This window comes from Prinia subflava, chromosome Z (assembly GCF_021018805.1).
Source record: "Prinia subflava isolate CZ2003 ecotype Zambia chromosome Z, Cam_Psub_1.2, whole genome shotgun sequence".
Classification (NCBI taxonomy): domain Eukaryota; kingdom Metazoa; phylum Chordata; class Aves; order Passeriformes; family Cisticolidae; genus Prinia; species Prinia subflava.
The window spans coordinates 1,065,365-1,353,722 of record NC_086283.1 but is presented as its reverse complement, the minus strand read 5'-3'; the positions used below and the strand labels follow the sequence as shown (position 1 = coordinate 1,353,722).

Here is a 288,358-nt window from a genome sequence, read left to right as displayed (position 1 = left end):
ACAATTATTTTTGAAGCAGTAAAGTTTTCCCAAACACTTAATGTTGTGGGCTATTTTAATGGAATAGCCTGGTTTAAGGAACAGAGTGATTCTAAGTTGATTTTTTTCTCTGTGTGTTACATTTTTGCTATTGTATATCTCTAGTGCAGAGGTTTAAGAAACTACACCAACTGCTTTCCTAAATATAAATTACAGAATCTGCACATTCAGAACAGACCAAAACAAACACCTGGTTAGATTAAATAAGCTTTGGGTGGTATTTTCAACAGACTAAAGTAATTTGGTTTCAGGCTTCCAATAAATCACAGTAAGAACTGATTAAAATATATATATATATTCTGATAATTTGTGTTTAATGGCGATAATCATCCCAGCATTCTCTCCTCTCTTCATGTTTCAGTCAAGAAGGCATTCTTTTTAGAGAAGTTGCCAGGGGAACTAAGAGTTGTATAAATAGTGCAGAGAGAGCAATGTCCCTTCTATGTTTCTCTCACTCTATTCCAGATGAGAAGTACTTGACTGACCACTGCAAAGCTGACACACCTCTGGTTAATTCAAACCCTTGTGGGTCAAATATGCAGCAATCTGGTAACTCAGATCAGTCAGATAAGGAAAAAGGGTTGGGGTTGTGTGAAGAGAAAGAAGATACAAAGGCAGAAGAAAGAAGGAGGTCGGAGATAAAAATAACTACTTGTTCTCATGGGAAAAATAGAAAGGAAAAATAGAAAGGAGCCCCTCAAATGCCTTGCACTTTCAAGTTACGATCTTCAATCTCCCTCTACCATTTGGATTGGCAATTTTGTGGTATTATGACCAACTAATGTAATAGCATAGCATTTCAGAGAAAGATTTAAAAATTGCTTTTCTCCCTGCAATGATCTACCACAGAAATTGAAAGCAAAAACGAGACATTGTGTATTGATACCAAATAATGGTAGGTTTTGGAATTGGGAGACCTTTTTTCCCCAGCCTTTAAGTGTGAATCGCATCCTACAAGTAAGTATTTGTGCTTTCAAAGACCTGTTTTCAGACTTTCTAAACACACTAGCAGAGATTCTAACAAAAAGGGGCATATTGGTGTTAATATCTGATTAGGACCAGATGCTTGGGAATCAGAATGTACAGTATTTATATAGTAGTTACACTGGAAAGGCCCTCAAAAACTTGTCCTTCATCTTTTTCATGTTTATACATCAAGAAAAGCTGTAGAATCTAACCTTTAACAGGACCATCTGGATCTCCTTACTTTCCCCAAAATATTATCCTCTCTCTAAAGGTGTGTCCTCACCATGATGATTCAGTGTACAGCAATGCCTAATCTTGACAGACTTGGCAGAAGTTTGTAGAATCTGCTCTGGCTATGGTTTTGAAGTACTGTTATCATTCTCATGACTTTATCTGCACATACTCTGTGAAGCAGCAAGGTTCCTGACCAACTTAAAGCAGAGCCTGCTCTAATCCAAATCTGCAAGGATAAGTTTAGACATATATAGCACTCCAGGCTCTCATTCAAAACAGTTGGTGAGGCACAAATAGAAGTTGTACAGATCTCAGTAGAAAAGGCTGACCCAAAAATGTAACATTACTCCAAATATTTCAAATGAGCTTGAATATGAAATATAAATAAAGAGTACACTCATTCTGTCAGTTGCATATTGTATAAGATAAAATCCATGGGCTAGCAGGGCTGGCTACTCCAGTGCAAGGGTATTCCCTCAAAATTTTGAGGTTAAATTGACAAGCTAAAACATTTCCCAAAGCCATGGGAAATAAAGCCTCAGGAGCATACATGAAGCATGTGCAAGATTTAGAAATGCTTCTTAAAGGGAAATAAGGCTACAACTACATTAGTGAATATTGCTCTCAATAGTAATGACCTCAACCAAACCATAAAATTTGTGTATAAATTATTATCTGATCAGCTAGATGACCAGTTGAACTACAGAGAAAAGGACTACCATTTAAAAACCCCTTATCATTGGCAAATTAATCCAATTAATGTGATTTGTATTTCTGCATTTCTTCATTACTCTAGAACAGCTTTGACTTACAAAAATAGAAATCCATAATATGAACAATTAATCTCTAATTGTAAATCCACATTAACATGCACTAAGTAAGAACAGACACTAATTGCATTAATAATGCAATGTAGCAGTGATCATTTGATTTAGGACAAATTACTTCAAATTCAGCAAGATTGCTTTTATGACTCACTTTACCCTAGCTAAAGGAGTCTAATATGGTCAACAGAATCGTTTTCATAGCTCTTCTGTATAAAATACTGTGGCTGCACACCTTATTACCCCATCAAAGTGAAGTTGTTTCATACCAGCATTTGTTGATGACTGGTCTCAGTTGAAGATAAATGATGAATTAGTAGCCACCATTAACCATAGCCCACCAGGGTTCATGTACGCCCTCCTGTGTCACAAATAGACACCTGGGGACCCTTATTTTCCTCTTGCAAACACTCTTCTTGAATACCATCTTTTTCAAGCACTTTATGTCCCAGACTGATCCTTGAAGGCTGAGTTCTGATTTCTTACATACATACTGTGGCACCACATTAGACACAGATTCCTGTGCTCACTTCATAAACAGCCAATATAAGCAGAGATTATTTCAGTTACTCTTCAGAAAACCTTCCTGCCTTGTATTATCAATCATTCTATTAGATACTAAAAATACTTATGGAAAGAGTCTTAGCACAAGTATTTTTCAGTTTTGCACTGTTGATAGTGATAATGTGTATTTTCTAAATTTACAAATGTCTGAAGTATTTTCAGATTAGATTTATGAGCTGCCATAGCAAGACTTCGAAAAAAAAAAAAAACCTTTGAGAGGATTTAGGAATTATCATTTATTACAAAAAGAAAGAAAGAAAAAAAAAGGAAAAGTTAAATTATAAATTATGGCCATAGATTCTGATCTTATAGTGTAATAGGAAATCTGTTAATGAATTTTTATTGTTGCAGTAACTGAAAAATTATATTCCTTAGACTCATATATGCAAAGACAGTCTAATACTCCTAAAAATTAGTTCAGATATACACTTCCATACACTTCAGTGTTTTCGGAAATGGTTGTTGATACATGTTCATAAAACACTTGGTAGCTGCCAAATATTGAACAGGGGGAACAAAGCAAAAAACGTTTATAACCAAAATAACAATAATAGGAGATGACATTGAAGCAATATTTTGTGGCAAGACACCCTCACTTCAATTCAGCTGATAGGCAGTGGTTTTAGGTATTTGTTTATAGGAGGTTTTTTTTTCATATAGCCGTATTAAAAATTAAAATTGATCCATAAGTTCCAACATCCCTTTCCAGTGTACATAAAAATATATTTCTTGTTACTATGTTGAAATAAGCCAAGACTTATTAGCAGGGCCTTGCTGTTACCACTTCAAACGACCTTCCATCCTGGTTCTACACCAAGCAAGCCCTGAATTATGGAAATCATCATTACTTAGTGTTTCTCTGCAGTGGCTGCTGAAGAATAGTATACTGATGTCCACTTTATCCTCTAAAATTTTTTTGTGAACGATGACGGCCATTTTTCCAAGGGTTAGAAAGGCACTAATAAAGGCACTAGATGGCAGCAAATATCTTAAAACCGGATTCTTTCTGAAGTCTGGCCGGAATCGAACAGATGTAGGTAGCCCTCCAGCTGTGAAATGCCGTTTGGAATTTCTTCCCTGGTTCAGCTGATAAAAAAGACTGTCTCGCAAAAAGCTGGCATTTTCCTCAAGCTTCTGAAACGCAATTTGAAGTCAGTGAAGCTGCTGTTGCTTTCTGGATGAAAATCAGAGAACGCCCTTTTTCAGCATCCCACCCCTTCTCCCCTACACACACCTGTGCCTAATTTTGTATTAATTATGTAGGACTGAGTTCAGATATTCTCTTTGCAAAGTCTTAGCTGCTAACAGAGGAGGTAACTTGGGCTATATGTTGTTTTGGAGTTCAGCTGCACTGTACTCAGCTCACCCTGCTCAGTGTCATCACACTTATTTAACACCCTCTTTTGCCATCTGCAGCAGCTTTAGGCCCACTGAATAAACATATCCATTTTTCATGAGTGCCTTATCTGCCAATGCGATTTCCCTGAGCAGGATGATGTCTACTGCTTTATTAAAATACTGCTATTCAAGCTAACAAATACCTCTTAGCTGCTGTAGAGGGAGTTAACCATAGACTTCCTACACATTCTGGGAAGCCAGATGTTTCCTAAAGATTTGTTTTCCCTTTATTAGTAAAAAATGGATATAAAGGTTTTGCATGTTCCTTTGTAAAGTATTCGTTCACTGAACTGATTCATTAGGCAAACTTTTCAAGGGCTATTTTAGTATCATGCAGCTGTAAACTAAGGACATGTAAGGTATAGGACTGAGCATTTGTAGACCTTGAGATGTTTGAGAAATTTCTATTTGCTTCCTTCATGGGGATGGGTTCTATGTGGTAGCGTTACAGGCAAAGCGTTTTCAGCAGCCCTGAAAAATGATGCGAACTCCTAATTTCCACAGAAACCTTTCAAATCTATACAGATTGACTTTAGATGTAGAACACTCTGCCCCACTGCAGCACTACACTGTCCAAGGTGTACCCTGGAGAGGCCTCAGGCCAGCTTTTGACAATGATGACAGGTAAGTCTAAGGAAGTACCAGCTTTTCACAGGCTTCTGTGTCTGGCTGATTATTATTTCATCTCAGTTATTTGTTTAATGTCTTCTTCTCATGCAAAAATGGAGACCATTTAGCTGACTTACAAAGTCTGAAGATACTGCTTGCCTACACAGGGGGAAAGTGCACAGCAAGAGTAACACTTGAGGCAGGAGGTCAGGTGTGAGCCCCATGGTTTATTTTCTTGCTTCACAGGAATATCATAATCCCTGTCTCTGACAGCTGAGGTCTTGCCTTTAATTAATGGTCAGAACCCTTTCTCCTAAATTTGTTTTCCAGCTTTCCATTTTTTTTTATTAGTTTCCAGTTGGCTTCTTAGCACTGGTACCTTGGGGTAATCTCCCTCTGTATCTGTTTTTTTGACCTGCTGTTGCTCTTAAAATAAAGCATTTCCATCATTTTTCTTTCCTCTTCACTGGAATCTTATCCATCTCTAAAATCTCGCCTTTGCCAAAAAAATAGGAGTTATGAAAAGGGGGAGGCTGTTTTAAAAGAAGTCTAGCTAAGATCTTTTTTGCTCAAGTAACATTACTGAAAACCCTAACCTAAAAACAAAGTAGATGATGCTTCACGTTATGTTCTGGCTTTCTCCTAGGCTTTGGGAATAGCTCTTGCAAGAAGTATAATGTCAAGCATTTAACAAATGCTTGAACAGTTACTTTAGATCTAAATTCAGAGGCAGTATCAATCAACGTAGTATAAAATTTTTCAGCTCTTTCCTACAAGGCCATTTCTGGAATTGCTGGAAGCAATACTAGTCAGCTGCAGTGAATTTAATAAATATTTTGTCAGACCATGCAATTAAGTCTGGTGTTTATTATCCTGTAAACATTTATAGAGCAGCACCCAGCAGTAGACTGTATGCTTTCTCTTATCATTGTAGCTCTGCGTTACACTGTACTAATGCAGCTTCAGGAAGCATTTTATTAGGAGGCCTTGAAGCAATTGTTAGGTTTAAATATCTAACTATTTATATGAAATAAGAAATAACTCTTGACATGGTTTGTTTATTAACCATTAAGAATGAACTTTTTCAGATTTGTGAAGGGAAGAATCTCCTTGGTGTTCAGTATTGCCAGACACAGAAAGACTTTTACTTCTCCTTCCCTAATCCTCTGACATTAAAAAAAAAAAAGTAATTAAAAAAATTCCAAAAGACAATCTTGATTTTATCTGAAAATGCAGTGAAAGGTTAGAAACTCTTTGCCAAGTCAGAGCTTTTTCCCTTACAAGGAAATGCAGTTTTAGGAACAAATAGCATTCCAATCTTTTCCCCAGTGGGCATTATGCCATTGTACTTGCAGACATTGTGTCATGGAAATGTGCAAGAAGGCCTCAAACAGCTAAAAAATGCATTGCCTAGTTATATATTTATTTTCTATTATTTTAAAGCTACTGTCTACTTTTATTCAATAATAGAAAATTACACAAGCTGAGGACTATTGACTACAAGTTTTTCTGCTCTACAGACTTAATGAAAAGCCAAATTTTACATGAATTTGAAAGTCAATAAAATGTATTCCTTTTGAAATATTTTGATACTGGTAATAGCCTTTTTAAGCAAGCATTCCTGTAGGTGATTCCCATGCTGGCCAGAGTCAAACTTCTTAGTGTGAAAAGGAACATATTCAAAAATCAAAAAAAAACCCTTTTCCTTTTTATTTAAACAAAAATATTATTCTTTGGCAGGGATTTTAAAGAGATTTCTCATTGAGCACTCCCTGCTTTCACAACAGCTTTTAAAATATACATGATAAAATTTGTATCTGATGGTCATGTCTCTTTTCTGATTTTCAAGGTAACTGTCTTATTAGTGAGGCGTTTTTGTAATTAGAAGGGGGTTTCAGTGATTAATAGCCTTGAATGAATCTTTCTTGGGAAGTTACATTATTATCAAAAGTGTGATTTCTGCTTGGAGACCTTTTTATTCTTTGATATTATCCATTAAAAGCATGGTTTAAATCCACATGAGGATTTTAAACAATCTATTGTTTTCTTGGGCAAGACTGTAGTAACACAAGCTCCTTTGTGGCTCTCCAACTTCCATCATGTAGCATAAAACATCACTTCAGCTTCAGATGTTAAAAACTCTTTTTAGTGACCTAATTCAGATTAATTCTCAGCAATGCATTTGTGCTTTCTCCAGACCATTGTGTTTGCTTGGTGGGAACCACACACAAATCTCATCTAAGTAGGATATTCCTAACCTCAGTATCCTTCTGCTGTCTTGCTGACAACAAAATATGTTTGAGATAAGGCTGAAAGATGAGTGAAAACCTGTACCGGCTCACAGATAACTTCCATAACACTTAGTTGCTTGTGTCTTTTCAGTATTATCCCTGTTTTCCAAGACCTGAGAGCCTACATCAGAAAGAAAATACTCTTTCAAGTGCCCTGGAAATTTCAGGTTCCTTCACTGGCATCAATAGGGTACCAGTAATCCATAGCACAGTAATATTTGGAGAATAAAGAGAACAGTTTGGTGAATTGTAGGCTACAGTTTGCTCCTAGGGCTGCTGTAAGAACATATCCAGTGAAGGAACTTACGACAATATGTTTGAGAACTCTCAGGGGCTGTTTAGTTTTGCTGCCCTAAGTTGATCTGAGAAGCGCTTGTGACCATTAAATTCCTGTGGATCACATCGCATATTCCTTTAAAGCTTAACTTTCTTATCTCTGGATTCTGTACAGTGAAGAGATACTGCAATGCATGATGAGAGAAGTGTGCATATACAAATCTTTAGCAAGTGTTTAACCCTCTTGAAACAGGACATCATACTGGCTATTGGAAAAGATTAAAGCACCAGCAGGAAATCCCTGTACCTTTGCCACTCCAAAATAAGCAAAACCCAGGGTATTTTACTGATAAGATTCATTTAACTTATTTCAAATTATGCTATCAACATCACTGCACATTTTTCCTATTTACCCACACATAAATGCAGATATAAGTTAATCTTTCTTTAAAGCTTTGCCAAGAGCAGAACAAGAATAGATGAAAGCTCACAAAATCCCATGATTGTAGTTTATGTTTTCAGTGCCCTGCTTTATGTGGCATTCAGATCCTTTGTACACTCAAGGGAAAAAGTGACACTGGTGTCCACTTCCATTGTTGGTACTATTTTGGGCTTGACTTTGGTGTGAACTGCAATTACAGCAGAGCTTCCTTAGGAGGGATATGAATGATGAATATGGTTTCCTTTTCCTTAAGCTGAATATTCTCTTCAGTGTCATGGTATTTTTGTATATGTTAAGGACATGATATTTTTATTTTTAGATTTTTCCTCTCTAGCCCACACACTTAACTCCATGTGAAAAATGGCTAAGTCTCACCATAGGTGACAGGAGTAAAGTCTTTGCTTTCTTAATAATTACTATTTGTTGAATAGTGGATTTGCCCACGATTTCTGTTTTTATATGACAAGCTGATTTCTATTCCTGCTTACCACTTTGGCAAGTAAAAATTAAGATTCAATTCATGCTGCTCTAATTCCATACAACTCTTTCAAGATTAAAACCTCAGTGATAATAAATAAAGCAGTTATGACTTAGCACAAATTATCCAAGTAAAAACTACTAAAGATATCTTGAAACACACATACGAAAAAGTATTTTTCATTCTTTTCAGCAATATTCATGTCTGTCCTGAAGCCTGGCTTCTAATAGCCAAATTAATCTGATTAATATAGATAACAAAATGATCAAATATCTTAATCGCTTTTTCCAGAGGAAAAAAAAATATAATTTCCTTGTGTCAGCTTCTGTTCAGAGTAAAAAATTCTAGGTAACAGAGCTCATGGAACAATCCTATTTACTAAGATATAGGTCTCTTATTCTGGTAATTTACACTCACCAGTAACCAAAATTTTCTAGATGCAAAATTTTTATCCAAAATGGTTTGTGTTTCGTTTAACAAACAAACAAAACCAAACTCGTTGAAGTTATGTGTTAGCAAGAAAAAAATAGAAAAAGAAAATTAAACTGATTGAAAATTCCCTTGTCCTCAGATAAAATTAATGCAAATTGATGGATTGCCACCAGAAATACAAATTAAACTAATTTGGATTGAATAACAACCCTATTACAAATCCAGAACATCTCTTCAAATGGCTGATCAGTGACTATTAACATTTTCTGTACCTACTCACACACTTATGAACAGTAAAGGACAGAAGCATTTATCAAGCCACTACACCAATCAAAGAATTACCACAGTTAGTTTGTAAATTGCCTTCCATCTGTGACAGTCTGTGTCATGTAATTTTGGCCACTACTGCACACAATGAATGCTTAAATTGTCACCACCACACTAGAATGCCTTCTATAGAAGCTGATTCTGTGTTTCCACAAGTAAATATTTTATTTTCAGATTTGTCTTCCCAGTTGTTGTTCACAGTCAATGATTAAGTTTTGTGACAACAGCCAGGAATCAGCAACTAAACAGAGATGGTCTTGGGATCTTGAAAAACTAAATCTTCTCTCCCTTATGCATGGCCCAAGGGGTTACTTCAGACCACAGAGCTGAGACCACAAATCTGGGCTCTGCATTAAGGCTGTGCCACACCCTGGGAGCTGGCTGGCAGAACTGTTGGCTGCTGTATAAATTTATGTGTCTCTGGGAGGCAGGGTCATCGATTCAGCTCAACAGGGCACATAGGCTGAATTAAAAATAAAACTTTCTTGATCCATTCATTTTTAGCATTTTCATTTTTGGTATAGTTTTTCCCCTTTTTCCCAGGGCAGGATGCTATCAAAATAGGTTTTCCCTTTTTGTGAAGTCATTGCTTTTGTGAATCCCTTGGACGAGAAGGTTATCCATCAAAATGCAAACACCGCAAAATCCAGGATCCTCCAGCCTCATGATTTCCCACAGCTTCAAGAAAGCAGAGCAATCAGAAGGACAACAACAGCTAATTTCTCTGGGCAAGTGCTCAGTTTGCCCCTGCAAATACTGGGATTTATTAATTATATAATTTTTTAAATTATATTTGTAAATTAATCTGTAGCAATGATCACACAGCATAACAGTTTCCCCATTCCTCTCCTCAAGGGTGCCTTAGCAGGCTTTGAGGAGGCCTCTAAAGGCATTTGTAATATAATTAGTAAATATCAATAATATTTCACATTTACTAACAATTTGTATGCAAGTTCAACACATGTAAATGCCCACAAAATTTTCCCCATTATCGTATGTTTGTCAGGCAGTGTTCTGACATGACAAGGCCTATTATGACTAATATGAAATCTTCATAAGCACACTGATGGAACAATACACTGTTTTTAAAGGCAGGTAAGCTAAGGTAAGCTTTTAATAAAAAACTCATAAAGAGGGGTTATTTTTACTTATGAATTTTCACTACTCATATGTCAAAATTGGTTCATATTATAAATGCTCAATTCAATATCTAGTAGTTTCTGTTCTTTTGCTTTTTCTTCTCTGGTCAATACATCAGTAGTGCTTTCTATTAGACAAAAAGATAAATTACATCAAATAAGAAAAATGGTTAGCAATGCTCAGCAACTCAGACTCCCACTGAGCCTGATAATGGTAAATGGAGGAAATTTCTTGAAGTTCTTAGGTGCTAGCAGAAGGGAAAAGAAAATTTATATTATTTTAAATACTCCTGTCATGAGTGGCTATAAATAACAAAGAGACAAAAATACACCTTTTGTTTGTTTGTGTATTTTTCCTAAGCAAAACACACTGTTTTTTTAATTTTTCCTCCCAAAATGGGTAAGATCTTAAGCAGTTCTGTTGTGGGGACAGTGAATAAGTGGACAGTGAAGGGGACAGAGAAGTGAACGAAGCTAGTTCAATTTCCTATTAAATTTCTATATTGTCTTTCACAGGTGTCTATTTATATAGTCTGAACTTAGTGATTTCATAGTGTTTTCTCAGTGTCTCTTAAATGACCAGTGATCATGGAAAAGCAGTAATGAAATAGAAAATAATGTGTGTGCATGTGGGGCTCTGATTTTTTTACGGATGTTAGTACTGGACCATGCCTCCTTTTCCTCATCTTGCAGCCACACACAACTAGGAAATGCTACAGTGGTGCTCATTATTAGGGCAGTAGTTAGCAACCATAAGTGGTCCAAATGAATTTACCCACTGATTGGATAGGCCTCAAAAAAAGAAAAAAAAAATCCTAGAAAGTTGTAATTAATTATTGGTTTTGTAACATTGGCTTCCTGCTCACTCCCAAGCAGATCTACTGGTCTAGGACTGACAGAGTTCTGTTCTGCAGTAACAGCACTTTGATCAAAGTCCTGATTTAGCACAGACCTGACACCAACCACGTACCTGATTCCTGCCAGTTCCCAGACATTGCTGAGGAATCTAACCTCACCAAATTCCTATGAAGAGATATGATAAAGCTCCTTTCTTATCTATTTTGCAACACTGCAGAACATAAATGTAAGATTAATGGCTCTTTCACTCTAATAATGGAAACCATATGCCCTGTCTTTTATGAAAGTTAATAGTCATCTCTGTATGCTTATGTTCAAGATATGGAAACCCTTTTTTCTATCATTATCCAAACATTAGAAATCAATTGGGTCTTTCTAAGTACAGTTTTCAAGGAATGATTCTTGGTGTAAAAATCTGTAATGGGAAGAAGTCTACAAATACTCAGTATCTGAATTAAAATTCAATATAATCACAGTACCAGCATTCTGCATCTCTCTGAGGTGGAAAAATTTATTTCATAATCTATAATATATTATTGTTGTATTACTCAACACAGTAAAATTCAGGAAATTCAAAATGCAGCTTACTGTTAGTAGAAACAGGTAGTAATCTTAATTTTCCATTCATTTGTAAACTAATTTGTGTCCAAGAGCTCTCACTTGAAAATTCAAACAATGCGGTGTAGTTCTCTTCCTAAATTTGTCAAATGCTGCTACTGTACCTTCACTGCTGTCTTCAGAATAATAGATGTTTCCATTCTCTGTTGTGCACTCAGGAAGCTGAAAAACATTTTGATACATCTTTGATTAGAGACGCCCATGGCTACAGAACAAAACACCTTTAGCTGCCAATTTTTGTTTCTTCAGCTGAGATAAACTAGCACATTATTGGCATTACACAAATCTCAGTCTCAGACAAGATGTATCAAGTAATTTAAGGAATTTTGGGAAATAAAAACATGTACTTTAAAATTAGCTTTTAATATACCTGTAGACAATACTGGTATTCTTTGATTACTTCTTTAGAGGCCAACTTGTAATGTATTTTCACATATCTCTAAAGAGAGTGAGTCAAAAAAGTTTTATCTTGAAGCAGCTGTAAAAGATTTCCCAATGTTTACAGCTTTTGAATGGTGTTCAGTGTTGGCAGTTTACTGTCAGCAGCTATGGAATTTCCACTGCCACCAAGCTCTGAGACTTTCTTTTTACAAGTCTCTTGACAGCACAGATTGCACTAAGTGTATGTTACTTTCAGGTCTTATGGGACTGGAGTCCTGCACAGCATATCAACAGTTGAGCCTGGATAAATGCATCCAGGTAATACTTCTACACTCATGTTTCAACGTTTGAAAAGAATGTGATTGTTAGCAACTTTTGAGGCCTAATCTGCGGGCTGCATGCACAGAATTGTTATTACACAACATACCAATATCTCTTAGGCCAGTATTTGGTATAATGAAATTTTCCAAATGTTTCCCTCCTTGTCCGTTGCTTCTTTGACAGAACTACATACAAAAAAGAAAAAGATCAATTAATTTTTAGAAGCCAGTTTCCAGCAAGAAATCCTATCCAGGATTTTTATTTCAGTATTATCTTAGTAAGTCCATAATATCTCAGGAAAAACAGATTGTTACAAGGTAGAGTTATTGTTTTTGAATCCTACAGCATGTCACAATTTAACCAAAAATGTCATGGCTTTATTCTTTTGCCCAACTATGGGATAAGTGAATGAAATGCAGTTCTTTTAGAAACAGAGGGATGATTTCTCTAACACTTATTGAATGAATTAATGAAAAGGCAGGAAGACAAAATTCCCATCTTTAGATAAGCTTTTTTCCACAAAATGGACACAGGACTTGTGAAGCCCCAGTAGTGCTGTTAGCAGTCTGAATGGATTTACTGCCTGATGTCCTGCAGAAAGGCCAGACCTTTTTCACAGGCCAGGCCACGTTCTGTAGAATTACTCAAAGCAAAAGCAAGAAGAGGAAGTTTTGTGTACTCTCTGTGGCCCTCACCAGAACTTGTCAAACACCCAACTCTTTCTGTTGATGGGCTTTTTGTTGGCAATTTTTTTTCCACTAAAAATAAAATGTATAAGAAAATGACAGCCAGAAACACTCCTCGGTGTCAATTCTGTAGTGTTTTGTCTCATAATTATCCTTCCCTCTTGTTCAGATTTTTCCATCAAATTCAGACGCTAAAAGTTAAACAGATTTGAGAGACACAAACACCAGGCACCACTGAGCACTTTTGTATGTATCAACGCAGCAATAAAGACACAGAATTTTGAAAATTTACATCATTAACAGAATGCAAAGAGACTAAATGCATTTCCTGAGAGAACTGTGAATGCTGGGGGATTTTTCCCATCTTCAATGATTTATGAAACTTCTTATTCATAACAGATGTGTCCAGCCACACAGAGAAGCAGTTTGACTTGTGAAACACATTTGTACTTTGAACTTTACTTAATGCTCCATACTTTTACACACAGAATGTGACCTGTGCATGAAGAGTTGTTCATATTTTTTCTTGTAAATGCAGTTTTGACTGGAGTTGTCAACACCACAAGCCATTATACATTTTGGTAGAACATAAAACACCAAATGAATTCTTGGATTTGATGCAGACATTTGAAAGGGGAAAATGTCTATCTGGAGAGGGTACTCAGAGGTTACAAGTTACAAGTTTTACATTGTTTTCTGTTCCGCCCTGTTGGCTCTCTGCCCTGCTGATCGGGTTGCTGGCTTCACCCTTTGACATTTATCAAATGGTTGCTGAACTAGCTAAATATCTAAGAGCCTTCCAATTGGCCATCTTCAGAAGACTTCATTCATATGACTGATAGAGATACACTTGGGCAACATCACTCAAAGCTGAATTTATTCACCAACTGGAACTTAAATATGTCAGATCAGGAAACTAATAAAACTTTTCTGTGTTATGTTTGCTCTGATGAAGAGCTTTGCATTTGTGTGCTTGATTCAGACCTGAGAAAAAGAATTAAGTTTGTAACTGTAGGTTTGTACCTGAAGAAGTCTTACCAATAATCCACGACAGTGTAGAAAATAGTAAATTCTGTTAATACACACATCAGAAAAGATCAAGATGGAACCGGCCTAAGGCAGCCCTCTAGCAAGATAATTCAGCATGACTGTAATGAATTTCCAGTCCTAAAACTTTGTCTGCAATAACAGCGTCAGGGTGAGAGAAGTGCAGATATTTTATATGATATCATCTTTTCAGAATTATTCAATATACTGAATACTTACCCCAGTCTGACCCTGGCATGATTAGCAGCACACATAGCAGTTATTTTCAAATGCTGTAGATTTTCTATTTTTTCATAGATCAGCTATTTGAAGGCAGAAATACAGAGGGCAAGAAATGGATACCAGATTTTAACAAATGCTGAAAAATAACTAAAGCTCAAAGCTGAAGTCACAAAAGCCTTAATCTTGTGGTGAGGATGGCGACACACAGCAGTGACTAGAGCAGAGCACTATGGTGCATGAGATCTGAAGCCCAGGGCATTTAATACAGGAAGAAATCCTTCCAGCTCTCATAGGGTCTCTGCACTTGTACAGGGATCCAGAGACCATTAGAAAGGAGTATCCCATGCTCAGCAACTTTCCTGGATGAGAAGAACTGGAGCGCTGTGGAGCAGGGACAAGTCACTGGTGTGGAAGGTGAATACCTAAGAAATTACAGAGGCAACAAGAAGGATGGTACAAGGTACAAAAGGGATTCTACTCAAAACTTTTCATGGCTGTGACTAAATCAGACAGTTTTAATGGCAAGATGCACTGTGGACCATAATGCTACAGTTAAGGTAGTAGATAAGGGATTTCTTTTTTTTCAGCCCACAGTGAAATCATTTCATACTTCCAATAGTGAATATGAATACTGGCCACCATTTTTTATTTTACATGCCCTTATACTACTTTATACCACTTATTCTTTAGACACAGTGTACCAGATGATCAAATGGAGGGAACACAAATAAAGCAGAAACACATGTTTCCATCTCCATGTTTTCATCTTCTCCTGACAGGAGTTCTGGAGCTTTCTTGTAAGTCCAATAAAAATAGATCAGAGAATTCAGCACCTATTCAGACAAATATTAAAATAATAAAAAATCAAAACCAACGAGACATTCTGATGGGCTCATTTACAAGAAAAATGGCAATGAAATGAGAACAGGATTGACTAATAATATTTGTCTCTGATCTGTATTTTCAAGGTGAATATTTGATAGATGTTTGAAAAAAAACCATTTTAATGCAACACAGGTCTGAAAATTACATTAATATTAAATTGCACAGCTTATTTCAGGTGGGTTTTTTTCTACGTTGGAATTTTCTGTTCTATCCGTCTATGTTGGAAAAATTTTATGTGACTACCAGGGAAAAGGACCCTCTCCTTAACTTTACCCCTATCAAAGAAAGGAGTTTTAAAACTTCATGAGAAGACATATTTACTGACAAATCCAAATTATCCACTACTGCACAGTCTGAGATGTTATGAAAATGACATAACTACAACTAATTCAAAAAAGTTATTTCTAAATTATATGTCAGAGATAATCATTCAATGCCTTGAATTTTCTGGTTTTTCCTGACTCAGTCTATGTTTAATTATGGAAATTTAGGCAAAATAAAGGTAATTCTACCTTAGTATGGGTTCTGATTGTCACAGGGAAGTCTAGGTGGAAGCGATCTTCAAAATAATTATGGTAAATTAAGCAATGTAGCCCATGTAGCAAATGAAATGCACAAACAAGGGAATAAAAAGAAAAAAAAAAGTGTTTTATTTCGCCAGTTGTCTGCAGCTAGGTACTGTACTTTGCAAGATGGAGAGAAGGATGAGAATTCAGGTCTGAAATCTGGATGAGAGGTCAGTTCATTCACTTCCAGGCTCACTTGATCAGATGTAACTCTAGAACTGCCTGATTGAATGCAATATGGATTTGAGTTACTAGGCAAATTCCTACTCCTCTCTCCATCTTCATTTTCTCATAGATATAATTGATACTCTAAAGTGTGCTTTGTGCACTGTTCATTCCTTTCACATGCTGCAACCAGTGCAATGCTTATATATCCTGATAAAGGCCAATGAAAAGTGACATTCAGTTGCCCTCTGAGAGCATTAAACATTTTTATCTCCTACACTGAATTTTTTGTTATGATCAAAATATAGATGTCAAAAGATTTTTTTTCAACTTGAAATTGGTTCTCTTATGTCATTCCTCAAAAACAGCATTATTTTGCTGTTCCTCCTGCAGATTACCTGGAGGTTACATCAGGATGATAACAGAAAGTCTAAATGGCTTTTAGAAAGCAAGTAAGAAAAATAGGAAGCATACTGCAAGAGTAGATCTAGATAAGAAACCACTAATAAATGTTTATAAAGTCATTGGATCCTCACTTGACCGGCTCTAAAAATATTTATTACCATTAAATGCTATTTCCACTTTTGTTAGCTCAGGCTAACAAAAATAACTTGCTATTCATAGGAGCAGAGCAGAGGAAGTAGCTACTTTGTTCAGTTATATGAAGAACTGGATGGGGGATAACGTCATGTCATAAAAAAGGCAAGGGATACTAAATACCCTAATGTTTTGGAAAACCCTGTTAAACTGAAGAAATTGGGGGAAAGCAGAACTTCCTCCACAGGTGGTTGTAGTTTTCAAGGTTACAGGTGGTTCTTCTTGCTTTGTCCTAGGACTTTTGTGCTTGGGGCTGTTCCCATTGTACCCAGAGCTGCCTGGCAGACAGAACTGCGCCTCCAGCATCTACCATCCAGTCCCACAGCAGATCCTTCAATTTATCTCACTTGATAATTTTTCTTAATCAAATGCAAGATTTCAATACAGTTCAATGCACTTCAATTTCAAAATATTTTTTCTAGAGCATGGTAACACTTGGTTCACTTGAAAAGACAACCTTTGTTTACAGCAGTAAAATTAAAAATAATTATTTAGCAAGTGGAATTCTTTTTTGCAGTTAGCTGAGGAATTCAGCAAGTACTAGCATTTTACATGAAAGGATCTAGAATTGAAAGGGAAGCTGACATACTGACATTTCTGTGTATGCCAGAAGACTGCAGCAAGCTTTTAGTTAACAGATTTGAAAAACACTGCTAAACACAAATGCTTCTATTGTAATACTCCAGCTATTTTAATTAAAGCAACTAACAAAGGTTTCGTGTTTTCTGTGCAGCCACCCAGTTCATAGTTTGAGCAGAAGACATTTCAGTTCTGAAAAAGTTCATTGATAACATGACTTTTGAAAAAGTTCTGAAGTTATGAAGATTCCTTATGACTTCTGCACATTTGCAACATTTATTAGAAAATCCTGTGCCTTCATAGTTGTATAGGGTTAAGAGTATTCAAACACTTCCTAACACTTCCTACCAAAAAATTATAAATTCCTCTCAATAAACTTTCAAATGTTTCTCTTTAATAATTAGTATATGTTTTCTGCTGGGTGTGGATATGAAGTTGAGCCAGCTTTCCTCTTTTGTTAGTATTTAATGTCCAGTTATGACTGAACTCATAACTCTATATTTAGTATTCTAAATTAAGAAGTCATATTTTTGAAACATTGAAAGATAGAGAAAGTTTTAAATTCAAGGCAACAAATAAAAGAGGGTCGCTGGGAGCTGTAGAGTGCTTTGATAAAAGGAGACAGAAGCCATGGAGCTAGGTATCCGAAAACCATTTAGGATGCTAATTTAGGCCCCTCCATTTTTTGAAGTTTATTTTATGCTCTTCTTTTTTAAAAAACGTTTGTATCTACAACTATGAAAAAATCTCAATCATGCAAAGTATTTCCCAAATACCCAGTCTTACACCAAGAATATAATTAATTAAGTAACTTGAAGTTATCTTTTTAATCTTCATTCAATGTTGGTAAGTAATAATTATTGCTTTTTTGATCTTGTCATTGTTGCTTTAAGTGACTTTTTTATGATACATTTCCATCTGTCATTTCATTTCTAGAGAAAATGGACTAAACTACATAAAGAACCATTGCAGGAGGCTAAAAGAACCTATCTAGAAGAAAATTGAACTACACTGAGGTCCTGTGCATGTAGTAAAATAAATCTTGACCAAAAAGATTCCAGCTCTTTTTTACATGACAATTTTTCTCCAAATGATCGGGAGTTATTTTAGGTATGCGGTATTCAGAACTTAGGGGCTTATAAATCCAAGTATCTTAAAAACTGCAGTGACAGAAAAAGCACTGAGAGATCTTTTCTCTACAGAGAGTAAACAAACCCCACATTTCTAACTCTGCACCTTTCTATTATCCCAAGAAACCTTTTTGTCATTAGCACTGACATTAATTTTCCAGCAGCTGTGGAAGGACAGGTAAAATGTACATTTATCTTCAAAACCTCATTGCTGCTGTTCTCATGAAGCATTCTCTGACAGCCACTTGTTTGAACATCTAGTAAATGATTGGTCATGACAAATAGGTCTTTAATCAGAAGCAAATTATAACAGTGACAACACTTGACTCTTGCATGTCACTTCTGCTTCTTTCACCTCTTCCTGCAGCTACTAGAATTCCTGTAATTTTCTTTGGCATATGCAACAGACACTTCATTTTTTTTCTGTTCTTTAGCCCCCCGCAGACTCTGGGAAAAACTCTCGTTTGCATTGCATGGGTACAAAACACATGACGAGCAGACAGGCAGGTATCACCAGCAACCACCCATATCTACGGGTTGAAATTTATACAGCTATATGAATTATAAAATTGTCCTTACTGACAAGAAAAAGGGTTTATTCCAATTTCTCAGGGTACCTTCCAATGAATCACAAAAAAACTCTTTCATTAGATAAATGTGAGGTTGCTACAACATTACATATTGCATTTACTACAAAGTCCATTTATTCAAGACAAGGGAGATAATTCATATCAGAGAAAGTGAAAAAATATCAGCAATAAACAACACATGCAAAATGTGAAACAGATTTCTGAGCTGAGATTACATAGAAATATAGCATATGTTTGCCAAACTGAGTTCTATAATGATAATCCTTTAGAAACTTCTTTAGATGATAGTTATGTTTTTCAATAAAGCATTCTGAGAAATTAGAGGGAGTTGCTACCCTTTCAGAACTTCTTTAAAATATGTTCCCTTTAAAACTGCCTTAAAATATATCCACTTAATGCAATCCTGTAAGTTCACTCGCCTGTACTTGACACTTAGGGGAAAAGATAGAAACCAGTTGTCTCTAAAACAATCTTGTACACCCTTCTGTTTTCTAAACACCAATGATTGACCAGACTTCTCGAATCAAAGGCCACATCCACACCACAGTTTCCCAAAGAGCCCACCCTATACAAGTGCTCCAAACCCTTCAGCCACTTGTCTGGACTAGCTGGCCACAGAAAAGGAGGCAGAGGACACTGGAAGGGGAGTGCACTAAAGGACTGTTTCCCAGCAAGACACAGCTGAACCTGGCAGGAGCTGCTGGAGCACTTCACTGATGTGAGAATTGGGAGCTACACAAAGTCTCATTAGCCTTTAGTCCCTGCCAGCTTGACTTCACAGCTGGTGTGTATCTCCTGCACATGTGTGGTGTATGGCAGCCAGAGGGGAGCTATCAAAGGCTCTGAATCAAGGGTTATGCTGCTATAAACACAAAACCAGCAGGATTTAGGGCTCTCTGCTGAGCTGCATTCAGGCCAGATGGAACCATACAGGAAGAAAAATCCTACAGGAATAGGATGCGGGCGCTTGTTGATCATCCAATCCTCACATTACATTTTATCACCAGATTCTGACCCATTACTTGTCATTTCCAGGGCTGTGGCATCTTCTAAGACAGCCTCATTTTCAGCCTCATAAACCTATAAAAGTTCCAGACCTTTCCAGTGTCACCAATAAGCCCAGTCAGTGAATAATAGCACTGTTGTATCTGAGTCAACTGATCTAATTATTTCTCATGGCTTAGAAGGGATTTCAAACATTCACAGCTGCTTACACAAAGCATCACCTTTTTAGTATGAGAAAACATTGTACTAAAATTTCACATGATTATTTCAGCTCAGGCTGAAATGTTGCTGGTTTAAGGTTGGTCACATATTTGCAATTCACTTAACCCTTGTGCTCCTGTCCTCCCCATCCTCAGCACTGCTTTTACAATTTATGTTGGTGTTCTCCCCAAGGCTCAAAACACATCCAGCTCCTTGCACAGTACATCTCTCAAATGTCTCTGATTGCAACCAGCTTTTCTTTTACTACCAAACTCGAGGTAGTCCTGAAACATTAAATATTAATTAAATATTGATGTGTAAAAGGCTGAATGTTGATATTATACAATCACAGCAGTTAGAGATTAAATATATACATAGTTCATCTATCATCTCTGTAACAGATTTAGATCTGTTTTATGAAAACTTAGGGTTTACCTTTTGCTCACATGACCCACAGCTGTTGCCAGAAATGGTGTCCACAGCAGCAGGAGCATTTAAGCCCATTCTGAGTCTGTGCCTAACCATGCCATTGTGCAGGAAGGAAAATGGTGTCTATTTTCCCCTCCCCAGCTGTACAATGTAGGGTTAGGATCCAATACTGAAATTAGTAATAAACATTTACTGATTAAAGTCACAGTTCCATGTCCTTCTGTACTGTAATTCTTGCTCTGAACACAAGTTTCCTGCCCAAGGAGCCTGTGCTGGAAGAAGCAGGGGGTTGGCATTGGGATGTGTGCCACAGGGGCGCTGCCTGCCTCCACCTGGACATGCACTCATGGGACACAAAAGCCAGCTCTGATGGAGCCTGGAAATCCTGTGACTTAGCTGCCAGCCATAGCTTTGGTACTTGGAAGAGGTCAGTGCTGTGTCCTGCTGCAGCTTGGGTTAGGTGGTGGCAGAAACTGGGACCAGGGACTAGTTTCTGTCACATACCAAGTTAATGTGGCGTGCCATGACTCGAGAAGCTCTGGCTTTCAGTGTCAGGGGCTTTTTTTACTATTTGCTCCACAGCCACCATTGGCATCATTCTGTTCTTCCCAGTTACATTCTTAGGTGCATATAGGTTCACTGTCTCCAGACATCACAGGCTGACACCACTTATTTGTTCTCATTATGACTAAGGAATGCTGCTCTTGGCTTTTTTTATATATCTTTTCTTTCTCTTACTCCAGACCCTAGCCCTCCACTCAGTTTTGCTGCTTTTCTGAAGCCTTTCCAGTTTATCAGTGCCTTCCCTATAACGTAGTGTACTGAACTGTGTGATCCTTTAATTTAGGTGGAATTAAATCAACATGAGGAAACACAGGCCCCATCTCGTTTTATCACCTGGAATTCTGATATAAGCACCTCAGAAAATATTTGCAACTATATTTTGTAGCAGGCATAATGTTCTTCAAACAGTTCAATTTTGGTGTTCTCCCTCAGATTCAGGAACTTTCCTCCACTAGTCATTAACATAATTACTTTCTTCCAATTTATACAGACAAAATCCTTACAAAACTCCCTTATCCTCAAGAGATTTGATTTTAAAAATTCATAACTCTTAGAAATACATCAGCCTAATTCTTTGCCACATAATATCATTTTCTGTTGACATTTTTAGTGATTGTCTGTGAATCATCATTGCTGTTTTCATTGCTTCCAATACTCATTTACATTTAAATTAATTAGTTTTATTTTAAATCTTAATTTAGATCCCTCATTAAAAATCCATTACATTTGAGAATTAACATTAAATTAATGAAATGGAATAGAAACATCTGGGAAGAATATAAAGCACATATAAATTATCTCCTAATTTGCCTGACAGTTTTCAAAAGGGAAAAACTGATGGAGATATCCTCAGAACAAGGACTTTGAAGAACATGATTACACTTCACTCTAAATGTGTTATCTCTGGATTTGTTCTTGAGATATTTAGGATCTGTGAAAAAAAATTTCCTAACCTTTAAACAACAAACTTGCCATTCTTTTCCTATCCTCTCAGTAGCAACTGATGAGCTGTATTTTAGGACAGTAACAACACTTACTCTAAACCCATTGCAGAAAAGGGAAGTGAATGTTCCAGATGAGCAGCCAGAAGGAGAATGAGATTCAGAAAAAGAGACTTCTTTTTTTCTTGGGAGAAGCACTGCTCCAAATAACTAAGGGTAGTAGGAAATAAGGAGTTGAGTAGAATAAAAATAGTGGAGATTCATTCATGTATGTATGTATGTATATATATACATTTATATGAGATAGATCGATCGATCGATAGATAGATAGATAGATAGATAGATTCCCTGACTTAAAAGGACATTCAGGGATTGGGAACTGATTCTGGGATATCACTTGCACTAGAAAAACTAATCTCTCTTGAAGTGAGCATATTGTGAACAACTGTAGGTCACTGAAGGGATTAATAAATGCTAATACATTTATTTTATTTAGAAAACAACTAATAGGCTGTGTATTCAAGCAAGATATGTAGATGTGGAAAACTAACAATAAAAGATTTAGTCTTGACTGTGTGGGAAAGTCTTTTCAGTACATGACTTTATGTTGAAAAATTAAGGCAGGAAAACTATGTGGCTTGTGGCATTAACTGCTGTGTTTTGCTTTGGCTTACCCTATGCTGTAAAACTCCTAAGAGGAGTTTTAGCATGCACAGCTGTGCACCTTGGCTCCAGGGGTAAGTATGCTGGTATAGCTGACAAAGTCTGCCTTGCAGGCAAACCCCTGGTTTTCCAAGGTCTGATGCATGGGGAATAGCTATGGCTTCAGGAACATCCTGAAACATTCACCCCAACAGATCTTGCCTAAACAGCAGCTGAAAATATCTGCTGGGGCATATTAAACTACCATTTGAATGATGCACTGCGATCATCTCAATCAAAGCCAACTAAAGCAATTAAGTGAATGGCGTTGGTCTGACAGCCTTTCAATTTTGTATTCATACCCTTCTTACAGGCACCAAAAGGATTGTGCCTCTTGGATGAGCAGAGACAGAGAAAATGCTTCTCTCCATTTCCTCTGGCAAATAAATGCCTCTGTGCACTCTTCTTTTGCATGTGATATACACCCTTCAGCTTATGCAGGCTTTCTAATGTATCACACATATTTCACTGTAACAGCCACTGCTCTACTGCTTTTAAAATTTCAGCATAAAGAAAACATTAATCATCAGTCTTAACTTTCCTGTAATTTTTTCTTCCCTGTGAGCAAGTCATTACAGTATGTCTGATTATTAGGAACAAGGAATAAACATTTCCCCTCTGTGAAGAACAGGAAACAATGTTTGGAGAACAATCAAGTCTATTCTCCATGGAAAAAAAAAATATAGCAATAGGGTAGAGAGGCTTGACCTTTTTCCAAATTAAAAAAAAAAAAAAGAAATCCATTTTCATCTGAAGAAAAGGAAATTAAGGAAATTAGCTTACGTATTCACCCAGACTGACCTCTTTTCTAAACATGTATTTCACTTAAATACACTTAAATATGAAGTATAACTAGGAAAAGAAACCAAAACACTGGGAGTTTGGAACTATGTATTTCGGTTTCCTCTTGTGAAATTCTTGTTTATATCCGTCTGCCATTGCAAATTATGTTTTCGGCTGAACATGAAAAAAATGCACTAGATTCAAAGAGAGTCCATTCCCCTACATGAAGCACACATGAACATGCACTGCCACCTGCTCACAGCTGTGGTTTACATGGGAAAGTCAGCCTGGGAAATAACACCAACAAAAGCAAAACAACTGCTCTGACCACAGTCCAGCTGAGGTCTTGCAAACATCAACAGATCTCTGCACTTTTTCCAATATTTATTCAATATCAGGGAAAACAAAAAAACTAAAAAGACACAAATGTCTGGCAGCGCTATGTGCAGTGGTACATCCATTACTTAATCAGAACCAGTTCAAAGCCACCTCCTGTGTGTCTCCTGTCACCTGTGTCATCCCATTGCATTTGGTACTACACATTCCTGTTGTATTGCACAGTTCTTCCCTTTGCACTAATAACTAATTCTTCAGTGTGGGGCAATATGTAATTTTGTTGCCAGAGCACCTAAGGAGTCACAATATGGTTCCCAGTCTGGCCCAAAGGGAGGAAGTAACAGATGCCAATTTTTAACTGATGAACAATGCTTCCCTGTGTGTCAGCTCAGACATGTGGTTTGTGCATCTGGGAGCTAAACACGAGGTTTAAATGTTCCCACTCGCACCCCACACAGCAGAAATTCGATGGAAATTTTTCTCCTCACCGTGTAGTACAACAGCTGCACTGACTGCTGCAATATCACCACCAAAATTCCTCGGCCAGCACTCCCTCTCTGGCCCACAACAAGTGCCATGAGAACGCTGCCATCTCAGTATCCTGCATTTCAGAAGAAAAAGCAAATTTGCTAGTCATATGTAGTTGTGGTGTTGCTGAAGCTGACAGGTTTGCCCTTTTGGGTGGTATTTCCCAACTCGGAACAACAGAATCTCAGGAAAGGGAGACACCTTTCTTCCTCTTTTTAAAGTATATTTCCAGATCTTTTGGTTAGGAGGAAAGAAAAGTCTTGGGAAAAAATGAAACATACACAATTGTTGGGGCACGGAAGACAGGGGGCCACAGCAAGGAAGCTAATACTTATTTTTCATATTTTTTAATTCATTCTTTTACCTGTGAACTCATTTTTACAGACAAAATCCTGGGGTTCAGACATCTGAGTTGTGGAAACTGTAAGGGGTGCCTGCAGCCCCTCTGCATTTCCATCTCTCAGCTTCCAGCCTTCACAGCTGCTTGACAGGAACAGTGTAGCTGCACTGATCTTACCTTGACCAAAACCAAGATGACAAGAAAGGGCAGCAAGACGAACTGTTTATTCAAAAGGAGAAAAACACAGGTAGCAAAGGAAAACACAATGAGTGATGCCTGTCAGGTATAAATTTCTACTTGGAGCTCACAGGAGACATGAAACACTGCTCTTTAAAAGGCTTCACACTTAAAAATTGCCATGAACTGCAACCCTGAAACTCATTGCCATTACACTACAGAGCTTAAAAAACATCAAGAAGATTGATGCATATGGGAAAATTCAAACACTGACATGCACAAGAACATGAAGATGCTGTAGAGAATTTGAGCTAGGGAGCAGGAAATGTATGATGCAGTACCTGCAGCATGTAAAGATTACAGGGGTTTTATCCCAGAAAATAATACTCTATTGGTGCTTGCCAAAGCACTCAGCCTCCACCTGACATCAGACTGAGATCTTGTTGATTAATATGTGTAGGATAACCTTTCTGGCACATTTCTCTAAAATTACTGGTTGCACTGTAGCTGCGTTTCAGATTTTACTCCCTCTAGAATCAGACAGTCTGTTAAATGCACTCAGCAAATAATATGTTTACTGAATTTCATGTTGTATTAAAAAGCTATTATTCAAAGGAATGTTCTCAATGGTTCATTCAGTTCTGGGGAAGGCTCTGCCATATGGGCTGTTGTTGACTGAATTTGCAAATCCTCCTACACATGCAGCAAAATACCAAGGCATCACAAGAACAAGTTAACTTTATAAATCTCAGTCACCTTTTCCCTTTGCTTGAAACAATGGTGCTATTTGGCTATTTGTAAAATTCCACTTGGGATATAATAATCTTTAGTTCCAACACACCACTGCACTGCCACATATTAACTTACACTTAAGAAATTAATCTTGCAAATTCAAAACATTTTTTCTATTTGTGTAAGAAATCTCAGGAGGCTACTTTAAAAATATAAGGAGCAAATCTGCTAGCATTTGTCTCAATACTGAGTACAGAATGGCTGATAATCATATTTTAGAAATTTAGTTGAACATTTATCACAAACGGTAGGAATATTCTAGCAAATTATACTTAGCATTCATTAATCACAAAAATTGATTAATTTATATTTTGATTTTCCATGCAGGTTTTAATACATATTATGCACTGGATTCCACCTACCTTGTGCATATACTTTATTTTAACACAGTTTTTAAACCAGCTTGTTTGTTTTGACTGGCCTCTGCTTGATGCCTTATTTGTACAGTTAGAGTTAAAAAAGAAACCAAACCAGAAGTTGGCAGTTGTAAACTCCTTCATACCTTTTAATCATACTAAAGAAATTACATGTTATCCAAAAAGTTTACTTTCCATTTTTATTTTTGAACAGAACAAAATTATGGCTATCTATGGACCTGTATAAGAGGTGATCCTCTGAGAAAACAATAGCACAGTGGTAGTGACACCATTTCTACTCTGGCAATGCGCAGTCCAGAGCCTGTTGGTTTTGGTACCAATATATGTAGGATTTGCCATAGATACTGCCACAAAGTTCTTGAAAGGAAAGAAAATGTTGGCAGCTGGTGTGTTTAGGAATTGAAAGCTACCAGAAAGAGAGCTAGTTTAATTAATAAATTTTGCTAGTTTAATCAAATCATGGAATATGCTACTTTAGAAGGGATCATCGAGTCCAACTCCTGGCCCTGCACAGGTCAGCCCCAAGAATCACACTGGGCTGCGATGCCTGAAAGCATTGTCCAAGTGCTTCTTGAACTCTGTCAGGCTTGGACCTGTGACCACTTCCCTGAGGAGTTTGTTCCAGTGTTCAGCCACGCTCAGGGTGAGGAACCTGGTTGTAGCATCTAAGGTAAACCTCTCCTGACACAGCTTTATGCCATTTCCTCAGGTCTCATGGTTGGTATGACAGAGAGATCAGTGCCTGCTCATGAGGACACTGTAGGCTGCAGCTCCCCACAATCTCTTGCAGGCTGAACAGACCAAGTGACCTCAGCCACTCCTCATAAGGCTCCCCCTCTTCCCCCACGTTCACACCTCTCTTTTGGACATTCTCTAATAGCTTTGCATCTTTTTTCTATTGTGGTGCCCAGAACTGACCCCAGCACTCGAGGTGAGGCCACCCCAGTGCAGAGCAGAGTGGGACAGTCGCCTCCCTTCCCTGGCTGTGCCTGATGCCTCTCAGGACATGCTTTACCCTCCTGGCTGCAAGGCACAATGACTCACATTCAACTTGCCATCCACCAGGACTCCCAGGCCCCTTTCCTCCCATCCCATCCCCTTGCCCCCTAGTCTGTCCCTACACCCAGGGTTGCCCCTTCCCCACAGTGATAATATGAATGGCTGCCTGTATGGCAAAATTGTGATCAGCAAGCACAGCCCAGATTCAAGGCATGACTCCAGGCGTGAGATGAGATCATGTATGAAACTGTCAGCTGTGGGTGGAAGAGAGAAGGCTGTGTCCTGTAGGAACTGCACAGAACTTCAAAGCTGAATCTGACAGTGAAGTTGCAGGTCTGAGTGACAAGCTGGCTGCTGATGTTGTCCCCAGTGACAGGGGACATGTCTACAAGGATTTGAGGAAAAAGATTAATATCTTCATTAGACTTTAGCATCTGGCAAAAATCCCATAAGATGGTATCAGGCAGAGTCCAGTCAAAACAAACTGGACGTTTGATATTTCAAGCCAGTTATAAAAATACAGACAATGGGGAACTGTTTGAAACAATAGTGAACTTTCAAGTTCCTTTTATAGTTTGTCTTGAATTTTTCCCAAAAGAACACTATATCGGTGTGAAAAATGGCATGCAAGAGGGGAAAAAATTCCGCAGTTTCTACATTTTCAAGGAACAGAAAAGGGTACAGAATTAATATATACTTGGTGCAAACTCTCCTCTTCTCCTCCTAAGCAATCCTTAGCCGCTGCCCATTTCACTGTCATCTCCCAACAGAAACTTTCATATGTTCTTATTCTCCCTTCCACTGGAGAAAATCTGTCCTTGTCTGAGCTGTAGATGTTCATATGCCATATTGCATACATGTTGTGCCTGGCCTTGCACCTGCTGGTGACTACATGGACTTGCCTGGTTGTGTGACCACACTGTTGTCTTGGTTTCACTGGGTCCACTCTGTCCCTCCGGCTAAGGAGGGGTGACAGCACTTGTCCCTGCCATCCTCAGCTGCCAGTCTGCCTCCACTTCTGTAGGTTCCTGAGATAAATGCATGGGGACAAGCTCATCTTCCACTGTTTCCTCCTTGCTCTCCCCATTCCTAGAAATTAAATTCTTTTTCTGTGGCTAGTGCTGGAAACCTGCCTTTCAATGCAAGGCTTTCAGCTGAACTGTGCTGAGATATGCTTACTGTTGCTCTTGTCTTCTCCCCTTGGTTCCATGTTCAAGCTAACTACATGACAAGCAGCCCAACCTAGACAAACAATCCCATATCTCAACCTAAAGAAGTCAATTTTTTTCACAGTTCCTATGTGGCTGAAAGGTGTCAACGTCTTTGTGCATGAAGATTTGGCTCTGGCATTGTCTGTTTCACAACTGAATGCTCCCTTGCCTCACAATGTCTCCTTCATTAACAGTAAGTTGTTCAGAGGATTTACCAAGTCTTGCATTCACTTCCCAGAAGAGCAAGAGGCTCTGGAGAAAATTCCCTGATCACTGCTTCCAAAGTGAGCAAAAGTTTTCAAGGAGATGCTTTATGGTATTCGTTTTCCAGCGCTGACTTGACTTGCCATGCTCTATTAAGACAGCCTTGTGTACTAAGCATGCCTCAGAAATGGAAAATTGTGTCTTATGGTAAATTAGACACCATCCCCCCAAAAAATAAGATTAATTCTTATAGGATATGTGCTGGCACAGTTACAAGCAGCTGGGTTTGCACAAAGCAGCCTTTTTTGCTTTAATAGATTCTGGTGAAGTTTTGTCCCTGTCTGTAAAAATTGCCTGTATTATCCTGAAAATAGAAGCAATTGAGCTTTCCCTGACCTGATCTGGAGGAAACATTAAACAGTTCATTTAGTTATGAAATCTGTTTAAGTTATGGTCTCGAAGTTCATCACAAAAACTTTGTTGAAAATTATTTGGGAAAGCAAAGAGTGCCTCGAACATGCTGTTAATTAGCATCCATTTTGTAGCTGTCACCCATTCCAGTTCCTGGGGAGTGCTCTAGAAGCTTTCTGTGTGCAACTATTGCCCAGCAGTATTCAAACCAGACACAAGATTTCCTAATATATTCCAGTTTCATGCTGGAGAACTACTAAAAACATCCATTTGTATGGCTTTCTGGTATGCAAGGTCAGGATCCCAGCATCGTCATATTGCTTTTGCAAATGCTAGAACACAAGCAAAGCTGTGCCTAAACAGAGGTCCTCATCTTGCATGAAGGTTTTATTCTACAACAAGGAATATCTTTTAAACAATCACACCTTGTTGAGTAATCAAAAGACATTTAAGGATTTATTCAAATTTTAATTAGCAGCTTTCATCCTGCTTTTTGTTTTCAATCAGGTCAGCCTTAAAATGTTTACAAAGTGAGATTGGAAAGCTCATCCAGTGAGTTCTGCATGACTGAATTATACAAAAATATACAAAACTATAATTCTAGTACCATAATTATCTAGATGTCCTTTTGGATTTTTCATTTTTTATGGGGTTTTGTTGTCTGGAATTCCTTTTTCCTTTTTTAAAGTCTGTCTTCAAAGTATTGCTCTATTTTGGATCTCACCTCTTGCTTTTTAACAACTTAATTCCAAATATATCTATAAAACATATGACTTTTAAGGGTATCACTAATTTTATTCTCAAAATTAAATGTATTTCAACCCCCCCTCCAGATCTCTTTATTTGTTAAAAGTGTGATCAAGCCTGCATTAAGGAATTGAGGCTAAGGAAACATTCTACTAGAACATAGAAAGAAGTCTATGTATCCAATGTATGCCTCTCTTTATTGTACTAGACATCTTCATTTTTGAGCAGAGCAATTTAAATAAATTGGTCATTATTTGCTACACTTGAAAAAAATAGGCATATTTTCAGGTGCAGAACTCTAATCAATTGTAATTCAGTGCTATTTCTGTTTGAATTTCTAATGTAGTTACTATCACAGGTCAGTACGCCAGGCAACAGTCACCATTTTCCCAGGTGGATCAAAGTGCTATCCAAATTCTATTCAATTAGAGACTTAACTACACTTAGCTGTTTGGAGAGAGATGTGCAGGGCACCTGAAGCGCAAGACACCTGGCAATTTGTACCTGAACTGGACACACATTCCCACACAATATAATTAGATCTTTCTGCTAATGCTTTTTATATGCAATTAGTTTTTAAACTACTTGCATCTTACTTTCAGGCAGAAAGAAGATGACACAGAGCAATAATTGTGTAAAACTTGAAGCTAGATCTCAGACAAGCTCTGCTTGCAAACTGAATCTGAATTTGAATCCTTCCAAGTTAACAAGTGCTTCCAAGACTCGAATAAAAACCATCTGAATGCCTGTCATTTTTAGAGTGCCCTGCTTTTTTCAATCCATCATCTTTCCTAAGTGCTCTTTCATATGTAACTGAAATGTCTTGGATGTGTGAAAAGTTTAATGCATTTGAAGTTCTGAGCTATATCCAAGCTCCAGGAAACAGACCTATTTAACAAGAGGTAGATCTGTGGAGGTGTAGATAAACTACTTGACAGAAAAAACACCTACAGCCCTGACACTAGGCTCTAACACTGATATTGCTAACTACTGGAACACACTTTTGTCTGCTCTCAGAGCTATAAAAAAAATTATCACTGTGAGAAAGCAGCTGCCTGTAGAGATAAAGAAGAAACCCACAGAAAAGTAGGAGATGAAAAAGAAATATCTGTTAACAAGAGCCAGTGGAAGCACACAGGGCTTCATTAAAAGACTTCTGGTCTCTTGGAGACCCAACATCCCCTGACTGAGCCAACCAGCTGGCAAGTGTCACCCCTTCCAGGACTTGGCTCCAAATCAGAATGGCCTAATTAAAGATGAATGCTCTCTGACAAAAATTAGTAACTCCTTCCTATGCTTCAGAGAATTCATAAAAATATTTTCATACATTTTCAAGAAAACTAAAACTGTCTGATTGGATTGCAGCTTCAGGAACTGCAGGTATTCACCTGGACATAATCTTGTGATAGTTTCAAAGCTGATTTAAAGCTGTACTGTCATGCATTGTCAATCACTCACTTGACTGGCTTCCAACTCTGCTATCAGATTCAAAGTCAGCTTTTAAGTCACAGCATTTTAGGAAATATTTTTCAGTAGTAACATCAGATTCATGCAAAATTTTCTAATTAGAGTTTAAAAGCACCCATCACACCATCAAAGTGAGAACTGAAAGGGAAGCCAACTGTTTCAGTGCGCCATACTGTTACCAGAGTATATCTAAAACAGTAAGTAATAAATGCCCATTTAAAGAACTGTTTGATTGCATAATTTTGTAACTAATTAATTAATTTGATGTGGCATCTAAGACTACATCTTTAATGAAATAGAAATCAAACAAATTATATGAATGAGCCCAGAAAAAGGTATTATGAGCAGGCATTATCAGAATCAACACACAGTGCCATCCTTTGATAATTTTTCCTCTGTGGTGTCAGGCAGAAATGATTCCCACTTAGTGATTAAAAGAAGTTTTCATCTCAGAATTCATTGTGATGCGTGCACACTTTGTTACAGAGATTTTGTAACAAGCAGGAGGATAGTTCTTCAGATGGCTATGCTGAAAAACATCAAATGTTCAAAGTTTTCCAGCATCTGTGTATTGTAAGGAAATTCACCCACACAAAACTGAGCTTTCTCCAAGAAACTTTCCTTGGGTTTAAGCCTGTTTCATTTATTCATCTTTTCCATAATATTTAGACTGTTTGCTGCTTTATTTTACTTCTTGGGGTTTTGATTTTGATTGTCTCCTTAGAGCAAAGTGCTTGATGATCTACTTTGTGAATCATAGATCTAACACACCATGCTGGGAAGAAGAGATTAGCCTGACTCTCAACTAACTGTGTACCATTATCAGAAGCCTGAGCCAATGGTTACCATATTCCCTGGGACTGCTGCCACTAGGTCTTCAGGGAATGTTCCACCAGATTTTAAAGGAACAACCTCCAGATAAAATGGCTGCACCCAAACGGTTTAGACATCGTGTTTTAGCTGGAAATGTATGTTGATCAGAAATTAATTTAAGATTTCTTTTCTGATGTAAATATTCTGCTATACTTGATCCATACTACTTTGCAATTTGAAACTGCAACATTATGTAAAATGTAGCACACAGGTTATCTGCTTTTGAACTGATCATGAAACTTAAACAAGAACAGAGTTTTAAATGGACAAAAATTCAAGATACTAAATATTTGTATTAATTCAAAGGTGAAAGATGTTTCAGAAAGCACTAATGTCCTCCGTTGTGAACATTTGCAATTTCTAATTTGGCATATCCTTCTACATCGGAGGCTGTTAAACTGATTTACATGAAAAAACACTCTGAATTTTATTTGCAAAACGTGTAGAATAACATTTGGATTCACAGACCCATGGAATGGCTTGGGTTGGAAAGGACCTTAAAGATCATCTAGTTACAGCCCTCCTGAAATTGGCATGGACACTTTCCTCCAGACCATGTTGATCAAAGCCCAGTCCAACCTGGCCTTGAATGTTTCCACGGGGCATCCACAATTCCTCAGGACAACCTGCTCCAGTGTCTCACCACACTCACAGTGAAGAATTTCTTCCTAGTATCTAATCTAAATCAACTGTCTTTCAGTTTGAGGTCTTTTTCCACTGTTTTATTACTACATGCTTTTTGTAAGAAATCCCTCACAGGTGAGAACTTCCTGTGTAGATAAGCATATATTTATTTTTCATGTGTTCTTTTGAGATCCTTGGAGAGCATTCACAGGATATCTCCAGGATACAAGATACAAAATCTTGTATCTGGAGTTAATGGAAAGATGTGTCACACCATGCCTAATCTAGCAATTCAATGCTATCTACCGTGCTTCTGAAAAGTTGATACTTATTTTAGTAAGTACAGAATATATTCGGGGATCATTTAACATGCTGAAGCACCTTACACTACAGTTACTGTAAAGAATTCTCTATTAAATAACTGCCAGCATAAATGAGAATCAGAACCCCATTAGGAACACATAAAGAACTAATGTGAATAATTTGAAGTTTCCATTTTTGTGAAATCATGCCCAGGGGTGTATTTAATTGTTGCTAATGTTTAGGGAGGAGCTGGGTAAATTGAGAGAGAACCTAGATACAACCCATCATTACCTAATGTTCCATTAGCTATCTTCCTTCCAAATTATCTTGCTAGCCCCTTTACTGCCTGTGACTCATTAAGTGAGAGACATACCACAAAACACAGAACTCTGACTGGGCAATCTCCTAACTTAGCCAGAAGAATATGGTAAAAACTGGATGTCTACATGTAGGCTTGAGGAAATCACCTATTTGCATTGGGAATTAACAGCTGCAAATTTGGCCAAAAGGATTCTTTTCTGGAGGATTCTAGCGTTTTTTCGCCACTGAAAAATATGAAAATTGCATAATCCATTTCACTCCAGAATGCATGAAAGGATCCTGGGGACATCTGTTTGCCAATTGAGAAACAGGAAACAGTTGCAGAAGTTTCCCTAGAACCAGAGGTTCAGATTTGAGCCTTAAAGAATGTAGCCTTTGCTTTCACTAATGCAAGCGAGGACTTAATTATGGACTTGAAACATATGCATGAGAAGGAAGGAATCCAGCAAAGCAGACCATATACAGTGTTGTAACACAAGTCTATTGTGACTCCAAGAGGTTGTAAGAGTGGCCCCCAGGGAAGGGGGCTGCAGGAAAGCAGATTACAGACAGCTACGTGAGAAATTATGGCCTCCCTTTATCTAGCTCCCACAGCAAAAGTCATCCAAAGTGCAAGACTTTTCCAGGCTTTAGTCAACGTATAGTGACAAGGGAGGGTGGCAGTTTATAAAAAAAATTGGTCAAAGAAATTCTCTTAATTTCCTTAAACATTCATACAATCCTTAAAAAATAGAATAGCCATAATATTGAGCTCCACAAACCGTTTTTGCAAAACTGAATGAGTATCAAACCACATTTTCAGATCTACACTTCTGAAGTACAATTTTCTCTGATGATCTGCAGTCCCTTCTTCCAAGGCATATTTACACAGTTTTTGGCAGGACTTATCCCCAAACCAAGAGAAAAAATTACTTATTTGTGTTTGCTAATTATACCATTACCTATGCTTAAAATCAGGGAGAACAAATAGGTTGAAAATCTGACCCTAAACTATATGTGGGAGGCAGGCTGCCAAGAAGTACTGAAACACATGTAAGTTTTGTTTTCTTAGCAGAAAAGAGAGCAATTGTGAAAGCCCAGGGATATCTACACTGGGTGGTAAAGCTAACAGCAGAAAATCAAAGAAATCTTAGCACTAAGCCAACAGTGTAACAAAAAATAGGAGTCAGCTCTTCATGGCCATGCAGATTATCACTCCGATAAGACTGTGATAGAGGGTAAGAATTCTTTCCCAGTATGGTGTTGACTCTGCATAAGCTTTAATCTGTTGCTCTTTGGCTTTCGGATCTCTTGCTTCGCAACACAAACACTAACAAATTGACAAAAGCTGTGTTTGCACATTAGAGCTACTTGCAAACTAGCATTTCAAGTTCAAGTTTGGACATACAAGCACACAAAGCAAAATGAAGTGGAAAGCTGTGATTTTAATGGGGATTTAATCTCTTTTGTTCTTTGACCTTTTGCGGCTCTCAGAATACATCAACGCTTCTGTCACATGAGTTACCTTATTGGCTTAGTTCGTGCTGATACAGCCAAGCAAGCACTCAAGTGTGACTGCAGCGCAGAGTCTGATGGTGTATTGCACTCTTTCTAACAGCAAGTACAAGAGTCTTATCAGCACTACCCAATGGGGTACAAATCCTGTGAATCAGCCCAGGAGGCCCAGCTGTGATCCCAAGTGCTGTGACTCCTGCAGCTGGACAGAAAGAACCTCAGAGCTCAGTCAGAAAGTAGCTTTAGAAGGAACGGCTCATACAGATGGCAGTGCACTGAGTTTTGGGGAACTGCCAAGCCAGCTGGGTATCTGTCCTGCAGAAGGTCAGAGAAAGGCAGAACAGCACTGAACAGGACTATAACACAATTCTATCAAGTCTGATTGTTAAGAAAACAGAACACTGCATTTTAATGTATCTAATAGGGGAAGTTTATTTCCCTTTCCCTTTTAAGACACAAAGCCTTCTCATTTAAAAACCCTGTAATGGAAATCTCCCAGTCAAAAGTGCAGCAGGAACTGAATAACTACAAAAGGAATCCACAGGAGAAAAAGAACCCACAGCAGGAGAAATGAGGGCCACAATAGTGATCAGTCAAGACAGACCCAGCAACATTTTGTGCATCACCTGTGTTATAACAGGCCTAACTTTCTTTCACCGAACTATTAAAGAGGAAGAAAAAACCCAACAATTAGGCTTCTGACATTTCTCATAACAATCTGTCTCTCACCTGAGCCCTCTTTGCAAAAATTCAGCTGGGTACACTCTAATAATAATACAAAAGAAATAAATTGGGTGAATCTTTCCAAGCAGTTTTCCATCCAAGCTGCAACTGAAACTCTGGATAGTAGCAGTGACATCTGCTATAACAGGACCTTATATAAACCTAATATGGAAGAAAGAGATCTGGTAAGGGAAAAAGATGTCACATTTGTAGTTGAAATCTGAGAAATTACTGGTATCAAGGCTTAACATTGTTAGATATCACCAAGAGAAAAGCTCCTGGTTATTGATCTGCTGCAAAACAGATTTGCACTTTGTAGGGATAAAATGCAAGATAAAAACTGCAGACGTAGTATTCAGAGGTTTTCATGTAAGTGATTCAGCCCCTGAGGGAGAAAAATTTAACCCTATTACATTGAAAGAATCGGTAAAATTTAGGAGTATACTGGGTATTCAAACATATGGAGCTAAGTTCAAAAACCTTCATGTTTTTGAGTGGTGGCCAGTGAGTTGTGATGGAAGAATTGTCCATGTGATCACAAAAACAAGTAGTAGAAGGAGTGAATGGGAGTTTGGGAAGAGAGCTGCTACTGTTATTTGGGCGTGATCATAGATCAAAAGCCTCAGATATTTTCCTCACATAATGAGGGTTTTTAAAGTTAAGTCTTGTCATATATAACAGGAAGAATCCTTTCATCTTCCTTCAGGATGATGTTTTTATAAGGCAGGTCTAGCTTTTGTTTGCAGATCACCCCTTTATTGCAACTATGCAACAGCTGTATTTAGAGTATGCTTCAACCAGTTATCACTTTTGCTTTTTGACTACGTATTTCTATTTCAGAACACCTGAGGTAGGGAAAAATAGCCAGGTGACCAAAAAATCCTGTCTTAAGTACGGGATACATCCACTTACATCTGAAAATTAAGTTGTGTGACCTGCAGTTGTTTCAGAATTCCCAGAGCCTAGGAGCATGTTGGACTGCCAGCCCGTACCATCTGTCAGACATAATCCTCACATTTCGGAAGGGTGGATTTCACACAGTTAATAAATTCCATCCAAATCTCAAAGTGTTTCACACAGTCAGCTGAAGAATACCTCTGATAAGGCGTGCTTGTACAGCTTTACAGACCTCCATGGAATGCCATGCCAGCTTTTCCATTGAAGGAAATAGAGATCATGTTCCTGAACAGTGAATGCTGAAACCCAATGATTAAATAAGAAGTAAATGTACTGCAGAAAACTAAAAAGAAAATAACTACTTAAACTGAACAAATTTTTAGAGAAAGCACCTTACTTCAGTCACATAATGGTACTGGTATACCCAGAGCCAAATACAGAAAGGACAATGCATCAAAGTAAGGAAAAAAATGTTTCTGCATTTTTGTTCATTTTGTTTTTCCCAAAAGAACAAAATCCATGGAACTGCTTTTGGAAAACTATCTTTAGGCATTAGAAGGTTGCCATCTGTTTTCCTTCTCTTCTTTCATCAAAACAAAGCAGACTCACAACACCCCAAGCATCCCCATACTTGCAGATAAAGATAATTCTATATATTCCTATAAATAAGCCTGAAGAGCTTACAACATTGCATCTGGCTGAACAGCCTTCAAATACAAAAATATGTGGAATTCCTTGCTGGGTGCCACCCAGCCCAAGAGTACATCTCAGATTGTGAGCTGAGCACATGAGCTTGGGGCAGTATCTGTGGCCCCTTTGATGCCTTGGGAAGGCTGACCTGAAACAGAGACTGGACAGAGCTAGAGATTAAAGTAGATATTTATTGAAAGGCCTCCAGAATCCACCTTGGGCAGGACAGGAACCTGACCAGGGCTGCACCCAGGGTGGGCTAAGGATGGCCACAAAATGGCTGACCAGTCACAAAATCTTACATTTTTATCAATTTTGTTTCATTTGCATATTGAGGTTTAATTGTCCAATTACAGCTTCAGGTTATTTCTCAGGGTTATGATTCCCTGAGATTCTCCTTGGGGTTGTTGTTCCCCAAGGTAATAAGGGTTCCCCCAGGGTTGCTGTTCCCTGGGAGTTTCCCCTGGGTTGCTGTTCCCAGAGGTAATAAGGTTTTCAGTCTTCTCTTCGCCCTGGGTGTTTCACACCGAAGTCAGAGACGACAAGTTGAGTCCAGCAGTTCGTGTTATCAAGGCTGTTTATTCTTAATTATCTATCAGTTCTTGTCCAGCTTTGCAAGGTGTCCCCAGCAAAGCAGGATACGTGGCTGGACTGGGCGGATCAGAGAGCCCCACACCTTATGTACAGTACCCCTGACCCAACCACTGTCCGAGACGTATTTTTTATTTACAAAATTTTACCAATACCCACAACCTATGCTAACATGTCAGTTCTACTCTAAGCCAATCTCTAAAACCCAACTCAGCACAAGATGGGGGACGAGAGCAAGAACAAGGAGGACAGGGGCCACTCCCGAATTCCTCCATCTTGTCTCTTCAGCCCCATATACTAAGAATCCTAATTTCTATATTTATATTCTATAATAAACCAGCTACTACTTATTTTAAATTCTTAGGATTTGTGATTTTTCCTGCATGTAAGTGTTCACTCCCATGGACAGGAATCAGAGTCAGTGTCCTCCTGGGATCTGTGTGGGTCTAACTGACCCCCCTGTACAGATTCCAGACCCCCCTGTCCAGTCTCCAAACCCTCCTGTACAATCTCCAAACCCCCCAGGGCGGCCAGAGGGATATCCTGGACTCCAACAGTTGTTAGGTTCCATCCTTCTTGCTCCACCTTTCAGTCCATTGTTGTTTATGCTGTTGGGCTGAAAGTTGTCCTTGGTTCTCAGCAGGAAAAGGATTTGTTTTGTCTACCTACTCTGTAAAGAGAGCTTACAAACACTTAATACAAGGCTCAGAACTAACATCACTAGGCAGCACAGAATCTATGAAAGCTAAAGCTTAAGGCACCACCTTTCCCTTATATTCTCAAGCACGCAGAACTGTTGCATTAGAACGTTGGAGGATAAAAGCTTACCTAATTCTTACAAGGTCCATATATAAATTTACTGTCCTTGAATGTGTCTAATCGTCCTTGAAAGTCCTGACACACAGTAACACAGGTGGAACAGGCTGAAAGTCTTCAAAGAACGTTGGTAGATCCTTCTTGGATCCCATGGATATTGTTTAGAGAACTTACATTCTAAGTTCTATATTCATGCAATATTTCAGAGAACTCTCCTTATTAATATGTCACTCTGCTAAGGTCTCCCTTTGACCTCAGAGTTCAGTTCTCCAGCCTCAGAGAATACAGATTAACCTAACTAGATTAAATTGTTTTATCTGGAAATGGGATAGTTCAATGGAATTGAAATTAATTCACTCAAATGTATCTGAGAGAATTTAGCCTGAAGCATGCAGTAATGTGCAAAAATAAGTAATATTTTAATAAAACAAAATAAACTACTTTTTGTGGGAAAGAGAATGTTTAAAAATATTTCAGCATTTTTGTCCCTCTTGGATCATGGCAAAAATCATAAACTTCAGAGGCCAAAAGTTTTTAGACTACTTTAACTCTATATGAGTCTCTATTCCACATGGAGTCTAGTGTCTCTCTGATATTACTGTGTTTGTCCATGGCATGTTAAAAAGTTTACGAATCATTGACCAATATCTGTTCTGGCATTATAAATGGGCATGGCCTTTTCAGCTCAATGTTTGTGTAAGTAGGTATTGTCAGAATGGCTAAAGAAGGTAGTAAACATCAATGCTGGAGTAACCAGAAGATTCACAGTAACACTGAATCAGCTTAGTGAGAAAAACTAGCAAGTCTCATGAGTAAATTGCTAGCAAATATTTCTGCAGAAAGATTCATATGATCTGTTTTGGATTGTTTCTATGAAGAAGCAGTTTCAAGGCCATAGTTCTTTCTAAACAGTAACTAATGATCCACGTATTACAATAATATATATTAGGGGGTTTTTATTGCGACTTAGAGATCTGAACTGAAAATCGGATAAAGATATATCTTTATTTTGTATATTCCTACGTATTACATGACAATAGCAGCAGAGATTCAAATGAGTCATTTGAACACTGTTACTGTTACTAATTAAAGGACAAATTGACTTTTAAAATTCACAAATTCCAAAACAAAATGGAAATTTAATATCTAGTATAAAACTTTAAAAAACATCTGAGTTGATATCACTCTGGAAGTTTAGCACAGATACAAACATATTGCTGTTTTTCTCTACAATTGTCAGTAAAAAACTTTTAAGATTATATAAATATGTTAGCAAAAGAAGAGTTAATCCTTTGGGAACAAAAGTTTCATCTATTATAATGTTTTATTTAAACTTCAACTTGTGTATACCCAAAATTGGACTTAGGCTCCCAAATACAATTCTACATGTAAACAGTAAATTATATAAACAGCTCACTCTTTATTAGCCAAATTGACCATTTTTTTTAGAAACAACCCAAAGTATAAATACTTGTATTTACTATATGTAAATATACATGTATTTTCATGCCTGCATACACACACACGCATGAAAGTGTCCCCAGGTTTGCTGTGGGAACCTTGTCCCTTAATGTACCCTGAATCTGCGTTTGCAAGTTTGAAACCATGGAATTAATCTGGTTTTTATTTATTTATTTTAATATGGTGTATTATAGAATACCCACACAAGAAAAGAAGGAAACTGCTCTCACACGTGCTCCACAGATTTCATGTCCTCAGCTTCTGAAACATTTGAGACTAATAACTTGCTGGCAGGCTCCCAAGGAATTTTAAGGCATCTGTGCCTGTGCTACTTATTTTAAGCTCTGTCTTCCAGTGTTACGAAATCTCAAGCTCTTTTGAGAGCAAACTCTTTTGACTTTCTTAGTAATTCCATTTCATGTGGTTCTGGCTTTCAGGCAGATTCAAGAATGACATAATCGCCTTTTCCCACCCACAGGTTTTGCCCTGCTGCTGTTGGTTACACCCTTCCACGTAATGTGCAACACAAATCTTTGTCCGATTCCCTATGCCCAGAAATGGAAGAGAGCCCAGCAAAGAGGAGTAAAGCACAGTTTCTTGGCTTTCTGTCAATCACCATAATGTGAAAATTCCTCTCAGTTAATATTACTTTAGCTACAGTGCAGTTCCTGTCAGTCCAAAGTCATGCTACTTCGAAAGGATTTGAACCCAGTTTCCCAATAAACTTTACCCCTGTTATTGAAGCAGGTATCTGAAATACAGTAGCAGAGAATAAACAAACTTAAAGTGGTCTTTTTGTATTTTTTACTATAGCATTTATAGAAATGCACTCAAAAAATACAGACTTCTTCATTTTCATTTTAAAAAATGCTAGAACTTAGCTAGTATGCCTTCATGAGAGCTATTGCAATCACATTTTGCATTATTAACAATTTTGGATTATGTACCAAGCTCCACAGCAGTAGGATAAATATAGGGGAAAAGCACTTTCTGGAGTTTGTTATCAATATGAGAGAACTGGAAGCAATCTGTCTCACTGTCCAATCTCACAAAGAGTCTCCTGGCTTACCTGAAGACTACGAGACTGTTCGTACATGAAATATGGCATGCTAACACAGCATGGGCAGTATTTCTTTGCCCCTTGAAAGTCTCTAGAAATTTTGCTTTTTCAGTTACGCTTTTCATGCTTGGTTAGTTAAGTACTGCACAGCATTGTGGCTACTCATGTCTCTTGAATCCAGGACTACTGAGATGCATTTCATAGACAATTGCATTGCTGCTTTAAGAGCTGGCACTGAACTGCCAGGCAAATAAAAAAAAGCATGTGTCATGCTCAAGGAAAAACTAGTCCATATCCTGAAGAAACGGAGAAGAATGCATCAAGTTATCACCATAAAAAATAAATGATCCAGCCTGGAAAGATAACAGATTTCCTTGTCTTTTTTGTCAATGAGCCAATTCTGGAAAAAAATTACAACTGGGCAAAGTGAGGCAGTGACTTGGCATCAGTATGTGCAGTCCAAAGATAGAAGACAGATTTCTCATGGGACCTTGTCACAATCAGCTACATTCACAACTCTGCTGGGCCCTCTCCTAAGTTCAGTGCAGCTGAGAGTCATGCCTTTCTCTCACTCCCAGCAGTGAGGGATAATCTATGTGAACAGGTATCTAGAAGGAGGAAACCTGTGAGATAGGCTGGAAAATGAAACAAACTGATTGTGATGGCCATCATAGAGCGAAATTCACTGCAGCAGAAATTCCATGTGAAATGTATCCTGATGATTATTTCTTTCTCTAGACTGCTCACAGTGCAAGCCAAACTAGTATTTTTGTTTCTGTGATGAAAATTATCTGGCTAATAAGTTACAACAATTTTAAGAAAGGGATAAATAGAAAATCCTGTAAAATTCCATCTTGGTGTTAAAAAGTCCAACGCACTCTAAAACACATTCTCTCGGGGCAATAGTTAAGTTCTAGGAAGATTTAACAAATCGATCTGTCCTTTGCTGACAAAATAAAGTAAAAGATTATTTAGCTGGCTAAGGTCTTAAAATTTTACTAAGTCTTTTTAACTCTGCCTATAATGAGATCTACTTCTTCTAGTAATGCAATTATTGTTAATGGGTTTTCTGATACTAAGAAAGAAAACTGATTTTAGCTGCAGTGGAATTGCAGTTATTTAAAACATTAAATTGACCTATCCACATTAACAGTGACAAGAGACATTTTAGTTTGTCACTAATAACATTCCACAAGCACTTTCAGAATTCTTTCACACCCCATATATTTTTATGATACATGGAGACAAGAGTAGCTACAAAAGTATCCAACTTCTACTATTACCTCATGGCAAAAAGATGATATTTCTCTAGGAAGATGGTAAGAGTTTTTCTAAACAGACAGGTAGAACATGTATGTGATGATAGGCTGTGTCAATTGATATTTTCTTTATGGAGCATTTCAAGGTTAAAAATCTGAAGTGCTTATCCAACCTTCCCTAACAACCATACCGGTGGGAACACTTGGGACAAGTTCTCAGTTACAATCATCACCTCACAGTGGTCAATCTTAAGGGAAACCCAACCTTGAATGGATGGCTAGAGCTGAGCACACAGAATCAACCTTTCCTCTGCTGCATTTAACAACACTCTTGTTAGGAGGTCTGCTTTTTGATAATATTCTTAAAAAATACTGTCAAGAATTTTGCAAAAACAAAACATGTACTTATTTAGCAGCATATTCACACAAAGCTAAAGCTATTTTTTTAAAAATACCCAGTTAATCAACAGACAGAAAATATCAGATCATTCACCCACACATCAGAACAACTTGCATTGAAAAAAATACATTGCAATGAGTGACTCATGATGAATTGTACCCCATACTGGACAAGTAAAAACCGTATTTGTCAAAATAATTGTTATTGTCAAAGCCATGTTCTCCTCAATCTGTGTCTAAAATTCCCTCATGTCCAGTGCAAACACTCCTGCATTTAAAAGAGCTGAATTTAGTTCTCAGATTTCAAAAGATCAAAATAAAATTAAAGAAACCCTTGGAAATGTTGGCATTTCAGTCTATCTAATAAAAGAACAAATTTCTGTACTAGAAATGTTTCAACAAGTGTCATCGATGTTTCAAGTGCTTAAACATATCTTTTCCCAATTAAACTTGCACTAAATCCTCTACTGACTTCCATGAGGGAAGTAAGAGCAATCCAGCCCAATGTACTGAAAATCCTGTTGCTAAAATCCTGTTTCTGAACAGTTTGACAGAAAGAGTGTTCATGGTACCTACATATTACTGCATATTATCATTTGGTTATTTTTCATTTGACTGGTGGCATAGAAGAGACTACACTGTGTTGGGCTGCAGCTGATATTTAAATGTTGCTTTTAAACCATGTAAGATTTCTTAAACTTGGAAGTTTGGGAAAAAATAATGCTATAAATTAAATCAATTTTACCATCAGTTTCTGCCCCATAAAACATTTTTTAAAGACTTTCTTTCAGAAGGGAATAAGACTGTTTCATTCGTTCATGGGCAATACTTTGGCTCCATGTGCATTTATATAAGTAAGAAGAATTTTGGACCTCCTTTCTATTACATCAATAAGCTTTTCAATTCCTTTTCTGCCTCCTTGGCTCTCCCAGTATATTTTGTCAAGGAACAAAGACTGAAGCAACTTCTCACGTAAACGCTGGCTCCTCAAAACTGAAACAGCAGATGCAGGGAATCTGGAAAAGCACAAAGAAATTCATCAGTTTTTGCAGTTACTCTGAATTGCAGTATTTATGTTGTGGTTTAGCAATCAATTGTACAAATATAGGCTGCAACTCAGCAAAGGAAGTCCATGCATGCCTAATCTATGTACCTTTAATTGTACCCTTTACAGCTGTGGGATTACTCATACATTTTTAGATACATCCTGCCAATGTCTTGGACCAGTGATGTATATTCCAGTAGCTTAGTGTCTCATGCTTAAACTGGGAAGAAATTATCAATCCTTTTACAAAATTAATAATTTAAAACTTACTCATTGATTCCTTGTAGTATTTTGAAGTCAAGGTTGTCCTCATTTCTGTCAAAGAAACCCTTATTGTCTATAAAGGCCAAGTGCCTTTGGTCATGCCTTCTCTGAATGATGTGTGTCAGGTTAACGGCATCCTGATCACTGCATTTCAGTTTCAGTCCTTGCTGCATGCAGGAATCCTCCTTGAGAGGTTTGAATCCACAACAATTTCTGTCTAGTCGATTATAGATCTAAAACAAAGTACAGCAGAGTGCCAAATGAAAACAATACCAAAGTATTTGGGGCAGAATGTCACTGTAAGACATTGCTCTCTAACCCAGCTGACAGGAAAGCAACCTCAGGACCAGTGTAATTCAAGACAGTGAAACAGCACTGAAGACCTCATACCTCAGGTACTGCTAAAAGGAATTTCTCAGACTGTGTATTTTATTCATTTTATAGGCATAATCTGTTATGTCAGTAGAAATTCTTGGAATATAATGGAACAATACCATTGTGTAACTGGAATAACAGGATGGTGAATACTTTTTTTTGTTTGTTTGTTTGGGGGGTTTTTTTGTTTTTTTTGTTTTTTTGTTTTTTTGGTTTTTTTGTCAGAAGCTGTTTTGTTTTTTTAAATTTTCTCTGCTGGAGAACAATAGAAATAGCAATGTCTGACACACACAGAGGATCTTCATTTTGTGGAATCTATTAGGCTAACAGTATGCAAAATAACTGAAAAGACTAGTGAGAGGCACAACACTACCATCAAAAGCTATAAAAGGCAAGAACAGTATATTCATAATCACACAGCAGCCTCCCTGCAGTATATACTTTTATGACATGATGGTCTAGACTTTTTCCTATGCAAAACCTCAATCATTCATCACTCAGCACTTAGCTGGAAAGATTATATAAATCTCACCTAACTTTGCTGGTGTAAATATTAGGCATCCCTTTTGACTTGGTTGTTTCTGTTCCCTTTCATAAACAATGACAAGAACAAGACACATCCAGAGCAATGGATGCCATTTTAGGATAACCATCTAATACAGGAAGGATAAATCACTCTAAAGTGCTTCTACCCCTTGAGAGCAGATGAGAGTAAATATTCAACATTGCTACAGCTCTGAGCACACAAATAGGCCTGGACTGCCCTTAGAAGTCTCACCTAGGACTTCCACATGTCCCACCTTTGCCCCTGGGCACAGGAGCCTCCTTTAAGCTCAGGCAGCTCAGGGGTGTGTGGAGGTGTTTTGTTCTGCTTGTTCCTGGATTGTTGGTTGAGGTTCCTGCCTATCAGTCTTGGAGCTGACTTGTCTACGTCTGATGCTCACTGGGCTACAAATGGGGCCTGTGGCTTTCACCATCCTTCCTGCTGGCCTGCCTCTCCTGCTGCTGTTCTAGAGCTGCCTTTGGCTCCAGATCATCTTCCCAGAGAGCAGACCTGCTCCTGCTAACAAGTGCTTAGAGAGTGGAAGTCTGTTCTGGTGCATATAAAACTTAATGAGTAGCTCATCAAAGGTCAAAGGTTTTTTTCTGTCCTTAGTTGTTTACTGTTAACTCTTCAAACTGCTCTAAGCAGAAAGCATTACTATTCACATAAGTCTTCTAAAATTACAACTTTATTTTTGTAACATCCCGGCAAAATGAACCACTAGGATCCCACCTGATGCAGAACTTTGTTGTATGTTGAAATGAAAAGGCCACCTCTTTAATAATCAAATGAAAGTCTGAGAATTTGGGCTGTTTTGATTTTGCTTGGGTTTTTTTATACCTAGTTCTATTTCTAGTTGTATTTATGATAGTGTTTGTTTCCAAATATCAAAATCCTGAGGAAAGGAACAGACTTCTCTTCCTCCTTCTCCTTTCATGAGCAGTCATCTGAAGGCTGTAGAGCCCCTCTTGCTTCCAGTGTTCTCTCTCCTAGGATCTTTAAACAATCCATGCAAAGGTAAAAAGTAAAGCAGAGTCCTTCTAGAAAGGCTCCTTTGATGTAAAGACCCCATTCCTTTGCACTTCTTCACATGCATTAAATAGACAAAGAGATCTTGTTCTTACAGACAACATCTTCATAATATCTTGCACCATTTCAGTGCTAACACATAATGATGAAACACTATGGAACTGATGCATATAGTTCAGCAGAATTTCCTGTCATACATCTATGTACATAAGAGGTCCAAACCCCCAAAATTAAAGAATCCATTTTGCTTGAGTCCTTGCAGGATGCAAGTAAAGGTCATCTACAAGCATTTTATACCTTCCTCCTATGTTTTACAGCATTTGAAACCAGCGATTAGGAAGATCTATTAGAGGTGCTAAACCTATTTTTCTGAGGGAATTATGCTTTACAGAGAATCCTTTTCACATTATTCTTTATTTCTGAATGATTCATGAAGCACAGATTTTATTTTTTAATACAGATCCCTTTCTTGGCATTTTTTTTCTTTTCAAATTTTCATATTCTGCTGCTGATAAACCTTGAGAGCACACAGATAAAATTGTAGTCTTTAAGAACTATGACAGTCACTTTCACTTTTTGGAACGCATGTTCTTGTCTGGTAGGCAACTGGAGATATAAATCACTCTGATACCAGCTATTAATACAAGAGTAATTTGTCTCCTGTCATGCGAAGATCAATCCTGTTGTATCTTATTTTAACCAAACACTCCTTCTGAATAATAGAACAGCAGATTTATCATTCATTAGTTGCTGCTCTACTCCTTCTTTAATAAGTCACTGTCTATGGTGTTTTTTTAAAATAAGGAAAAACTATCCACTACAACTGTTACCTTGATCCAGATTGCAGCTCACCAAAACCACTTCAGTCACCTCTTGGGGCTGGGGAGGTGCAGGAAGGACCACAGAGTAAACAGAGATTTACAGTTGTGAACACAGTCAAGATCTCTGTTTGGAGAAACAAGGAGTGAAGGAGAAACAGAACACCTTCCTCAAGGTGAAATAAATCAAGGCAAAAGCCTTTGCTTCCTCTTTAAAAAGAAATGAGTCAGTTAGGTTTCCTGCCTGATTATAAGCTGCATTTTGGATATTTTAACCATAATAAATAACCAGAAATAATTTCAAACCATGCAAATACCTTTCTTTCCCATGTAAAAAAAATGAAATACACTAAAATTACTTTTTCTAAAAATCCTGTTTGCTAACATGACTTATGAGGCAAATAGTTGTGTTCAGTAAACATTTTACCTGCAACAGAAAATCGAAGAGTGCCATCTTGGACCATTCGTGATGATGAATTTCAGTACAGCCCCACTCAGCTTTGGGAACTTTACCATTCTGCCAGCATTTCTTCTTCAATAGCTGCTGATATTGTCCCCATGTTAACCTCACTGAAGAATGGGTACTACTATCTGTTGGACTCAGAGTGGAATCCCAGAGAATAACAGGACAGGCTTGACCACCTGAAAAAAAGAAAAATTATCATTATTATAGCACAATACTGTCAGTTTTATAGAATGTTCTTTAGACATTGCCTTAGTAATTATATCATTTTGCAAATCTGGCAGGAGAACCAGCCAGGGACTAATATCTTGACATTCTTTTGTTAACGTGATCTTATCCTACATCCATAACCAGCTACCACAGGCATGGAAGCATAGGCATAAATGCCTTCAATATATGGAAAACTTTCTTTGTTTGAAGCAAGAGATTAATGTACAAACCATATACTAAACCAAACTATTAAAAAGTTTCTAGGTAGGTTAAAAGCCTACAATGCCTGTGAATCAACAATGTAATTTCCCCATGATTCCCTCTGATCAGTGAACTGCTGATTTTCAAGAGATGGAAACTTATGTTAAAGGGGTTTTCTTTGCATAATAGACATAGAGACACCACAAATTCTATATTCAAAGTGGATTTGTTTTGTTATTTTTAGTATTTTTAACCTACAGTGTATTACTCCACAGCTCTGAAAGGATATATCAGGATACTAGAGACTGTGAGTTTAGCATGAATAAAAAACTCCACAGATTTGGGGGTTTTTACCTAGATATGAGATCCATTTAGTATAGCAGATATTTTAGCCAAATTCTTTAGTTCCTCTGTGTAAAGAATATTCTTCTCTTCCCTGAAACTAAGACAGAGGACTTCTCTTTGGTGAATTCTAGTGTTCAGCTTCACCATGAGAATAAACCTCATCCAAGAACTTAAAATGAGCTTTTCCAGTATAAGAACTGACAAATATATTTCACATAACATCAAGGAACAAGCATATCTATCTTATTAGGAAACTCTCCTTTATTCCTGATGCAATGCTACTGCTGCTTAAACTGCTAAGGACCCATGACTGTCTGTGGCTTGTACACATTAAAACAAAGAAATCCTTTATATTTTAGGGTGTGTAGACAGAAGATCAAAATATGTCTTAGTGCAGAGAGGAAGAACCATTTAACTGCAAAGTTTAACTGCTGTTTACTAAAAATTGTTGGAACACATATAAAGCTTTAAAAATTATTCATATTTATCTTGAAGTCCACTGAACTTAGCCTACACTATTGCACAATTTATTGCATAGTTAAGTGCAGCCTAAATTGTCTCTTTGTCTTCCATGTGCCCATGCTGACAGAGACAGATCTGCAAAAAAGCTTTTAGAAACACATGAAGGCAAGAGGTCCAGGCCACCTTCTTCAGAAGCAAACCAGACAGAAAATAGCCCATGGAAAACAGGTATCAGTGCCAACAGTGAGGTAAAAGCTGCCAATGTCAATGCTCCATTTGTAAGCAGCCAGGACTGTAAAAAACAATCTCCACACAACTGAATCAAAAAGCAACTTGTTCAAAGGATGCTGACCGTTGTAAAACAACAGGTAAGAAGTTATCTTTGCCTGTACCTGGGCACTGAAACCTGCAAAGTTCCATCTCCCATTCACCAAGCATGATAGACAGGTCCCACATGCATGCAGCCCAAGAGAAAAGCCGACTCCTTTCCAAACCAGAATTCTGATCTTCTCTCCGCCACTGCTTGCACATACAAAGTAGTCCTTCCAAAGCCAAGCCAACCCAACAACCCACCATCTCTTTAACTTCCCTCCCAGTTGCCTAGTGTTTCCTTAGAAACACAGAATGTGTCTTTCCATTAGGAACATCAATCGCTCTTTCTTTATGATCAGTATACCTTTATATCAGCACATTCCACACTCTCCTTCACTGAAAAAATTAGCTGAGTACTCCTGAAAATCAGGCTTCTCCTCTACAGAGGTGCCTAATAAGTATTTAGGTAACTTATTTGGGAAATTCTACCCATTTCTCCATCTCTCTCACTCTGGCTCTATCCCCTACGTTGTAGATGACTTTATCCAAGCTAGGTCAGCTATGGGCTAGACTCTTTTCCAACAAAGTTGGAGAAAGTCTATCTAAACATTGAAAATTCTCACACACACAAAAAAGGACAGCTTTCCTCAGGACCAAATGTGATCTATTCTTTTTATATCTCCAGTAACAACTTATGTAACTATTCATGAATTCTTTCACAAAACAAATACATCAACAGTTTCCAAGAAAACAAACATCTCCTGTCTACTCAAAAAGGACATCATAAACAATAGTAATATAAATACTTGAAAACTATGAATAATATCATGCCAGTATCCATTAAGATACAAAAACATTTTTAAAAGACTAAGGTGAAATACAGGAAATGTTTGCATTTCAAAGGAAATGGGAGCAGAAAAGATGATCCAAAAAACCCTAAATCTTTCTACTCTGTAATATAAATTGGATTACAGGAATATGAAACAGCAGCTTCAGTAAAGAACTGTGAAATTTTTGACACTTGCAAGAAAAACATGAAGATGCTGAATTAACATAGATAAGGGATCTGATTCATAGCTGCATGAATTGGCATGACTCCAATGAAATCAGTGGAGCTTTTCTGACTCAAGCCTCATGAGGACAGGGCTGAAGTTACCTGAACAGTGAAGAGACCTACAAGCACAACTGGGAAGGTTGAGTACATTTCAGAAAAAACCCAGTGTATTCTGTATGTGCTTCTTTCCTAGCTAGCTTTACATATTAAGACAGAGGGTTACTGCTTTTCTATTGCTGCAGCTGCACTGCATTGAATCTCGCCCAGAGCTGATTGGCTTAATTTTATTTTTATCTGCCATTTTAAATCTATATATCTACTTAACTTTCTAAAGGCAATCTTCAAAATTGCATAGGAAAGATTTTTCAAAACTCATGCTGAAACCATCTTCCTGTTAATTCATACGCATTTCTGAACATCAAAACATTTCTAAAAATGTCTCAGCTAAGTTGAATAAACTAGCACAGATGAAACCTCAGGCTGCTGAGATTAGACCACCTCAAGGTACTCAAACTGCTTCATGTGCTGCTGGGTGATATATCACTGCACAGATTCTTTAACACAGGCATCATCTTAGATTTCCACACCCCACATCATTTTGAAAATAAACTGCATGCTTCTGAACTTCATGTGGTTAGGAAACACATTTTGCTGTTGCAAACATTACTCTCATCTTACATACCTCATATCTCCTCTGACTTATAGTTACAGCACTTTTTCTAACTTCGTTGAAAGAAAATATTTTCAAACATGTCCAGAAGATCAACACTAAAACCAGAAAATCTTTCATGAGGTAGTTAAAACCCTTTCCCAAACTCACTATTGTTTATGGTAAGGCAGTGCATCTCATCACTGCCACATCTGCAAGAAGAGTTTAGTTGTCCATGTATTAGCAAGAAAGGATAATTTAGTGTGGAAAATTAGAGGGACCCGCATACAAAGCATCATTTGGAAAGTTTAAGTTTTTAGGGAAAATATAAGGAACAGAAGCCAAAAGCAGAGAGAAGTTAGAGCATTTATTTTTCTTTCATCCCTATGTACCTCATTGTAATGTTCTGTCCTGTGCTCATACAAATGTCAGTATTAAGGAACGCATGAAATGTGTGTTAGTCTCTCTCTGGACTATGGACTGCATTACTGCTTGTACATTAACTTCTCTACCCAATAGAATACTGGAAATATGCCTCTCGTACCCCTTTGAGAGGTACAGCACTATGTGGAAGTATTTTAAAGCATTCTGAATGCATAAAGCAGTGTTAGGTTTTTATTCTTTGTCCTGACATTGGTGATTCATACTGCATAATTTTTGATGGGATGGCAAGAGCAGGCTGATAGCACACAGAGAAAAACTAGGACACCTTTTATGATTATGCAGAGGCCAATAAAGCAAAACAAGTGCAACCAGTGGAGTCATCGTGTCATTCACCTATTTGTACTAAACCAACTGTGAAAGTGTTACTCAAAGGAAGAGTTCCTTGCATGTTTAGGGAAAAAAGGGGATTCTGGATAAATAGTGGATTGAGTACACAAGTGCTTATTATTCTCAGTTTAGTCAGACTCAGGATATAAGAAAACCAGAGGGGAAGAGAAATAGCCATCAGCACGCAGTAGTTCAGTCCCTCAGCAAGTGTGCAACAAACTGCATAGCAACAGCTATTGTATCAAAAGCTGAACAAAGAACCCAGCCTCATTAACAAAGAGCCCAGCCTCATTAACAAAGAGCCCAGCCTCATTGCTACTATCCAAGGAGCCAGAGCACTATCCTTACAGCTGTCAGCTGAGACAGAACAGCCAGCCCATGAACTCCAGCTGTAGCTCAAGCCTAACAAATACTGCCACTGTCCCACCCCACAAATGCAGTTGCTGAGCTGGAGGCCAGATGTACTCATTTAACTCAGCTCCTGTGCAAAGGTCATTAAGGTAGGGCTGTGACAAGCAAGCAAGGTCAACTATATCTCTTCTATTCCTCAGGTTAAGGTTATAAATAATGAAGTTTCTTAGTGCTGTAGTATTAATGTGACCATCCCAAAACTCAGACACATAAGGGTCAGCCTTCATTTATTCCACAATAGACACAATTTTATGACTATTTCTTGGTGTTTTACAGGCCTGTTCATTTTTATAGATGTTTGGAGACATTTTGCACATCTCATAGGCAGCGATGGAAGTAATGAATGACTGCTTGTGTATGCACAAAATCATGCTCTTCTAGACTGTTATGTCCAGCTCAAAGGGGCTTTTCCTACATACACTACTCAGGCTTTTTACATTCAGTCAATTCATTGTAAAAGTATGAAAGAAAGAGTTACCATACCTGATTTTTCCATCCATGATGGATGATGGAAAAATTAGACACGCCACAAAAAAAAATCAGTTAACACTTAAAAGGGTTCACAATTAACCAAGGAAGACGAGGGCAGCAGACAGGGAACTTGAATACAGTATTTTGCTAGACTTTAAATAAAGTCAGTGTCAGATGTGTGGGAATAAGGGAAGTAGACCTGTAAAGGGATTTACTAAGCAGTTCTTTGAAACTGCTTTTGACAAAATGAATGACAGTTTTGAAAAGCCCATTTTTTAAGATTTTAATGCTACATCAAACATGTCTTGTTGGATCACATCACAACTGAGGCAAGCTAAAGGGATATGTCGGGGAGAGAGATATGTCAGCCCAGAAATAGTGTACATTCATACACACATGCACAGTCTCTAATCCTGCATTGCTTGCTTTCCCATGTGAAATAACTGATTCACACAAGCCACTCTGTAGAAAATTTTAGAGCCCACCAGTTTAACTTAAACACATATAGGTCCTTTAAATGAGCTAATTGCTCATATTATTTTTAAGAATTATATTTTTGCTCATTTTCCTAACACAGATTTTTCACACTATGCCAGACATAAGCACGTAAAGACCTCAAGTGGCTATTAGGCATCTGAGTTCCAGCATATTTCCAGGCTAAAGAAATCATGAGACAAGGTGCAGTCACTGTTCCAAGGGCTCTGCTCAGCCTTTAGCTGGAAAAAATGAAGTGAGACCAAAATAGTGTTATTTTTCTTCTCATCACCTAGCAACACTCCTCTTGCAATAGGAACTGAGCCAGTTATGAGGAAAAGAAAATTAGAGGGCAGAATGACACGCTCTGCCCCAGACAGTCCAGAACATACTGCAAGGTGACAGACACTGAGCAACACAATGCACAATTAGCCTAATAGCAGTTTTCCGAGGTTTGCAGTCTGTCATCTCTGCAGCCACACTGTGCAGAGTTCCCCCAACTGAACTACCTTAATGCCTTATGACAGCTCTGTAGCAATAGATCTTGCTCCTAAAAATAAAATAGGCATAATGTATCTTCCATGCTCCGCAAGTATGAATAATATTCAGAAGCTTCGAAACTTGTTGTTCCTAGAGATTCATTCCCATTGTTGTACAGGCTGCCAAAGGGAAGGTTTACAAAGCAGGAAGACACTGGAGATCACGAGGTTGTCTTCCTGCTGTCAGACTTAAAAAAATCATTCTAGCATTACTTTTCTTTTTAAGAAATGCAGACTGTTATAAAAATATTCAGTATAAGCTGATTTCAAAGAAAGAAATGAACAGCAAAAACACAGCTAGATACTTCTGCAATGATTCACTAAAATGCAACATAGTCCTTTTGGATTTGTGACTGTACAAAAATAGGACTTATACTGAAGACATATTTAAGAAGGTAGCAATTTTAAAGTAGACTTCTAACTTATATTACATGTCTGAATTCTATCTTTAATTTCACTAAAGGTTAAAAATCAAATTTTTAACTGGAAACTCCATAATAATCATGTAACAGGCATATTGGGATATTTGGCTAATATATAGATGTGTGTAGTGAACTTCAGAATGTACAGCAGAATTCACTGAAATGTAGCTTATTTGGGTTTTAACTACCAGAGGAAAGGTAAGTACTTTTTAAAAAAACTTTCCGTTTCTAAGGGGATTAGTGCCATGAAACAAGATTCAAGCTTCTGTAGGCAGGTTCCCTACCTCTCTGAGCAGATTATCTGACCCCATTCCTACCCCATTCTCCACCCAAGAGATGAACTTTTGTGACAAGTTCAGACAGTGTTTTATTAAAGTTGATTCTAAAAGAGATGAATTTTATTTTAAAAAATCGGAAATATCTATTGAATCAGAGATTCTGGAATCTGTTTCTACCAGTTTCACTGCAGACAGTCTGTACAATGTCATGCAATCTACAGATAGCTCTTTCTCTTTTTTCTTGTTCCAGACTCGTGTGAGGGAACTGTTACTGCCCACAGCAACTCTATATTTGCTGCAAACTTTGGGGTATTCATCCTTTGGACAGGATAACTGTGCTGCAGAAGTTACACACAGACTAGCTTTATTTCCCTGACTAACAATGGGGTTAGTCCTCAGGCTTGCAGGAATTAAAGGGAGTGGCTGCTGCTGCCCCATGGCTAATGTGGAGCAGAAAGGAAAACTCTGCACCCCACCTTCAAGCTGAAAACCACATGAATGTGTTACCTTGGAAGAACTCTGATCTCCTGCTTACAGAAGGTAAGCTCCTGTTTAGCCCCAAGATCCTGTCCAAATGAAAGGCAAACACCTCACTCATGTCGAGAGGTCTTTTGACAATTCCGCAGCGTCCTTGGTTACAAGCAGCTCCCGCAGTGCTGGGACCTCTTGCAAATACTACCACGGCTGCTTTGTGCGAAGGTGCTTCTTGAAGGCTCTCTATGGGAGAATCTGCCAGCATGCGCATGTTTAGGATGTCATCTTTGCTCATCCATGATGGGGGGTTCTCACTGTAAATCCTGATATTGCTTTCCTCAGGCTGGAGCTGTGCCTTTACAGCTCCAGAAATCCTCCCAGGCCTCTGGAGACCTCTCTCCCTGATAGCCATTCCTTTATGCCTGTTTTCATCCAGTTTGTACTTTCTTGCCTCCAGAGCAACCGCTGCTCCCATTGTGCCTTCAGCATGTGTGGCCCTCCCTGGCTGTTGGGCAAAGGCCTCTTCCCAGCCCATAAAAGTGGCTTTTGGAAAGTGCTGCCCATAGGACAAAGGGGTTGCAGTTTTCTTCCTGCGCTTTGGCTTCACTGTGCCTCTGATGTTGGCAGGCTTGCTGCGCTTGGACCGCAGGGTGATATAAACTACATTGGGTGGCAGCAAGGTCCCACTTCTACCAAGCTGGGGTTCATGGAAATTGGGTGGTGACAGGGTGCCATCCAGTGGGATGCCCAGAAAAGGAGTTTGAGCTGCATCTTGGAGACTCCTGGAACTGATCTTTTGATGTCCTCCTCTGAGCTGAGGTAAAACATGACCCACTTGGCTGACAAGGAATCCCAAGTAGATCACACAGGCAGCGCCCACTAGCAGATTCCTCCTTGTCCTTGGGCGCCTGCAAGTCCAGAGCCTCAATACTCGTGAGGGCCACAGGCAGCAAATAAACAAGTTTTTGATTTTACTTGGCTGATCAAAAGGGGTCATTTCTCTAGTGAATCCACATGATGAAAACAGCATAAAGTCTTCTGTACATTCCAGCCAGGATGATGATGCATGATTTCCCTTCCCCAATTTCTGTTTCTCCTTTTCCAAGTAGCTTCCAGCATGGGTGATGGACAGAGGCTATTGATATGACTGGGAAAGTGGTCAGCATTAAGGATGCTGACACTCCACCTTCCCAAACTGTTAAATTCTTATCAGCCACCACAGGGGAAGTGATTGGCTTCAGGGAATGAATGGAGCCAGCTGCGTAAGCAAAGTTTACTGACTTGTACTCTAAAAGATCTATGTATCTTCTTTGTAAACTGCAAAAAGAAAATAGTAGCATTTCCTTTCATTACTCACACATAGCATCTGTAGCTCTATATTTTTCAGAGAAAAGAAATTCTAGATGAGACAGTATGCATGTAGGAATTTGTCAGGATACATCTTTTGCTTTCTCATTACAGTATAAATCAAACATCAAAACCCTTAAATCCAGGCTCAATTTTCAATCTCAGCTGGATGTATTCCAGCATTAGAAGGAATGCCTGTCAAACCCAGATCATTATCTTTTTCATATAAGAAAAAGTCTTCACTAAACCTCATGTTATGGAAATGCTGTAACTGAACCAAATATGAATCAGTGACTAGTAGTTAAATATGTACACATTTACTAATATAAAATATATTAGCAGTGCCAAATTTCCCTAGTTGACTATGAATATAGCTCCCATAATTCATAAACACACATTAAAATTGAATGATGGTTAATCCTCTTCACTCTTGTGAAGCCATAAAAAGAATCTAGCTATAGTTTTTAAAATAAAACGACAGTGGCTTATATATCTTTTCCAAGAAACAAAAAATAAGCACACATTCTATGTATTGCTATAAAAATAAAATTTCTTACCTATTCAGCTTGACACCTCCTTTGTTCTGGTAAACTCCTTAGATTAATAAAAGTAACTGAGTAAAAGCTGGCATCTAGTATATATTTCACTTTAAAGTATGGTTCACATTTAGGTATTTCATTGCAAGCTAAGAACTGTTGAGAAGCTAACTTTACTGAGAGGTGCTTGCATATGAACTGCTATAAACTTACACGAACCTCACATTATAAAAAAAACCAAACCAAACAAACCCCACACACAAAACCACAGCAACTTCTATTTTAAATTCTGTAATGAAAAGTCCTGTGAGGTATGCGCCTTTCAAAAGTGCATTCCATCTATTTCTAACTCCTGAGGGCCCTCTAGTGCACTGCATCCAAATGTACTAAAGAAATTCCCTTCCCTGCATTTATTTTTGGGGGGGTTTTTTGGAGTTTGAAATACTGCTCTCTCCGTGGATTTTAGAACTTTTGGGAATCGTATATTGTTGTGATGAGAAGTCAAAAAAAAACATAGCCACTTTTAAAATGCTATTAATCTGGAACTAAACAGCTCAGGAATGTCTCCTGTTTGCGCTTTCTGAGCAAGGCATAGCATAGTCCCTCTACAGCTGGAAAAGTTGGGGCAGACAGAAGTTAAGGGCAACCCTCTGTCATCTGACTCCTTTCCTAGTCTAAGTATAAAATAATAAAATGTGTATGTTCACTGTAATCCAAAGAACAGAGATATTTTCTTCTCCATAGCTAATACTAAAGGAGAATAGACAATTAAGAAGTTTGTTTATGTTTCATATCGATCCAATATGAATTTATAAAACTTTGTGGGTGTATTTTTTCCACAAGCCATCACTTATGCTTACTTTTTGTCTAAGTATATACTGTCAAGTTAAAATTTCAGTATCTGTGCCCATTACCAGTAAGAGTCTTCCTGTCACATGTTTTTCCCAAATCTGAGTCTTTGGAGGAATTGACTTGTAAGAAATCTCTTAACACTTCAGTTGCTCTCTCTGTCTTTTTTTCGTTCAAATTTGACTGATGGGACATATCCCAAACAAAGACAATTTATTAAAAGCTCCGGACAAGTTGCTTGAGTTGGAAATGCATCGCAATGCAACAGTTGTTTTCAAGTATCCAGCTCCTGCATGTACATAGCACCATGATAATATTATTATAATTTACAACCAAGTAGCACCAAAGCATTGTACATTCCAGTTACTAACAGCTCTCCTCTGCTACAACAATTCTCTGAAATTCTCTGTAATCTATGTAATTTTTCTGCTACTCTTCAAAGATTATCCAGAGGAAATTATAAAAGGATGTGCGTGAGTTCTTCACATCTCATTTCATTTTTAGCCTTGAAATCGTAATGTGGTGTATACACCAATGTACAGTGTTGACAGCTCGGATTTTCTGAGGCTTTCCAGATGTGATAATAGCAATGGTATTTCCTATATTTCTCATGTTCAGAAGAGAGAACTCAGGTAGTGGTATGTTCTTTGGAGTGGATGGTGGTAGAAAATCAACTAAAAAGAATAGAGTATCTTGTTAGTTTCACAGATGTTTGCCTCTAATTTTGGATTTTTAAAAGGCAAAATATGAAGTAACTTTTTTTTATTTCAGCCCTGTGGTGTACAGCTCCAGTGCCCTGAAAGATACCATAAACAACAAAGAATGAAATGACTAATGGAGTTCTCTGGGGAAAAAAAAAATTAAAAAAGGAAAAAAAAAAAAAAAGGAAAAAAAAAGTGTGCTTCATAAGAAACAAAGGAAAAGGGTTTTTGTTCAGGTGGTTACTATTCTTCTTTCAGAATCATTCTAACCCAAAGCTGCAGGAAAGCACTAAAGGGCACTACTAACCTGAAACAGTACTTTTTCTGTGGTCATAAAATATTCAAGACATACATTCAGAACAGCAGTTGTTTGACCAAATTCTGGCCAAAATTATTTCACTTTGCTACCTACAGCTAGCCTGTAATATCTGTCAGATTTTGTATCTGTTCCTTGCTCTAATCTGCTCTGTGATTTTGCCATCTGCATCCATTAAATTCAGCTTTTCATGACATTTCTTCATATACCCATATGTCATGGTCAGTGTTGTCCCTTCCTAAGGTTAGGATTACAAGAACATAAAAACTAATATAGAAAAATAGCAGTGAATGGATAAGGGGGATTAAAGAAGTATTTTCTAGTCCTTCACAGACCTAGGTATAGTATCGAAATGTGAATGAATAGCTGGATTAACTATTTGCAATTATTTCCTTTTTTTTTTTTTTTTTTTTTTTTTTTTTTTTTTTTTTTTTTTTTTTTGCTTTGCTTTGGTTTTCATTTAACTTTGAAATTCACCTTCACCTATACCTGCATTTGAAGAGATTTTCTGCTGGTTCTAGACAAGCTGCAGAATCTGAAGCAGCTGGTGGCCTGCACTGCTCCTAGCAGGAGGTCTCTGGCTAATTTGCAGAGACAGGTGGAGTGTGCAAATGCCCGCCTGTCACGAGGCCCAGCATTTTGACTTCTCTTTATCCCTGGGCACCTGAAAGGATGTAGTTACAGACTAGGATCCTGATCCTTAACGTGTGTGCTCCTGCTTTCTATGTGCAGGCACTTCAATGTAAAAGGTTAACACTTTTCCTACCACTTTTTTTCTGAATAAAATAACCCAACACATATACTTGCACTGCCTTTAGAAATTTTTTTTTTGTGGGCTACCTTTGTGATCATGATATGGAACATTATTTCTCTATGCACTATAGCCCTACTGTTTCCATAGAGATGTTCTGCTATTCATCTCTAAATGACATATGGACAGACATTTATGTTAAAATGATTGATAAATGGTGCATTCCTAGCTTTACTGAATCCATACTGACAGCTTATTTTCCAGAGAAACAACGTAAGCTCTTATTATGGATAACGTAGGTTTGATTTGCAAAATATGAAGCATTATTTTAGAAGGCTTGTGCTGTGTTTCTAAGGAGATCAATTTGGGCTGCCATCTGGAAACTGTACTTCAAGAGTACAGACAGAAATGTTTGCTTCGTGACTAAACATGCTGACTAATAGTCTGTGCTTTAACTGGTCCGAATCAAATCCTTACAGGGAAATCTGCAAAGATCACTTCTTGACACCATGTAAAAGATTTTTTTTCCTACATGATTTTGGTTGCCAAAAACACACAGGCCTCCAAACCAACAGGTGGTAATTTTTCTGCTTAAGAAAAATAAAAACCTGGATGCCCTGGGCAGGCTCGGTGGTTTCTTGCCTTGCTGTGCCCCACAGGGCCAGCAGCTGTTGCATGGCCTCGAAATGTCCCTGCTTTCCCTGAGATGCCTGCTCTCCTCTGCCGGTGCCCGCAGCGCCAGCCCTGCCTCCTGGCAGCAGCCAGGGAGACCTCAGGAGCGAGAGGAGCTGCAGGGAGGCCATGCTGTCCCCTCTGCAAGCAGCCCCACCTTGGAACCATGTCTGTGTTCCTGGGCAAGTGCTGCCAAAACTCGGGTGCCCCTTCTGGAGCACAAGTCCTGTTTAACCCGGAGGAGGCTCAGGGGAGACCTTACTGCTCCCTACAACCACCTGAACCGATGTTGTAGCCAGGTGGGGGCTGGCCTCTTCCCCCAAGCAACAGGATGAGTGCACATAGCCTCAAGCTCAGCTTGGGGAGGTTTAGGTTGACATTAAGAAGAATTTCTTCACAGAAAACATTGCAGTATACTGCCTGGGGAGGTGGTGGAGTCACCGTCCCTTCAACACCGAGGTGTTGAAGACTGGACGTGCCACGCAGCAGGTGATTAAACACTGGAATGGACGATCCAGGGAAGTGGTGGAGTCACTGCCCCTGGAGGTGCCTAGGACGGGATATGGCACTTCGTGCGCTCCATGGTTTAGGGTGGACTCGATGATCTCCAGAGGTCTTTTCCAACCTAATTGATTCTGTGATTCTTCAGTTAAGGTCACAGCACCGGCCTGTTGAACCCACAGCAGCACTTCCACCAGGGAGGGAACCGTCTCAGCCGAGCGCTTGCGGCCCGGAGGACCAAAGGTGCTTTTATCACGACATGCCTGCATTAATGTACGTTTCCTCTTAGCGATTCTTCCCCGCCAGCGGGGAAGCCGGCGCCCTGGGACACCCCCTCATCCATGGCGCCCAGACAAAAGCAATCGAAGACTGCACCCTACTCCCGGACTGGAAGACGAGGCGGGCGGGCCGAGGCGGGCGGGCGGGCCGAGGCGGGCGGGCGGGCGAGCCGAGGCGGGCGGGCGGGCCGAGGCGGGCGGGCCGAAGCGCGGGGCGGCGCAGGCGCGGGCGCGGGCGGGAGGCCGCGGTGAGCGGCGGCGGGGCGGTGCGCGGGCCCGGCGGGAGCGCGGTGGCAGTGTGCGCGGAGGGGCGCGGGCGGCGGGGCCGCGGCTGCACGGAGGGACGGGGCCGGGGATCTGTCGGGACGGGCGCATCCCGGCCGCCTTCTGCCCCGGTGCGGAGCGCCATAAAACTCGCCGTGGCGCTGAGCCGGGCGCAGTGCGCTAGGGGAAGGAAGGCGTCCGGCTGGAGCGGGGTCTCGGGTATCCCCTCGGGGCGCGGTGCGGAGCAGCCGGGCTTCCCTGCCGTGGCGGCCCGGGCCGAGGGCCGAGGCCAGGCCGTGTCCCGCCCGCAGCCCGGGCCTGCCCCGCCACAGCCCCGGCGCAGTGGCGTCAGTGAAGTCACAGCGGCCCGGGTGGAGCTCTCAGCTGAGCGTTTTCCTGGTTCCGTGATAGCACTTAGTGAAAACACTGCCCGAATAATGTCCTTTTTTAAGAGTTCACCTCAGGGCAGCCAAGATGTATTTCTAGAGCAAGGGTTTTGGTGTCACTTGGGCACGTTGATCTGATTCACCTCGGAACTCCTAGTGGCTTAAGAGTGAAATTAGTGGTAAATACATAATGGGAGAAACGTGCAAATAAACAGTCAATACGACGTGCGACATTTAAAAGTACCCACTCAATTAGCAGAGAGGTCCTTTGGAATCTTAGCAACAATTTGGTTCACTATTGAGGCGAAAGCTCTCGAAAGATAGCTCTTGATTTTGTCCCTGTCTGCAGAGATCCCAGCGATGTGTTGCTGTTGCAATAAGCATCGTGATTTGTTGTGGGTGTCATATTTCTGAGGCAAGTGTGGAAATGCAGATCGCAATGCTCCAGTGGGGTGAACCAGTGAACTTAGTAGTAAACGAGCAGTGAGTGCCAACAAAATTCCAACATCCAACAACAAAATTTTATTTTTTCTGCTGCTTGGGAATCCTGAAGTGTCCTTCAGCAAGGGCCGCTTAGTGGAAAAAAAAGCCTTCAATAACGGTATCAATTGCAGTTGCATCTGGTTGAGTTTCAGATACGACCACTATGTTCTAAGAGCATAGCAGCTTCAACAAATGTCCTGGTTTGGCATTTGTTACCTCTTAAGTCTTTGGAGGCATATACGCAAGTCCATCTGGCAATAACATAGGATTGAAGAGAGAGGCTTTTAGTGAATTCTCAGAAGCTGTCTGGTGTGGAAAGTATGTAGAAAAAGTATAGTCAACTTAATGCTGTCTGACAATTTATTACTTGCTCTTGACATTTGATCATACAATAGTAGAATTAATTAGCTTGGAAGGTGTAGAGGAATTTTTAGAAGAGCGAGGTCATGATTTATTGATGGGGGGTTTGAACAATCCCTGCTACCAGGGAACAGTATGAGAGTCTGTACTGTTCCTGTGCTGGTCTTGTAGGCCTTGAATTAGCAAGAAAGTAGCAATTGTAATAATTTAGTGTGCCTTCGCAGGGATGCTTCCTCACGGATGCTGAATATGTGTAACAACTTGTTAGGCCTTCTCATGGATGTAGAAAACAGAATGCTATTCATAAGGTAGAACAAAAGGTAAACTATATGCCAAAAAACGTGGACCAATGAACAATTACTTAATGTATATGTACTTTTAGCCAATCACCAACTGTTTAGCTGTGCTTGCTTTCCTCTCTGTAACCTGATAAATAAGAGTATACTGGAAAAAAAAGAGAGTTCAGAGATCAAACCTAATCATATTGATGTCTGTTTGATGCTCTGCTCCTTTCTCGTAACAGGAAGGGACCTCAGGAGGTCATTGGCTCAACTCCCTGCTTCAAGCAGTGCTGTCAGCAAAGTTAGAGCAGGTTGCTTCAGGCCTTGTCTGATTAAGCTTTCTCTCAAAGGATTTGAAATGGAGTATAAAGTTGGGTGTGAAATTTAGCCAAATTTGGCACAAAATGTCCCAAGTTTTAGAAACTTGGTTACAGAGTTCTAAGCAGGATGAATGAAGCATACTTTTAGTTAAGTGGAAGTTGTGTTTCCTCTCCACATTTGTGGTGGAGATGATGATTCTGGTTCTCCAGTTGTGCAAAAGTCTTCACTGTACACAATATAGACATTTTTGGAAGATATGAAATGAGCAGAAAAACATATTGCCCTGCAGCACAGTTCTTTTTGGAGATACAAAACTGAAATATTTTTTAAGTAACATTTCTCTGTGCAAAACTAAAACAACTGATAAATCACTTTAAATAAATAAGTCATTATGAAGGTAAGATATTAATAACCTTTAAAACTTGAAGGCAGAAGTGGTGATTCCTGCATTCACAGAGCTGCAGGATAATCAGCTTTATTTCTACATCCTTATCAGCATGAGGGTCTTCTGGGTAAAACCCAGCTATGTGCCTTACTTGTCCACTAGATAAGTTAAATGTATTCACTCAGTGAGTCAAGTTTGATGGAATGAAGAAAGCTGATGTCAGCCTTTATGTGTATTAATCTGTTCACAGTGTGTCACGGCATATTCAGTGAAGTCAAGTCTTTGAAGAAGTAGTAGCATTATTATCTGCACTGCTCAGTGTCTACAGTGTCCTGGGTAAGACACACTTTGTAGAAGAGTCTTAAATACAGTGAAAAGTTATTGGAGAAGCTTATCCTCTAAGTGGGAAAGAAAGATGAAGAGTGAGGGAGAAAAAGATAATATTAATGGAAGCAGCTGTGCCATTTAACGATGGGTCTTTTAAATGTCATCACTGTTTCTCTAAAATACTCAAGTTAAAAATATATTGACATCTTTCAAGGGGAAGAATTCTAGAGATTAAATTGCTATATTAGTTGTGCAATCAGACTTCTCATCTGCTAATGTAAATAATTTCAGCAATCACTGATGGCCCTGCTGAAGCTGTGGATAAAAGCATAACCTCAGCAAATACAGTTTTCAGTGTCCTGTGGAGTGTGGAGAAGGTAAGGCTAGGTAAAATAAGATGAAAGAATGTTCAGCAGCTCAGTTCTTGTGCAGAGAGTGTGGTCACACCACATTTTACAAGATTGGGCAAAATTTCCACCATCCCAGTTCAGCTTTTTTTCTCCAGGCAGTAGATAGTACACCTACAGCAGAGAAAGGCAAACTGCTCTGGGATGGGTTTTGATTCAGTGTAAATAGCATTACTTTGACCAGAGGATTTCATGTGTATTGCTATAACAGCATATTAAGTATCCTGTTGCCATTTGAAGTTAAATTTCCAAATGCTTTTCTTATATGTAATCTTTTACATGTTGTATTAAGATTATGTACACAAAGTTCACATTGTTATAGTTGTCCTCAGAGACACCTATTCTGTCAAAATTATACTCCATATCAAAAGTATATGTGTGGCACCTCTGTTGTGTAACCTCAAGACGATTTTTCCACTTTAAAAAAGTCAGAGGTATTCTGGGATTAAAATGATCTTTGCCTTTCTTATTATACATATTTGAAATGAAAAAGAAATTTTAGAGGCAGCTTCTCCGCGAGCTCCCCAGAGAAAAATGAACCTTTTTTCATATTTTGTATCAGCAAGAGCAATCCCTGTGGTTACCTTATGATTCCATTTTGATCCTACTGTGGCACCTATGGAATTTCTGCACCTGTTCCTGCCTTCTTGACAATGAGTCTGTTGTAATTGCTCCTGCCAATGAAGATTTTGTCTAATCCCATTTTTTGACACACCCCAGTGTGACCCCCTCGCCTTTGGCTGCAGTAATAAGGAATATTCTGATGGAGCATTTCACTAAAGCATCAGTGCTTCCCATAGCCCTCCCAGGTTCACATCCTCATAACCTTTGAATGCACCTCTGCATTCACTTTTTGTGTCTTTAGACAAAACATACAGTATTGGGAGTTGTTGTGCATCTGTTCTTAAGTCTCTTCATTCATGTTTTATGGCAGATTTGCATGGGGTTCTACAGTACCCCTTGTAGATCATTTCAGCTTTTAAGAGGTTGCTGCGTTGGGTCCTTTAAGTTTTAGATTTCTGAACTAGGTGGGTATTATTTAATAGTCCACGTACTTAATTGCACTCTTTGATTTCAGATTTTGTCAGGACCTGCAGCAAAACAACACAAAAAGAAGCACCTTCAGAACAAAGATGAATATCGGAAAAGCTGACAGTGCTGTTAACGTCAGCAATGGAACAGATCTAGCTATTGGCTTTACTTCTTCCACCGTAGCTGTCCTTCTGTTTGGGACAAACTTTGTGCCTGTCAAGAAATTTGATACTGGTGATGGTAAACTTAATTATTTTCTTTTCTATGGTTTGCTGTTTTTGCTAATAGGAACATTTTACCAGCAAATACTAGAGTTGCAATGCTAGTTGTAAAAAAAAAAAAAATCATCACAGCCTTAATCCAGAGACTATGTTTAATTTTGTCTGCTGTTGTTACGGTATAAAGCAATAATACTGCTTCAGGATGTGGTATATCTTTAGAAGTGCCTTTTTATAAATTGTGCACTTTGACAATGATGGTGCACATTTCATGAGAATTTCACCAAGGAAAGGGAAATGTCCTTTGTTCTACCTTTATGGGGATTCTCAGATAGATATGGTATTATTTAAAAATAAGGTAGAAGTTTTTGGACTTTGGAGCACTGCCTTTTAATTGTGGACCTAACATAAAAACAAAACAGGAAATTTTAATAGTTTTATTTGGTGACTTGGTAAGAGGAAACAGGCATTCCTATTTCCTGCTTAGAATATTATCACATTACTAAGTTTATGTTAAATATCCGTGTTGGTACAAAGCATAACCAATTACCAGATCCCTAGATGAATAAGTCTGCCATTATGTTTGTACTGATTTGAAAGCAAAACCAGTGAGACTCCAAGTCAGAAATACAATTTAATAGAGAGAGAAGAAACAAACAACAAAAAGGGTAAAAATAAAATAAGGTAGATGCAGTAGTACAAAGGACCACTGACAGAGTCAGAATGCAAACGTGACACCCTGTTGGTCAGGGTGTTGAAAGCAGCCCAAAATAAATCCTCCTGGAGTGACAGTTGTGGCTCCGTTGAAGTAGAGATGATCCTCAAGAAAGGGCCCAGTCATCCTCTGGGAATCCAGTGGAAACAGGCTCTCTTGGTGTCTGGGATTGCAGGTTTTATCCTGGTGGAAAGGCTTTGGCTCCTCACCACTGGGTGGAGCATCTCACACTGGAATGAGGTGATGTTATCAGTCATGTGAGAGGCCTTAAATGGCCCATTCACAGGGGATGTCCCTCGGAGGAGGATGGGTGGAGGAAGAAGAGATAAGAAGGCCCTGCCTTATCTGGTGTTATCAGGTGTCCCATTAACAGAGGGTGTCTGCCCTCTTTCCACCCCTAGAGTTCCAAGAGATAAAGAACAATATCTCCCAACCAGTGTCAACAGATGAAAACAGAACATACAGTTTTGGTTACGTTTTTCAACCCAAAACAATGCTGTTGCAATATAGTGGCTGCATTGCAAGCTGGATATAGCCTCTGCTCTTTGTGCCAAGTATGACCCTAACAAGACAAGCTTACGCTTTTAATGGAAAGTCTTAACACAGCTGGCATAAAGTTAACCGGTCTGCCTAAACGACCCTTCAAGAATCTACAGAGGTAGAAGAGATCTATCACTGACCATCCTCAGTGTCCAGGATTACTGAAAAAGCTCGAGCTTTGAAAAAGTTTTGTCCTGTTGCAGTCTTCTGTGTTAGCAGCTACTGGGGTGGTGGGAGAAGTTTGCAGCAACTGAATATCATCTTTGTCAGAGGTCCATCAAAATTTTCATGTGTTTAAGAATCAGGGCTTGTGTAAACTTTGGCCAGCAAAGTGTCTTTTGCAGCTCTGTAGGAAGAATGCATGATAAGGAGAAAGTTAACCAAATTATAACCCACCCTGAAAATATATCCCTTGAATAAAATGTAACAAGGTTCCCTGACATTCACAGAGGCAGTGGCCACCTTTTTGATTTTTTCTCTTCTACTGCATCACAGATAAACATATTCTGGTAAGAGATTCACACATGCAGTGTTCTACAAATTCCCTATTGTGTGCATTTGATTTTTCCACAGGCATGTTCTTCCAGTGGATTCTCTGTGCCTCCATATGGATAGTTTCTTTGGTGGTCAATTTGATCCAGAATTGCCCCCGTTTTTGGCCTCTGGCTATGGTTGGAGGTTTTGTGTGGGCTACAGGTAAGGATAAAGAGATTCCAATTCTTGAAACTTTTCCTTATATGAGATAGTAGTTATTTAGTAGTCATTCAGTTCTTTAAAGCCTCACTGTTAATGGAACTGTACCTTTATAGTAAATACTGTTTTAATATGCTTATTTTATAAGGGGCAAATTTGCACCAAAAGTAATATTTAAAACTATAGGGAGGAAAAGTCTATGTTCAGTGTATTTATTTTTTTAAAAACACTGTTTCTTACTACCTTGTAGCTTCCTAAATTTCTTTGCCTTCCAGCCAGGCACAAAACCTAAAGCAAACATGTATAACATCACATTCTGTTTTTTAACTGGTTTTGGGTTTTGTGTTTCAGGCAATGTTACAGTTGTCCCTATTGTTAAAACTATTGGCTTAGCACTTGGTCTTTTGATATGGGCTTCTTTCAATTTGCTGACTGGTTGGGCAAGTTCAAGGTAAGTGTGTTTTAAATCTTAAGTCATTAATTAATTAGTAGCATATTTAATGTTGCCAAATCTTCATTAATAAATGCAGTGAAAATTCACCTGTAGAACCACAGACTCATTCAGGTTGGAAAAGACCTTTAAGATCGTCAACTCCAGCCATTAACATAACCCAGCCATAACTCTACCACTAAAGAGGATTTATCCTATGTATTAAAACCTTTTCCTTCTCACTGGAAAGTACTCAAGTTAACTATTTTAGTTTTTTGTATTTCCTCTGTTTAAATAGAAAGAAGAATGCCCAGTGAAGTTATTGAGTCAATAAATAATGCATTTCTTAATGTGAAACTAGTACATATTCGTATTATTTTCTTCTGCAATCTGGTCTGATAAAATAATTTAACTTCAGTTTCTAAATATACTTATTAAAAAATCCACATGAAATTAAAAGTTGTTTTTGTAAAAGAGGCATAGCCTTTTGCAATCCAACTGAAGCACTGATCTAATACTGAAAATATATACTTAAGCAGAATTATTTACATGAGTCAAGACTTCAAAGGCTAGGTTATAATTTAACTATTTGTATAAAGTCAGTGCATCGAAGTGAAACTAGTTAAATATTCCAGATTTGGTTGGTTTGGAATTGACCCAGAAGAGGTATCAAGACCAATCTTAAATTATATTGGAGCTGGACTTTCACTTGTAAGGTAAAAATTGATACTTGTAATGAATTTCTGTTACGTAAAATGTATATTTACTAACCAACCACCAGGATGATTTCACAAGAGAATTAATACATTGAAGGTTTTTTGGAAAATCAATTTACTACCAAATTCATGACCTATCCATACCTAGCTGGTGAGTGTTCATGTAGATACAGACATGTTATCCAGTACAGGAGTGAAATGGTTATACACAAACATGGAATTGCATTTTTTTGCTGGTAGGCATATGCAAGGCAAAGCAGAGATGCACAGATTGCCTCCCTAGCTAGGTTATTCTGATGATCCCGTTTCCTCAAATCCTGTCAGAGGACAGACTGACTAGAAGAATCTTGTTGAGAAAACCTCAGATTTCTCATCTCACTTCACTCAGTCAGGGGTACAAATCTTAATCTCATAACAGCAGAATATGCCACAGAACCCCTTCCCTGGTACTTTGGGGTCCACGAAAGGCCAGAGGCTTTGCATCTTTTCCTGTGTAATAGCTCTCTGCCATGTAAGTCAAGGCACACTTCCAGGTAGCAGTGTTCTTGCTTTCCAACTGGGTGGCTGGGAAGACAGCCCTAAATCCTAAGGGCTTACTGTAAGCATGCTGACAGAACATGAACATAATGTCTTTCAGAAAAGGAGGGTATTAAGAACCTAGAAATAAGCCATTTGTGATTGATTGGTAGGAGAGAGCTTCTGCTTTAGATTCATGATTTTTGCTTCCACTTTTCTTCTTTTCTAAGAGTCTGCAGCTTTGTATCCGTTCCTCTTAAAAGTGGCATGTGATTTTAGGAGGTCCTGAGAAAATTGTAGCAGTACTGCTATTCCTTCCTGATGAATTCATGCACCTCACCACCTGCATCCTGTTTCTGAGATACCTTAGAGGGAGTGACCAACAGGGAGAGAGATAGTGAGCAAACATGTTTTCCTGGGAAACCGCACAAAGCCTACGTATTTTGCTCTGTGGAGCTCAGAACCAGGCTTTTCATTTTATCCTCCTGTATGGAATCTGTATGTTTCCTCTGGAGGAAACTGACATCCTTTTATGCCTATGTTTACTCCATGAGTAAGAGATGGAAATGTGCTGTTTACAGCTAGGAGAAGAAATTTCTAGATCATTAAAATGTTTCTCATAAAAGTAAAAAGTAGTAAAAAAAGTAAGAGGCAGATCCTTCCCCTTCTGATTGCATGTATTTACCTGATCTCCTGGAGGTGGGGTTAGGAGTTGTAATATTACCCTTTCTTCTCCATTTGATCCACTTAATGCACTAAGCAGCACTGAGTAATATCGCTTTTCCTTCTGCATGCTCAAAATACTCTGTAGCAGCAATATTTCATCCCTCACATATGATGCAGGACTAAAAATTAATTCTTCTGTTCCTAAAGAGACAATTCTATGCAGGTTTAAGCTGTTCCATATAGAATTTTCAAGCATGTGTTCCATTTATGTGTGGTTTGGTACAGCAGGTACTGTACTGCCACTGTTAGTTAAAGTATCTGTTGTTAATGTGATTGTAACTACACAGTGTTAAAAGAAGATGTTTCAGTCACATTTCATTAGAAGAAAGATCTATAAAACGATATAAAAACTGATTTATTTACTTACTTTCACTTGGGGTGTTAGCTAAGTTAAATTAATAACTTTTAATTATTACATTTATATCTTATATATAATCATAGTAAGTTACAACTTCAAAGCAATTGCATTTTTAAAATACACTGCAGTAACTTTGGGGTAATAATGAAAACAAAGGAATATGACTCCAAATGAAACTTTTGTCTCTGGACACTAAATGTTATGTCCTTATGAACTGACATGGTATTTATTGGTGTATTTTTCTCTTCTGAGTGCTGTCATATTTCTTTTTATAAAAACTGAAGTCCAGAGTTCTTCAGCTTCATTAGAAAGCACACCTTTACTGAGAGAAAGTGTAAGTACTCTACAGTTGTTATTTTACAGCAGTGAAAATACATATCCATTTTAAAACAAAAAATGTGGTTGTTAGTCAGGTTTTCTAGGATTTATGGTAGACTACATAAAACAACATAAATATGTACTGATTGTATCTTAATCTGTGGATCCTGGATGTCATTCTAAATTATTAGCATTAGAAGAATTAGCAGAATTAGCAACAGAAGAGGTATTCCTAAGTGTTCTTTCTTGTTTGTCAGATTTAGATGGCTTAGAAAGTCCTTCTTCATTATGATGGAGATTATATAAAAGTGTATTACTTTCTTATATGAGAAGAGGGAGCAATTTCAATGAAACATCAGCTGCAAAGTTGTGAGGTGCTTAGGTGAAAGGCCAGGTTTTTGCCACGTTGGAGAGCCAGGAGACTGTCAAGAGTTGCTGACTGTCATCATCAGCTGTGGCATAGGCTGTAGGTCAGTGAGGGGTACCAGATTGGCTCCTTAGGAAGCCCAAAGTATGCAAGAGAGCTGGAGAAGCACAGGCTCCTGCTACCAGTGTACCTTACTGTTAGAGGTTAGTGCACAGTGACTACCTGAACAGAGAGCCCTGAGAACTTTCTAGCTGTGCTCAATGCTCCCTAGAGGTTCCAGTCTACCAGACTGAATCACAGAGGATGCTTTGAGAAATTGCACATTTTAAGAAATCGAACTAAACTAAATTTACATGAAAACTCTTGCTTTGCAGTCTATTAATGTTTCTGAAGACACCACAGAAGACTCGTGGGTGAACAAACTTTCTCCGGCAAAAAGGAGACTCATGTAAGTTGCTAACAGTTATTTTGCTGGTGCATAGAAGGTAGGCATAGAAGGTAGTTAAACACAGTGTAAGAGCAGAATTTGTGTCCATAGTTTCCTAGCAGTCACACACTAATAAATAACAGGTTTTTACATACTAGTGTAGTGTGCAAATGTATATATATGAATAGTTGCACAGCTATTTAGATTATTCCATTGGCACTGTTGAGTGTGTCTAACCTTACCAATTAAGTATTAGGTACTACTGTGAAAAATACCATTTGGCAAAGTAAATAACAATATCAACTCAGTAATTACAGAGCTGGATTTTAGCACCTGGTTGATTATCACTCCAGCACAGAAGAAGCCTGTGCTAATGACATGCTTCCAGGTGGGGTTTCAAGTGAATACAGCTGGAGAAAGCACGGCAGTATGGTAAGGAGACAGTAAAAGTGCTCCCAAGTGGAAGCAAGCTAACAAGAAGGCAAAGTCGAGACTCCCAAAGAGCACAGCAATATGTGGAGAAGGGGACTGAAAAGGCAATGAACCTGGGAAGTTATAAGGACTATATAGATTGCAACAACAAAGGTGAGGACGGGAACATTTTAAATTGAATTTTTGTTTGTTGTGCCCTAGCTCTTCTTTTAAGAAATCCTAGTTAGTTTATTTCCCATGTCATTAATCTAGATTGCTGGCTTTTGCAGCACGAATTGTCTGTGCTGCTTGGCTAAAAAGTAGAGGGAAACTATGTAAACTATTTCTCTACTAGAAAATAAAAATATGCTAAAATGTATTATTTTTATAGTAATTTTTATATGATGCACGGTTTTTACCTGCAGTACTGGGCTTACATGTCTTATCTACTTCCTTAACTTATGCAGGGCTATTTTCTCCAATTTCTGTTCTTTTTAAAGAGGCTGTAGCCTGGCTGTAGTAGCGGGAATACTCTACGGTTCCAGTTTTGTACCAGTCCTTTACATCAAGGACCATGGAAGGAGAAATGAAACTGTATACACAGGAGCAAGTCAGTTTGGTAAAGGCTAATAGGTCACTTCTACTTCATTTCATCATTGTGTTCTCCTGCTTTTTGAAGGCATAAGGTGAAATTCTTGATATGCCTGAAACTATACTGTGACAATTCATCAGTTCTGCAGTACTTTACATGTTGTCATAATCATACCCTAGCACTCCCTTTTTCTCAGAGGTGAATTACACCATAGAAAACACTGAGAAACAGCCCAAAGACTACCATACATAACTCACAGGTATGTTTCTGAGGGCATTAAATACTAGCATTTTCAAAATACAGAGTTTGTATGAGTGGAGAATGAGTTAAACAAGGGCACAAGCTTGCCAATTGCCAACAGCAGTAAACGAAGAGAGGATTGATCATAACTGATGAGGAGAGCAGATATGTAACAACATAAGTAATTAAAACCATTGTTTTTTAAATTGAAACCGTTTAACATAAGCCTAATTGCCATTTTCAAACATTCCCCCAAAAACATTTTTCTTAAGATTCAGGTTATACTCTATCAGGTAATGCATGCAGCACCTTGAGAGCAAAGTACTGCTGAGAACATATAATGTTGCCATTGTCATATACAATTTCTCTTGAATACTGCAATGTATATATTCCCCAGCCAGGCAGAACAGATGTTGTCATTACCATAACTGCCTTTCCTGTTGAGAATTTACAGCTTTAAGGAGACAAGGATCATCCACAGGCTTCTGCTTTACCATATTGGAAATACTCTCTTAGCACATACCAAATCCATAAAGGATTTTTTATTGTTTGTAATTATAGTGGTCAAAAATGTGATGCATCCTTCAAGATTAAAAAAGGACAAAACTGAGTTATATTTTGCCTGCATAGTCTGTGCAGTTGTCTTGCCCTTAAATGTACAGAACAAAACAAGGTTACGGGAATACAGGAACATAATTACAACCTCTCTTGACCATCTACAATTATGTAAAATCCCCACCCCAGTTTTGTAGCCTCACTTGAGGATTTTCTCAAGGTTTTTTTAAATTAATTCAGGAATATGTAATAGAGTTTTGAAAATAACATCATAGAAATGCTTAGAAGCCTGTAATAAGTCAACACAGCATTTAGTTCATGTTTAATAGGTATCATTGATTGTATACATTCACAGTCAGACTGGCAGCTGTGTTCAGCACAATGAGATTTGAATTTGAATTCTTAGGAGGAGCACCTTCATGCATTTTTGTCTATAAGAATGTTGTCAGTGAAAATAATTTAGTTAAAATTAATAACTGATGTTTTTACTAATATTTTGTAATTTCTTTTTCAGATTTAGATTATGTTTTTGCACATTTCAGTGGAATATTTCTTACAAGTACCATCTACTTTTTGATCTACTGTGCAGTCAGGAAAAATAAACCTTACATTTATCCCCAAGCAATATTGCCAGGTATGACTGTTTTTTAAATTAGCAATTCATTTCAGCTACTTCTTAGGACCATTTTGCAGTGATTAGTTCAAGCTGTGTGTTGGAATTGTGGTTCACCTCTCAAGTATCTTCATTTGACTTCTTGTCTCTTTTGAAAGAGCACTTATGTTAATTAATTAAGGTTAGGAGACAGTGATAACTCTGGTTCTAATCTGAAACTAGAACAAGGTGACATTGCAGATTTTCAGAAACCAATTGCCAGAGTGGAGAGCACATTGCCCAGAAAATAATGAACTTTAATTAATTTGCTACTTCAGTTGCAGTAGTTGATTTTTGTCCTTTGAGCTTTGGTTTAGTTTGCCAAAGCCAGCTTGTTTAAGTAATTAACATACTAAAATACATATATACAATTGCTGTATTATGCTATAAGTATAAAGCTTCCACAAACTGCTGCCTGTACCTTGCTATGCATGTTTTTGATGGGGATTTATTTTCCTAGGGTTTGTTTCTGGTGTGCTTTGGGCAATAGCCAATTGCTGCTGGTTCCTGGCCAATCACTATCTCAGTGCTGTCGTCAGCTTTCCAATAATTACTGCAGTAAGTATATAAAAAGTTAGATCTCTAACTAGAATTAAAAGTGAGTAGGTTTTTACTCTTCTTTTTTTTGGAATTGAGTTGAAATTATGATGGGTCTAGAGCATTTTTAGTCAAAAGTATACAGTGCCTCCTCTGCTTGTCTGCGCTAGTTTTTGGATTTTTAGGAACTTGAATGACTCTGACAAGCACCATCTTGGTCAATGTCAAGTGTAAGAAAAACCAGAAGAATTGAGAATGTGAGTCTTTAGGTTATGTAAAAGCTAAAGCTTTTTAACCAGAATTATATCAATATTAACTATTTAATTGAAATTATTAAAAGAAGAATTATTTTATGCTTTCATCCCAGGAAGTACATTTTTGTCTGGATGGTTTTGAATTAGTGACTTTCATTCCCTAGTAGTCATTTTGCTTGATTAAGTCAGGCATTTTTTCTTTTTACAGTTCTTGAACAAACAGAACAGATTATGTACTACTGAAAATAATGTTCTCATGCAAATGTGTGGAAAATAGGTTGGCCTGTTCTCTGTTCATGATATACCTTTAAAGCATTAATTCCAATTACTAAGTAAAAGTAAACTTTGCATTTACTCTCTTGACAACACTGCACTAGTTGGTGACGCAAGGGTGGCAAATGAGGGTTAATAAATATTAAGACCAAAGTTTTGCTTAATAGCTGTATTTTGGAACCAAACTAATGAAGCAACTTCAATAGGGATTAAGCTTTGCCTCAAGATCCAGTAAGTCAAAATATACTCTGCAGTATGCAATGAAAAAAAAAAAACCTTGGGATCATTCTAATTAGAAACTGAAGGATTAATGGAAAGCAGCTTTAGTAATTTAGTTATCAGTATGCCTAAAGGGCAGGAATGTAAATAACTAAATGAAAAATGTAAGGACAGCACTGATGAGAAACTGCCTATCTGGACTACAGGTGCAGAATTGCTGCTTTATTTCACCTTGGAGAAAATTTTTAGAGAGGTATTCATCACATCCCTTTAACACTTTGTTCCATTTTTTAAAGTGCATTCCTCTCACAGCGCACATTATCTAGAAAGTGCAATAACCCCTCAAATAATAGTTGGCCATGTCGCTAGGAAACAGCACCCACACATATATTCAGCATGAGACACTTTGTTCTCTATATCTGTGTCCCATCAGCTACGTTGAGGATGAAGAGAGGAAGGTCACTGGCCAAACATCTGTCAAGTATTTCTCAGAACAGCTCTAATGGCAAGCATTAACAGAGCCAATTTTTGCTTCACATTCACATATTTTCTCATCAGAGATGAAAATTCAGATCATTGCTCACTCAGGGGAAAAACTTACTTTGTATTGCCAAGAGTGCCTGGAAGTTGCTATTGTGTATCACTGTTTGCTGTTAGCCAGGAAACCTCCACAACAACATCACAGAAAATCAGGAGTTTTCCCTGACCTGTCTCCCTGGCTGGATTTGTGCTTTGTCCAGATGCCAGCTATGCAGGAAATAGATCTATGTTTCAGTCTCTTGATATCATACTGAACAATAAAATCAAACTTCAGCCAATAGTTAGTCATGCTGATAAAGGAAATGTTAGGAAACCTTGTGGACTCTAATTTGGACTGAAGTGAGGCATGTTATTTGGAGTCTATTGAAAGAACATGTAACAGCTGGAGCAGACTCTGCAGTTTCATTTAGAAAGAAGTTGTGCCTATTGCAAAAAAAAAAAAAACCAAACCAGTTTCTTGACTCTTTAGCCCTTCCTGAAGATTTTATTGAATCTTACTTAGTAAATATTTCAATGATATTTATGCTTTAGTCATGAGTGCTGTATGTGCATACAAAATGGAAAGACGTAAATGTGTTATCCAGACAGAATTCAACCAACCTGAGAGCAGCAATGAGGAGTAAATTTTAATGAAATGCTGTAACATAAAAATTAATCTTATTCTTTAGGGTCCTGGCCTTGTTGCTGCAATGTGGGGAGTCCTTGTATTTAAGGAAATCAAGGTAATGTAATTAGGTCTCTTACCTAATATCTCTTGCTTGCCTCTAGCTCTAGAAACAGCATGACTTGGTGTACAGCTGTATCTCAGATTTCTCCTCCTTGCAAGTATTGCATTATGAAACTGAAAGTGATATCAGGCAATATTAAGTTTTCCAAGAAACCTGAGGAGCTGTCAACCATTTTTACAGGAATGAAGATTTTAGTACCACAGCTGTATGAGGAGCAGTGGATGTAAATGAATACTGTAGCACAGCCAGGAGGCAGGATGCCAGGCACTGCCTGAAGACAGTTTTCATTTGAGCCAGTTCTTTCAGTGGGGCAGAGGAATGAGCAATTGTCCTAATAACACATCAGCAAATAGATTAAATTTTTAGGGTCAAGATCAACAAAAGCTGTAAAAATGCAAGAGGTTAATTGACCTTTGTAATTACAGTGTAATGTAAAGATCCTAAATTAATATGGTAGTGATTGTCTACAACAAGCTAATATTCTGGATTTTAAAATATAGGGCAGAAGTTAGTTTTCTGGTGGAATTTGAAGCACTGAATGCTGGTAGTGTAATACCAGGTTCTTTTTACCAATCTATCCAAGATCCATAGGTACCTCACTTGCTGTTGGAGATGATCTTTCCCTATATTTTTGGTGGCTGTTCATTAGGCATCATTGGATCTAGAGCTAGAAGTTCTGTGTCTCCCACTGCAAATTAGTGTTGCACCACAGTAGAAGATAATAATGTTCATTATCCAAATCTTTGTAAATCTCTAAGCCTTTCATTCTTTTCATATAATCTCTGCCTAAATGAAACTTAGTACTTTGTTCTATTTTTTTTTCAAGTTGTATCAATAATTAAAAGATGATATTTTTCTTTTTCTCTTCCTTTGCCTGTACAGGGACTGAAAAACTACGTGTTACTGTCAATATCGTTTTGCATCATCTTGGCTGGATCGCTTTCCACAGCTTTTTCTAAAGTTTGAAAGGACCTTCTGGGCCAGTAGATGGTGCTAGCGTTTAGCACAACTAGACAGTGTTGGTAGCTCACAATACATAGTCAGTTTCAAAATGTATGTCCAGCATTTACCCTAACTTGCTTCAGCCAAATGGAAAATGAAAACATTTGGCACGAAAGAAAATCTGGAAATACTTGTTTCTGTTTTTCTTGGAACAGTAAGAAAATGAAAGGACTTTTTAATCAAAGCTAAATGATTTTATTGTTACTAATTATTAGTTATTTTCATTCAGGTGCTAAAATTTGTCATCATAAATTGCAGTTTACTCTTGTGATGGTGGATAGTGATTTTAATTTTAGTCTATAATACTGTATGTGTTTGCAAGCTGATTTGTTTATTAAAACATTTTCTTACTGACAAATATATGTCTTGAAATATTCCTCATGAAACCGATACACATGAAGATATCAAAACTTTTATTTAGAAGCATTATTCTTAAAAATCATTAGCTTACATAAAAATGTTACCTTCAGTCACTTCAGACTTGTGAAAGAAATAAAGTTAAAAGGGTGCTGGAAAATAAATTACTTCAGTTTCACAACAATTTCTGTAACCACCACTAAGAAGGACTGTTTATTTTCTTGCTTGTGGCAGCTAATACATACAGAGCATTTTTTCTGAATCCTCCCCCTTAGTCTTTTCTTCAGTGGATTAGACAACCCCAGCTCCTGCAGTCTTCCCTTGCTTGTAACTTGCTTGTAATTTCTCTTTGTCTTTCCTGATAACAGAATGGTTTGGCTGGAGGGGACCTTAAAGATCATCTAGATCCAACCCCTCTGCCAAGGACAGGGATGCAATTCACTAGACCAGGTTGCTGAGGGCCCCATCCAACCAGGCCTTGAATACTTGCAGAAATGAGGCAGCATCTTCTCTGGACAGCCTGTTCCAGTCTTTCACCACCATCTGAGTAAAGAAGTCCATGTTAACATCTAATCTAAACCCAACCGTTTTCAGTGTAAAACCATTGCCACTTGCCCTGTCACTGTCTGCCTGTGTAAAAAGTTTCTCTCTCTCCTTTTTATACAGCACCTTAAGCTTCTGGAAGGCTGCAGTGAGGTTTCATTGAAGCCTTCTCCATGCTGATCTCTCAGGAAGTGGCCTAGGTCTGTGTAGAACACCAAAACATGGCAGTCAGGTTACAGCCTTTCAAAGACCAAGAAGAACAGCCGTAAGATTATGGGTGTTTTTCCCCGTGCAATTTGCAAGCTCTGTTCGTAGTTACACATCACAACATTTTGCCATCATGGCTTGATATTGTTAACATGTTTAGATTGCAATCATAGTTTCTCCTTTCTCCCTTCCAACTTTCTTTGTCTGCTCTGCACCAGATTTGATGTTAGAACTGCTACTCAACCTGCTTTTTCCCATATTGTATTGTTTATTCCTACCTAGGTGTCAGAACTTGGTGTCTGGCAGGTTTTTCCCCTCCAAGACATTTCGCTAATTTTGTTCTCTATGTTAAGCTTGTTCTCCAACAAGGCAGTAGCATTTTTCAGCCAGATGTCATCTGCAAATTTAATAAATGTACCCTCTAATTGCTATAAAGAATTAATGAATATGCTGCATGATACTGGCCTTTACTTACATTTTGGTATCTAATACTTATTTTTACTTTTCAGGAACAATTGATTAACCTTTGAGTATAATTTCCCTGTGTCTTGCAGTGCTTTTGTTTAGACTGCGTTCTTGGAGCTTTTATTTACATAACATCTTATAGAACTGTTCAAGTGAAGGTACATGATGTGTTCTACCCTAATACCTGATCTTGAACTAAAAACTGGTATTTTTTTCTGTCCAGTACCCAGGTCGGGCACAATTTCTCCTTGACCGTTGCTTACCTAGCCATTGTTCTATTGACCCAGACAAAGAAAAGTAGTATATTCACTGTGTTTTTGAAATAACTTGAATTAAATGGGACATTTATTATTTTCCTCCAGGAATATAGTCCATGCCAGAAATTTGCTGATATACAAAGAACTGGCAAAATCAAAATACAATATCCTCAGGCTCCTCAGATTTACATATATGTTTTAATGTGGCAGCGAGGTACATACTCTTCACTAGTTTATGTATAGTAAATTACTGATGCCTCAGTCCTGCTCCCTAGGAGGTGCAAAGGCAGCAGCAGGACAACCTGCCTTGGGCAAGCAGGTGACAGCAGAGGGGCAGTCCCTGCCCTGCACAGCCCCTGTTGCCCCCCTACCCCTCTCCTGGCCGGGGGGAAGCCACATTCTCGGTGAGCAATGAGGTCTGCAAGAAATGTCCCTCATACTTCAGGCAGGTGCTCAGGGCCCTGTCCAGGCTGTTCCAGTGCTCCTGCATGGAGGATGGCCAGACGGTGCTGGTTTTCCAGCCACCCTTACCTGTGCCTGGTCCACCTCAGGAGCAACATGAATGCAGGCATGCTGTCAGAGCTTTGAAACTCAAGGGCTTCATGGTGTCTGAAATTATGATCACTTTACCTAAAGAAATGTCACTTTTAGAAAAAGAAAAAAAACTTGGGTGCAGTATTCCATGCTGAACTAGCATATGGGAAATGTTATAAACCTTACATTCTGTTCATCGTCTCTATAACATCCATGATTTTATAAAGGCTCAAGATATTAGATTTACTACAGGAAAAAAATCCCAACCAAACCAGTGACCAGTGGGGTTTTCTTCTTCGCAAATAGACATGGACCCAGCTGACCTATGGAGAAGGTACGTGGTCCTGTGGCTGCCATTATTTCCATGATCATGAGAGCTACAGAACTTCTACCCTTTCTGCTCTCCCTTTCCCCCATCTTCCACGCATTCTCTGGGATAGATGATCTTACAGCCTCTGCTGTCTCTCTTGAGGGATGCTTTTAACTTCTAACACAGGCACAGCATCTGTCTATTGCATATAATTACAGGAAGCAGTTAATCTTTCAGGGCAGGAGCACCTTTGCATTTCCTAGTTTTTGTACAAGATCACTGGCTTTCTGAAAGGAAGAAAAAGAAAAAAAATAACTGAGCTCTGGTCCATAGCAGTTGCCATGTAAATAAATGTTTGTAGTCTGATGCAGTTCTTCAGTCTATGCTGTAAAGCTATCAGATGTGCGGACTTAATTGCTGACTGCTAGGGTGTTAATTAAAATTCTTGCTTGTGACAGCTCAAGTATGACCTTTATTAAAATGTGATTTAGAAGGTATCCTCTTGGATTTGACTTGCTGACTGCAAGAAAAAAATCCCACCTCTTCCAGCATTTTTCTGTGAAAAATCCCAAGTGGCTTTCCAGAACAGTTTTTGTGATGTTCACTTGGAATATGTTGTATAAATATTCCACTCACTTCTGAGATTTTCTTGGTCTTGGCGTTTCCAGTTAGAAATAACACTGTTACTTCTTTCATGTGAGGATGCTGGATTAACAGCATGTTTATAAAGCTATTTGTACAAAACAGTCTGGCAGTAACTGAGTTCAGTAAGAGAAAATTCTGCAGCTAATATAAATTATAGTGGGTCTGTTTATATCAACATGTTTTTGTATAAATGGAAGAATCATATCTCTTGGAGAAAATCAAACTTTCAAATATTTGTTTATGCCTGATTAACAACTTTTAAAAATGTATTTCAGTTTGCTTAAAGAATTTTTTTCTGGTAATACTTAGAGGCAAAGTTGCCTTTAAATATAAGTAGACTGGGAGTTCCTGGAGATTTTTGTGCAGTCTTGTGAACTGGGGAACTCAGTGTCATCTGTTTTTTAGATTTCTCTTACCTGTTTCTTGCCCTGTGTTTATTATCAATGGATATTTTGAGGCTCACTGCCCTTCCAGTTTTATTCCTTCATATTCTTAGTAAAAATTACTGTACCTGGAAAAAGAATTTAAATAGAATTGTTGCTGTCTTCAGGTGTAAACAGTGAAAACTATTTTTCATTCCTATATAAATTTTATATTTTATTTATATCATAATTTTCTTTTTCAACTGATATTCAGGGTAGATTAAATACCATTTCAACTGTCTGACCTGATTGTAGAGCTTTCTTGAATCTGGCCTGAAAATAAAATGTAAATTAAGATGATGCACGCTAACAATTAGTGTCTGTTTTCTTTTGACCTTGTTTTCAAATTGAAAACTGATGTTTAATGCCCTATTCCATAATTACTGAATGACTAATGGATTCCACTTTCCTTTAGCTATATGTAATGCTGATAGTGACTGACTATGGAGCATTTTATTTTAGTTGCTGAAGTCGTGATTTTTACATTCTTCATGCTTATCATGAAACATTTTTTAAAATCTAAAATATATTTAATTTTTTATTGAATTAAACACAAACACATTTTTTATTAAATTAGACATAAACAGTTCTTGTGTCTCTTACTGCTCTGAAGGGCCTGATTGAAAGTCTAACCTGAGAGAGGAAATAAAGGAAACAGGACCTGCATTAGCACTGCTGCTGTCAGTGATTCAGGCAGTTCTTGTGCAAGTAACTTGGCATGGCCTCAGGTTTTGGTATTCATATTGGAACCAATTCACTGGTACTGATATAAACCTTACTTAGAGATATGTAAGTTATTTCCCACTTCTTAGCGTTTTGCATGCTGCAGATCTTCTCAAAACATCTGCAGAACTGGGAAACAAACCACACATCTTCCAGGGCCAAAGCAGGAAAGAGGTGGAGAGGTTTTCCGCCTCACTACTTAATAAAATGAGAGAACTGGTGGCAGCAGTTTTTCTGTGTCCCTTGGTTTGCTACAGTGAGGGAAATTGTCACAGCACTCTGAGCTAGTCTCACTGAGCCTGTAGGCAAACCTCAAAGGGCATTGTTCATTGATACCTCTTGGGGATCAGAATAAAAATGCTGCTGTTGGTGGGTAGAGGCTGGGGAGAGGAGCACTCGTTCAGGAGTTGCAGAATGATAACTGCTCCCCACCTGTATTTGTACACCTGAGCTTTGATTCCAGCCAAGGAAGAGCCCTGGGAATATGAAGGTCACAGGCTCTTTGCAGATCCATCCTAGCAGACGGGCTTATCTAAGGGCTTATCTTCTTAATTGGAAGCAGTGTTTCACATCAGGTGATGATCTGACTCTGCAGTTGATCTTGTGCAGAATTGAAAGGTTGGAACATGTGTGAAAGTATATCATGGCTTGTGTTCCTTGCAGCATACTGTGCTTGTCAAGTTCAAAAGAAATGGGCTTAGACTGTTGGCTTGTCTTACTTCCAGATGTACTTGCAGTGAGCATGCATGACCTCATCATCAGTTTCTGCTTCAGATGTTTGTGTATAGCATTTTTCGAGTGAAGTGGTTGAAATTTAGTCCATAAATCCAAAAACTAGCATTTCTATTAACTAAAGCTTTATGTGACTAAAAAATGGCCTTGTTTGGATGTTTCTAGAAGTTGGCAGCATAACCATTATGTGATGTTGGTAATGTGAACAACGAGATATTTATTACAAATAAATTAAGCACTTCCAACTTGTGTCTTGCAACATACATTGTGTTTTCTTTACTTTTAAGAGGCTAGTCACCACAAAGTTTCTGCTTGTAACTTTAACTCTCTTCTAACTTAGGAGACATTGAAGTAAAATGCTTGCCTTTTTTCTTCTTCGTTGATTACATTGATTGTAGTTTAGAGCCAGATAGATTCTTAACTTAGGCAACAGTCGATTCAATAAAGAGATAGAGAATTTAAAAAAAAAGGAGGATAAGCTGAACTATGTAGACGGATTCCTGTATGGGGTTGGTGATATCATGCCACAGTATTCTTTAGCAGATCACACCTTTTCATACTTTTATTTGGTAATTGTCACATCCCCCGCATTTCCTTTTTTTACAGGAAAGAGTGGTAAACCAGTTAAACTGATCAATTAATGAACTTCTGCTATTGAATCTGGATTTCACTCATTGATCTCATTGTGTGGGTCAAGGTGATTAAATTATGCCACTACCCAGCTGTTTGCTACTAACAGAAACCTTGTCGTGAAACCAATGGATAGGGTTGTGAGGGAGATTGTGAACTTTTAGGCAAGAAATCAGCTACATTAACTTTCTTCACTGTGAAGAGGTCACCTCAGGAAATTCTTGGGGGTGCGGAATAGCACTTTACCCTAGCACATTAAGAGCAGGTTCCTGCTACTTTTACCTGATTGTTGGGACAGAACTGCTCTTTCCTAAAAGATTTTATTTTCCTCTTTGTTTTACTTTGGTGAGAAGATTCAGCCTAATTTTTTTTTTTAACCTAAAGCTAAACACTTTGCAAAGATTTGTAAATTTACTGTGCCCTGCTAGGCTTGCAAATTTATTTGCTGCTTGTCCTATTGAGTATAATTTCCATGCCTTTACAGATAACATCTTGATTTTACTAGAAATTCAGAATCCTGGCTGCTTTAAACACAGTTTTGCATATGATTTGGTTTTTATTAGCTATGCCCTACACATTGTTTATTAAATATTGTATGCTGTTTACAGCTGGGGCTGTTTAAGGATGAGGTGTATAAAGTTTTGAAGTCCCTTTCAGTTTTAGGTCTTCATAATGTTTCATTGTGATAACTGCAACTTAAAACACAAGAAAGTATCTTGTATACTGGGCCTCCACGAAATATGCCCTGACCAGGATTTGGAGATCTCTTGCATTTCTTCCATGAGGAAGACTGAAAGGAGCATGGTTAGACTCCAGCAAATGGATTTCTGTGTGGCTGGAAGGCACAAAGAGCTGCCATGCCATGAAATTGCTTCTGAATATTTAGAAGAATAAAGCACTTCAGTACAACTGTTCCCCTCTGTCTTACTTTAGTTATGTCTGTATAGCTGTTGCTAGAAACATTAGCTTTCAGATTAATGGCAACTTGCTAGGGAAAAATTAGTCAGAATATCAAATTTTATGGCTACTGTCAAAACATTGCAAGGAATATCACAGATTCAAGTGACCAAGTTATGTGTATCTACAAATACCTGAAGGTGTAAATATCAATACATGTGTGTAGACACGTAGAGATACACTCATAAATTAAGTCCTTTTAATTCAAAAAGATCTGGGATTTTTTGCAAGTATATACCTAAAGATGTCAATTCAGTGGTTAACAGCAGTTGAAAAATGCTAGCATGTTTGAAATTATTAAACGGTAAGTGGGGAAGTATCACTGTGCTAGTGTATAGTTTGAATTGACTGATTACTGAAATATATGTTTAATGGATTTTTAAAAGTCATGCAGAAAAAATACATTCTTCCCTTTTATGGAATAATTCCTACTTTAAGTAGTGCAAGACCCAGCCTGAATTATAGAACCAAAATGGATAACAACATGTCCGTACATTAATAAGAAGAAACATGTTAATAGGGATTGATTAGTCACTCTGGGTTATGCAAGAAAATCTGAACACAATAAGGTTAATAGAAATGAGGTTTGAAAAACAAAAGAGAGTAACTTTTTCAGAAAGCATAGTCAGCATTTTGAAACTTATTATCTACTAGTACTAAGAAGACTTAGTACTTATTAGTACTATAAATGGGTTCTGAGGGAATTAGTGAAAGATGAGGCCATTTCTGACTATCAGTCCCTACTCAATCAGCTGGTCTGAATGGAACTTCTGGCTCAAGCCTTTAAGCCACCTGATTTCCTGAAAGAACTGTTTCATGAGGGAAACTTTAGTTCCAGACATAATCATTCAAAAACCAATATTTGCACACTTCAGCTATTCTACCATGTATAGAAAGCATATGATATTAATTTTGTTAAGATGCTCATACAAATTCCTTGGCCAGTTAAGCACATAAGCACCTTTTCAGTAAAATCTTTCAACCACCCTCATCTTTGGAACATTCCCAAACAGTGCAAATGTAGGTAGTACTGACATCCAGTGCTTAAACTAGAACCTAAACTTTATCATTTAAAATCTGTTTACACAAACCAAGAGCATTAAACTGAAAGTCAAAACTCTAGTAAAATATCTGAAATATTCCTTCTAACACAGAACTTTGCACAAGGCAGAGGCTGTTTCTGACAGGTGACTATCATTCAGACTGTACCGGGCCTCTGAAAGGTTACCCTGTTTGCTTTGTATCTGCTGTGCCTTCTGTCCTGCTACTCACTGCACAGCAATTTCTGTCTAGAATCATGTGATCACTTAGTACAAGTGGGGACTACTATTGATTAGGGGTGATTGTATTTTTTCTTCAACTTCTGTCCAAATTTGTCACCATGGTTTGTGTTCATTGTGATGACAAGCACAAGGAAGAGGAAATCAAAAGGCAAAACTCCAGAAGGGAGTAAAACAGAAAATGTTAGAGAGAGATGATTGAGAAAAGCAGAAGGAACCAGCTAGTAGAAATTAATGTGATGAGAAATAGAAGCAGAACATTTATGTAGGACTTCCACGAGGAGGACAATGAGCTTTTAATTAAGATGTGTCAGACAAGCAGAAATTCCACAAGTACAGATGACAGATCAAACAAAGGGGAATATTATTGTCTTTCCAGTGCAGTAATAAAATTAAGAAGCGATGAAGTTACAGTAACTGAAGTTACAGTTTCTGATTAGCCGAGTTAAGGGGACTTTGAGCAACTCCCTTTGGCATATTGAGCCAATTATGCTTCTAATTTAGGGACTGTGGCACGTTTTAGCATAACTTCGCTCTTCCCACTTTACACAGGGTAGTACCAGAGGCTGAAAAGAGCAGTCTTTGTACAATTTTACCTGAGAATGTTTTCGGTATTTCTCCCCAACCATTGCAATGTGTCAGCAGAATAACTTACTTTCCTACTTACCCAAGTAATAATTCCATTATTTCTGTGTGTTTTCTCTCAAAATAAACACAACTTGGCAAAAGTTTCCATTGTGTCTTCATTTTGAAATCTGTAGGCACTAAAGCTGGCTTATGTTTGAAACTATTAGAGAAAGGACGTAGTAGAGAAGGAAAATAATGGTTTAGTCCCCTTATGACTACTTGAATGACTATTAGAAGCACATTCATTTAGAAAAAGTTTTCTTGTATGCCACTAAAAATATGAGTCCATAGTTAGGTCATATTTCTGTCAGTTTCATAAGGGAAACAAATGCTATAGTACTTCACCAAGAAAACAGTCTTTCAGTTTAAAGTATAGTTCTTAACAAATAGTATTGAACTGAGCATCATGCTATCATTTTTTTTGATAAGGCAGTGTCCTAACATTATCATTAAAAAAAATAGCTTCAGGAAAGAAAATACTTCTGCTGGTGGTGTGATGAGAAGTTTTCTGGGTTTCATATTTTTAAATATTTAAGCCTAGGCCCCGACCCAGTACCTGGAAACAGGAAGTATGTATCTGTATACCCTATTGATGTCAGATTGAAGGGATTATCTTATTTTCCAGAATCATGTCTTCCACTTTAAAATGAGGTTTGAGAGCATGTCCTTCAGCTGGAAGAGTTTCACAAGAGGATCTGAATAAGCTGTGTAAGGAGCTCAGCAGTGGGTGGAATTGCAGCTGTCCAATGGTGTGCCCACAGAGCCTTTAATAAGGGTAGCTAAGATATGTCAGTCTTGACAGGAGAATGAGTCAGGTGAACAAAATGTGTGTGCCCAACCAAAATGTGTGTGCACAGTTCCTGCATTGTGAATTGAAGTGCAAGGGGAAGAAAAATAATTTAAGAAGGGATATTCTCTAAACCATCTTCACTGACAAGACGCAAGGGCAAGGTAATTTTAAGGAGTAACAATGTGCTTTGATCAGGAAATGATAAAAAATGTCTCTAATTAGCCAGGATGCTTTGGCCAATTCAGTAAAACGTTCCTATTTTGGCCATACTGGTGTCTGTAAACTTGGGCAGCTGCAGGGCAGAAAGGGTGAGTGATCTGTCTCTCTCTATAACCACGCCCTTATGCAGCAATGATTTGTACAGAAGAGAGGAAAGAAAATCTGAGCTACTCCTAGAATCAGTGCCTGTTTCTGAGATGAACATTAAAAAGATATTTTTTTATCATGTTGCAGCAGGTGTCAGAATAAACCAGGTTTTCCCTTTTAAACACGGATAGGAAAAATCCCACTGATTACATAACAATATCATCATCACTGCTTTTTTGTACTACCCTTTAATTCTATACTTCTACATTTTGCAAGATTAAGTAAATTTGCATATCTCCTGTAACAATTATTTTATATTTTTAGCATAAAAATTTTCCTACCCAATTGCAAACAGTGAAGATTCAGAGAAATTGTCATCCCCTGAGCTGAACAGTCAAATTGTTTAATAAGAATGATCCAAAACATCAGCATGGGATTTTCGGTTTGTTTTTTGGTTTTGGGGGTTTTTTTCAATTTTTAACATTCCCTGTTTTTATTTGTCTTCCTATGGAGTAAGAACTGAGAAAAAATATAGATGTGTATGTAGATTGAAGCATAAATATACATATATAAAGAAGATGAACTTATTTTGCTACATTAAAATTCAAAGCAGTGAAAACATGCATAGCAGCGTTACAAATTCAGGACTGTCAGTTCTCATGAGCAGAGGTTTCTAATACAATTTTCTCAAAAATAAAAGTAAAATCAAAGATATCTTATGGCAAACAACCATTGCAGATTTACATCCCGGGTTGCCTTATCACACTGAGGAAGAAAAATTATTCTGGCTATTCTACCTATGGAAGTTATGCTTGGACTATTCAGTGCTAGGAAGAGGGAAACTTTGGGCACTGTCCAAAGAAATGTATGTAGGAATGCATTTTTTAATGCTTCTGTGGAAAAGTTTTATATACTCCACCAGAAGACACATTTGATCTTTCTCCTCTTCAGCAGTGTGATCAATAAGCAAGTCAACCAAATAGAGGAATGTTGCTCCTGAATGGTTTTGCTTTTCAGTCAGATTGGATCAAGGTATCACTGCCTTGTAATTGGTTTGTGACCTCTGCAAAATATTGGGAAAGAAATAGAAACATGCTATGAAACTTCAGTTTGAACAGCATAATAAGAGTTTGAGTTGGGGTTTTTTTGCATTTGATATCACGGGGAGGTGTGTGTGTGTGTATATGAATAAAACCTCTTTTAGTCCGTAAGGAAGTCCCTGATTTAAGTTAATTATGTATCATTTTCGTATTTTATTTTTTCATACCAGAATATCTCCTTACAGCAAAGAATCAAAATAAAGGAAGAACTAGGGAGGAAACTCATGTGCTATAAACATTTGCTAAAACTCCTAAAATGCCTGAACTTCAATGCAAATATAGAGAGTTGTTTTCATTAGATGTCAAAAAAAACCCCACAAAAATCACAAAAAACACCCGTGTTTACGGAGATACAAAAATTTTTGTGCTTAACTTATTCCAGAATACTGCTGCAACTAAGTGTCATGGTGATAGGAGAAAAAATGTTGTTGTAGCAGAGAAGATTCAAATGTTATTCTTACATCAAAGCATAACAAAGGCTGTAAATGAGTGCAATATTTCTGTATTACTGTAGTTTTATAAATAATACGTATTTGTTATTTTAGTTATGTAGGAATCCAACCACTGTCTGGTAGTTCTGCTTCTTGGATGTTTTTCCTGAAGGAAAACTGGTTCACAGCAGTGCAAAAGGGTCAAGTGTCAGAACACACGGGAAGAGGTCTGACATTAGATGAGCAATACACCATGATGTACTTCAGGTAAATCTTGACAAGACTTAGTGGGGCAAAAAAAGCCTGTTGCTCTGAAGAACTGCTCATCGCCATTTGTCCTGGAGTCTAAGAGATACACAGTGTTGGCTTGGTAAGGTGTTTATCTGTACTGCCTGGACAGAACTGAGAGTGTATCTTAACATTTTGACTGATTTTCCTTCTGGGAAACACAGGGGGAAAAGAAAGAAAGGGGGGGGGGGGGGGGATGTGGAAAAACCGAAAAACCCTTCCTACTTTTTTTAGACAGAACATATTTGAAACCAACAGAAAAAAATATTGTTATTGCTGCTATTGATTAACTAAGAAACTGAAACAAATAAAAGCTGACACATGAAAGAGAACAATGTTTACACTTTTTCTTTAGAAAAGAAAGGCACCTGCAAAAGAAAAGACATTCCCAGGTAAAATATGAGCTAAAACTCAAAATGCCATCAGAAGAAGGATGTCTAACTATTAAGCTTCAACATGCCCTTTCTCACCCAAAAGCAATGTATACATTGAGTTGCTGGCTCTTAACTTCTAGGTTTTTCCAAGTCACAGATTCCCAGATGTATTCCTCTGCAGGATTTTCCAGTTCAATGTCTTTCAAATTGTTTCGTTCCATATAAAACATGAATTTTAAATATGTGTAAATTAAAAGTGCTCTTACAGTGAAAAACATTTACTTCAGCAGATTCTCATGAATGGAACATGAGCAATTATCAGAAAAACATCATTTGTGCCAAGAGTCTGCCTTAGATATCCATATTTCTGATTTTCTCCTCCATTCATCTTCACCTAAAATTCACTTATATCATGAGCTACTCTTTTTGTTTGCTTGGTTTCATTTCTAGGCATGGAGTTTGGATTAAGATCATTTAAGAAGATACAGGAGTTTAGGAGGACAAAAAATGCGCTGGAGAAGGGTTTATTTAACTTAGGTAGAAATAGGGTTTTAAAACAGTTGTTTGTTGAGCTTCTAACCAATTGTTTGATAGAAAAACATTGCAAAATCATCTGTTGAGGAAACAGCATTTTAAAGATGGAAGCTCATAGTGCAAGTCTTAACAAAGAGGAAAATATTATCCTTCTTATATGATTCAGGAGAAAGGAGATGTTTCCTGGGGAAGTTTAAAGTGTTGCAGGCTCAGAGGCCAAGGCAATTTGGGATATAATCTTTGAGAAGAGGTGACTTTCCTCTCCTCTCATAGTTTAAATCTATTAAATAAAGGGATATAAAATGAATGGGTGTAGTCTCTTTCAAAGACTTCAAATAAATCATCCTGGTTTTAGGTGACACTCCACTCAGTTTCTCCTCCACATCTGGCCCTACCTCACTTTCTCATTTATACAGTACATGAAGATCCATTTTTAGATATCGTAGAAGACATCCTTATATACACACTCAAAATTCAAAACTTTCTTTTTGCTGTATACTTTCCAGATGGTTCTTACATGAAAAGAAGTCCTTTCCTTTATTGAAAAATATACAAACACTTGTGTCTTTATGGTAGGAGAATAAAGATCTGTATCCCTAATATTATTTGCTTAGAATAATTTATCTAATGATTATTACAAAGATAAGTACATTATGTATCTCACTCACTTCTTTTTAAAGCAATGCTTGAATTTTTTGTTGTGGTATAGAATAGCTATGCTATAAGACTTGAAAAAAAGTATAGAATTGCAAATATAGATTCAAAATTCTAAATTTTTGCAAATCAGGGACAAGTCCATCTAAGAATCTTCTTATCTAATCCCTCTTTCATTTAATTAATAAAATCAAAACAGTAAATCTAAACAACTGCTTCAAAAGACAACTTTCTCTAGGTGTATAACACCTAGATCTATGTATTAGCAAATAATGGTAAAAGTGGCCACATTTCAAGTAAAAGAAAAGGGAAGACACTTTTTAAAGGACCATCTCTCTGTTGATGGCCGAGCATCATATTCTTAAACATGATAATGGGTACACTCTGAGGAATATTCAGTGATTTTTTTGTCATTGCCAACAAAAAGTAAATAAGACAGCATCTGCAATATAAAACAACAAGCAAAAAGATATATATGCTTTTTGTGCACATTTTAATCTTATTCAAGATCTAATATCATCATTTTAATTTTACCATCCACCACTCCTCTAAAGTAAACACTTAGAGATCCTGTGAGATAAATAGATTTTCCAATAGAACTCTGATATTTTATATTTATGCAAATCTACCTTATCTGTGGGCTAGAAATATAGAAGTGAAACAGAAATCCAGGTAGCCAGGTATTTTATTGCTTTTATGCAATTTCATACTTTGAAAGGGTTTATTTTGAAGGGATGAATAATTCCAAAATATTTTGTACAGGTTATATTTATTAAGGTGGGATGACAGGGGGAGCATTACTTATACACATACAAAGAAGAAATTCCTGCCACATCACATTCTTTTCTAATGTGACATTTAACAATATTTGATTGCTGTGCTTAAATGGCCAAAGTTATTTATATAGCTAGATATTATTATTATTGCCTTTGGCTTCAAATTTAAAAACTAATTCACAGACATCATTACTGCATAGTCCTTTGAATAAAGAGGTCTTCCAGCTGCAAAAGCTTCAGCATTCTACCCCAGCACCTCTCACAAGGCATCAGTCTCTGAACTGCACTTTATTTACACAATTTATTTCAGAAATTGATTTTGTCCGTGGCTGTTTGAATTCAGCTCACAAACTGGGATTCTGTTATACCTTGTGCTCTGAACAATATTTGTTTGTTAATCTACAGAGTGATTCATTACAAGCCACGAATCACAGTTGCTTCTGGCAAGTCTCCACATTGTTAAGTGTGCCTTGCAGTAAGTAAAACTGCTGAGATAATTAGAATTTGAAACTTGAAACTTTAACGTTACTTCGGAACAAACACAGGGAGCTGAGGTTTTCAGGCACTTATTTGAATCCATGAATACTTAGGAATGCTCATGTGCATATGCAATTGAAGTTATTAATAAGAAAGGGTTAATATCATCAGGAAGGTAATTGGGAAATAATTTTGTCTCCATTATGCTAGACAAGTAATGAACCAATAATCTTGTTCTCCCAGACCATTATATTTGTCCGTCTCAAAACATGTTTGCACCTGTTTTACAAATACTGTTCTGAATGTCCCTTGGATCACCAGAAAAATGAAAAAAAAAAAAAAAAGAAAGAGAGAGAGAGAGGTTTCCTAACATGGAAGATGGTATAGCTATTACTAGATAAGGCTTTTATTTCAGGAAAAAAACCAAACAAACGAACTTTTTTCTGCTTTTAATGTGTTTGCATCATTAATACATTAGAATTTTCGTACTTGGTTTTGAGAGTTTTAGAAAGCTCTCTTTCTCATTATGGGCTTTCTTAGATTTTAGTCTTCTATTGAAAGGTGTTCTGATAAAACTGTTAGATGTTAAGATGAAGTTATATTAAGAAATTCATAAGCTGCAGTTACACAAATGTCTATTGTTTTCCCCAGGTCTCTAAAATAATTTCTAATGAAAAAAATAGAGCAACTACTCCCCCATAATAAAGGAAAACAAATTATTTACAGAACTAACGTGGAAAATAAATCAAGCTTAATTGTAAATTTAAAGTCTGATTCCTATCTGTTTAAATTCTATATTGTGTCACACAAAATGATTTGCAGACAAGGTTATTTATGGTGCTGCATTAGTATGTACAAAGAACAGTGTGATGGGCTCTAAACTCTTCCATCTCTGGAGCAGGGTTTGTAAGGGGGCCCTGTGGTTCATCTGTCTGGAGCCACAATGGAGAAAACTTTCTCAGTAGGTTTTTTGACCCTTTCTGGAAAACTTGCTGTCTTCAGCATGTTACTGACTAGCTTACTCCTACTGGAAAAACCTATGCCTGTAAATGTTATTTCCCGGGTGACTATTCTAGGCAGTAAAAGTTGTTCAGTCTAAATAACTGCAAATTTTATGTGCAAGAATTGACAGTGAATCCTCTCAGAATAGTTCTTCTTTTGCCCCCTTTGATGTATCCTTCCACCAAGACTCTCATACTGAAATGTGGGGAATTGTGCCCAAATTGCCATAGTAGGCAATTCCTATATTGTTGTCTTTGGGGATCTCTTCCTCCACTACATAGCCACGTGGTGCGTTTTCAGGATGCTAAATAGATCCATCCTAACCTTTCAAGCATTAAAAAAGAGATTTTCCACTATTGTTATAAATATGCTGCTGTTAGGAGGCATGTATTATTTAGTTTCAAACGTTGCTGGTAAAATTGGCGGTTTAATAAAATGTTTGTGCAACTTACTAGACTAAAGAACACAGTATTTAATTTCACTCTGTGAGACAGAAAAATACTTTATTTAATCATTGCACCAGAAATTGCAGCCCACTGGGAAGGCAAACTTGCAAGAGATATTAAAGACTTTATAGCAGTTCTGTGAAAATATAATGCTTGAGTCTACAGATAGAAATTGTAGATTTTTCCAAGAAAACTTTATATAAATTCTGTATGTCAATTGTGAGTCTATTCTTTACTAATTTATTTCTGTGCATTAATGCACTTTGAATAAGCAGAACAGGACCAGAAGCTATGCTTCTATCTAGCAGACATGTTGGGACCATACAGAGGAGGAACGAAACTAGAAACTGAACAGAGATCTTTAATAGGGTTATAAAGTGCTAAACAAGCTGAATAAATCTAAATACAACACAGGGCTGACAAGAACATCCTAAACAAACAGGTGACTTAACTTGAATTTATGTTCCAAAGTTCTTCAAATATCAGTTTATTGATCTTGAAAACTAAGGCCTTCTCAGAGAGAAGGAGGAGTGTGACCACATATCTTTGTAACAGCAGATTATTTTATTTGTGATAATCTCTTCAGTTAAAAATGGGAATTAACAAAAATGTGTCAGAATTAAATTTAGAAAAAGCTAATAACATTAGCAGACTACTGCTGCATTTTGCCAGGTATAGGAAAATCTGCATGTTCATGGACTTTTTTCTCTTCTCAGGTTAAAATAAAATGTTTTGGCAACTTGACCAACCCTGCTTCTAGTTTCTTTCTTGTCATAAATCCTACATTCTTCTCAAACCATTCTCCTGAATATCTCATAAACTAAATTCCTTATGCAATTTTCTTATGTTACCACATCTTTTTAACTCTCTAGATCCAACCTTCATTACCCTAAATGCTCCTGAGGGAGCTTTCTGCTGCAGTCACCAGGAAACTGAGAGTATGAAGCTGTCACGAATGTAGAATAGATTTGCTCAGTTTGGTCAAAAGGCAGTAGAACAGTGCGAGTGTGTAGGAGTGTTTGACAACAAAGATAAAATGAAGTAATTGACACACTTTGCGTGTAGAGTTGATCTGCTTAAATATCTTAGAGGTTTTCAAAATGAGAGAAGTAAGTTAGAGTGCATGGGAAACCACAAGCAGAGAGTTAGAGGATGCAAGTGTTAGAAGACCCAGGTAAGCCCTGGCCAACCCTTGTTCCACCCAGTGCTACCAGATATTCCCCATCTGTGAGATCTGGGGACTCCAGAACCTTTTATGTTCACTCCCTGCAGCAATCTGTGCTAGGGAATAAAAAAAAAAAAAAAAAACAGAAAAATGCAAAAGAAACATATCAGAAGCCTGTCTTTGCAGGTCTCACATTATTTAATTAGGACAAGATTATTTCTGTGAATGGGGACAGAAAGAGAAAGTGGCATGGAATAAGCAGCTGTGAACATTTCTCAGAGAATTCCACAGAGAAAAGGTCAAGCCTCAGTGGGCCCTGTGTTTCTTGATGGTTGGTTTCAATGTTTCTCTGCGGTTACCACAGTGACATCATTGTTTTGTTGTGGCTTCGCAGGGAAAGAAGTGACTTGTTCTTGATCCCAATTACTCACATTGTATTAGTTTCTGTGTTGTCATCTCTTTCCTTTGTTTTTTTTTTTTTAATTAAATTGAAGAAATGAATATTTCATAAACATTTTAATTTAATGGTGCAAAGGAATACAGAAAGCAAGAACTAAAAAAGAAAATGTATATCAAACAAAAACTTTGGATTACTCTTCCAGAATATGAGGGAAATTCAAAACTCAGAATTATAATGGGTTCTTTGCAGGTTTTTATAATGCAAAATAGAGGAAAAAAGCAAATGTTGGCAGAGGTGCTTGTCCAAGTCTCTGCAACCTGCATTAGTTTAGTGCTTCTCCTTTACTGACAGCTAAGTTAATACAGCAGCATTAGACTACTGTGGGGTTTAAAATGTTATGGTGCTTGTTCCATTTAATCACATCAGCAGAAGTCCTTAAAATTGAGAAGCTGTACCAGCAAAACTACATTTTTCTCAATAGAGGTCACAAAACTCATTTACCAGATTGGTAGAGTGTGATCTCTTTAACACACCCTCATTTATACCAAGAGTGTTTTGTTTCTTCCGTACCTGACTATGCTGGCATGGTAAAGCACAACTGAATTGAAAACATTTAAGAATACAAATGCATACTGTTTCTCAACCTTAAAAAACCCTGTGCAGGCAGAGCAATATGTTCCATCATGAGCAATTTGTTTCCCCATATATTTTTTCTATTTCTATTTGCTATTATTTCTATTATTTCTATTTCTATTGTCCCCGGCTCAGCTTACAATTTTTTTTATTTGTGATAGTTCCCTTCCAACATTATGATCATTGGGCTTGTTGATATTTATATTTTTAAAGACAAATTTGTTTCTCTAAAGGAGATGCCTGTGAAAGATATTTTATCAATAGAAGCATAAGGACAGAAGGAATGCTTCTTTTTCTTGGTCCTTTGAAAGAAAGTTGTCTTTGAAAAGTCTTATCACTGTATTAATGTTCCATACTGTTAAATCACAATTTGATTCCTCAAAGAAAGTTAATTAATCTTCAAATGCATTTCAATCACACATCCTATGCACTTCAGCATAGCTCAAGCATGAAGTACATGAGATATTACTTTTCAAAAAAAGGTGAAATGAACAAGATTTAACATTTGAGAAGTAGAAATTTTAATCAAAACTCCATTAAAAGGATATCGTCTGAGATCCGCAATGCTGAACCTCCAGATGACTGGGTTTGTTTCAGATCAGTGTTGCTGAACATTATTATTACTTGACAGCTGCTCTGCATCACCTGTACTGAGCTACTGGTGACAGTTCACACCCAGATGACAAGGGCTGTGCAGTAATTAACCAAGTGCCACAAGTCCCCACTTTACCTGGGCATGGGGCTAGAGGCCAAAGATCAAACAAATATTAGAGGGGAAAGACACATAGGCAGGATAATATGTGCTGCCTTTCCCTAGGATTCATTTTCTCTTTCACAGCTAATAACTTGGAAGTATTTGAAAATTTGCTCAGAAACCTTTTCAGGGAACTTTGAAAACTTTCAAGTTAGATATCTCTATTCAATTCCCTTTAGCAAAGTACATTCAATTTGATGTCCTTTACAAATAGACCCATTAACTAAATTCATTTGCTCTAAACAGGGACATTTCTACTAATGCTTGGTCTTTTGTTGCTTCTTATGATCTTTCAACTATTTAAAAGAGATGCTGTCAGTATATTATTTTTAGAAGAAGCAATTTCTGAACTCTGAATTTGGTTAAGACTATGTCTCTCTTTTAAAGTCTCACTTACAAAGTACTTTCTTTCCTTTTGCCATTTTTTTTCCAGTGTAACAATTTTCTCTGACACTTTCAACTCAATAGCAGGAATTTTCCACTTTGAGGTTGGTGACCTCTTCCTTTATAAAAAGTCAGCTTTCAACTACTTTGCATTTTAGTGAAATAACCTCATAACATTTTCCATAGCAAGACGCTATGATGTAATTGCTGTTGAATTATGATCACTGCAAGATACTGTGAACAAGAAAAGCCTAACAAGCAAAGTGAAGTAATAGCTAAGCTTAATATTTTCTTTATGTAAATAGTCTACTGCAAAATTTCTCTGTGCGAGTTTTCCTTTAATAGGCATTGTACTACTAATGTACGATGTTGGTGGAAGATACGTTCATTCTGAGAAGACATGGGATTATTTAAACTGGTTAATTCTCAGCACAGCTGTTCCTTTAACATATGGAAGAAAATTTGTCTCCATTGTCAGCTGGAAAACAGTTAATTAGATTCTGATGCACATGTAGAGACAATTAGGCCAATAGCTATAAATAAGGCACCTGAGAGATACGAGGCTTCTTCTCCTCACCTGTGCCCTGCCAAGACATTTTTTGTAGACTAATGCTAATGTACTTAGGAAGGTTGTTTTCCACAATACTCCTTCAAACAAGTTATTTAATTTCCTCTCTTGGAGGTTTCACGAGCCATCTGATGATTGGTAGGTGTTATTTAGAGTATCATATTAATGATTTGGGTTATAGTGTACTGTTGCTTTTGCGTAGTTGGAAGACTGAGGGATTTCAGTTGTAACATTACGCCTAACATTCAGCTAGGAGCCCACTACATTTTGCATAAATAGTGCAAAGAGCTTGAAAGCTGTTTGATGTGCACCAACAATAAACAAAAAAAAATTACTGAGTGCCATTATTGGCTTTCTAATGTTCCTTCAAGAAAAAAATCAGATATTTCAGGGTACCGGCTGAAAATGGTTTTAGTATGAAAGCTATTTAAGTTGGGAAATGAAGTGCTATTAGACATGTACAATGTTTCCTTAGAAACAGAAACAAAACAAAAAATCCCATAAATTTTAGTAAAAGAGAATTCACCTGATAATTGTTAATTATAAAGCCACTCTAAATCTTGAATCTTATTATTCTGCTGAATTTAAATCCTGAGAAATATACAATGGAAAAAAAAACTTTTCTCAAAGAGGACTGTCTTTGAGAAGAATGTATTAAACAGAAGTTATCAAAGATGCTTTCCATTTGTGCTGCTTGCCATGCAACATCTTTTTTTGCCGATTGCTCTTTCACAGTTGTAAAGAAGTGGGAAATGCTAATCCTGTATGATTGCTAACAGGGCTGGAATCAGGCTGGTGAGTGGGCACCAGTGAGGTTCCCAGGGTCCGTGGTGGAGGGCCTTGGGGAGAAGCCGTAAGGAGTGGCTGAGGTCACTGTGTTCAGCCTGGGAAGAGGAGACTGAGGGGAGACCTTACTGCAGCCTGCAGCTTTCCCGTGAGGGGAAGAGCAGGGGCAGGCACTGACCTCTTCTCTGTGGGCACCAGTGACAGGACCCAAGGGAATGGCCTGAAGCTGTGTCAGGGGAGGTTTGAATTGGATATTAGGAAGAGGTTCCCAGGGGGTGTTTGGGCACTGGAACAGCTTCCCAGGAGAGCGGTCACAGCACCAAGCCCAACAGAGTTCCAGTTGTATTTAGACAGTGCTCTCAGCACGTGGTCTGGATTTTGGGACTGTCCTGTTCAGGACCAAGACAGTGTGGGTCTTTTGTGGGTCCTTGTGTGGGTCCCTCACAACTCAAGATGTTCTGATTCTGTGATATCTTCATTATTTGCAATAGTGCTGGACTAGTCCAGCTCACACCATAGTATGAAATCTAAAATTTGGGTTTAAACTTTGGCTCCGGTTGGGCCAGAGTTTTCTGGAATGTGGTTTCTAAGACTGCTTTAAACAACTTCTGATATGTAGCATTTAATGAAAGGAAAACACAGTGATTGTCTTAGACTGAGATACCTATGACATGTTATGCCTAAATAAGTAGAGGAGGAGAAGGTATCAAAATTACAGGAAATCCTTCTGCAAGGGTTTTTTATTGCTTTTTAATCTGAGAAATGTAAAATAAACTGTGTTAGGCTTTGATTCCCAAATTCTGTGGATATCAGCAAAAAATTATGCAGCATTATTGATTTTAAGGGCTTTGCTGCAGAGGACAAATTATTTTTTGCAAACACAACAGTAAAATGCATATCTCCTGAAGGGAGCCTTGCAGTACCTACAAAGTAGCATGATGTTTGGGGGTTTTATGGGACTATCATTTTATTTGCAAGTGATGTTTCATTTCTGGTAGATAAATAACCACTAGTCAGATTCACACAGGAGAGAAATTACAAATTTTATTTTCATTCCTTGATATGAGGGCTGGCTTAAGGCTGCTTTGATCCCATTCCAGTTATTTCATTCAATGACAAGCTTCAGAAAGGCTGTTCTAAAAGTGAGGACAGCTACAATTCAGTGATACAGTCCCATCAGAGGGTCTCCACCAGCCAAAACTGAAAGACCAAGGCATAGCACTGAGTGTGCTGATTTCCAGCTTTTTTAATAGCCTTCTAAACCATGGGAAAACTCAAACAAAAAAAAAGCAAACAGAATAAATATCTTCTGTTTTCCACCTGCCAATATATAAAGAATTAATTTTAGGAGGAATAAAAAATAGTGGTTTGTGAACTGAAATATATGAAGTGAAGAAAAGCTTTCGATCTACAGGCTTCTTCAAAGACAAATGTAAAAGGCAACTGCTTGACAGTAGGTTTAAATTTGCTGTACATTACTTAAAACTTCATTAGTTAGCATTCCACAAATCGAGAACTGTTGAAGGCTTCCACAGGAAGATTTTGTGATGCAAGGAAAGGGGCAATCTGTAGAAAATGTTTCGGTCCTCAATTAAAACAGTATTGCTTTGCAGCATGTGATTTGGGCATAGATATGTGAACAAATATGCTATTTTGAACAGCTATGGCAGAACAGTTTGAAAAGTAGTCTGAAAGTTTGACAATATTGCAAATATTCGTCTCTTGAGAAATAAGGCAAGAAAAAAAGGACTAAAGCCATGACAAATAGATGGGGGGTTTAGGTTATTTTTTATTTATCCCCTTCTTTCTAAGCAGAAGCAAACAATTTGCTCTCTGCAGCTCTGAAAGGTTAATCATTTGCAGGAAAATAAGGATGTGAAGAATATCTAAGTAATAAGAGCTAAAAATGTCAGATGCCTGGGGATAAAGCAAATATTTCTGTGTTTTTCAAATCACTGGCTATTGTGATTTTTTGAACACAAGGAAGGATATTATTTTAAATAAAACATTACCTTCTGCATAAGGGGAATTGCCAATGGATGCAAAGAAAAAAAATCAGTTTGGAAGTGGTGAAAGACTGTGACCAGTATTCACCTTTTTAGTGAATCAGTGCAGCAGGCAGGGAACTGCTCTGCTGTTGGAAAGTAGACTCCCTTCATGCCCACCAACAGGCAAGCACCAGCTGAATCCTCTTCAGAGCTGCCAAGCTGTGAGATTAGGTTCTGTAGGAAAAGACACTCAGAAAGTTCATGGTAGCGTGTATTCAAACGGTGTTATAGGGGTTACCACCCCTTTCCTGTTCGTCTTACTGAGCAAGGAAAAATAACTGGATCATTGCACATAGAAATCTGTTTTCAAAAAATATCGGTTTTATCCATAGCAAGTCTTTCTGGGTCTTTCTCAAGACATTTAAAGGAGTGGTTTTCAAAACTTGCTCAGAAATCCCTATTTCTGAGGTGAGTTTGTGTGGCAGTGTGTTAATTTAATCAGTTAGGCTTTCTATACTTTTGTACTTGTTGGGTTCCCTGTACCCCACCCCTCGATTGTTCCTTTGTTTAACTCACATGACTCCGACACCTGCCATGCGGCACACGGTTAGCTGCCTGTCATTTCTCCCGCCTTTGTAAATCCCTCCTGTTTTTCCCCTGATTAGTCCAAGCGATGTTCTATTACACCTGTATCCCCTGGCAACCTGCCCCGGTTGGCTGGCAGTGGCTGGCCACCCCCTTTGTCCCCCCTCCAAATCCTTCAGACAAAAACCCCCCGCACCCCTCTCCCCCCGAGCAGTTTCGGGCTGAGGAGGTGTTTGCAATAAACCCTCTGTTCGTCTGGAATTGTTTCCTCCTTTCTTTCCACTGCCCGTCGAATCTCCATCACTCGCATAAGCCTCTGCCAGGCAAAGAACCCACAGGGTCAGTACTGCCTGCGTTGGTCGCAGACTGACCCCCTACCACTCTGTCGCTGTGTCTGGGCCAGCGGTGACAGAGCCCGTTGGCTCTCTGTGAGCACACCGACGGAACTTTCCATCTGCACACTGCAAGTATATCAACTAGAGACATTCAAGGTGTAATATTTCACCCCTAACTTAGGGGCAAGGGGCAAATGAAGAATTTTTCAAGGTTCATAACATTCCTGATATATAGTCTCTCATTATCATTTTCAGTAAATTATTGTAGTTGCTTAAGCTTGTCCTGGTGCTGGAGTCAGAGAATTTTACACATTTTGGATTCAGGGCTCAAGAATGGAACAGTATTTAAAACCTGAATAATTATTTCAGAAAGCTGATTCTCAAGTTCCTGTAGCAAAAAAAAAAAAAATAGTGGTAGTGTCGAGCCTCCTGATTTGCAATATCTAAGTACTTTTGGTATTGAAAAGTCTGGAGATGACTGTTTTTTTTAAATCTTGCTTTTTAACTGCTTTCTTTCTGCTAACTTGTTTTGTGTTGCTCTCTGTCTTCATGACTCCCATGCCCAAAAATGCATACAAGTTTGTAGGAGCTGGTTTGCAGAAGTATAAATTTGACCTCTGCATTCTCCTGCTAACTTTTATCACTTTATAATCTGCAATTAAGTGATTGGAAGGGATTGCCTTAGTGGTAAATACAATTTCAAAGAAAGACCTTCTATTCTGTTCTGATTCTGCACTCCAATCTGTTTCGTAAGACATGTTCCTGCTACAGGTTGTAGCCTGCTTTTATTCGTTTTCTCCCTGCAGACAAGTTAATGGTGTTCCTGCAAGCCAAGGCTGTCCTGATGCAAGCAAAACCAGAATGGGGCTTTGGCTGCATGCTTTTCTTTGGTTGACAATTAAGGCGTTTAAACAAAGTTTTTTCACACAGTGCACTTTGTGATTGAAATGGATCTATTGCTTAAATGGCCCGACCTTTTTCACAGCTGGGCACAATTTGGTTAATTTTTTGAAGGATTGACTCTCCCAGGGCACCATGTTCTGCAGATACACTAAATGATCTGTCCTACATTTTAGCTGTATCAGAGCCAGAGTTAATTAAAATACATACATGCTGTGTAATGTAACAACAGCTCTGAGGCCAATCCTGGCTCCCAAGGAAATTATGTGCGCTAACCAAAAGTTATTTTCTCTCTACACTGTGTAGCTGCTTCTTTTATTAAACTTATTAAAACCATTTTAAGCTTTGAAGTTCTGCAGCTTTTTGGCTGCTGTTTTCATCAGACGTTATTCATCCTCCTAAGGCATGTGTCCTGCTTTTGGAGCAGATATGGGCGTATCTCAGTAATTTATTCCTGTTAAAAATTAAAATGCATTTGAAATGTTTCATATAGGCAGAGCTGGAGATGATAGCCTTCTTTACTTATTCACATGGCATAAACTGTAATAGTGTCAAATTTTCTTTATTACCCTAATCTAGCACCTGTGAGATGATGGTTTGTTCATTGTATTCTTAAAAAAAAATCATATATATATATGTGTCCTTCTTGTACCTTTCTTACCTAGAATATGTCTTCTCCTCTTGCCATCAGTTTTAATGATATCTTGCTTTGAATATGCTTATACCGATTCTGGCTGTGAAAGTTTATCAGACAACCTTGTTTCTATACAGATAAGAAACTAGTCATGGAGATGATTCCTGTCACTACTGGACACAAGTTAAAATGCTTGACTCCAGTCAGAAGGCAGAAGAGAATCAGAAGGCTTTACTTACAATTCTTTCAGCTCTTTTATAACATGCTGCCCTGAAAAGGCACATTATTGGTCCATAGGATGGACACCTCTCTCCATTGGTTAGATAACACCAACAACACCTGGGAGAGAGGCTGTTTTGGGAAAGGAATATTGTTTACTTAGAAATGTTATGGGAAGAATAGTTATTTATACAAAGTTGTTTGGGAAAGGAAGAACTGTTGAAAAGTTTCCCTTGGAAAAACTAGCAATTCTCAGGCTTCAGAAATATCAGGCCCACAATTCCTTTCATTCTCCTATGGGCAAGTAAAATGGATTCTAGGGAACTGACTTCAGCCAAGGTGGTCAAGAAATTTGAGGCAAGGATTCTACAATGAGGACCTTGAGATTTTTGAAACAATACAAATACAGTCTCTAGGATAGCTTCAATGAAAATTGCCTGTTTAAATCTCACTGAAATTCCTTGAATTTCAAGACCATCTTATGGAGAATATCCAAACAGCTTTCATTTTAAACCAGCAAATGATATTTCTTTCTTTGGAGATATGCATAATATTTCTAGTTTTTTCAATGAGGATAATGTTACAAATCATACAAATACCACATACACATACAAATAAATTACTCATTTCTTTAGACCAAAGGACACTATATTTTTGGTACAAGAATTCAAATGTGTTGCTGAGGTTTATGATGGATAAAATACTTTCACTCAGTTTATCAAAAATGCATAGGGTATCCACATTTTTACTTTTTGGATATTATTTGTGGGATAATCTTCACAACAACCTCCATTTCTCTTTCAAAGACTGTTAGTAATAAAGCAGCTTTGTAGGTTTTTACAGGCATTTTTCACTGCCCTCTTGTCCCATGCAATAATGTCATATTAACACATCCAGAGAAGTAACAAGTACATCTTGAATCTTGACCATAATTAGTTTTCTCATCTCTTCCATTTTTGAAAGACAGAGGGTTCCACTCCTTTTTGCCATCATGGTAGAAAATTTCTCCTTATACCTGTCCCAGTCTTGCACATGCCTGCCATATATTCATTTATTCTCAATGCAATACTGTCTTTAGCTCTTTCCCTTCATTAATGTTTAATCCAGCAGATATACCTAGAGGGATTATGTTTATTTCCCTTGGCTTTCATTTTTTCTGTGCTGAATTATACCACTTTCTTTTCTGTCCTGTTGTAAGAACAAACTGTGGATCCCTTCTGACACGTTTTGTAGCAGCCCTTCCCAGTTTGAACTGACACTGCTTTAAAAACTATTGCACAGAAAGACAGATGGAGTTTCTGGTTAATATTTTAGTTTTGTGTTCATGATGTAAATGAATTTTTGCTGGGGTGTGTGAACTGAGAAGTGGACTGCAAAGGAGGACGAATCCTAAAACCAGACTCATTACTCACAACAAGGGGTCAGACCTGAGAGAGGTTGAGGAGGGGACAGAGCAGCTCTTTAGAAGATGAGTAAGGAAAAAACAGATATTTTTTCAAGGCCCTTTGCTTTTGTAAGGCTGTAACTCAACAAGAGAAATAGAGATTTCTCCTAACCTGTGATCCTGGAAAAAAAAAGACATATCTAGAAGGATACCTGGTGGGCAAGAGAACTTAAACTGAATGTAAATAGTTATTTGGTCATCTCTTTAAAGAGGCCAAAATACATTGCAAATACTTTCCTTAAGAATAGCTGGAAAGAATGCCACATAGCATTTGTGGTAGAAGCACCTAGTTCTCTCAATTGTCAGAGCTGTTGCTTGTAAACTGAACCTTGACTGTTTCAAATGAGATCTAGAGTTCTAGCAGACACAAAATCCGGCTTTGTGTACATGTGTTTTTATTCAGGATAGCCTAATAGGGGTCAGAATTCTTGTAAGTCTTGAAATTAAAAAAAGCAGAAACTGGGTGTTCTGACCTAAATACATAATTAACAACTCTCCATTCATGGAAATTATACTGAATTTTCTTGGCCTTTTATAAGGCAACTGACATAGTTGGACCTTCATCTTAACTTAGTTCTTCTAAGTTACTCTAGGGGAGTTTTGTTATCTGGAGCTAAAAAAGAATTGTAACCTAAAAGGAATTAATGGAGGCAAATTTTTGGTCCTCACAAGAGATAATAAATGGGTAGTATTGGGTCAAGTATCAGCTTAACAGTGTCTACTTCTTTGCCTCTTTGTCTCCTACAGCCACTTCCCCCTTCCCTGACAGAAGATCCTCAGATTCAGAATTTCCTGGCACCACAATTGAAGGTGCAGCTTAAAGCTCTGCAAAGGCAGTCTAGATAATTATGGTATGAAATTTGTTAATGCAGTCTGAGAGTTTAAGAGCAAACTACAATGGTGTAAAGTCTCTGTAAGCCAGGAAAGAAACAGAATGGAAGTGTAGCTCAGGCATCGTGTTGACTGAATTCTGGCGGCTGCTGGACCAGCCCATGAGCCATGCAGGCATCTGTGGAATGCCAGCTCCCCCTCTCTGAGAGCACTGGACACAGTGTGTGCCTGACAGTCTCAGCTCCAGTTGCTTTAAAAGTAGGAAAAAAAAAAAAACAAAAAACACACCAACTAAAAATTTGCTACAGTCTGTCCGTAGGAAATGTTGTGGAGTGGGCATCAGGCATCATTTTTGGATGCTTTGGGATAATGTTGCCTGCTGATTCTTCTCCACCCACACTGCTGTTTGGGATCTCAGAACACTAAAAGCCCTAATATTTTGACCTTTTCTGCTTTTCATTTCTGAAGAGCTAACAACAAATACTTCTTCTCTCATCTAAATACTTCTTTTCCAAGAATCTGTCTTCTTTTTTCCAAAGAAAATAAGCTGTCTTCTTACATTATAAACCTCTTATCATTCTCACTCTTTCTTCTGGACTCTATTGGCCATTTCCTTTGAGAACATGTTTCAAACACACCCAGTCTTGGCCCAGTTATATCCCACCAGCTTCAAACCCCTTCTCATATGCTTATTAATATGCATCAGTGTCACATTGAGATTTGGGGGGGGTTGCAACGACCTATATGCTTTGAAGTTTTTTGCTCATTCTAACACCAGACTTTGTCCTAGATGTCAGCTCCATGTTGAACATCTTTAAAGCTACTACACAAACCTTGCCCATTTGCTCTCTATAGGTGCATTTTTAAATTATTATTTTATTATTTTAAATATTATTGATACACATGTAGACCTGTCTTGCTCCCATGGAACATCTAAGAGATGTTTGTTTGTTTGTTTTCCTTCAGGATGAGACACATAAAATGACTTTGTGCAAATCTTTCTACTTGTTTAGTTGTATGATTCTCCCTGACATTGTTATAAAGTCTCTTCACACACAGATTGTAGCTGAAATTGCACTGATTATTCTGAGTTTGAGACAGATCATTTTAAGGAAGAGGTATGAGACTTCATTAAGATATAAAAATTACAGAAATAGACATCAACTCTGATAGAGGTTAACCAGAGGCACAGTGTGAGAGTATCAATATTCAGTCAAACTTTGTCTTGGCAGTTGTTTTTTATTGTTGTGGCTTTTGGTTGGTTGGTTGTTTCTTTTAAGAGTTAGGATATGTGATGCTCTGAGTAATGAAGAAATCATGAAAGAAAGATTATTGTGGATGACTTACTCTTTTCAACTCTCTATGCAAACCTGTTAGTACTACAATATTAAATATCTTCTGTTTTTTCTTCATTTGCCAGTAAAGTCTGTGAATAATTATAGTACATAAGGATATGTTTGCAGCAAAGAGGTTTCAACAAGCAAAGCTTCTTGTTCTATGTATAGGAATCACTTTTCAAGGAATATCTCCTAAACATTACACTTATTTTCTGGTTGGAGATATAAAAAACAATTCTACGGCGCTTTATTGAGAATTCTTATCTAAACAGATTCCTACTACTTTGGGAATATTAGTAATTGAGGGGACCTTACTGAGTTCATAATGGAGTCCTCAGCTGTGCATCAAAGGCTGTTTTGTTCTGTTCCCCCAATAACTGACATTAACAATATTCAGTGCAGTGATGAATGGGGTTAAGATAACCTTCTTTAAGTCTCCTATTTATGTAAAACTTTTATTTTTCTGTAGGAGGTTGTACTAGATCAGATACAATTTTTTTAGAGATTCTAGTTGGTGGGGAAATGTGGTTTTGATTCTATCTTTCTGGAGTGATTGTGACTGGAATCAAAAGCAAAAACTTACCTTTCCCCAGAGTGTGAATGATCATGTTGAAATTTATTGGCATAGAAAACTACAGTTACACAAGTAATTCCAAATTCTCACTCTCAACTGCTCAAAGCTCTTCAAACAAAAGCCACTGTAATTTTTACCTAATCTAGTTTTTCTTTGAAAAGGAAGAAAACTAGCTCACATACTTTAAACTTCACCTCCATTTTTACTTTAAGGTTAATGATATTTCCATCTTTCTGGAAATTGTATTCCTCCCTCAGATGAACTAATGAGCAAGAGTTCTTAGTTCAACATGTTTGCTAATCATCAGTCGTGTAGGAGTAATTTTTTCTCAAGATCCTTAATTGTAAGTTTCACACTCAATAAGCTGAATCTGATAATTAATTATATCCAGGCAATTTAATGTTCTTTATCAATTTTGTGTTGTTGGGGATTTAAAGATTAAAATAACCCCATCAGAATACTTGCACTTGGTGTCCTAGCTTGAAAACTTTCCATTTTTTATAGACTAGTAGGACTGTGTGTTTTCTTGTACTTTGTCAAACATCTTAGAGCAACACCACTACAATTTCAAGAATCTTAAACCATTAAAGTGCTGTCATCTGCTTAGTATCAACATCATTTTATGGGGTTTTAGCACAGAGGACAGTTTCCTGGGAAAATGAGTATGCAGTTTTAGCCTTGTTTGCCCTGTGAATGTCAAAGTCTAGAGTGAACTACATTATGGTTAATGGTGATGGTTTCTATTACTTCTGACAGAAATTTGATACCACTTCTGTGAAAGATGTTCAGAATTTTAGTGCACTTCTACCTATTGTATACCTCAATTGATCAAGACTGAGAATGTAGTTCTTGAATCCCTTGCCTATCTTGTTTCATGAAATAGAACAATGAATTTCATTCCACTGAGATTAATTGGTAGCAACAGGGTTTCTACAGAATATTCTGCACTCTTAAACAATACAGTTCTCACTTTAGCAGCTTCTGCAAAACCAACATGCTGCATAATTCCATTTTTATAGCTCTGTCTTACGCTTGAAATGGAGGAAATATGATGCCATTTTTGATTGTTTCAGTAATTATTCAAGGATCTTAAAGAGTTCTGTTGGGGGTTAGATTTGGTTTTTTTTCTCTTCTCACAGAATTTTTTCCCATAAGTTTCCAAAAGCCTTGATGACTACTTAGTCAGAACAAAAAGAGTGCTTGAGGGATATAGCAGCACGAGGCTACACCTATTGTTTTTGAATCCCTAGGAGTGTCCCTCAGAGGGGAGAGATGATGAGCTTTGGGAAAGGCAAAAAAGACAGATCTGGGAGAGGGGGAGGCACTCTTGCTCTCAGCGCCGAGGAAGACAGTCAGGCTGCCCTCTGCCTCTGCCTCATCCTGGGAAATCTACAATCATCTGCTGTGTACCCGGGGATCCTGAACTCGCTTTCTCCAGCCTCCCCCCACCGCCGCTGCTTCTTCAGACCTTTGAGGCTCTCCTGCTACTCTGTAGCCCTGCACTGCCCAGCCCTGCCGGGACACCCCTGCTGCTCCAGCTGCCAGCGCAGAGCTCCTCATCTCATCCACCAGCCCGGGACTTTTCCTTCCTTCCAGTTCGGCCTCTCAGAGCCCTGCAGGGGCGCCGAAATCAAACTGCTCTGGGCTTTTTGTAAAGGAAAGCCCTCAAGGTTCTTAATTCTGTTTATTATTGATGCTGTAGTTGTTGTTTGTTTGTTGTTTGTCATATATACTAGTAAAGAACTGTTATTCCTACCCCCATACCTCTACCTGAAAGCTCCTTTAATTTTCCTTTTAATTAGAATAATTTAGAGGGAAGGGATTTGAATTCTCCATCTCTAGAGAGGTCCTGCCCCTTCCTAGCAGATATCTGTCTTTCAAACCAAGACAGATTATTGGTGCCCAACGTGGGGCTTGAGGGCATTGAGAAGAAAAGGAATAACAGTTCTTAAGTGACCTTGTGCACTGGGTATAGAAACCTCCCTAAATAACATCATGTGGTCTAGCTTACCTTGGTTTGGGTGGCGTGTGGTTGTGGCTGTGTTTCTCCCATTTGCAGGCCCTTATTTAAACATGGGCCCTATAACTAAGGCTACTGTGGCTGTTATCCAGTTTGCACTATGGGTTAATAAGGTGAGGAATTCATGGATTTTTAACTTCCTCTGGAAGGCAGGCACATGGATACATGGCTATCACACTCTAAGTGTTTGTTTGTAGAGTTACTTTAACAATGGTACCTATTGTGAAGAAATGACACCAAGGGAAATTTTTTCCCAATCCTTTACTCAGCTCTTTGGGTCTATTCCACCAGTTTTTGAAGGGTTTAAATCTTCCCTGAATGCTAATGATGTCATACAATGGCTAGTATTGCTCACAGGCCTATCCTATTTAATATTCCGAGATAAGGGGAGATTGGCCTAGATAACCACCCTGATACCTACCCCAGAGAATAAAGATACTGCCCTAGAGACTGAGAGTGCTGCCATGGAGCCTGACACTGCCCTAGAGACTGGGGATGCTGCCCCACCACCTGACCCTGACATAAAGCCCACCTCAGAAATGAACCACCCAGATTGGGTGGGAGTTCTGGTGAAGGAGATGAGCAAGATGCTGAAGGAGCACACTTCCCTAGTGGTGGCCTCATTAGCCCCAGCTGCTAGCAAACCCTCCCCCTGCCCTAAAGAGGAAGAGTCTGAAGGTGCAGCAGTAGAACCCACAGACGTTACAACTGTCCAAGTTCCAGCTAAACCACAGGGGCAGTCACAGCCAGCAGCAGTTGCCCCTGTGGAAAAGAAGAAATATAAAGTGAAATCAGAGCACCCAAGTGATAAGGATAAAAAAGGAAAGCCCTCACAACCCACAGGGGAGCCAGAAGTTGAGATCATCACCGAGTCCCTGTCGTATGAAAATCTCCGTACTCTGCAAAAAGATGTTGCACGACAGGGACGTGAGCCTTATACAACCTGGTTACTTAGGGTCTGGGACCTTATGGGTAGAGGTGTGCAACTAGATAGTAGTGAGGCAAGGAATATGGGACCCTTGACCCAAGACTCAGGTGTGAATCAGGTATTTGTAAAAGAGCAAAGACCCCTTCACCTTTGAGACCAGCTTTTAATGAGTGTAAGGGAGAGGTTTGTCCACAGAGACAGAATGCAAGAGCACCACCTTAGCATGCGCTAGAAGACTGTTGAAGAAAGGATCCAACAGCTGAGAGAAGTGACAATACTGGAGGTAGTTTTTAGGAGGGATGGACAGCATAACAATGACCCCGACAACGTCAGGTGCACAGGGCAAATGTTGTAGAATCTAGCAACTAAAGGGCCATCTGAATATAAAACATTCATGTCAATGATTAATGCTGATACCAGCCGAGTGACTGTAAGTTCTGTAGCCAGCAAGCTTAGAAATTTTGACAGTATGATCAGTGGCCCAATACAGACTCAGGTCTCTGCCGTGGTTAAAGAACTCCAAGAAGAGATAAGGGAGGTGAAGGAAGAGACGAAGAGGAACAGTTCCCATGTGGCACCGGTGCGAGTCACAGGCCCCAGAGTCAGAACCCAACGTCCCTCAGCTAGAGAGAGAGAGTACATCCCAAGAGCTGACCTGTGGTCCTTCCTGCGTGACCATGGAGAAGACATAAGAAAGTAAGATAGAAAACCCACTTCTGCCCTAGCAGCACGAGTGCATGAGCTCAAAGAGAGAAACACTAACCGAGGGGGTTCCACTAAAATAAAAGTAGCCTCAGCCTCTCATAACCAGGCTGTCAAGTATTACAAAAATGAAGATGCTCTGTCAGACCCCCTTGAAAGAACCTCTACTATGTATACACAAGAAGAGAGTAGTAACCAGTGCTAAAAGAGCCCTGCCTCTAGCCAAGAAGAAGCACGGGAAAACCGAGTCTTTTAGACTGTGTGGGTTCTATAGCCTGGCACATCAGAGCCACAAAAATATAAAGCTTTAGTTGACACCAGTTCTCAGTGTACCCTAACGCCGTCAGAACATGAGGGAGCAGAACCTATTTCCATTGCCGGGGTGACAGGGGGATCACAAGAATTGACTCAGTTAGAAGCCAAGGTGAGCCTGACCGAGAAGGAGTGGCAGAAACATCCGGTTGTGACTGGCCCAGAGGCTCCGTGTATTCTGGGCATGGACTATCTCAGGAATGGCTATTACAAAGACCCTAAGGAGTTCAGATGGGCTTTTGGAATAGCTGCTGTAGAGGCAGAGGGCATTAAGAAATTGAACACCTTGCCTAGATTATCAGAGAACCCATCTGCAGTAAGACTCCTGAAGGTAAAAGAGCAACGAGTACCTGTTGCCACCTCGACAGTGCATCGCCAGCAGTATCAGAGGAATCGAGATGCTGTGATCCCCATTCACAAAATGATCCGAGAGCTAGAGAGCCAAAGGGTAGTCAGTAAAACCCACTCACCCTTCAACAGCCCCATTTAGCCTGTGCGCAAGTCTGACGGAGAATGGAGACTGACTGTGGACTATCGTGGCTTGAATGAAGTGACTCCTCCGCTGAGCGCCGCTGTGCCAGACATGCTAGAACTTCAGTATGAGCTGGAGTCCAAGGCAGCAAAGTGGTACGCCACAATCGACATTGCTAATGCATTTTTCTTCATTCCTCTGGCTGCAGAATGTAAGCCTCAGTTTGCTTTCACCTGGAGGGGCGTGCAGTACACCTGGAACCAACTGCCCCAGGGGTGGAAGCACAGTCCCACCATCTGCCATGGACTGATCCAGGCTGCACTGGAAAAGGGTGAAGCTCCAAAACACCTACAGTACATTGATGACATCATTGTGTGGGGGAACACAGCAAAAGAAGTATTTGAGAAAAGAGAGAAGATCATCCAGATTCTCCTAGAAGCTAGTTTTGCCATCAAAAAGAGCAAAGTCAAAGGACCTGCCAAGGAGATCCAGTTCCTGGGAGTAAAGTGAGAAGATGGGCGGCATCAGATTCCCATTGAGGTCATCAATAAGATCACTGCGATGTCTCCACCGACCAGCAAGAAGGAAACGCAAGCTTTCCTAGGCGCCATAAGCTTTTAGAGAATGCACATTCCCAAGTACAGCCAGATTGTGAGCCCTCTCTACCAGGTAACCCACAAGAAGAACGATTTCCACTGGGGCCCTGAACAGCAACAAGCCTTTGCCCAGATAAAGCAAAAGATCGCTCATGCAGTAGCCCTTGGCCCAGTCAGGACAGGACCAGAGGTGAAGAACGTGCTCTATTCTGCAGCCGGGAACCATGGCCTGTCCTGGAGCCTTTGGCAGAAAGTGCCTGGTGAGACTCAGGGTCGACCACTAAGATTCTGGAGTCAGAGCTACAGAGGGTCTGAAGCCAACTACACCCCAACAGAGAAAAAAAATCTTGGCTGCCTATGAAAGAGTCCAGGCTGCCTCAGAAGTGATTAGCACAGAAGCCCAACTCCTCCTAGCACCCCGACTACCTGTGCTGAGGTAGATGTTCAAAAGAAAAGTTCCCTCTACCCACCATGCCACCGATGCCACATGGAGCAAATAGACTGCCCTCATCACTCAGCGCGCCCGTATCAAAAACCCAAATCGCCCTAAGATTTTAGAGATAATCACAAACTAGCCAGAAAGTAAAAACTTTGATCTCACAGACAGAGAAAAACAAGAGCAAGTGACACGTGCTGAAGAAGCTCCACCGTATAATCAGCTGCCAGCAGAAGACACACGCTACGCTCTTTTCACTGACGGTTCCTGTCGCATCGTAGGGATGAACCGCAAGTAGAAAGCAGCCGTATGGAGCCCCACACGACAAGTTGCACAAGCCACTGAAGGAGAAGGTGGATCAAGTCAACTTGCAGAACTCAAATCTGTTCAGTTGGCCCTAGACATTGCTGAAAGAAAGAAGTGGCCAAAGCTCTACCTCTACACTGATTCATAGATAGTAGCCAATGCTCTGTGAGGTTGGCTAGAAAGGTAGAAAAAAGCCAACTAGCAGCGTAGGAAAAAACCAATCTGGGCTGCTGATGAGTGGAAAGACATTGCTGCTCGGGTAGTCAAGCTACCTGTAAAAGTCCGCCATGTAGACGCCCACGTCCCCAAGAGTCGGGCTAATGAAGAACACCAAAACAACAAGCAAGTAGATCAAGCCGCCAAGATAGAAGTGTCAAAGATAGACCTAGATTAGCAACACAAGAGAGAGTTGTTCCTAGCTCGATAGGCCCACAACGCCTCAGGTCATCAAGGCAGAGATGCCACCTATAAGTGGGCACGAGACCGAGAAGTAGATCTAACCATAGACAGCATTTCTCAAGTTATCCATGACTGTGAGACATGTGCTGCAATCAAGCAGGCCAAGCGAGTGAAGCCCCTATGGTATGGCAGGCAGTGGTCCAAATACAGGTATGGGGAAGCCTGGCAGATTGACTACATCACCCTTCCCCAAACCCGCCAAGGCAAGCGCTACGTGCTGACCATGGTGGAAGCCACCACTGGATGGCTGGAAACCTACCCTGTGCCTCACGCTACTGCCCGGAACACCATCCTGGGCCTGGAAAAGCAAGTCCTGTAGAGACATGGCACCCCTGAGAAAATTGAGTCAAACAATGGGACCCATTTCAAGAACAGCCTTATAACAGCCTGGGCTAGGGAACATGGCGTTGAGTGGGTGTACCATATTCCTTATCACGCACCAGCAGCCGGGAAAGTTGAACGGTGCAATGGCCTGCTTAAAACCACCTTGAAGGCATTGGGTGGAAGGACTTTCAAAAACTGAGAAATTAATTTAGCAAAGGCCACATAGCGAACACTCGAGGTTCCACCAACCGAGCAGGCCCTGCCCAATCTGAGCCCCTGAGAACAACAAATAGAGATAAAGTTCCAGTAGTACACATGAGAAGTATGCTGAGAAAAACTGTTTAGATTAATTCTGCCTCCAGCAAAGACAATCCCATCCGTGGGGTTGTCTTCGCTCAAAGACCAAGATGCACCTAGTAAGTAATGCAAAAGGATAGAGAGACCCGATGCATACCTCAAAGAGACCTTGTTTTAAGATGAACTACTCACATCATGTGTCTGTACCCATATCTGTATGTATAGATGTATATAATTTCGGTCATGCATGTGTGTATATATATATATATTTTAAAAGTTTAAATTCAGTGTAATAGGTTAGTATGGAAAAAAATTTGGGGTAGATGATGTTGGGGGTTAGATTTGGTTTTTTCTTCTCTTCTCACAGAATTTTTTCCCATAAGTTTCCAAAAGCCTTGATGACTACTTAGTCAGAACAAAAAGAGTGCTTGAGAGATATAGCAGCACGAGGCTACACCTATTGTTTTTGAGTCCCTAGGAGCGTCCCTCAGAGGGGAGAGATGATGAGCTTTGGGAAAGGCAAAAAAGACAGATCTAAGAGAGGGAGAAGCACTCTTGCTCTCAGCGCCGAGGAAGACAGTCAGGCTGCCCTCTGCCTCTGCCTCGTCCTGAGAAATCTATCGTCATCTGCTGTGTACCCAAGAATCCTGAACTCGTTTTCTCCAGCCTCCCCCCACCGCCGCTGCTTCTTCAGACCTTTGAGGCTCTCCTGCTACTCTGTAGCCCTGCACTGCCCAGCCCTGCCGGGACACCCCTGCTGCTCCAGCTGCCAGCGCAGAGCTCCTCATCTCATCCACCAGCCCGGGACTTTTCCTTCCTTCCAGTTCGGCCTCTCAGAGCCCTGCAGGGGCGCCGAAATCAAACTGCTCTGGGCTTTTTGTAAAGGAAAGCCCTCAAGGTTCTTAATTCTGTTTATTATTGATGCTGTAGTTGTTGTTTGTTTGTTGTTTTGTCATATATACTAGTAAAGAACTGTTATTCCTACCCCCATACCTCTACCTGAAAGCTCCTTTAATTTTCCTTTTAATTAGAATAATTTAGAAGGAAGAGATTTGAATTCTCCATCTCTAGAGAGGTCCTACCCCTTCCTAGCAGATATCTGTCTTTCAAACCAAGACAAATTCCCTGGAAAAAATCTTCTGAAGGATTTGCTCTTCCTAGTAAATTGTACTCTGCCCAGCTTGTTTTGTCATGCCTTTGGGTAAACAACTGAATGAGGATGTTGTTAGAAGATGAAAACCTTCTCAAGCAATTCTTCTCCACGTGCTATGGCTCAAGGAGACAGCTTGATCCCAAGCTGTACAGAAGGGCAGTGTCATTACAGTAAAACTAATATAAATAGTTAATAGCTAGAGATTATAGGGATGGTTCTATTTCAAAATCAGCCAGGCAGGCACGTGTCATTGTTAAAAGGGATATTTCTGTAGCAACAAGGAAGATCAGCACCTGCAACAGAGTAAAGCCATCCTGCTCACCAGACACAGTGCCAGATGACTCACTCCTCAGTTATGGGCTTGCTATCTGGTGTTAACCTCTTCATATGCAAAGATTAATTTATGTATTTTAGCCATTTGCCTCAAGTGTCTTTTCTGTTTGAAACGTAACATCCCCAAATTAATACCCAAAGAGTGAAACCAGTCCTAAGTAAAAGCACATTTACTGGAGATCTCTCTTAAGTTTCTGTTGGAGCACCATGATATTTTCTTTTGTTCCTGCAGATCATCTAATTACTGCCAAATTAAAAGTAATGGAAGAGATACTGTAGAACAAGAAGCTTTCAAGAAGTTTTTGTTCAAGTTTGTCTCTTCAACTTCTTTCAATAATCTACACAAAACTCCTGGGTTTAATGTGTTTGCTTTCTTTTCTCTTCCTTCTAGTTGTTTGGATGTTTTTGTGTTTGTTTGTTTGTTGGATTGTTTGTTTGTTTTAACCAATGTTTATCCCATCTTCTTTTCTCTCAGGAGGAAAAATCTAAATTACTTTCTCCAGTCTAGGTATTCCACTCAGTTGGAAATCATACTAAACAATTCTTTATCTTATGAGAAATGCAAATGCATTTCACATGTCATGTACACTCACCAAGAAAACATTGTGCTGCTGCACAGTGGGAATGCCTGGGAATGCCCACCACACTCTTGCCAGTCTCTCACTTCTCTTGTCATACAATTAAATCTTAAAGATTTTTTTTTTTTACGTAAGTCTCAGATTAATTTGAAGATCACAGCTCTGAATCTCTGAATATAATTGTGCTGAATATTTTTTTACCTGCTAGCCATTTTTTTCCATATTGTGAGGGAAGAGTTCCCATGTAATTTTTTTTTTTTTTTTTTGGAGGGGGGGCATGGGAGAGGGAGAAGTCTGCATCTAAAATATAATAAGTTGTGCAGATAACTATTTCAAGAAAAATACAAACTTCCTTGTAATTGTGAAGTTCCACAAGTTGCTCTGCTCTTGGGAAGACAGCAACCTATTTCTGGGTGCTGTTTTCTTCCTCTGTATGTTGCCATGAGGGAAATACAGTCTTCATCCTGCCTCATTCTTATTTTCTTTGTGTCTGAAATCCGTTTTTCTTTTACACGTGCATCACAAGAATATGCTGTTTGTCCCTCTTTTCAGTTCCATTCTGTCCTAAAACAAACAGTAACAAAGCTCAAATCCTTTATGGTCCATAAAAGGTTTTCTGTCTCAGCCATTCTGCCTGCAATTATTTTCAGCTAGGGACATCAACTCTTTTGTTGCTAACTTTTGCTGATATCTTGCTCTTTACTATGCATCTTGTAAGCACTGAGAGGAATGAAATATACAATGAGGATGATTTTAGATTACAAAAACTGGAAATTAAACAGTGATATAAACCTATTTCCCTCAAAGGGTCTCAGCTAGCTCAGCCCTTCTCAGGCCTAGGAGGATTATATCAAGAAAGACAGGATAAGGATTCAAAAGAGGCTCTCTTACCCTTTTAGCTGCAAGTCTTTATTCCAGGATGATGTCCCAAGAGAGAGAGAGAGAGAGGACGGGGGACAGGGGTCTTTTTCTCAGATTTCTCAGGGAGGGGCCAGCTGGCACACAGCCAATGGGGTCAGAAGGGGAAGGAAGGGTCAGACTACATGACAGGAGTTCCAGGGGTCCCTGAGGGAGAAGAAACCATTTCCCCAGGGGGATGTAACATCTCCTCCTTTTTTTGTTTAAAAAGATACAGAGAGAAATTCTCAAATTCTGTTTAACACAGAGTGTGGGTTTCCCACCACTTATGGTTGGTAGGGAGACCGGACCGCTTTAGATTTGCCAACTCTATATGGTTGACTTCTGAGGTAGAAGATATGAGGCCATTAATAGCCTTGAAAATCAAACAGCGTAGGATCCCGAATGCTATGGTTACAAGGAAAAGGATAACAAAAAGTAACAAAATTGTTTTGACTACAGAAGTCCACCACCCAGTGAATCCCCAGCCCTTGAACAGTTCCTTGATCCAATCTTCTGATTCTTGCTTCACTTGTCCGATCATGTTGTTCATGCTTCGGAGGGCAGCATGGATGTTTGGAGCCTTTGAGGACAAATTCATGCAACAGAGTCCTTCAAATTCCTGGCATTCATGTCCATGCAATAGCAAGAGATAATCGATCGCAGCACGGTTCTGGATGGTAGCCTGTCTGGTAATCTCCTCGTCTTCTAGGAGGGAGCTGATGGCGATGGATGTTAAATTAGCCTGCTTGACCACCCAGCACTCTAGGTGGCCCAATTCACCTAGAGCTTTGGCTGCTGCTACCCACGGAAGAAACAGGGATACAGCAACTCTTTTTGACTTTGCCCAATGAAAGATGTCTGAATTACAATTTGGGTCCAAATTGTCAGCACTCCTTTTTTGAATTTTGTCAGCCGATTTGTTTTTGTGTGTCCATTCACGAATTAAAGTTTGGTTGGGTGTCAACACGGACAATCGCCCTATGGTACATGGCCCTCCGAAAAGCCAGGATGGAATTCCTGCCCATGCCCGATCCCCACAAACCAAGAACAATCCTCTAGGGAGGCTTCTGGGTTTGGAGTGAGATGGGTTGTCTGGTGCAATGTGGCTTATATTATGACACCACCTCTTTGCAGTAAATTCTCCCCGAAACTGCTTTATAAGGTGGTACTCGTCAGTGTTACGGGGTATTGGGATGATAGAGAACTGGATGCAGTATATGGCAGGAGAGGAACCCAATAGTTCTAACTCCTGGGGTTCATGAGCTACCCTGGGCAAACCCTGCACCCATTCCGCTAAGGGGTTCATGGCGAACACACCTTGCTTCTGATGATCTTTGTCTGGTTGTGGGGTGTGTGCCTCTGGAATTTCGTTGGACTTGTATTTGTCCAAGCCTGCTGGAAATTCTCCAGCCTGCAAAGGAATTCCTACCAGACAGGTAGACATAGGGTTCTTAGCTGCTGCAGTGGACAAACATATGTTTTCTTGTTGAAGTGTCTGTGCCAGGGTTACCCAGACGTTCTGACGTGGTTGAGGGATGATCCATGCAGCTGCCAGACTGTTCAGCATTAGCAGGATGACAACTTGGATGGGGTTCATCATAGGGTTGAGTGGGAGGTAGGTTTTCTCTGGAAGGGAAAAATAAACATTTTTAAAACATGTTAAAAAGGTTCCTGTTTCTGCCAGAAGGAATCCACCTCTAAGGAGGTTCTTTCTCTTCCATCCGGCGGCATCTTCTCTTTGAAGCATCAGTCACTTGCTTCTCGTCCCCTTCTGCTGGAGCTGGATTTTTGGGGACAAAAGGTTTCACCCACTTCTGGGGAATCCACCGAGGGCTTGAGGGAGTAGCCACACATGCATAGCCATGACCCCAGGTCACCAGCTCATAGGGACCTCTGGTTTCCCAAGTTTCAGGATCCCTAATCAAAACCGGTGGACGCTGAGACAATTTAAACTGATCACCACTATTAAAATGACGTACCACAGGTGGACTCATGTTTTCAAATGAACAGTTCAGAAAATTGATGGTGAACATGGCTTTGCAGAGCTTCTGCTGTGGTGTCATCCACGAAGCCGAGGAGTTCTGTCTAGCCAGAACCTGTTTGAGCGTCTGGTGTGCACGCTCGATCACAGCTTGACCTGTGGGGGAGTGAGGGATGCCAGTTTTATGCTCCACTCCCCACTGCTGGACAAATTCTAGGAACTCCTTGGACACATACCCTGGGCCGTTATCAGTTTTGATTGTTTTTGGAATTCCCAACACTGCAAAGGCTTGCACTAGGTGTTGCTTGGCATGTATGGATTTTTCTCCTGCGTGGGCAGAGGCATACACTGCACCTGAATATGTGTCAATGCTCACATGAACATATTTGAGGCGACCGAAACTAGGAATGTGTGTGATGTCTGTTTGCCATACCTCACAGCTGCCCAGGCCTCTGGGGTTAACCCCCATGCCCATCGATGGCATGACCTGGAGCTGGCAGTTCGGACAGGTACCTACAATGGCTCGAGCCTGGCTCCGTGTTAGCTGGAATTGTCGGATCAGGGCTGGCACGTTTTGATGGTAATGTTGGTGACTCAGTTTTGCCTGCTGGAAGACATCAGGGAGATGTGCCTTTTCAACTGGTGCAGCAAGGGAGTCTGCCTGGCGATTCCCCTCTGCGATCTTACCTGGCAAATCAGTGTGTGACCTCACATGCATCACGTAAAACGGGTGCTGTCGATGAGAAATCAAATAGATTAGCTTTGAAAGCAACCTGAAGAGATGTTCATTCTCTATTTCTTTGAGCACAGCCTGCTCCGCTCTGGACACTACTCCCGCCACATAGGCAGAGTCGGTTACCAAATTGATTGGTTCTGAGAACTTCTCAAAAGCTCTTACCACTGCGGCCAGTTCAGCCACTTGGGGGGATCCCTCCACAAACTCAACATCAGCTTCCCAATGCTGAGTCCGTGGGTTCCTCCAAGTCATGACAGACTTGTTGGAAGCACCCGATGCGTCTGTGAAGACTGTGAGAGCTTTGAGTGGTCTCCGACTCCTTTTCTCATGAGGAATAAGGTGGAATTCCTCATTGAACAACTTGTGGGACGGGGCATGGACTGATATTTGTCCCCTGTAGCTGTCCAGAGATAGTTGGAGACTGGCATTGCTCTGCAGCAAATGCTCAAACATCTCTTTGGTCAATCTCTCAGGAGAGTTCTTTCCCTCCTCTGAAAGTCTGACCGGGAGGTGAATGCATGCAAAGTCACAACCTGCCAATTCACACAATCTTACCCTGGCCTTCCGAATCAGCTGCGCTATCAGCTCCTGTGGCTCTGTGATGGTCTTGGATCTTTGGTGGGAGAGGAAAACCCACTCTATTATCAACAGTGAATCTCTCTCTTCCTCGATCCATTGAAAGATCAAGCCATGCAGGTGTGGCAGTTTTCCTAGAACAATGAACTGGAAAGGCACCTTTGGCTCACACCGGTGAGCCTGTCTCTCTGACAAGGCTTTTTGTACCTTTTCGATTGCTGTCTTCGCCTCTGGGGTCAGCTCCCTGGGAGACGTCAGCTCCTTCTCCCCCTTCAATAAATGGAAGAGGGGTTCTAGATCTTGATTTGTGAGGCCTAGCCAGGGTCTTACCCAATTCAAAGACCCACACAGGGAGTGGAGATCTGCTAGAGTTTTTGGATTGCAACCAATTTCTAAGCTCTGTGGAACAACAGTCCTTGCACTGATTTGCAAGCCCAGGTATTTCCAAGGTGGCATCCTTTGAACCTTGTCCTCCTGTAATTGAAATCCAGCAGAGGTTAAAACTTTAACCACTAGGTCAAGCGTGTGTTGGAGTATAGAGTCATTGGGGCCACACACTAGCACATCATCCATGTAGTGAAGGATGATGGCTTCTTTTCTCTGTGCGCGTATTGGAGACAGTAATGAGGCTACATATTGTTGGCATATGAAAGGACTCGATTTGAGACCCTGGGGAAGGACCCTCCAGTGACAACGCTTCATTGGGGCCTGTCTATTGACAGTGGGAACTGAGAAGGCAAACCTAGGGGCATCTTCAGGGGGCAATGGAATTTGGAAAAAACAGTCCTTGATGTCTAAGACAGCCAATTTCCAATCTCGGGGGAGCATAGTTGGAGTGGGCATCCCTGGTTGGAGGGGTCCCATGTCTTCTACTATTTTATTAATTTCTCTTAGATCATGGAGCAACCTCCACTTGTCCTTTCCCGGTTTCTTTATCACAAAGATCGGGAAATTCCAGGGGCTTGTTGTCTCCACAATATGTCCCTGAGCCAATTGCTCTTCCACGAGTTTTTCCAGCGCCTTGAGCTTTTCTTTACTCAAAGGCCACTGTGCTACCCATCTGGGGGTGTTTTCCAACCACTTTAACTTATGGGTAGGGCGCTCCACAGTGGCTACTTGCAAAAATCCTGGGGTGTTTTAGGAATGACCAATTGGACTCCCCACTGAGACATGGTGTCCCTCCCCCACAGTGGGGCGTTATAATCTGCTACGAAAGGACGGACATTCGCCACCTTTCCATCAGGTCCCTCAATTTGCACCACGTTTTTCGAAATCCTTGCCATTGAGATTCCTCCTATGCCCTGAAGTTTGCCTGCCACTGGCTCTAATTCCCAGTTTGAAGGCCACATGCTTTGTGGCAGTACGGTAACCTGAGCTCCCGTGTCGAGCACTCCTGCCACTAGGAGGCGCTCTGACCCACAAGTAATGTTGCACATCATAGAGGGTTTAGGTTCCCCCACCACCTCTGTCCAGTAGACCTCTGGTGATTTACCGTCTGCTGTGATCTCTGCTGGAACCAGTATGGCTTGGGCAAGAATTTGCCCCGCTACCAGATAAAAGGGTGGGTGCATACAACGAGCCAACAACATGAGGCCTATTATTTTTCCCTTTATGGTCATGGGAGCTATCTCAATTTCCAAGGGTGTGTGTCCCGTGTCCCCAATAACAAAATACTCACTGTCCAATCCCATGTGGTAAACCGTCAGGTCCTGTGAGATGTTAGACAGGTCAACTGTTATAACCATCCACTCAGTAGATCTGAAATGGAAACCTTTGGTAGTTACAAGTCTAAAACGGCCAAGTGGCTGCCAAACCTTGTTAGTTGAGCATTTAACATTTACATTTTTCTGCACCCACACACCCCGTGACCTGCCCTCCCCCCCCTTTTTCTTTAAGAGAGAAGCTTTTGCCAATGTGAGTCCCGCTACATTTATATCTTTGCGCGTTGTAGTATCAACCGCGGGCACGCGCTGTAAATTCAGTTTTTTTGTTTGTTGAATTTCTTCTGCTTCTGGGTCTGAGGGCAGGATCTGGCGAAGTGTCCTGGTTTCCTGCAGCGGAGGCAGATGATGCGCTGCAGCTGGTCCGGTGGCATCTGTTGCCTGCTGGGGTGTGGTCCAGCAGGGGCTGTATGCTGTGGGTGTGTTGTTCCAGGATGTCTTTCAGATGTGCAGAACATTTCTGCCCATCTGGAACAAGCTTCTATCATCTGGGACAGAGTAGGTGGAGGGTCCAAGGGGAGTGTGAGGATAATTCTACGACAGGTCTCATTAGCATTTCTTTGAGCCATCTCTTTGATCAGCTCTGCCTGCACCACGGGATCTGGTATTTGGTGTTCCACCTGTGTCCTCAGACGATCAACAAACTGTAAGAAATTCTCCGTAGGAAATTGTTTAACATTGACATAACTTCCTTTCCCTTCCCTTGATGGTAGCTGATAAAACATTTTCTCTGCAACATTGCTAATCCTAAGTAAAATTGGTTTGGATAATACTCGGGTTTGTTTTTCGGGGCAAGCCCAGGCACCTTCACCACACAGATGTTCAAATGTAATATCATTATTTTCAGTGTCCTTAGCCATATTAGGGCTTTGCTGAAGCTCCTGTAAAAGTGTTCTTAAAGCTCTTTTCCACATATTGTCCCACAGATCATACTCTGAGGGAGATAACAGACATCTGAATAAGTCTTTAATATCATTAGGGACCATTTCATTAGAATCAAATGTGGCTCTAAACATCCCTTTAAAGATGGGGGTGTCCCTGCCAAACTCACGTTGTACTTTGCATAGTTCTTTCTTGTCTTGGTAGGAGAGTGTCTGGTATTGCCTAGAACCTTGCCTCCTACCTACATATGTAACCGGAGCGACAGAGAAAACGTGTTCGTCTGCATTTGCCAAGGGTCTGGAAACTGCTGCCGGTCCCCCCGTGTCTGGGGACACCGGGGTTACAGCGTTTGCAGTCCCTTGGGGGTGGGGAAGGAAAGGCATGCTCTGTCCGTGCTGGCTGGGCAACCCAGGCTGTCCCCCTCCCCCCGCCGTGTGGCAATCATACCCCCCGCCGTGGCCATGCAGGGTGGGGGGGGCGGCCCTCTCCCTGCTGCCGGGGAGGCAGTGGGAGGAGGGGCCGGCCCCCTCTGAACCGCCGCAACAGCCGGGAAGGAGGCAGGGGGAGGAGGGGTGGGGTGGGGCTGCCGGAGGCCAGCAGGGGTTGGCACAGGGGTATGGGGTGGGGGCGGGGGCAGGGGGAGGGGGTTGGGGGGGGGAAGGGGTCGTGGGGGGAAGGTCGGGGCACATGGCAGCCGCCATTATTATCTGCCACGTGGAGAGGGTCTCCCAGGGACCCTGCAGCCTTGCAGAAGTCCCGGGCCGCCCCTGCCCCCCTGCCGAGATCATGGGGAGAGAAACTGGCTTTGTTAAAAGGATCCCGGGACAAAGGTAAACCCGGGTATAAAGGTGGATCAGAGGGGGGATTACATGGGGTAAGTTTTTGCTCCTGGCTGGGTTTGCTTAACTCTACAAGATGTTTACGAGCTTGCAAAAATATTGGGATAAATACAGAAGCGGCGTGATCATTATTTTGGACTTTATCTGTGATCACAGTACCCACGTGATCCCAAAAGGGAACTGTATCTATATGCAACAATTCAGCTTCAGTAAATTCATGTTCTAACCAACGAACAAATCGTTTTTGCAGCCTTTTGGAAATTTTAACGTTAATTAAAAGGTCCTGGAGTTGTTTTAATATACTCTTTTGAGGAGCTGATAGCTGTATGCCCATGATTCGATATTATTGAAAGCTATTAGCTCAAAATCCAGCCTCCAGCTGCTACAGTCAGCTGTATGTAACTCCTGTGTCTCCTATAACCAGAGAGAACAGGCAGGGAAAACTCGGGGGCTGTGGTCGCGTATTCGCGCCGTTTCTCCAGCCCCGGTGGCACCGGGGGGTCCCCGCAGCCTTTCTTGGCCGATGGGATACGTGCCCGGGCCGGGGTTTCCCCGAAAAGCAGGGCTCCTTGTGCGGAGCCGCCCCACGGGTCCGCGGGCTGCGGCAATCAGAAACGAAAGAAAAAAAAAAGAAAAAAAAATCCCCGCCGCAGGGTCCTAAAATCCACCCGCTGCTACTAGCAAAGGTAAAATTACGCCCTCCCAGTTTGCGGTACCGATCAAACGGAGGTCTTTACCTGGTCCGTGGTATCATATGCTGAGTCAGAAGCAACTGAAGGTCCTGTCTTTTAGCTCACTCGTGGCTGGGCAACCACAAGCTACGAGCTTATCCCTACCCACCTATAGCAACAACATGTGGCCGAAGTGGCTAGGGTAATTGAACTTCCCAAAAAGCTTATAAGACCCTGAAAGGTCTCCAGCTCCGCATGGGTTTCTATATTTCAGCCCCACGTCGGGCACCAATTGATATAAACCTATTTCCCTCAAAGGGTCTCAGCTAGCTCAGCCCTTCTCAGGCCTAGGAGGATTATATCAAGAAAGACAGGATAAGGATTCAAAAGAGGCTCTCTTACCCTTTTAGCTGCAAGTCTTTATTCCAGGATGATGTCCCAAGAGAGAGAGAGAGAGAGGACGGGGGACAGGGGTCTTTTTCTCAGATTTCTCAGGGAGGGGCCAGCTGGCACACAGCCAATGGGGTCAGAAGGGGAAGGAAGGGTCAGACTACATGACAGGAGTTCCAGGGGTCCCTGAGGGAGAAGAAACCATTTCCCCAGGGGGATGTAACAAAACAGAAAGAAAAATCAGGCTACACTTTAAGGTCAGTTTGCCACTGGCTTTAAAAATAAGTAATAACACTGCTACAAATCTAATCTGAGCTCCCACACCATGACTTTTTTTTATTTAGACATGTATTCACAACATAAATTTCCTTCTATTTCTGGACATTACTGCTTCCCAAAAGTGTGGTTTAGTTACCTGCTCCTGTACCTCCTAAGGTTCACTGCTGACAGTATCATGAGTGCAGCATTTTTCACTGCTACCACCGTATGGTTACTTGGGGTTCATTAATCAGTTCTACAGGACAAATCAAGTGAAGCAAATAATTCAAGGCTTTCAGGACAATTTGGTGGGGGTTTTTTATTTATTTCTGTGAATTATATGATAAAATCTTGAAATAATCATGCATCACTCAAAAGAAAAAATCCCTAAAGAAATGCGAAGTATCTGTATATGTTCCCCATGTAATTTCCCTCAACTGTTCTGATAATTTCAGTCATCTTCTCTCCTCTCACCCTATGAGACCACAGAAATGCCTTTTTGTCTCTTTCTGCAAGTGTGTCACAGTCCCTTGCCTGGTTTTACAGACTTCTGTATAAAACTTACACCTCACTCTTTCATTCTCTCCCTAAACACTAGAGACACCTTCTGAACTATCTCAAAACTTGAGAGCCCTGAAATAAGAATTCCTAAAGTCCTGATTTAGCAGGTGCCCCATTTGTTCTCCTTCTGAGGAAGTACAACCATTTTCTAAAGTTGTAGTAGCCTGGACAGTTTTCCCTAATCCCTTCCATTCCATTGTTCATATAAATCCTTTTGCCAAGTGCCGAAGTTTTGGTGACCTTTCTCTTTGCCTGGTTTCCAATGGTGAAAGAGATGTGACAACCAAGGCCTTGCTTGCCTGCATTAATAAATGATGTATTCAATAATATAACAAACAGTTTAATATCCTCCAACAAAACTAATAAAGTGCACTCAGCTGACAACTCCGTATGTTACCTTTTCAGTCTTTTTTTTAATGGTATTTTGTTATCATGAGGAAAATAAAAAAATGTGTAATTTGATTTTATTCCATGTTTAACCTGATTTTACAGTGAGTTATCTTAGAAGAGACAATCAGCAATTTTAATTCCCTGCAGAAGAAAATGAAAAAATATATTAAAATTATGTCTACAGACTTTAATGGGTAGCTATAAATGTGCTAATCAGTCTAGCACCAAATCCATCAAAGCAAAAGCACATCAAGTAGCAGAGGTTCATAAGGTCTAGATAAAAATCCCTTTCAAATATTCTGTTAGTCTATGTATATTAATTTACATTCGTTAATAGGCTTAAATATTCACAAGGAAAATGGACTCCGCTCTGGGCTATTATCATGAAATATTGTGGCACATCTGTTAGAAGAGAGTAATTTCAATATCTTGCTATCTAAATTCAGTGCCTGAATAACTCAGCTTTAGCACAACTCTTAGCAGTGTTAGCAGCATGATTTAGTGGGTGTAGAGGGACTTGCTTTGTTTCTCTTTACATCTGGGGGTGCTTATGCAACATATAGGTGAATATTTGACTTCAAAAAGAGAAGATAAAGCACCCTTTATTTCCATGTGCTCATCCAGGAAAGCATGTTTGGAACTTCATGCAATAAATTATATATGATCTTGATTATATCTGAATATTCAGGTTACACATTAAAAATATATAAAAGAAACCCCTCTGTGACACTCACCTCCATTTTCAAATTCAGTTTATTCTGGGATGTCACTAAGATGCTAGATGACCTGAATTGGTCAGAATTCTTTCTGAGACTAGACCTGCAGTGTCCTGGCAACCCTGCAAATACATCTTCATTGCAGAAATATGAAAAATCCTTCTTTGCACCTAAGTGCAACTTAAGAAAAATGAGGTAATCTATACCTGATGAGGTACCTGTTACAGAAAACCTGAGAATAAAAAATCATCCATTTATCACAAATTCCTTTGAAGATTTTTGATGTAATAAGAGACTAATAGCTCTTTTTTGCTTTCACCAACACTCTGCCTTCTATTTTGTCATATATAATGCCTTTTCATTTTTCAGTCAAGCTAAATGGTATTGTCTTCTCTTCAAGTTGAAACAGCATTTTCCTACTCTGAAAAGACTAGCTCCCAAAGAGTTCATATCTACAGAATTATATTAGCTAATGCCTGTTTCAACAGTGTCTGGAACAGTACAGCTACTTTAGACACTGAGTCATGAGGGCAGCCACCCCTTCACTTTTAGATTTTGGTGGAATTTCAGGAGATGATTCTTGGTCAAATCCTTTAATTCATAAATAGGAAATGCCAAAAGCAAATTTAATTCATTCAGCCTCTGTTCATGATCTCAAAATCTCATGAAACTCAGAAGGAGTATCATAGAATTATAGAATGGTTCGACTTGGAAAGGACATTAAGGACAGGAAAGGACATCAACCTCTTCCACTGAGACACTGAAGGAAAAAAAATCTGTTCTGCAGTTAAAAACCAACTTTAGAAAAATAATTTGTTTTTTATAATATTTTCAATTATAATGCTATTGTATTTCTTCTGACAGTACTAAGAAGCAGCTTGTAGTACTTAGCGTTTGAATGTGGCTATTGTCAAGTGGCTACTGCTCCTGCATTCCTTTTTATAATGTTGTTTGTTTATGCATACCATTTTCCTCTGTTAACTACTCCATTATATATTTTCATCTTGTATAAGAAATCTGAAGAGGGCACAGTTAAGTGATAACAACCAAAAAAGCCAGCTACACAAAATTCTGTGTCTCCTCAAGCCTTATGTCTTGTATAAGGTAGTGGTTTTTCACTAATTTTCCTTTGAAATACTGCTATAATACTACAGATCAGAAGACAATCTAGGAGGAAAGACCTGGGGAAAAAAAAAAGACAGCAGAGATCTGAAGCTGATGGGAGCCGCTCTCTGCTGTGATTTTTTTTTTCCTACAAAGCCTTGGTACAAAATATGTTATCAGTGCTATTCAAAAGAAAAAAATCTAGTGATGCTATGTAATGCTGTTTTCTGACAGAAGAACCTTTCATAAAAGTAACATAAAACCTGGGAGTTTCACAGTGGAAATGGGAACTACTAGTTTATTCAGTATTAAGTTTGTAGTTGATTTTCTTTTAAAACTCAAAGCTAAAGTTGCTTTCAGGAATTTTCAGATATTTGATTTACTTCTTTACTTTTTTACTCTTATCTTCATCTTAAAATCACATTATAATTTAGCATGCAGCTTTTATCCACTTATAAATCGACTACTCATCTCATATAATTCTGGGGATATATCCCAGAGAAGAGCAGAACACAGGTCCTGGAGAATTCTGGCATAGAAAGCTCAGAGCCCAAGAGCTTGCAGACCTGGGGAGGGCTCTGGCAGCTTTGTTTTATGTATGATAATGCAAACCCCTCCACAGAGAGTAAAAGGAAACAAGGGAAAAAAATATAAGAAAGAGGCAGGGGCATAAAATCAAGACAGCATGGGAAGAGGGGCAACAGAGAAGAATGTTTAGGCACTGGTAAAAATCCGGGGGAAAGAGAAAAAGGAATTAAAATGTAAGGGAGTAGAATAAGAAAAAGAAGAAATGGAAAGGAGGAACAGATTTCAAGTTTCAATGGTAAAGTGTACCACTGCTGTAAATACTCTGAGATCTATAAGAGAGGTAAGAAGAACAGTCTGTGATCTGGTGTTCGGGAGTCAGAGCCGAATAAAAGGAAAATTAATCACCCATGAAAAACAAATACTTCATTCAAAGGATAGAATTATAATAAATAGTCGCATTGGTCACTAGATACCTTGTGCATGCAGGGCAGGCACAAGTCTTTATCTAGAAACCATTTTGTTAACCTATTATTAACTTTTGACTGTTGGACTCTGAGAGGTAATATTAAGAAGGGAATAGGAGACGAGTCTTATGTACTGTGTCGGTGCCAATGGTCTGTGCAAAGCTGTTTATGAATTGCAAGCTGGCCAAATGGCAGCTATGCCTGCTCTTTTTGCTTGCTCCCTCCCTTCTCCCCATGCTTTTTAAGGTTAGCAATTGCACAGCAAATAGATGCAACAGAAGGATTTATTTACGGAGACCATAGTTTCATAACTCCTCATTAGTTTCTATTCCTTCTGAGAATATTCAGTAGGTGTTGCAGAAGGTCAATATCTTCTGAGAATAGTTCAATAATATTCTGGCCCCTCTGCTAAGTGTCCTGCCCCCCTAGACATCCAACAAGACAGTTTGTTAGAGAGTGTTTTTTATTTCACCTTGAGAACTAGAATGTATTTTGGAGTGAATATTTGGTTTTAGATGCATAAATCCCACATTTAACATTCCATATGTGGGGTGGGCAGGAGTGCCAAAAAAGTATAGACTCTAAATACATTTATTCTTACTGTACTGGTGTTACACCACATTTAAAAACATTGTGTCTACATGCAGCTGCTGAGCTTCACAGTATTTAATGCTAAGCTTTTCCATATTTCAATGGGGTCAAGAGGAAAGGAAGAGAAAATTAAATAGTTATCTTCAAAGCCCACCTTGGATAGAGCCAATGTGTGACCTGGAGCCTGTTTTGGGGAAGTTGATGAATAAAAAGGATGAGAGTTGTTTATATTATTTCTTAAAGTAAAGTTTAATGAATTATAAAATTGAATATACACTAACAAAAATATTATACTAGCATTGGGTATGTAGACAGATGGTGTAATAAGTGCATTTTCATAACACTGTTGTATGACATCAAACCACAGAATGATGCACAGCTTTCTATATTGGAGTATATGTCTGGCTTGAAACATGCGGATTTTTTGAAGAGCTTGGGACATAAGGAACCAAGTAAACATTAGAATATGAATTATGTAAAAATGTTTTCAGATAAATGTTTGTTGCAACTCTTCATCTTTATTAGCAGAGACATGCTGTTAAGTGCAGTCAGGCTAGATTCAGGGTCTGAAAGAAATTGAATACTAGGAGAGAAAAATGTTACATCCTTTATGTCTTAACCATAAGATAGCAACCACTGAAGTCATAATTTAATTCTTCAAAATATGCCTATACTTTTTACCTGGAGTCAGATAAGTTCATTCAGAACTTAGAATTTTTCATTCTAGGAATGCCTTGAATGTGCCTGAATATTTCTACCTGGTTTTCTTGCTATTCTGCTCACTCTTGCACCAAAATAAAGCATAAATCCCAGCTACCTGCATATACCGGAAGTCTTCATCACCCACAACCACTACCTCTATTTTATCAAAAAAAAGAAAGAGCTGTAATTGCTAAATGACATTTAAATTATCATCAACACACCTTGCAGAGACAATAGGATAAATATCACACTGAGATTTTTGTTCACCTCACAGACTCATACAGACACCTGACCATCATTATAGTAAATTACCAAAGCCAAGAGTCTGTCATTTCAATACACAAGCCTTTTTTTAATACATTTTTTGCTTTTTTCAGTCCCAGGACTATGAACTGCATCACACCATTAAAGCACTTCCTGGTTTTTTTCTCTGGCTCTACGAACAAAGGAGAAGGGGAAACAAGGCTTGAAAATTTAAAGGTTCTGAGGTCTAGTGTAGATAGAAAAACATTCTTGCCTGAAAGATGCTTTCTTACATGGCTGGTGTGGTAGACAGAGATATCACTGAAATCAGAGATGAGTCCTGCTCAGCTAAGGACTGGCAATATGTTACTCGACTTGTGCAGGTGACAATGAAACAGAAAACAAGTCTGTTATAAGATGAAATACTATGGAAAGGTGGAACAAGATGCAAAAAATTTAAAAAGGCATCTATGGAAGCTAATCTTATTAGGTATGCTTATAGTAATTGAGAAAGGGGTTTCATTGTCTAAGGGGAAGCTTGAGTAATTAAGAGATGTTAATATGCACTGAAAATGGTAATGTGTCTCAGAAGGAAAAGGCTTATGTGCAGGATTAAATGAGGCTTCTGATTGTAGGAATCTTTTAGCAGGTAACTGGAAATTCAGAGGAAAATGGAAAGGACAAGGTTTTGATCTTCTCTGACTTCAATCCCTTGACTTAGTTGGAAAAAATTCAGAGACTTTAAATAGAATTTCTTGGATGAGCAAGAGAGAGGAGCATTATTGCTCCTGGCAAAACCTCATGTTAATTATAAGATAAACTTTGGGGACTGAAAATCTGTGAATTGTTTAGAGGAAAAGCAGGTCTTTATTTTTGTTCCCTTTACTTTTAACAATGCATTGACACATTCTATAGCACTGTGTAGATTTTCCATACATTACTTCAATGAAGTGATTTAAGGGAGAATCTGAAATTAAAATTCCTGTGTAAATCACTGACCTTCACCTCCTACGCCTTTATGTAAGTGAAACTGTAAGTGAAATCTTGCAAGTCAAACACAGCTGACATAGAGATGGGTAGTTCACATACTCAAACCAGAATTGTTTCTGTTCGTCAGTTATGATAACAAGTTTTGATCATATACTCTCTATATGCATACTTTCCCATGCCTGAGTCAGAATATGGGGAATCAAAGTTCTTCTTGCCCTTTGAAGCCATATTTAGGTACTGAATTATGAGCCCTTTCCAATTACTGATGTTTCATAAACTACTGAGTTAAGTTTTTTGCAAACAAAATTTATCAGTCTACGTATATAAAACACATATATTCTTGCCATACAAATAACTAACTTGAGATCATTCTTACCATTCTTTCAATAGGCAAAGTTGCTGTCTTCTGGAAGAGATAGTCATCATTGCTATCCACCAGTAAACTGAAGGAAACAGCAGTGCCTTAGCTAAGTAAAATAATAAATGTGGATTTGATAGCTACTTCTGGGACTATCACAAGCATCTGTTTGTACCATTGTGTAGGTGTGTGTGAAAATTTATTCCTCTGGAAAATGTCTGCTACTTTTATTTTAAATATTGGCAAAGAAACTATTACATTATTAGGCACTTCTTATCCCCTGAATGATTTAAGTTCTGCCCTATCTAAATTTGTACAGCAAAATGTAAATTTATGAGTAACTTTCAACAGGATTCTGACACAGAGCTTGAATTTCTATTTCCCTAAGCAGATGAAAAACAGTTGGTGTGGCCACCAACCACAAGCACAAGGCTTTGAGGCTGGTTTTTTTTCACTGATCCTAGTGGCTGCTCTGCAAAAGGCATGTTAGCTCCTGTTCTCCCTCTGAGCAGATCATGGAACCTTTTTGGAAGTAGAGTGGGAGATTGATCTGAACTTCATCAGAAATAGCTGCTACTTTCCACCACGAGGGCAACAAACACAGTTTGATCAAGGACCCATGTCAGTATTCCCCATCCTTCAGCCTATTGTGCATGAGTAATGTTATAGGAACAGACTGCTTGAGGAAGTACTTGCATTACTTCCTAAAATGTTGGGTGGTATCAGAAGCTGTCTACTACAAGTGGAATAAAACACTTTTCAAAGCAAGAGCCTTTATTTGCATATCAACCAAAGGAAAGTTACTCAGAATTAACGTAACTACCTTAGGTTTAACAATATTCAGGCAAAGTGTGCAATTAGCAGATGCTCAATATTCCTGGTTCATGATCTTTAATTTTAATTATCTCTATTACTGGAAGTTACTCTGTTTAGAGTACATTCTGATGTCAGACACTGTGCATTAAATAGTTATTAGAGATCTATAACTGTGAGATAGACTCTAAATCATATAAACTTTCAGTGACTTGAAGCAGCAATTGTCCAGAAAATACAAGGCAAATCTTATTGCAAGAAAAGCCAGGAACATACTGAAGGAAATACTGATCAGAAGATGGTTTCCTTCCAAACTTTTCCTGTAAGAGTTGCAAATATAATTATTCTTTTCCAATGGCTTTACATGTTAATATAAACAAAAGTTGTGCAAGTGGTTTTAAAAATCTTTACTTTTTAATGGCCCTTCAAGTTTGAACTGAAGACCCGATGGATTTGGGATTTGGTACCCTTTGTTTCATGTTTCCTCTGTGGTCTGAGATAATCACTTGCATGTCAAGTTGGTGCTATTTAGCTTTCGCTTTTAAATAAACAAACTGTCTTTATTTTCAGTAATCTCAGTAGTTTCAGTAGATCTCAGTAATAGCAAAAATATGTAACCAACTCTTAATTTAGGTATCTTCTTTCCAGGTATTATCTCACTGCCCAGACTAAAGAAATGTTAAGTTTGGCTAATGATATGCACTATTACTCAAAATTATAATAAAAATAAGGGATTTTTTATAATCATTCTACCTTACCACAAGTATTTAAAATTTTAAGAATCAAAAAGGAATAGGATATTTGTGAAATTCAAGTAAAGCAAAACAAAATGTTTTGTATTCAGTTGGAAGATAAATTGCAGTAAATTATATTTTCCTCTGAATATTTGTTAATTAGTGTGAGTGAGATATTTATATCAGCTATCCTGTGAAAATTAAATTGCTTACATTTTAAAAGTGATTAGTATTCAGCATGGATGGTTAATCTTTTTACTGTTAGCAATTCAGTACAGTTTTTCATAAACCATATTGTCAGTAGTTTTGCTGTAATAGCAGGCTGAGACACATGGTATTCTGCATTTATGAAACAACTAAATATTTTGTGATTCCCTGTTAAAAATAGAATGAGTACAGGAAGATTTTAAGCAGGCAAATGTTAAAATCATGAAATAATCTTAAAGTGCTTTCTTTTTTTTCCCTCTCACTTCTGTTAAGGTAAACAGAGTAGTCATGGGGTCCTGTTGAAGCTCCAACCACTAAACTCAGCATCTGGATCAGAGTAAAAGATTTGAATCAAAAACATCAAGATTGAGTCATGATGAGTTGATTTTTGATCACTAAGAATATCTATAGAATTTGTGAAGGCAAGAAAAGACAATTCTTTGGAGAAGACAGGTAACCATAAAAGAAAAAAAAAGTAACAGCACTGTGTCTTTCTTGAGATGGTAATAAAATTAGAGAAGTGTGGGCACTATTTTCAGTTAGTCTTGTACATCATGACAACATATTTGCTATCTTTCTGTTGAAGTAATGCAATAAAAATTAATGTTGTCTGAGTTCATAAAACCGATCTCTAACATTCCTGTACCAAGAAGGCTTTTTCTACATCCTTAGGAAGCAGAAGCTTCCTGCCTGCTTATGTCTTATTTTAAAAGACTATTAACAAAAGGAAATTCCATTAACTCCTTTTAATATCGGAAGAGTATATTCTAGAAAGGAAGCAAAACAAAATCAAAGTATTTCACAGCTTACCAGAACAAAAATATATTTATCTATTTGAATCTTGATCAATTAGACTTGGAAGAATGATCAATAAACACTGATGGTCCATCTCTACCAGTGCTGACTGTCCAGCATACTGAAAGACAGACAACATAGCCAGTTTTCCTGGTGGCTTTTCTTCAGTCTTTGGATGAATTGGCTGATGAAAATGTCTATGCAGGAGAGAGCTGTGCTTTTTTAAAAACAGGCCAAAACCAATCTATTTTCCACTTGTACAGTTTTGTATTGTTACCCATCTGTGTGCTAGCTAGAATTTCATGCTGCCAAATGCGATTGTAGCATCAAAGTCATAATTGTATAACTTTTCCCGCAGGAAAAGTATTGCACAAGATGTAATATTCTTCATTCATCGATCCCTTGTACTAAAATTGTGTGTTCTACAAAAGACAGAAAAAATTTTAAAAAAGAAAAAGGCATCTCCGGGGAACTCACTGAGACTCAAAAAATTTCTTCAGCTAAGTCAGAGCAGCTCATGGCATTATTATTTGCAGACCCCAATATAGTTTCAAGAAAACCCTTATACTGTTGCTGTGATGGATTCTTAGGGAAGCAATTGCCGCCAGTGAGAGTCACTCCTTTTTTTCCCTACTATTTCCCACTCTTCCTTTTCAGAGGGACACAGCAAGGAAATGAACAACAAACTAGCTTGAGACACTTGCACCTGCTCTGAATGCCCCCAGAAACCAGCTATTCTTAAATAGAAAATGTAACTAGTAAGTGAAATGCATTGTTATCCTTATATTCTTTTATTATTTGCTGTTAAAATAATCATGTGCACCCAAATATTTTAAAATCTAAGCTTGAATAAGTTATATACTCAATATATACTTTAAAAAGATCTTCGAAGTTTACTCACTTGACCGTTTTTAAGAAATATACTTGATTTAAAGTTAGTTCTGGGCAAGAGCTTGTGTAGTTTCCAACACAAGGAGACTGCAATGCTTGCTAAACAGCAGTTCTTTCTCTAGGAAAATACATGTGGCGTGTACTAAAGGAGGCCATAAGTGGAGAGAAGCAAAAAAAGAAGAAACATCACAGGAATGCTGAGATGGTTGTTTTCATCAAACAGATTACCTTGAGCCAAATTGAAAGCAGTCTGGCAGACTTAAAATAGGATACTAGCAAGAATATTTGGTGACTGAGTAAAAATGTAAACGTCAGTCTTTAGCAGTCTCCAGCATTTTATAATGACTGTTTAGAACTTCTGGAAGTGCATATATAGACTCTAACTCCACATACCCTATCACACCTCCCTATAGTCTGTAGAGCTTCCCAATAGAATGAAAAAGTTTATAATTATCCTTGTAAGTTTCACTGGAAACATAGGAACATGAGGTTCCTATTACAGACGTCTAAATTAGGTGCCTAAATCTGGAATATATGAATAAGCTATTTCTGTTTCATTAATTTGTGGGCTTTTTTTCTTTTTGTTGTTTTTGTGGGTGTTTTTGTTTGGTTGGTTTTTTGGTGATTTTGTTTTTTGGGGTTTTTGGAGGGTTGTTGTTGTTGTTTTGGGGGGTTTTTGGGGTTTTTTTTGAGAGAAGGAGCTGGTGATACAAGGCAATACAAAGAAACAGTCTTCTCATTGTTCCTATGCATGAGTGTAGGAAGTCTGCTACCCACTTTTTTTTTTTGCTCAGCTGTATTTGTTGTCTAATCAAATTGCCTGGATGAAACATCTAAATTTATCCAATATTTTCACTCTAAAAAAATTGATTTAGAGGCCAGTAAGGATTCTGTGACTCAGTTTCATCTCTGGTCTCTGCACTAATGAGAGGAACCTCTAGGTATTGCTCTCTGAATCATCACAGGGCAACTGAGCATCCCTTGATGGTTTTAGTCAAGAAACTATAGGAGGGTCACATATGAGCTTCATAGGCATTACTGGCATGCAGAATGTTTATGACAAAGCCTGAGATCTCTTTAGAAGAGTCATGTGGGAGCAGCCCAGATTTTTATGACTGTTTGGGGAATTTACCAACCAAATGTCAGCAAGGATGCTGACATTAAACGTACAAAGGAATGCTGAAAACAGGGATTTCTACTTTAACTTGATGTATGAACTGGCAGTTCTTTATGAAGGCAAGCCTGATGGCTGTCCTATCATCAGGAATACTCACCCTCTGTGGCCCACAGCATAACCCAATTAGGAAACCTCATGAGGCTTTGCGGCCTCGGGGCTGTGTGCAGGTCTGTTGCACTGCTGCACTTGCATTTGCACCGCTGTGAGGTGAGGCCTGGGTGTGTTTGAGGTGGCACACATCTGCTGACACCGTGCCCCTTCTAACAGGACAAACAGATACAGTGACTGCTCTTGGGAGCAGCTTCATGCAGATGCCATGGGAAGTCCATGAGCTGTTATGAAAACCCTGGACAGCACACAACAGTAAGAGTGTGAGGAAACAAAGCACTTGAGCAATGGCAAATGTTTTCTCTGTGCCTGTGGCATGCTGCGTCTTCCAGCATCCTTGATCAAACCAGAAGTGAGCCTCAGGGTGGCAAAGGAAATGGGATGTGCAGCCCATAATCAGTGGCCACGCCACATGGGGAGATTTTGAATGATCGACTCCTATGTCACGTGCAATTTTGCCAATCTTGAAATATGGCAAAGTACATTGTACTAACACATTTTGGAGTCTTCAAAGCTCCTGCTGATTGTATTTTTTTGTTCCCCTACAGAGAGGGAACTGCCAGTCTCCATGGGGCATATTGTACCCAGTTAATTTTATAGGCCACGTGGAACAGGGGCTTGTGTCCCAGCTGAATAAAATTTCAATTTAAATGTAACTCTCTGCTTGTTGTCTAGAAATGTGAAGTCACATTTAATTTGCTTGCATTGATCATTTGAAACTGCTTCTTGGTTTAATGCAGTGTTTTGACAAAACTGTAGCCTTCAAATAAATGAAGAGAGAGGTTGCTACTGGCAATTGCATTCAAATTTTTCATTTACCAATATATTGACTTATGAATAGCACATCTATAACCCCCAAGATTTTCTGGGGTTTTTTAACTGTACACAGAAGTGGAATCCCAACAAAATTAAAACGTGGAGGCTGACAGAAAAGCATTACTGTTTCTTCTACATGTAGCTCTTAATCTGCGTCCCCAGGAAATACTAATGGTTTTGAAAAGGGAGTGCAGCACTACTAGAGTGGAAGTCTGCAACATCCCTTATAGATAGTTAAGCATTTATAAAGGTATTTTACAGCACCAAAAACAAGTAAATTAGTTCCTCTATTTACATAAAACCTTTTCAAACCTGCTGAATGTTGTTAATCCAGTGTTCAAGTAAAAATTGCCTTGCCAGCTTATTAAGGAATTAAATATTTTGCGAATGGCACCTGTCAAAGTGGGAAGAAAAAAAACCCCAAAACATAAAACCAATGAAATAGGTACTTCTTGACTTGGACTTCCTTTGGTTTCATTCTCAAAATTTTGGCTGAAGAGGAAAAACAAAACCTGGCTGATCTGATTACTGCCACTCATCTCAGGAACAGATGCAACACACACCAGCTATGCTGAAACCTACAGGATTTCTTGGCTGTTTCCAAGGGAGGGAACCATTCCCATGAAATCACAAGCTTTGCCTCTGTTAGTGTTCAGTAATCCCTTCATCATGCTGTCTTAGCAAAACTTTTATATTTAAGTATTTGAGGTATATACAAGGGAAAAATACTTCTTGCTGCCTCAGTGGTCTGGTTAATAGGCATTATCAGAGCTCTTACTGTGCTAAATTCTGCTTCAAAGTAAACTTTCAATAGCTCTATTTGACTTGATTAAACTTGTTTGTTCTATTTTTACACCAGCCTTGCCTGCTGGTTCCAAATATATTACACATTCACACCTGAAGATGCCCCTATCTTTTCTTTTTCACACTTTTAATTGACAACTTTTGAACTATTGAGTAGCAATACCCACTAGGTTGCTATGTGGACTGTGCTAAATTTTAGCTTGTGGTTTCATGGACTAAGTTGGACTTTCACTGAAAAGGACTTTTAAATTCCACACTGAAAAAACATTATGTTTTTGGGGAAGCATTGTGATGTCTTTGGTCTTTAAAATAAAGGAGTGGAGTTTTCCCAGATTCTCAGTGGCATCTGCACAGCATCTGTGAATGGATGTGATTCTGCATTTTGGTGTTTGCCACACAACAAACTGATATATTTACATGACAAATGACATTTCTGGCTTTTATAAACTCATTATAATCCCAAAAAAGTATGCATGCCTTAGCTGTAAAGTACTCAAAATCTGATCAGGCAGTAAGTTATAAATATGTTTTTTCTGTTCTGAAATGTAGCCTAGGGCTTCTGTGTGCCATCATGGCTCCAAACAGAAAGTGTACTTATGTCATTTTTGGCCATTGGATAAATGAGAATTTCACAAGTTTTAAGTCTGCAAACAATAGCCGAAGGGAAGAGGCAAAGAATATAGCAAACATAATTCTACAGAAACTTCCCCCAAATGAGCCAAAACTATATATGTGTAAAGCACAGTTTATATAGTATTTCCTTTGGTCATTTATTCTACTGACTAACTATCCCCATTATGAGAAAGTCATGCATTATTTCTTTTTTGTGCTAATCTGGCTTTCAGCTCTTCACTGCTGTTTCATATTGCATCTTTCTCTGCTATACTGAATATCCCATTAGTACCCAGCAGAAGTAACTCTGCAGGAAAGTGCCTATAACCTATAATCAAGTTACCTTTTGAACTCTACTATGAGAAAGTAGAGCAAGCAACTCACTAATGTTATTTTTTTTTTTTTTTTTAGCATGTTCTCCTCATTTTTTCCTTTTTCACTAATTATTGAAACTGTCAGGAAAGTAGGTCAAGTATTCATGAACCTGTGTACAAAGATGATCATTAAACTCTGTAACTGACTTAGCCAGATTTTTGAGGCACTCTAAGGTGAAGTTCACTGGGCCAAAGCAGTAGAAAGATGTTGGACTTGTTTACATTTATCCCAAAATGCTTTTACTTGCTTGCCTCTATTTGTTGCTCTTGCTGTTGGCCAGCTGATCACCTCGAACTTTTGAGTGAAAACATCCAGATAAAGAGCATTAAAAACTCTTAAATGCTATGACACAGCAGAGCCTTCAAAAGACATTTAAAAGTAAGCACAGCCTCAATTTTGCCCTTTCTTTTAAGTTATGTGTCCAACAATTACTAGTTCCTCTTGATGTCTAAGGGACACCTTGGGTTTGCACCTTGGTTTTGTCCTTTGGTTATCTGATTTTGGCCAGCACGCCTGATCTATGCCTTTGTAATTATAGATCATCTTCAACAGTCTGATTTCATGTAAATTTCCAATGCATTTCTTTCCTGCAGTAGAGAATTAAAAATTACTGGTTAAACCTATCTGACTTTTTCACTACTCTGTCTTTCTTCCCCCCAGAATAGTATTAATTCTAAATACTGCATTGCTAAGGAGCTGCCAGATTTCCTCTGGGGTTTTTTTAGATCAGTATCCCAGAAGACTTCACCTATGAAACCTCTGATTTATGAAGTCTGCTTTTTGAAGCCTGCTATTTTTATTTTTTTGTATTGCACCAACTTTTCAAGCCAAAGCTTTCCCAAAGCTGTATTTTGTCCAAACATGTCAAAAGTTTTAGACCGGTTTGGGATTTGTTTAACCACATGTAGATGCTATAAAGAAGAAATAAAAATCATGTACATGCAATAAGCATGCAGGGAATAATGACTGCCTAAAGGTGGCACCTTTTCAAAGGATTTTGTGATATTTTTTATTTCATCTCATGTGGAAATAAACAAGAGAGGAAAGCTTGACCCAAAGGAAAAATTTGTGCATCATTGCAGCCAAGATGCAACATTTTTAAAGCAGATGCAGTAATACACACAGCTAAAACCACACAACAAAATGGGGATCTTATGCCAAAAGGAACACTAAATTTATTTAAAGCAAAGAAAAAAAAGTATTTCAAAAATTTTTGTAGAATTGCCTGCCTCACCTTGATTTTCCATGACTTTCCATGATCCAGCCATGAATAAAACGTCTGAGAAAAATCTTGTGACTTGCTTAAAACCTTGTGACTTCTAGTAAAAATTACCCAGACTTATAACTTGCTTGATGATGAGATGTCTTAAAGATTTGACCTGCAACACTTGTCAATGAAAGGGATTCCACAGAAAGAGAGTCAGCAGATAGCTCAAAGTGTTAACTGTTGTTGATTGCAGCGGTATTAAAATTTGGCTATCTGATTTTAAAACCAGGTAGATGTTTGCATGGGTTCCCACCACAGATTTAGACTGCAGGTTGCAAATACTTCTTTAAAAAGGTAGAAATTTTCTACCTTGTTCTACAAGGACACCAGAGTACCTCCAGCTGTGCTCAGTGTGGAAGGTTTGTATGCAGAATGCCTTCTGCTTTGCGGTTTTGGATTGTATTCTCTATTATTGGAATGCAGCTATTTAAGCTAAAACTGCTTCAGCACATAGTTATTGATTCATCTTTTGTAATAGAAAATTCAAAGGCTTTATATATTTATAGAGAAATAGAGACCTCAAGTAAGACAACACTATGAGGCATTTAAATGATAAAGCATGAAAACTACAATAATTGTTACTTCTCAGAATTCTACCCATCAGTTCCTATTTATTTGTTTTAACATTTTGGGCGATTACAAAGTCAGAAATGGAATAATAATTCTTAATCTGTTTTTCCTCAGAGATCTAATGATTAAAGCTGATGTCTAGAAATGTAGATAATCAAAACACATACATTAAATTGTGTGAGATCAAAACCTTTAGATATGCACCACATCTTTTAAGCAAGCAATAAAGGCTGAAGCTGAAAACTGGATCAGCTTTTTGAAATCCCAGAGCATTTATACAAGTAAAATTCATTGCTAAATTGCTGCTTTCAGGCCACTGGAGATACAGTTCATTATCTGCAAGTTTTATTTCACTTTACTTCAACAGAATGCAGAAACTAGGTATTCATCTGCCTGAGCCCTCTGATGACTTAATTTCAGAGCACACCTGTAGGACAAAATGGAGACAGACTCCCTATAAAATATAATGATGGCCCCTGCTGCTTTAATTTGCTTTAATACAAGCGCATGTCAGCACCAGGCAGCTCTGACTGTGTTCCTCCTTTCATGTCAGAGCCCAGCATTTAAGGCTTTTGAGCCAGGTGAGAAAAATTTCATTCAGTGCTCTCATGTCTGAGGGGAGTACACAAGGGATCAAGGGTAACAGAATGAGATGTTTCTTTCAACAAAGCTGCATTCCAGAACAAAAAATACTCAGCCTGAAAGAAAGCACAAAAGACAGCATGCCACTACAATTCTAGCTGCTCAAGCACTTGTCTAGAATTTTTGTTTTATTATCCCTACCATAAAAATATTTCCTATAATTAATATAGAAATCATCCTGGGATAAAATACAGAGCCAGGCTAAATGCATTCTTTGATGTTATCTTACTCTTCATTAAGATTATACTTCATATTCTCAATGATACTAGAAAATTTGAGAATATTGGAAAATAGTATCAAGGGGAAAAATATTTTTATAGTTTTAGTCAGCCAGAAATTTGTGGAAAACATCAAATATTTTTACTTGAAATGTAAAACTGTTACTTAGTCTTGCAAACCTATAAATTTCAGGTATATGTCAAAACAAACTAGGGAAACCAAGAAAGAAAATTAGAAAAATAAGAAAATAAGAAAAAGAACCCTGGACCATAGGTCATAGCTTCCTATGGTTCAACCATACATTCTGCATGGTTACTTTGAAAATGTTTTCTCTATTTGTATTACTCCCAGGGTTTTAAAACTGTATGCCTTGAATATTGAAATCAATTTCTCATTTTGGTTCAAGCTGCTCATAGAAACATTGATTTTTTCTTTTTCATGAACAATTTAGTTGAAGGAAAGGAAGAAAAGCTCACCTACATAAAAAAAAAAACCCTTTGCTAATATAAGCTCCTTCATGACAGCTGTTCCCAAACCCAACATCTTTGCTATCTCTTTCAAGAAATTTTCATTTCATACTTCTCAAAGCTGCAGTATTAGATACAGATAAATGTTATACTTATTTGCAGATTGCATCCAATGTGTATCTGTGTAAAAGAACAATCTAAACAGTACCGCAAACAATGAACTCAAAGCCCCAGTGAATTTAGGTCCTAAATGTTTACCAGCATTAGGAAAATGTTATGATACTGACAACTTGTAATTATGTAGCAATGACCTTGGGATTTCTGAATTTCACAGCTCCCTTCTGCTGTCTCTGTTCTGTTTTTTTAGGCTGCTTCAGAAACACAAAGCTGTGGGATTGCATTTTATGGAAATGGTTTGCTCTAGCTCACCCCTGGAAAATGTATGGTTTATCCCAAGTCTGTATCCTCCCTGCAGTATCCTGTGTCTGTAACCTCATTGGCTGGAGAATGTTACCGCGCCCCTTTGAACCTCTGTGATAAGAATGCTAAGGCAGAAGGCTCTGCCCTCTTGCCCCTCTACCCCTGGAGGCCTCCTGATGCTCCCTTTCCCTCTCCTCCCTTCCCCCCCCTTCCCTTCCCTTCCCCTCTCCCTCAGTGAATAAACCCTCACCTCATCAGCATCCCACCGGCATCTGAGTCTCCTTGCCTGCCAGCGCGGGAACACCACGACCCCAAAAGACCCCGGGGGTCTCCGGGGGGCACTCCCCGGGGACCCCCCATAAATTTAAACAACAACACAAAGCTAGAACTGTAAATCAAGGCATTATATAAAGCCACTGGATTGGAAACCATGCCTACCTACTTAACAAAATGTGGGCTCATGATATCGAACTTATTTTCTTCACAACGACAGTGCAGTGGCAAATTGTGCATATGGATAGTCTTACAAATAATGTCTCAAATGCATTCTTCATTTCACTGGTTCCCATCTTTGACAGTATCTTCTTATACCACACATTTGCCCTCTAATAAGCCCTGCTTCCTCATACTGTAACTCTCATCTTCTTCCTCCTCACTTCTTATGAGTTTTGGGAGATGTTATTAGGTTGTTGGGTTGTTTTGGTTTGTTTTTGGGGGGAAGCATGTTCAATTAAACCTATGTTTGTCCCACATGTCTAATTGTTCCTTTTTCTTGATGTTAGTTTAAATATTTCCTCAATTCATCTTTTTCCTTGAAGGGAATTTTGTGGGTTCACATGTAAAGGCATTGATGAGTAAGCAGATAGTCAACATTTCAAAGGCTCTTGGTGTCCACTGAGGAAAATTTCTTAGTCCTGATGATAGACAGCCCAAGTGTATTGCCATTCTGCTACCACACATCAATTTCTCTGACTTTAAAGTTGACTTTGATAATTCTCTAACACAGAGATTTCATAGCTGAGTTACTGAAACACCTTCTAGTCTCAAAACTTTATATACTATATCTTCATAGAGTACCTTGTATCAAAGTGGGACTTCATTGTCAATGTTTATGTTTGGTATCATCTCATGGTCAAATGTGTAAATAAATTCCTAGTGAACATTTTATGAACTCATATACAGTTTATGAACTATATGAACTATATACAATTCCTATAATGTTCCCAAATGGTATAATAACTTACCAAAGCCTGCCTATTAACATCATACCTCTAATCATATACAGTCATAAAAATACTGTTACAATCTTTAATCAGTCAAAAGACTGGAAATTGCTAGTTAGGAAGATATATCATTAGCAAAGCTTATATGTTTGGTTGTTTTTAGAAATGTGCTTTCAACATTCCAGTAGCATCTTTGAGTCAGGCACGCTGCTGAGGTTTTATTTGATTTAGTCAAAACATCCAGCTAGAACAAACAGCTGGAGAAAACTGGAGAATGAGGGAGGAAATGAGCAAATTTGCTGTGACTGTGGTTTTCTTCCACACCGGCTGTAGAGGGACAGCTGGGCAGGGTGACCATAACACCCAGTGGCAGAGGGTACTTTTTGCAGAAGAGAAGAAAGTGTTTCAGTGAGCTCAGAGCTAAATTACTGCTGCTTGCACACCATTGTGTGCAAGCCAACCTACTGTCCCGTCCACAAAGAAAAGACATGTAAGGGAAAAATAGTCATCCATTAATCTCTCCTTTTCTGTCTGCCTTTTTCTTGTGGAAAAACGAAACTCATTCTTCATATTGCCCTCCATGACTTCAGCTGAAAACCTAGCAGGGGAGTCATGATCACCCTGCAGCTGGGAGCTGTTACTAGAGCCAAATTTTGTACAAATCTTTATCTTAGAATAGCTTGGCAGAACTGGTTTCTGTTTTAAGACTCTTGGTGGACATGGGTTTCTGTGCTGTTCCTGTAGTAAAGCCCTCCAGGTGAGATTATCTAGCTCAGTTTTTCCAACAGAGGAATATCTCTCCCCTTTCTCCAATGCAAGTGTCAGTAATCCCAGTTTAGCTGCAGCTGTGCTGATTAAAAGGGTGTGGAGAGGGAAGTGAGAAGTCAGGAGGTCCTACAGCAGAGGTGCCTGCACAGTTAGCCTGGTCCGTTAGGTCAGATGTCCCAGGCTCTTCAGCTTCTGCGAGGTAGACTCTATTAAATCTCTGTAATTCTGAAATGGGGAGAGTAATCTTTATCAAAAAATAGCCCATTTTCACAGTACTGCTTGAGGCACAAGTATATGAGATAAAGAGATAGATAAGGGTAGTGTAGTAGAGCTTAACGCATGGAAAGAGCTGCTGTAAATGAGGTCTTTTCTATCTTTCTGTGCTTAGATATCCTTGTGCTTCTCTTCAGAAGCTTTGCTTTGCTCTGAACTCAGGGAACCTGGATATAGGTGTTAAATGAGGAATATATCCTCTTAAGGTGAGAGTCGTTCTGTAAAACACGAATGTCTTATCCTCAGTTGTACTGTCTGCAAAGTACACTGGCAGAGCTTTGAATGCAGCATAAATTGAATATAATTAGCCAATTATGTTCATTTTCACAGTTAATCTTTTGGATTGTAGGATTGATGTACATAATGAAGGATTTAGATTTTAAATGCTGTGTTCTGAAACCTTATCTGTACATTATTCACATAGCCATAATATAATAGCTGGATTCTGGTCATCAAATGGCTGAGAAAACAAGAGACAGTTCTTGAGCTGTCATTTCTAAGTATGAACTACATAGTCTTCATGACTGCAGCTGGCAACATGGGCCCAGTTTTACTTTCAGTGCTTCTTCACGCACTTTTTTGTGTTTCACTAGAAACACAGCTGAACAGCTGACAATCTAGTCAGCACTTCCAGCTGAAAATTTGCTTTACCTAATGAAAAACTCTTAGTAATAAAACCACCACTGACACAGCAATTGTCTTGTGGGTCTTCAATGTGATGCATGACATAAAGCATCGTTGAAAGCATTCCTAATTAAAGCAAGGAAAATTCCATCATTAGGAAAGAGCAGAACTATATCCGAGATCCATGCTACTCACTAGTTGGAGAAGCATGGTAACAGGTAGAGTTTGACTGAATGTATCTGTCTCATGTAAGCTAAAACTTAGAGATACAGCTTCTCTCCTATACTGCATATATACCTATACTGCATCTGCTTGAAGCTTGCCAGTTGTAGCATGGAGCCACTTTGGTGTTCACTATTTATTAACCTTCATAGGCGTAGCTGCAGCCTGCAGATAAGTAAACCTTTTTTGTTCAGGTTGAAAAGGATTTCTAACTTATTTCCTTTGTAGCAGATTTACAGCTTAGTGTATTTTTATTTTTAATAATGACAATTAAAATGATGATGCGTGCAGCGATGATTTTTTTACTTCTTTGAAGTTCCTTCTACATAGCACCTAATGTGAACAATAGAAAAAATACTACAAGGTGCTGGAACTTCATTAGAAACTTATTTTAAAGTGTCTAATAATTGCAGTTATTTAATTCTTAGTTCAAAATTTGATTTTGAACACTTTGTCATAGACACGAGGTGACTCTTCTTGACAGCAGATGGCAATTATTTGGATTTAGTGAAACATTAATGTATTCTGTTAGTTTGTGGTTTGGTGGCAAGATGTTTGTTAAATGTTTGGAGGGTGCTGTCCCCCACAGATCTGACAATTAAGTTCCTTGAGTTCAGGTATGCTTTAGACTGAATTTTAATTATAGTGCTGCTTTAAGGAGAAATAAAGCAAACACAGACCATCCCAATGCAGTCTAATGTCTTCTCAAAGCTGTTTGAAAAACATGCAGTTCTGATGAGTTATTTCTTTGCTGTGTAAGGAATTTGTCCATAAAGCCTATTGTTTTCTTGAAAAGAGATCTTAAACACCAACATGCCATAACTTTTTACATTTTAGTCAGGATGGAAACACTTATTGCCTTTCTAATGCACAGACCTGTTTCTTCTTTCAGAAGCAAAACTGCATTCAAGTGAGGTAAGCCAAAACTATTTTTCAAAAACTGGTCTCTCCTCCTTTTTCTGCTCTGCATTCCATAGTTCAGCCATGCGTGTGTTTGTAACTCTAGCTTCTTGATTTAAATAGAATTACACTGGAAGGATGGGCTGGAAACTGCTTCTGCTTATTTTTGTAATATTATGAATGTGTAGGAAGTTTAGAAGAGGGAAGATCTCAATGGATTTTCCAGAGAGCAAGCATTTATTTGCAGCAAAATTAACTTTATTGAGTATCCTTGCTAAAGGTCCTTGGAAAAGAGGAAGGCTGAAAAATGACAACTCCCACTGGGGCTGAGCTTCAGAAAATATGTGTGAGTGGTATGTACCACATTTGGGGGTTTTCCCTGTTTAGTACAAGGTAGAATAGCTTTGACTTTTGTAGTGGGCCAGACTGCTTTTTAAAGAAGCAGCTTGCTTGATTTATTATATTATCAGGTGAAAAGATCTATTCCAAACACATATATGGTTCCTACACATCTCAAGTAGTAATGATTAGATCCGAAGCAGAAAGCCACAGAGGAAACTATACAAGACAGAAACTCCTTTATTTAGAATGTAAGCTCTGTCTCACCCTGCACTGAAGAGGTAAAGCTTTTATTTTACTTTTCCTTGAAAGAATATTTCACTTACTATTCACTTACTTGATTCAGTTTCTTCTTCTGTTTTCTCACCTTGGAAGAGCTTTTCAGCTCGGGCATTAGCCCTAAAGTATGTAGGAGTTAGATTAACTCTTAAACAGTTGTTTGAAGCAAGTGTGATCTTACTTGATATACTCAAGAGCTTTTCTCCACCTTATAAAAGAAATATTTTATGGTTGTCTAATCCTTTTGATCCCTTTTTACCTGTACATTGCCTATTACTGTTGCTGTTATTGTAGATGTCAAAGTATTTCTTGGGGTTTGCACAGACAACAACCTTTTTGTAAACCCTCTGTGTGCTGTATTCGTTTATGTGAGAAATCAAGAGACTGGCAGTTCATAATGTCTATTTTGTTGACAACTTTGCCGTAGAAACAATGTGGACTTAGATTTCAACTGTGATAAAGATTTTTCTCATTTTCTAAATTCACCATTTTGTGGGTGTGTTCACATATGCACATGTCTTTTCAGTCAGAGAAGCTCTTTTCCTTCAGTACCTGGCATAGCTGCTCACAGGTTACCAGTGCTTTCTGACCGCTGCTATCCTGACAAGCTGTTGAATCTAACAGGCTTAAAAAAAAAAAAAATTAAAAGTCTGAAACTCTTTGCTTCACATAAAATTTTACTCCTCTCTCAAGTTCATCTCAACTGACCAACTTGTTTTGAGGCATGTCTTGCTGTGCTGCTAAACGTTAGCCTTCACATCATAAAACAGATTTTAGCCGTGTGACTGTTTATGTAATGGGGAATACCATGATCTGCTGGTGACAGTAAAATCAAGGGCCAGATAGGAATGTCTCAAAGTAATCAAGTAAGACAAAAATCTGTGATAAAATTTTGCCTCATAAAGAATATGTTTTTGAACACTCTGCTTTGTTCTTTCACACTGTTTTCCTTAACGTTAGTCATGAAGAGTGGTTAGTGTGTAAAAGTAGGGGGTATGCTGATATTGGAAATAAATTGCATTGTGCATTTTTCTGTATTTCAGTGAGTGTCTGGATTGCTACAGAGACTGTATTTATAAATTTCACTTCCCCTTAGTTGAAATATCTCCAGTTTTTATCTAAACTACAGAAAACATTTGGTTTCAAGCAGATTTGACTAAATAAAACTGTGCTTCTCAGACCTCTTACAGAATTACAATTTTAGGAAGGGAAAAAAAAGAGCAGGAAGAACGACTGGACTATTGATGACAGTTCTTGGGACCTGGCTGTGCTCTGCGCAGCAGCAGCTTTCCTTGGGGCAGAGCCGTGTCCATGCGCACAGCCCAGCCTTTGCCTGCCACAGAGCAGATCCCAGCCTGTGAGGCAGAGCCTGAGACTGTGATCCTGGAAACTTTCGTGTGTGCCAGAGAGGGGGGAGAGAGGGAGACCTGGAGCAAAGGCGAGTGGGGAGGAAGGCAGGCAGAGAAGGGAGCTTGCCTCGCGCGCTGCTGAAGGCTCCCAGAGGCAGACTGTGCGTGCAGCACTCTGGCTGGTGTGCAATTCCAGGGACAACATCCACTGACTTTATTCATTGCATCGCTGACGGAGAGATATGACGCCCAACTGCTGCTTCTATGTGATCTTGCTTATTGGTACCAAGGGTAAGTGTCCCCGGCTTTCTTTCTTGTTTTCAACATTGCAAAGCAGATAGCTGATAAACTTCAGGAGCGGATTTCTTTTAAAAACCGTGATATCTCAGTGTTATTTTATATTTCTTCATGTCAATTATTTTTCAATAGAATCAAAGGGTAATGCAGTCTCTCAAGGTTACTAGCCACATGTCAGGATCAGATTTTTTTAACTTAATGCCTTGAGAGTTACTAGTAATAGTTATGAGCTGAAATTTAAAAACAAGAAACAGCTTTAACATTGCATAAATGCTTGCTGTAAATATTTATTGAAGGTACCTACAGAGCTGACTTAACTCAGATGGCATGAAATACTCATTTTAGACTCAGTTCTGTTGTTTGAAGTGATACTGTGCAAGTGCTACTGGAATAGGTAGCTCTCAAAGGACAGAATGTGTTCAGGTAATAGGAATTTTTAGCTTGACAGGCAGTGTAACATGCAAAACGGAGACTGAATTCAATTTTAGTTTTCTTTCACATGCAAATCAGTGTGGTGGGAGTTACACTGGACATAGTGCTTACTTTAGTAATGTTTTCTTCATTTCATTTGACTACCTTGTTTGTAAGTGCTTCTTACGACTTGGTAAAGCTGTCCCTGTGAAGCTGCTGATGCTGATCTATGTGTTGAACATTCCTAATGATTACCATTTTCTTCAGTGTAATTGTTATAAATTGATTTGTGTTGCACAACATAAATACTAAAATAGTGTTTCCTTAATTGTGTAGGTGAAAATAACTACTCTTTGTATTTTGAATAGTTTTGTTAAAATAAATAGGAGTAAAAGGTTGGATTCTCTCATCTTCCTGTGTATTGTGCTACAGCTTGTTCTCTTTCCTGCTCTTAAATGAAATCATTTTGGGTTTGTGTGTTCATAGGATGCTGCTTAAGGTAAGATTTGTAAGGGGTATTGTCCCCACTAGGAGTTTGGGAAATAGAGCTCCATACACGGCTATTTTTCTAGTTGTAAAACTCAGTGAAATCAGTGGAAAAATTCTAAGCAGTTCCCGTATGTTTTTAGAGGAATACATGATTGCAAGCCGCATGCATTAAAACAACAAAATTATGTTAATGTATTTGGAATTAAGAAAGCAACAATAATGATATAGTATCAAACCTGTGAGCAAAGTCTGGTTTCATATGCACCTGCATGTTCTGTGAACTATAATTCAATATTTAAAGTAGTATTTCCAGTTATGCAGAATAAAAGTTAAGTGTTTTCAACAAATTAAGCCTTTCACATTACTGTTTTCTATGCCAAAATCATTAAAACACAGAAACGTTCATAAAAGATGTGCAAATTGTTCCTATAATTTCTGCTCTTAAATTCACCTCTGCCGTGGAGTTTATAAAACATATTGGCACATATTAAAGCACACTGCAGAATAGGATAGCAGATGAGGACTGTGAATGCTACAGGCCTACTAGTTATGATGGCCATTACCTTTTTAGGTATATACATCATATATAGTGATGAATATAAGAAAACCACATGGCTCACCTAGATTTGTTAAAGTGAGAAGCAGTGAATTCTTAGATTAAAGCACATTCATTGCCTGAAGTCTCTGGCACCTGTTAGTGCTCTGTTTTGCACCAAAATAAGCCCCTGTGTAGTGTCAAATCTCCTCACCTTGCTCAGTGCACAGATCACAGATTCACTGCCTTTCAGAGTTTTAGTCAGAAATGCAAGTTATAACCACACCTACAAGCTGGCTGATTTCATCTGCTCAATAGACTTCAGCTCTACTCAAGCCTTTAGGTTAGCTGATATTAAATGTTCTTGGAGGAAATATACCTGTCCTTAGAAATTATTTTTTTTTTGTGGACTGCTGCGAGTTCAGCTGCATCTTGTTGTGGAGCTTTTTATGTTTGGGATTTTTTTGTGTGCTGGTATTTTTTTAAAACTTCTATGAGGTCACAGTTCCTTCTAGTTTTCTAAAAAGTAAAATAAGGATTGTACATTGTACAAAAGCTACTTGTTTAATTTACCCAGATCCAGTCAAGCTGTGTCTCTTTAGTTTTCTGTTCAACAGTTAAAGTTGAATCACCTTTTTTACTCTCTTCCTTGAGATTCTTCCTTAAATCTTCTGTTATATATGAAAAACCTTTCCCTCCAAAATCTAAATAATCAAACTAATTCAAGCAATTGAGCTTTGTATGTACAGGCAATCACCTGATTGTCTTCCCAAGTGGAATACACTATCCCAGGTAGAGGTTTCTATGAAAACAAAGCAGCATCTGCATCATGATTTTTGTCAGCACAACAGCACTGATTATTACATGGAGATAAGTAAATTCAGACTCCAGCTGTGGAACTGGCAGCACTGGAGGAGTAGCCAGGATGAACTTCTGCCTGGGTGGATTACCCACCTTGTAAAGATAGCAGGTCACTTCAGGTGTGTGGCTGGCACTGCACTGGCTGCTGCTCCATTTTTCTCTTAGCAAAATAATCACCTGTAATTGCTGCAACCACTGTAGTGCACGGTTGTGCCTTTAGCATCCCTTTGATTTGCTTTCTGGGGACAAAAGCTTTTTTATCCTCCTGGACCTTGGCTAAGTGACAGGACCTCAAACAATCCATTTATCAATCATTAAGCAAAATAGAAGAACATTAGTATTGAAAAGTATTCCAAGTGAGTTCCAAAAGGGATTTGGCAGGCTCCTTGTGAAAAACAATTACAACTCTTACAATTTTTAACCCTTCATGCTCTGTGCCTCTACCTGATATTTCCAATCCTATTTCTGCTTGTACTTGCAGTTCCTTTAGCCTCTTCTTTCTGTTCTCACCTCATATTTTTTCCTACCTTTATCGTCACTTTAAAATGCCAAGGACAACTATGTTAAAACCGTCTGAATCTCATTACTTGTTCTGGTACTTCATGCAGGTGACAGCTGTTTTCAAGGCCAAGATCTTTTATACCAAATGTTTTCTGTCAAATGTGGGAAAGAGAGACTCCTGAATCCTTCTGAAAATTGCAAGTTTATGATTGTGCTCCTGTTTACATAGTTTGTGACATATTTTAAGATTCCTTCCAGATTTGTAAATAGGAAAGTGAAATTACTTCAGCCTTTGCACAAGCTCAAATAATCACTGTGTAATAATAATATTAGGTTATTTCTTTCATTTAACTTGGGCATTAATCTGTCTGGCTTTCCTGTGGTTTGTGCATCTTGTGTGAATATATATATACATAACATGAAAATCAGTATTTTTTACAGAAAATCAGGGATGCAGGCTAGGTTTTCTGAGGAAAATTTGCTCTAATATCAGTTACAGGGCAGTGAAAAATCTCCACAATAGTAAATTCAAGCTTTGGAAGTTACATCCTGCAACTGCTGCTTGGGCAAGAATGTTTTCACCCCTTTGTTAACAGCACCAGGAGCTACACAAGTTGAAAACCTGTATTGACTATTTAGAGAAACTCTACTCTACAGTTGCTTGCTCAGAAATTTTATGTGCAAACTGTGATCCTTGAGCGAGAAGACAAGCAAAACTTTACCAAATTTTTTATATGAACATGAGGAATTGGTATTTTGCCTACATTGATCAATTTGGATAATCCTGTATTAAGCAAAGCATTTTCTTAAATATTACTTTTTAAGTATTTCTCTACAATATCACTGTGCCTGAGAGACAATCCCCTGATGGGCCGTCCCACTAGAGCTGATGAGACTGCTCGAGCCTGGTTGCAGTAAAGTAAAAATAACCTTTTCTAAAAGAAGTTACTTGTTACTAGAGACCAGTGTGACACTCAGAGGATCTGTCACCTGTCATCTCAGCATGCATTTTTGGTTGAGTGCCATGACTTGGAAACCATCAAATCAGAGTTTGAAATGGCTGGTGCAAAGCTGGGAGGCACAGGAAGCTGAGAGGATCAGGAAGTTCATCAACGATCATAATCGTTGTGTCTGAAAGACAGAGGAGGTGAAAATGTTTTGGGAAGGACTGTAAAAGGACAATGAAGGCAGAGATGAAAGGGACAGGTAGATGGGACAACAGAACAGAGAGCTGAGGGAAAAGACTAATGCTACTTAGAAAGGGAAAATGGAAATCAGGAGGACTATTAGTCTGGGAGAGCAGAGACTGAGGAAAGGGATGTGAGAGAGGGAGCCAGCAGGGAACAGTAAATTAATTAGAGGAGAAGGACAGGTAGTTCTGAGAGAGAGGAGTGAGCATCTGAAGTCAGAGGATGGTGAGATCAGAACCAGGCTTCTGTGCAGAGAGAAGGGGATGAAATGATGTGATCAGACAAGAAAGGATGAGAGTGAAGCAGCTGGGGTGAGGCAAGATGAGCCTGAGCAGAAAAAGATGCTTTGCTTGGTAGGGTGAGCACTATATTACAAAGCCAGAATGAAGTCCAAGATTGCCCTGTGACTTTCTGACTTCTTTCAAAATGTCTCCCCAGTCTCACCTCTCTACTCAGAGGCTGGTAATCAGCACTGCCAGATCACTCTACCCTCTCAAAAGACAAAGGTCTAGAGAGCTAAAGGATCTGAACTAGTGATGCAGCACTATGTCCTGTTATAAAATGCTGGAGGGAAACTGATTTTCTCTTCTAATAGCTAATATTATCTGTGTCAGAGAAAGTTATTAATTTTATAAACTCAGTGCTTAGGAATTTAGGCAAAGGACACAATCTTAAGTTGTGCTATGTGGTCATACCGAATATTCTTCTTGTTATAACTTCACAAAAACACATGCTTTTTGTCTTGTAATAAAAGGATGAATCAAAAATTATGGTGAATTATGCTGCCTGAGTGATGCCTTCTTCGTTTGTTGTAGAAGATTAAGGTAAAATGTTGATGAGGCTGGGGATCACAAAATGAAGGCCATCGCATGAAGACAACTGAACTCTGCTGTGGAAAACTTTTCTCTTCCTGTTTCTTGCTCTAAAGGCCTTGCACTTGCACAGATCGGGAGGGATCTGTGCCTGTGGGATCACTTAGCAGAGCTTGTCCAGAGAGGATGTTAAATCACCCAGTCCCCTATGGCACAGCTCATTGTGTTCCACCCTGCTGTTCTGTATCAGTCCTAAGGCTTTATTTGGTCAAAATGTTTTGTCTCAGTCAAGTAATTGTTTCCTCCAGAGAAGAGCAAGTGTCATTACAGCATTAGGAGTGGGAGAGACTGTACAGCCACTGAGGCTCAAAGACATGCACAAGTTGGTCAATGCAGGTGAACATTGCCTCTTTCTCCTCTGTTCTACAGAAGAAATAGCTGGCTTGACCTGGGAGAAGAAACTTTTCCCGTTGCAGACCTGGCTGCCCATATTATGCTCAGCTTAGGGAAAATGGCATAGTGCTTGGAAGGGTGGAAGTGGTATTTTTAAACTTAGAAATACATTTTTGCCCTGTGTTCTTGTTTTTCAGTTTCACTTTTTTTAAAAAAAGAGATAGGAATAGACCAGCTTTTCTTTGGAATAAGCTAGGAGCTGCATCCCTAAATGAAACTGCCCACATTATAGTTAAAACCAAAATCTGTGTGTATGGGGAAGAAAAGGACTAAGTTAATGAATTCAAAAGCCACATGAAAGAATGTCTTGATTAAACTGAAGTACTCAATAGCAATACAGTTGACAAAAGATGATCTGCATTTTTGGAAATCTCATTCAAGAAGGCCCATCTGCCATAAAAATACACTCCTTGTCCTCATTTTCTGCACTCCAATTCCATGTTAAAACATGACAATCCACAGTCATGTAAGTCTTACCTAGAAATTATAGACACTGGTTTTCTGACACTAACTCTTTTCTAGTAATTAAGTAACACTGCAAACATGCATTTAGAAATCCTGCTTTTTCTTCAGTATGGATTCTGAGCATCATGCAGAAAGGGTACAGCCACTTTCTACTTTTACAAAAACATATCAAAAACAGGTATTGAATATTCAATTTTTCTACACCCCTAGGTTTTAGATGTCACATGAAGTCTTTCTTTTTCTTAGTATGGTTTAATAAAAATAAAACACCTTGTATATCTTTCTGCTTTATCACTATTTGATTAAATTTTCATTTTTTCTTTTTAAATCTTTCATTTACATATTCACAGCTTTCACATCATCATGTCACTACGTTGGTTTCTTGGTTTCTAGATTGGTTCCACAGAGCAGGCTCTCATTGCTAGCAATGAGAAAACAGTGTCAGGAACAGACTTCATCCTCTTTTAGGTTAGATGAAGTGGCATGAAAGGAGGAGAAGGAGGAGCTATAGCCTATATGAAGGTTAAATCCACAGCAATCCGTGCAAAAATATAGCTTAGCCAAAATGCATCTGAAATGGAGTCACGTTTTTGAATGCTGTTTCTTGTTATATGTTCTAATACAGATATCCAAACTTCTAAATACATGCATTTATTAATGTGACATTTCTTTATGTACATTAATAAATGCATAAAATCTACAAGCTATAATTTAAAGATCCATTGCTTTTAATCTACATGCACATTTATAAGTCAGATGTCTCTGGTCATGGGGTCCAAGCAGCTGGACTACATGATCTCAGAGGTTTTTTCCAATCTAAATTATTCCCCAGTTCTGTGGTTTGACCAGCCAACATTATTCATTTCAAGAAAGTCAGAAATCCTATTAACTTGAGATTATTTCTGTTTTATGCACTTAACTGGAGTGTCACAACTTAGTGGTGAGTTATTTGTACTCACAGCAGAATACAGCAGAGACGAGAAAACTTGTGATTTTTAAATCGAACCAAAGATTCATGAGTCAGAATCCAATAATGCATTTGTTTAAACACATTCTGCAAATTGATTTTTCATAAAATAGTTCTGTGAGCTCTTAGAAAACAGATTTGCTAAAATACTTTCAAATTATTTTACTTCAATACAGAACAACAAAGGGTTCCATATTTTATAATACTTCAGGAACCTCATAGGGCACAGGGCACAACCACCTCCCAAATCTGAACTTGTAGTTCTATATTAGATTTGAATTCTTAATAGTTATAAATGGTTCTTAGTAATAAAAGTATGTGAATAAATAAAATATATCAGATAATCCTGTCTCCAGCTCACCAAGAAATAATTTATTTTCATTGTTACAAGATTTATCTTGAGTGTGTTTCAGAGCTTCACTTCAAATTATGCTGGCTTAGTTCCATTGTAAGAATTATTATTGCAATCCTTTTAGTCTTTATTAAAACCACAATGAAGGTAGAAAAAAAGAAAAAGAGAAAAAAATATAGATTATGTTTCATATTTCAAATACAACGTTAAGGGTCCCAAAACACTTTTCCCTCTGTCTGGAATCCTAGATAAAGCATAACTGAGATTATTTTTTAAATACTCACTTGATTGTGCTGCTTGGGAACAGAGGAAAAATAGTGGAATCTGAAATTGTGGCTGATGTGAAGCTTGCTTCTTTCTAGTGACTGTGTAGAAAATAAGAGACTAGAGAGCAAAAGAAGATGGAGAAAGAGATAATAGAATCTCCCACTGTCACCCTTCAGGTTCTTTTCCTCAAACTGTTTCGGCTGGATATTCTCAAACCTATTTCTCTATCATCAGCACTGCAAAATGCTCATTCTACCACATTGTTGGGGTTTTGTGGGGCTTGTTTCTCCATCACAAGAACATGCCAAAATTGGAATAAATGACATAATTTAGCTATAACTTCTGTTTTGGAGTGAGGGTGAAAATGTAGATACTCAGTAGGAAAAAAAAAAGGAAGACAGGCTTGCCCTTTTAGACAGAAGAAAAGTTAGGCAATGGGTTATGATCTTTTAGGTTGTTTCTGTCTTGAGGACACGTTAATGATATCCAAATAATGCTTTGCATCTTACAATCTGAATATCAGGAATTAGTTTCTATGTTCATTGCCTGTCTAATTTCATTCCCCTTTCTCATTGCAGCTTTCTATTAAGGCTTTCCCACAAGTGTTTTCTGTCTCGTGCTGGATTTCTTTTTACTTCTATGCATGAAAGCACATGTACACAAACTTCCTCCTGTATACGATATTGTGTCATGAAGTCACTTAAATCTGCCTTTTGTTTATGGAAACTTAAGAGAAATATTACAAATGTCTGTTGTTTGCTAATTTAAATAATTTCGTTTTCACTAGCCAGTGTTTCACTTTTGCTTACTTTATGCATGGCTGAGTGGATTAACTTGCTGAAAGCAGAAAGCCTAAAATGTACTTCTTTACAGTGATCTCTAGCTGTTGTCCTTAGGTATTGAAATTCAGAATGCTGGTTAAGTAGATGAGGTGAATGACTGTTGTTTGAGAGAAACAAATTTATTGATATTTATCTCTCGTTAATCTTTTTGGCTAAAGTAAATTTTCAGCTATTGGATTGTTCTGATTTTTAAAAAAAAAAGCTTTCACTACCTTGCTACTGATTATAAGATACGAAAATAAATGTAATATACCTGGCAAATACTGCAACAGAAGAAACATTTTACCCTAGGATTACAAAACTTCAAAAACTCTGGGTATGAAGGTTCAGAGGTTTTTTTTTCATTATTTTTATTACACGTGTTTAAATCATTAGCTCATAAATGCTGTGTTTCAAAAGAGGGAGGAAAAACATTGCTTGCAACAAAATTCTTTTCTCTTTGGGGCTCAATGAACCAGGCCAAACACACTGGATAGTGGTTGTGAGAAAGAATCTACTCCTGGGAGAGGAGTTTCTTTTATTTTGGTGGCTAACCATTTCCTTTCCGGGCCTTCCAGGTGGGATGGTGCTGACTAGCACAGGCTATTTAACACGTTTGGATTGGTGCCTTCATTTCTATTCAATACCTAACACCAGTTGAACAAAACCCTAGTGTTTCATATGGCCAGCTTTCTACTCGATACTGCTCTGCTGCGAAAAAAGAAATTAGTGAAGCTGAGGAGTTACCCTGATGGAAAAACCACAGGGGCAAAGGAAACTTACCTTGTTGAATTTTCTATTGGAAATCATGTCAGAATATGGAACTTGTTTCTAAACAGAAATAATAGTCAGATATCATTTAAATTCTGTTTATTTGGGGAGAGGAAGAAAAGGGGAGGTGGAGCAATAAAAAAGTTTGGCTATGTTTATTAATTTGTGTCTTTGTTAGACATTGTGCTGAACCCCTATCCTCTGGGAATGCCCTATAAAATTTGATTCAGATAGAACTTATTTCACTTCATACTGGGGCTTTTAGACATATTATCTCTTTCAGATCTTTATGCTCATCAGGATCTTTTTATTCTAAGTTCTATGCAGGCAGAACAAAATGACAAATTAAAAACAGGTATAAACCCCAAATCCTCTGCCAAGGTGCCATGTCACCAGTCTGGGTTGTTCTACTGGAAGTTTCTGACCCTGGTGTGGATTTATCTGGCACTTAGAAAACAAGGATCTTCCAACCCTGTAACTGGATTAATTAGACTGAATTGTCTGTGACATAACTGATAACTAGTGACGTTGTGAGATTGGAGGTGATATTTTCAAAAAGATAATACAAATTTTCTGCTTTGGAAAATGCTTCTGAAATGAAAGCATTGTGTAATCCCCAGCAAGATATAAAGGGACTTTATGAAATTAAAATCCAAGATAATTACCAGATTGGCATGCAACAGTCATAATATTTGCACCATTTTTGCTAAAGTCCATTGCACTATGTTGTGTCTAATGCAAACAGAGACTTAGGTGTGTAGTTCAAATACTATGTGTTCCTAGAGTGACATCTAATATAGTTTGCTAAAGATGAATGTAATGCAATAAAACTGAAAGTGTATTTCTGGTTGCAAAACTAACAGCTAAATATAGAAAAAAATTGCTAGTGTTTTAGAAATGAATCTGTCATTCTGAGTAAGTTACACTGTGTCACTTGTACCCAGCCAAACCTAAAATTAAAAACACGATGTGTATGCAATATCTAGAAAATGTCGTAGACTTCAGAGCTGGACAACTACCAAAGCAGAGGAGCAAATTACAGAAAAGGCAGTGGGGTGGTAAGAGTTTAATTACACTTTTTTGAGTACATTGTACAGGTATTTAAGTCCTTTAAGCCACAGACACCTTGTCTCAGGGATTAAAGCCAAAGAATCTATTGCCACTAGACCTAGGTCTGTTTTGGTATACAAATTTTACCCAAGGTGTTATTCCAAGAACTTTAACAGCACTAAAGTACAAGTGTGTAAACTCTGTTTTGTTCTTGTATGAAACTGGAATCTATTTTCAATGTGCTGCTTTTGGACAGTTTAAAGTTTAGTTTTATTGGCATTAAATAATATGAGATTCACATTACATTTTCCCAGATATCACTAGAAAGCTTCTCCTAAAAGAGAATTTTAGGGGAGTCTTTATTAAATTACATGATGGGAAAAAATGCATTCTCACTGATTAAGTTATAATAAGTTAAATGAAATTATGCTGAAGTTAACTTTTTATTTCTATCCTGAAATGCAATGGACTAACTTTATCCTTGTATCAGTCATATATTACTCAAAAATCCTTTGTTTACTGGGAAGAAGCTGAAAATTCTGAACAAAACAAGGAAAATTAATCTAGAAATGAACGTCATCTCTTCATTCTACATATTGTTGTAATGGTCAGATTCAGACAACGAATTATTTTTAAAAAATATCTTTTTGAATTGTTGTATCTTCTTTTTTTCTGTTATTTGAGGATTCAAATGCATCTAATCAAAGCTGATCATTCACCTGTTGCTTCTATTCTTTGTTATTAATTAATTAAACCTCTTGTAAATTAAAGTAATTTATAGTTGTAAACCTTTTATAACCTTGCTCTGATGATTAATCTTTACAAATGATGGTGATAAGCCTATGAGACCTGTTCTATTATGCTAAAGGTTTTTCAAAGCCATTTCACATGTCCTTAATAGACTTTTGAGCAGAAGGGGATATTTTTTAATCAACTGTCAGTTTGAAGTATTCAAGCTAGCACAAAAATTACAGGTGAAATCGATTTTAACTTCAACAGTTTCTGAGTTGATTCTGTTTTATTCAAACAAAACATTCTGTATCAAAGTAAGAATATTTTCAGTTTTCTGTTTCTCCAGCCCATCTCCCACGGTGTCTAGAAGTACAGCAACTAAAAAAAGTTATGTAAGATTGGGAAAGTGCCACCAGTTTTGTATGAGTCTCTCTGAAGAACTTGGGCTTTTGTAGGTGAAATAGTTTTCCATCAGAAAAGTACAGGGTGGATTCTTCAGTACCACAATCATTCCTTGGTTCTTGGCATCTGAGGAGCCTTTTCAAAGAGCAATTGGATTTCCTCAACCATTTTGAAGTGTTAACTCACTTAAAGTGAGGAAAATCTAGTTTGCTTATTTGGCTGATGGAATTCATGAGTCATTTTGGATTCGTGACACTGGACTTCGCGTTATTCAAACCCTTGAAAGCACAAAAGTATTTTCCTGATATCTTAATATGCCTTTATTTGAACCTATATGCGACACAGTTGGAACTAGTGTGACTACCAAGCAATGAGTAATGCCTTTGGTTAGTTTCAGTGCTTGTGACTCAGTCCCATCAGCCCAGAGCTGTTCCCTTTACAGGGTCGTGCTTGTTTTATGGAATCCACGAGTAGCCGTGTTTAAGTCTGTGTTCTTATAGTGCACATGTGCCTTATTTGGTTCCTCAAACAGCACTTGTGACCCAATCACTGTGTTTCAAAGAATGCACAAAACTAACAAGCCTAATGAATCAATTTAGTTGGAAGCCAAGCCATGTTGTCCTGGGAACATCTTGTTCTTGGCTTTTCCAAATGCGTTCCTTCTTTCGATTTCATTTTATGACTGCTTAAAGAGGGGCTGTCATGTTCTTTCCCTAGTGATTCTGCATCCATGCAACAGAGGAAAAAGCCTTATCATCTATACTAGATGACAACCCAACTCATGCTTATTCCTTTAGCAAAGGAAAGCAGAGTTAACTTGATCTTATATTTAAAGACAAGCTGGGAAAACGATCCACTTTCTTCACCGCAGGCATCTTATAGCAGTAAGCATCTCAGAGCAGCCAGTGTGGATAAGCTTAAAAGGTGCACAACAGGAATTCTTGCTTTCTTTTTGAAAACTTGAGATGAGCTGGGGGGATTGCAGGGGACCCTAAATACATGACAGTCAGAAATATTTAATTTGCAGTAGCATGAACATGCTGCTAGGTAGAACATGTTTCTGTATTGAGACAAGTCAGAAAGAGATTTGTTTATGGTTTTGCTGTTTGTACCGGTACCAAGTCCACCTATTTCTTTTTCCTTTGTCCTTGAAACACGGCAAATATTTATGCTGAACATTATGATAAATAATTTTTCTAGTACAGAATAGCTGAAATTTATGCAAGTATCTCTATGTCACAGAAAGGCAGGACATTATTTTCTCTCTGAGGTATACAAAGAAGAGGCTTTTTTAGTTGGTTTCTGTAAAAGCAAACCTTCTGATAAGCAAGTCTGTCACAGGTTTATCACTTTTCATCTTCTTTCAGCTGCTAAAAAAAAGCACAAACAAGATACAAGAACAGTGGTTCAATTTTTTTCATAGTGGAAAATCAATCAAATGTAGAAAAGCTAACAACTTTAATACCACATCACAAAGATGATAGATCATTATCTTGGCATGGTGAACTCCAATGTCAGTAAAGTCTGTATTTGCGAAACAATAACCATAATTTTTAATTGCCATTGTTACAGTGCTATTTTATCCATTTTCATCACATAAAAGTCTGAAATTTAATTTTCTCAATCCAAAAGATAATTGTTTGAATATTGTCTAGCATTTTACAACAGTTTTCATTGCCTTATCTCCTGTGTACCTTTGTCAGCTTTACCAAATATTTCCTCAGAGTTGAGAGCTTTTCCATACATAAATCTCCTGCAATCAGCAGAGTCCAAACTTCTGTCTTTTTTTGCATAAACAAAGTGATGTTAACAAGTCAGTGGACAAAGACCAGTGCCTGATTTTATAACTGGGATGAAGTTGTTGAGTTTTGAAGCTGTGTTACCTCCTTTCCCAGGCAGATATTTACATGCCAGGGTAATCCAACATAGCACAAAATGAGTAATGCAGAGATTCAGAATAGATATCATCAAGGCTATAAATGTACAGAGAATTCAAAACACTGAACATCACGAGGGACTAATTCTTTGTGGCAAAGTACAGATTTCTAAAATGCAAGAGCATATTCATTAATTAGTTCAGGGATTAATACTATTTGAATAATTAATAGTAGTTTTTGGAACATGCTGTGAAATTCCATTGAATGATGCTATGAGAAGATAAAGGCTTTCATCTGAAATTTAAACTGCATGGAGATCAGACCCTTTAAGCACAAGGTTCAGATCAGTCTAAGTACACCTTTAGTGTGTAGAATAAAAAGCTTGAAAAAATGTGAGAGTTTTTTTGATGGTCTGTTTATGTTTTCATTTATGATGTTTTTTCCCATACTGGTGTCTCTTGCCAGATGGTTTGGTAGGTACTCAGATTGAAACAAGTAACTGCACTTAAGGGGGCATCAGTTGCCTGCTCAGCTTTTTGCTAAGAAAGAGACTTAAGACCCTAAATACTACACACACACAGTTAGCTTAACAGTATGCCTACATAAGTTTTTTTGCTGTTTATTTTTTGGGTGGAACAAGTTAATCATAATGTTCTGAATACAAGCACAGAACAGCAGAGAAATTCATGAACAATATGCAAGTGTGAATTCACCCTGTGATTAGAATGTAGCTTTATTTTTAGTACCTATACATAAAAGTCTTAAGGAACTAATGCTCTTTGAGTAATTGCATAGGTCATATACCTGTGGATAAAAGCAAACCAACTTTTAAAAATCATTCAGTGGTGGTTAGCTGGAAGAGATGACTTTCTCTGCAGGATGCTTCTGACAGCATGGATAATTCTGTACATAAAAAAGGATATTTATCTCAGTTTTCTGCAGCTACAGTTCTAACATTTCAGTTTTCCAGAGCTGTAAGCATTGTCAAGGGCTTAACTAGATGAAAGTTCTTCCACTAGAGATTTTTTATGAATCTGAAGTACTTGATTGAATTTCAGGTGATTTCTCTTAGTCCAAAAGAAAAATGAGTGCAAAAAAACAAAACAGATGTTTTGCAAGAACATTCCTTGTTAATCTGGGAAAGTTGAGAGAAGGATTTATACTTTGCCTTTGAAAACAGCCTGGAAAAAATGTTGCATGTTTCAGAATTAACAGTTTGCTATCTGAACAAGCATCACATCATAGTTAATAAAGTTTGTAGAGAGTATTTGTAGTGTTCTAAGACAGCAATGAAATTTACAATGGAGTTTCTATTTGATTTGGGGGTTTTTTGTAACAGTGTGCATTAAGCCAAATGGTAGCTCTAATAAGAAAGTGATACTCCTTTTTGAAAGTGCTTAAAAAATTAAATTAGTAAACCCTTGCAGAAAGGTACTAGGTAGGTTTGGGGAAGCTTTGGAAGTGCAGAACATTGTATAGTATTCTGTCCTGAGGATGCTTTTCTCCATTTCCAACATATTGTGGACTCAACAAACTTAATTCTAGAGTAATTTTAAACCCAAACCCTCTCAATAGTGCTCTTGGGAAGAAATTGATCTCATACGACAGGAAATCTGACTTGGCACCCTGCAATCCATTATAGAAGAGGTAGATAAGTCAAGCTTTCTTGGAAAAAATTAGTGATGGCAGAATTTGTCCCTCAGGGGCACTGGTAGAAAGGCATCAGGCATCTGCAAATGTGGGTAATTGCAGCTGCTACAGCACAGAGAACTGGAGGACAGAGGACAGGCAGAGTCCTCCAGCTGCCCTGCCTGTCCCTCCTCAGCATCCTTCTACCTTTCCCCTCAGCACTGCTTGAATGAAGTCCTGTGTTCTCTGAAGTTCCTTCCTACAAAGCATGGGCTCAGCAGAACAGCCCCTCTGTATCTAAACTTCACCCTGATATATTCTGACCAATATCTCCACAGTTTTTGGATCAGACTGACAACTCTTCTGAAGGATTCATAATTGCTCCCTTCGTGATGTCTTACTCAATTTTCAGCAAAATTGTGTTACAGATTTGATCTTTGTTGCCTTGTTCTTTGATCCTTGATCCATTTACACCAAGAAATTTCTTTAAAATTAGAATATAATCAAACATATGTAGATCTGAATTTGTATAAAGGGACTTATCTATCTGGGTCTAAAATTTCAGCACAAATTAATGTCATAGAATGGTTTGGGTTGGAAGAGACCCTAGAGATCATCTAGCTCCAACCAGTCTTCCATGGGCAGGAATACCTATAGCTTATCTGTTATATTGTTATCATTAATAACAAAATAATCCTTTAAAATAGTGACCTTAGGTCTTGTATAATTGACATTGTGATCTTATTCTGAGGATGAATACGGTGGAATTACCTGTTTGCTTTATATGAAAGGAAATTTTAATTAGCTAATTCTATAAAATATTTTTGCCAAGTTTAACAAGTGCTTTGTATACTATTTGTAATTTCATGTCAAATGAATTAACACATTTTTATTGCTTGATATTCACACTCAAATGTAAATGAGTAGTTACAAGGACATAATATCAAATGTCTTTAAACACGTCATAAAATAAACATATTTTTTCTCTTCCTGTTTAGTCCTCTGTGAGTCTTTGGAAGATCATGCTTCTGCAGATGGCACCAGGTGCCCCCTGGGCTACTTTCCTTGTGGCAATATCACAAAGTGTTTGCCCCAGCAGCTGCACTGCAATGGTGAGGATGACTGCGGGAATCGCGCTGATGAAGACAACTGTGGTACGTGGCTGAGACTTTCCTTTGTGCCTAGCACCTGTGGTCACCAAAACCCAGGCAGTGCTCACACCAAACAGGGGGCTGTGGAGTGTCAGGAACAGGAAGGTTATGTGTTTTGCAGAGGGTGCAGCAAGTCTGCTTTAGCTGATAAAGCTACCCAGGAAACCATTTGCTAGAGGAAGAAGAATGGGCCACATTTTTCTTTGTGTGTAGTATCAGTTATCCGTATCCAATTTTTTCCCTGCTTTGAACTTCTTTGTACATGTCATTTTGAAGTCTACAAAGGGATGTTTGTGATCTATCAAAGACTGTTGCTGAGGAGAGGTAGATGTGTGCTCCAAGAGAGTTCCTGAAAAGCTTAATGTGACTTAATGTGGGAAACATAATTTAGAAGGATTTTCAAGTTTTTTCAGAAATTATTTTTGCCCTAATTTAGGAGAAACTTGTGCATCTGTGAGTGAACTGTGGAAGCTGCACTACTGGCAGTAGTTGGTGGTTGCAAATGTAAAAATCCCAGGGCATACACATGGTCAGGTCACTTGTGCATGTTGTTTTGATCCTTGTCACTCATAGTCCTTCTGTTTGGTAGCTGTGGTCTTGACTTGCCTTGTAGGCTTTGGCTTTACTTCTACTGCAAACCAGGTAGGGCCAGGGCTTTGCAGGGGCACTTACCTCTCCATGCTGCTTATTTGTGAGCATGGCCCTGGCACAGCTTTTGTCTATGCTGAGTAGCATCTCTCACACAGTGTTTGGACATGGCTCAGAGGTGGCACAGACCTGGGATAGTCTGGAAAGGGGCCACAGTATTCCATGAGGAAAGAGCCTCACCATTAGAATGTGAGCTAAGACCACAGGGAGAGAAAAGCCACCCAAATACATTTTATTTACAGTTATTCTCACCTTACTTACAGCCTGGATATTTTCAGGGGTGCTCTCCAGAGCTGCTGATCCATGGTGGATGGGAAAAGTAGGCTCCCTATTCCTTCGTAGTTTTCCTGTAGCCATGGAGGGCAGCCAGGTGCACTGTGCCCTGCCTCACGCGCTGCCTCCAGCTCCCCAGAGCCAAGCAGATGAACTGTTTGTCTGCCCCAGACAGGCACACCACCATCAGATCTGGGTGGGAAGAGTGGGAAAAGCTAAAATATTGGGTGAAAATTCCAAGCTATGTATACTGAAAGAAATTTTCCAAAAGGAATTTCAAACAAAATATGGTAAGGGTATTTTTCACCAGGACTGTCACCAAAATCAACATGGTCTTGTAAGTAGTTGTTCTCATTGCATGTGAAGCTGATTTGTGTATCTATGTAAAGTATCTTACTTATGCAATTTCAGTGTCTTACTCCACATGAAAGTGATTTTAAATTCTAATCCCATATAATGGACCGGCACCATTTTGTAACTTTATACTATTTGCTGGTGCTATAAATCTACTTTCTGTTGTAAATAATCAAAATCCTGAACAAAACCAACTTGCTCTATTTTTCTGTAGTCATCTCGACGCACAGTAGCAGAAATTGCCAATCATGATGGCCTTTCATGTTTAAAAAGTCCAAGGACAATAAACAGTTGCTTTATCCATATTTCATTTCTTTATAATACCATAAAGTCCATCATACAAGGACTTGCTGAAACATACAGCTTAATATGAGGATAATTAGGATATACACAGTTTTGTAATAGGAGGTACAAGACAGTATAAGATCATAGAATTGTTTAGATAAGAAAAGAAATTTAAGATCATTGAGACCATTAATCAAAGAGCTCTTTGCATCTCATCTTATTACTGACACAGAACTGAGGTACTCCTGGATTATGAATAACCAATTTCAAAAATTCAATTAGAAGTCACATGGGCTGTCAGTGAGCAGGGAGAGTGCTGCAAGAAGTGATTCAATACTGAACCCTAGAGCAAGGAATAACAAAGTCCTCAGTAATGCCTTAGGGTTCTTCTACAGAAATGAACATACAGGACAATTCAGCTGTGATACTGAATCCTCTTCTGTTTATAGTAATTCAAGAATGATTTAGCCTTGATTTTGAAAACCTAAATTACAAAAGATGAAGAGTCATTATATTCACACTGGGGAAAACTCTGCTACTGGTGTTTTTCTCATATCTTGATCCCCTCTTCTCATTCAGAAATTCATTAATGTAATATTTAGCAGTAATATTTTCTCAAAAATTGGTACTGCAGTCAAACTTTTTTGTGCAGTTAAAGTAAGAGTCACTTCCTTGTATGAGTGTATGCAATGTCATGATGCGATTTTCTGCAGTGACTCCATGCGTAGTAAGTGGGGAGTTCTTTGTAGGATAACTCCCTTTTGTGATTATTCATCTTGCTTAAAATACAAGAGAAGAAGCCTCAGCCTTAGTTCCCGAGATGGAGAAACAATTTGTGTTTTTTTCCCCTACCAGGATCACTTCAGTATGTCTGCCTCATGCCAGTAGTTATATCTGGCTCCTTCTCCCCATTTTTTTTAAATTTACAACAAGTTTTCAACTGAAGTCATTGCTCTTAGTTACAGAAAATAAATTAAAAATTAAATTCTTCCACTCTAGTAACTGTTTCTTGCAGTGCCATTGGAAATTTTAATCTTATCCACAAACTACTCTAATTAAATAGCTCAGCTTTTCAATTCCAGAACACTTTTGCATCAATTTGAGGAACTTTGAGGTGACCAGTCTACAGGTTTTAATCCAAGAAATGTGGGAGAATTTTTTTCTACATGGAAAAAAATTCATGTAGACCCTTAAAGGAGTTCAGAAATACCCTTTTCTTTTTTTTCTTTTTTTCTTTTTTTTAATGTATGTATTTCAAATAAAGCTAGGCAAACCAACAGTTTCATTACTAATTTCTTCAGTAATGATAAAGCACTATCTCAAGCCTACAGTAAAACCAGCTGCATAGCATGGAAACACAAAGCAAAATATGTCATTAGAGGTTTCACTACAACCATCTTGTAGTGGTTCCTTTCTTCTTTTAATGAGCAAATTTGTCTCATTCCCCACTTCCTTTCTATAAGGAAATTATAGTTGTAATATTTGTAAGATTGTATTTGTGAGAAATTATTGTTGTAAGAAATTGCTGTGGTCTTTAAGATTATTTGCAGTATTAATCCTGTTTCAGACACTGTGTGCCTGGTAACAACAAAACTTGATAATGAATATTTCAAACTAAACCAAATCCTCACCAAAAGATGTATTTTCTACTGTGCTGTAATCACTGCTCATATCGGGCCCAGGCACATGAAGATTGGCTTTGTGGTGCCCTCTTCAGCTCTGCTTCCTCTTTCACTTCCACCATCTTCTCCACATCCAAATAACAAACATACAGCTAAGGCCCAGAGTAGTGACGATCTCAAATTAGGATCATAGCTAGAGTTGGGAACAGGCTCAGGCTGCTGTGTTAGTGCTTAACCTCAGGGTGTGGATATCCTACTTGCCAGCTCGACTTCAGCATTTCTTCCTCTTCAGCAGAAGAGTGAATTATAGCTGTTTTTTTCATAGTAGAGTGAAGCTACTCATCTTTGAAAACTCATGCATTTGCAACTTATTTTGCTCTCCAAAATCAATAAAATACTGTGTGTGATACCCTAATGGGGAAGAGCTTGAGGCAATGTAGTAAACTGCAATAAGAGAAGGCAGCTGGTAATTTATCACACCCGCAGTGATGGGAGGCTCTGCTTGAACTATGGCTAGATAACCTTAAATGTGTAAGGAAAATGCAATCTTACCTTTTGAACTTGAAAACATAGTCCACCAAGTAGAAGTGGGTATCTCTGCAAATCTATCATGAAAATAATATTTTTAAATAAAAATAATTCAAAGTTATGTAATTTGTCATAACACTTACGGTTTTGAGGAATCTCCTTTTTTTAGACTTGAGAGAGCAGTAAATTCTCCTCTGTTCTGTTCCATGCTCATCCTTGCTGAAGTATGGAGTTCTTAATTAGGCTGAGGGCATTGTGAAGCAATTTAGCCTCTATCATGTTTCACTTGGAGTTTTTTTGTATCTATTTGCAAAATTCAAAATGTGTATGGAAGCAAGATATAGCAATTTCAGCATCTTTCTGTGCCCAGGATTGTTTAAAGATCAAGCTGGCAAAGCAGAGCAAGTTTGATAATGTTTAGTCCTCCTAAGTTTGGTTTCAAACATAACGGCTTCAGCCTGATTTTCCAGGGAAGACCTTATCCCATTTATTTACAGCTGTAAGATTTGATTCTGTGGCTACTTGGCATTTAGAGACAGGAGGTTAGCACTTTTCTTTACTTCATTGCTTTTTAAACCTGAGCAAGGATAAATAGGCATAATCACAAATTCTGCTCGCATAATGAATGCCATGGCAGTGTTGACATGGAAATTGCTCCTAAAATAAGCAACAAATGTTTCTCACATCAAAGACATTGCTGTTGCAATATGACTGTTAATGCAGTCTAAACAATCTCTAGGCAAACTCTTCCATGTCCAGTGGCATACTCAACGTGCCAGGTATGGATTCCCAAGTACAAATTCATGGAAAGAGTTTTGAGATCTCTGCCTCCACAGTGATGTTTAATGACAAAACAAAAACAAAACTAAGAACAGTAGATAAAAACAACAGTTGGTTAATGCAAAACAAAAGTAACAGAACAACAATACTTATGATGCAGATTTGCACTGAGCCTATGTGTGTTTTCCCATTGCAAGGTGTATGTTTCTATAGATGAACAAACCTTGACATGCAAAATATTGGGAAAAAAATAGAAAAGTTAATCATAACATAAACGTATTCCATGCATTTGGAAGTAGACAGCTAACACTGTCAGTAATGATCCATGATTATTTCTGTTTTCAAAATATCTGGAGTAGCTTTAGACACACACGAAATGTCCTTTCATATGCGCTAATTAAATATTTAAATTTTAAACCTTACACTTTTTTCTTTTTTAAAAAAATTCTCTGATATGCCTTCTACTTAGAGGGTTGAATGAACAATTTTTTGTCCTACATAAGTGTCAACTTTCTCTGACTAAAATTATCCTACTACTGCATGCAGTGATAAAAGCACAATGTTCTCAGTCGAACAACTTCTGTATAATTATCTCTGCTGGATACAACTCTGGATCAGTTGCCATTTTGAGTCATAACATATTAACTAAAAAGTGCTGCAAATATTCTTAATGCAGGTAAATTTTGAACCACTGAAAGACTACATGTTTTTCCTGTCTGATTTTCTAAGGCCTTTTTTGCAATATTGTACCTCATACTCCGTGCATTCTGCTGGGTCATCAGCACAGTTTGGTCATCAGAACTGTAAATTAGCTGTGCTGTTAATATGATGCCAGTTTTGAGGGAGAAGCCTCCCAGTAAATTGTAGTGAAGCTTACCACCAGTTTCCTTTTTCAAAACCACCCATCAACTGTCAAATTTATCTTGGGAAAAATATAGAAACATAATCAGACCTCAAAAAGTACTGGGCTTTCCTCTGGACTTTACATCCCACCTGGCCAATTTGAAAACATATTTTATATGTCTGGAAGACTGCGATTAATCCCTATTGCTCTGTCACTAATAAAACTAATGCTATGTGTCAGCAACCTGTAGCTACAGGTTCTAAAAATCCCTTGTATGTAGAGTAGAGGTGCACTCATTTCTTTATAAATAATCTTGCTTCCAGATTTAAAAGTTTTTCCTAACTTCTATTAGGTTTTGATAGCACACAAATAGGCAGTTAAAATCTATGCAGTTATTGGATTTATTATGTTCTGTTCTAAATTAAAATGCAAACAGTGCGACTGATGTGGTATCTTCAGTCACACCACCTGGCTCATGAAGCAAAGCCAAGCCCAGTGAGAACTGACCTGGACTGACTCCAGTAAAATCAAAGTTGATTCTGTCTTCAGTGAGTAAAGAATTGTAACTTACCTAAGTTAGGAAACTAATAAAAAGCTCCTATGTTTCAAAAACCTAGTGCTTGTTTCTCATGTACCAGCCTTCCTCAATATATGTGGAAAAGACTGGAGGCACTGTGCTAGCAGAGGGATTTTTTTTCCCTTTAGATGAAGAAATCTGGGTTGTGCAACCTGTCACAGAAACATCTGGTATAATATAGTCTCTTCCCATGCAGTCTGTGATATATAGGTTTCATAAATAAATGCCTCAATCCTTTTTATCTCAAACTTAATTGGTTGAGGAGGTTTATTCTTCATTTAAAATTAGTGTTGCTGCCATATCACACTAGCTCTTCTGCTCCATCTCAGAACTTGTTGTTAACATGGGTTCTTCGTTTATTACTAATAAATCTCTAGAGGAGGTGTTTATGGGGAAATAACACAGGCATAAGTTCTACTTGGAATAAAAAGTATTTTAACGTAAGAATTGCAAAAAAATGCAAGCACGAGAATTCTTTATAATTTCAAAACAAAAATCAAACACATTGGCCCCTGCAAACCAGACTCTTTTGCCATAAATGGGACATTAAAAACCAGTAACTACTGTTACACATTTGACTACGCTTTACATGGAAGCAATAATAAAAGGAAGAATGGAAGAAAAAAAATGTGCTAGTGTTTAATTCTATCTTTTTTTTGTATCTTTAATTATGTAGAGCAGTTAATGGAACAAAGTAGCCTGAGCTATTTTGAGAGCATATGTTTCCTCAGTGTTTAAAAATTTGGCTTCTGGACAATTTTGCTGATAGTTCTGCAAAACTGTTTTTTCTGGCAGCTAGGCAATGGTTGCAGTGTGTCTGCATTTGTTTTTTAATCACAGTGTCATATCCACATTTTTCCAGTCTAGTGAAGCAAGAACAGGCATGCAGATTTAATTTGTGTCGGACTCCAGAGGAGTTTTTCGCTGGCTAAACGTATTTGCTATTGTGATGCTCTCAGCCCTAAGAGTTCTTTGAACAAAGGACAGCGTTCCACTCCCCAGTTGTAAATCCACTCTTAGATGTTCGTCACACACAGAGGTTTCCAAAAGAACTGGAATAGGGAGTGGCTGTTTGAAGCCTTGCACCTAATTGCCTCTAAAAACACAGATCTCACCTGTTACTGTGTGCCACACAGTCACCAGGTGACTGGCTTGCCTTACTAAATAAGTTATAACAGACCAGCTCTTTTTTTAAAAGGGGCCAATAAAAATTCAATAGGATAAACAGAGTAACAATCCATATAATGTAATGCTGGTCTTGGATGCGTTTCTTTGAAGGTCTATAATCGTACACAGAATTATTGCAGTTCTGTAGCTTCATTAAATCATCTCTTAGATTTCCATGGCAGAAATCTAACTTTCTATGGGATATTTCAAAACGCTTATACCAAAGATGTACATTGTAATGTTACAAGATTGCTCATAAAAGATGGGAAATTTGATTTCTGACTCAGCACGTTGCAAAAGACCTTGATGTTTTTTATATTTAAATTAATACTAGCAATTAATTATATTACAATTGATCTTAGTTTTCCTGTCATGGCATTTTTCTCATCATACTTAAAATACAAAATTTGGATGTATGAGGTGCTATTCAGTTTTGAGCCCTAGAGAACATTTATTCTGTTTGTGAAGCATAAAGGCAATATTTGACAATCAATAGTATACTCAAAATGTATCACATATCTGGGAAAAGATAGGATTTTCAAGCTTTACATGAAAATTTTTCATATGTGGCCAAATTTCAATATCATTGCCATCCCTCCACAGTATATGGCACTGAAATAATAAGGTTTACTCTGATGTGTACATGGAATAGTTTTGCTAAAATTTTGAGGGCTTTTAATCAATTTTGCTACTGCAATTTTTAAGTATTGTTGGTAACTAAGAGGAACTAGCATTTCACTATACTTACAACTCTCCTGGCCTCCACTGTAATGGCTTACTGCCAAAGGAACTTTCAAGCCACTAAAGGTTCTGTAGATGTATCCTTACTATTAGATTGTTTTAATTTTAAAAATTGAATATACTTCAAGAAAAACAGAGTGTAAAATCCGAATAACTCATACAGATTAAAAGCATTGTTTTAAAACTAGAAAACTCTATGCACATGTTTCACAGGAATAAAGATGAAACATTGAGAAGATGTGTATCTTTTGGAAATTTGAACCTGTTCATTTTCTTAAAAGTTGCACTAGCTTAATTAAGTTGCCTTAAAATTGTTTAAAAACTTGTGTAAGTATGTAATCTAGTTCATCCAGAGAACTGTAAAATTTATGCAAATTAATTTGTTCCTTGTCTGGTTTATTACTTTTGCATTGTCACATATAAGCAGACCAGCTACATGTGATTTCAATAAATCAGCAGCTACAGGACACAGTATATGTGCAGCGACATGCTGATTGGTGTGGGGTAACTTACCTTTGAATTGATTGATAAAGTGTCCAGCTGTAAGTTCCTAATTTTTTCTGCTTGGATATTCAAACTGAGACAGTGAAATTCCATCCCAACTTTGCCCTCCCTCTAGGCATCACAGCCCTCAGTTTTGTAAAATCTCTGCGTGGTTTTGTTCTGTAAGTTATGAGGCTGTATGATATAAGTTCTGGATGTTATGATGCCTCAACACTGTGGAAAAGGGCAGTTTTATTAATTAATCTGTAAATGTTTTTAAATGAAATGCTTCTTGTCTGGAGGACATGGGTTTTCCTTGTACCAAAAGATACTTCGTGAAAAGCCTGAAGTCATTCGTTACAGTGAGTGAAAGTTTATTTGAACAACTGACAAAAGAAATATGATCATGAATGATGACCAACAGAAAAGACAAAATCAAGGGGTGACACAGTTTCTCTTTAGAGTGTTTTTGTGTAGCTGATAGCATTTCTCTGTATAATACCCATGAACACATGGCTGATAGAAGGGGGAAGTTTTATCCTCATCATATCTCAGACTGAGATATGTCTTTAACTGACAATAGTTGATACTTTCTTGTGATGCCACTGTCACTAGATCTGTCACTGAAATGATTACTCAAATCTGTAGTTTGTCAGGATTAATATGCTCTTTCTCATTCCCATCAGAAGTGGTAATTGGAAACTTTCAGCAAGAAAGAGCATATTAATCTGTAGTCAGATAAATCCAGTTTGAAACTACTTATTTCACTTATCCCAAGTAGAGGAAGATTTGATGATGTCTTGTTTTCTCAGATCTCTTTTTTTTTAACAGAACCACAGCCAACATAAGCTATTTTAGAACTGGCTCAGGGTCAAAGTAATTTCTCATCTGAGCTGTACTCCCTCAAATGTTAGATTTGGGATTTCAAGACCAGTACTATTACCAGTACTATTTTCCTAAAGTGTTTGGAGAACCTCTCCTGGAAAGAGGTAAACAGGTTACAAATGTTCATATAAACTCTAAACAACCAAAAAGTGATTTACAGTTCTGCTATTGAGTGTTTCACCGAATGGTCATACCAAATATAGTTATTTGAAGAATACATTCTTTCAGGATTTGACAAAACAGTTTGAATAAAATAGAGACTGTCTCATGCTTGAGCACAAAGTTTGGCCCAAAACATATATTTCTGGAGGTAAAAAGATGTTTAATAACTTGTTTTATTATATTCAGATATGTCTTTTATTTCTGATAGAAGGCATGCCATAAGAAAAGCCCATTACTTAAAATGAACTTACTAGAAACACCAAACAGCCAGAATGATTCCAGTAAAAAACAATCCATCTTCTCTATGAATTTTTCCCCTTCTGTTTTATGGCCATTCAAAAATATGCAGCTGGCTCTAGACCTCCTCAGAAATGCTGAGGAACCTCCCCTTTGTAGCAAACTGTTCCATCATTCCCATAAGTGTGGGAGGCACTTCTCATCCTTTTTCTCTGCAGATGCGAAATGCATTGATAATCACCTCTTGTACATGCTTTGTCACTTGACACAGCATTTTAAAAATACAAAAACATGGAATAAAATCTCATATATCCATTCCGTAGTGTCAGAACAGGAGGGTTAGAACTTATGGCTCTTAACTGTATATTCAGAATCTGCAAACAAGTGGTTAGTTATCCAAAACCACCTGTGAACATAATTATGAATTAGAAAATCCAGGAGTATTTCGTGCTATATTCCTGACTGCAAAGCATTCATTTGGTATGATTTATACTTCAAGAATAATCTCATTTTTAAGCCATCTTTCCAAGTTTCTGTTTAAGTCTTACCTTCTCTGTGCATGTTTAATTCCCACATATTGCTGAGTCCAGTCATACAAATGAAAATGAGTGGATGTCCTCCAGTTAAATATTCAGGAACAGTGACAGAGAAAACCTCATTATGGCCCCATCTACAGGGCAGATGGCTTTTAAGGCACTCGCCGCTTGACAAAGGATCTATTCTCATCACTTAATCAATTTCAGATTCCGTGCTGCAGGCAGCCTTAAAACTGAGCTTCTTTCGAGCATTTAAAACAGGCTGGTTTGCCAATACTTTTCATTTTGTCCAAAATGCATTAGGCTGCATCTTAATGTTAGCTTAATGATCTAGAATGGCAAAACTGCTAATGGATCAGAGCATGCAAAGGGCTCTTGAGGAAGTTAGCAAAATGTGCTTAAATGTCTTATCAGGTCTGTCTGTTGTCTCACGGGAGCAATTCCTGAAAACGGGCTCTTATGTTTGCTTTGAATCTTTCATCCTTTCAATTTATGCATAACAAACAAATAGCTAGATGAAGGATAGTTTGCCTGAAGTTACTTAATCTTGCATAATATCATTAATCAGTACATATAACACATCTTTTCAGCTTAGACAGCAAAGAGGCAAGCATCTCCCAAAAACAGCTTCATCTGTAGGCAGGTGTCACGAGATGCTTTCAAGGTCATTTCCCTGCCTGTCTGGGGAAACAACAACTGAGATGTAATGTGATGTGAAAAACGAGAAGCCATTTCAGAATGGGAAAAGTTGCAAAGAAATAAACATTTTTTATCTCTCCCTGCCTACTTTGAAGCCTACATATATAGTAATAATGCTTAGTTAAATGTAAAGATTTATAGAGGAATGTCCATGCTGAATTCTATTTAAGTGCAACTAAACTATTAACCTGTGAAATTGCAGGGGTAAAGACTGTTGCCAGTACATCATAAAGGTGAATCTAAGACTGTAATTACTAGCAAAACAGAGCTATCCTGAGAGCTCTCATAGAAATGTTGGCTTGCAGTAGGTATCCTTGAAGTGTGCTGCTTTCTGTTGTCACAGATGCTTTGGCTTGCCAGGTAGTGAGAGCCATCCCAAGGAGCATTTCTGCTACTGCTGCATGTTCATTAAAAGAGATGTTTTAAAAGCTGAAGAGAAGACAGGCTCAAATCAAGAAAACTAAAGTCAGACTCAAATTAATAAAACTGAAATTGAATCACAGTTTTTAAAGGCAAGTTCTTGTGCCCTTTCCAGCCTGTTTGGAAAGTGGCTACCTGGTCAGTCAATTTACAGATCTCAGATATACAACAGATTTCCAGGAAACAAATAACTAACAGATCTGTGGTTATTTCTAGCACCACTATATCTTGAAACGTCCATTCTTTGAAGGGAACTAAAAGGTTTGCTCTTAAGTTTTGGTCTTATAGCCATGAACTATTCAGTTCCAGTATATCTATGCACAGTTTTATTATGTGGTAATAATAAATGTGGAATCATGCTGTGTTTAAGATGCATATCAAGCTTAACATGAACACTCTGACTTGAATGCGTTACACCAAGTTCCTTCTTCTCCTGAAAAGCAGGGCTCCTTTGGCCTTCATCTAGATTTTCAGGAAAGAAATTATAGGCCTTGATAGTGCAAGGCATCCCTCTGTATGAACTGGTCAGAGTCACAGCAATCATTTCAACTTTCCTGGACAAAGTGGCAGCGCTTAAGGAAGTGTGAAAATATGGTTCCCTCTCACTTTTAGGCTCCTACATCAATAAGTTTCTAAAGTCACAACTATACTTTTTCAGTGTGACTGTCACAGCAAAGGTTGTTATTGATGGTATAATAAGCTGTTACTTCCATACAGTTCATATTGTTTGTAGATATATATGATTAGGCAGCTGTATAAAGATAAGGTTATCTAATGGTGTATGAAATGCTCTGGAATAAAAACCTGTATTAATTAGACAAGAATTGGTGCAACTGAATTAAGTGAAGACATTTTTACCTTCCATTTCTATTTTAATATCTTCTATTCTGTTTATGTTTTGTGTTTTTTTGGTTTTTTATTAGAGGACAACAATGGATGGTCTCTGCAATTTGATAAACATTATACAAAGGACAAATACAATAAACTGAAATCTCTGTATGCATTTCAGACAAAGACACCTGAGTGCTGTAAGTAATTGCAGATATTATTTGAGTGATTATTAATGATGATTTCTAGAAAGAAATACAGAGCAAATATATGCTTAGCAGGAAAATTAGTGCTGTTTCATTTATAACAAAACAGAATTAATATCTCAAGTGAACAAATGCTAATTTGAAGCTAATTTCAATTCCATTAAGGATGATTCATTTTCTGCAAGAGAAGTGTCAAACATATTTTAACTAACATATGCCAATTAGGAGGGCAATATAAATGTTTATCTAAATATGTAGGTACTGCTGGAGAGACCACGGAACTGGCATATATTTCAGAGTGAAATGAAGGCAACATTGCTCCCAGTTCATTTCTTTGTACATCAAATGAAATTTGCAAGTCCGCTCCATTTATGGGGGTCTTTGTACAGACTTTTTGATTCTGCTGTCTACTATGATGAGCAAAGATTCCCTGACCCATTTTCAACCCATTTTCACCCATAGAATTGTGCTCCTTCTGAAAATGAGTGCTGAATTATCTAAAGAACTTTTGTAAAAAATCCCATGCCAGATTCCTGTATATCATGCTTAAGGTTCAAGAGCTTTTACAAACTTTTTCACAGTTATTGTGATTTTTGTGTGCCTTTATATTTATTGTTAGAATCCTCTCAGATCTAAATCAATTCTGTAAAAACATTTGCCTTAATTGTGTTTAAAGAGCCTGCTATGTCTGTCTTTGTTCTCCTACTTCTTTTATACCATATTTCTTTTCTCCACATCCCATCACAACATATATACCACCTTTTGCTCCAACCACGTCCTTGTTCTCCTGCAGTGGCTGGTGATGTGCCAGCACAGTGCACCTGCCAAGGGCTGGAGGTCTTCTGTGATGCTGCCCAATTACATGCTGTACCATCAGTCTCTTCAAACATAACCATAATGTAAGTAGAGAAGTTACCTGGTATACTGCTCTCTTCAGGTTTGACAGACAATCCTACAACTTTTTCATAACTACAGCCTTATAAATATGATCAGCTGACCCTTGGGAAGCACTGTGTCTCTCTGTTGACAAGTACATTAATATTTTAAGTACAGATTTTCCTTACATGAAAGGGGAGAAAAGAAACTAAGAAATCAAAAAAAACCTGTGAACTGATCATTTCACATTTTAATAGTGACTTGAGCTACAAAAAGTTTCAGGATATCTAAGGAAATTACAAAAAGAAATGATTCCTTTTAAGACACAACGCTTAGAACCTGTTTCTTATACTTTGACGCTGCCAGTATTCCTAGTCTCTGTTTCTGTCTATAAAGTCAATAACCTTGAATTCAGTGGAACTCCCTGCTGGAACAAATCTATTTAGTTCTCATTTGAGGTCTCTGAATATGCTGTTATTTAAAAGGATTTAATGTGGGCTGAGTCATCATGCAGATGTGTATGTGTAAGCCAAACTTTTTTTAAGAGACCAGAATATGGTTGATGTGCGCTTGATTTGCACATTGCTGTTTGAGAGCCAGTTTTAGGTGTGGTGCGCAGGGAGCAGCATCCCATCTCCTTAGATGAGGATCTCCCCCATAGATTGGGTCATGGGTCTTTCTTTTTGGTACCAATGTTCACACGTGGCTGGAGTTCTCCTTGTTGGATCCATGTTCAAATGCTACAACACTTCATGACAAAAAGTGATGTGGAATGTCAAACATCTATTTAAACTGGCTTCTGACTCAGGGTTGAAAAAGAGTTCAAAAATACTAACCCAGTTCTGGCTGGAGAAAAAGCAGTTTTAGCTGGCTTTCAGGTTCTCTTCTCTTAAATTCTCTTCTAATCAAGCCACATCCTGAAGGAATTTTGTTCTTGACAGGACACTTGAGTGTCCCCAATAGAGATAGGACATAGGGACACATTAACTGGGAAATATCGTCTATATGCAATTAAGGTTTGGAAAAAAATCTGTTGTTTATATTCAAATCTTTTTCATTCTTAGATTTAACTATTATTTTGTCAGTTTTTCCTGGGGACATGGATTTTTTTTTATTAGAAGGGATATTTCTTACTCTTTAAATAGATACAAGCATACAGAAACACAGAAGTAGCGTGTTCGGATGGTTTCATGTTGCTTTTGTTATTTAGCAGTGTGAGAGCTGCCCTTATGAAATAATACAAGCACTGTAGGAACCTGGGACAGTAGTTTTACTGTATGCATTCATTCCTACAGGTCTCTTCAGAGGAATCTGCTAAGGAAACTTTCTGCTGATGTTTTCAAGAAATACCAAGATCTTAAAAATCTGTAAGGGAGTGCTACAACATAAAATGCCTATCTAGTGCCTTAAATATTCATCCTTTCATTCCCCCCCAGAGCTTAACATCTAAGTAATAAAAGTCGGGTTTGTCCCACCCTTTGGTACCTCATGTGTACCCTGTTTGGCTCAAGTACCTTGATTTGACATCTGTCTTTTTGCAAAACCATTATTTCTGCATAATTAATGGTTTATGTTTATTGATTTATTTATAGCAGAAAAGTACTAAATTTTAATTTTGTCTGAAGGATGTTACATTTATAATAAACAGTAATATGTCAAAATGAATTAAAGAATGTTAATTGATTTATTCTGGGGAAAAATTGGAAACTCAAACTTCCCATTATCATGGGAAGCTCATTCCCATGGCACATGGTTTTACTCCTAATTACATCTGGTACTGATTTGATAATGCCCAACAAGTCACATTATTATGGCAATACAATATTTTGTTACGTTTTCCAATGTGTAACATACATGCTGTTCAAAAATCATAGCCTCTAACAAGTTTTCTTTATATAAAAGTAGTGAAATAAAAATTAAATGTGAAGTCTAGAGCAGTGCTTCTATGTAACCTATTCCAAGTTCTTTCATGGGAGCTGTGCTACACTGCAGCACCATCTTGTGTCCTGAAAGTTAAGTTCCATTATATCCCTTAAATTCCTGAAGGGTACATTTTCACTAAAAGATATAAATCTATATCTATCTGTAGAAAACATTTGTTTCTAATATCAACTTCACACCCTTCTGATGTATAACTTTGCATTTTCCAAAAGGTCTTAAGCAGTGTTTGACAGAAATTCATTTTGTAAAGCCGATGTCCGATTTCTTACTGCTTTCTAGCAGAAATGCATCTAGCTGCTTCATTAGCAGTAATTTGATTTAAAGGACCTATGTTTAAATATTATTCAGAGAATAATGTTATAATGCCTTAAAATTATTTGAAAAATGCTTGACATTTGCAGTTGATACTTTTCAACTCATTACTTCATCAAAGTAGATAAAGAAATCCAGAATTTAAAAAAAATAGCATCTTTAGTTTACAGAAGATTAATAAGATTTGCTGTATATTTTTAAATACATCTTACAAATGCAATATTTTGAGAATTCTCTGGTACCAAAAAAAAATCAGAAATTATTTTAATTTTACATTTACTGTGCAAAATTTTGGTTTTAGCAGAGATCTGGATAAACACAGAGATCAGGTCACACAGATGAGCACTGCAAGGTTAGGACCTAAACAAGGAGGTTGCAAACAACCACTCCACTGTTCATCTTTGGGAAAGCAAGCCTTCATTGGATTTTTTTTTGTAATTTTGCTCTTTGTGTGAATTTCTTTAAAAACAACCTTGCAATCTTTGCAGCTATAGCTGTGAAATGGTTATTGTCAAATTCAAGGTGTAACAAATACAACAGCTTCCTTTAAAGTATCAAATGTGCATTCAGTTTAGCTGATCAATTTTTAATTGGTTTCTTATGTTTGCTATAACTTTGCTTGTTTTGGGAATAAATTGTTTTGGGTTTATATCTTCTTAGGTATCTTCAGAATAATAAAATCAGAGCCATATCTGAACGTGCTTTCAAAGGTTTATACAACTTGACAAAACTGTAAGTATTGCTTTTAGAATACTGAAGTAAAAAGCAGCAGGCAGAGCTCTGACAGTCTCTCTCTGTACTTGGTTTCATATTAGGAACTTGCAAAGTGGTCCAAAACTTAATTTCAATTATTGAATTGAGAAAGGACAGAAAGATTCAGAGGTCTCTGTGCAAGTTTATCTGGCAGGACAGTACTTTGAAAAGACAAGCTGGCTCCATACTTCAATCCTATTCCCCAAAACCTCAGAATGGAAAAAGGAGGCAGTATGGTAGTTACCCTGAAGAAAGCCAAAGAGAATGAGGAAGGAGTAAAATGAAAGTGAGAGCTTGTGATGGATGAAAATTCTTTAGCGCAGTGTTTTGATTTACAAATGCAATTCCAAGTAACCAGTATAGGTGATGAAAGTAACACTTTTTTCTTTATTTCGCAGCAACTTTTTGAAGGATGTTTCTAACTTTTAAGGGAAATGCTCAGTGTAACATACAACATATAAATTGCACTGTTTGCTTCAGAACTTTTATAGCAATGTTTTCAGATGGAAAGTTTTACAAAGCTGTATCTCTTATTCTTTCCATCACACAAGTGTGGCTGACTATCTGTTATTACAGCTGTTGTTATTATCTTCCCAGATCATTCATAGTACCCCTCCCCATTCATTTTCAGCATTTCTTTTTCCATTATTCTGGTATCTACTTTATGACTAATAGCCTTAACAATGACCAAATGGGATCCTGAAAACTTTCATGGAACAAATCACTCCACAGAAGGAAACTGGAAAGGGTCTAAAATATAGCACAGTGAAAATATTTATCTGGCTGTGCTTTCTTATAGATAAGACAAGGTGCTGTACATAATTGCTCTTAAAATTCTCACTAGAGAGAGTCCTGCCTTGCTCTCAAACAATGACATGAAATTACCATAGTCAAAAAAAAAAAAAAAAAAAAAAAAAAAAAAAAAAAAAAAAATGAACAAAATAGGAGTATTATGGTAAATTATCAAGGAAAAATAATCTTAAAACTCATTTTCATGTGTCTTCTTCTAAATCATCATTTCATTAATTCATCTTTGGTTGGTCTTGTTTTAGATACCTGAGCAACAACAAGATAACAAATTTGGAGCCTTTTGTTTTTGCAGACCTCCACAGACTTGAATGGCTGTATGTTGTTTTCTTATTTGTATATTTATTTACTTAATAAATAATTTTTATATATATATATATATATATATAAGCTTTGATTTCAATTTGATTGCTTTCATTTTGTTATGTAGAATTACACTAGCTAATAACTAAGGAACTCCTGTTACACTGTGCAAGGTAAAAATTCAGTTGATGAGAGCAGAAAACACTTCTTGAGCCTTAATAGCTTCAATGAGTGATGACTCATAATGACAGTAAACAATGTTTATTAGTAATTACTTGTTACAAATGAATATATTAAATAACCCAGGTACTATAAAACAGTAGACATACATTTTTTGGGCAGGTCTTTTCCTGTGAATAGTGGTTAAAATGTCCAGACAAAATTACTGTCATAACCTGAAATATTGGTTTATTACTGCTTATCAGAGAGATTTTGACTAAGTTATTCAAAATAAGCAAATATTATGTCTTATATTTTTCTACATGTTTAGGACTGCTGGATTGCCATGTAATACTATTAGGTTGTGCTATTTTGTTTTCACAGAGAATCCATTCAAAGTGTCTTGATCAAAGGATTTAAAAGCCTCAAAGGAGAACACTTTTTCTAAGTTGAAAGAAATTATTTTCTCTAAGTTACTTTTTTAAATTAAATTTTTCAGAAAGGAAATTTGTTCAATTAATATCTTAACCTGTCAAGACATTAATTTTTTAAGTAGTTTGACTGAACTTTTGAAAAAATTCACTACAAATCTTGTTACCTTTTATTATCTATTCAATTTAAGACTGAAGTCAATACCAACCTGATACATATTTTGCTGTAATTTATAGGATAATTGAAAACAACAGGATAAATCGAATCTATCCATTAACATTCTATGGACTCAAATCCCTTATTCTTCTGTAAGTATAAAACAAGATAAAAAAGATGTTATTTAAAAGAACAGAATAGGAAGAGCACAGGCACAGAAAAACTTTTTTACGACTGTGCTTGCTCACCCCAGAGTGCTGGCAGTACACCTGCAGCTTTCTCTTACCCCAGACAAAGCGTGTTGGAGTAGGAGGATTTTGGCACCAGTGGACACACAGTGTCTGGAAAAGTAAAGGGGAAGGGTGGGAAGGGAAAATGATAAAGGGTGTCACTGAGAGGTCAGGGTTGAGGCAGCTGCAGCATTGGGTTTCAGGTGTCCTCCAAAGCCATGGTATGACAGGAGCTGTCCCACAGTCCCTGCCCCTGGTGGCAGCCCAACCACTCCCCAAGGCCCTGTCTGTGATCTGCCACTGCCCTCTCCAGCCCAAAAGATAGGGTGGGGGGCCCTCTTCCCCTGCATCCCAGAGGGAAACCTCCCTCCACATCCCACTTCCTCCATTGTCTGAGGAAGTTACATGTTCTGCCTGAATAGCAGATTTGTATTTGGTTGCTGTATTTCATTTAAATAGCAGTGAAGTGAACATCTTTCCTTTACCTGGTAATTAGCAGGCTAAGAATAAAACACTGCTACAAGAATGCCCCAAGGAAAATATGTGGAAGAAAATAATACTTATTCAAACTTATTCAAGATTGGAATGATTTTTTTATCAGAAGTACATAAGAGACATGATTTTTTTTCTATAATGTAACTATGCAAATATAACCAGCTGTACTATTCCTCTTTTTTTTTTTAGAGAGATGATGAATAATTCTCTTGTTCGTTTGCCTGATAAACCTCTGTGCCAATATATGCCAAGATTAAACTGGCTGTAAGTCTACCTTATTTCACTGCAAAAATATTTTGTTGTCTTTGCACGGCCTTTCCACACCATTTTTTCTTATGGGGTGCTGGATCTTGCAGAGTGCCTGCTGGGTCACTGCAGGGCTGATGGCCTGAAGTCATCAGTTAAGTGTCAGAAGTATTACATGTCTGCTTCCCACTCTCCTCTGTGTAGTCAAGTTCTGGTAGTATTTTTTTTCAATTACCTTAGAATAAGTGCCTGAGTTTATTTTCAATGATTGATGGGGTTCTTTTCTATCTCAGAGACCTTGAAGGCAACCATATCCACCATGTGAAAAATGCCACTTTTCTCTCCTGCAGCACTCTAACTGTACTGTAAGTAATTGGATGTGCTAGCTAGCCAGAGTGAGATGTGCTTATGCTGAACAGTCAAGTGTTTCATTACAGCTAATATAAAAGTTTCCTGAGTATTATGGTTATTTATCTCTTGAGGATATTAAATTTAAATGTTTGGTTTGAAGAGAGCACCACAGAGAATATCCACTGTTTGTATTTTACAGCAAAGTTCAGTATTGTAACATGTTACTTCACTTCACTGAAGAGACTTCGGCTGATACTAAGATTTAGAAATTTTCATTGTAACCTTTTTCCTAGAGTCAAAGATCTCATAAAACCAACAAACATACAAAATACACAGCTTGTTGCTTATTTTGATTGGCTGGTGGGTTGGCTGGCTCATCAATTTTAGAATTTTCTCCAAACTTTCTTCAGTGATGATGTAACCATCTTCAGAGAATCCCTTCTACTTTTTTGGTAGATCAGTAGGGTCCATGGTGAGTGTCACTTTCAATTTTTAGCTCTTCTGCCATACCCATGTTCTTGGCTTTCTTGTCACTTTTAAAATCCAGGTAGTTCATTTAAGAAATAAGCTTAGTGGAGATGAAATAAGGGTGAATGAAAAGGTGCATAATCATATGCCTCTCTCTCAGACATGATTAAGTCACAAGCCTTCCAGCCCACTTAATCCTCCTCCTGCCCACAGTCAATTTACATTGGCCTTCCACAGGTGTATATGTGTGTATATATATATATATATATATATATATATATATATATACACATATATATATATATGCAGAATTATAAATATATATATAATGCATGTATGGAATGTAGGGATGTATAGGCGAAAAAAGTTATTTATCAAATGATAAAATGATAAACCTCTAGATGCAACTAGCTTGTTAACTGAATTGGGCAAATATTTGAAGATGCAGAGAATAGAGAACTTTAAAAGTTTATTAAACCTTATCTCCAAAATCAAATAGACACCAAGAAGGAGTAACAAAAGTTTGTTTTATTCTTTCAGGGTGATGAGACGAAATAAAATCAGCTCCCTAAATGAAAACACCTTTTCTTCTCTCCATATGTTAGATGAATTGTGAGTAGATTTATTTTCTTATTTGTAAAAGTCACACAGTTTTGTGATTTATATTAGAAATATCATTCATCATGAATTCTATTTCATATAACATGTTCTGGAGATGGCATCCTTCCTTAGGGTATTTCTTAAGAATATATATTGAACAGCAAAGAAATAATCAATTAAATACATCATCTGTATCAATCATACTGGGGCTTTTTTCACATTATGTTCCCTGAATAGAATGATATTATTCTTATATCACTACAATCCAGGTGCATGTGTTCCTTCAGTGCCTTTTAGACCAGTTTGACAGTTTTGGTTGGACTGAGACCTCTATTCCTCTGTTATTAGGATTTCTGCACAGTGAGAATAAGGTGAAAGATAGAGATAAAAAAACAAAGTAAAGATGTGCTGTTTAGCCCATGTGCCATCATGAAACAATATGTTTAATTAATTTGTAAGCTTCTACAAGCCAAAATAATGGTATTTTACTTTCTTTTGATGGAAATAAAATACTAATAAATTATGTATCTAATAATATGTCTGAACAAATGAGACAAAACAAGATCTGATAGATCTAGCTTCCCACTTCATTTTAACATCATACTTTTACAGGCTAGATTTCTGATAAACTATATAATAAATTATATCCTATTTAGCAAATCAAATTGTGTATATTTAAACAGCACAACTATTCAGTAAAATTACTGTGTGTAGTAAGAACTTACTGTAACCTGTGTGTTTCTGCAGAGATTTGGCTAACAACGAGATTGAATCACTTCCTCCGTATATATTTAAGGAACTTAAGGAGCTTTCACAACTGTAAGGATTCTTGTTTATTATTATACATAACTGTATATTCCTCATTTCATATTATTATACTTTCAGTCATGGGTGTCAGGAAGGAGAAGAGCACATTTGTTTGGATGCATCATTTAAGATCTGCCTAAAAAATGCACATTCCATATAGCATTTTGTCCAGAATAATTTTGTAAAATGTGTACATTTTCATTTCCCAATAGACAACATGTTCAAATTCTACCTTTTTCTACATCTTGTTAGTACGTACAAGATGAGCTATGCTAGCTACATCATGAGAAATTAATAATTGCATGGGAATGTTTAATGTGATACCAGGAATAAACTGCAACAGTAGATTGATTTTTTTTTTTTAGAACAAGCTGTAAGGAATGTAGCCAAAGTCACTTTTGTTGTATTTACAGGAACCTTTCTTACAACCCCATCAAGAAAATACAAATAGACCAGTTTGATTTTCTAATTAAACTCAAATCCCTGTAAGTATCAAGTTTTTATATTTTAGCTGTATTTTCTTTGTGATTATGCACATCTCCCTCAGCAGAACAGGATTCAGAATATGTTTTGTAAGAAGTTGGCCCTGAAGAGTTTGGGGGGAGTTTTTGCATGTACACTGACTTGAGCAGCAGCTCCAACTTGAATTCTGCCAGCAGAGCTCCTCCTAAAACTCTGAGACAGTGCAGCAACAATCTTGCAAATCTGAACCTATGTTGCAGTAGATTTAGGTACATCTTCACTGGTCACTTCACATCTGAAGTAACCCCCTTGGTGCGTAGCACAGCATTGGTTCTTGTCAGACATCCCTTCAAAATCATAGAACAGTTTGTTTTGGAAGTGACCCTTAAAAGTCCTCTAGTTCAACTCCCCTGCAATGAGCAGGGACATCTTCAACTAGATCAGGTTGCTCAGAGTTCTGTCCAACCTGACCAGGAATGTTCCCAGGGATGGGGAATCTACCACCTCTCTAGACCACCGCCTATTCCAGTATTTCACCACTTAGTCATAAAAAGTTCTTCCTAATATCTAGTCTAAATCTACTATTTTTTGGTTTAAAACCATTACCCTTTGTCCTATTGCAACAGGCCCTACTAAAAATGGTTGTGGATATTAAAAACCAGATGTTTTCTTGGACAGAAGTGCAGGAGGAGTTTACGATTTGAACTGATATGATTATGTGTGAGCTGTAGCCAGCAGTATACATACCTTTGTTGATCAGACCAGCTCCCTCACAGTGACTGGAACCCCCTGGCCAAATTCAACTAAATTTAGTAAACGGCTTAAGAACTGAAAATACTGAATCTGTATAAGTGTCATGAAAATAAGCAGCTGATCCCAGAAAATAATAACCAATTACCTCTTTAACAGTCAAGCTACAGCACAATTTTACCCTTTTATCTATTATTTAACACCAAAGAACCCATACAACTTTGTGATCATGGTATTCCACATTTTTTAGTTTAAAAAACTGGTAAATCTTGAGGTAGATCAATAGGCAACTGTATTTTGGCAGTTTGTAAAACACCAGTTCCCTCTTAATCTGTTTGAAATAGTAAAGATAGCTGGAGAAAGCACTCCCTAGGATTCCTGGCAGCACTTAAATAAAAGTAGCACACTTCCAGGCTGGGGCTTTCTCATGTCTGCCAGCATAAGCACCCACCAATCCACATCAACTAACCAGTAAGCCAGTACTTTTCTCCATTTTTGTCTAAATGTGTTCAGAACTCATATGTGACTTACATTCAAATCTTTGAACAATAAATCCAAATAAGGCTCCCCACAAGAAGATCCAAAGACCCCTGACCAGTTGCACATCTAACCAGAGAATGGGATGGACTGGAAGAATACAGAACCTGAAGTTCTAAAAGAACATCTTACAGAGTTAAATTTTACTGATCTAGCACAGCAGGGGAAAAATATTGCTGCTTTCATATATATTTATATATGTATAAACTTTAAAATAAGGAATCCCAACTGTGTATCACAAAAATCCAGCATTTTTTTCTTACATGCTATGCTCTGTGTCCCAGCTTCCTGATGTTTCTGATGATATGAAAACCGAGTCCTTGGGTTGGTTTATTTGTCCAGTAAAGCACGCTCTGGGATAAAAGAGAGAAGGGATGTGTAAAAATATTACTACTAGAACAAGTTATTATTTTCGCAGAGATGATGAAAGAGCATCAGTAGATTAGTACTTTGAAAGGGTGACATATTAAAAAGACATTCATGAATTCTCATGACTGAGAGCAACACTAAGTTTTCTGCATGAATCTGGAATAATAGTGAGTTTATTAAAATTATTTGCAATACCTTTTTGTTCCACTTCAGATTTTACACAGACTTTTTGGTCAAGTTTCAAAAGGTTGACAGATTACATGCAATTAAAGTTCTTTTCTGGTTTCCTATAATCTTAAGATCACAACTAAATACTCATAAAAAATTCATTTTTTTACTACTGAGTTTCTATGGTCTTTTACTGAGAATATATTTTTACAGCAGCTTGGAGGGCATTGAAATTGAAAACATCCAGAGAAGGATGTTCAGACCCCTAAGAAACCTTTCCCACATGTAAGTAGATTATTTTAGAAAGTTTGCTTTCTGTGGCTTGAATTTTACAAATACAGAATACTGGATAATTGAAAACAAAGGTGTATGAAAAGCAGCATGTGAGCAGTTGTTGAATTTTGAGTATTTTTTATTTATTTTTCTTCTTTCAGAATGTTTTTCTGAGTAGTTACTAGAGAGTTTTGATATTCTGACAACCCATCTAGAATGACCTCTCGTCTGTTTCTCACAACCAGATATTTTAAGAAATTCCAGTACTGTGGATATGCTCCTCATGTGCGCAGCTGCAAACCCAACACTGATGGGATTTCCTCCCTCGAGAATCTTTTAGCTAGCATCATACAGAGAGTGTTTGTCTGGGTTGTATCTGCCATTACCTGCTTTGGGAACATTTTTGTTATCTGCATGAGGCCTTACATTAGATCGGAGAACAAGCTGCATGCCATCTCCATAATGTCTCTCTGCTGTGAGTACACCATATCTAGAGTATCTTTTAGTGTGCTTGTACGTGTATGGTATTTGTTATTATATTAAAATGACATATTTCCAGCATTGGATTAACTCTACTTTTGTGATGTTGCAAACGAAAACACAAAATGCTGTGTCTTATATATGGGGAGGTCTCATTAAATGGCAGCTGGGACATTCCAAAGGTTTCATGTTCTCAAATAAAAGGTTGTTTATGCAAATAGAGAAAATTGATCTATCCTAGCTCCGTAGTATTAGGAATTGGGGTGGGTCTTTTTTTATTTTAGTCCTGAAAGCATGACAAGTTTGTGGATGAGCTATTGCGCAGTACAATCACTGCAATCCTGAGTCTCTCAGTACAGGGGAGTCTGTAAGGATTGCACAAGATCAATTAGGTGCATTTTGAAAGGTAGTTGTCAACATGAATAAAATTATTGCAATATTTCTAAATACAGTGTGTCAGTGATTTTGAAACTTTGTTTTTGCCATAGAAACAATCTGAACACTATGCAAAATTTTTAGCAATATATCCAAGAAGCCTTCAGTTTTATGCTGACAGGTCCCCTTACTAGACTTAGAAGACTATGAACATGAGTTTTGAACTAGCATAATGTGGAAAACAACAAACTTTGACTTCACCAGAGATGGCCTACTCCAAGAAAATAATCTTAAGCCAAATATAGAAATAAAGAAATAAGACCTAATAAAAAAGAGTTGGAAGAATATTTCTATAAATACCGCTGTATATTTTTCTATTCACAAACCAATTTTATCAGAGCTTTAAAAAATGGAAATAATATGAAATCTGGACTCTGAGTCCAAATGAAAAAGGGGGGGAGGAGGGAAGAAAAAGTAATATAAAATTATACTGCCTTAATTATAATTCATAATAGCATTCCAGATACACTATTGCTTTTATATCTATGTAATAACTAACTTGTAAATACTTATATATATTTGTGTGTGTGTGTGTGTGTGTGTGTGTCTGTGTCTGTGTGTCTGTTTTCCAATATACATATACAGAGAGAACGGGAAAATCAGATGTGTAAATAATGATGTTAAGCACTGTGCCCACAGGTGCTGACTGTCTGATGGGAATATATTTATTTGTGATTGGAGCTTTTGATCTTAAATATCGTGGAGAATACAACAAGCACGCTCAGTTGTGGATGGACAGTATTCACTGTCAGTTGGTTGGATCGCTGGCTATTCTGTCTACAGAGGTGTCAGTCTTACTGTTGACTTATCTGACTTTGGAAAAATACATCTGCATAGTTTATCCTTTTAGGTGTTTGAAGCCCAGAAAATGCAGGACAATTTCCATTTTGGTCCTTATCTGGATAATTGGGTTTGCTGTTGCTTTTATCCCACTGAGCAATAAGGAATTTTTCAGGAACTACTATGGCACCAATGGCGTCTGTTTTCCTCTTCACTCAGAACAATCAGAAAGTTCAGGAAGTCGGATTTATTCTGTTGTGATTTTCTTAGGTAAGTTGCGTTTCTTTTCTATGTATTACTAGAGCTGCAAAGGAATCAAGTTTTCAAACAAATAAGATAGCTCTGATGTTCATACTTCCTTGGATTTAGGTGCTCCAGGAAGCATTTAAAGACTATTTCCATTATAAATATTTCACTGTATTAGATGTGTACCTACTTATTTAAAATGTAAGAAAGGCAGAGAAAGTAGAAAGAAATTATTGACCATTATGTTCTTGAATTAACAGACTATGGTAGAGAGGTAGAGCAATGGTAAGGCCAGAGATGAACTATTTAATCAGGAGGTAGCAATTTGCCAGTTATCAGTGATTAAAATGAATATCTGACTAGAGCCAAAATTCAGTCTTCAGATGTGGACGGACTCAGATTTTCTGGCCTATTAGTTCCATGGGACTAGCAGTTTAGATGAAATATTCTTCTTTATTACCCAGACTGCAAATAGGTGATGTAGAACTGCCACTATGATTTTCAGGTCTAATTAATTTTAACTTTTAAACAGGTGTAAACTTGGCAGCTTTTATCATCATTGTGTTTTCCTATGGGAGCATGTTCTACAGTGTTCACCAGACAGCTATTATGGCTACTGAAATTCGGAATCATATTAAAAAAGAGATGATCCTTGCTAAACGTTTTTTCTTCATTGTATTTACTGATGCACTATGTTGGATACCTATTTTTGTTTTGAAACTCCTTTCTTTACTTCGAGTAGAAATACCAGGTATGTCCTTTCTTTTATGAGGCTGTTTCAAAAGTGCCTGCATGAAATGTTTCTTCTACTTCAGAAGGAAAAAAAAAAAAAATGAACTATATTGCGGCAATTAACTTCATGTTCTATATCTATATAGATGTACACACAACATAATGAATGATATAGTTTTGTTATTTCACTGAACTGTATTATTATAATCATGAAAGATGAACCACCTTTGAGTTACATAAGAAACTCCAGAATTCCAATCATTCAAGTCTGCCTGCATATAATATCTATAAAGTGTATGAAATATATTTGAAAATCAAGGCTGAGTTACACTGGCTTTTCTCATCTTAGGACTTTTGGTGGTTCTGTTGCCTAAATGTATCAGGACAATATAGTATTTCTATCTTGATTTAATAATGTAACTTATTCTGAAATAACTTTATTTTACAAGCTGGTATTTATAGTTCAACTAATTAAGTTACATAAATCTCTCCTTATCTTCTTCATGCTGTAAATATATTCCCATGTAAAAAGAGTGTAAAAATAGTGTAACCTAAAAGAGTAAAATGGCACCTTAATTTTTTCCTTCTGTTAAGGAGAGATGCCAGGAAAAAAAAAAAAAAAGCCTCTTGTGTGGGGGCTTCTAAACCCTGTTAGAAAGGACATGTGAGCATGAACAGAACAATCAGCAACAACAGATTCAGACTCATTGTTCAGATGTATGCCACAATATTGCATTGGCAAGAAAATGTTTTAGCTCAGACCATTTTGCCTTATGTGCTGACCAGGAAGGTTGGGAGTTAAGTTTTTCAGTTTGGACTTGCATCTCAAATGTCTGGAAGTTATGCTGATTATGACATATCTTTTAAAATTCTTCTTCAAGAAGCCATCAAACCACTATGATATTTGAAAGAAATTATTGTGAAAAGTAGAAGCACCTGTATTATAAGTCAAGAAACCTTGAAGAAATTTTGCTGAATCACAGGGTGGTCTTGGGTTCAGCAAATTAATATTCTGTGGTAGATGAGCCAGATTAAGCACTAATTACTCATTTCATGAAACTAAAGACATGACAGCTAACTATCTGAATTGACACAAATTATAAACCTCTTTTGATAGATTTGCTTTTTGTCAGTGATACATTGTGACAGTTTTAGAACTACGGACCTGCTTGTTTCCAAAACTGTAGCCAATGTGATTGGTCTCACCAGGAATGCCTTGATATTGCAACAAAGTTGTAAAAAAGGAGAGAGGCATGGAGGGGTGTCCCAGGAGATCATCAACTAAGTTTTTTGTGCCTCTTGGAACAGTTCTATAACAGTTTTATAAGTCAAACAATGCAACGGAGGGCACGCACAGACATCTTTCAGCACTCTAATCCTGTCCCTTCTCCACCTGCCCCTCAGGTAACTTATCTCCCAAACAGTAAAGGATGAGAAGGGGATGTTGTAAAGATGCACAGACTGACATTGGCAGACAGTGAACACAGAAACTCTTACCAACAGGAAAAGAAGGAAATTAGGAGGATGTATACAATGCTCCTTTTCAGGGGGAGGAATGGAGTAGTCCTGGTGCAGAAGAGAAAAACAGGCTCTGAGGGGATACGGGGAACAGAGGATAGTTTTGCAGGAAGACAGAACATCATGGGCGTCATTAGGGATTGCATATCGTCAATCCTGGGAAGAGGATGGGGAACAGAGATCACAGGAAGAGATAAGGAGCAAAGGAGAAACAAAAGGTTTTGGGGCGGGAAATATGGGCTCAGCCAGAACAAGAAGTCTGCCATAGGAAGCTATGGCATAGAAAAGAGGGATAAATGGAGCTACTGGGAGAATAATAAATGTCAGCTTTTCCAGGGAGTACTGGAAACAGAGGGAGATAAGAGGCAGTGCAAGTGTAACAGAAAGAAGAAAAAGAAAAGCACCTGTTGTGCCAGGAGCTCAGCCTAAGGGCACATGACCTCTCCCTCTCACCAGGAAGCTGTGCTGCATTGGCATCAAGTGCTTATGCAAACTAAGGAGTGCAAACACTGGGATGCATATTACAGCTGCCTTTCTTTTTCCCTCCCTAAGGTACCATAACTTCTTGGGTGGTGATTTTTATACTGCCAATAAACAGTGCTTTGAATCCTCTTCTCTACACTTTGACTACACGACCTTTCAAAGAAATGATTCATCAGGTTTGGTACAATTACAGACAAAGAAGATCCAAAAGAGGTAAAGACAGCCAGAAACCATATGGTCCATCATTCATTTGGGTGGAGATGTGGCCAATGCATGAAATCACACCAAAGGTTACGAAGCCTGTGCTTTGTACAGACTCTTCTGATGCTTCAGTGACTACACAGTCAACAAGACTAAATTCATACACGTAATTACATTTTGAATCCTCACGGTGACATCGGCACTGTTAGCTTCACATCCGTGGGCTTGCTGCTTTACAGCCATGAGGAAAATGAGAGAGGTGTGACATCAGGGCTCACGTGAACTACTACGGGAAGAAGGAGACGTGTGTCTGTTTGCAGGTAGAACTGGCATTTTGCCATCTCACAGCAGCACCTGACATTTTGACAATTCATCCTAGATCAGAATGAGAAATCAGTTGTTTGGGGTTTTTTCTTCCAGAAGCCTAGAGTGTGGAAAAAAAATGAATTGTCATTTGAAGCATCTCATCCTAAGAGCAGATTATTTCAAAATCATTTATTTATGAGGAAATGCGTGTGTGTGTGTCTGTGTGTGTCTTATTTTTTCTTCTTTTCCTTTAAGTTCCCATATCAACAGTTGATTTTTTAATAGTGAATTGGTTTCCTCATTAAGAAATGTATTTTTTCCTCCTAAAACTTTTCTGAATGGCTGTACTTAGGCTGCGTCATCTCTTAAAAAGCTTTAAGGAGTAATAGCTGTAAGAAAAATATTTAAATTTCGTAATTAGGTCAGTTAACTATATTTGTCAAAACCAAACAAGTGAAAATTATATTCCTTTTATAAATTTACAGACTATTTCACTCACGTGAAGGCAACAGTGAAATTGTAATGATAGTTCTAATACAGTCTACAGGCTGGACAAGGCCTTGATTAGCCTGGTCTACTGAGAGGTGTCCCTGCCCATGGCAGGGAGAGGCTGGGACTAGATGATCTTTAAGATTCTAATTCAGGGAGAACCAGAACTGTGTATAAAAAAAATAAAAAGGAGAGGTTTGGTTTTAGTTTTTGGTGGTTTTTGGTGGTGTTTTGTTTTGTTTTGTTTTCCCGAGTGTCCTGCAGCCTTAACTGGTGACAGTATCCTCCTTACTCTGGAAAGATTGGACTGAGTATCCCAGCACCTTGCTGCTAATTTTTTCTTCACTTTTCTTAACAGGCTACCAAAAGTAGCTCACCACAGCTTGCAGACTTCAACAAATTCCAGTCTGATAGTGTTTCTTTATGTACAAAGGAGATGGTCAAATAGAAAATTATCAGTCTTAATAGCTGTTATGACATCTACATTTTAATCACTTTGTACATGACTGGACACATTATGAAGTAATTTAAAGACCACAGCCATTCAGCACTTTTTGAAGCATTATTTTACTTCCCAGAATTACAAGGGTAAGATAAAAAATATCCCCTCTGAAACAATCCCCTAGAGGCAGTTCCTTCACACATTCTTAGTGAAGAGAATCTTTTCTATTATGAATTATTACAACTTCCCTTCTTCTTTCAGTACCGTATTCAGTCTGATGGCCTAGAAGCCCAAAAAGGTAAAAAAAGCGCTTTTTTTGCATTGATTTGAAGCTACTTTAAGTTAAAAGATAATTCCAATGATTGCACTTAACTTCTTGACAGTATAAGAAGTAGAATTTTGAAAAAGTGTGACTCATACTTCAACTGTTTACAGAACTTTGGATTATCCTGAAACTGAAGATTGTTAAGTATCTTGTTTCCACCACTGTATGTTCTACTGAAATAAAATATTATCTGCTGAACAAAATTACTCCTTTTCCGAGCTGCTCGGCAATATTTTGGGTTGTGGGGGTTAAAAACACCTAAGCAAAATCTTGTCCTGTGGATTGCCTTTATCTAGGACAATTAGAACTCAACTCAGTAGAACTCCTTACTCTGAGGGGCCAAGTCCCCCCAAGGACTGTAACTGCCTTTGCTGAGACATGCAAGGATCCCTTGCGATTCACCCTTTTGTGAAGGACCTTGCGATTAATTGTTTTTCACTACACGTGATTATGGTTATATTCACTGTCACCTTTGTTTCTATCAGTAACACAGTAATAGTCAATACTTCAGAATTTTTGCAACATCTTTATTTCTTTGACAAGCACACTAGAGTGGGTCTTTCTCAAAGTCCTCTAAGTAAAAATAAAGCCTGCTAATAACTCATGGCAGAGTCATGTTCTCCTGCAGCCTGCCATTGCATCTCAGCATTACCTTTTTTCACAGTGGCTGGTAAAGGTACAGGAGTGTCAGGACAGCTATTTATTACAGATCAGCCATCTTTCAGACCAAAAGGTTCTATTAACAGTAAGCTCTAGGTCATAAAATAGTCAGTACTTAAGGCAAAGATAAAAAACAGGACCAAATACAGGAAAAGCTCTGATGTGCTTCCCCAGCAACGGGATGTGTCACAGATTCTTTTCTAACTAATGGAAGTTTTTACTTACAGTTCAAAATAATTCATCCTATCAGTAAACAATGCTGTTAAACTTCTAACCTGCAGAGATATACAGTCCATCATAAGGCACTTCATTACAACAAAAGGTAGGGTAAAATTGTTTGCAGTAATAAAACATCTTGCAAAAAATAATCCACAGCTTTATAGACATACATTGCAATACTGCTAAAACGTTTGGGATACAATTTTTCTACAGCTCATCAATGAGCCACAACTTGCTGCATTATCCCATACTCAACAGGAGGAAAAATTGTGCCTAACAAAAACCTGAAGTTTCTCTGGGGTTGGCAGGGTTTCTGTTGGTGATAGCTGTAAAAGGAGGGCTGATAATCCTTTATCACAGGACACTACTTCCCTACCAGTAAGGAGTTCTGAATGCAGCACAATACTGACTTTATATCTACCACGATAGCACGAAAGAGAGAAAAAAAATAGGAGTATGAGATCGCTTGAGCTTCAACGAAGAATCTAAAAGTAAAAACTGATTCCCTAAACAAAGTTGTTTTATTCGGTAGACTAACATAAAACATCCATAGGAGAGCCCTCAAGTATTTGTGAAAGAACTTTGGGGGAAAACAAAGCTCCACGTGAGCTGCCTAAAGGGGACGGTCGAGAGGAACCCCGCCGCAGCCCGGGCCGAGCGGGCGGCTCGGCGGCAGCGCCAGCCTCAGCCGCTGGGCTTCAGCGACTCGTAGCCCTCCCTCAGCAGGTCCCGCCACGTCCTGAGGAACCGGGCGTTCTCCGAGCACTTGGTGGCCAGCTCCTCCACCTGGGCCGACACGGCCGACGTCGCCTCCAGGATCTTCGCCAGCGAGAAGGCGGCCTGGAGGGACGGCAGAGAGGTTGGGGGTCGCCGGCGCCCGGCCCCGTCCCCGAGGGGGCCCCGGAGCCCGCCCGAGGGCAGCGCGCAGCACTCACGTCGCCGATCTGCATCTCCACCTCCTCCAGCAGCTCCCGCCTGTCGCCGCCGGGCAGCTCCGGCGGCCCCGACCCCTCGCTCCCGCCGCGGACCCTCCGGGGCTGGGCGCCGGGCGATCCCTCGGGCACCGCCGCGGGCGGCAGCGGGCCCGCCTCGGCCATGTCCCGCTCGGCTCTCCCGCGCCGGGCGCGCCTCCCGCCCGAGCGCCGCCCTCGGCACGCCCGGTCCCGCTCCCCTCCCTCCGAGCGCCGCCCTCGGCACGCCCGGTCCCGCTCCCCTCCCGCCGAGCGCCGCCGGGCCGCGGGTGGGCCGGCAGCGGCGCGGTCTCCGCCCCCCGGGCGCTCTGGGAGCTGTAGTCCTGCCCGGGACGGGGCGGGCGGATCGGCCCGCGGGCGGGCGCGCAGGCGCGGCGGGGCCGAGGCCGGCGGGGTGTGCGCAGGGCGGTCGCGGGAAGCGGAGGGGGTCCGGGGGCCGCTGCGATGCTGTTCTACCGCTGCCCGTCCGCCGGCCGAGGTAACACGCCGGGGCCGGCTGGAGGGCCCGGGGCCGCGGCCCGGCCCGGGCTGGGCTGAGCCGGAGCGGCTCTCGGCGCGGCGGGTGGGGCCGGCGGCTGGCGCGGCGCCGAGGCAGAGCAAAGGTCGCGGCTGGGTCGCGCCGGTGTCCGGGCGGACGCGGGGCCGGAGCGGGGCCGGCGGGCGGGAACCCCGTGGCTCCCCCTGCCCTAGGCCTCTGTGCGCCCTGAGGCGGGAGGACAGCGCTGTGCGGGAGCCCTGCCCGCGCCCCAGCCCTGATATTGATGTGGGCTATTCACCTGCGGCCGGGTGCGTGAAAAGATGGGAGGGATTTTTGAGCGACGCTAGGTGTCACCTGCTTTAAAGGGTGAAATAAAGCAGTGGCACGAGTGTCCTTACTTCGGAAGTGGCTGGGGAGACAGCATCCCGACAGATGTTAGTAAAGGCTGCCACAAAGTTTCTCCTTGGAGATTGCCTGGTTCTTGCAGGCGTTTCCCGTCGCTCTCCGAGTCCGTGAGCTCCCCAAAGCGTCGTGGCCAAGCACTGTGCGCTCGCTGGGGAAGAATCTGCCTGACCGGCATTTGCACCCACCTCTGTTATTAGACGTGTTCGGAGCAGAGTTTCACTTCTTTTGCATATGTGCAAGATAATTGATTTTTTAAATATGTTGTTTGATTATTAATACAATCAGTTATGGTCCAAAAAAAAAAATCACCCTGAAAGTTAAGCTAAAGTTTCATAATATATATGTATAGATGTAGTTGTTATCAGCCTTATAGAGTACTTGTTCTCAGATCCTGCCTGGTTGTGGGTAAAGGGTAACTAAGAATAATGAGGTGGTATGATAATAGCTTGTATGTTATGTTGGTTGGGTACAGAATTCCTGTTAAGGAACCAAAATGGATAATACTCACTACCTTGTGTATAGAGATCTCTGTCCTAACTGTGACCTGGCAGGGTTATGACACAGGATGCTTGTTCTGGCTTTGCCAGTTGCCATTCTCAACTAAACATTTCAGTCAAAGCATGCTGGTGATTTTACTTATGAAGTTTTGCAGAAATACTCCACTTTAAATATGGTATCATTCTTCATCCCTGAATATAGAGAATTCTTTAAGGAAGGAATATTATTAGTCAAGGCACATTTGTTCACACACATTTTAACTATAGCTAGTTTTCATATTAATCATACTATATTTTTTAAATACAAAGCACACAAATTTTTTTTGGCTCTAAAAGAGGAAAATGTTGACATGTAATAGCGCTCTGAAAAGAGTCCTGGTTTGATAATTTGAAACTTTATTTTTCATCCATTTACTTACACAGAAATCCTAATGTGTTCTCACAACCATTACTGTATCTGCAGCAAAGGTAAAGGTTACCTGTATGTGCTGTTCCTAGCTTTGGCTAAGCATACTTGGGTTCAAATCTGTGCTTTTACTGTAGACCATGGCATGTACTTTAGATGAACTGTTTTGTGTTAGTAGTCCAAGCTGTGTGTCTCAAAATGTGTTGAGATGCCAGAGCTAAACATTTGCATGTTCTGTTTCCACCACTGTTTGGTCACTTTAATGCAGTCTGAAATAAACCTTTTGAAGTTCAAAATTAAATCAGAACTTAAAATGTGTTTCACCTGTATATATACATATATGTATGTATATATATGTATACATATTATCCTGTGTCAGCTGTGCATGACACAGGCTGGCCTGTGTACTGAGTAAAGAGTGCTTAAAGGGGAAGCTGCTTTTTTTTTTTCCCCTGATAAAAAATTACACAGCATCCTTCTAACTTGAAAATTTAAAAATCTCTGTTTATTGTGCCTCATCTTCATATCATCTGGTAGCCTTTGGAAGAGGGAAGCTGCCATATTTGTTGTGCTACGTGCATCTTTGAAATTTTGAAAAACTTGGAAAACTGCTGATTTGACAAAGTGGTTTCTGGTTTTTGCAGCACGTCAGTGTTTTCACGCTCTAAAGTTGATAAAGAAAGATTGCCTTCTATCACTGCGGGTCTCACGATGTGCCTCTACTGCCTCTGTGCCTCGCATAACTACACATTACACAATTCATCCTCGGGACAAAGACAAACGATGGGAAGGTAAAAACATTGCATTCTTTAAAAGCTTTATTAATATTAATATTGTCATTGTCGTTGTCATTGCTGAGTTTTAAAGACACTAAAATGTGTTGCTGTTTTTCTCTCTTTATGGAAATTCACTATGCTTAAATACAGTGCTGATATTACAAATTAAATTTTTGCTTGCTATCTCACAATGAGTGTCTTTAGTGCTATAAAATAGTATCAGAAGAAACTTTATGCTTGTTTTCATAAAGAAAGTACACAAGCAGCTTTTGGTTTAGTGATTATCACAACAAGATTTAGTTCTACTCAGTATGTATCTGCTTGGTTTTCTCAGTTGTTCTTACCGTGAGGGTGTAGGTTTAGTGAGAGAGAGTTTGGAAGAAACTGGAGATTGGCTTATGATATTATCATTTTTTTCTATTGAAGGGGTAAACATGGAAAGATTTGCAGAGGAGGCTGATGTTGTCATTGTTGGAGCAGGCCCCGCAGGCCTTTCTGCAGCCATTCGACTCAAACAATTGGCTGCTGAGCACAGCAAAGAAGTGCGTGTTTGTCTGGTGGAAAAGGCTTCTCAGATTGGTGCACATACGTTGTCTGGTGCTTGTGTGGAGCCAAGGTCCTTAGAAGAACTCTTTCCAGACTGGAAAGAACGAGGGGTATGTATGAGCATGTAAACACCAAAGTTCAGTACTAGATTGTAATGAACTTCATATCTGACTCGTTCTGGTATGGGTTAGTACCTGGTTCCATTAGTGACTAGTACCATTTCAAAACACATTGATGGAACAAAACAAAAATAGGTACCTTATTTTTAGTCTGTTTCCTGTAGTTCAACAATGCTAAAAGTTTTCTGTCTACACAGATACACTGTGGCTTTTGATCTTTCCTGTAGTAGACCTGCTGCATACACACAATATGTCTGGTGCTGCCTGGGGTGCCCTGCACTTGCTGCCTTTGTGCAAAATCCAGCTCCTCTGTATAAGCAGGAAAGATATTTGTTCCTTACCAATGACAGACATGCTGGATCTGTACAGTAGCTCTTCGTGGAGATGGCAGAGACTGACACTGACTTCTGTGCAGACACTGTGGTGTGACAAAGGCCTGAGATGATATTAGGAGGGATGTCCCAGAACAGCCATCTGACTTGCAGCCAGCTGCCCACTATCACCTGAGGGTTGCAAGGAGTCAGCCATCAACACTTTGGTTAGCCTTATGGTGATAAATCTGCAAATTGAGCTGCCTCCTTTAAAAATGTCTAAAATATTGATGTAGTACAAGCCTGTGTACAATAGATGTTGTTTGTAAAGCCAGGTTTTTTTAACCTCAGTAGTTGTGTTGACTCTTGCCTGATGACTACCTTTTAAAGTACTTTATCTTCTCTCTTGTGATACTCTCCTGTGGGAAATGGATTTGTAGAGAATTCTCAGTGCCTGACAGAAGGCTCACATAGTATGTATTTGTATGCAAACTTTGAGATAAAATATGATGACTTAGAAATTCCATGAAACAGATATTGTTGAGAGAGAAATGGAACTGGAAACAGGTTTCAAATGATGGCCTTGCAAAAAAGACTAGATATTTTGAAGAAATAGAGCTATGAAAGATGCATTGTAGTAGGACCTGCGAAGGGTAATTTTAAATTATTAGCTTTAAGGCACTAGCAGCATTGTGTGGCAAAAGCTGATAAGTCAAGAAATGCTTATAATGTATTGTAATTAAGAAATAATTGGCTTCTGACTGTGATGGCGTGAATTGTAACATCTGTACTGTCTCACCCTTCACATGAGACTGAAAATGGAATAAAAGTTTTTAAAACACCTCTCTGTTGCCCCATCTCTGAGTCAGAAAAAGGGATGATCTGACAAACTTTACTACAGAAGTCCAATACTAAACCTGTACTTGACTTCCAGTTTGATGTTTGATTTTGTTGTTTTTGTTGGATTGGCTAATAAAATGTAACTCTCTACTTTTTTATTTTTGTAGGCTCCACTTAATACTCCTGTAACTGAAGACAAGTTTGGAATTTTAACAGAGAAATCTAGAATTCCAGTGCCAATTCTTCCAGGTAAAGTTTAGTGAGGGAGAAGAGAGTCAGCTTCCTCTGTGTCTTTTTCAACTTCTCCATGCATCAAAACAAGTTTGATTCGGTGTAGTGCAGTGAGTGTATGTAGAAGGTTACAGTGATACACTCTGCATAGGTGATGAGTCTCTTAACACATGAGATTACCTTGAAGATAATAGCTGTAGATGTGACATCTGCTGTATACAGTTTCAGTTATTTTGCTTAGTGTCTGATGTTTTATATGTGTGTATGTCTTTTTTTGCCTAGGACTTCCGATGGTTAATCATGGAAATTACATTGTACGTCTGGGCCACCTTGTGAGTTGGCTTGGTGAACAAGCAGAAGCTTTGGGTGTTGAGATATATCCAGGCTATGCAGCAGCTGAGGTACTGATGACATCAGTCTGTGTTTATGAAAAGTGGCTTTGGAACCCCCTTCAGAACAGTCATGATCTTATGTACATGTGCAGCACTCCTTTTAACTGTATTGGTATTGTGAAAACTGTGTTTCTCTGTCTAAATTCCCTGGCTCAGATCCAGCAAAGTGCAACTGGTTCATACGGTATGTGAATAAATACATGATCTTCATGTTTGACCATTTAAAGTCATAGTGCTTAGAAGTTCTGCTTTAGAACTTCTAGTGAATAGATTCAAAGTATAGTTTAATGACAATGTTTTTTGTTTGTTCATTTAAATATTTCCAAAGGTACTTTTTCATGAAGATGGTAGCGTGAAAGGCATAGCAACTAATGATGTAGGCATTCAGAAGGATGGAGCACCTAAAGTAAGTATCTATCTTCCTCATAACTAGGGGTCTACTTACGGAAATTGTGATACATCTGCTTCTACTGCCATCAGTAGTCTTGCTGCAGCATGAGGAAAGTTGTAAAATTCAGTACCTGTCCTCCAGCTCTATTTAATTGGATTGATTACCTGTGAAGGTTCTGGTCTCAGAACATTGCAAAATTCTTCTGAGATTAGTAGAAAAAACTTCTCAGAAAAGTTTTCTTAAAGGAGATTGTGTAAGGGTGTTTTGGCATCTGTGAAATCTGGAAACAAGGGAAAGAACTCCAGGAACTCCTGGAAAAAAGGTCCAAAGGTGAAGTATAAAGCTTTAGTCCGTCTAAACTAGCAACATGTAAGAGCATATGCTTCTGACTGGTTTGGTTTCCTTGATACTGACAACTGCAGTTGCACTTCCTGACAGTCTGTCTACCTTGTTGGGGCAAGATGCACACTGAGTCGTTATATCTTTATGCTGGTTGGTCATGTTTCTGCCTCTGGAAGGTGACTACCTGCCCTAAGTGTCAGACTTGGATTTTTGTTTTTCGGTGGAATTCAGAACCTGCCCTAAGTGTGCTGTTTCCCTGTATGATATGTTGGGAGAATGTGGCACCTCCAAGTTACTTGGAACAACTTTCACACAGAATTACTTGACTACATAAATTAGGAGTACCAGTTTTTTCTCAATGTTTACTTTCTTTATTTATAAAGTTGTGTTCTAGTTGCCTAGAGTTTCAAAGAAGTATTCACTTTCACGTAAAGTGTGGGCTATTTTTCCCCATTTAAGGCAGGGAGTGAGAAGAAAAGACTCTTTCTTGTTTTGAGAGAATATAGGCAGTGGAGGAGTATTGTATCTTTCCAGTGTAATATTGTGTTTCTACTGAAGGGGACAGGCACGCTCTTGTTTTCCAGTGCATGCTTTGTCCAGAAGGTGGCACAACTAACGTGTGCAGCTTCTGCTGTACTGAAGCTTCATTGGAAGTTTGGGTTTGTTTTAAGATAAGAAGGAACAATTTTAGGTCTTATTTCTTAACTTCCTCAAAACATAGATTCATTTTTTTCCCCATTTGTTCTGGGAGAATGTGTCTCTGTTAACTTCTTTAATGTACATAATGAGTATGCCTCTGCTGCAGCTTTTTTTGCTGCACTATCACTCAATTCAAGTATTTTAGCTGTCAGTTAGGTCAGCTGGTGCTACCTCCAGTTCATACAGGCTCTGGTAAATAGATGTAGTTTGTATAACCTCCAAAGCAAGAATATCTTTAATGTATTTATACAGAGCCTAATCAAATAGACTGTGGTTAATGAGTAGATTTTCACCTTGCAGTCAGCACCAACCAAATAAAAATGACAGTGGTAAAAATACGTTGTAGAAAGTTGCACAATGATTCTTGTGTAGATACTGGAGAAGATTGTTAACTATTAAATACAACTCTGCCACATTACTGAAATGTTTGAAATTAACGAATTTCTAATATTTACAATGTGGAGTTGTAGTTAATTTGTTTTATATAAAGCTACTTCAAACACTATATATTCTATATATATGGATACTATATATTCAAGAGGTAACTCTTGTTTAGTATTTTGGATAATTCACTCATATTCACACTGATAATCAGAAATTCAAAGGGTATGAGAAGTTTCACAAAATCCTGTGACTCCTGTTTAAATGTAATTCTCAACTAGAGGAAACATTTTCATTTGTAAGCTACAAGCAGATTGCACCTGAGAGACAATTCAAAACCAAAGCAGTAATTTTTTGAACCTATGCTGGCTTACCTCGACATGGTTTAATTGAGTACTGCTGGAGAGCTTCATCCAAAACTGTTTTCCTTGTCTTTTTCAACATTAAAATTTCTGACTGAAATCAAGCTTTTTTTGTTATAAAAATTTGTAAAAATCATGTACATTCTTGTCCAGTGTGCTCACAGATGCAGGAGATGTACTCATACAGTAGTATACCAATTCCCCTTACCTGGTTCTCAGTCTCACTGTTGGAATTTTTTATGATAATTTTTTGTAGTTATATTTTATTTAGTTTATTTTATTGTATGTTTTAACATGCCATATTGGAGTAATGCCATTATTCTGAAGGAGTGAGTCCTTTTGGGAGCAGAGGTGATTCAGATTTTTCAGGCATGGTAGCTCTGTCTAGTCTGTCATGTGTGCTGGGGCACACACACACAATGTTTTATTGTTATGTGACTTCATGAGCAAAAGTTAAAGTGTATGGTTACTGATTATTTGTCTGTCAGCGTTCCTTTGCACCTTGTGAATGAGAAGATTTGATACAAGTACCCTCTGATCTGGAAAGAGTCTCTTTTTCAGTGATGAATAGCAGTTCACTGTGGGGCTGCTTTACTGGAATCTCCTTCTAAGACTTGCCAGGAGTGTGCCATGGTTAGGTGGAAAAGACAACTGATCTGGAACCATAATGTTCAATGGTTTATAGGTTCTGAGCTGTGTTACCAAGTGGTGTAAAATCACTTTATTATTCTCCATTTTCTTGCTGTGAGTTTGTTGTGGCACAGACCTAACTGCTGATGAAATGCTGTACTTTTGCAGGCTACCTTTGAAAGAGGCTTGGAACTCCATGCTAAAGTCACAGTCTTTGCTGAAGGTTGTCATGGACATCTAGCCAAACAGTTGTACAAAAAATACAATTTAAGGGAGAATTGTCAACCCCAGAGCTATGGCATTGGATTGAAAGAGGTATCACTTTCATAATTTTAACAATTAAAGAAAATACCATAAGACTCAAAGGTAGATTCTATTTGCTTTCTAGCTTATTTGTGTAAGACATAATAATTAAAGAATTTGAGTTACATTTTCAAACTTCAGAATCTTTGCTGTTCTGAAGCTGGTCAGAGCAGATGTTTCCTGGATGTCAGGACTGTTCCATTTCAGCTGCTGTTCGCTTGCATCTGTTATAATTGGAGGTACCTGTGAATCTTCTCTGTTAACATTTAACATTATGGTTGTTTGTGAAATCTATTTTCTGTACTTGTACTAAATGGTATTTGTGCTGCCTAGTTTGGGGGAGTGGTTAGTACATGAGGAAGGAAGAAAATACTTCCTATGGGATTATTGTATGTTAGTGAAAGAGAGAGAGGAGAGCTGTTTCAGATAATGAGTTGTGGTCCCTGAAGCACCTTGAAGATGAACCTTTTTAAAAAAAAACCCTCCCTTCATTGGACATATAGAATTGGGATAGGAATGAGGTTTCCTTTTTGAAATATTCTATACTTAGGATATACCGCTCATGAAAAAGAGCTGTATTATTTTAGACTATGTTCAGAGTTTTGACTATAACATATTCTTCATTACTTTAGTATGTGCTAACAGCTACAAAATATTTGTTAAATGATTCGTTTAAATATTACATAATCTTAGTTACAGTGTCTAATACTGAAATAGTCATTGAAGAAAGGTATTCCCGTGGAGTTCCCTTGCTTCCAGGTGAGACTGTCTGCTTTAGCAAATGGTGCAGTCCAGTAGGAGTGGATCTGAAGGGGTTGGTGCTGATATCTGTACTATGCACGCCTCAGATTTTTTTTACTTAACTGTGATCTAGTCCCATGGACTGTGCCCTTTCTGGAATGCTTTAGATGGACTTTTATGACCCTGTCCTTCAGTTTCACATTGAAAGAATCCAGTTCCTGCCTTCCATGGCTGTTGTTTGATGTGAGTCAAAGCACAGTAGGTGGGAGGAATCAGAAGTACTGCTCAAAAATGTGCTCTTTAATCTAAACTGGAACATGGTTTTAGATGTGCCCTCCATGCTTGAGCTCATCTTATGGTGCTCAACTGCCCTCCTGTCATTAGACTGTGCCTGGCAGCTACCTCCATGGTGCAAAGATGTTTTGTGAAATGAGCAGAAAATGGACTCGCTTCTGAAAACATGAAAATGCTTCTCTGAGGTCACCATAGGTCAGTGGAGCACTGGAAATGTGTAGGAGACAGCAGAGATGGGACGATTTGTTTGACAGAAAATATTTAGATCAACTCAGGCATATTGCCTTGTCCTGACCTTGAAAAAGTCACCAGATAATTCACAGAATTATGAAAGTATGAAAAAATAATACTTTCAAAGGAAAAAGTCAACATAAGCATTGCATTCTGTGGCAGAAGCATCTGTCAAAAAGTCACTAATATTAGGAATCATGTAATAGAATGAAAATATTTGATGTAGTACTGGAGTCTCAGTCACATTTTCTGATATATAGCATTTAAAGAAAGAGAGGTATTGGGAAAATCCTAAATGGTAATCCAAAGAACTATACTGAGCAGTTGGTATTTTGCTGTAGGAATTTTTGCATTGCTCATAGGAGTAAATAAAGTTTCTCCTATATATAATTGTATATTTGTCTTTTAATATATTACTGAAAGGCTATTACTTTGCAATCTGAAGTAATTTTTTTGGTCTTTTTCATTTCAGTTATGGACTATTGATGAAAAGAAATGGAAACCAGGAAGAGTGGAACATACTGTAGGCTGGCCTTTAGACAGACATACATATGGAGGATCCTTTCTTTATCACTTAAATGAGCGTGAACCTTTAGTTGCTCTTGGATTTGTTGTAAGTGAAGTCAGTTATTTTCATTCTTGCTTGTTGTTTGATCTTCATTTTATGCAGTTTCTTTTCTCTGTTCTAATGAAAAAAGGTAAATACAAGAATAGGGACAGACCAAATTTAGTCTTTTCTCAATCTTAAGTGTGCTTATGCCCATATTAAGGAAGGCTAATTTGTCATATTAATCTGTCTTTAATGCAGTGTCTTTTATTGGAACCAACTAGAGAACTTCTTTGCAAACCAAGCAAACTTTGGTAGCGGCAAAACTAAATGACTAATCAAAGCTGTGCTCAAAAAATTCTTGTAAGTTAGGAAATCTAAATCACATGCACTTTGTACACATTGTTCCAGTTCCTAATTCATGTGCCAGCCTTGTGTGTAACTCCACTTTTTGAGAAAAATATATAAAGTGGAAGCACTGCAGTGCTAGAAGCCATGTCCCTGGAATTTCTGAGCTCTTCACTTTGTTTTTGCCATTCTCCACCCCTGCTGGCCTTGCCCTCTTTAGCAACTGCCTTTCTGAATTGGGCAGGCAGTTTCTTCCTGCTCATTTCCACTTTATCAAAAGCAGTGAGATCACTTGAGATAGTCTGGTGTTATTCTGGCAGCCAGGTGATGCGAGGAGCAAGGATTGCAAATATTCTCTTACCACCTACAGTTCAAAATGAAAAATTCACTATTTACCCTGTGCACGTAATTCAACACAGATGTTGTAAGAGTCAAGCATACGGATTGGACTTTCAGCAGCATAGGACTGAGCTGACACTTCTGTCTGCTAGATGTCAGAAGGCTTACAGAGTGTGTGGAAAAACTCTGGTTTTGTCTGTTTTGTAAAAAGCATTGAAAAAAAAATGTTAGCTTTTTCAGACACACATACTTGTCCTATACAGATATTCAATATTGGAATTACAATATTGGAATTAATAAGTACATACTGTAGATATTTAAATTCTGTTTGATTTCAGAAGGGCTGAGAGCTCTGATTCTCACAGAGAATGGTAGGTAATCAGTAATATTCATTTTCTCTCCAGAGAGGAAAAATCAACTTTTGTGTGAACACACAATCACTTTTTTGTCTTTGAACTTAATGCCTATTTCAGTCTGAGATGATTCTTGTACGGTTATTTTACCTTTATTTTGAAATCTTATTCATTAACTTTGTCTTGTCAGCAGTGCAGATGCAAGCACTGCTTTAAAAGCAGTGAGCTGCCGCAGATACCAAAGTCTTCACTACCAAAGTCAGATTGCTGCTGACTCATGATGTATTTTGTTACTTATCTCCAATAAAGCTCACAGGAACCAGAAATAATCCCTTTCTCAAAAAAAAAAAATCAGCAATAAAATTATTTTTAAGTGTATCTTACAGATGGAAATACAGAGGATATAGAGGATATATTTGGACAAATTCTCAAATGCATAACAATCTGGGCATCCGGCCCACTGGCAATCATTTTTACCCCTTTTTCTGCTTTCATCATTGCTCCCCTGTGTTTTATTACAATGGCTCACCTAATTGGAAATTATAATTGACTACTAAACCATTTGAAAAACTATTTAAAGTGTGAGAGCACAAGGACATAACAATCAAAAAATAATTGTTTATCTCTTTTTTCAGCTTTTTTTAGGGCAGAGGTATGAAATCTAAAACAAGTTTTGCTGCTTATTGCACTCATTAAATCATGCTTAATTTAATCCTTTTTATACCAAAACCAGCTGAAAGGAGGTTACAATGAAATTAAATATTTTCCATATTTCAGGTGGGGATGAGAGCAGACTTGCAGCAGCAAATTTTCAGATTTGCTTCTGCTATACCATTAATATTTTTGGCAGTAGTTTAACTAGAAAGATCCTAAGGTTGGTTTAGTATAAAACAGGTATAAAGACTTGATGTGGTAATATGCAATTGTTTTAATTTCGAATTTTTGTTGAAATTTCATATCTTATTTTTATTAATATGCACTTTTTCTTTTTAAGGTTGGTTTAGATTATCAAAATCCCTACTTGAATCCATTTAGGGAATTTCAGAGGTGGAAGCACCATCCTAGTGTACAGCCTACTTTGGAGGGTGGGACAAGGATTGCCTACGGTGCCAGAGCGTTAAATGAAGGTGGTATCCAGGTAATTTTTTTCATGAAGTTTTTGAGTTCTCTGTAACCATGTATTTAGTGCTGTAAATTTGGGTTGCATGCTGTACCAAATGTTTTGCTGGTCAGAAAAACCTTGTCTTGCTGGGTACTGGTGGCTGAGATTTGCTAGACTTAGGCTCTGTCATACTGAAAATCTTCTGACATGTTCACTTAGCTTTCTAAATGAAATACAGAATCATAGAATCTTTTTCCAATTTAGATTGGAAAAGACCACTTACATCATTGAGTCCAATAACGAGTCCACCAGTGCCAAGTCCACCACTAAACCATGTCCCTAAGTGCCACATCTATATGTTTTATCCTGGGATGGCACTTCAACACTTCCCTGGGCAGCTTGTGCAAGTGCTTGACAACCCTTCCCGTGAAGATATTTTTCCTAATATCCAATCTAAACCTCTTCTGACACAACTTGAGCTCCTTTCTTCTCTTGTTGCTTGGGAGAAAAGCCTGACCCTCACCTCAGTGCACTTTCCTTTCAGGTGGTTCTAGAGAGCAGTAAGGTCCCCCCTGAGCCTCCTTTGCTCCAGGCTAAACACTCCCAGCTCCCTCAGCTGTTCCTCATAGGACTTGTGCTCCAGGCCCTTTGTGAACTCCACTGTCCTTCCCTGGACCCACTCCAGCACTTCACTTTTGTGAGGGGCCCAAAACTGGACAAAGGATTCAAGATAGAGCACCACCAGTGCCAACTCCAAGGGAATAATCACTGCCTGGTCCTGCTGGCCACACTGTTTGTGATCCAAGCTAGGATGCCATCGGTCTTCTTGGCCACCTGGGCACATGCTGGCTCATGTTCAGCTGGCAGGACTCCCCATGTCCTTTTTGCTGGGCAGTTTTCCAGTCACTGCCCCAAGCCTAAGGCACTGCATGGGGCTGTTGTAACTCAAGGGCAGGACTGTACTTTGCCTTACTGGATATCAGTATAATTGGCCTCAGTGCATAGATCCATCCTGTCCAGATCCCTCTGGAGCAGATCAACATTCCCACCCAGCTTTGTGCAGCCTGCAAACTGACTGATGGTGCACTCAATCCCCTTGTCCAGGTCATTGATAAAGATATTAACCAGGTCTGCCCCTAGTACTGAGCCCTGGGGAACCCCACAAGTGACTGGTTGCCAGCTGGATGTAACCCTGTTCACCAACATTCTCTGAGCCCAGACATCCAGGGAGTTTTTTACCCAGCAGAGTGCTTGTCCAAGCCATGACCAGCCAGTGAATTGGAATTTATACTGCAGTCAAGTATGTTCAGCAGCAAAGATGCCCCAGGCAATCTTTTGTTTTGCCTGGAATCTTGGGGAAGATAAGGGAGTACCACTGATCTGTTACTGTGGGGTCTTCCAAATTACTTGTTTATTCCAGGAAAAGGAACTCCTTTTCATTGCTTGAGCCTTAAGTCACTGGTGGTGCTGAAATTGTAATGTATTTTGGCAGGTAAATCTTTACCTCTTCAAGTACAAATACCTTGAGTTTCTTTCATGCACAACTTTGAATTTCTGCTTTCTTGGGAGGTGGAATACTTTTGTTTAACACTTTGTTAAGTAATGTAAAAGGTAAAATTTCGAATATGTATTCATCAAGACTTAAGGTCAGTTGAAAGGGCTGGAAAAGCTTGCAACGAATGGTCTGGAATTTACATGTAACAGTTTTAAAGTACTTTCAACCTGTTAGGTTTTCATCTTGAAACACAGGGCATGGCAGTATGCCCTGTACTCCCAGATCCATCTTCCAGATGCTCCTTTTAGTTTGGACCTTAAAACTAGCCTGAGTGTTCATCATCTGCAGCCTGTGTGTGGGGCCATGCCACTCTGCCCTCTGACTACTTTGCCTTTCCTTCTTGAACCTCTTCCTAGTATAAATGTGGCTTCACGCAGTTTTCGCAATACCAGCAGAATTTCATCACAGTGTCACTCTTGTCACAGTCATGTGGAGTTAGGCTTTGGCCCCAGTGTGCATTCCTGGCAGGGAGTCATGTGGGTTCAGGAAGCAACTTCTTGATTACACCCATGCTGCACATTTAATCAATCTGAGTGTTGATTTTGTCCACTCTACTGTGGAAATATGTCATATCACATTGTAACACAGCTGTGTTACTGACTTGTTTCAAAAACCATACACAGTCATTGAATTTCTTTGGTGAAGTAGCCGGATTGTGACTTTAGTTGCACCTTCCCTTTACTCAAAATCTACAGCTGAAAGAACGCAGTATATTTAAAGTCACATTGTGCAAAGTTACACAGTAGAACTACAGATCTTGCACATCTCTGCCTCACCTTTGGACATCTTTACTGGATTTAAACCAACATATCCCTTACTTTGCATTGTTCCTAATATAAAAGTATGCTTTGCTTTGGTGGTTTTTTGGTGTTTTTTTTTTTTTCTTTCCTGTAGATGAATTTGTCTGGGTGATCATGAAGTCACGCTTTTGAAAGACTTTTTTAATACATGGCTTCAGTAAAAAAAAGCTTTATTATGATTCATTTAGGAAGAGTTTTAAGATTAGCTCTTCTTTTGCATGTGTTGCTTTGATTAATAGCTGTAGCAGTCTGACTCATTTGTATCACTGTAGTCCAGGAATACTTTCTTATATAAGTCATTCTGTAGCTCCGGTTTTTGATTTTGGTAATGGAATTGGATCCAATAAGTGTATAGAGTTACCATCAACCTCAGCTTTTTTGTTATAGATATCCTTTGACCATGATCTTCAGTCTTTAGCACAGAGTGAAGGGGGGGGAGAGAGAATGCAGGTGTTCTTTAAGGTATGTGGAAGGAAGAAGCAGAGTTTAGTAACTTAATCTCTAGCTACTATTTCTTATATTTATTAAAATTGCAAAACAAAGCACTTAAATTCCCATGCACCCTCTATTTTGTCTCAATTTTGTCAGAAACTCTTGAAAGATTTAAGAGTTTCTGGAAAAAAAGGTGTTGCAGTTGTTGAGCAGTGTATGCTATGAAGGGGGAAAAACCTTTATACTGACAACCCATTTAAGTGTCAAATACTAGATTCACTTAACAGACTTTAAACCTTGATCTGAGCTAGGAGGAGAAAGAACATGCCATTTCTTGTCTACCAGCAGGAAAGACTCTGCAGGGAGCAGGTGTCTCCCCTCATCTGAAGCAGTCTTGTTTTGTGTCTGTGTCTCAGGGGCATGATGTGTTTCTTGCACTGACTGTGAAAGCAGGCACCAAGTGCCATAGTACTAATAATGAGAATTACTACCAAAGCTGCAGTATGTGCTACCTTTTTTGTTACATGACTCATCTTTAATCTCATTTATTCTCTAGCAGCATGTTGGGTCATCGTGTGTGTATTACGTGAAACAGTGGTTGCAGAAGAAAAGTACTTGATCACCATCTTTCTATGCAATTCAGAGAGTCAGTCAATAAGTCTTTCTATGCTTATGTCGGTGCTGCACCATTGAATCCTAGCAGATAACAGAGAATCACTGTTTTCTGTGAAAAGAGAGAACATCCTACATATTAATCCCTTTGAAACAGTGTTATGTAGATGAACTTAAAACTTGTCCCAGAAAAATAAGTTGTAGTTGTATTTTCAGCCTGAATTACCTTTCCTAGGAACCAAATCACTACATCTCTGATTGGCACAAAACACAGAGGAAATGCTGTGTAATGTAACTTTTTATGACTGCTATATGACTATAGAAAAGTAAGCAGTCTGGGTGACTAGTAAAGAGGTAACAGTTGAAAAAGCAGAAGAAACAAAACTTCTGGTTTGGGTTATCTTAAATTCCAAGGGATATATTTTTTTGACATTTTTCATGAAATTCTACTACTTGTTTAGTATTTAGGTTACTGCAAAATGAATTCTTTCAGACAGTTTTAATAAATGCAGGGTGCTAGATTAAAATGTGCTGCTCAGTACTAAAGCCTTTTGGAGGAAGGGTATGTTCAAAACTTACCTTCAGCAGTTTGTGACTTAGGCTTTGGTCAGAGCTTTCTGCTTAAAGTTTTGCAGTCAGTCTGCATTTTGAAGCTGTTCCCAGTCTAAAATCTTCATCACTTTGGTAGCTGAGGTATTCCTTAGTTAATGTAGGTGTATAACGTAGTATATTAGTACTATTGACCTGATATTTGCAAATGTGTTAGGTTTGTGAGTTGACCATACTCTATGACATTATGCTTACAGAATGGGAGTAAGACGGTGATTTTGCACCAAAATATATTTGTTGGCTGTGAGTAACTTCTACAATAAGGAGGAAGGGGACAGGCATGATAGCAGAAAAAGATTTGTGGAAAAAAGCACTGTGAAGTGAGATGAGACGAGTACAACTTACTGTATGGAAATCAGGGAAACAAGTGGGGTTTGCATTCTTTATTTTAAAGAATTCACTTGAGGTTGAAGGAGGAAAACCATATCAATGGGTAACACTACTGGAGTTTTGCTGCAGATAAGGCAGCTGGAGAGAGGATATAAGAAAAATGCTGTTACTTTCATACTCAGCACAAGTACAGTGTCTGTGTTTGTCCATGCATACTATACTCAAAAATGTAAGTGGAGTTACTGGTGTATGTTTAGAGAGTGCATATGCCAAGTCTGAAAATGGAAAGGACACTCAAACCTTATGCCAGTTTAATTTCCAGAATGTTATTTTCACTTTAACAAACAAGAACAAAACAATCACCTTTCTTTGTATTTTCTCTTCAGTCAATACCCAAACTCACTTTCCCAGGTGGATTATTAGTTGGTTGCAGTCCTGGACTTCTGAATGTTCCCAAGATCAAAGGAACACATACTGCAATGAAAAGTGGCATGTTGGCATCAGAAGCCATTTTTAGTCAATTGATCAATGAAAATCTCCAATCAAAGACAATAGGTAAGATCACTGTACTTTGAGTTGTAATTACCTTTTGTTCAATTAGAACCGGCACCAACTAACAGCAGTAATTAATCTGGCTGAATGAATTAGTTGGAAATGTTGGAAATTAGTATATCATGAAATAGGTGTGTTTAAAATATTTTATTTTTTATTTACTGTTGATAATGTCAAATGATTTATGAAAGAAATTATTTGCCCAGTTATAAGTATTGATCCTACTGCTAGAAGCTCTCATGACCATCTGAAAAGTAAGCTTATGCTTCCTGTATAAGTAAACCAGAATAGTTGCATTCCTACAAACACAACAAAAAGTAGGGCTTTATGATTCACAAAATGTTACTGAAAGCCTGCCCAAACAGGAAAAAAAAAAAAAGGAATAGATTGAATGCATGCAAAACAGCATGAGATTTTTCAAATTTGCTTTTGCTGTTGTTAGGATCCTAACATTTTCATTCAGTCCTTTTTTCTGTCTTTTAATCTTTAAGTCATCTTAGTTTGAGACTATGTGTATTTTATTTTATACATAATACAAGCACAGTGTAGTAATCACCTGCTCCTAACCACCTTATGGTGATTTGTTTAAGCCTTAGATGTCCCCTTAAATCTGTAATAAAGTCTGTAGAGAGGGAGAGAGAATTAGAATTTCAGTCACTCTGGAGATAAGACACTATAGCCAGGAGTCACATGGTGATTAATTTAGAAATCTCCTCTCTGTACTGGTGGATTCAGGCCTAGTGAGCTCTTATTCAGCTGAAATGCACCATGCACAGGTGTGCTGAACAATTAAAACTTCAGCTAGACATATTAAAATGCTTAGAATCCATCTGAAGCTATGAACACTGTTGGTGGTTATGGACGGGTTTTATATGCTTTCCGGTCTTGTCAAGACTGGACTGCTACAGCCCACTTTCTTCTCTTTGCAGGGATAATGGACTTTAAGGGAAATATGGAGTGAAGGATACTTTTCATATGTAGACAGGGCTTAAAACTGATTATTTAAAACATTTATTCCTATACAGTAGCAATGGAGAATGGTGAAGGGAAAGCTCTCAAATAATTTTCATTTGAAGAAACATTATTTTTTAAGATAATTACTTTAACTACGCTGTGGTAGATATGTAAAGTGTTAAATGTCTAGTATTTGTAAAGAATACAATCAAAGAGTTTAAATTGAAAGTTTGCAATTAAATATATATGAGATACATTTAAATATAAATATTAATATATTTAAATATGAGATATATTTTAATATTTAAATGCTGATTACAAAGGGAGAAAATATCTAGCACTAGCATTATCCATTGGGCCATAGCTATAGTTACTGCAATGGGACTTTGGTTGCAAAACTTCTTTGGAAAAAGCTTTTGAACCTGACCTTACAATTGCAAGCCTGGCTTTGGATCACAGGTAGTCTGTCCTGGTCAACACTCAGATTCTCTGATCAAGTAGCTGTTTTCTCACAGAGGTGCCAATGTAGCCACCTGTCCGATTATACTTTGCTGAGGTTTGAGGCAATTTAATGCTGCTTGTGGCTCATTTAATAGAGGCTACAAAGGAGCAGAACGTATCTGCCAACAAAACAGGTCTCTTGATTCATGAAACATGAAACATGCTGTCTAGTACATTCCTAGCCTACGGTTCTGAAATTCTCATTTTGCGGATTTCATTGCTAGCAGTTGCTTTTATTAAGCATTTATTTTTTTATTTCAAGAATAGTCTTGATATACTGTAGGTAACTAATAAGTAATGTACTGCCTTAGGACTTGATGTGCAAGAATATGAAGAGAACCTGAAAAAGTCCTGGGTCTGGAAAGAGCTGTATGCGGTAAGAAACATCCGACCATCCTGCCATAGTGTACTTGGTGTGTACGGAGGAATGATATATACAGGCATATTTTATTGGATACTGAGAGGAATGGAACCATGGACATTAAAACATCCAGGTAATTTCATTATTTCCTGAAGAAGATTCTAAATTTCTGTCAGTCTTTTCTGGTCATAATTTCAGCTAGTGCACATGTGGTCCAGTGATGAGGCCTTAAAGTGTACAAAAGAAATGGATGATAAAGTACTGAAGCAGACTTTGTTGTATTAGCTACCACACAATATAAATTAAGACATTAAAACACTGTTTAGTATAACTTGGTGACGTTTTTTGTCTCATGAAAAAGGCTACTTTTTATGAAGTACTTCATTTTGATGACAAGTTAAAACAGCTTAGTTAAATTGATCTTGAATTAATGGCGAATTGCAGTAATTCAATACTGAAATTTATTAAAAATATATTTAGGACCAGATTTTGCTCAGCTCAAGCCAGCCAAAGACTGTACTCCTATTGAATACCCAAAGCCCGATGGAAAAATCAGTTTTGATCTCTTGTCATCTGTGGCTTTAAGTGGTACAAACCATGAACATGACCAGCCTGCTCATTTAACCCTCAAAGATGACAGCGTCCCTGTGAGCAGGAATCTGGCTGTATTCGATGGACCGGAGCAAAGGTTTTGTCCAGCAGGTAGGTAACAAAAATATGTGTGCCAGCTGTTTTCCAAGATAAAAGACTATTTCAGGAAGGGTCCACCTGGCCTACTACTTACTTCAGGCATTCTATCCCAATTTTCCTCTGAGAAGGGGGTTCTGTTGCAGGTCATAAAATATGTTAGCAGTACTTGTGTGATGAAATAACTGTTAAGCATGTTAGAAGAGAATTAAATCACAATAGTAATATACTTCCCTCATTACATTTGCTGGTGAGTATACATGCAAGTGGAATCTGTTCAGCAAAGTGATAGCTCCCTTCTTGTCTTTGCAGGAGTCTATGAGTATGTTCCTCTGGAAACAGGAGAAGGATCAAGGTTGCAGATAAATGCTCAGAACTGTGTCCACTGCAAAACGTGTGATATTAAAGACCCAAGTCAGAACATTAACTGGGTAGTACCTGAAGGTGGAGGAGGACCAGCTTATAATGGAATGTAAACTAACAGGAGATCTATTCAGTGACTTCTGATTACCAACAAATGTGTTGGGAGTATCTTATGCTGCAGTGTAATTAATGTACAGCACTGATTTGAATGTTAAAAGAGTTGGAGACTAATGTGCCATTCAGAATTTTACATATGACTGTTGCATTAAATGGAAAGCTGGTGCCTTCTGGTTAAACCCTAGCCTTATTTAAACAGGACTCCTTTACAGGAGATGTATGGCAGGCAAAAGTTCTTATCAGGACTGACAAAGGAGCTTTGCATCTTGGATTTACTGCTGAAGTTCAGTGAGAACAGGAACCATATCCAGAATTGTGCCTATGGTGGAATAATTTATTACCCACCTTTAAAAAAGTATTTTCTCTCTTTAGATTGAGTGATTGATATGTAATCTGACCTGACCTGACTTGGCAGTCAGGGAAATAAATTGGTCTAGAAAATCATCATTGCTTTAAAGTGTTACATTTTACATCAAATTTATGGTTTGGGGTTTTTTTCTGATGATGATAATAATAGGGAATACCTATTATAAAGTGGTTAAAAAATAATACTTGCATCTTCATTCTATGTCCACCATTTTTATTCCTTACAAGATATCAGGCCTGCTCTAATAGGAACTATGAAAATGGCTAAATTCTCTTTGTGTGAAACCAAGCTGCTTAGGAAGCACTATTAAGCTGTCAAAACAATCACCATTGCTTTACACATTCGAAAAAACACCTGAGTTGCAGAACAAAGTTACTACAGCTTAAAAAAAGACAAAACCACATCTCCTTTGAACAGTTTGTCTTTATTATTAGACTTTTGTGTTGTAAACAAACACTGAAAACTGCAGCAGAGGGCAAATGAAAGAAGCAGCTCCATTTATCCTTTTGCATGAGTTAGTGCATAGATGTAAATGTTTAGGAAAAAAAATCAAGCAAACATTTTAGCATAAGCTGCTTTCTCTTTCTCCTTTTGGGCTTTTATCTTCTGCTTGATTTTGAGTGTTTCCGTCTGGATAGCTGCTCAAAAAGAAAAGGACAGAGTTACAGTAATCTCTTTACATTAGATCTCCTCATAAGTTAACACCAGGTCACTGCTGGAATTTACCTATGTTATTTCATAAAACTGCATTTAATCTTTGATTAGGTCAGATACTAGCAGCAAAAGCCTTGTCCCTTGCTTTGTCTCAACTGTTAGGTAACCACATAGAGGAGTGTGTAGCAAGCATGGTATTGGTGCCAACACAGAACTTAGGAGCTAAAAATCTCACCCAGTTAGAGCAGGAACCTAAGCTAGTAGGAGCCTGGTGAGATACAGACATGGCTCAAGAGGAATACTGCTGACCTACAGAGGCAGGTCTTCCAGTGCAACAGAAGCATCACTGCTCTACAAAATCGGGTTTTCCACCTCAGTGGGTTCTGTGCTCAGAGCATCAGTGTTTAAGAAGCTACCATTCTAGGCATCACACTGGTATGAATTCCAACTGAGTACTACCCTGGATACTTTAAATTCTTAAGGAAATTTTAAAAGAAACAGCTTATTTTACCTTTGTCTTCAGGGGCTATTTCATGAGCCTTTTTAAGATCAGCCTTAAATGAAAGAAAAATATATGTTAATGATCTGACAGAATTTTAAATTTAAAAGGAGAAAAAGAAGTGATCATTACCAGTGCTTGATCGAGATCTTTTATTCCCTGCCATCCTTGAGCCCGTCTGTAGAGAGCTTTAGTATTTGCTGGATCTATTTTAAGAGCCTGTAAATTTAATAAAATTGTGACATTAACATTTCTTATACTTCACAGCCTCCCATCTCCATAAATGGCACAATTCACACCAGCAGACAGTCTTCACAGTTGGTTTGAGGGTAAGCTGTCAAAACATTAACTGTGCAAAAAGCAATGCTATAATGCAGCACACTGAATAGCAAATAATCAGCTTCAGTACCACTGCACCAAAAGTGGTCTTTTGTGAAGGATACACGAGCATACACAAGGCCCAAATGGAACAGCTCTGTGTGTGTGTATATAGATAGCTATCAAAATCAAGGAGTTGCTGCAGTTCAAATTATCCTAACCTTGGGTCTCACAGGGCAACTCTCTATTGCAGCTCCTTCCTTCATACCAAAACCTCCTCAAATGGCATCATAAATAAAACAGAGATTTCCTGCAAAGATTTTTTTCACTGTGGGCTAGAAAGATAGATGCAAGCAATCCATCTCGTCGTGCTTCAAGAACTTTGCCAAGTTCCAGTCATTACGCCTTTTTTGAGCTTAAATGTTTTCAAAAACATGTATATGCCAGCTCTAATATGACAGTATCAAAATAGGAAATACAGTGGCTGGGCAAAGAGACTGTTCCACTGTTAGATTACTTTGATTATTTTTTCAGAATACCTCAGATAATTTGGTCAGTTAATTGTTACCTTATCTTGCCTGTAAAAAATCACATTTTTATTGCAGTTAGTTCTATAGTGTGTCTATTGTGTTCTATAGTGTGTCTAAGAAAATAGTTTCTTGTGTTCAGGTGAAATGTCATCACAGCAATTTGCTTTATTAATTTAATTTATTAACTTTAAATCATCAATAGCATCTGTATTTTTTTGAATCACTTGTGTATTGGCTGTTAATACCAAGGAAGTATTACTGTGGGTGCTCCTCTTGATCCATCTACTGTAAAGCCTTCAGCCTCTTCTGTGCTAAGAATTAGCTGTCTGGACTGTATACACAGAGGTAGCATTCTTTGGTTTTACCTTGACCATTGTGCTTACAGCTATTTCAATGCAAGGTTTGTTTGAACAGGTTCAGCTGTTCATAATTCATTATTTACACCAAACAGTGCATGTATTCCAGGTTATTAATTTAGATTGGTTTTGGCCTTGTGAAATCATAAAGGTGAAAGTGTATAGTTTCTCATTAACAATTACCTAGAACTTTATTAGCTAATTTTAGGAAACTGGAGTTCTGATTAAAGCACTGACACAGTTATGAGACATAAAATAATACCTTACAGAAGTCTATTACAGCTATGGAGTTGCCTTTATCTAACAATTTTTAATCTCAAAAAAAGGAAGTGTGATTTTCTTCCCACAAGGCAAATATTATTAGTTGTAGTAATTTCTATCTATAACACTTTTGTTTCGGTTTTTATCATTTTCTAGATGATAGATATCACATTACACTGTTTCCTTTTTTTTTTTTCCCTCAGTCCTCATTTGTCCATTCTGAGAATAGGTTTATGAGGGTTTTCCACTATCAGCAGGCTAGAAAGCAAGACAGCTTTCTAATGACCTCACACACAGATTAGCTGAGACTCCTGCTTTCAGCATGAAGCCCTAGGATATGCTGCTCAGGATCCTTTATTACCGGATAAGAGCATTGTTTCCTCTGTTTCCTTCAAAATAATAAGAGTTTTACTGAATTATTTAAAGTTTCCTCAAATCTACTAAATTTGCACTACGTCCATGTCATGGTTCATTTTTTCCTTTGATTTTACTGGTTTTCTTTTTTTTCTGTATTTGTCATGTTGTTTCTTTCTTCCTATGCAGTCATTTTATTTCACCACTAAGACTACCTGAAAGGTTAGTTATTTAGTTAGAAAGTCCCTGCAATGAATAAAGTACAAGGCCATCAAATCCAGAGGAAGGTAAAACATAAAATTATTCCTCTTTCACTGAGCACAGTTTAACTCTTTGCAATGTAAGAAGTAGCTCTGGAAATCCAACTGACAATTATGTGCTTTTTTTCTGGCACTAAGCAACAGCTCTTTGGTTTGTTTCTAATGATTCATTTCAATTTCAAAATCTTTTTTAAAAGCCACATATTGGAAAGCTAGTACTAATTTCACCATGAGCTTCTCCTTGTTTACTTTCAGATTGTAAGCTTGTCAGAAGACTCTTTAAAAGAGCTCTGTAGTCTTGTCTTTACAGGCCAATTCTTGACCAAGATACTGAACATTACATTTACCTCTGAACAGCTCTCAATGGCTCCCTGCCAATCCAACAGTTTTAGTTTGCAAGCACCAATGTTTAGAACACAGGTCAAAGCAACAGTCTTTAACTTGGGTTTGTCTGCCTCCTCTGCCACTGCTTCAGAAGCTTCTACATACCTGCAGAAAAACAGATTCACACACAGCATGTATTAGTGTTGTGACTTCCATTTTGTCCTGCCCTTAGCCATCTCTCCACAGATATGTGTGAACCGGCCTATCCACACTTCATCTAAAGCAGCTTCAATTCAACTATTACAAATCTTTATTGAACTAAATACAAAAAACCCATCCTCCTAACAAAAACCAATCGACTCACTAAGGAATGTCTTCCTGTAACTCTTAGTCCTCCACTGTACTAGCACATTCTTTTTCTTACACAAACGCACTGTTCTACTACAGAAAAACTTTAGAATTTATCTCATTTTATTTTCAACAAACATATTGCTCATCAGTGCAAAAATACAACACCACCACTGCACCTTCCACGTTCATGAGAAGGTTCATCTCTTCTGAGTTCCTTCAATAATCTTTTAATTAGCTTAGGAATTTGTGGCTAAAATCTGAAGCTAACTTTACTTTGTAAGGGAGTGTGGTTTTATGAGCATTAGTAATACCACCTTCTTCCCACTGTCCTCCTTCATGACTTTTCCTAAACTTCAGAACTGACACTGGTTCAGGACGGAGCCACAGCAGTTACTACATCTCTGTTTCGAAAGCAAATTTCTTAATTTACAATGTGCTAATGCTGTCTGGTTTTTATTTCCAGTGGCAAAGGTCTGCTATGGATACAGAAGTTTTAACTCCTTAATGGTCTGTTTGATAGAACCTCTGTGAGTTTTAGTTAAAAAACAGAAATTGTGCTTGCATACATTTTAAGCATGCCATGAATTAATGTAGTCTTTGCAGATCAGTGCCTACCTAAGTTCACTTTCTGCGTACCCTTTTTGTTGTTCATATACAACGTTTGGATCACAAAAATTAGCAATACTTAAAAAGTAAATTAGATGCTTTGTGCTTGTAAATTAGATGCAGTCCCAGTGCTTGTTCCACTTGCTAGGCATCATGCAAAAGATGAGATCCAGAAAAAAGAGCAAACAGTAAAAAGGTAAGGAGAGTTGTAACACAAATCTGTATTGTGTTAAAAACAAATGAAACACATGTATAATATTTATAAATCACACCAAAACATAAAAAACCCTGTAACCATTCTGGAAATAAGATTAGAGATTCCAAGTCAAAGAAATCAGTGAAGTGAGTATCAGGGGAGATAATAGGAAATCATACATTTTTTTAGAAAAAAAGAGGTCAATTCTAACATATAAAATATTTTTTTAAATACTAAGAAGCCATAAAACAGGAAAAAGAACAGAAGATTATAATCTGTTACTGTACGTGGAAAGAAAAAGTCAGCATTATCAAATGGTGTGCCAGGTGAATTGTACCTAAGCCATGGGATACCCTGGTAAGAGCTACTCTATTCCTATCAGTTCTGGTGAAGTGCCAGCTAAAGGTCACAATCCTACATAAAGTGTTAGATTCTGTGATACAATAATAGGGTATGTCCATAGAAGTATGGCCCATAAGCAAAGATCAGATTTGTTTAGTCTAGAAAAATTACTATGATTTCCAGCTACAAGCACCAAAGCAGCTCAGACAGGAAGAGCCTGCTGGGTGTGCTTAAAAGTGACAAAAACACCTAATTGGAAAGGATGGTGTAATTATACCTGCCATTTACATAAGAATGGGGAGAGAAAAGGGACAGATACAACACAAAGATCCTTAAAGATCCATTCCAACCTTTTTTATGTACGATTTCCAAAAGGTTTGCATAGAAATACTTTTTACTTTGGGGTTTCTGTTTCTATGATGGGTTTTTTGAGGGCAAGTCAAGACACTGCATCTTGGGTTAATATCTGTAATTAAAGGATTCATTTTATGGTTCAGAAAGATGACATTTATTTGAAACCCAGTCTGCTAAAACCTCAGCTGAAGTATTAAATATGCCTGATTTTTTTCTCTTTCATTATTGTTACTGTTGCTTAACCAGTGATTAACATTAAGAAGGTTGAGATAAGGTCAGTAAGCATAACTTTATTGTTAGGAGATGTTCATGTACTTAAAGCAAAAAGCGTGAAAATATGAAAGGAGCAGCATGGAAACAAAAACAGAAAGACTATGGTTTTGAAGGCAAGTCTGAATTATACATGGAGTCAGGATGATGGTATGGACCCTCAGAAAAATATATTAATGAATGAGTAAGGGCTACATTTGTTTTTTGAACTTATCAATTTCCTAAACCTATTGTTTTTTATAAATCACAGAAAAAGTATTTCCCTTCCTTGCTGTCCATTAACTACCCTGGATACTACTGTGCTCTTCCCAGGTATGTATCAGCAAAGCCAGACAAAAATATTTAGTCAGTTCTAAGCAATACTTCTTGCCTATGGCTCTTACCTAGCAAAGAGTAGAAGACCTACTTGATTCCGTAGCTAAAACTCGACCAGATGTTTTCCAGATTCAGAAGGCTCTTTGTTTAAAAAAGAAAAGAGCACTGCACCAGGCACCTTTTAAATGCACAAATCATTGTTGAATAGTGACATTAATTTGGGTTACAGGAACTACCTGATTGAGTGATGAGAGCCTTACCGTAAACTTTTACTATACTTTTTAGCTGCCATTGCCCAATTTTGCGATTTGAAGAAAGTATTTCCTATATTCTTTGTGTCTTCTGCTATGGCCACAATCTTGTCAACCTAATAAAATAGATGGGAAATATAAAATATGAATGTATTTATGAAGGAAGTTGTAAATTAACTAATGTCTAACAGTACGATCCCAGGCCCATCCTCTTTCAAGGTTTATAAAATCTCAGAATAGAAATACTCCAATTTTAGACAAAATACTACCTTTAAACCACTTCTGTAATATTCTCTACTTTATGTAACACAAATGGCTGAAAGATGAAATTCCTAGTGGGTTTTCTACAGTATAAATGTTGAGAAAATACTAGAGAAGACATAGCAGTCCAACTCTTTTCCCTAAATGCTGCTACCCACACAGGGCTATATATAAAGGTGTTGACCATTACTCAAAGAAAAGAAGATATGTTAACAATTATTCAACCAAGACTCTTATTCCTGATGAAATGTTGTCTTCTGCTTCCCAAAAGAGTATCAGTCACGTGAACTCTGCACACTCTCAAACTGGAGGTCACATCAAGACATTTCTCCTTCTCTCTGAACACTTAGAATATCAATGGAAGGTGAAAAGAACTGCCTGCCTTTATTAAATCCATCACTTCTATTTCCAGAATCACATACACTTCAAGTTTCTTCTCCAGTGGCAATAAACAGTTCACAATTACTGCTGTCTATTCTATCCTACTAGAATCAGTAACCTTTGCACAAACTGATCAGTGTGAGACCAAGGTTACCATGTCTGTAGTTGGTTTGTATGAACAAGTTACAGGGCACAGGCACCTGCCACCTTCGATTCTGCACCACATCCACTGCTATCCAAAAACATTTTCATAAGTTGAAGTGCTTCTGAACAGCCAAAGAGTTTGTTGTCCAGCTCAAATATTTTCTATTCTAATTCTCTATTTGGAATCTACTCATGCAGCCCCCTTTTCTTCCCCCTCTTACAAATCACTGTTTGACTTACACAGTTTGTCTAGTTCACCTTCATGAGAAAGTAAAAACCTGCAGAAGAGCTGCTTTCACCAGTCTGCTCCCTAACTCCCAACAGATCTTCCTTCAGTCTGAACAATCTAAAAATAAACAACTACTGGGAATTAAGAACAACTAGCTCTGATGTAGTAAAAACCTTTTAAAAAGGCTGATCCTTTATTTCTAATAAGTGGGGCAGAGTCTGTTAAAGGGTGGGTATTTTAAAAAGTGTGAAGATAATAACACTGAGTTAGTCATCTGCAGGATGGAGTTCTAGTAATTGCAATTTGACATTACAGGACAAACAAAAATAAAAAGAAATCAAGAATAGAAAATAAGTGACAATTTTAAGTGAGGTTTTAGTTACTGGGGAAAAAAATGGGTTGCAATTAGCACTGAAAAAAAAAAGATAACAATCCCCTGCCACACAGCCTTCTCTTTCTTAAAATGGAATGTCACCATTTAATCAGGACCTCGATCCATTCTTTAGAAAAAAAGCTTAATGAACACCATCACAGACACCATGTAACTCAGATTACCTACAAGTCTTGCAATCTGTAAAATACCCAAGAAAAAAGACTTACATCTTTTAAGTCTATATCTGAATCTTCAGGAAAATCTGGATGAGCATCTCCAGATCCATCCAGGGGAGTAATTCCCCAATCATCTCCTTCCTTTAGCTCTCCACATTCAGCAATGACACACAACTGAAAAAATGAAGCATAAATAGTAGTATTGCTTATTAAGACAATTTTTAAAAAAGCAGAAACTTCCAAGTGCTCTTTGAAATTTTTGAAATTCCATAAAAAGGCTTTTTCATCTGTTGTTTGGGTGTGTTTATTTCAGAAACCCATCACATCATTAGCCTATCTTCATCAAAAGGCTTTTATCACATAAAGTTTTGCATTCAGAGGATCAGCATTCTGAAAACACCATACCCACGCTTCACAGAGAGGCTGGAAGAGGAACTGGCAGCAAGCTGAAGTGCAGCAAAACACAAGACATGGAAGTTCTACTACACTGGAGAAGATGGTTCTTTCTTCAGCTGCCAAGTCTTTTAAAGTTAGAGGTATTAATTCATCAAACACCCACAAACTGCTATGACCTACACACCAATTTCTTATTCAGAAACATGACTTCTGACATAAAAATTATAAGAATTACGTATCATTTAGGCGGGATTGTGAATTCCACCTTTTAATTTCATCACCCATCCTACACTTCTAGCTAAGGCTTCCACCCTTACAGTTGTGTTGAACAATAAATGGTTTGTGCATAGGAAATGTACAGTGCAAGAACAAAAGCCTCTTAACAAGGACAGTAAAATGGAAATTACCAGTTAGTAAGAGTAACTAACATTTAATAGTTCTAAATATTACACAAAGCATTTAGAAGAAATGATTATACATCATATAATGAAACAATAAACATCATCCCTCAGTGCTTTGCATTTCACTTACCTTAGCAGGATTTTCTCCTTTTACTTCAACGTTTTCTAGTATTTTAACTACGCCCATTCCTTTGATCACTTGGCCAAACACCACATGTTTCCCATCCAGGTGAGGAGTAGGCACCGTTGTAATAAAGAACTGAGACCCATTAGTACCAGGTCCTGCATTTGCCATGCTCAGCAGACCTGGTTTATCATGCTGCATTGGGGGAAAAAAATCACCATCAACATTTAAAATACGTTATAAAACCATGTGGAAGATTCTGTAAGGCTGATCATAAACGTAGTCAGACAGCCATAATAACTTGGTAAGCGAGACAGCTACATACAGGTGGCAACTAATTTTACCTGCCATGACTGAAGAGGGCAAATGCTCAGCTCTGGGTCTTTACCTGCCCCCTACCAATCTAGCAAGCACAGCCACATGTGTGATTTAAATGCTGTAAGACCTGTCTGCTGCTTCTACACTCCATCCCCTTTACAGCTGCTGAGTTTAGACAGATCACCTGAGAACCTAGTGGAGTTCCTCACTGAATAATTTAAGACCACTGGCCTTAAGAAATGAGGCTAAGCACCACTGAAACCGACTTTAATGTTGCATTGCTAACATGGGTATGTAATGTGAATTTTATAAGGGCTACTTACACAAAGTATGGTGTAGAACTATGGCGTTTAGAGGACTGTGGTCTTTAAAATTTATGAGTTAGTGATTTTGTTTGGGGATTTTTTTTAATCTCCTTCACTTTTTCTAGAGACACAGTTTTTAACCATCTAATTATTTTGCCACTTAAAGCCTCTGGGCCTCAAACAGAAAGAAAATTGTTAAACAGCCCAATATATCTTGTTTCTTGCAAGCACTTTTTCCTTTTTTGAACTTATACCTTTCTTGTCCTCTCACCTAGATTATTTAGTTTTCACCTGTACTGCAAAAATGTGTTTTTCATGTGTTGTGAATGTCTTGTTTAACTGGCACAACCCAGCCATGAAGATATTACTCTCCTCAAGTTGGTCTGGTTATTAAGTACAAGGAACTCCATTCCATGTAAGTGAGGATGTTATACCAAGACACTGGTACACATCTAATGAAATCATGCTGTGGTACCGCTAAAAAACTTGGTACTCTTGGAAGAGAGGAGGGGCAAAAAAATGATGACAGCACAGAGGACATAGAAACGTATTTTGGAGCTCAATGGGATGTTGATTAGTTTGAGATAACAGTCTGAGCCTAGTGTATTTAAGCATCTGTTTTATCCCTACATTCTCTACCAATTCAAAGAACCTGTTGTTTTGAAAATTGTTTTCCCACACACTGTTTGGTTTTCCACGGTAGTAGGGAGACCTCCTTGGCTAAACTGTTCATCTGGTCATAAGGCATGGTAAGTCTGGATCTTTTCAGTCAGGATTTGGCCTAGAAACTCTGGGAAAAGCTTCTATAGCTGAGAGCCAGAATCACACCCAGCCAACAGAAAGCTACTGGAATCTTGGCTTTAAAGGTCTGTTCTAACCTTGAAACTCACCCTGGGAGTCAGAGATGGCCAGTGACAGAGGAGACTGTGTTCCACAGCAAGGAAGGCAGCTCGTAGGACTGCAGCCTCATAAACAAATATCTGACAATTTGCATTGTAGTTGCTGGCAAACAAGTTAAATAGAAGGGTTGCCCCACAGCAGAATTTCGCAAATATCATTTGAGGCTGGTCACTGCTTCACTGCCCAAGACCTATAAATCTTACTTCCCCCCCCACCCCACCAATTACAGCTAACACTAGACAGCAATGGTTTGTAAACAAAATAGCAAGAAATGATAAGTTCTGGTGTTGCCTTAAACCTGCAGGTTTACCTTTGGTCTGTAAAGATACAGGGAGACAAGATGGAAATTATAGAGCAGTCTGGTGTCTTCAGTCTCCCCACTTATACACAACCCCATTTCATCTGGGACCAAATCTCAAGGTTAGTCCCAAATTACGAGAGTCTCTATTTATAAAGAACTTTGTTGTCACTCATGAATTTTCTTACTGAGTTTTGAAAAACACTGCAGACAGATGGAATGTCTTTCCCATTATGGTTTCTGCTGTCATTTCGTAATCAGATTCTATGACAGATCCAAGGCTTGCAAAAATATGCCATAGTAACAGTGCTTGGGGTTGTGTAAGTTGGGTGTTCCACAACAGCAGAGCCATAATCTGGAGAAGTGGCATCAAGAAAAGCCTAGTGGGATTGATCTGAGATGATAAGATGACTACTGACTAAAGTTTTGCACTTTACTGTGATTTGCAACAGTCCATGCAACCAGCACAAGAACAAACATTTCCAGTGTCATCAAACATCAACAAAAACTCTTTGTTTTCTGAGCTGGTGGGTGAGAACACTGCAGAGCTGCTGGATTAAGTGCAGGAACCAGTGAATTTCTATGCAGTAGACACATTTAAACTCCCAGCAAAATCCTAACATACTTGGCAAACAGATAACAGGAATCAAGCTCTCAGACTCTACAGGATCCAGATGGGTTCTTCAGCTTATCTCTGGCACTTCGTCAACATTTGTTAGAGCTGAGAAGTCAGAGAAGTGCAGAAATGGGAATCGTTTGTATCATGTTCATAATTACCTCCAGATGGCAAAGAACAACCAAAAACGTAATGGCACAAAGTCATCTTCAGGGACGTGATCCTGTGACAGTACCAATGAACAGACACAGCTAGCAGCAGTGCTGTGGGGACCACCAGAGTGTCAGATGGCAGAGAACACAACTGGAATTATCTTTATGGTGAATACTGGAGTCATATTTCCAGCTATTGCTCCAAAGTTAAGTCCTGTGAGAGTGGCTGAGGGAGCTGAATTTTTTTAGCCTGAAGAAAAGAAGGTTCAGGAGTGACCTTACCAGTCTCTATAGCCACCTGAAAGCAAGGTGGGGCCTAAGTCTGTTGTCCCAGGCAATCAGCAACAGGGTAAGAGGAAATGGCCTCAAGCTGCTCAAGGGGAGATTAAGGTTGGCTGTTGTGAGGAATTTCTTGACAGAAGGGGATGGGCTGCCCAGGGAAGTGGTGGAGTCATCATCCCTGGTGGTGTTCAAGACCTGACTGTGTATGGCACTTAGTGCTACACTCTAGCTGACAAGGTGGTGTTTGGCCAAGGCTTGGACTCATTGGTGCTAAAAGTGTTTTCAAACCTAATAGACTCTGTGATTCTGTGAGCCTGATACAGGATTTTGATATCTGATTAGTGGAGGATTGCTGTATTTTCTTTTCCTAAAATACTATTTGGGGCCAAGTACAACTGCAGTCAGGGCTTTGCTTTAACCATGGGACAGTGATGTCTGTAAGTTTTTCAGTCAGTGTTGAGAGTCCCACATATGCTACCATACATAACATGATATGAAAATGGTTAATGCCAATGCTGACAATTGTTATTACTGCAGCAGGAGTAACATCACTGAGACGTCACAAACTGAACAGAATTAGTATTTTCAATACAGTACCTGATAATGAAAGTTTTCATCTTCAAATTTTTCACCATATATACTTTCTCCACCTGTGCCATTTTGGTTTGAGAAATCTCCACCCTGAACCATAAATTGCTTAATAACTGTAAAATAGAATAGTTATAAAATGTATCAGCAAGGCACAAAAGGCATGAAGAGAAAAAAAAAAGTCATTCTAAGATGAAAAGCAATCCTTGTCATGAGCACCTAAATGGAACCAAAATCCACTTTTTATTTACCAAGTGTCACCTAAGCACTCCTTTATAGTTATGTGGAGATCATGTGACTTTTAAAACTTTACCTGAGATACGTTTCAACCTGTTTACAACTCAGAGTAAACTAGTTTTGCACAATTACTAGTAAGTTGGTAATTTATTATTGTCAGTGCATGGTAAGAACAAGTAGTCATTAGGAGGATCAAAAAGAGAAAAACTTTCCTTCAGTAAAGTTATTTCTTTAACAAGTACTTGAAATACTATTTAATATTATTTCAAATATTCATGGTAGACAACTTTTGTTACCAGTAGGAAAATGCAGGATTTCACAAACTTACTTCTGTGGAAAGGACATCCTTTATAATGGAGAGGTTTTCCAGTGGTAGGCCCTGTTCCTTTTTCTCCTGTACATAACGCACGGAAATTCTCAGCAGTTTTAGGTACGATGTCAGCAAATAATTCAAAGACAATACGTCCAACTGAAATGACAAATAGAGAATGAGACATTTTTAAGTTTTGTCCTTGGCATGGCGATGTGTTGAGCATTATGTGTCAAAAGAAATTGATGTTTCAAGCTTTATTATTATTTTTATTTAGATTACTATTCAGTTTCCATCTTGGGGTCGCTCCACAGCAATTGCTCGCAGAGAAACATTGGGTTTTTAGCAAGGTTATTACCAACAGTGAATGCTCCTGTCAAGAATAATGCAGGAGAATAAAGACAGATTCTGCCAAAAACTAATGAAAACGTCAAACACATTTTCTGCCAAAAAAGATGTGTGGGAAATCACACACACACACACACACATTAAAGCCAAATTATGAATTTTAATATGCACACTTATGTCAATTTTAGTATATTTGTCGTTTGTTCAATCAAAAGTAGATACAATACAAAAAGACGGTTTTGTGAAGACTTTTAACCCATAAAAAGGCTTATGCCAAACACATCCCTTACTCCTCCCACTCTTAAACCTGAATTTTACTAAGACACAGTGGTACTTAATATGTATGCATATGAATAATGGCTATTTACACTTAGAGACACCACAAGCAATCAATTGTTAAATCCAAAGCTGTACATGTTTTAATTAGAGGAAATTAAACCTGAGTAGCTAACAGATCTTGTAATAGCTGATAAATGGATTCTGTGCCGAATTGTCATTCCTTCACAAACTGCCTTCTCACTCCTAGCAGCCACCATCAGTTGATGCTCCTGTGTTCTCATCAGCCTCACAGTCAATTAACATAACTTCACTCTACCGGAAGATAAATGTAAATATATTGGTTGTAATTAATACAGGAAGGAAAACAAATTAGACAACTGAAAGTCAATAAAACGCAAATCACCTCACAGACTTTCTTCTTCTATTCTTCTGCGTAACAGAAGTGAATAAATGAAAAGCAATATCCTGAAATGATTCAGGCAGTCCCTATCTTTATCCATTATCTTTAAATTTTTTAAACCTACGCTTCCAAGTAGTACCTCAGCTAACTTGCTGTTGTTTCCTTATTTCCATTTTGACCGTTTGCCCAGATTTTTGAATGACCTCTGGCAGCACTGGCGCTGCCAAGTGAACCAGGGCTGCCTGTTTCCCGAGCTTTCAGGGCGCAGCCCCCCGCTGGCGGCCCGGCGGGCAGCCAGGCTCGCCGTGCTGCGGCAGCTCCCGGGCCACGGCGGGGCCCCGGGGCTGGCGGTCCGGGGGCGGCCCCGAGCGAGGCCGCGCTCGGCACAGCGCAGCACGTGGAGCAGCTCCGGGAGCCATGGGCGGCACCGGGGCAGGGGCGGCCGGCGAGCCCCGACCCCCGGCATCACCGCCGGCATCGCCCTCGGCACCCCGCGGCCCGGTGCCTGTGCTGCCATGTTGCCTTTCTCTCCATGTTGCTCGGGCCTGCTCGTTGTGGCGGGGGAGCCCCGCGGGGAGGCCCGTTCGCTGCCTTCCTCCTCCTCCTCCCCCTCACCCTCTCGCTGCCGGAGCCGTGCGCTCGCAGCCCGCAGGGCAGCGCCCGGCCCGGCCCGGGATCCCCCCACGTCCTGAACGCTGCGGCCCGGCCCGGCCCGGAGCCGCTCCTGCAGCCCGGCCCGGGCCCCGCGCGGTCCGCACCGCGCCCCGGCCCGGGGGGCTCGCCCGGGGTCCGTCGCGCCCCCTCCCCACCTCGCTCGCCCCCGATGTCCACATCGAAGAAGGCGCGGGGGTTGCTGGCCTTGCTGGGCCGGGAGGCAGGCGACGGGTGCGACATCCCGCAGCTGCCCGCTGGCGCGGAGGCTCCGCCCGCTCGGCCGCCCGCGGTCCCGGCCGCCGCGGGTCGGGGCCGCCCGGCGCTCCTCCCACCGGCGGGGGCGGGCGGGCGGCCGGGCCCTGGAGCGAAGGGCCCGCAGAGGGCTGCAGGGCTGGGCGGGCCTGGACCTGCCTCTGAGCGGCCTGAAGTGACTCGGAGATAATCCGCTGAGAAGAGCATTGCTTTCTCGAGGTTATACACACACACAGGGCCGGGAAATAGGCGGGAGGAAAGAGATTTTAGGTTTTGCCCGGGTTTATATTTTATGAGGGAAATGACAGGCTGTGTGAAAAGTGGTGATCCGTGGTAAAATGGGCAAATTGTCAAAAGTGACTATTATCCCATAAACGTTTAGAAACGCAGAATAACTCCAGCCTTCCTAAGGTCTGAAAACAAAATATGTTTCATCCCAAAGGATGAATATCATGATAAATACGCCAGGGCAAACAACTCTTTGGACACCTGTGTTGACCAACAGACCCGAGTACGACGAATACACTTGGTTGGGGCTCCTCAAGGTGTAGATTCCCAAGCAGGTGAATGCTTCAACATGGCCACATCCTGTACTAAATGGCATCGTGGAGGCAAGGTGCATGTGGCAAAAATAGAAGGGGCAGAAGAATGCTGGGGTCTGACTCCTGCAAACTTAGAGTCCTTCTGGGATTGCTGCTGATCAAAATGAGCCTCTGTATTTCTTTGACTCCTCTAATCCATCCCAGAAACCTCTACATTCACTCTTTGATTCACTGTGTTCTCCAAAGGCTTTCCCCTGGAATCCATGTCTATATTTTTGGACTTGAGCTTCGTCAAGCTGGTTTTCATCTCTCTCTCAGTATGTTGTCAACACTGGATGTGTCAGAGGGCAGTTGTAATTCCCAGATTGAAAGAAAAGATAAAGTAGCACTGATATTAATAACTGCAGTCCATATACTGCATGGTAATCATTCCCACACATCTGCATAGATGTTGGGAAGGAGAGGTGATTGGCACGGAGCACTGTTACACATTGCATCTGGGAACCCTTAACAGAAGGAAAAGCCATCTGCTACCATCTGGGAACACTTAAGTGAGAAATCAGTGGAACCACACTAAGGCATTTCTCTCTCTGAGCCAGGTCATGCAGCTGTGTCAGGGATTTCACACGATGTCAGAGGCCACTAAAGCTTGGAGTCATCTGTAACTCACGAGGCATTTGGCCACAGTCACTGGCTGAGATATTTTTATCATTAAGCTTAGCTGAGGTGCAGGGATGTGGGAGAAGAGGACTCACACCAGCAATGTGCGCTTGCCGCCCAGTAAGCCAACTATATCCTGGACTACATTAAAAGCAGCGTGGCCAGCAGAGCAAGGGAGACTAGTCTGCCCTTCTACTCTGCCCTCATGAGACCTCACCTGCAGTGCTGCATGCACCTCTGGGGGTCCCCAGCACAGGACGGATGACGACCTGTTAGAGCAGATCCAGAAGAAGGACACCATGATCATGTAAGGGATGAAGGGCTGACTACCGGACCTCTTCTGTGAGGTGGGGTTGTTCCGCCTGGAGAAGAGAAGGCTCTGGAAGAGAACTTAATGCAGGCTTTCAGTGCTTCAGGAGGCCTATAAAAAAAAGAGGGACAAACTTTTAGTAGGGCCTGTTGTGGTGTGGCATGGGTTTTAAACAGAGAAAGGGTCAATTTAGATTGGATAAAGAAGGGTGTTACAATGAGGGTGGTGAAACACTGGAACAGATTGCCCCAAGAGGTGGCAGATGCATCACCCCTGGAAACATTCAAGGCTAGGATGGGTGGGGGTCTGCACTACCTAGTCTAATTGAAGATGTCCCTGCTCATTGCAGGGGGGTTGGACTAGAATGCCTTTTAAAGTCCTCTCAACCTAAAATATTCTATGATCTCAGTGAGTCAGTTGCTAGCCAAGTGAGTAGAGTCTAAAAGAGATTTCTGTAGCAGACATCAGAGTAAAGTGTGTGTTGTTGGTGTGTGTCCTCCACAAGAGCTGTTGGCAGCTTTCTCTCAGGAAGAAGCAGTGATTCATTCTTCCAGGAGTAGACTTATTCAGTCCCTGGCGAAGCTGGAATAGTCTAGATTCTAGAGGAGTAATTCTTTTTACACTAGTTGCTTGTAAGTCCTTATGTGCAAGATCCTTTAGAGGTACAAAGAAAGAGGCATGTCCCTGATAATTTGGAGATGTGAGCTGAACAAGAGAGAAATCAAGTGATTTTTCTCAATGTCAGTAGCAGATTCTGGAAAATATGTGAGCTGAATTAATATCTCCCAAGCACTGCAGTAGCATAATTAGTTTCATATTAATTTTTAGTCATTGGCAGATTGTAAAAAACAAGCATAATGTCACTTCTGTCAAGAATTTACTGAGTGATTTCATGTTCAAATTCATGTATTAAATTATACACTGAATTTATATACAAATAACATCTTAAAAAGTTAGATTTCCATTGTAAAGTCCTCTAAAATCTGTTTTCAAGCAGTGAAATCATCCCTGTGTTCCTCTAATCCTTTGTGATCTTGCAATTTTAAAATATTTCCTATCACCAAAATACCTCCCATCTTTTGACACTTCCAGTAGTTTATGTAGTAAATGCCTGTAAAGCAGTACATTGAAAATACTCACTGTAACTGAATTGTCTGTTATTTTTTTAATTCACCTGTTTATTTTCCCACATATACAGGTTTGGCTACCCAGTAAAGTAGGTTGAGTATTATCAATAGATAAATGTGTAGTGACTGCTAAAATTCTGAAGCGAGTGGCTTCACATACAGGTCTCCCTTCCACCAAGTACATCATACTTGCTGGAGTATGATCCTCCAGCCTAATTAATCTCAAAGATCATCCAGTTATAAAATCTTAGGTTTTACCTCTTCTTCCTTTCCTGACTAAATAATCAAGCAATCATTGATACATGCATAGAAATGCATATGTAATTCTAAAACTGGTACTCTGATGGAATACACAATAAGCAAATATATGTCATAATTATGCTAACCTGTTAATTTGCATTCACAAAAGAATAAACTGCAAAATAAAGATTATTTATAGTTGTTGCACATTGGGTTAAGATGGGCAAAAATGTATACAGACTAGGATTTTTTTTTCTTTTTGTTCTTGCTTTTTTTTCACCTTTAAATCTGTATTTCACACTGTAAAGAAAATAGAGGCTTAAATATGCTAATTTCACTGGAAAGTGAGTGCTTTGGCTCAGTGCAGGACTGCCTTGTCTAAGGACATTAAAAGCCATTTTGCCTTGTACAGAAGCAATCATATGTGAGGTTTTCATTGGACTGAGCTGCAGCTTCAGAATATGGTGTAGTACTGATGGGATCCATCTGACAAGCAATTGAAACACATACCTCATCAGCTTTTCGGAACAGCTATCAAGAACCTCCCAAATGCAAACATTCTTGGAAAAGATGCTTTCACTGCTGGCTGTGAAATAGAGCAGCCACCCAGCCTTCCCTGTGACGTGTGACACACAGGGTGCATCATGTGCTAGTCCCATGTGACCTGGCACATCAAGCATGTCACCTTTAGCAGAGACACGCGAGACAGGAAAAATAAATCTGGTTTTTCACCATCAGGTTTATTGTTACCCACCTGCACCGAGTCTTTTTCTGCATAAAATTGAATAAAGACTGCCCAGTGGAAACTCATGCTGAGCAGTTACTAACTCTGTGCAGATTCCTCTAAGCTGAGTTAAAATACAATGTTAAACAATGAAAGAACCAAATGTTCTTGTCTGAGGATGTTTTAAAAAGAAAATTTTCCACACAGAGCTGACATGACAGAAACTGAAAATAAAGTCATGCATTTACTTGTCACTAACTTTCAGATATGCTGATCCCTGAAGAAATGGTTAAGAACCAAGCAAGAATAAGCAGACTTTTTTGTTATGTATTTTAGGTCTGCTAAAACATGTTTTCAATGCAGCTATTGAGTAGTGCTTCGGACCTCAGAATGTGAGGAGGCATGGAAGAGAGCGCCAGTGACTTCTCGATAACAGTAAAGCCGTGGCTTGTAAGGAGAGCCCCAAAGTGTCAGCTAGCAGGTGCTCACTGCTGCAGCATTGCAGGATATCAGTTTGGTTGCTAAACTCCTGCCATCAGTTTTGATACAAATGTATGTCCTGATAGTACTGCAAGTTCATTTAAATGTATGTTTATTACAGTTACCACCAAAAGGTACTGAAATATCAATTATGATAACTGCAGTCTTCCTTATGTAGAAAATGTTTTTGGTCTGCACCTAATGTGGGCAGGATGGAGTCTAAGGTGAACTACATCTGCATGGACTCAAAGACAAGAATGCAGCCAGCAAATAGGAAGGCCCATTGCAGATGTCACCATTGAAAATCTGGGACATGAGGATTTCCAGTAGACTTCGGATGGAGTCCTGGGCAGGAGACTTACAAATACAATTTACCAATGCTAAGAGCTTTGTTGAGAAGAGGAATCAAACCAGGTTCTAGATAAGTGTTTAAACATTCACAGGTATGTACATTTTCAGGCTTTTCTGGAGGAAAAGGTAGTGTACCCTTGCTTTAGGAAAGTTGACAAGATACTTGTATACAGTAGTGATTTAAGAGGACTGTACCTATCACCTTCACACAATCCAATTCTCTCCATATTACTTGATATTTATATTTTAGTAATTAAAGATTACATTCCTCATCTGGCCATTCTCTTTGCTTTTAACACCAAAGACTATTGAAAATTAAATGTTTCATAACATACATCAATATTTCCCAGTAATTTTGAAACAATTAAATTAATATTTCCCTTCAAACTCTCTTCGGTTTTTAACTGAATGTGTGTTCCACGTAAAAAGACAGTGAAACTGCTTATCTGTATTATGCCAACAGTTTTGTGGCTCTGTTCAGGGGTTGGGGAAAGTTGCTGCAGCAACAGCTCCAATTATGTAATGCTTCAATGAAGGATGAGTAAGCTGGTTTGCAGGGGGCTGCAATCCCAAGCTTTCCTTTCCTGTCAGTTTCTGTCTCTGCTTGTGAAGTGGAATATATTTTACAATAGATTTTTAAATCCTCTGTGAAGAGTAATTTAGATTTAATGTGCTAAATAGTAATAATAACAATATGGAGAGAGAATAATTCTGGGTATTTCTTAATATCACATTTTACTTGGCATGTACTTGGCATGTTTTAATTTACATTAAAAACCAGATTTTTTTTATTTTACAGAATCACAAATGTTGCTGATGCATTGCAAAGTGTAGCAAGATTTACCTGTGTTCATGTAACCTAAACAACATGAATTACTAAGCAGAAAATCATTAACAAACATCTTGGATAACCAAACTTTTTGTTAAATCTTCAGTTTACCTGTCCTGGCGTCTGGCTTCTCTTTGCAGTACCACCAAAGCCTAGTTCTGACAACAGAGGTTTAGGAGCATATTGGATTTGTCCAATCAGGACTGAGCAGAGTGGAATGAAAGCATCTATAAAGGAACTCAACAGTTCATCCAGGTGTAAGTGATGAGGAGGAAAAGTGTGACTTAGGAGATGTGGCTTTTAATCCTACCTGTACTGGCTATTAAACCTGGCTATGTTTTCAGGAGAGAATCTTTAGAGAGATTTATGTGCTATGAAACATTGATATGCTTTTCCAAGCATTCAGCTATGCCAGGATTTGAATGATCCTTTTTATGTATTGTGAGTTTCCTGACAAAGTCCCATCTATTTCTGCATTGAGCATCTGGCTCCTTTTCTGACTGAAGTTTAAACAACTAAATTGTCTTTGCACATAAAGAGTCTGACCCTCAGGCAGAATATCAGGTTTTGATTTTTAAATGCCATTTTTATATCCTGTATTTCCTAGAAGAGTGAGGGTTGTAGATGCACTATCTTGCTGTAAATGGTCTTTGCTTGACAGCTGGTATGACTTTTTTTCTGGTTCTGGTTCTATTTTGCACTCTGGCATTAGTGAAAAATCACTGCATTGGCTTTGCTAGGTGTTCTTTATTGCCTGACTCTGTTTGGGGTGCGACAGTGCCTTCTGATTGAGAAAATTATTTTGTAGTCCTTTGCTGATTCTGCTGTTTTACCTTTTTTTGTTTGTTTCCCAGAAATAACCTTCAGAACACAAGTGTCTTTATGTGTCATCATCAATTTCTGCAGTGATGGTAACACACATTGACAGAACACACTGAGAACTAATTTGGCACTGAGCATCAGCCAACATGTAAGGTGCATTTACACTGCTATTTGTGAAGAGAGTATCCCAATTGTCTTCACTGACTTTGTGTTGCTTCATATTTTGGAGTGGCACCTGGGCATACAAAGCGAATCATTTTCACATGAAACTAAACCACATAATTTCCAGAAACACATTCAGTGTTCTTCAACCATTGACATGCATTCTGCTGACAGGACCAGACTGCAACCAGTCCAAAAATACATGGGCTGGTAAAATGTTCGTGTAAAATGTAAAATGTTTGTGGTGTGGACATTGGGAGACACCTGGTTGTTAGCTTCTGATTCTGCCCCCACGGGTCAGCACTCCTTGGTAACTCTGATGGACCTCAGAGGGGCACTCATGGTGTTTGCAACTTTTAAGTTTCTCAGGACTGTTCCTCGAGAAATGCAGTCCAGGGATTATTTCTGGAGCTGGATGCCCAGATTTTCATTTGTGTTGATTACTGTGTCAACTATGATGTCTTTCATTTTATCCAGCCACACCCTGCTATTCACCTTTCTGTGTGCTGTCATCATTGTACCCTCTCTCTGCTCTCCTTCAGCTTTGTTCGAGTGGATTGACTCTAACAACTGGGGACAGTAACAACATCCAAGCTGAAAGATTGCCATTGGGTATTCAGTCTCACAGAGGAAGTGGTTAAAGCCCTTCTGAGAGCGGACCTCTGTACAGAATCAGTTGAGCATTACAAGATTCAGTCTGGTGTTATCAAGGGTGCAGTTGATCAGATTATCGGGCCAGTAGACAGTCACTTCTTATTTTAAAGAGAAATCAGCTTCTCCAGACAGTGAAAGGCGGGCTACAAAGTATGTTCACCTCCTCTTCTACCACTACTGGATGCTGAGTTTGCAGACAACTATTGTAATCTTTACAGCTGTTATAATAACCACTATTCTCCATGTCTCATCTTCCAGTTTCCTAAAAAGTACAGGAAGTTATTGTGATTCTGCATTTTTTGGGATTTTTTTGGTTTTTGTTCCACCACAGTATACAGTGACTTAACTGTTTGAAAAGGAGCATTTGAAGTCATGTTCTCTTGGTAGGTGCATTGAGATATCCTGCTGCTGGGCAAAACCACATAAACAATCTTTCCCCTAAAATTAAACAAACATAAAGCTCCAAATGATACCTAAATACTATAGCCTCATCTAATTATTTGTGAATAGAATAGATCTGTGTGAAAATAGGCACCATTCCAGCAGACCTACCTTCCTGCAAAAATACTGCCTGGTCAAAGACTAAAATAAAAGTTCAGATTCTCCAAGGGAATCACAGTACTTCTACAACTATATACCAGGGATCTCTCCATTACAGATATTCTAGTCCTGACTAGGGAGAAAATCACATGAAAATATTCCTGGACCAATGACAGATTGGTGAATGTTGCAAAATGAGGGATGTGACCTTCCTGAAAACCAGTGGATTTTTGTCAGTCTGTGGGTTTGGCTGGTGCAAGAAGGATGGGAGGGCACTTGGACACCACATTCTGCTGTCAGCCCAAGCAGGGAAACTGCTGAAACTCACTTCTGATGCAGGCAGTGCTTTCTTTGTTCTTGCTTCACTGCACAAATATACTGTTGTAAATCACAAACACATGATTTACATGTGTGCACACACAGGGCGCACATGCGTACGTGAATACTGTTCTATCTGTAGAGAAATGTATTGTAAAAGACACATTTATCCATGTGTGGATGTGGATGAAAATCTCAACATATGCTGGCAATGTGTCCTTGCAGCCAAGAAAGCCAGCATCAAAAGCAGGGTGGCCAGCAGGTCAAGGAAGGTGATTTGCCCCCTCTGCTCTGCTCTTGTGAGACACTTGGAGAACTTCATGCAGTTCTGGTGTCCCCAACATAAGGAATCAGCACCACTGGAGCAAGTCCAGAGGAGAGCTACAAGGTTAAGAGGACTGGAGCACGTCCCATACGGAAACAGGCTGAGAGAGTCGGGACTGTTCAGCCTGGAGAAGAGAAGCTTGCATGGAGACCTCATAGCAATCTACCGGTGTCTGAAGGAGTCTACATGGAAACTGGAGAGGGATCCTTTGTCAGGAACTGTGGTGATGGGACAAGAAATAATGGGTTCAAACTGAAGCAGGGAAAATTTAGCTTAGATATTAGAAGGAAATCCTTTACTGTGAGCGTGATGAGGAGCTGCAATAGGTTGTTAAGGGAGATTGTGGATGCCCCAGCCCTGGAGGTATTCGAAGCCGAGTTGGCCAAAACCTTGAGAAATCTCATCTAGCAGGAGATGTCCCTGCCCATGGGAGTGCAGCTTGTGACTAGATGACCTTTAAGGCCCCTTCCAGGCCCTCCCCACGGATTCTGTGGGTCGATGTATCCGCGCACGCCGCTCACCGCGGGCGCGTTACCCCGGCGCACCCCGCGCACGCACGCGGCACGGCGGGCAGGGCCTGTCCCTTTAAGGCGGCCTCCGCGCCTTACCACGTGCTGGGGGCGGGGCGGGGACGCCGCTCAGCCAATGGGGACGGCCCGAGGGGCGCGGCGCCAGCGCGGCCCCGTCCCCATCTCCGTCCGCCGGTGGCGCGGGGAGCGCTGCCCTGAGCTGCCTTGCGCTGCCCTGCCCTGCCCTGCCCTGCCCTGCCCGGTGCGCGGCCGGCGTTACCGCCGCCGGCCGGGAGCGCTCGGGCCCTCGCTCAGGTGGCGGGTGGCCGCCGGGAGCGGCGCGGCTGGGCGGGCCGGCGCTCCTTTCGCCTCCCCTCGCCTCTCCTCGCCTCTGCGGAATGCTGGGCGGCTCCGCAGCGGCTCCGGGGATGCTGCCGCGGCCGCCGCCGCTCGCCGCCCGTTGAGCCGCTGCGAGGGGCGCGGCGGGGCCGCCGCCGGGCGGAGTGGCGGCATGGCCCCCACCCTGCTCCAGAAGCTCTTCAACAAAAGAGGCGGCGGCGCGGCTGTCCCCCACGGCCGGGCTCCGGGGGAGGGGCCCGCCTTCAGGTGAGCCGGGGCGGGCGGCGGCGGGGGCCTCCGGGGGCTGCGCCCGCGGGGCACGGGGCGGGGCGCCTGGGAGGCCGGCGTGGGGCGCAGGTGTGCCGCAGCCCCCGGGGGTCTCCCGGCGGTCCCCGGGCGCTGAGTTTCCGGGGGAGCCGCCGGGGGGAAGGGGGTGCGGCGGGAGGCACGGCCGCGCCAGAGTGGCTCTTCTCCCGCCTTTCCCCCTCGGTGGGTCTCTCAGCCATTTTCTGCGCGAGTTGGCGGTGGCACGCCCGGGAGCCTGGGGCGCTGCCCCTCGGCAGCGGTGGGGGAGAGGCGCCGGGCCCCTGTCTGGCGTTTGTGTGCGGTCGATGTGGTAACTCGTGCCCGGGTCTCATCAGCACAGGAAAATTAAGAAACGGCTCAATTGTTGTGACCTAAATACACGTGCGCGGTCTGGTGACCCGCTAAGCATTAGGCACCTTTCACTGCCCCCTGCTTTTGATACCGCGCATGCTGAAAGGTGAGGTTCAATAGCTATCGCAGCTTCAGGGTTTATGTGTATAACCTTTATATAATATTGATTCTCTGTGTAGTATGGAACTGTTAGTGTTTTCTGAACCTTCGGGGACAGCATTTTGCTCAGGCTGGTGCTTTGGAGCTTTGTTCTTGTGACATCTGTGCTGCTCACAAGACCGAGCGGCCCGGTGAGCACGGCGACAATCACATGCACGCCCGGGAACCTCTGTGCCTGTTTTTCTGTGCGGCATGAGTTGACTGGTCTTGTGATCAGATGGTACACGGGTTTGAACTGGAATCTGGGCTTTCACCGCTGAAACTACGAAGGATGGTGAGGGAGAGCAGTGGGCAATATTTTGATCTACAAAATGCCATAGCGCGAAGTATCTAAGATCACAGTCGTGGAACCATTATAATTTCAAAGATGGTGTGTGCGGGACGTGGCCATTTGTGTGGCTAAAGTTGCAAGATCATGGAGAACAATGGCGTAAGATGAAAATTACTATATATTTGGGTTACAAGGTGATTCCTTTGAAAGCGATTGGACACAGTGTTGGAGCTGCATTCATAGTAGAGAACAAATCTGGTGAATTCTGTGGAGCTGCAGAGTGTGTATGCTGTACTCCTGACTGTAGGTTACTTTTGTGAAACTGCCACTTACTTCTTTTAGCATTTATCCACCTTATGAGTTAAATATCTCCTTTAATGTGGAAGAAAACACTTTTCCACTTTGAAACTGTCAATTCCGGAGTAACTCTATTGTTTAGCATTGTACTTAAAAATATTCTGTGTCAGAGACCAGTGCTGTTAGTTCTGGGTTGTTACTGGATTATCAAGTATCTCCGCAAAGGCAGATTCCTTGCACGGTGTGTTTCCCCTTAAAATCAGTAAGATTATTTCATCTGGAGTATTTAGTGAAGCTAGGGATTGTACTTTTTCCTTCTTCCTGTTTGTTGTGTAAGATATTCCACACTTGGTTTTCAGTTTGAGTTACATTTAAGTGGTATGACACTTCACATAAAAGCTAATGTAATGAAAATACTACTGTAGGTACCCTTCACTCTTTTTATCCTCTGTTTTTCCTCGTTCCCTTTTTATCTGACTTTTTTGACACATCTAAGGTTATTAAAATAATTTGAAGTTATTATTATTTTACATATGAATGGAGAGGGGTTTTTTGCTTGTTAATTTTAAGCTTCTTCCTTACGACTTTTAAATATGCTGTAGTGCTTTTTCTTTCTTTCCAGCGATCTGTTTGTGATCTGCAAGAGCATACTTACAGGGTCTTAGGAGCTTTGCTGCAATGCTTTTAATAGACTTTCTGTTCAACAGTAATCTCTGTTTGAGTGGAGAGATGTGATTTGATCTATGTAAAGTAGGAGACATAATCCTTTGGTCACTTCTGTATTAAGCATATACTGCTGATCAGTGTTAGATGCAAAATGGCAGAATCATTTTTCCAATGACAAGACTGTCTTTCAAAGGATTTTTAGCTAGCTTTATTCCTTCCAGGTTTTGCTTAGTGAGGTCCCTCCAAATTCAACATGTCTTGCAGTGTTTAGCTCTGTTAAGGAGCCCTGTGCGACCAATAACAATCTATATCCTTGGACTTTCAATTGTTATGAAAGCCTTGAAATCTTAAGTGTATTCACACACCCTCCTTACCCTGAACAACAGAAGAATCACCAAAAATCTGTTTAGTAGATAATGCCCTGTCAAATTAAGGTAATTTGGCAACATTTTTGAACTATGTTGTTGGGAAGCTTTGTGTTTTCTAGTCTTCCCAAGAACACCAGGAAAGGTTCTGTTGCAGAGGGGTATCAACCAGGGTTGCAGTTTGCCTGTAAAAAGTACTCCATGTGCTCATTCTGTTGCACTCTCTCCTTTAATGTGAGCTCAGTCTTGGCCAGAGGTTCACGCTGCTTCGTCTTTTTGGTTCTGAAGGAAACATCAAGCTTCAAGGTCCATACTGCTTACCAGGATTAGCTGGCACAGCCTCAAAGAGCAAGAGACATGGTGCCTATAGTTGAATGTGGAGCCATAGGAAATGATTTCCTGGGTGCATGAATATTAGCATTTAGTCTGTCTCAGAAGTGTTCTTTTAAAGAAAACCTCTAAACCGTCTCCACTAACTGCACATTGGCTCACAAAGCCAAGTGGCTTCAGTATATAAACTGTATTCCTGTTGGAATGAATGAAATTAGAGAGTGTGTTCCAACCTCTAATGAGTATCCAGTCCCTGGGACCATACTACAGCTGGTCAAAAGTAAAACTCCAGAACACATGTAGTGTGGGTGTCCTTAGCACCAATTAATGCACTCTGTGGAGCTAGTCTGGGCTGTGCTACATGTTCACATGAGCACAACCCGTACCTGCTGGGTGAGGAGAATGTAAACATGAGGTGTAGATGCTAATATAGAGCTACTGGGATAGTAGGACATTCTCCTGGCCCAGGTTTCCCTTCAAGATAATGGAAGTGTGATGTGGGAGAAGGATAGTAGTTATAATTATAGAATAGCTTAATTCTATTTTACAAAAAGAGAAATTATAAACCGGCTTGAGAACATACATGTAATAGTGAGATATTACATTTTTTCTAAGCAGTTTTGTACACAGACTTGAGCTGCTCTTTTTTTACTGCTGCTTCTTGCTTCCCTTAACTGAAAATATGTATATACCTGTGTGTGCAATACATGTGTAAAGATGTGTGTGTGTTTACATACACCCCTTTCAACAGCAGCACCTGAGTGGCTGTAATAAAATATATTTCTTCTTAGCCTCTGAGATTCTGGGAAAACCCTAATTACTTTGTGTGCAGGCAGTGTATTTATGTGTATAAATTCCCCTAAAACTTCTTATTTCCTTATGAAATGTTACTTCCCTTACAAGATTGGTTTAGTGTAGTTTGTACAATTTTTTGGGGTGCTACCAGGGTCATGTACTCAGCAGAATCATAGATCGGGTCTTGTTGGAAGAGACCTTAGAGATCCTCTAGTTCCACCCACTGCTGCCTTACACAGGGACACCTTCCACTAGACCAGACTGATCAGAGCCCCATCCAACCTGGCCTTCAACATTTACAGGAATGGGGCATCCACCACTTTTCTGGGCTAACTCTTCCAGTGTCTCACCACCCTCAGAGTAAAGAATTTTTCCTAATATTTAATCTAAACCTATTCTCCTTGTTTGAAGCCATTCCCTTGTGTTCTGTCACTACATGCATTTTAAAATTGTCTCTCTCCATATTTTTTGTAGGCTCCCTTCAGGTACTGGAAAGCAGCAGTTAGGTCATCCGAAGACTTCTTTTTTCCAGACTGAACAGCCTCAATTCTCTCAGCCTTTCCTCACAGGAGAAATGATCCATAGCTCTAAGCATGCATCTCTCCTCTGGACTTGCTCCAACAGGTCATGTCCGTGCTATGCTGGGGACCCCTGAGGTGCATACAGCACTGCAGGTGGGGTCTCATGAGGGCATAGTAGAAGAGTAGAATAGTCTCTCTGGCCCTGCTGGCTACACTGTGTTTAATGTAGCCCAGGACACCTTTGGCTTCCTGGGTTGGAAGTGCACATTGCTGGCTCATGTGCAGTCTCTCACCCAGCAGCATCCCCAAGTCCTTCTGGGCAGGGCTGCTCTGAATCTCTTCATCCCCAGCCTGTGTTGATACCAGGGTTTGCCCTGATCCGAGTGCAGCACCTCACAGTTAGTCTTATTAAACCTTGTGAGATTCCCATGGGCCCACTTCTTGAGCTTGTCCAGGTCCCTTGGGCTGGCATCCCATCCTTCAAGTGTGCAGGCAAGCACGGCTTGGTGTTGTCTGCAGATTTGCTGATGGTGCACGCAACTCCATTGTCGATATTCCCCAAGCGACACCACTTGTCACTGATGTTCATCAGGACTCTAAGCCATTGGCCACTGCCTTCTGGATGTGGCTATCCAATCAATTCCTTACCCATTGAACAGTCCATTAAGTTTTAGGGATTACGTAGAGTATAAGCACATAGTATCTCAAGTGCTAAGCATATATTGGAGTAAGGTATTGGGGGTTGGCCTTAAGGAAATTGGTATAGGTTGCAGAGAGTTTGATTTTGCTTAAATTGATAGCAGTTTTTCTGTAATTGTGTTCACCTGATTCTAGAAGAAATTTCACATCAGTGCTTTTCTGTACTTTTCAACTTGAAGTCTGAGGTTATCCTTAAGCTGTGGGTTCAGACTTCACCTTAATTTCAGTCTCTGATAGTTTGATTTGGTATTGGGTTTTTTAAATGAAAATAAGTGTCTTGGAGTTTTTGGAAGACTGCTTTCACTGCTGAATATATAATTTCTGCATTGCAACCTGTGATTAAATTTCTTTGATATTGGTATGTGTAGTGAAGGACTGTTGTAAAGTAGGGAAAAATCTTTATTTTATGTGGAGTTTTTTTTAAAGGTTTTATTATTTCAGCTGTGTCTGAAACTTGCATGCAGTCTATTTCTTCAGCTTTAAGTATCAGCTGCTCCTTCTGGTGTCCATAATGGAACGGATGTCATGTTGTAGCTGCAGGATATCTATCTGGTAACAGTTTGTTAGCTTTGGTATATGAGATCATTTGTTTGGCAGCTGGTACTAGTGATTCCTTTGGTCATAGTGCTGAAATGCTTGGTGAGATCCTATTGCTAAGCATTATTTCACAGCATTTATTACCAGCCTGGCAATGTTCCATCTTCTGAAAAAGGAAAGAAAGCAGTGGTGAGCTTGGAGTCCGCTTGTATGTCAGTTTGTTCAAATGAAACACTCCTCGGAATGTTCTTGTGACCTAATTGGGTTTTTTCTTGAGCTTCTTGCAGTTTTGTAGAGATCCACACAGCAATAACCCTGCTGAGCACACATGTACATCTTCATGCATGGAAATATCCGTAAACATCTGGCTGTAAATGCTTTGAAAAATATTTGGAAGAAAATGACTGGTTTATGTGCTGTAAAAGGGCAGTCCAGCCCTTGGCCAGATCTGAGCATGGGGACAGGAAAGGTCAAAGAGATACGTCATTTCGCAGACAGCTGGAGGTGAGCCTTGGGCTGCAGTATTACACCTTTGCACTGCCATTAGAGTTTCATCAGTAAAGTGAGCTAAAGAATAAATTCTGCAGAAAGAGATTTATTACAGTCTCACTCAAAAAAGCAGCTTAGAGAGGAAGTAATTTGACGTGGAAACCACACTTCCAGCCTGGGGCTTCTTTGAAGGTAAACAAGCCCCAAGTCCTCTATTTTTGAGCTTTGCAGGAGCTAAGGCCATTCTTTAGTTGTTTGGATTTCCTCTACCCTAAACACTGCTGTCACTGAACAACATCTTGGTTTCCCCTAGCTTTACTCTGAGTCTAGCCCCATCTCTCTTAAAGTTGCAAGAAGATACCCTGGTTTTTGTTGCTGTTTTGTTTTGTCTTTGCCACAAATAACAAAAAAATGTGTGGAAATGCACAAGCTACTGACATTCTGAGAGGGATGGATGTACCTTGGATTATTTAATTCCATGAAAGGATGCATTATTGCCTGACATTCAAATGGGGTTTGCCTGTAGGTTATCCTATTTCTAATATACAAGTAACTTATCTATGGAGTTCCATGCATTGATTCTTAAACTAGTGTGCAGTTGGATAGTAGGTGTTTGATTCCTTTTCTTAGGACACTTGCTGTTGACATGTCCAAAACTGGGTGAGTACTGTGCCACATGCTATGCTCAGAAGTGATATGGAAAGTGATTTGGGGAATAGTAGCAGCAGAAAGCCTTGGAAGCATCTTTCCTTGCTGATGACACAACTTAAAGCAGGAAACACTGCAATTTAACACAGTCATGCTAATGCTGTAAGAGAATGCTTGTTGACATAAATGACTTGATGTGAATGAGAAAATAAAGCTGCTTGGGGCTGATAAATGTGGACAAGCATTCATAAAAGCTGAATTTGTGGAGAAACATTTTAAAAACTGATGCAGAGCTTTGTTGCCACTAGAGGCTGGCTTCATGTAAATTTACATAAACTTTGTAACTTTTATTATGTAAACTAAGTTAAAGTTACAAAATAGCTTCATTAAATTTAGGGGAAAGGAAGGTGGAAGAGTTACGACAAAAATGTTTTAGTCATTAGTCATCATGTCATCCCACTCTGACGTTGTGGGATGTAGGTGTTTCCAATGCATGGTAGTGGCCCTCAGCTGTTGCTTTGGTTTAAACAGTGAGTAACAGCAGATCAAATGCCCTGAGACAGTAGAAGTGACAAAGTAGCTGGGGTCATGGGGGACAGAAGATGGGGTAATTTTTCTCATATAGATAAGTCGTTGTTCTGACATTTCAGTATTATTGAAGTTGCTGAGGACTTCCTTTGCAAAGAAAGTTCTTTGGATTAACACTCACTGTATGTGCTACAAACCTTGGTGATGTATTTGTTCGTTTAAGAATCCCTTCTGACACTAACAATCGTGTATGTACTTTGCACCTTAGTGATGTTCATGATAGCTTCTGAAGAGTAAATTCAGATTTGTAGTCATGTGTTGTGTTTTATATTTGTCAAGAGTTACTTCTAAATGCACCCTTGATTAAGAGCACACTCTTGTCTTATATGCAGCTTAGATGAAGCATTATGAGAAGAATGTTCTTAGGCTGTCCTAATTACCAGTATTTGCTGTGTGAAGGTTTCCATGGGTACACTTCTTAGGCAAAAGATGAGGAATGCAGTTCTGTATGGTGGTGGTGAACCGGCTTGCTAGAGAGAATATGCAGGAAAAGGAGGACTTTGAATGGGAAACTCATGTGAAGACAGCAAATAATCTGTCTGCACTTTTTCTGTGTGCTTCCTGTGATCGTGTCAGATTACTGCTGATCTGACTAACAGGGTAGTTCACCTTTGCCTGTCATGAATCAGCTCCTCTGTGTGTGCTCTACCTATACCACTTCTTAATCTTCGTGCTCAGGTTCTTCTCTGTTCTGCATTCTCTTCACCTTAACAGTGCCTTTCTCAAGTCACTCCATTTGCCCTGTTTGTCTGGGTTTGTCACTTGAATGCCTTAATAATGTCATGTTTTAATGTGCAAGGCTGAGGTCACAAGACAAGCTCCTGTGCAGGCTACAAGGCAGTGTTCTGAGGCACTGAGAGGATGAGCTTAGGAGTTCTGGCAACAGTGCTTGTGTCTTCCCCATATCGACTAGGGTGAGTGCAGGTGCGTTTACCTGATCAGCAGCTGAAATGTCTTTGGTCAGTCAGCACACTTCTGGATATTGGTGGAATTCTTAGAGTTGTACTGATAAACATCACTCTTTACATCACACTTGCTACTGTTAAACTGAGTCATGATTCTGCTTCCATGGACTGTGCTGAAGTGAAACTTGAGCTGTGTGTGATGTAGTTACTGCATCAGTAGGGAGCTTTCTCTGCAGGATGTTCTTCGCTTCAGTGCAATACAGCTCAACTTCTCTCCTCCAAGGCGCTCAGTGAAATTTTAGATGTGCTAATGAAATCAGCTTAATGTATTAAGTAAACAATTGACAATATTTATTTATTTTATAATAGAGGTGCTAGCAGTCTGAATTTGGTATTAGCACTTTCAAATTAGAAATCTGAACACAGTAGTACTTAATTTTTTATAATGGAATGGGAAAGTTTCTTATGATAACTACTCAGCTTTTGTTTTCACTGAGTTTACAGACTTTTATGAGAGAAAACAGACGCTTGAATGAACTCAGTGCTCTGAATTTCTGTGCAGAGTATATATACTGAATTCTGAATCTGGATGTTATCCAACACGTGAAATTGCTCAGCTCTTGGAGTTGGGTTTGTTAATGCATGGCTTCAGGAGTACAGAAATTCTGAACAGAGTACATTACATAAAGTTTTTGAAGGAAACCCCAGAGAGAAGGCTGTACAAACTGTTGAATATATAGTTCTGAGCAAGTTATTCTTAAATTATTATTATTATTTCACTAAATGTGGATAATTTTACAGAATGTAATACAATGTTGTAATGTTAAAACCCTCTGTGGTCTGGAAAAGACAGTTATTGGAACTTTTCAAAATCTCCAATTCACAGAAATTAGTTCATGTTCAGACAGATTTTTGTTCTATCTTCTGTTTTTCTCTGGGGACACATGAGCTTGTCCAGCTATTGCTGAACAGTTGAATGCTTGTTTCTGTCACATTTGCTTGTCTTTCCTTTCACATTTTCCCAAAATGACCTTTTAAAATCTTCGCATTTAACACTCTGCACTCTAACTTGCACTCAAAACAGGTTGTACTTTTTAGGACAAAGTGTACTGTAGGAAAGGTCATGTGCCTTTTGTTTCTGAAGTGCCCTGTTTTGTTTAACAGCTTGGGTTGAACAAGGTGGGCAGAGACATATGAGGGTGCTGCAAAGGAAGGTGTAGGTGCAAGGAAGAAGAAATTTGGTGCAGAAACCACTTAGCTGTGGAGCAGCAGGGTTAGTATGCATGTGGAGGCTTGGTCTTGGTGAATGGCTCCAATGTTACAAGATGCTGCTGCCTTCTCCTGTTCTGTGCTGGAATTGGGTATTGGCTGGACATTTGTCACTTCTGCAGTATGTTGATAGAACAGCATCGAAGCCCTCTCAGTTGTGTCTGTGTAAAGGTCAGTGATAGAACCAGCTCTTCTTACAGTAGTCTGTGTTAAGCTGTCACAACATGCAGGAATGGTTGTGGAGGGCTAATCCTGTGCTAAACTGTGTTGAGAAGGCTGGAATAAAGAACAGGGATTTGGTGGCCACTTCAGTTCACTTAGCAGACCACCACAGTGACATGCATCTTAGCTCCTACTTGATCTTGGCTTTTAGCCTGGAGGAAGGTTGCTCTTATGTGTTAGCCACTTGAAACAGCTTCAGGAGTGCAATCTCTTCCCTCCCAACTGTTAAAAGCATTTCTAGATCACATAAAGTTAAACAGTTGGAAAAAATAACCCCCTCTCCTTATAAAGGTGTTTATGAGATTTGCCTGTGCATGCATATAAATCATGTTTACAGAGCACTAAAATGATTTCAGACACAATTCTAACTTCAGGAGTGGGTGAGTAATACCTAATGATTTTGGTACTTGGGATATATGTCAGTCACCTCCCGTGGACTAGATCACAGTACAGCTGAGTTCAGAAAAGGTGGAGTACTACATTTCTTGTGTTCAGAAGTTCCTGTAAGCAGTCTTACAGACAGGGATATATTTGGGAATGCTTTTGAATAGAACTAGGAAAATAACATATATTTGAAAATAACTATTTCTGCCTCTCACTTTATGGTAGCACTTGGTGGAAATGCTGTAAAATGCTTATGTATAGCTGGACTGGATAATGGATGCAGGGATAGGCATGCAAAGAAGATGAAAATGCAAACAGAACAATGTATTTTGTAGTGAATGTGGGTTTTTTGAAACAATCAGCCAGCTCAATGAACCCATGTGCACATTGATAATGGATCTGCCCAATTTCTTTGTTTTTAAGCAAAACATGGCTTTGTGGAGTGCCAAAGGTGACTTGAACCTCTGAATTAAATTTTGTTTACTTAAAGAAATAATTCTGTATTTGTATTGAAATGTGTTAGCATGTGAACTAGAAATTTGAAATTCGATTTGATTTTGGCTTTTTGTTTGTGTTACTGAAGCACTATAAGTTGACTTAGTTGTCATTAGAGTTGTATCCTTGGTTTGTGTTTTAACAGAAAGTGAAAAGAAAGTGTTGTTTGTAATTAAATGAATTTATCCTGAATCTGTAGTTGTTAGGGTGCTTCTAGCAAGTCTGCTCTGGTAGACTATCTCAGAAGTAAATCAGGTCTCTTATAAAGGACTTTCTTGTACACTTGTTTTTCTGGGAAATGCTAAAGGAGCTTGACCAATTATTACCTTCTCAGGAGGAGAAAGCTTTCTAATTTGTCTAAATGATTGCTGCATAAGCTTGCTGACTGAGATTTGTTAGCATCTATCAATTGTACAAATCATTCTTATTGCAGGACAAGGATGCAGCTGGATTTTTTTTGTGTGCTTCTTATTTTTTTCTCAAATATTTCAGGCTTGATGGACTGATAGTTGGCCCTCCAAATGTTAGCATGCTATTGGGTGCAGTCAGCTGTAATTATGTACAAACCTGACTGGATAAACTCCTAAGTCTACTATAATACTGGTGTTTTTGAGAACATGTTTGGGATCCTCTGTGAGTGGTTTAGAGTGGTTGGCCTGCTTTAAGGAGGGGAAACTGTTTCATAACTTAATGACTATTTATACATTCAAGGTCCTACGCAATTGGTGGTAAACAGAACGTAAGTCTTTAGCATAGTGGCTTGCAGCAAGGGTAGGTTTGCCCATGCCAGTCAGCTGCAGGACTGTGGTTTGTTTGGTTGGTTTTGTGTGTAGTCTTATTGTTGAGAAGGTATATGGTACAAGTGATTTAATTACCATAGTCTTCTACACACGGTTCCAGCACATGATTCCTCCTTCCCTTTCCAGTGAAACTTGTAAATAAATCTGTCTAAGCCTTCAAAATTGAGTTCTACTGACTAGAAAGCTACCTTCTGTGCTTTCTACAAGAGAGAGTTAAGTATCCAAATGTTTTAGATGGAATAGACAAATTATCATAACAACAACAAGAGGAGCAAAACACATTTTTGGCTATAACTAGTGAAAAATGCCGGAGCTGACGTTATATCCGTCCATGTTATCACTTAATTCAATCTAAGTCAGGATTTCCTGGCATTCATCTAGCCCGAACCAATGGACTTTGCTGTTCATGCTATAGCAACTTGTGTGTGATCAAGCATGGCTCCTTGTGTATGTGTTCTTTCCCATATTCTTGCCAGTTGGGTAAATCAGTACTGTCTCATAAATATTCAACTTAGTTTTTCTTCCTTCCCTTCCTGGTTATTGCAGACTAACTTTTCAGTTACAATCTCTGTTTTAGAAGGATCAAAACACATCTTGTTCTTACAACAGTTTAACATAACCGTTTACAGAGGTCTTACCAATATTTTGTTAGCTGGCCAAAAAAACTGGACTGCTTCAGCTCTCAGCACTGTTAGAAAGCCACATCTGATACCTTTTCACAGAATAGGAATTTGGGAGGTAAATTTTAATTTCTTTTTAAGTGAAGTGATACGGCTGAGTTTGTGCATTTGGGTTAAATGAAATTGACCCCTTCTTAAGCAGTTTCCTTTGGAAGAGGGACATGGGGTCCTTGGATAGCACTTCTCTAGTCCTCCTTGAGAGTGTTCTTTTGTAAAGTGGGAGTGCGTGTTCAGAACAATGATGAGAAATGGGGATTTGCAATCTTTCTGCACCCCTGGAGAGAGTACCCTAAACTTCTGTCTGTAAGGCTTGAGGAAGTGCCACATCCTCTGCAGTTCACAAAGCCCTCTTGTGAATGTAGCCTTTTCATAGTAGAAGTGGAGGAAATTTGTAAAGAAATGGTTGCTGTTAACATGCGGGTGTTTTTATCTACTTCGACTGACGGTGTTTGTGTGTGTTATAGCAGAAAAAATATTTTTCATATAGCTAGAAAAAATTGGGGGGGAATGTGAAACACCAGGAATTGTTCATCTCTCTGTATCTATGTATTTACTTATGTCAAATAAATAACCTTTTTTCTTAGTAATTTTTTTTTTCATATTCTAAAATTAATCCTTTGAACAGAGGTTTGAAAGCTGTATGCAGACTCTTTCTTAAATAAAAAGAATAAAACATAGAATATAGATCTTTATAGAGGAGGGAGAAGGAACAGGAAAGAGCAGGCAACCAAACCCATGCCTATACCAGCCCTAAGGTGTAGTGATGTCTGTCTTGGCCTGCTCGCTTATGTAGGACATACTAAGGTCTGATATCTGTTAGTACTTTTATACAGCATTGCAACGGAGTAAGAGTTAGTACAGTGTTATGAATACCAGGTTCTGCCCTGCACTGTTGCTCAAATTTCTCCTTCAGATGGGCAATGTGTGGTTCTTCCTTGTGTTCAAGAGAAGGTGGGGAAAGGCAGAGGCAGGATAAAAGATTTCTCTTAATCTCATTTTCTGGCAGAGGCAGTTCCCAGACGTGCCTTGGCAGTGTCTGTATTTAGTAGCTGTGTTTCTGGCTGCTGGCCCAGTCACATGGCGCCGCTGGAACAAGTGACACGGGAATGATGCATTAGCTGAGACCCAGCGCAGCGTGCCAGAGGAGGTGGGGTGGCCTGGCCGGCCCAGTAGCCTGTGCCCGGCCACGCAGCAGAGACGCCGGACCCAGCACTGCTTGCTCCCGGATGGCCGCTGCTGTTTGGCTTGAGATGTTTGGCTCCAGTGAAAGCTGGAAGCTGGTTATTGCAGGTGCCTTGAAAAAATAAACAGGCAAAGACGCAGAGTCAAATCCTAGGGAGCGTTAAATTACAAGCAAGTTTTCAGTTCTTTGAAACCATAAAGATCATCACTGTGAAATAGCTTCTGCAAAATACTTGATTTACTTTGGGTCAGCTGAGTTTTCCTGACTGTTAGAAGCTATGGAGATGATGGCAGAAAGTGGAATGGAAAGGGGAAAATTACTTAAGACTAAGCACAGCTATCTGCATGGAGAAAAGAACTAGGTAGGGGACCTAGGGTGCTAACCTTACTGCAGACTGTACCTTTCTTTGTTTAAAGACCTAGCGTAACAAAACCCACACTTTTCTTAATGATAAAATACAATAAAATGCATGCCTTTTCCCATGCAATTACAAACCTTTAGCTCTTCTCTTTGCTAATGAGGAATTCCACTTCTGGAGCTAGCAAATGAGAGCACTGTCTCTGTGCTATTTGTGGTTCAACTTCAAACAATTACTTGCTGGGTGTATCTTTGATTAGGATTTTGTTTTACTGTGGGTTTTATTTTTTTATTTCTACATTATTACTGAGATACTGTATGAAAGTTAGCTTCCAAATTTCAGACTTGTAGATAAGCCAGTGAACAGTGATTCCTGATAACTTAGAGAGATTAAGTTGTGATGCATGGATTTGATGGGCTGCTCTTTGTTTGTGGAAGGCTGATGTGTGCACTTTATGGTGACTCCAGATTGGCATAGATCTGTTAACCTGTGTCAGTAGCGTGTGTCTTGACATTTCTTGTGCTTACTTGTGATGATATTGCTTTGTAGCAACAAAGATGATGAAAAAATGCTTCCAGCCTTACAAAAATCCGGTATATTGGATTTTTCCTTTCCTAAACAGGGAATGAGTGGAATTCTAGATTTTCAGTGAACAAATACATCCAATATTGTTTTGGACTTCATAGAGGAACATCAAGAAATATCCTAAAATAAAGTTACCCTTCTGTACAGTCATTTAATACTGAGAACTTTTTCTCCACCTGAACTCTTTCTTCAGGAAAATCTGTCCTGAGAGAGAGCAGTGCTCCAAGTAATCCCTGCACTTGTTGTGTGACTAATCTGCAATGTATCCCGCCTAACTTGTGTGAAGCTAGTAACTATGTATCATGCTTGAACAAGGTAGTTCATCTGAGGTTAATAGAGCTTTGCCATATTAGGACTACTTTTAAGTCATTGTGGAAAAGGAATGTGGTGTGGCATCAGCACAACTCTTCCATATCTGAGGTTTTAGAAAGGGAAGAAACAATGCAGGGTAAATTATTCAAATTAGGAGGGAGGACAGGAACTTATGTCTTCCACATAAGCTATTAAATGGACTAAAAGAGGGAAAATCATCAATAAGCAATCCAAAACAGATTCCACTTGATCTTTAAACATGTGTTTTGGCACTAATCCTGAGTGTCTGGGTCTAGGCATTTTTGTGTATCAATTGTGCTAAATGTATGTTCTGTAAAAACAAATGCTCACTAAAACAGCAGGTATGATTCAAACTTCTTTTTTTCCCAAGTTTCTCTAGTCACTTCTAAAAGCTATTTGGAAAATAAAACCTTGCAGGAATCTCTGAAAATATTCTCTTGGATTTGAAAACACTGCCTAAGTTTAAGTGGACAGCTGTAACTTACACAGAAAATTATTCTTAACTACATCACATATATTTATTTCCTCTTTCCCCTACCCCAAATTTTCTTGCTAAAGAGTTACCTTGACTTCAAATCATTTAGGCAATTGTCTCGCAGTGAAGATGAAGGGCAGGAAGTGACCTACAAACAGAGCAGGTGACATGCTGTCACATAGCCTAGAAAAAGAGTGATTAAACTCTGCTGCACAGAGGATTATACCTGCAGAGCAGGACATTTTCTTCCATTTTCTGTGTCACCTACTTTATGCACTCTGTGTGTTTTCCATGTGTGGATTTATGTATTATTTTGTTGTTGTTTAGAAACTGTTCTGTGGATTTGCAATGTTAATTCCCTAGGTACTTTAGGATTTATATTATTCTACAGATGACTGCATTTACAGACTAGGTAGTGTTGTGAAGCACATCTATTTAGTGAACTTACAGGAGCTCCTTATTTTAATGTCTGATGAAAATTTGTTAGTTTGATGAAAGTTCCAGAATTTTGGTTTATTTGGGGAAACGGTAGTACAGAAGTGAAGGCTAAGATTTTCTGATATTAGTCAAAGTGTAATATTTTGCTTATTTTATTTGCATTTCAAAGATAACTGGTAACACTGGTGTTTACAGTAGTCTTTCTCAATGAGTTGAGGGCTAAAGTTGTCCTCTCCTAGATCGTTTAAATTGTATAGGAACAGGCCAAAGATTTCACTTGTTTGCCCCACATGGGAGGAGGAGTGATTGTGATCTGGAACTTGTCACTTCTCTGGGGGTTGAAGTGGACCTGTTTTTTGTATTGGTATAGGTTTCCCTCAGCAACAGAGCAAGTTGTTCCACCTAACCTTGTTTTAGTTTTTTGCTTCGCTACTGTCCAGTTTTTAGAGGTTGGGGTTAACTATGATTACAAAATCATTTTAAGGGTGCTGTGCTATTTAGCAGGTAGCACGTAGCACTGGGGTTTGAAATCTTGCTTCTAACTCTACTGATGGTCTGGTTGACCATTAACAAGGTTATTTTCCCTTTTTAACCTGGAAAGGAAATTGCAGTAGGGCTGTTATCTTTTAAAATGTCTAAAATTTTACTGATGGGGAGAAAGCCCATCATAATTTGTGAAAGACATGAATTGTGAGCAGATGTGTCTGGATAACTTTTTTTAAAACAAAGATGGGGAAGAGAGCTTTGTTCTGCAGTAGGATTACCAGAATATCCTGTGTGCAGAACATCCTGTGTGCAGCTTTGGTCACTGCAATACTAGAAGGATATTTAAGCTATCAGAGGCTGCCCAAAGGAAGGCAGCAAGGATGGTGAAGGGTCTTGAGGAGAAGCCATATGTGGAATGGCTGAGGCCACTCAGTTTGTTGAGCTTGGAGTAGACTGCGGGCAGACGTCATTGCAATTACACCCTCCTCATGAGGGGAAGAGCAAGGGCACACACTGATCTCTTCTCTGTGGTGACCAGTGACAGGACCCAAGGGCATTAATGGCCTGAGCTTACGCTAGGCAGGTATAGGTTGCATATTAGAAAAAAGTTACTCACCTAGGGGGTGTTCAGGCACTTGAACAGGCTCTCCAGGGAAGTGATCACAGCACCAGTCCTGGCAGTGTTCAAGAAGCATTTGGACAGCACTTTGGGGCATAAGTGTAAATCTTGGGGATGCTCCTGTGCAGGCCCAGCAATTGGACTTGATGATATTCTGTCTTCTATGATCTGATTCCTTTGTTCTGTTCAAAAATTTAAATTTATTGGGTCAGAAGTATTTTATTAGACACTTTTGTCATCAGTATTGCCATTTAATTATTTTAAGAGGCACATGACTATAAATTCTCATCAAGCAACTTGAAGTCTGCAACAAACCTTTAATCACTGTTTTCCTTCATACTTCTAAAAAAAGCTTTTCAAATACTGGTGTCAGGTTCTTGTCCAAGTATAAGTAATATTTGTGCTTAGAAATAAAGCATTACAGTGTAGAATATCTAGTATGTTTCTTGGTGTTGGTAGTTGGGTGTTTTAAACTGATCACCATATGGCAATGATGACAGATTCTTACTTGCTCCTAAGCTATATGAGGTTGCTAGGGGTTGTCAGATGACACTTGCTCACATGAGAGCCATTAACAGGGTGTTGTAGCCAGTGTTAGAACAACCTTGCAACTAAGGGCGAGTCACTGCAGAAGCAACTATGCTTTTTTTTTTTTTAAGAGGCCATATGGTTCAGTCTTGTGACTACATAATTGCCAGCTACCTAAATCACATACCAGGAAACAAACATAGCTAAAGTCAATATTAGCTGTTGTATCTGCTACAGCTTTGCACCAGGCTTAGTAGGAAAACCTCTGACAGCAGCAAGAGCAAGTCCATGATGGCTTCTGAAACCTGAGAGTCATGTCTGTTCTGTCTGGAGTAATTGCAGGAGTACACTAGCTACAGCTGTCTTTTTGTATTAATGGCTTATAGAAAGCATGAAGATTGCTTTGTCTTTTTTTCTCCCAATTGGAAATTCAGCAGACTGTGTTCCTTTATAGGGAAGAAAGCTGATGGTAAATTACCATTGTTAATGGTTGATCGATAGTGAAGAAACCTGCTTGAGGCTGCTTCTCTTCAGCAGGTATTTAGTTTCTTTGAGGGAGCTTTACAAGAGTATTTGTATCTAAGAAAATGTGTGGGGGTACACCAAAAACTGCAAATGGCACTGGGGGACAAATAGAAAGAGCAAGAAACAACAATGATGCACTACTTGGAAATAATCTCTCTTATACAAAATTGGATGAAAGAATTAGAAAGTCTTTGAGAGATGAAAGTGTCAGCTGTGCGAACAAAGTGACTAGACTGCTGCAAAACAGGTATGCATGTAACTTTTTTGATGTATGTGATTTTTGACAAAGAAAGGATATTTTTATGTAACACTAGATTTATAATCATGTGCCTGAAAGGCTATTTTGTAAATAATTGAAAAAGTTGTTAGAAGCTTATTCTTGATGATAATGCCGAGAAACTCCAGAAAGTCTTTACCCTGTTTGAAACTGAACTGACATTCTTGACTCTGTGTAAGATTTATGTATATGCAAACTGAGGTAGAAAGGGTAATTGCCTTTCTTTTCAATTAAGGTTAAATAATCTTACCTTCTCTTTCTAGTTTCCTAATTAGTTTCCCCTCTTTTACTTTTTTTGCCACCTCCTATATTAGTGGGTCAAGTACTAACAGTGTGTGGAGCTGACAGAAGAGAATGCTGTGAAGTGAGGGAAGAACAGAGAGGGTAACCTTCTGCTTTACTTGTAAATTACCTCTAATTCGAGCATTACATCAGAATAATCTGAAGTGGGAATAGTGTTTATTCAACTTTTGCATTGTCCTTTTCAGGCATGTGCCAGCATGTCTCTCTCCAATGTCTGACTCTTTATAGCTACATAGTTGTGTTGAAAATACAGTTCAGGGTGGTGTTTTCCAAGTTCTAGCACCCAAGGGTGTTAGAATTAGTATCCTACATTCAGGGTTGCTTGTTTAAAAAGCTGAAAAATATAGATAAATATACAGGCATGTTTCAGCCTGTTTGGTTCTCTAGCCTGTATGTAGATGTTGCAGTGAAGGAAGAGGGGTTAATCACTTGCAGAAACAGTTTAAGGTCAACTGAAGTAGTTTTTGAATATAAATGAATAGATCACTCTTTAGTTATTGCATGCATGCTGATAATTATAAAGGTGAAGCAAAAGCTTTCTTTGTAAACATTAGAGTTTGGAGATCTGTGTTAACTGAAAAGTATTTATTCAGGGCAGAATGAGGCAATTTTTTTGTGATTTTTTTTCCTAGGAACAAACAAGTCTGCTTTCCCATAAATAAGGGAGGTCTTGCCTCCATGTCTCATAACTGTAATTGAAGAAATGTTGAACAAGCCAAAGGAAAGTAGCTTATATGCATGTGTAGGAGAAAATAAAGCAAGGTTAAGCTTCTCTGGGGACAAAACTTTACAAGATATCTATAAGCTGTTCGACACTTATGGCTTTCTTTCATAAAATAAAAAATCCATAGCATTTTAGTATCTGTAGTAGACTTGGTTCTACTGTTGTATGAACTGAGACGGCTTGATTTGGTTTATTTATTTTGACTTGAAGATAATGTGTATTAGTACTAGCATCTTCCACATACAGTAAAGATACAGTCTGAAGGTGAGGCTAGGTAAACTGACCTGCTCAAACAGATTGATGGTGTTGAAGGAGCCACTTCTTCCTTTGATTTTTGGCATCATGCTCTTGTCCTTTTTCCCCTTGTTCTGGCTTGGCCTTTCATCTCCTTTTGGAACTGGCTCCCTGTAGGGAGTCAGCTCACTAAGCAGGCAGAGAACTGACTTAGGAACAAGAAAACTCAATTAACATCCCAACTAGCCTCAATACTTATTTGGAATGTATCAGGAATGTTTTCTTTGTGCCCTTTCCTAAAGGTATATAGTTCCATGGACGAAGTGAGTTAGTGTAAGTCATGCTGCCACCAAGAGGTGCAGATTCCACTGCCTTGTACTTCTTCCTTTGTCCAGCCATGTTTCTGATGCACTTTCATGTGCTCAGACAGACTTCTGTTGCTGGGAGAATTTGGTTTAGGTATGGAAGGGCCCAACAATTACCAGAGCAGACACAAGTATAAGGAAGGTACATAGTCACATAGTTACCAAAAGGGGTGAAAGGATATGTGGGGCTCTTACTTTTGTGGTCATATAACAAAACACATTCAGTCAGAATAGCCACATTTAACCTGAAATGTGAACATATACACAAGATCATATTAATTCAGTTATTTCAGTTGATTTTTAGGAATGTGCAGGACCTGGCATTGCTAAATAAGCAAGAAGCTGATACAGAGATAAAGAAGTATAATTTTGGTGTTTGGGGTTTTACACATGTGAGAACAGAGCTGACCAACAAGTCTGCATACTGTCTCTATTCTTCAACACTCTGTTTTTAGGAGATGATTGAATATTCCCACTGTCCCTGTTTTGAAGGATCTGTGTTACATAATCTCACCTAAACAATAAAGGATGGAAGTACTGTAAACAGTGCTCATCAGCTTTTGTGATGGGCATAAACATCCTGGGCATCTGACTAGTCTTGGGTCTGCTGCTGGATTCCATGTGGAAGTAATGAGACTACATGGACTTGTGTGCCTGTATAAATTGCCTATAGATATGCTTGTTGTTATCAAATGAGGATCTCTTCTCTAATGGGTAGGTTTGCTGCAGGTACTGCATCTGTAAGCAAGGTCATCATTAAAACAGAAGTTTGATATTTGGTTAGAACTCTAAGAAGCATTATCTGAAATTACTTCCCTAGATTTGGTTTGCTAGTCACATAAAGCTCTCTATGACAGATTTTTATGTAATTTCTTAGCTCACTGCTGTCTGGTACTAGAGAATCTGTTTGTAGTTCTGACAGATTGCAGAAGTCCTTAGTTCTAGCATGTTGTGTGGAAAAGGCTGTTAAATTGGCTTCTACTTTAGCATAAAATTGAGTTCATGTCTTATACAGAAGTCAGCACTGCATGAACAACATGAGGTTTTCTTTAGTGCATATGAGGGAGTTCATCTGTTCATAAGGACACCTGAATCCATGCAACCCAGCCTGCATGCAGCCCTGCATCAGAGGGCAGATGCAAGGCTAGACTGGCTCAATCTGTATCTGAACTGAATCTTTCTCAGTTTCGACTTACAAGCCTGTGGTCTGAAGTATGGATGCTGCTGTGCCAGTCATGGAGATAAATAAGGCTTTGCTCTTGCATAGAATTTAAGCTAAACCGATAAAGATGTACCTTTTCTTTGCTGTCAAAGGAGAGAAAGATCTGCAGCTTTTTTAAGAAAACAGCATAGTTACTTCAGGTTGTCTGTTGCAACAAGTAAGTAAATAGCTGTGTAATTGAAGAGATATTGGGTTATCTGATACTGAAGAGTATCAGATTCATGTGGTAGGCTAGGATGAAGTGTATTGATGGCTCTGACTTCTCTTGAATTCAGTGTAACTGGATTTTGTAACAGTATTGCACAGGCAGTGGGCTGAGAAACTAGTAACAGACTTCTTAAGCAGATGGTGTATCTGCAGCTCTCTGTGTAAGCAGGGTGTGTAGGATCTTTGTTGGGCAACTAGTAACAATGGTATCAGGTCTGGTCTCACGCAGGTTAACGTAACGCTGTGACTGCCTTTGAAAGGGAAGGCTTTAAAAGAAATCTGCCTGGCAGTCTTGGCAGCTCTGGAGGCAGCATATTACATACACATCAAGAAGTTTCCTCACTCTGGATGACAAAACAGCCTTTAGCATCATTCCGTGATGGGGGACCTTGCATATTATGTACATACAGCATACTTGTATCAGAGTACCTTACAGTGAAGATAGGTATCTGGCTTATTCTGTCCAAAGGTGTTTAAAAATAGACCTCCAGATTGAGGTCTTTCAGATTTGAAAAAGATGCCTATTTAGGCTTATTTTGTTTTTTAGGTACGTGGGAAAAGCACAAAGAAGAAATTAAGCTGGCTGTATTTAAAATTATTTTAAAATCACAGGCCTGCAAGTGTACTTCTAAAGCAGTTTTCCTGACTGTAGCAGGAGTTGGTAGTGTTTACCTCACTATTGATTTATGGATGTTGACAGAGCAGCATGGAATAGAAGAAATAGCTTCATAAATTCTAGTCTTTAATCTGTATAGGGGTTTTATGTTCCTCTCTCAATTATCTACCTTCCATTTCTGTAAAGCACAGTTTGGGGAAATTCCTAACTGAAACCTCCTTTTGTGTGGAAGATCAGTGTGGCCTTGACTGAAGTCTGTTACGCAGTTTGTGAAATCAACAACTATTAATAACAGTTGTACTCTCACCCCCCAGGTGCAATCCGTCCAGGTCAGGGCTGGGGCAGTGGGACTGCGCATCAATGCTCTGTGGCACTATTTTATACAGTAGTAGGATTTTTCCATTGATTTCAGCTTGTCAGCTACATAACCTGAAAAGTGTATTCTGTAGCTGAAGCTGAGGCCAAGCAAATCTCCATGCTCTGATGTGCAGGCTGGCTCCTTTTGAAATTAGGAAATCAAGTTTCTTGTTGTTGCCACAATATCAGCTCCTCAGCCCCTGTGGTAGTGCAGTGAGGCAGGTCGTGTGCCATGTTGTATGTCTGGAGAATGGGCAGATTCTAGCTTGAGAGAGTTGTTTTGCTTCAGGTTGAAGTTCAAGTATCTTAGTTTCATGTACTAAGTTATTTTTGTTGTAGCTGGAGATCAAATCTCAGCTCTGTAACTACTGGACTGTCTCAGAAAAGGAGGGGAAAAAGAATGGAACAATAGAAACATTTTCTATCAGTTGCAAGACTTAAACTTTGGGAAAATCTTAACTTAAATTGTCAAATAGGTCAAAAGGAATTAGGTTTGTGTTATTTAGATGAGGAGAAAGAGTGTAAGCCTTGTGCTTTTGAAAGGCTGCAGTAGAGAGGATGGTAATCCATTGTGTTTTATTGCCACTGGGAATATTGCATAAAGTAGTACACTTACCTTAAAATAAGGTTGATCTAGGCTGTGTACAGAGGAGAGAATAATAAGAGTTAAGGCCTGGAGCAGATTGCTGAGACGATTTTATGTTTTCTTTATGGAAAATTTTGGAAAAAGATGGGATGAAAATTGGTCTGGCTGTGCCTGCCTTTGTCAATGACACTGGGCTTAGACACTCCTTTGGAGTTCCTTTTTGCTTGGAGCTATGTGATTTGCACCCTGGATTCTGTAAATGCTAAGTAAAATATGTCTTTGCCTAATACCTATTTCTTCACTTAAATGAACCTGCAAAGTGAACACTATTTTAATGTCTTGTGTTTCTAATCTGTAGCTGGTCCTCTTCGGAGTTTGACTTGAATGAAATCCGCCTGATAGTTTACCAAGACTGTGAGAGGAGGGGCAGACAGGTCTTATTTGATTCCAAAGCAGTCCGCAAAATTGATGAAGCTGTGGTTCAGGTATGAAATGTTAATTTTGCTGTTGTCCTACTGCTCTTTTGTTTTCCTTTTCAAAAGCAGTTATTTTAATAGGACAATGTCAACTTGTTAATCTTGTGATCTTTCACTGTGATAGCTGCAACAAGCATGTGTTAGATTACAACAAGCCTATGAACGTATCTGATATTTGGTATTTATAATATAAATATGGTATTCAAACGTAACAATTCAGATTTGCTTTCAGGCAAAGAAATCTATTTCCCTTTAAACTGAATATTTCTTCAGCTTTTCTAATGTTGACTGGGTTGCTTTTTGTTGTTAGCCCTGGCTGTGCAATCCATTTCAGTGATGCTCACCATCTAAAGGTGCTTTTTTTCCTTTGGTGTTTGGATTAGTAAAGCTGTTGTCTTTATGTGAATTAAAACAACTTCCCTGGCTAACCACGTTGTATTGTGTAAGCATGACACATGATGACATATGTGGCTATGTAAGTTTTGGTGACACGTAGAAGCAAGAGCAGATGCTGTCAAGATGCAAGTTCTTTTTGCTTCTCTCCAAGCACACAAATTGTCAAGTAAAGCTTTCAGCAAACACAAGTCATTTTAAGATCAGTAAACCAATAGTGTTTTCTGTTTTGTGGTAGTTTTGCTTGTTTTTTTCTACTGCCTTTGTGTCTCTTCTGTGTTGAATTATTTCCAATTTTTGTTTGTTTTGAAGTTTTTTTAGAACCAGCAGCTTCAGCTTATTAAGCCAGTGTGCTTATTGCAGAGCTGTATATATATCTGTATAAGCCAGTCACCTATATAAGAACAGTCACAACTTGCAGAACTTACAAAGATGCTTAAAAGCAACAGTCTCTATTTCAGTCACACTGTAAATATGCCATTGTGCTGAATCAGTAAGAGTGATGAGCATCATCAGCTGATGTCTGATCATCTACTTAAGAGCGTAAATGGGTCAGACTGGTTGTTAATCTTCCTTCCCCTCTCCCTCCACCTCCTCCCAAAATCAAGGTCATTACTTTGTATCTTAAGTTGTTTTAAAACAAACAGCATCTTAGCAAAAAAATACATTCCTGGCTTCATTTAAATACTTTAATTATTCCTCTTACTTGAATACTTTAGCTGAAAGTTAACTGCAGAATGTACTATCAGAAACTCTCTATGCAACACTGATGTGAAACAGATTATAACCTCCCTTATAACACATGATACAGGCTATAATCTGTTTTCTAGCCAGACACTAATCTAGGTACCCTTTTAAAACAGCTAAAGTACTTCAAATGCCATGCAAACACATAGACGTTAAAAATCATTTTGAGTGTTTGGTTGTTATCAAACAGCAAAACTAAATCTTGATTCATTTAAAATTAGGGCAAAATTACTTTCAAACTCAGTCCTGTTTAAGTTAAAGTCAAGGAAGTATATGTGTGTACACTATGTGTTTTTCTGAAATACAGTAAGGCTTATTCACATAGAATATTCAAATACATTGTTTGTCTTTAACCTGTTAATTCTACCAAATGATGAATTATTCATCCCTTGTTTTTGCTGGCTGTTCTTCTGGTTTAGAAATTCGTTAATCATTTCAGGAGCAAAAGTTATATGCAGTTTGAGTGATTAATTTTGCAAATGATTACAGGAATTGGTTTGTAAGGAACCCAAAAGCTGAGATTTTGTTTACATAAATTTTGGCAAATATTACAAAGAGTAATTCATAACAACAATTAGGAATGCTCTTCCCATGAAACTGACTAATTACTCCGATTATATTTCACTCCTATGAAAACCTATCTGACAGTGTGAATGTGATAGCAGTTCTCTACTTGCTCTAATGCTGGCTTTTAAAACTGTTCAAAAAACATTTTTTGAACCAAATTAAGAGTATTGTTTATTCCTGTTGCTTTCCTGTAGTTTTAAGAGGATTCTTCCCATGATACATTTAGAGATGAGAGTTCTCAGATTTACTTTTAATAGTTTTTATCACATTGTTCTGTTTTGACATAGAAAATGGCAGACGAAGCTTCTATAAAGACTTCTGCCAAGAACTGCCAAGCAAGCAATGGGAACAACAATGTTTCTTCCCATAGTCCCTCTATAAACTGTATGCAGAATATCAAAGAACAGATACCGAAGTATCAGGTAATGTTTGTTACTTTGTTGCTTTTGTTTTTCCATTTTACTGAAGAAGTTAGTTTATTGAAGCTTTCATTTAGGTGCTTGAATGACTTCAGTTTCTATTAGATTACAGTTTAATCTGAATTTTGGGATATCTACTCTATCCTTGAAGTGTTATAGAATAAAAAACATGTGGGTGCACCTTAACCTTTTGGTCTATTGTGGTCTTATCTTTCAAGGAGTTGTGAAATATATCTAATAGCATTTTGTCATAAGAAGGTTGCAAGAAGCAGTATGCTGTTCTCTGTTCATGTCTGCTTATGGTTCAAGTCAGTTCTGAAGAAGCTGTTGAACATGGTACATTAAGAGTCCTTTTAGTTTGTCTTACTATAACATTAAATTTTAGGTACTCTGGCTCTTTCTTAGTAAAAGCATCAGCATTTCACCTAGAAGAATGAAATTTGATGCATGTATAGGTTAAGGTGGGAAAAGAAATTATATTTACTGTAAGATGATTTTCTTCAGAATTAACAAACTTCTCTTCATATTTGCTATTGATGATCAGTCTTCGAAACAAAATAAGCAACAGATCTGAAGACTGCATTTCTAAGTATAATCACAAATCATTTTCCAATAAAAAGTGCTTCCAAGAAGCTTTCTACAAGGGAAGGTGACTTTGCTCATCTCAATAAGCGAGGCAGTTTATTTTTGGGGGATCCAGATCACAGAATCCAAGTCCTGTCAACATTTACAGCTTTTATCAAACACTGTTATACGGGATTGTTGCTGGACATGGCTGTTTCTTCGGAAATGCAGTAGATCATTTTTTCTCTCTTGCCTTTAAAGGTCTCCCTGGAGCAAGGGTAGCACTGCTCATGTAGTGAGCAAAATGCAGGCTTTCGTCCTGCTGTACTTGATAAACCCAGAGTCTTAAGTCCACACTGGGTGCACAATGATCTTACTCTGCATGGAAAAGATGAACTTCTTTGTGTTCTCCATTCCAAATGCATCGCTGTGGCACTACATTAAGTTGAAATAGTATGCCAAGTTATTTTTGACTTTGCTATTTCCATCTTCTTGTCTGTGCAGTACACCAGACCAGCCTCCGATGTCAATATGCTGGGAGAAATGATGTTTGGCTCAGTGGCAATGAGTTACAAAGGTTCCACCTTGAAAATTCACTACATACGGTGAGTGTCCTCTTCTGTTATACACTGTCTTGTTAGGCACTTGGAATTGATGACTCACTGAAATGACTGTTTATCCTTTCAGCTCTCCCCCACAGCTGATGATAAGTAAAGTCTTCTCAGCCAGGGTAGGAAGCTTCAGTGGAAGCAACAATAAGTAAGAGCATCTTTTTTTATATATAATTTTTTTTCCTTTCCCAGCCAGTGCAGTTGTCTGTCTTTCTCCTTTTGTAGTTCTGGGAGAAAATTGGGAAGGTAGCTGAGCAGAAGAACTCTCTGAATAGATCCTAGTTAGGCAGCCAAGTTTGTAGTTTAAAAAAAAAATCTTCAAGTTTCTACTTCTTAATTTGTCCAGGATATGCAATAGAAATAAAGTACAGAGGTTAGGTGCTTTGAACAATCAAAACCTCAATCTCTTCCTGCTGTCAGAAGGGTGAGGAAGGGATATGTTGAGACTGCTTTGTCCACATATCCCACTTCTGTTTCCTTCAACAAATATGCTGCTGTGTTGTACCTCCTCCCCAAAATGGGCAAATATGAATAAACTGAATCCCAAATGTCATATAAGCTTTCAATAATTGAAATATAAAAAATAAATGCCTGTTTCCTTCCAGTTTCAGAAACCTACTTGTCCTTCAATTTGCCTGTAAAGTTAATGTTCAGCCTTCTTTTATTATAAAATTAACCTAACCTTAACCTAATATTAGTGCCTATTGATCACATTTTCAAGGAACTCTGGCTTTCCCCCCCTATTTCAGCTTGCAAGATAGCTTTGAATACATCAACCAAGATCCCAGCCTGGGGAAGCTGAGCTCCAATCAGAATGGTTTGGGAACCTGTCGCAGTGGAAGTAATTTAGGTAAATATTTCCAGGTTCTATATCTTTCTGACAACATGAGGCCATCTGTTCATTCAGTTTTGGCTTTTTTTCCCAGTACGTCACCTCCTTGGGCTTTTTACTTTTTTAAATTATTATTTTGTTTTCTTTTAATTATTATTCTTAATTTTTTCTTTTTTTTTTTCCATTTTCTCTACATTGCTTTTGTTTCCTAGGTGTGTTACAGCTGTATAGCAGCAAACTGCTGCAGGGTGTGTCTGAAGGAGGTCCCCTCCGGCTCATCCGCAGTGCTTCTTTCTTTGCAGGTTTGTGTGGAATGCCAGCCACAGTGTAACCCATCCATATGTACACACAAATCCAGCTCCTTCTGAATCTTTGCAGGACATGCATAATTAGTCTCTAGAAACAGAGGGCTGAATAGTGACAACGGGTGTATCTGGCATATACTTAAAAATATGTCTTCAGAAAAAATGGCTAAATTACCGTGTCTAATTTAAAAGATATTTTTATGCTGTTTTTAAAAATTAATTAGCCCTTATGTTTCTTAGAGAACTTATGTTTCCTGGCTTGTTGCTGGTTTCTTGCTAACATGCAGGTGTCTTGCTGGTGTACAGCTTTTTCTTCTCTTATCCCTTGCTACTTTTTAATTTGATGGCAGACATTCAAAATTCTTGAACTAAGTCTGGGAGGCTTTAAGGGGTTTTTTTCTTAAGCAATATAAATTTCTTTAATTGTCAAAACTTTAAGCTACATGAAGTCTGATTTTACAGGCAGAATGATGATCCATGCAGGTGAGTAGATCTCAGGCCTAATTACTTCTGTTAATTGCAAAAATGTGAACTGAAATATCAATGCGGTTTCTTCACAGCCTTTGCAAATCTCGCATGCTGTACAATTTGAGTAACTCTGCACTACTAACACTTTGATGTAACGTGGCATAGGTTGAATGTTTCTGACTGTGAGGCTTTGTGGACAGTAAATCTCAGCTGGGCAAGTGAAACAGAAGCTTTTAATGGACCTTGTACTAGACTATTTCATTATGATCCTAACCTGTGTTAAAGGACAATCTTGCACACTCAGAGTTTATCAGGAGTGACAGATGAGGGTATCACCATCCCTCCCTTTCAAAGTATATCCGATTTCTGATAATGCAGACTGTACTCATATTCTGAAGCTCCTTGGAAAGGTTTTTATATTTACATTGGGACAACAAACCTTCCTTTAGTAACATGATATTCAGTGTAGGCTACTGTTTGTTGCCACCTCTCTTCACACCATCCTGATTTTGAGCAACAGGACAGGATGCAGTTTTTTTGCTGTATGACCTTTAAAATTAAACTTTTTTTTTTTAAATGCTGACAAATAGTGTGACTTATGTAATATTTTCTGTTGATCTGCTCTGTTTGTTTTAGCACACAGCACACCCGTTGATATGCCTAGCAGAGGACAAAATGAGGACAGAGACAGTGGCATTGCTCGGTCAGGTATCTGCTCTCTATTTTGTTCGCCTGATTTTAAATTGTTAGGATTCTTTGCTGCAGTGATTCACTTGAAATACAGAAACCTTATGACCTGTAAATCCACAATTGTTTTTATCTGCTAGGTGGTTTGCCTTCTGCATTTGCCCCAAGCCTTCGTGCGAAAATATTTGTAATTATATTCTTTGTTTACAGCCCCCATATTTTGGGTTCTTAACCAATTTGTAATTTGGAATAACTGGTTGGATCCTTTACTAGCCCAAATGAAAAGGAATTGGTTTTTTATGCTGAATAGGAAAATCAAGACCAGAAGTTTTTCTGTCTATTGTAATGAGAGCGCAACAACTCTTGGGAGAGAACACTTTTAATGACAATAAGATACATTTTAGTATGTTTTAGTAGGGATGATCTCCTACTTTATAACAAATTAATGTCCTCAAGAAGCAAGACTTATTTAAAATAATTCTCTCTCCTGTTGCAAGTGAGTCATATGAAAAGTATCAGCAAGCAAGAGCAATATTTGTGAAAAATTATTGTTAGAGTATGAAGAAAAATATTTAACCAGCACTCTTTGTGATTCATGGTATGTGGGATTTCTTGCTTTCTTCATAGCATCTCTGAGCAGTCTTCTGGTTACTCCTTTTCCATCTCCAAGCTCTTCATCATCATCCTCTAGCAGCTACCAACGTCGTTGGCTCCGAAGTCAGACAACCAGTTTAGAGAATGGAATTATTCCAAGGTGGTGAGTGTAGCACCTTTCTTCTTGCAACAACTGTTTGGCAGTAATTTAAGCTCAACAGAGCTTAAGCCTCTTTTCTTTTAAAGTACGAATCCTGTTATTAAGTGTTCTTGACTCAGTCTATCTTCGTGTTATGTAAGATTGCCAATATAAAAAAAGATAAGTTTTGGCTGAATGTGAACTTCAAAGCCCAATTTGGAACATAATTATTTTTATTTAATGCATAGGCTGTGTATCATTATGGTGTGAATGCATAGGCTGTGTATGAAGCCATATTCTGAAAGGTAAATTAAACTGTTTCTGAAGGGGCAGAGCATCCTGTTGGGATGAAAGGGACTGTGACAGCACTGCTGCCATAATGACTTTATACTGTCATGAAGTCTGACTAGCGAGCAGTTAGTGAAATTTTGGCGTAATAGCCCATGATGACTCTCTTGGCTGGTACAGGATGTTCCTGATGTGACTTCTGCCAAAACAGGAAGAAAAAAAAGGCTGTGATCAAACAGCTTGGCTTCTGTTTTGGAATTTTATTAGCTTTTGTAGCTCAGTGGCATAACAAAGCATGGAATGCAGCAGACTTTTCGTAGCTAATAAGCAAATTCTCCCCTTGTCATTTGCAAAATAGCAAATGGTTCTTGATTATCCTCTCTCTGTACTCATCCACCTGTACCCAGAAACAGAGTGGAGCTAGTGGAGACGTACAAGAAATTCATGCTATTTGGCTTGTCTCTCTTTTCAGTTAAGAGAAGCATAAAAGCTGCCTGTTAAAATATGTAGTCAGTAAAAAAAAAAAATTAAACCCCTTTTGAAAAGATTTCTTTCCCTAGTGTCGACCAACACTTGCAGCTTATTCTAAATAATCTTAGTGAATGATTTTTAACATGAAGAGTTGTGCTATGGTACTAATGTAGCAGTCATGCTTTCTAAATCACACTTGCAGTTGATAGTAAACTGGTTGCTTTGAGTAAACTGAAGTACTTTTTAGTCTAGTTTCCTAAAGAAATAAGGCTGACAGCAGCCCATGTAAAAAAGTGTTAAAACATCTATGCTAAATAAGATCATTTCAGCCTAGTTTAAGAAGTAGCCAAATTTTCACAAATACAAATTTCTGCAAAGTGTTCTGAAAGTTACAAGTTGTTTAGAGGAAAGTAGCCTCTTTGAGCTGCTTATTTGCTGTCAGGAGCAAGGGTTAGGGTTTTTTTCCACACTGGAGGGTCTGTGCTGGGGAAGGATACTGGAAACAGCACATCATTGTTTTCACTGTCTAGAACTTTTCTTCAACTGGGATTCTTTCTAAGCCAAAAAGCCTCTTCAGATACTTGTTTTCTGGTTACTTGCTAGAGAAACAGTAGGCGTCTGGTTGAATACTTCAGTGCCACAGTTTGCACCCCAGGTTGTTACAGCCAAGATTCTACAGTCTCTGTGACTGATGTTTTAGGCCAATAGCTCAAAGAAATTGAAATGTCTAGTTGGAACTCCACATAGTCAATTGGCAAGCAAGCTAGATTAGCAGTTTTGTTGAAAAGGCTGCTCTCTCAGACCTAAATTCCTCAATTTCTGTTCCTGGGAAGCAGTACAAAAGTTTGTAATGTTTCTTAGATGCTGACTGACCATCCTTTTCCGACTTCCTTGGGAATTTCCGTCTCTGTATGCAAGTTCCTGAAGTTCAGATGAGGTTCTGTTTTTGTCTTGAACTCTGTTTTCCCACAAGCTGTTTTTTGCTTGAGTTTGTGTTTTATCCTGTGTTCATGGACTTATACCTCTGTGATGAGATTTTTTTGTATATTTAACTTTGTCAAACCAATTAAACTGTAAACCACTTATTTTTAGAATGGTCTAAGAATTAATGCTTAGCCTTGAGTCTTCCCTTTTGTTAATTGCTTCATAGTGTTCTATAAATACTACAGACTCCATTTCAAGATAATTCTCATGTGAAAAGACTTCAAACTTTTAATTACCGCTCACTGGTATTGCTGTCTTAATTTAAAAGAAACTTTAAAACCAAGCTATTTCCAGATGAGCTGCTGCTCAGAATGTCTCCATGGTTTTTTTGTCTTTTTTTACCCTTTTCTCCTATAGTTTCTCAGTAGATTAAAACCCATTATTTAGTTGAAGTTGCTTCCAACAGACATTTTGTCCATACTGTTTTATTTATGTATGTATGTGTGTTTATATATATATATATGTATAAAACCCATGGTTTTTTCAGTGAAATTGATCAAGACGCTTTAAGCAAGAAAACGTAATAATTCTGTAAACCCAGCAGTATCAATATCTAGCACTGGAGGACTAGTATTTATAGAAAAACAGAGTGAGGGAATTGCCACCTTTTTGTATAATCGCAGTAAAACTTATCCTGGGCTGAGACTTGTGGATATCATCCAAATCAGTTGCCTGTGCAAAGCAGTAGCTTGGAATTTACATCAGGTGGCTGTGGAACTTGATTGAGGCTTGAAAATCTCCAATGATGGAGATTCCACAGCCTCTCTGGACACTGCTGGCCCCTTGACTGACCATTTTTCCCCCATTTGACATTATCTGGAAACTCAGTGAAGGTGTGTTTTGATCCACAGGCCAGACTGATAATCAAAACATTGAGCAGTATTGATGTTGGTAGCAACCCATGTATAGTATCTAGAAGAGACATAATTGTTGAAAGAAATGTGGCAGAACTATCAAGGAAATAAACAGAACTTGGGGAAATAATAATGATTGTAAAATAGGCAGTGACTGGGTGGTTTGGGGTTGTTGTTGGGTTGTTTTTGTTTTGTTTTGGTGGGTTTTGTTTTTTTTTGGGGGGGTTTTTTTTTGGGTTTTTTTTTGTTTTTTTGGTTTTTTTTTTGTAGTTTTTTTTTGTAGTTTTTTTTTTTTGTAGTTTTAAGCAGAAAACAAATTTTTCTAAGCTGAAGTCTACATAACTTTGAGCTGGGCAAGCATGTATTTGTAGGCATTAAGTTTGTTTTCACAGTAATTACTAAGTGGTGACATTTTGTTTTCAGTTAAAATAGAAAGTTTTATTTTGTATGGTTAAGTGCAAACATCCACCTTAGGATGCCAGAACAATATAGGTAATATAGGTTATATGTTTCCCAGCTTCTCTCATGAGCAAGTCCAGATTCAAGAGCATCATAAATGTGCTGCTGAGCACCTAGAGAGGAGCTCAAGTGCTGGACGCAGTTCACAGCTCCAAAGTTACCTTTAACCTTTTTTGGTTGTGATTTTGTGTGATGTATCTCTGTTCCCTTTTCTTCATCTCCCTGAAAAATAAATCGAGGAGGGAATCTAATAGTTCTGTTTCAGAGGAAAGTGTTCACACCAGGCCTCTCTGCGAATTGTCTTCTTCCTATTTGAACAGGCACAGGACTTATTCATCAACATGTCAGGTATCCTGTGTTCAGAAACATGTGACAGCAAAGCCTTATGTAGTCAGTCAAAGGAGCACTACAAATAAATTATCTTCCACCTTGTAGAGAGCTATGGATAGAAATTGAATTATTTCTCAGTACACAGGTAACTGTCCTAACAAATCTGTCTTACAGGTCCACTGAAGAAATGTTTAGTATGGCTGATGAAAACTGCAGCTCCAATCCTGCAATGGTTCGGAGGAAAAAAATTGCAATCAGCATAATCTTTTCTCTGCCTGAAAAAGAAGAAGCACAGAGAAACTTCCAGGATTTCTTTTTCTCTCACTTTCCTCTTTTTGAGTCTCACATGAACAAGCTGAAATATGCAATAGAAAAGGTACAGAATACTAATCTGGCATAATGTGGAAAAATGTCAATCAGAATGAAGTATTCTAGAATCTGATAGATGAAGAGTGGGAGGTGCGTGGTTTCAAGCTTGCCTCCCTCCTTACACATGCAGTCTTGAGCTTGAGCCCAGTGTAGGAACAGAGCATTTGCTGAAAGAGGTGCAGTTTCTTTTCTAGACAGAATTAGGATGGAGAGTCTTACCCTATGGGTGTTTTTTCTTCCCTTCTTGCTGTATTTCACTTTGAGATTTTCTTGGCTCCCTGGAGACTGTGGAAACGATGGTACTCTATCCTTTCATGCAGTGTGTAAAAGAGAGACACAAAATACTTGTTGCTATCTTCTTACTCTTGGAAAGGTTCTCTTCTGTCCCCTTGTCCAGTATTTTAGGGATTGGTCTCCTATGAGGTGGAGGGAGGCTGGCATTTGTTGCTGTCTGGAGTGGCTGTGTAGGACTGGGGCTAGATCTTAGTTATTTTGATATGTTAATGAAGTTTAAAAAGATGAAGAATGTGAATCCTTTAAGCAGCTGTTTTGTGTCTTTAATTCTTAATCAAGGCCATGATCTCATGTAGAAAAATAGCAGAATCCAGCCAGAGAGTGCAGGTTTATATCAGCCGTGTCATGGATGCCCTGGGAGAATTCAGGTGAGTTGATGGAATTCTGAATTACAAGGAGAGCGCTTTTCATGCCCCATGAAAGATATTTGTCACTTTCAGTTATAAACAATTAAATGTAAGGTCTTGTGTTTTAGACAAGAAGTCTTGAAGTTAGTGTGAATGAATCTTCTGCATTGGTTAAATGTTTTCAGAAAAGTTTAGCAAAGCCAGCTCAGCTGTTTTGTAAATGAGAATGAAAGTAGTTCTGTTGCAGTCACATATTCCTGGGACTGTCAGTTCAAGTCTAAACATCTCATCAAGAGCTGGCTTCTCCTGATGCCTGTACAGTCAGGTGGATTGATGTACTCAGCAGATAGATGTGTCTGCTCCTAGCCATAGATGCTGAACAATGTCATTGGCAAGAAAGTTGCAGTCAAAAGCTCTCTTTTCCATACTTGAGAAAGGATGAGATGGTCAAAGGCTAAGAAAGTCAGCCCAGGAGAAAGAGAAGGCTTTAATGGAATGGAGTTTCTGTAATATCTGGAATGTAGAATGGAATCTGTGCAATGAATAGAATGGGTTCTTCTCCCCTCAAACTTACTTCCGAATGGTTTCTCTGAATAAAATTCACATAGGAATGCAAAAAAGGGAAGCCAAATATGTAACTCGTATGAAGACACAGGGTTACTAATAATATGAATTAGACTAGTGTTCTGGACACTAGTAATTAATGGAAGAGTAAAACTCTTCTAGTTTGTTTAGTCTTCCAGATCTTACCCAAAAAAAAAAAAAAATCCAGACAACAGAAGAGGCAAGGGCCTACTTATATTTATTTGCAGAATAGAAACATGCATGTTAACACTTACTTTTTGGGAATTTTCTTTGAGCAGAGTTACCATCTGGAACCTATATTCTGTTCCAAGGATTACAGAGCCTGTATGGCTTAATATGATGTCCAGCACCCTGGAAAAGAATCAGCTATGCCAGCGTTTTCTTAAAGAATTTACATTTCTGATAGAACAGATCAACAAAAATCAGTAAGCTTCCCCCACTCCCTTTTTCTTAAGAAAAAGCTTGTGTGCTTCCCAGTGCATGTGAATATGTTAAAGCACTTAATGGGTGTTCTTTTCCTGGTGTTACTTTGGAAATGCTTTTTTTACTTTTTCTCCTAGGTTCTTTGCTGCTTTGTTGACCGCAGTGCTGACATATCACCTGGCTTGGGTCCCAACAGTGATGCCAGTTGACCATCCTCCCATAAAGGCTTTCTCTGAGAAGCGCTCATCCCAGTCTGTGAACATGCTGGCCAAATCCCACCCATATAACCCCCTCTGGGCACAGCTGGGTCAGTATGTTTTGGAAAGCTTCAGATTTTTCTATAACAGGCACCTTTGTGCATCCACTCCTTTTAGATAAGATAAGGGCTACTTGAGATCCAGGTCACATTTCCTGTTACCAATAGGTGTCTTTTGCCTGATTAATCAGAGCATTTGGAGTTCTCTTTGCATATCCTGCTTTTTATTCTTGTTCCTTTTTGACATCCTCTGTTACACTGTCTGGTTGACTTGTTATAGAGGTATTAAGATGGTGCAAACGCTGTGAATGGTCTGAGCAGTTTGGGAAAGAACAAGATGAAATAGCCTTGATTGAGAGGAGTTACTTGGGCCTTGAAATTGGTTACCTCCCTTTGTCTCTTTCTCAGATAGCTAGGATACAGAGCAGGGCAATAGATTAGAACTCTGGCAACTGGCAGTACCTCCATTCACTTAATGTTATATGAATGAGTTTAGGGCAAGATTTTTTTCTATGCTCCATGCCTCAGGCTGGTCTCTGACAAATATTTTATAGCTTGTAGATTATCTTGATACTAGGAATTGGATAATTGATGTCAAATGAGTGGATGAATGAAAACTGAGAAAGTAATCCTGTCAGTGGTAAATATTTGAAAATTCCTCCTCTTCCTGGCAGCAGATGAAAATCTGACATCAGACCACCCTTCACTTTAGCTGATATATTATATTGCCATGTAAAATAACACATATGCACACTGTGGCAATGATGTGATTTACTTTGTGATGCTGGTGCTGTTTCTTCCTGTTGTCTCAGGCTTCTTATTCTCAATAACCTTTATGAAAGATTTGCTGCATTACCAATGTAGTTGAGTTGTTTCCTGGTTTAAGATGTCTTTTAAACGTTGCACAGAGGTTAGACTGAAAGGGGAATTGGAAGTGTGTTTGTGGTGTTGAGGACGGAGCCAGGCCTTGAGTTACAAAAACCAGCTGGACTGGAGGCGTAAGCTTGGTAGTAGTTCCTGTGGCTGCTCCCAGAAGTCACCACTGGTGACTGGTCAAGACTATTTCTCTTTTTGTCTTGCCAAGTTCTCCGTGCCTGAACTCAAAATGCTCTCTGATTTTGTTTCATTCTTATAAAGCCCAAAAATCTGTTACTGTTATGGTTGTGAAAACTGATAGTGAAAGTGAGATGTTGCCCTCTGCTGGTCCTTTTCTTTAGGAAGAGGGAGGAAAAACAGAAAATCAAGTCTTGGTGGTTAAAAATGGAAATAACAGGATTTTAATGTACCTGTCTTTCCACCTTCAGACCTGTATTTTCATTACATATTACATATCAATTGCAATTACATACTGATACAATTGTAAGTCCCTCTGTCGTGAGGACACAGTCTCTTAAACATCAGCTTCAATCTGATGGTACTAGCAGGTACTAGTATGTTTTGAAGATCACGATTTTGACTTGTTGTATTGTCTTACCAGTATTTGTATAAAATTGTGCTTTATATAAAGTTGTGCAAATGACCATGAAGCCTGAATCTGGTTTCCATGGCAAGTGTGCTCAACTCCAAAGTAAAACAATATATTTCAATTTCATTTCCAAATTGGTATTCCTTGTGGCCTACCAGCCTTTGAGATTAATTGAGGAGTCTGAAGCTCACTTTTGGCTCTGAGGAATGAATTTGCTGGCTTGTTAGGCTCTGGGGTTGCTTGCAAGAGTGTCCCTAACTGAGGGAAGATGGCACCACTGATGCCACTGCCCAGGAGCCTCTGGAGTGTTTTGCTGACATCATGGGAAGTAGCAAATCTTAGCAGGGGAGACAGTGAGATAGCCATGGAATTACTGTCTCACTGATCCTTGTTTTGTAGGAATGGAGTTGGGAGCCTTATTCCTTTTGTTCTGTATAATGAGAAGGAGGCTGGACATAAATATGCGCTTTGGGTGGTTTTTTTGTGGTTTTTTTTGGTGTGTTGTGTTTTTTTTTGTTGTTTTTTGTTTGTTTGTTTGTTTGGTTTTTTTTTTGTTTTGTTTTTTTTTTTTTTTGTTTTTTTTTTTGTTTTGGTTTTGGTTTTGGTTTTTTTTTTTCTGCATTAGTGTCAAAACCAGAAGCCCCCTTGCCCTCAGAAGAAACCTTTCTGAAGCTCTGTTTATAAGCCTTAATACAGTGTTGCTTCTTGAGGTCTAGTACAAAATTGTGATGACAAGTTCCAGCCCAGAGAAAGGATTTAGCACCTGAAAGTAGTCTGGTAGATTAGCAGGTAGCTGATCAAGCCTCAGGGTAGAGAAGCCTGCTTTCCACACTTGAGGTAACTGAAGAAAATTGAGCTTTTGCTGGCTGTCTCCTATGTGCTGGTGGGATCAGCCATAGTTTGGTTAAGCCAATTTAGTGAATGTTCTCTGATGGGTGTCATGTGAAGATAACGGGGTTACTCATCCTAGCAATAGATACTTTTCGAGTTAGCCGATCTTTGACCAATAGCACATGTGAACATTCCCTTACTGGTTATCTATGTTTACTCCTCTCAGAACTCCACAGTTGGAGTCCTTTAGCTGACAGATGATTATAAGCAGCTGGAAGATGATTGCCACTGTCCCAAAGAAATATGTTGAAAGTAGGAAGGATACGTATGACCTTAATTCTGTTAAAAAAGCAATTCTTCAGAATAAATAGCAAATAAATAGTTTCTTGAGGGGACTCAGATGATGATGTAGTAGTGCCTACCTCTCATATTGCAGTTGTATTTTGATTTTGTACTTCTCTACTGCCCCCTGCCAAAGTAAAATGCTCATGTGAGGGAGGTTAGCTCCCACATACACAGCATAGTATATTTACCCTTGCTGAGTAGCGTAGTTACATACCTCTTTTTTTTTTTGAACCTCATTTATTAAGCTAATATTTATTCCTTTTTTTCTTTTTTGATATGTTAGTCCTGAAAAACATAATTAAGGTTTTTGTCTGTGTAAAAATGCCTGTGTTTAACAGAAGGGTCACTGCACTAAAACAGAAAAACTTTGATGCGAAAGAAAAATCGGTAGAAAAATAGAAAATAGTATAGCTGGTTTCAGAGTTTTGCTGGATCTGCATTCTTCTTTGCCCTCTCTTGTGTCAGTTTCCAGGCGATAATGTCTTGTAAGCATTGTGTAAATTAAATCTTAGTGGCTCTTAACAGAAAGATAATGAGTAATAGCAGCTAATTCTTCACAAAACCCCTTCTGGATAAAAGCCAGGTGTAAGAAGCATTAGGAGACTTCCTTTGTTTTTCTTTAAGACTTTTGTAAATTTACTGTGAAAGAAATTAACTAATTGTGTCCATAATAAAAACTGTTTCAAAATGTGTTGAAATTGAACAGTGTAGGTTATATTACCATGCAACATAAACCTGTGGAATTTTTGCTTTCCTGTAGGTGATCTCTATGGTGCCATAGGCTCTCCAGTTAGATTGACTCGAACTATTATTGTTGGAAAGCGCAAGGAGTTGGTGCAGCGCTTGCTCTATGTTCTAACTTACTTCATCCGGTGCTCTGAGCTGCAGGAAAATCAGCTGACATGGAGTGAGAAGGCTGGGGAAGGAGAGCAGGTGCTAAATGGAAGCAAGATCACAACTGCATTAGAAAAGGGAGAGGTAGAGGAATCTGATTATGTGGTTGTCACTGTTAAAAACGAACCTGCTCTTGTGCCTCCAATCCTACCTCCAAAGAATGACGGAAGTAAGAACAGCAGTACTTCAGAGTGGGTGCATGAACCAGAAAGCACTCAGGCTGTCCCAGTCTCTTCAAAAGAAAAGAGGGAAGCAATAGGGAAGGCCAGTCAGACCTCTGAAACATCTGTTGACTGTCTAACTAGCAGTTTCTGTAAAGGAGCCGCTGATGGTAGGAAAAGAACTGTCACTGATACAGGAATCATATCCTACCACTCTGAAGAATCATCTAAATTAGGGGATGTAATGGATGTAAAGAAGAACAAGAACCAGAATGAGAGAAAAGTGGAAAAGCAGTTTTCTAGTAGGTCATCTGCCCTACCTTGTCCAGAAAGGTCTGGCCACAGGAGTTCACATTTAGAAAAGGTCACTTTTCAGATTGGAAGTTCAGCATCACCAGAGTCAGACTTAGAAACTCATAGAAGAGAAATGGAAGAAAATCTGAAGGCATTAATTAAAAATCCAGAGGTGATACATTGTGCCTCAAGTTCCACAAATCTGACTGTGGATGCTTCTCAGAATCAAGAAGTCGGTTGTGAAGCTGCCTTTATACCCATCAGTAAACATAACGTTTGTTATGCACAAATCCCATTGTGTGAGGAAAAGGAAAGTATACTTAACCAACATACGGAAAGTAAAGGAACTGAAGTGAATTTAATTAACTCAATATCCAGTGAACTGCTTTTACCCACAGATAACATGGAAACTGTAAAATTGCCAAACATGAAAGAAAATAGAACTTTATGCTCTGGCAATCTGGAGAACTATTCTTCTGACTGCATGGAAGCAGATTCTGCTGTCAAACAGGATTCCCCTAAAGCAGGTGCTAAATATGTCCCCTATGGGGATTCTGGAAGGAAAACCTCCTTCAGAGTTGAAGGAGACATTCCAAGGAACGAGAGTTCAGACAGTGCTCTTGGAGCTAGTGATGAGGAAGGCGATTGTTGTATTCCTGATGAAGTCCATCATGATAACATCAGCAAACGACTTGAAGAATTTGCAGAAGTGGAACTTCCTTTGCCAAGGTATAGAAGTCTGATTAATTTAGAGCTAAGTGGAGTCAAAAGCTGTAGCTACTTCGGAGTTATTTAAAGTTTCAAGTCGGAAATCCTCCGGGATCTTGACTAAGTTCCTTGGAAACAAATCAGTAGCAGACAGTGATGTGGTTAGAATTCTTGTGAGCAGATTTGGCAGAAAGCAAACAGATAGAGGAGGTTTAAGAAAGTTTTACTTCAGAAAGGTATTAGAAAAAACCTTCAGAAAGGTTTAAGAAAGGTATACTTCAAATGCCTAACAAAAGGCAATCAAACTTTTTATGTAAACTGGCTGAAACATTTGATGTAGACATGTAGACAGAACATCTGAGGACTAGCAAAACTTTGCTTAAAAAGCCGACTGTTTAGATTTGACATAATTGTTAAGTCAAATGCAGATTTGGAATAAACATGGGCGGGCTCTATGAAAATTTTTGAGCATTATAGGTGCACATAGAGTTTGATGGTGCTTATGGTCAGTTTCTAGACTTACCTTAAGCACGAAAATTGAAGAAGACTCAAATTTAGCAAAATTGTAATCTGCAGAACATGGAGCTCATACATCCCACAAACCCCAGTGCATATAAATTTGCTTACTTACAAGTTTGAAGAAATCAATACATTGTTAAATTTCAGCTTTTAAAATTCTTATTTCAAAGAGCACCAGTAGATGTTTACTGGTGTGAACATTTTTGTGTACTTGGAGTACAACTGTTGATTAATATTTGCAGTAGAAGCAGGCATGACTTCGCATTCATGCAAAATCTGAATGCAGTTTCTCAAGCCAGAGTCTTACCTGCTTTGTATTTTTGTGTTTCAGGTCAAATACCATCAGCAGTCAATGTGTGAAAAACTTTGGAAGATCACTTCTGGGTGGTTACTGTCATACGTATATACCTGATCTAGTGCTGCATGGAATAAATAACGATGAAAAACTCAAGCAGTGTCTACTAGCAGATCTACTTCATGCAATGCATGTAAGTTAAAGTACTGAGTCACAGTAGGAGTTGTGATATTACTGAAATCTACAGAAGCAGGTTATTTCAGTAGATTAACTTTTTTCACTTACCTGTTCTGAACAGCCACACCTGCCATATCTTTCTTGAAATATCTAAGCCCTTAATGCACTATATGCAAAGCCTGTTCATGCAAGAATTATGTGCTTTCCTTTATTACTTTTAAACTTCTCTTCAAAGATTAACACAAGGAAGATTGCTTCCAACTTCAAGTTACAAACGAGGAGAAAACCCTTGAGCTGCTTCTGTTTTACGTCACAACAGCAGACAAAATTACCTGTATTTCAGAAAAAAAATATATGCAAGTTGAAACATCTTGTTTTGCCACTTAGTGGCATGTGTTGCAGGTCAGGTAAAGTCTTGTTGAGGCCTGTATGATACTAGTCTGTGGCAGAAATGACTGACTACAGAAGGTAATTGTATATAGATAAGAACTTTGCTGTGTTCTTTCTTTACTGTAAGTACTCCTAAATTATAAAATTTATAACTTAACCTTTCACTGTAATAACTGTGTGACCTCAGTATGCAATTTAAAATGCTTAACCGGATAATTGTCAGCAGCTTCTCTCTGTAGCAATTAAAAATCTTCCTGCTGGCATGACTGCATGTACTGTCCAGAGCAGTGTGTGTCTGTATGTTCTTTAAGCAACATCAGATTGGTCTAGTGTCATGCTGGCTCTTCTTTGGTGGACCACGAGCCTGCACAGCTCTTGCTGCCAGGAGAGCCAGTGCTCTCCTGGAGTGCATAACAAGAGCATTCCAGCAGGTCAAGGGAGGTGAACCTGCCCCTCTACCCAGCCCTAGTGAGGCCACATCTGGAGTTCTGTGTCCAGTTCTGTGCTCCACAGGTCAAAAAGGCTGAGGAGCTACTGAAGAGAATCCAGTGGAGAGCCCCAAAGATCATTAGGGATCTAGAACATCTCACTTCTCAGAGGAGACTAGGCTGAGAGGGAATCTTATTGATGCATATAAATATCCTAAAGGCAGGTGTCAAGAGAGTGGTGCTCAGCAACAGGACAAGGAGCAATGGCCATAAACTAAAACAAAAGACCTCAGCTTCTGAGGAAGAATTACTTTATGTTTAGAGTGGCAGAGCACTGGAACCAGCTGCCTAGGGAGGTGGTCGAGTCTCCCTCTCTGGACACATTCAAAACCTGCCCGGACTTGTTCCTGTGTCACCTGCTCTAGGGGAGACTGCCTTGGCAAGGGGTTGGATTAGAGGATCTCCAGAGGTCCTCTCCAACCACAGCTATTCTGCTTGATTGTGCATAGTAAAATCCCTCTCGTGTCTCTGAAATATTGAATGTACTTTCACCATCACTGGATCACTGTAATTATTACACTCTTCATTTTGAAAGAAACTTACCTCTTCAATGTAGGGGGAATACATGAAGAAAAATACAATGCAGTAGTGACTTCCAGGCACTAATGAAGATCAAATGTCTTGATCAAATGGCAGATCCAGTGCTGCTGAATGCTGAATGTAAATCTTGTCACTGAAGCTGGTATTTCTTGTCATTTTTTGAGATGCTTTTGGTTGCCTAATGGAAAAAAAATGCATTGAATCTTTCTTCCTTGCTACATCAGTATGAATAAAAGAAACTCAAACTGAATTGTGGGAATATATATGAAAGTATCACATAATTGTATTTTGTTTCTGTTGCAGCATCCAGTGCTAGATGAGCCCATAGCAGAAGCTGTCTGCATTATTGCAGACACAGATAAATGGAATGTACAAGTAGCTACAAGCCAGAGAAAGATGATGGACAGTGTGAAGTTAGGCAAGGATGTTCTGGTTTCAAGTCAAGTATCCAGTCTGTTGCAGTCTATTTTACAGCTTTATAAGCTCAATGTCCCAGCTGACTTTGTAAGTATTTCTTTATTGAAGGCCAAAGCTAATGGTAATTGTTTAGCTCAGATAGCACTGTGTTGCAATATCAATGAACTAATGCCTGATACAATGCAGAGCTGTTACAAAATATTGAAAAGAATCTATGCTTACAGTCCAGTAATGTATACTGGTTTGCCTGTAATTTACATTAAATAGATCAGATTAAAGTTAACAACTCCAAAATGCATGTGGCAGAACTTAAGTTGTTTAGGCAATTTTAACATGGTCCTCATGTGTTTATGTTTAGGACTCTTACATTTGTTGTTAATATTTTTTGTATAAGGTCCATACTTCTCTACTCTGAAAGTTGTTGGAAGTGTCTATCTATCAAATCCTGGTTCTGGCAAACAACTTTCTCTTCTTGGGGTTTCTGTTCAACCCCATGCAGTGGATACCTATTCTCTGTCACCTCCAACTAATTGTGCCTCGGTTTATTTATTTAACCTTTCTATTTTACACATATGTTAGCAAGTCCTGTCTTGGATGGCTTTGCTAATGGCTCCATAGATTGATGGGATGAGACACCTGGGAATGGGAGAGAGTTGCAGCAGGGAATGTTACATTGCCATATTGCATATTCCCTATCCCACGCCATCGTTCCCTGTCCTCATTTGTAGTGGAGTTCATCAGAGCAAATCAGTAATGCTGGTTTTGCTGATTACAACAAAATTACCCACAAGTCTGACTGCAATAACTGTCAATTCAGTTTTTAGCACGAGATTGTTGGTGAGTGGAGATGGAGTGTTTTTTCAGTAGTCACTCCTTTTGTAATAAACAGAATTGATTTGTCCTTCAGCAGATAGCCTTGAGGAATTCTGTAGGAATCCCCTGTAATGACTGTGCCAGCAGATGAAAGAGGAAGATGGAGCTAAACACTAACAGCTATAAATAGTATTGGTTAGCATTATTTTGGTTAAATTTGTGGTATTGATTACCCTAAGTTCTTCAAGTCAAGTATTAGGCAAAATATGTGGCTACATTTTTGAGTGTTTTCTCTGAATTCTTCTGGGCATTGAAAAATATGCAACTGTGGTTGAAATTGTATCCTAACACTAGCACAATCACACCTTAAATCCTGCAGTTTTTAAACTGAGTAGCTGATTTTGCAACTGAAGTATTCTTTCCAGTGTTACCTTAGGTTTCTGTATGGTTTGTGTGGTTTGGGAGGTGTCTAGAAGCAGAATGATTTTCAGGGGGTCATATTTCCTTTTTCTTACAAAAAGGAACTATGAAGTGATGGTGCTAGTAGTTTGTAAGTTTTTCATAATTGGAGTTAGAGACAGTTTGATCCTTCTCTCAGGGGATTTTGCAATATGCTAAAACTTCAGCACATGAAAGCTAAGAGTTCCTAAACTCTAGGAGAAGTGTTACATTTTCGTAGTAGTATTTCTATTGATTTAAATTTGGATAGAAACATAAGTGTTGATGTACTCATATCAATCAAAGATGACCACAATGCAGTATGTTTGAAGTTTCCTGTAAGAGTGCATATCTCTTTACAGGCAGCTACTGTTCAGATGAAATAAGTATTTTTGGGGTTTTGTGGTACCAACGAAAAACAACCCAAATTGAGACTAGATGAACGGCAAGTGGTGGTGTCTGTTGTACCACTTCAGACTGATAGTTGTGCTGCAGAAAGCTTTGCAGTATGCCCTGGTAAGAGGAGAGTGCTGATTGCAACTGCTGCATTTCAGCAATATGTCAAAAATTTTACCTGCACCTTTAAATGCAGTTTAAGCTACTCTTCTATTTTTGGAAGTTACTTTTTTTTTCCATTTGGTCAATGAGAAAAACTGCAGAGGAAGATAATATTAAAAAAAAATGAAAGACTTGGTGACTCTGAACAAGTTGGGTTAATGTACCAAGCTTGTGGGGAGAAATGTCTTTTGATTCTTTGCTGGTGTTCAGAAGGAGTAGATCATATGATGTGAACAACCCTTCTTTTCAAATAAGGTGGGATTCTTCCTTACTTGCTCCCTCATACTCTAAAAAAAAAAAAAAATCCATAATCCTGGAATTGAAACAGATTGAACTGCTACTTTGTGATCAAGCTGCATGCCCCCCTGAACCACTGAGAAAGTGCTCATAGGCTTTTTGCATGAGGGTTACCTATCATGGAAAAGATAAGAGTGCTTGCTGCCCTTTTGGCCAGAATCAGAAGTGTTATGGTTATAATGACTTGAGTGAAAATTTGCTTGAAGCAAATTGATCAAACTGTTGTCAAAAACCTTCTGCCTTTCCTCTGCTGGTGGCAGTGATTTTACTCTACTACCATGTAGCACGTTTTTCAAAATGTCTCCTTATTTTCCATTATAAATACTTGATATTAGCTCATTGAAAGAATAATTAAACATCTTCATCTTGCTCGAGATGATCAGAAAAATACATATTAGGCTACCTACAAGCCTGAGTGGTTTTTTTCTCATTAGTTTTTTAATTAACAAAACTGGTCTCACCAGGTCTCACTTCTGATACCTAGGGTTTTCATTCAACTCCAGTACATGATGATGTATTTGAAGCTATTTGCTGCTACTGTTTCTAATTGCTGTCTGTGCCTGCTGGATGATTATATGTTTGATAATGTGCGGTTCTGCATGTGCTTCCTGTTTTCATCTCCTGATTTCAGAGGGCTGAACTAATTTAACTTTTTTGAAGTGGTCATCCCTGTGAAAAGGAATATATCAAATTTGTATGTACCTTTGTCCTAGAACAAAATACCTGATAAGACTTCCTACTTACTCAGGTTGTGAAGACGTGCTGCCTGCTGACCTTGTCTTGCCAGAATAACTAACTCCTCTTTCTCCTTGAAGCCAAGGTTCATCTGTTCTCTTGTAGTTAGCATATGAGAAATTGCCATAAATCACTTGACTGTGTTTAAAAATAATATGCATTTCTAGCATTCCACTACTGGAAGAAAAGTGGAATGATTAAACTGATGTTTCAACTTTAACTATTACCTTTTGGCAATCAGCATCAAATGTTTAAGCAATTTTAAACTAGAAGTACCTAGGAAGTATGGAAACAAATGCCTAAAATGGATTTGTAACTTAGTTGCTCCAGAAAAGCAGTCAGCAAAAGAGCTATAGTTCTGTGATGAATAAGGTACTGGTGTCTTCCACTTCTTGAGTCTTAGTTTCTTGAATGGCACTAGAGCCTTAGAGCTGGAATGATAATTTCAGAAACTGTTGTCTAAATCAAGTCTCTCAGAAAAATAGTACTGACTTATAACAGAGATATCTTGATCCAAGAATTCTGCCTTAATTTATAGTAAGATATCTTGAGTGGTTTTGAACCTCATTAAAACTGTTTAAGTTGGCAGAAATGCAGTGACTTGAGTGGAAATAGAGGTGCAGTTTGTGCAACAAACTTGCTGCCCAAGAGAGCTAGAATGCCCCAGTTCTGTGAGGGGTTTCCTCTTTTGTGGGGTAGTGTAACTTTTTAATGTTTATAGCACAATTGTAATAAATCCAATTCCTCTTCTAGATTTTGGAGTGGAGGCTTAGTTTATCTTCTAAGATGGGAGGTAAAGCAGTGTGCTTACATTTCTGTAATATTTGCATGCGATTGCAAAAGCTGTTCTGAGGTTTTTGGTCTGTGTTTACAGTGCATAATGCATCTTGAGGATAGACTGCAAGAGATGTATCTCAAAAGCAAAATGCTTTCAGAATATCTGCGAGGACATACAAGAGTGCATGTAAAAGAACTAGGAATTGTATTGGGGTGAGTATTACAGGTATCAGTCTTAAGCAATGGCAAAAGCTGGGGCAGTTATTTTTCCTTTTCATATGAGTGTTCACAGCTTGTTCTCATGAGGATTTACTTCATATTTAACACTCCTCTTTCATGTGCTTAATAAGGTGCAAAAATGGGTTCTACTGAGCTCTCTCAAAATCAGGAGGGGGCATTTATACAGCAACAACAAAATACTTGTCATTTTTAAATCTTTAGAATTAAGAGAGCTTGGGTTTTGGCCATTAGGAAGTTATCCATGCATTCATACACATTCTCTTCTGTTGTGATCTCCTTAATGGAAACTTCATCCCAACAAATACTTCAGAATTTTTGGAATGAAAAGGGTGCATTTGTATCTTGAGGGAGGAGAGGGTCTCAAAAAGAAACAGGTGTCCAGTTCAGCAGCTGTCTTCTAATAATAGTACTTGATGGCATATAACCTTTAGGGATCTGCCTACTGATAGCAGAAAAGGGGAAAGAAGTAAATACACTTTCTCAAAATGTTTTTTAGCACTGTAGATTAAATCTAATTTATCTTTTTCCAGACTGTTCAAGATCTCATACTCAGAAATGTAGCTGGAAATAGTGAAACCCTAAAATAAGCACTTTTCTCTGTGTATGTGTACACGTTAAATATATATAAATATGTACATACATCCTGGCCTCTGAGCAGCTTCACTATTTGGAAATAGTTGGAAACTGACCATTGCACTTGAGAGATGTTCCTTGAACTGTTATTGCATAATAATTAATAATTTCAGCTTTTGGTCATTTTTGGTAAGAAAGTGCTCCTGTGTAGTGAACTGAGTTATATTCAAAACCTGAAATGCATAATCTTCCATAAACTGGGCTTATTGTTGTCTACTCACTGGTAAGACTGCAAGCTAAGGCTTGTGGTTTACCAAATAAATAAAATACCTTTTATTTAAACCACAAAAGATTATATAGCACAAAATGTAATACTGCTATCTTTTGGTTTAAGTGCTAGCATATGTCTTGGTTTTAAGCATTATTTACCTACCTTTACTGGTATTATATAACTATTGGCATTAAATAATGATTAAACAATGAACTTAGTAATAGCAAGACACTTCCAATTTCTTTAAAGTGGATGAAAAGTATCATCTTGTATTTCTTTTGCAAAAGTGACCATATATTATTTTAAACTGTCTCTTTTTTTTAATTTCTAGGATTGAATCCAATGACTTGCCTTTGTTGGCTGCTATAGCAAGTACTCATTCCCCATATGTTGCTCAAATACTCTTATAAATTAAATTCTCAGGATAGTCATTCCCTTAAAGTACCATTATGAAAATGGGAACGTTGAATGAAGAACAGAGGTGCCAAACACTGGTACAGGGGAGCACTGATGAAAGCAGGTGATGACTGTACATTCTACCATCTTCTGATTCTGATTTCAACCGGAAGTTTTATCGGAGGACTTCAGTTTACATAACACAAAAAGCATTCAGGTTTTTCTTACAATCTCACTTCTGACTTAAATCAAGAGACTGCATCCTTGCATTTTATTTTTATTCAAAGGACAAAAGTTAACACTATGTGGTAGACTGGGTGCTGCCATCCAAAACGCTGCTCAAAACCATGAAGTACCAGTTAAAAGAACAAGTGGGTTAGAATGGGTTTCGTAATACTATGCTTCTGAGTGTGGTGTATGTTTCTTTGCTGGGGAGGAGGAGGAGCTGTAAACTCTGTACATAGCATTCCTATACAGAAGTGTATGAGGTGAGACATGATTTTCTTGTAGAGCATACTCATGTTTTTGTACAGTAGAAGTGGTGGGCTCAGCACAAGGAACCTGGATTCAGCAGCCAAATGTCATGTGGGAATGGAGGTGTGCATGAGGTTGATGTGACTTTTTCGTCTAAGGACAAGAGGTTGAGAGCTGTGGCTGCTTCTGTTTTAATGAGGAGGCATTCAAATGAGGCCCATGGCTACAAGTGGAATGGAATGGACTTCCAAGACAGGGATTTTGTGGGAAGGCCTTATGGAACTTCTGCTACAAGTTTACATTTGTTGCTGATGCAACTTCAGTAACTGTTGATTTGCTGTATGACTGTGGTCCTGGGAACTAAACTTGTCTTGGTGTCATCAGGTATTGTTATCTCCAAGGAGTGTGAATTTCAAAGACTTCTGAGTGATGCCAGTACTGTGAGCACGTGTCTGTGTGCACATACACCAAACAATTGGCACGAACTGAAGACAATCATATTGGGGAAATACAAGACAGCAACCCCCACCAAACCTTTAGTCAAAAGTATTACTTTTTTCCAGCTACGAGTTATCGCTCTGAGTAGGAATAAAAGAGGAACGTTGTTTGAAGTAAAATGAAATGTAGGGGGCAAACCCCAATATTTGATATTGCTCTGAATGTTTGCAATTACCCTTTTTGATTCTACAGAAATCTTGAACTATCATCCAGGTGCCTTTCCTTACTAGGTTAACTACTCTGACACCAGAAACTACTTCTCCACTAGTTGATACTGGCCTTTGGTGTTTCTAGAAAGCAAAATAAAATTTTGTACTTCACTGTTTTCACGTGGTTGATTAAAATGAATGTAAAAAATACTTCTTTTTGCATAAAGCACTGTTAAGCTGGATATGAAACTATGGACCAGATTGAGGAGAGAACAAAGGATCAAAGCATTCTTAAATGGAAAACTCAATGTTGGACTGTTCTGTTGTGAGCTGCTGTGAATACGGTGTCTGTAACTGTCATCTTGCAAGCAAATTTCTGGCAACACAATTGCTTGAAAATAGTGAATTCTAATAAGAAACTCCTGGTCACCAGTTGTGAGTTCTCCTTGTTCGTGGTTACAGATTTTTAACACTGAAGGGGACACACTTTTATTAAAAGTGTTTTTATTTCCTACTACCTTGATGTTTGGACTTTTCTACAGTAAATTTTCAATGATTTGAAATAATGAAATGTGCTTATTGTGAATTGTTTAAATGTGATGGGGGTCTTGATTAACCTTGTGTTGCTTTTTGAGGGAAATAGGTAGACTGGCCTACTGTGAAAAGAGGTCATTTCCACGTGGAGTAATACTTAATATTCTGATACAACACTGCTAAAGCTGTTTTGTCTATGCTGGTTTTCTGACCTGACATTCCAAATGTTTCTTTTATTACATTTTCATACTTCTCCCTAGTATTCTGCCTAAAAAGGCTAAAATATTTCTATGGTTCAGGTTTTTTCCTCCTGCTTTATAACTAAGCCAACTTTTCATACCTTTGGTCTGTGAATCCTATCTGCTGGAAAGTAAATTTACTTCTGCATATG

The 288,358-nt window shown here is 38.7% G+C and overlaps 7 protein-coding genes across 21 annotated transcripts; 4 read left to right on the top strand and 3 right to left on the bottom strand.

Annotated features, from left to right (window-relative positions):
- Positions 1-39,196: 39,196 nt before the first annotated feature.
- On the bottom strand, positions 39,197-56,222 carry GASK1B (golgi associated kinase 1B). Its single transcript, XM_063422787.1, has 5 exons — positions 55,905-56,222; positions 54,034-55,317; positions 46,892-47,106; positions 43,705-43,931; positions 39,197-43,405 (listed from the first exon to the last, which is right to left on the bottom strand). Exons 2-5 carry the CDS (start codon positions 55,028-55,030, stop codon positions 43,198-43,200), a joined length of 1,647 nt encoding a protein of 548 aa, XP_063278857.1. The 5' UTR covers positions 55,031-55,317; positions 55,905-56,222; the 3' UTR covers positions 39,197-43,197.
- Positions 56,223-60,125: 3,903 nt separating this feature from the next.
- On the top strand, positions 60,126-76,774 carry TMEM144 (transmembrane protein 144). 9 transcript variants are annotated; one of them, XM_063422286.1, is made up of 14 exons: positions 60,142-60,199; positions 62,682-62,767; positions 63,050-63,135; positions 64,244-64,437; positions 66,244-66,366; positions 66,715-66,814; positions 67,429-67,509; positions 69,362-69,443; positions 70,169-70,242; positions 71,133-71,251; positions 72,534-72,653; positions 73,132-73,229; positions 75,163-75,216; positions 76,105-76,774. In XM_063422286.1, the coding sequence occupies exons 4-14, from the start codon at positions 64,299-64,301 to the stop codon at positions 76,186-76,188; spliced, it is 1,074 nt and encodes a 357-aa protein (XP_063278356.1). In that variant the 5' UTR covers positions 60,142-60,199; positions 62,682-62,767; positions 63,050-63,135; positions 64,244-64,298; the 3' UTR covers positions 76,189-76,774. The 9 variants fall into 9 exon arrangements, with proteins under 9 accessions (XP_063278355.1, XP_063278364.1, XP_063278362.1 ...); XM_063422287.1 differs by lacking the exon at positions 60,142-60,199 and adding an exon at positions 60,232-60,249; XM_063422288.1 differs by lacking the exon at positions 60,142-60,199 and adding an exon at positions 61,749-61,764.
- A 68,434-nt stretch (positions 76,775-145,208) lies between these two features.
- On the top strand, positions 145,209-193,485 carry RXFP1 (relaxin family peptide receptor 1). 5 transcript variants are annotated; one of them, XM_063423642.1, is made up of 19 exons: positions 145,209-145,692; positions 146,870-147,330; positions 162,920-163,075; positions 175,237-175,341; positions 176,141-176,246; positions 177,519-177,590; positions 179,137-179,208; positions 180,282-180,353; positions 181,167-181,238; positions 182,001-182,075; positions 182,351-182,422; positions 183,417-183,488; positions 184,224-184,295; positions 184,697-184,768; positions 186,783-186,854; positions 187,088-187,317; positions 188,397-188,807; positions 189,316-189,534; positions 191,586-193,485. In XM_063423642.1, the coding sequence occupies exons 2-19, from the start codon at positions 147,282-147,284 to the stop codon at positions 191,885-191,887; spliced, it is 2,301 nt and encodes a 766-aa protein (XP_063279712.1). In that variant the 5' UTR covers positions 145,209-145,692; positions 146,870-147,281; the 3' UTR covers positions 191,888-193,485. The 5 variants fall into 5 exon arrangements, 4 of the variants coding, with proteins under 4 accessions (XP_063279712.1, XP_063279714.1, XP_063279713.1 ...); XR_010083605.1 differs by lacking the exon at positions 145,209-145,692 and adding an exon at positions 190,725-190,919 and having other exon boundaries at positions 145,830-147,330; positions 191,586-191,696; XM_063423644.1 differs by lacking the exon at positions 145,209-145,692 and having other exon boundaries at positions 145,830-147,330; positions 190,725-191,727.
- A 300-nt stretch (positions 193,486-193,785) lies between these two features.
- Positions 193,786-195,348, bottom strand: CZH4orf46 (chromosome Z C4orf46 homolog). Its single transcript, XM_063423649.1, has 2 exons — positions 195,094-195,348; positions 193,786-194,998 (listed from the first exon to the last, which is right to left on the bottom strand). Exons 1-2 carry the CDS (start codon positions 195,253-195,255, stop codon positions 194,843-194,845), a joined length of 318 nt encoding a protein of 105 aa, XP_063279719.1. The 5' UTR covers positions 195,256-195,348; the 3' UTR covers positions 193,786-194,842.
- Positions 195,349-195,448: 100 nt separating this feature from the next.
- On the top strand, positions 195,449-215,510 carry ETFDH (electron transfer flavoprotein dehydrogenase). Its single transcript, XM_063423645.1, has 13 exons — positions 195,449-195,607; positions 197,560-197,706; positions 198,118-198,347; positions 199,675-199,756; positions 200,021-200,139; positions 200,459-200,536; positions 203,104-203,250; positions 204,977-205,117; positions 207,086-207,229; positions 211,918-212,086; positions 213,850-214,032; positions 214,380-214,601; positions 214,899-215,510. The coding sequence occupies exons 1-13, from the start codon at positions 195,574-195,576 to the stop codon at positions 215,060-215,062; spliced, it is 1,860 nt and encodes a 619-aa protein (XP_063279715.1). The 5' UTR covers positions 195,449-195,573; the 3' UTR covers positions 215,063-215,510.
- A 328-nt stretch (positions 215,511-215,838) lies between these two features.
- Positions 215,839-230,162, bottom strand: PPID (peptidylprolyl isomerase D). Of its 2 annotated transcripts, XM_063423647.1 has the most exons (11): positions 230,002-230,152; positions 228,953-229,104; positions 228,184-228,324; positions 227,628-227,734; positions 224,166-224,354; positions 223,290-223,412; positions 221,684-221,790; positions 219,013-219,154; positions 216,719-216,805; positions 216,599-216,641; positions 215,839-216,071 (listed from the first exon to the last, which is right to left on the bottom strand). In XM_063423647.1, the coding sequence occupies exons 2-11, from the start codon at positions 229,071-229,073 to the stop codon at positions 215,983-215,985; spliced, it is 1,149 nt and encodes a 382-aa protein (XP_063279717.1). In that variant the 5' UTR covers positions 229,074-229,104; positions 230,002-230,152; the 3' UTR covers positions 215,839-215,982. The 2 variants fall into 2 exon arrangements, with proteins under 2 accessions (XP_063279717.1, XP_063279718.1); XM_063423648.1 differs by lacking the exon at positions 228,953-229,104 and having other exon boundaries at positions 230,002-230,162.
- Positions 230,163-238,994: 8,832 nt separating this feature from the next.
- On the top strand, positions 238,995-287,607 carry FNIP2 (folliculin interacting protein 2). 2 transcript variants are annotated; one of them, XM_063421537.1, is made up of 18 exons: positions 238,995-239,297; positions 261,587-261,713; positions 263,699-263,833; positions 264,899-264,999; positions 265,082-265,153; positions 265,755-265,855; positions 266,050-266,139; positions 267,247-267,318; positions 267,925-268,054; positions 271,591-271,792; positions 272,359-272,447; positions 273,290-273,436; positions 273,572-273,741; positions 277,092-278,409; positions 279,239-279,395; positions 281,101-281,301; positions 284,930-285,045; positions 286,248-287,607. In XM_063421537.1, exons 1-18 carry the CDS (start codon positions 239,203-239,205, stop codon positions 286,324-286,326), a joined length of 3,402 nt encoding a protein of 1,133 aa, XP_063277607.1. In that variant the 5' UTR covers positions 238,995-239,202; the 3' UTR covers positions 286,327-287,607. The 2 variants fall into 2 exon arrangements, with proteins under 2 accessions (XP_063277607.1, XP_063277606.1); XM_063421536.1 differs by lacking the exon at positions 238,995-239,297 and adding an exon at positions 255,976-256,584.
- Positions 287,608-288,358: the final 751 nt, after the last annotated feature.

Bases quoted from the DNA above. Each gene is read 5' to 3' on its own strand.
- FNIP2 (XM_063421536.1), top strand. From the start codon at position 256,400: ATGTGTGGGGGTACACCAAAAACTGCAAATGGCACTGGGGGACAAATA. The intron at 263,834-264,898 runs GTAATGTTTGTT...TTGTCTGTGCAG, and splicing joins AACAGATACCGAAGTATCAG to TACACCAGACCAGCCTCCGA. The intron at 285,046-286,247 runs GTGAGTATTACA...TTTAATTTCTAG, and splicing joins GAACTAGGAATTGTATTGGG to GATTGAATCCAATGACTTGC.
- TMEM144 (XM_063422285.1), top strand. From the start codon at position 64,299: ATGAATATCGGAAAAGCTGACAGTGCTGTTAACGTCAGCAATGGAACA. The intron at 71,252-72,533 runs GTAAAGGCTAAT...TTTCTTTTTCAG, and splicing joins CACAGGAGCAAGTCAGTTTG to ATTTAGATTATGTTTTTGCA. The intron at 72,654-73,131 runs GTATGACTGTTT...TTATTTTCCTAG, and splicing joins TCCCCAAGCAATATTGCCAG to GGTTTGTTTCTGGTGTGCTT.
- CZH4orf46 (XM_063423649.1), bottom strand. From the start codon at position 195,255: ATGGCCGAGGCGGGCCCGCTGCCGCCCGCGGCGGTGCCCGAGGGATCG. The intron at 194,999-195,093 runs GTGAGTGCTGCG...CCGTCCCTCCAG, and splicing joins TGGAGATGCAGATCGGCGAC to GCCGCCTTCTCGCTGGCGAA.
- GASK1B (XM_063422787.1), bottom strand. From the start codon at position 55,030: ATGCTGTTTTCATCATGTGGATTCACTAGAGAAATGACCCCTTTTGAT. The intron at 43,932-46,891 runs GTAAAATGTTTA...ACTTTGTTTTAG, and splicing joins TCTTCGATTTTCTGTTGCAG to ATCTATAATCGACTAGACAG. The intron at 43,406-43,704 runs GTAAGTTTTAAA...GTGCTTTTCCAG, and splicing joins ATACTACAAGGAATCAATGA to ATTCCCTGCATCTGCTGTTT.
- ETFDH (XM_063423645.1), top strand. From the start codon at position 195,574: ATGCTGTTCTACCGCTGCCCGTCCGCCGGCCGAG. The intron at 203,251-204,976 runs GTATCACTTTCA...TTTTCATTTCAG, and splicing joins ATGGCATTGGATTGAAAGAG to TTATGGACTATTGATGAAAA. The intron at 207,230-211,917 runs GTAATTTTTTTC...TTTTCTCTTCAG, and splicing joins TAAATGAAGGTGGTATCCAG to TCAATACCCAAACTCACTTT.
- RXFP1 (XM_063423642.1), top strand. From the start codon at position 147,282: ATGACGCCCAACTGCTGCTTCTATGTGATCTTGCTTATTGGTACCAAG. The intron at 147,331-162,919 runs GTAAGTGTCCCC...CTTCCTGTTTAG, and splicing joins CTTGCTTATTGGTACCAAGG to TCCTCTGTGAGTCTTTGGAA. The intron at 189,535-191,585 runs GTATGTCCTTTC...TCCCTCCCTAAG, and splicing joins ACTTCGAGTAGAAATACCAG to GTACCATAACTTCTTGGGTG.
- PPID (XM_063423647.1), bottom strand. From the start codon at position 229,073: ATGAGAACACAGGAGCATCAACTGATGGTGGCTGCTAGGAGTGAGAAG. The intron at 219,155-221,683 runs GTAAGGCTCTCA...GTTTTTCTGCAG, and splicing joins AAGTATAGTAAAAGTTTACG to GTATGTAGAAGCTTCTGAAG. The intron at 216,072-216,598 runs GTAAAATAAGCT...CTTTTTGAGCAG, and splicing joins AATAGCCCCTGAAGACAAAG to CTATCCAGACGGAAACACTC.